Below are 285,388 nucleotides of genomic sequence, written 5' to 3'. Positions count from 1 at the left end.
CCTGCTCTGGGCTCAGGCTGAAAAAAACTTTAACTTGTTTAACAGGAAGTTTTCTGCAGCATTTCAATTTATTTTAACCCAAAGGGTACGAAGATAGTTTAGTTTCAAAATTCACGAATAAATATCACACCGTTCACAAATATATTTCTCGATTAAGAAACAAATGTGGCAAGATTCACAAATATAATTTATGACTTACAAATTAATGGAACACCATTCACTAATGTATTTCTCGACTAAAATAAATATGTAAATGATGCACAAATGTCAGTGCAGTTACATTTGCACTTATTCACAAACTGATAAACCTGCATTTAAAAATCCCTGTGTATATATTTGTGAATACCCTTACACTTATTTGTGTATTTCTGAAACTTTCTTGATGGTGCTCAATGCACAAATGTGTTTTTTTGAAATGCCTTTAAAGATTACAGACAACCACATCAACTGTTGTTCGAGAGTTTGATTTAATGTTGACAACATTGCACTACTTTAGTGCATTGTCGTGGTCTCTTGGAAGGAATTGCGTTTAATAAGATGAATTGGGGGAAAAGAATCATAAAATCCTGCAGTGTTTTGTTGTGGTAGTAACGGTGTTTCTGCTGAATTGAAATGAACATTTTCTCTTTGCAGACTGGACATGTTGTCTGGACATACCCTGGTTACACTGGTTGTGAATTTTGAAACTAAACTAAATCTCCATAAAAAGGGTCACGTGCATTTTAGTCAGTCACCAAAAAATCCCATTCCAACTTCATCTCAGGACTTGCTAATACTACTGCTATCCTTTAATTGTTAAAAGTTAAAAATGCAACAACTTCAATATCAACAATATCTTTTCATTTATGACATAATTTTGTTTAAAATTCAGCTGAATTGCTAATGTATTCAAAACAGACAAGCCTAAATACATACACTTCAATGCGTAAATGAATGAGATGCCTGCCTTAAGACACACATGAACTTTAATGACATGTCATTCTTAATACATAAGCTTTAGTGTATAGTTGGCCCACCCTTTGTAGCTATGACAGTTTCAGCTCTTCTGAGAAGAGTGTTTATGGGAATTTTTGACCACTCATCCAGACGAGCATTTGTTATCTCAGGCACTGATAATAGACAAGAAGACCTGGCTCTCATCCTAATCATCCCAAAGGTTCCCAACCAGATTCTTCCAAATCAAACCATCCATCTCTTTATGGACCTTGCTTTCTGCTCTGTTATTTCAACTGCTTCTACTTTGTTATAATAGCATCAACAGTCGGTCATGGGATATTTAGCAGCGAGGAAATTCCACGAATGGACTTACTGCACAGGTGGCAGTGGTACCCATCTGGAATTCACTGCGCTCATGAGAGTGAAGTATTCTTTCACGAATGCTTGTAGAAGCAGTCTGATTTTATACACTTGAGGCCATGGAAAGCACTTGAAGACAAGAGTTCAAAGATTTGGACGGGTGTCCCAATACTTCATATAAATAATAGATGCAGTAAAGTATATTATTCATATGAATGATTCGGAATGCATTCAGCCTTAGTATAGGATTATAACATCTTGCTGCACAAATCTCATGCTACAGTGATTCAGTGTACTGTTGTTCACCTGAGAAATGTTACTATGGGAAAGATTTTGAACAGGTCACAATTTGTCACAGTACACCTCCACCAGCATCAGCATTTATCCCAGTGTCACCAACAATGGCAGACATTCATGAATCTCCCACCGTGCAACTCTGAAGCTCACTGGTAAAAATATTTCAGTTCAGCCACAGCCATGCTTCCAATCGTAGTGAGGGAAAAATAGCTCCGTGGTCTGCGGCAAAGTGAAATGAGGAGGCACTGGAAATGGCTTTAGGACCCTTTCCTGGCTGATGGGCATCATTCATTTTTGAAAATCAGAGATTTTAAAAAATGCAGAATAGTGTCCCCCCTGAAGCAGTGCGCTGTCGAGTGGGCATGAGGGTAAGAGACTTGGGTCTTTCATTGCTTATATTTAATGAAAAATTAAACATCTTTCTCTGTCTTCTGGTCTTCTTCTAAACACACAAAACTGCACATCACAGCTCTTGCCAAGCCAGAAAAAGTACACTACAAATGCATTAAACAATGTGCACACTCTTGAGAGGCAACCAGTCCCATTTTCAGTAAAAAAAATTAAACTTGCCTAATTCTTCATAATCCCTGAACGACTGATCTCTGCAGTTAATGAACACAGAAGAGAGAATCCCCCGTGACTCCGCAATATGGTCCTGCGTGCTTAGGAAGCATGTGCACTTACTCTCTTGTGGATGTTGGACAGAACAGGAACGAGCAAAATGTGCCTAAAAAATGTCTTACATAAATGGATTAAAAATGTATTCACAAAATCTTCTGGCCAGCAAGACAGCCCCCACAATACAAAAAAAGCTATAGCTATAGCTGGTACAATCCAGCGTCTTGTGAGACATTTTACTCTTTAATGGGCAAAAAGACTGTTCTTTATAGAAGCATGACATAAATACACAGAAAAGAAAGGTGTTCCATTACATTTAAACAGGGTCCTTGAGCAACACGAAAACTGGATGATTTGAACGACAGTAAGACTGTAGCCTCAGCACTTTTATTATTGCTGCATCTGTCATGTGCATTTGCATTCCCTTTTATTACAAGCACATTTGCACACTTACATGCGCAGAGATTATAAATTAATTCCTTGTCATGTATTTCTATGCACATTAAATAAAGACGGTTGCAGCAATTTTGTATTGGTGTAGCATATTTGGATTTATTGGAGAAACACATAGCCATGCCTTCACCTTAATGCATTCGGTGCAAATTAATTTTTATTATTTTTGATTGTCATTATTTTTGATGAATGGAAGAAGAAACATGAATCTGTGACCTAAGCAGAATCCTCCTATGCACGCATATTTTATTTAACCCGTTGTCTAAATCAGTACTCTCATTTCCAGTGCTATGGATTCGCCGGACAATAACATTGGGTCTCTTTGGATACCATGACAACAGCACGAATCTTCACCAAAAAACAACCTACAAAATATTGACAAGTGCATGATAAAAAATCTAGCTATTGAATGCAGCATACAGTACGCTCAGAGTAACGTAAGCACAGAGGTGCCGGAGAACAGACTTCATTTTCTTCCTGATACACCCCTCTTGAAACACCATATCCTTCTCCTGCAGTGAAATATTTCACAACATACCTGCTGCCGTAATTCATCTAAATGTCATGCATCTCGTTTTAAGACTGAGCTTACCACGACTTCCTGCAAAATCCTGGTTGGGACACAAATTGATGAATCTCTTATTCTTCTCAGATGAAGTTTTTTTTTCACATTGTCTCAAGAGCATTTGTTTTTTTTTTTCTTCTTCAGAGTCATGGTTGGGAATTTTGAGCTAAGAAACAGGAGCCTCGGGATTTTTTTTCAAAGTAAACCAAGCGACATTTTTTTTTTCTCCCAGCATTTACATAATTCAAATTCATACAATAAATAAAGTTTTTTCCTGCTTTTTGTTATTCAAGGGCACTCAGGTTTTGGCCTTTGTCCTTGACAACAATGTGCATCATGAATGGGAATGTCTGTGTGAGAATACTTTAATACAGTACGTGTACTGTGGCACTGTGTGACGAGCTGTTGAAAAGGGTCATGAAATGTGAGAGAACGACTGTATGGCCTCTCCCGGTGAAATGGTGAAAATGTGTAGTTTATAGGTGGCTTTTTAATTTACCCACACATTTGCTGCAAGACAGTTTGAATTGCAGTGGTGAGTGTAAAAGCCTTTAGACACGTCAGATATCACTGAACAGAGAATGTCCCCAAAGGAATATCTCAATAAAAGGGTCAGCGAGCCCTGATTGGATTGTACACTTGATTTAACAATTATATTTTGGCAGTTGTCCCTCATGCACTCATCCAGAGATAAGATGGCACTTGCCAGCCTCGCTGGGCTTTGGACACCATGATCCATTCGGTAGGTGCTTAAGTGGACGCTTCATTTAATTTATAAAAGCAGAAGTGGCAGTTGACGCTCGCGGGGGTGACCTTTCTTTTTTTGCCTTGTCTGGCCCAGCAATGAACCTGATGGCTGGTGCTGATGCTGACTTGGACTTGGGGGAGCGGCTCTACTCGCCATCGCAGAACACTCCGGAGCTTGAGTTACAGTGGTTGTGTTGTGGTCGTGTGATCAGACCCAAGCACTTTTCACAGCGCCCATCAACACCATTCATTGGCCCTCTTCAAGAATCTGCATGCATTTTCTAAGCCACTTGAGCCCTTGATGTTCAAGGTGAAGTTCACATATTCACTTATACTTCTCAGGAACATGGGCTTATTAAAAAGCCTTCAAGATCTGGTACCGCCATGCTTTTCAAGCCGAGAACTCACCCAGTGTGTCTGCAGTGTGAGTGTTCCCGTTTATTTTATCTACTCTGGTTTTCATGCTTGCAAAGCGTCCTACCTTCAGATCGCGCTCCTGTGACTATGTATAGACGGAAATTTAGCCTCACGTGAGCCTTCTGCTCGCCCACACTCCACCCGAGTACTGCCTTGAGGCTGCCTCCTTCCCCGGGACGTCAACTGGGGGGGAAGATCTGAGAACAGCTTGCAGGGCCGCACTGCTCCACCAAAGCCACTGGAGATAACTAAGCCCGCTTTGGCTCGGCATCTGAACACGACGAATTGCCGCGCCGAGGCGGAAGATCATAATACCGGCTACAGCTGCCAACTATTGACTCCTACAGTTGCTGCTCCTGATGAGAGACAAGGAAGAGAGATTCTGACCAGAGAAGAAATAAAGAAGACGGCCCGATTCATCTCTTGCACTTCGATCCATAGAACATCCCTACCTGGATTTTTACCACTACCTCGGTTGTGCCCAGAAACCCCCTTCAGATGTGAATAAATCAACGCTGTGACGTTTCCTTCTGAATCCAAGCCTCCAGCTCACATTTGATCCGTCTGTCATAAATTCTCTCTGCAGAAGGCCGGTGAAAATTTAAGTGGAACATCTGCTTTATAAACATGGCTGCAGAACAAGCTTGCGTTGTGTGATCACTGTTTTTCAGATGTGATGAACATGCAGAAGGTTGACAATTTTAATGGAAAATGAAGAGAGTAAATGGAGGCAGGATAACTGAATGACAGATTAGCATCTAAACACCTTGACATCTATACAAATGTGAAAAAAGAGGGCTTTGAAGAAAGCATGGTTATAAATGGCTCAACAGGTATAAAGGAGACAGCAACATTCTTTATCATCCATGAGAAAGAACGGAACAGAATCAGGCATTATGTGACAAACTAGCAACTGTTAAAAGTTACACCTTTCATCCCTTTATTTGCCATCTGAATTCTATTCATCAATGAAATACTCATCTAATCTAATTTGCTTATTTAAATACAGTTTTCTTTTTTTCTTTTACAAATAAACGTGTATATAATAGCATTACAGTGAACCATTAGACATCATTCAAAGCTATGAAGGATATTAATGCGGTTACACCTGGCAGGCGTGCTGAAATAAAACATCAATGGCGACCTTGAGCACAGCCCACTCAGTGGTTTTTCTTTTCATTACCGCATCCTTGCACTCGCACTTTTCGTTGTCGTAAAAAGTTTTTGTTTATCAGAGGACGCTGATACGGAGGCGCGGAGGCAATGGCACAGGTTTGCGCTGTACGTCTTGTCCTCTTTGAGACAGATTGTCAGTAATTCCCCTTTCTGGCTTTCTCTTTGAAGTGCATAAATGCATATCTTTCCTGAATGCCAAAACATGTTTTTGACAGAAGTTTTAACTGAATTGAAAAGAATACAGAAATGAAAAGCAAATAGTAAAACTTCTGTGGTTGCAATCTCTGCTGTTCTCTGCCACCTCGGAAGAATCACAACCACCATGGAAACTCACTCACTCCCCATAATCACTTATTCTTCCTCAGGCAGATCCCATCGCAAGACATTACGCTGGGCAGGGACTTGCCCGGGACGGGGCGCCACCCCACTGCAGGCAATATTCCTACCTCCAAAAAGAAATCTGGGTTTGTCCATCTATGCAAATCTCTATAAGTTATCTTACGTTACCTTCCTGTGGGCAGTGGTGGCCTAGCGGTTAAGGAAGCGGCCCCGTAATCAGAAGGTTCGAATCCCGATCCGTCAAGGTGCCACTGAGGTGCCACTGAGCAAAGCACCGTCCCCACACACTGCTCCCCGGGCGCCTGTCATGGCTGCCCACTGCTCACCAAGGGTGATGGGTTAAATACAGAGGACAAATTTCACTCCTGTTCCTGTTCTAAAAATGAACAATGGTTGAGTTGGCTATAAAGCATGTGACCTGGAGCACCTGGAGCACCTGGAGCGGACAGAGCCCCCTGGTTCCTGGTACGTAATCCTCACCATCGGCATAAATAACCAGATTTCAGAGACATTTTTGTTCACCTCCGAACATCTACGTGAAGAATAATAATGAAAGAAGCGCAGCCAAGGATGAATGAACAGGGAGAGGGATTACGTTTCATTTGATCAGGAATAGAAGGAAATATTAATGGGGCAGATGCTGAAGAGATGGCTGTGAGCGCAGCTGTAAAACGGAGAGGCGGGAAGCTTTAAAATGAGTCCTCCCCCCCTCCGCTTAACTCCAATCAGGAGTGGTCCATCAAAAAGTTTACGACCATTGTGCTGCGGCTGACGCGAGTGAGGGTGCGCGGAGAGAAGTTAAAATACTCCCTATTATACGAAAATAATTGTTTGACTTTTCAAGAGTTCTGCTGTTCTCGTTATTTGCTGTTCCTTTTCGGGTCTCCTGCATGGAACCGATCGGTATGTGGCACGTCTATAAACGTCCAAAGCAGGTGATTAAAGTTGTGACCCGCAGTATGCCAGCCAGTTCCCCCCTCAGGCCAGAGGGGCAATGTTGTGTGCGCTACGTCGCCCCGACACCGCAACCGACGGCCCAGCAGCAGGGAAAATGCGGCTCGGCGAAGTTTGCAGCGCTAATGACAGGAACAGGCCTCTCCCTCTACGCAGGAGAGGTCAGCCAAACGTACATCGACACATTCTGCCCGCGGCTTGATGTGATAAGTACACGGAAAAACACTGACCTTATTGGCGCGCATTAAAAAGATAATAGCCCATAAGCAATCGGCCTCGCCCTTTCCTCCATCACCACCCAACGCTTCCTCTGTCAGCTCACAACATGCAATTAGCAGTACACAACATGCACTTTACATGTAAGTGCTTCAAATAAGACTTTGTAGCCTAATTTAAATAATCCGCATATTATAGGGGGGGCTAAGCATGACTTAATACATTAATTGGCACCTTTTTCCCTTAAAAAAAGTAACCGAAGAGCCGTAAAAGCACCCTGAGGCTCAGTGTGCTTCAAATATACGTCATGCTCCTATAGGACACAGGAGAGTAGAGGAGTCCTTCCTAATCCTTTATTAATTCAAATTCAATTACAGGCTCATCCAACCAGAATGATGGATTTTTTTTTTTACTTTTTCCTGCGTTCTTCAATGAGATTAAAAAATGTAGGATAATCTGAAAAAAGCCATTTCTGGCATGAGAGTGTCAAATGACACCACTATACCTGTACTGTAAAGCAGGCAGTATGGAAATGGAGGTTAACCTGACAATGTCTCGTTTGGTGTTTTGGGGGATGTTGACTAGATTCAGAATGAGATCTTAACCTTGCTAAATTTGTGAAGATAATGTCGGCACGCCACTGGCAGCATTGAGAGATCTCCCCCCCCCCTGCAATCATTTAGCATTTTCTGAATGTGCTGCTCAAGCTCATCTGAGGCCATAACCTGCCAATTAAATTCATACTTTTTATCTGCTGCTCTGCGCCGATTGCACATTTATAAATAAACACTCTGGGATGAGGGACAACAAAATGAGAAACAACAAAAATATGCTAATAATTGTAATAATAATAATAATTATTGAGAGGAGCTCTGAATTTTCATCTCGGGACAGCTTTTTCCTGCTCCCAGAATTCGATGAAATTAAAGTCCACACCATTATAATAACACAGAATGACATATGACGTTAAAAGATAAACTATATATAGTCCTGTTAAGTCATGAAAAGTAGAATGGCCTGTCTGATTCCTGAAGAACCCATCTATACTCATTTCCAAGATGAAATTAACTTCAGAAGTAAAAATAGATCAGGGAGCTTGACTTCCTACTTTCTCTTGGTGAAACAAATCCACAAAAAAAGAAAATAATTATCCAGAGCCTGGACAAAAGTAAATGGCTATATAATTTCATCAGTTATTATCTCTATGGTCTTTATTTGTATGAAAAGAACCTTGTTAGCATGTGTTTCAATATGTTCCTAGACAGGGTTTGACATTTAAAAAAATGTCTGGCATCTAAACATCCAACACAGTGCAAATCCAATTAAATGTTCTTTCTCAGTCTCAGTGCAATTATTACATCCAAAGATGCTTTGCAGAGTTGCTTTGCAGTTGACTGCATAGACTGTTATTTGTCAAATAATTTCTTCAAATATTGTTCTTGTACAATACACTGAACTACTGCTGTACTGATACTCCTAGACAGGTGTGATGTTCTGAGAACCCCTAGAGAAAAGCCTGAGCTGGGTGCATTATTGCTGGGTCTCCTCTAACAACAGGCCGAGAGAACACCAGCACCAAGTAAAGAAAAAAAAGATGGTATTACAGACTGTTGTATTGTTCTGAATCCGCTTCAGCGTGTTTCATCATCTGCCTGAGGTAGACAGTGCTGATGGAAAATTGAGATTTCTCCTTTACAACATGAACAGTACTTGTCAATTACGTTATTAATCATTATCATATTAATAACATTTACATTTACATTTACAGCATTTATCAGACGCCCTTATCCAGAGCGACTTACAATCAGTAGTTACAGGGACAGTCCCCCTGGAGCAACTTAGGGTTAAGTGTCTTGCTCAGGGACACAATGGCAGTAAGTGGGATTCGAACCCGGGTCTTCTGGTTCATAGGCGAGTGTGTTACCCACTAGGCTACTCCACCCTAATAACAATGTCAGCTCTTGTTGACGCAACACGTACTAGACACAATTAGGCTGCATTTACACACATAACGTCAGGTCTACACAATAAGGAAATCAGGACGACTACATTGACAGCAGGAAACTCTGGACCGGAAACACTCCCCAGAGTCAGGACTGTGTCATTACTCCCCCTCTAAAGTCGCCTCTCCTGGCACACCTCGAGCCCACTCCTGGGGGAGCCTGAACCCCCCAGTGGGCCATCTGCCAGTCTCCTTGCCTCGGGTACTGCCTGGAGCACCAGGACCACGCGACAAGTGTCCTCGACCCCACGGAAAACCTTCGTAGGCCATCGAATCCGCTGGCCCTCCTCGCTGCAGGCATCGGCAGAGACACGTGGGTAGTGTGACAGGTCTCCTAGACCCTGCAGTGGACATTTGTGGGCCGTCAAGGTCCTGTCACATGAGGAGAAAAACTGAAAGCAGGGCTTGGTCTGGAACAGGGAGCTGACTATCATCAAACGTAGTCCGAGCAAGAAGGCGGCGTCAAGGGGTGATTGTAAATTTTTGTTCTTACATGTCCAATGCCCAGTTTCATAGGTACATTTTCTCATCCAATCACTGGAAGACTCAGGGCAATCTGTCTATTGAAGGCCAAGAAGAGTCAATGTAAGAGTCTAAACAGAGTCTAACATTTTAACGTGCTCCAGTCCCGTGTTCCGGGCCGTTTAGTGTTGTCAACGTGTGTGCACCTCATGTAGGTGTTTAAATGAAGTCCTACTGTATCTAGTCTTTGTCGGGTCATGCAAATAACCATTCCTGCCACTATGACAATTATGCAGAGCGGCAAATAAGCATTCCACATTCGCATTACAACTTCCTCCTGTCTGATGCACATTCAGGGGTTAAAATATTGCCATGCCGCCATACGCCACACTGTGCATTCATTTAGAACTTTTGGACTTTACATTCATTTGGAACATGCTTTTTATTCAAAGTAACTTGTAAGTGAGGAATAACACTCAAATGCTACTCACTTCAATAGGTCACGTAATTGGAAGTGCAAGTACAGTAAGTGCAAATTATGGTGGAGTTTTTCGGAGAGACGGTGTTTTTCCTTTCATGATTTGCCACACAATCACAGTGAAACAGGCTGTATATAAAGTGGACGAAGGCACAAGCTTTTCAGCATGGAGATGTTGTTGACCTGTGACCTGTTACTCAGGACGTTCCCTCCAAATAAAAACAAATGTTCCAGTAGATTATCCTGGGTGACCACATTACACTTGTTAGATTTTATTCTTGTAATTGGCTCAAATTGCTGGTTCAGAAATGTGATGGTTCAGGAGAGAAAAACAGTGGGACTCCATAGGCGAGACCAGTAAAGCACATTTTTATATGATGCCCATTCAAGCCGTGCTGACCTGGAGGAGGTGCACCTCCCACAGTTCCTCCCAAGAGGAGGTGTGCAAGCAATTACTCTCGCTTTCAGTCAGTGGCCACCACAAGGCCCTCTGTCTATTTCAACCCATCATTCCCTAAAATGAAGAGTCTTAACTCTTAATCTCCACCATAAACCCCCTTTGTAAACCCTCCTTGTCCCAATGGCGGTCGTGACATTTATTTAACCCAAATGTTAATCCTAACCACACATCTCAACGTTCAATGAATAGATATGTTAATATGGGAGAAATGCCATTCTAAACTACGTGTCAAGAAAAGCTTCAAGCCTTGCTTCCAATTCTTATGCTTAAGCCAAAAACATTCTTGCTGGTAGATTGAATTTTATGCATCATATTGTTATGTTTTTTTTTTTAACCTCAAATAAGTTGAGTTTTAAAAAATTGTGGAACCCTACCAGCAGTCTTCACCCTACGGACAGAAATGCACACATCCCAATATTGCATTTTGGTAACCAAACAAGCCCCTCAGACCTGGGGTTAATGTAAATTAAATTTGCTAATGATGTGTGCTGAGGACAAAGTGCTTTTGACTCCTTGTGCGTCTTAATCCCGAGCTGTAATTAGCCCTGCTAAGTGAGAATGAGAGGATGAGACAGCACAAGACACTCCACTCCCCACGGTAGTGAATGTGTCACAAACATTTCCAGCATACGCATCACAGGGCCGTTTGAAAAGGCGCTTGCGACTCTTTTCTTGTGCAGTATCGGCTCCTCAATTAGCAGTTTAAGCAATTTACGAATGCAAATTAATTCATGTATTTTTTTTAAATCATTATCACACGTGTGAACATGGAGGTAAATAAATACACATGTGCATTGATAATTGTTTTATTTGGTGTCCAGCATGTGTTCCGGTGATTTGAAAATGTATTACTAAATCCGCTCATCCTGTCAATTATACATGAAGGAGCTCTGAGCAGCCTGTCTCAAGGCAATACCGGGGGAGTTTCGGCACATTCTGTCCTCATCTCCTCTTCGTCTTTTCCCCATCTCTTTATTTCCACAAGCAAGCAGCGCAAATGAAGCCTTCCTTTGAGAACCTTAATTCAATTAGCTTAAAAAAGTAAAGTATTCATTTTAGTTGCTTCAGCCCGTAGCTATTTGCTTGTCTCAGTTTAAACTTTTGCCTTCCATTAATTGGCTCTTATTAATTCCGTGGAGATGAGTACGCCGAGCCCTACATTCAGTGCCTGGAATTAAAAGCGAAGGCGCCTTTGAGATGATCAAACAGTTGGGGCCTTTCTCTGGTGAAAACAAACAGGAGTATTCATAAGAAGCGCAGCCCTCTCTGCTGGGAACTCAGAGCAATATCCCACAAGCCTTGAGCATTGATTCCGTTTCAGCGAAATCTTCGTTCACACACACAAACACACTCTGTGCAGTGTACGTATCTGGTGGATGCAGTAGCATTGTTTTTATGACTATTTGTTTCAGCCATCTTAAAGCATTATAGAAATTATGATTTAGAGAACATCATTCTTTATTCTATAACCTATTCAACCTCTATTACGTGTTTCTAACCGGTTCTGCTGTTTTATATGTGATTCTTTTTAACAATTCAGGACAATACAGGTTTAGATGTGCAGTTGTCTGATTTATATCATATTATATGGTGTGCAGCCCAGTGTGTATGGTGGTTAATGCTGTGGCCCCCAGAAACTGTTACTTTATAATTATAATGACTCAAGCGGAAGTAAAAGTACAATTAAAATAAGTACCTCAAATATCCAATACATGATAACCCAAGTAAACCCAAGCGTATTTTGCAATATATTAAATTGTAGTGATTTTAAATACACTAACCGTTATCAAAGTGGGTATCGTTTTACATTAGTGTGCCCATAATATAATATAATATAATATAATATAATATATAGACTCCTCCCCCTATTTCACAAGTCCCCTCCCACATGGCTGATGTCCCTGTTTAGGCTCTGAGTGTGGTTACAGTGTGGACAGTTTTAGTGAGTGAGTGTTTTTTATTGTGGTTCTCTGTGCAAGTTTTATATCAAATTTCTGTTTACTTCAAACTGGCTTAAACATGAATATTAAACTGCTGTGACCGAATATTGTACTATAATTGATCAATTCATTTTAAAGTTGTCATGCGTAAATATCCCCTATGTGAAAAACACCAGAAAATAACGATGCTACATAAAGGCAATATTTTATATTACATTTAAGCAGCAGCCACCTTCACATTCATGCTCATTATATGTTTGCAGAGCGGCGGAAGACAAGGCTGTGTGGGAAAAGGGTAAAAAAGAGCAGCCATGCTCACCGCCATGCGGTTTATAAGTGCAGCGTAGCAGCTCTTGATCAGTGAGTAAAGCTCCTGCGCCCAGATCATCAGATGCCAGGTTCCTGTTCTGAGGTTCTGTCTGATGATCTCTGGAGCGACAGCTGCTGCCCATTCCTCAGAAACAAGGCTGAATCTGCAATCAAAGGTGGTTCAAAGGGGAGCGGCCCTCAGCCCCCCCTTACATCCATTTTGGAGTGTCTCGAGAACCCTTTCATTTGTCTCCTTCTGTTCACATGTCCCAACAGACATCAGGCCAATCTATTAGAGACACTCACCTATACTCTTTGGCCTTTTTATTAAGTATAAGCATTTATTAAGTTATTAAGCACCATACATAATGTCATAGTTGTCAGATGTGACACCACAGCACAGCACCCAGTGCACACAGAAAAAATGTGTCCTCTGCATTTAACCCATCCCCTGAGGGAGCAGTGGGCAGCCATGAAAGGGCGCCCGGGGAGCAGTGTGTGGGGACGGTACTTTGCCAGTGGCACCTTGGCGGTCTAGGATTCAATCCGGCAACCTTCAATTTACAGGTCGGTTTCCTAGATATGGTTTTATCTGAGGCAGCGACAGTGACTCTAGTCTTGGTAGAAATACAGTTTGCAGTGGTGGCCTAGCGGGTAACACACTCGCCTATGAACCAGAAGACCCAGGTTCAAACCCCACTTACTACCATTGTGTCCCTGAGCAAGACACTTAACCCTAAGTTGCTCCAGGGGGACTGTCCCTGTAACTACTGATTGTAAGTCGCTCTGGATAAGGGCGTCTGATAAATGCTGTAAATGTAAATGTAAATGTAAGCAGACTCATAACAGAAGGGTTGCGGGTTCTGCTTCCGAGCAAGGTCCTGTCCCCACACACTGCTGCTCCCTGAGCCCACTGCCCACAAATGATGCAAATATGTGCTGTGCTGGCCGTGTATCACAATGATCACAAAGAGTCACTTTCACTTTTTGCCTTCAGCAGGGTGGATGAGGTGGCACACCACCCAAAGATACCAAAGCTCTGATGGGCCAGAGCATACAGTTTACCACAACAGCTGGCACCTCCACGCATGCAAGGTGTAGTCACTGGGTAGGTGTTCCTAATCGGGCCTAATTGTTTCTTAATTGGCCGTCAAGAGTGGATTTTAATAGGGAGAATCAATTAGAGGCTGGAGCACTGAGGGACCCCCCGATTAATCATGCACATTAAGTGAAATGGCGACACCCCTAATGGTTTGGAGTCTGAGCGTGTCTGGAGTGGGCGGAGGTGTTTGGATCTTTGTCGGCTTATGGAATCACCGCTCCTCCATACTAAACGCCGTGTTCGTTTATCTTGCCAGCTGCAGGAAACATGGCCGTCGACATCCTTGGTGGAGCCCAGCCCTAAATATAAACACCCTGCTTTGTCTGCTGGCAGGTGTCAGTATAAATTATGTATGCGGTCCTGGGCCGGGCCCGGGCCTGGGCCGCTGTGGCGTTATATAAATTCCATTTCATGAAAGCATAACTCTCCTTGATATATGAAAATGTCAAATTTTATTGGATTCTATTTAAAAACACTGGGGCCTCCACAAAACAAGCAGGGCTGCGATATTAGCTGCGCCATCGCCTCTTTCACTGTGGCTCAATACGCAGAATCTTTTTTTGGTGTTTCTTGTATGCACTGAAAGAGAAGCTAATTAGCCGTCCCGCCAAACCCCACCTTTGACTGGGGTGTATGTATTATTTATATATGGTGACTGAACGGTGTGCTGTCTGAAGAAAACAACTCATTTCGCACCAGAAAGCCCAAAAAAGGGAATACACCAGAGGATATGCATCATTATCCCCAAAAATAGTTATTTGCTCTCACCCACATGTTCTCTGTATTACAGCGTAGCACCTCATGGCGCTCGCCCCCACGATGACACCATTTACGCTTAATTAACGTCTCCAAATGAGGTCACTTCAGCAAACCGCACCTCTGTGGTGGGACTGCTGCGTTCTCGAGTGAACCCAAGAGGGGTCGTCCATGTCCCCGGTGCTGAAAAATATAAACACACCGTTTTAGCGCAGTTCTGATCATTACTTTCACATTTGAATGCGCACACAGGGGCTTATGAGCGCACCCGTGACGGCTGTAAGCGAGCTGGATTAACTAGCGGGGTGAGGCTGACGTGGGGATCTGCATGAAGGTGATAATAGGATGGAGGAAGCGGACTCTGGTAGGCCGTCCTGCAGGATTATGGGCCTGCTTTGTACCATAAGATCATCTAATGAGGCAGTGTTTCCTGAATTTACATCGTTTCGACAGTCACCTCATCCCAGAAAGACCTTCAGAACATCTTTTATCAGATTAAAAAAAAAAAGAAAAAAAAATTATGCTGGTCAGGGACATTATACATAAAAAAATGTATATTAGGCATATTTACCATTTAAATTTTTTCATATTTAAATGCACACAGTACCATGTGACACTGGTTTTGGGGTCTGGCTTTATGGTTAAATGTGATTAAATCATTTCAAAATGAATAACTAGTATTTTTTAAAATCAATTGATAGTATATATACATACACACACAAAATGCAGTAGGCTATCCATTATTGTTTAATCAACACCTTGAATTAATGTGCTCGCCCCAGGGTGGCAAAATGATCGATGTAACCATAGTAACCTGCTGAAAGTGTAGGAACCCTCGAATTGGAGTTTTATTTCAAAAACCTTCAGCAAACAAATCATGCGAGGCAACACAAGTGAATGCCATTTTTATTACCTCTGGCAAGTGACCAATGCATAAGTGGGTGAATTCACTCTGGGCTCATTTCAGGTGATTATTTATATCATATCCCACCCCTGACAGCGACCTCTGACAGAATGGATTTAACATGCACTGGCCCTCTTCTTTTGTGTCTAGATATATTTATTAGATTCTTCTGTGTTTATATATTATTCTTGCTCATCGACCCCCAGTTTGCTGGTGTGGCTGCTCTCTCATTTTATGTGCATTCCTGTTCTCTGTTCTCTTTCTTGCTTTACTTTGTCCCTGCATACTTTGTATGACCTTCCACTGTCTATTCACCTACTGCCTGCCATCCAGCCTGCCATCCGAACAGTTGTGGGGTCTCCTACTCATAAAAACATCCCTTAAATATATAAACTATATACTTAACTGTAACTGTGCCTAAATTCTAGTATAATTTTAAATGTATATGAATGCAGTTGGTAGCCAACATTTATATTTCAGCTACAATAAGTAGTGAACCAGTATGCACTCTCCTGGTTGTTCACATTTGTCAGATGTGAATAATTTTCTTAGATTTGCACAATAGCCAATGAATGAACATCAAACCAGGCCAATTTTGGACAATGTCATGGTACAGTAACCCTCCTGTGCAGCCTTGTCTTCTTCTGTAGCCCCTATTCATCATTTTAAACAATGAGGCCTGACTGGGAAGCTGAGAAGTCCCCTGGATCTCTGGCTGAGGCACAACAGCCAAAAATAAAAGTGAAAGGAGGCAGCTACAGTCCAGCATTCCCCACCTGACAGATTATTTGGCTCCAAAAGAGCTGTATAGGTGAAACAGAGTGGAAAACACCCATGCTGTGTCTCCAGTCTGAACACACACACATTTAGGTCCATGCATGCAGGCACACTTGGTGGCACCCATGCACATTGGCAGTGACACAAATCCCAGACTGGTTCAACGTTCAGATCTTGGGATGAATAAAAGGTCAATTAGAATTTTATTGGAATTGGAATTTGTCCATGAATAGCAATTTAAATCATGCATAAGAACATACTGAATTAGGGTAAGGTGCATCTGGGTGGAATCAGCACATTGTAATCCTGTCTTCTAATGCATGTTCTTCCCATGGGGCTCATATAAGGAGATGCAAAATATGTAAACTTTCATACGTCATACATACAATTCTTAAAAAATCCAAGTATTAAAATTTCAATATTTACCTGTTATACCAAGCTTACATTTACATTTACATTCACATCATTTATCAGACACCCTTATACAGAGCGACGTTTAGGGACAGTCCTTAGGGTTAAGTGTCTCAGAGACACAATGCTCAGAGACACAATGGTAGTAAGTGGGATTTGAACCTGGGTCTTCTGGTTCACAGGCGAGTGTGTTACTCACTAGGCTACTACCTCCCAAGCTGCATCTACCCATACATTATCATATACATATCCAACACATTTGCAGGAAAAAAATACACTTAGGTTGCTGCAAGAACCTATGTACGTAACAAACTATTTTAGTTGCATGTGCACATGTGAAGAAACACAGAAGTCCAAGTCTTCACGTCTTCCCCCTACTACAAACAGAGTGTGTGGTGAGACACTCCTGGTGAGAGAGCAGGAGAGAGAGTTTGGGGGAAAAACAATAACCTCCTTTTCAGAACACCTCCACAGACGTTGGAGCCTCAAAAATGGAGAGGAGGAAGAGTTGATGCTCAGACTGAAAGAGCCACCAGGTCGCCAGGTGAACCTGCACGATTCAATCAGAACTGCAGACTAAATATTCAAATTTTCTTGAACAAGATACTCCCCCCCCCCCCCCCCCCCCCACACACACACACACATACACACACAACCTCATTTGATCTCATCTGTTCATGATTTTCAGGACTAAAAATTGGGTGAAGATGGGAAAAAAATGCAGATTAGGCATGTGCTGCATAAATCTGTCATAAGAGTAAAAAAGGTCTTCCTTGCAACAGGGAGAAACGTTCCCCCGCATTATAAGTGCAAAAGCACTGTACAAAATCAACTCAGGGACCGTATCATATTCACCACAATGCCCAATTAGCACCATGTACAGCCACAATCAGAAACCTGAAGCCCCCTCTTTGTGTTGGAGGGAGACTCCAACAGGCATTAACTCATGTGGGCGGGGAGCGTGGAGTTCCTGCAGAAGAACGAACAGCTGCCGTGCAGAATTCCCATGCACGCACGAGCACGCGCGCACACACTCCCACACATGAAACTCTGGGTGCCACGCACAGCTTTCAAGTCCGCCACCACGTTAAGAGTCGTCTCACCCTGACCTGCGCACCAGGACGCCGCTTTTACTTTCAACTTTTAAATTGCCTTTTAGGGGGGTTTGCACAGTAGCGCAGAGGCAGATCCGGCTCGAGAAACATAATTGGCTTGTTTCTTGGGTTGATGGAAATGGCTCGGCTAAACCCCCGTTAGTGCAACACCGATCCCTCCGAGGGATGCCTGCAGGGTCTCGGGTAAATCACTTCCTCCAGCGTGCTAGTTGCCTTTGGTGAGACTCTGGATTTGTGCTCAGAAAAAACACGCATTTGCCAGTTTTCTTCCTCACAGATTTAGAAAACTTGCAATGGCAAGAGTTGCAATTAAGAGAAGAAGCAGACGGGTTTGGGGGCCATGGGTTTGGATTTTTGCACCTAAAGTGATGTCTTATGAGCATGTGTTGTAAATAACCGAGCAGGGGTGGCAGACATTATTTTTTCATCACTATAATCAGCTCTTCTCCACCCACAGGTAACATTTGGCCAGTGACTGTACTGCAGCGCTGGCTGCAACATTAGATACATCAAAGAGGAATCCGCTCGGTTTTTCAAGTGCATTTGGTCTGATTTTTGTGGTCCTTCGCTCGGCTCCGACTCCCCGCCTCTAACCACGGTAAGGATCTAGGCCGACTGGCAACAACGGCTCCTTTTGAAAGTAGAGCCTGTGGACCGAAGTTATCTTATTTACATTTCCATGTTTTCAATTAGCAGATTTGTCAAGATCAAAGCAAGTTACAAATGAGGCTGCGAACCTTGTGGGTATGGATAATGGTGAAACAGCAGCACTCGGCACGTCCCAGAAACACTGCCGTTAATGTGTGGGACGTGATACAAGTGCTAATCTAAATATCCACTACAAAAAAAAATGGCTGGTGATGCTCATTCTTTTGCAGGTTGGGAATGTATCCAAATATATGATATATGCAACGCTGAATTGCATTCAGAAGTGTTTGCACCTTGGCAACCTTCTGAAAACGGGTCTGTCTCCTTTCCCGCTAGGTCAAACATAATTGCAAATGTCTATATAAATATTTTTCTCATTGTAGTTTATTCAGTATCTGATAACCATCCCCGGGAAACTAGACAACTAGATGACTGACATTTGACCCACTATAATCAAATCAGTTCATCCATAAATGTAGTGTGCCCAGAAGAAATGTCCTCAAAGAGTCTGAGGTCGCAGTGTCGATGACCTTCCTGTTTCAGTCCTTGGGAATATTGGTGAAAGATTGAAGAGATTCCCGCAAGGCCCTTCTCTGTCCATGGCTTGTGCCTGAGGTCACTGTCACCGCGCCCTTTGACTCTTGATCACCACAATCTTATCGGTTCATCTTTATGATTTCCATCCAGGCATCCTCGAAATGTTGCTCTCACAAGACCGTGAGGCCTGACTACAAAGGCAGGAGACAAGTAACGTCTTACGCTGTTGCTGGCAGCAGTCATTAATTACCATGACTTATGTGTGACCTTAGGACACTCTTATTTTTTGCTTTTTAAAACAGAAATGAGCGAAGATATTTTCCCAAGTTTGTCACTTTGTTTATCCCTATGGATAGAGAGGCGATGCAACGTACTAACAAACAAGATCACCGTTTGCCATGCAAACAAATAAGCATTTGAAAGAGGACAACACATTAATATTTTACAGCTCTTTTGCTATGCATGGCAGAAAAAAAAAAACAGCTTAAAAATGACAACAACATTTCTCACATGATAATGACCCTGAGATCTTCTGGAAGCAAATCAGAGAAGAAGAAAATGAACTCTTTAAGCCCTGGAAGATAATGGAAAACCATGTCACACATCCACATTTAACCTATAATGTTTCTATCATCTCAGGCACAATTGGCCCTTGGGTTTTGCATTTGGCTAAACTACGTTTTCCTCTTGTTTTCCGAGATCTCATCCGATATTCCTTAAATGGTCCATTTCATCCATTTATAGTCTGGCAGTTCAATTAAACTACTATCTGGAGGATATTGCACCAGCACACATACACAATTTTACATGTTTAATCACTGAGCATCGCTGCCGTGTCACCAGTCATCAGTCAAGTTATGATGCATATATAATCTCCAGGTCCGTGCTTGGGAATTACAATTCTACAGCCATCAGCATTTCGTCACCTAAGCAGCCCTGGCCTGTCAAGACACGTATCTGGCACCAACATTGTGAGTTAGTGCATCCGTAAATCGGACATCCCAAAATATGCCCTGGATGAGGATCAGCACCTCAAACTCACTGTTTCTCAAACCTTTTTTGCACTTCTGTCAGGGAATAGCTAACATTTATCTAGGTGTAAACTGTGACACATTCCCATCCAAACCAGTACCAACATCTTCATCAATTTAAGCCTCATTAGCTGTGAACGAATGAGAATTGTCTACCAGGTTTCCTTCCTTGCACAGCTACAGTTTTTTCATTACCATGACTTGATAATGATTTCATGAGGTGGAACAAGTGTGTTGGGGCAGTAAAAAAACTGGGCTAGAGACTAAAAATTCCCTCTTCATGGGGTCTCTGACTCTGTTCTACTTTGTTGTCCCTGGCTGGTGGAACAACTTGTCCTGCTCCAATCGACTAGTCGAGACTACTACCACCTTTAAGAAGCAGTTTTAAAAGTATTTCAAACACTAACACACGCACAGGCACACACACTCACACTCACAAAATAAAAAAAATAAAAATTCGTCACTTAACAATTCCCTGCATGTTATATTCTTGACAAGTTCGGCCTTATCAGGGCTCTTAGTTTTGTAACTCAAAATCTATGGAAACTGAAAGAGAATTGCTGGTATCTTCCTCTTGTAAGTCGCTTTGGATAAAAGCATCTGCCAAGTAAAGTATAAATTACTTAAATCTGTTATCAATCACTTAAATCTGACTGTTTTTGCCACTTTGGTGATGCACGCATTACTGTATCACTTCAAGTATGTCTGCAGATTTACACGCGTACAAAAAGAAGGTGCTTTTTGTGATTAATATGAAGACTGACATTTTATTTGCTATTTGCTGCAAAATGGAACATTTCTGTCTGCACTACAGGAGCATGTTTAGTGTGTCTAATTCATTCGAAGAGTCTGTGCACGAATGACACAAACGAACTAGACTAGACTAGAAGTAAATCCTTTGTTCTAGCGCGTGACACCTGATCCGTTCTTGCTCTCAATTGCACCAGTCCAAACTTCCCACAGACCTCAGGGCTGCGTTGGCTGTGAGGGCTTCAGCATATTCCCGTTGGCAGGGGATATGCTGGGAATAATTGGAGGCGGTGGGTTAGTCTGCTGGCTGCTGTACGCCGTCACACACCGCTTCCAGCGGCACAATGCACAGGTGACATTATGGCAGAGCAAGCTGCGGTGGTGGGCGGTGGAGGGGACGGTGTGTCTGAGTCACGACTCGACAGCTTATATATAAATACCGGTCACCAAAAAAAAAAAAAAAAAAAAAATCAGGAGACTTGCTACAATTGGCTCTTTTACTTCTGATGTTAACATGTCAACGAATCAGGTTGCTATTGACTTTTCTTTTTTCTTCTTCTTTGCTCTATTTTCTTGGTAGCGTTGTAATAGATCTCTGTGTTGGGCTCTTAGAGCAGTTTAAAGCCATGGATTCCCTATTGATTCAAAACATTTTCTGCTTCTTAGCAGCTTAGCCCCTGGATGAACCCCAAGAAGTCTTGGTCACATAGCAGTTCTAGTCAAAAAAAATTATATTTCTGTCTGTGAGAACAAGCTCTCACATCACAAACAGTCAATAAAGGCACGGACACATAACAACGCCAGTTCTGTCTTGCGCACAGCAGAGGGAAAGGGCTAAAGGCGGATGATGGGGTGATTCACGATGAAGTGGCATCGGTAGCCGAACCAATGACATACGATGATCAGATTCTGCATCTATGAATAAATCGTCCACCCCCCTCAAATGAATTGTTTTCTCCAATTTAGTGCAAAATCATGTACAATCACAAGGTAACATACTACACTGGTTTTTTTTTTAATAAATACTGTAAATGCTAAGTAAAAGATCTTTTTAGGTCAAATGAAAATGGTACGTCTCCAGTCATTCAAATGTTTGAATCCCGAATGTCACTGCAAGATTCCCAAGACAAATAATGCCACAATCACGCTGGTATTAACAATGTCTGGATGCTCCCCAAAGCAAATAAGTAATAAAACATGGTGAGTTCCGCAGCCCAAAAGCCAGGCTGTCAACTGGCACAGTGACGGGCGCAGTGAGCCTGGTCGGCTGATTCAGAATACAATTAATGTTTTCCTCATATATAATGAATCATTTCCACTCAACCAAAGCCCATCGGCTATTAATCAGAGTGTTAATTTTTGTGACTCAGCCTGCTGATTTAGTGCAGTGCCATGTGTAACTGAGGTCCCCGCATCAGCACCGGACCAGTGAGGATGACGATTATTGTCCCTCCAGTGGGACAGCCGCTCAAGTGAGAAATACCGTTCCTCCTCAAACTCGACTCGATAGGGCAGCTTAAAATGAAACTTTACACTAAATTATCTTGTTAAAGTGATAATCTGACTTAAAATTGAAATATCATACAAGGTCTTGTATGAGTTTATTAGATATTATTCGTTTTTTAGAAACCATCTCATTATTGCCCCAATTTCCTTATATTAATTCTGTATTGAATTACCCTTTGAAAGACATTTACAGCATTTACCAGACGCCCTTATCCAGAGCGACTTACAATCAGTAGTAACGGGGACAATCCCCCCCTGGAGACACTCAGGGTTAAGTGTCCTGCTCAGGGACATGATGGTAGTAAGTGGGATTTGAACCTGGGTCTCCTGGTTCACAGGCGAGTGTGTTACCCCGCTAGGCTACTACCACCCTTATATGAGGTTGTGTTATAGCCTGCATCTCATTATTGCTCAGGAGAGCCTGGAAGAACATGCTGAAGACACATTTTGTATTTCAAGAAGAAATTTTCTGAAATGAAGCGACGCACATATATAGTCCATGTCTGCCGAAGCTGTGGGAGCTGAACGCCTGTGGAGTCGGTGGGCGGCACACGTCCTACATGCTGGTGACAGGCATCGCACCTGCCGAGCCGAGTCTCCATCCCCGTGTCAAACAGCGAGTCGCCACGGCTTCAAACACACAGCAAACGTGGAGTGGAGAGGGTCTCTCCCGCCTTCACTGGCGTTCAAGACTGTTCGCCCACGCCTGAGCCAGACTGGGTAACCTCCCATAATCGGTCCCACGTCACCTCCACTCGCGCCACCAAAACAGCCGACCCCAGCCGCAGCCATTCCATACCGAGATCAAAGGTTCCAGCGTCTTCCCGGATCAAAGATGTTTCACATTAAAGAAAACTGCCACTTAGTCATGTAACCCTATAAATATGGTGCGTGAGAAATGGTTGGTGTGGGTGTGGAGAGAGGAGGATGTTTTTCGTGTTTTTATTTGATTATTTGCTTTCTTTTTTTTTACATCAGCAATGACTGCGCTCAGATTGTGTGGATATTTAGACCAGGCTGTGGCTGCATTTCGATGGATGAGATGTGAGGAGCGAGGGAAGTGGAGTTACGCATGTTGAGAGATTAATCAAACATGCTTCAGCCTTGTTAGCGCTCGGCGCGGGCCACACCAGGTGGCCTCGGCACATGGGGACACTTGTTCTGTCCCTTTTCATCCCACACTCAATATAAGCTGTAGCACCCAAGACATGTTTCCTATTAGTCCTGGTGACCTCCAGTCCAAATTCATACTGGATACTGGACACTTGCACAATTGAACAACAGACCGATCACCTCTGGGCCCTCTTCCCATCTGCACAGAAGTAGGCCAAGTGGTCCAAAGAACTTTCAGAACTTTCTGGGTCCAATCACTTCACACTGACCTAAAAACATCAATGACAGAATATTAGTTCTTACAGTTTATGGACAGGAAAGGACTGGCAAAGCTGAATCGCCCAATCAAATGATTTTAACATCACCTGCAGCCAATTCCTCTCTCTCTCTTGTCTAAAATGACAACTGAAGGAACATTTTTCAACTCAGATCTGTTCATGGGACACAGAGCTATTGTTTATTCAAATTGGAAGTGCAAAACTATTAAAGTTAGGAGAAATTACAGAATGTACCCATACATGTTACAGTGGTTGGTTTTCTGCGTTCGGTAATCAACATTCAACCAAGCACATTAATTGCAACAAAGACACGGCAGTGGGGCATTGTAACTGGAACAATTCTGTATTTCTCTGTAAGATTTGGATGAAGAACAAACCAATAACACACAAAACAAACAATTGCATCAAAATATATATATATATCAGTATTTTTATTGAAGTGTGCAAACCAGTTAGAGATTTGTGAGTCATAACAAGTGCACAATATAATTTTAAGAATTCACTAAAAACAAACCTGTTTGGAACATTTCATTGGCTGTATTCATTTTTAACATCACCGATGGACATTGAATGGTAGAGACTGAATTTTATTGGAAGCGCAAAGAATCGACATTAAATAAACAAATAAAAATGTTGCTAGAGCCTGAATGCATGCTGCACTGGTGTGAACAATGCAGATGCAATTAAACATTTACTCACTCACGCGTTCATTATTCTTAACTGTTTTGTCCATCCCGGGGACATCTGGGGATGGAAATATTGGTATATCCTAGCACTATTATAGAAAGGAAATTTGTTCATTTTCTCCATATTGTTATTTCATTGTTAATGTTTGAACTGAAAATGTTACTTTGGCAAATGAAGATAATCAATAGTATTTTCTGTATTTATTAAGTAGTTAACATTTGATTGTTGAAGCTTTTCACCTATAATGAATAGTGAACTGGATGCTTGTTTGAATAAATTTTATGTTTCATCTGCAGAAAAAAAACTACATTAGTAGAGTGAATATAAATGTAATGTACTGGAACTGGGGAACACCACCTCAATTGTTCAAGAAATAATTATAGCTCCTTTTTAAAATGCTGACAGGTTATCTCTGGGTTTGTTCTCTACTAGTGTTCTACAGAAGGAAGGAGGTCATTATTTCGCTGCAAGTTCTCTGCACCTCTCCAAACCTCCCATTAAATGTGTTACATCCAGGGGATCTGCGGCCAAAGGTTCCAAACAAGTGCATGCTGCAAAGTGTGAAAAATCTGGGCTGTTGCCATAGAACATATTTTGCTTTGGTTCAGTGTCTGGCTGTAATAAAAACAAATGTCAGATGCAAGTCATGAAAACACATCTCAACAAGGTTCCAATTTAGAATGCTGAGTCTAATGTAGTCCAATAGATTACATAGCCTTAGTAAGGTTGGTAGGGATGTAGGGGTGGTAGTAGCCTAGTGGGGTAACACACTCGCCTATGAACTGGAAGACCCAGGTTCAAATCCCACTTACTACCATTGTGTCCCTGAGCAAGACGCTTAACCCTACGTTGCTCCAGGGGGGGACTGTCCCTGTCACTACTGATTGTAAGTCGCTCTGGATAAGAGGCTCTGATAAATGCTGTAAATGTAAATGCATGACGGAAATGTAACCCACTAGATTTGAATAATACGTTCAGTACCATTCAAATTATGTGTTATTTAAGGTGCAAGGTTTAAAATATATCTTCATCTAATTACATGCACTGCACCAATTGTCCTGGGTTGGGGTAGGGTTAACAGTTGAGTAACAGTTAAGTGAATATGATGATGAATCTTTATGGTTTATTTGGAATTTGAGAATGTTAACACTGGTGTAAGGGGACACCAATGCATATCTTATTTAGCAGATGGCAATTTTGTCGCTTCACAGTGTTTCACACTGAAAGAAATTCCTGCTATGATGCAACGTAAAACACAAATACAGGCAACTGGACAAGACCCTGCAATGCTACTAAGCTTAAACTTAAAAACTCCCGCTTGGACTAAAAAGAACATAAAGAAGTGAGAAATGTTTTATATCAAGTCAATGCACGTCCTCCTGCACAAACAAGGACTGATGCAAACACAGTGCAAACACTTAAGGTGACTTTAATGAGAACAAACATAGAGAAGTTCAAAGACAACTGAGTGAACTGACTCTAAAATAGAATCTGCTGGAAAATGAGAGATTATTCAGAATAACTTTGATCTTCCAGGTATTGACAAGAAAATGGGAAGCGCTGATTCTGGTGAAACTATGAATCAAAGTCTGATCATTTAGAAAATTAGAAAGAGACTAGAAACATCTGTATATCCAGATGTAAATGGGAAATATGAATGACGACTATGAGGTACCACTTTGTGTTCTTTGTTTTTAATGTTGTGTGGGAATATGGGCAGCAACAGTGGACACATTATCCCTCAATATGGACTTTCCAAAAATTGGCCTTTTCACAAACTTTTTCTTTAAAAAGTCTTGCAAGGAGCCTCAATGAACATGATAAATCAACAGTTAACATTCAAAGCCATGATGAAAAGGATATTTTAAAAATGGAAACGTCTATTGCGAGTTCTGAGGATTCAAACTGAATAAAGAATTGTTTTACTGAAACAGCTGTTGTTGTAATGAGAAATTATTTCAAATTTTACATGAATCTAGCCTCATTTGTTCAAGCTAAAGCAGATGAGACAATGTAAAATTGCAAACAAGCACTAGAATAAATGAACGTGATGACAACTTAGTTGAGTTGTGAGGTGAGGGAGGTGTTGTTGGGATGAGAAGTGAGATCAGATGGGATGATATAAAAAATTTAAATTACATTCTCATTACATTCTGGGAGTCTTAGGGAGTAAGTTGAAAAGCTGGCAGAGCTCAGACAGCAGTGGCCTAGCGGGTATGGAAGTGGGTTCAAATCCTGACCACGATGGTGCCACTGAGGTTCCCCTTGAGCAAGGTATGGGTTGAATACAGAGGACACATTTAATTGTATGCATCATGTACAGTGCTTGCTGTGTATCACAATAACAAAAAAAAAACCTTCACTCACTTAGTTAGAAAATTTAGATTCAGTGAATATTTTGGGAGCGGTGAGTGTCTAACAATCACAACTGGATGTTGGAGAGCTTATTCATAGTGGCATTTCTCAATAAAGTTAATGCCTGCCCAGCTTAAACAGTTGAATTATTATTTTCTGCATTTAACTAAAGCAAATGGCTGAACTGACCAAGGATGAATTTTATTCCTTGCAGTCATCTCTATTCAAAATAGAAAAAAATTGTCCAGAAAGCTGCTTGAATGGACTAATTTACCAGTAAATGGAAAAAAAGGAAAAAAACGACGCTGTATGCACAAGTTGTAAAGTTTTCTTATATGAAATATAAGCTGAACCATAATGTCAGTAGTGGTCAGTCAACTTTGGGGCAGTGGTTGTGTGGCGGCACCGTAATGAGAAGGTTGCTGGTTCGAATTCTGATCCGCCAAGGTGCCACTGACGTGCCACTGAGCAAAGCACCGTCCCCACACACTGCTCCCCGTTCGCCTGTCATGGCTGCCCACTGCTCACTCAGGGTGATGGTTAAATGCAGAGGACACATTTCACTGAGCACACCGTGTGCTGTGCTGCTGTGACAATGACCTTGTGCAAACTGCCAACAAAGGCCACTTTTTCATTTGTCTGATAGTATCTGTGTGGGTGAGGAGGAAGGAGGGCCTGGACGGTTTTAAGGAACAATCGTATAGCGATTTATTTGACAGATATCGCGATTACGATTTAATTTGTGATTTTCAGCATTCACTATACTAGGTGTATTGAAACATTGAAATATCAAGTGCACTATTCTGTATACCATAAGTAGCATACCACAATTTAAGAGCTGTTTAAGTGGACGTGGCTTAAACCTAGACAGTCATGCTCGCCAATCAGTGGCTGAAGCCAGACGCTCTTGCCACGCCCGCAGGGGGTCGCATGTGCTCTTGTGCCTGGCAGGCTGCCGCGTAGACCCGCTAAGAGGACAGAACTTTGTTTTACTGCCTGAACCTTGTGTCCTCTGCCGCATGCCCCCATTTGCCCCATGTACACTGGAGTGCAGTTGTCCGCCCATGCTCTGCACATTCGGCGAGCCACAGCCCCACGTTGGCGTCACTGCTACATTTACACTTACATTTACGGCATTTACCAGACGCCCTTATCCAGAGCAACTTACAATCAGTAGTTACAGGGACAGTCCCCCCCTGGAGACACTCAGGGTTATGTGTCTTGCTCAGGGACACAATGGTGTTTGAGTGGGGTTTGAACCTGGGTCTTCTGGTTCACAGGCGAATGTGTTACCCACTAGGCTACCACCACCCTACTACTGGCTCTCCAGTGTGTGACCAACGCTCCAGTCTCCCGCTCACCGACTGTCTGCACACGCGGCTTCCCACAGCAACCCTGGCGTTAACCTACGGAGCAGAGGCTGAGGTTTGCAAAAATAATTGCAGCTGTTGCAATTTATACAATAGTGTTTTTAAATATGTTCTAGTTCGCTAGTTCGATTGAAATTCAATAAATTGTTTATTTACCCAAGTGGTAGGACTAGATTTCTCAGCAACCCTGAGAGATTTCAGCTGCCCCATCTTCCAGGAGCTCCTTTTCTGCAGTTCCATGGGCAGTCGGAAATGATCCTCTCACACATCTCAGCTTGCATCTCAGCCTCCTTTGTAGCCTGTTCTCTGAACCACTTCAGGTACAAAAACCGTGAGCCGAGCAAGATACTCAGGGAAACAAGAACATGTGACGAACAACCACAGCCACTCGTTCTGTGCCGTACAAGCACCAAGCATTGAATACAAACATCCGGTTTAGCAATTGTCATTATTAAAACCCTGCAAACTTTGACCTGATGCAGCAGAGGAATGTGACAATCTCAATACTGTATAATGCCATTTCAAAGCAGCCTGTCATGCTGAAATAAATTGTTTAAAAAAATATTCAAATTAAGCACACAATTTTTTTTTTGTTCATCATCTGGTTGTTCGCTTATCTTCTGATTGTTGCGTTTGTGCTGAGCAGATGCAGCGTCACGCTGTATGAAGTCCTGGGTTCTGCCCACAGGACGATACAACATGTTTCTTCCATGCTCGACACATGTGACTAATCTCCTATTTTCACAAAGAAATATGTCACAAACGACATTCTTCCAAATGCCTAATTTGCATATGTTTCTATGTTTACTAAATACCGACCAGATGCATATTTTATTTAGCCACAGTTTGCCTCTCGAGTCGACAGCTGCAGTTCCTCTTGTTCTCACCCAAAAGGCAAGATGTTGGTGAGTCACCGGCAGCCTGATGCGCTGGAGACCGTCGCTTTTATAAATCAGATCCAAAAGCCACGCCCAGGGGGCCGGCAGGTTAGAGATTCATTCCATGTGAAAGGTGCGATGTTTGGGTCTTCGTGGCAGGCCAAGGGCCTGGGCCTGTGCCAGCGTTCCGAAAAGCCGTCTGCAATGTCTGAAAGAGTTACGGAATAAAAACCATTTCGAAGAGAAGACATCTCAGACCGAGCAGCAAACCAAGTCAGTAAGAATGGCCGAATTAGATTTCTTACATGATTAAAGAGGTGTTTCTTGGCTTTGTGGGAGAAATGGCATGTCCCCGAAGGGAAATATGACTAGCAGAGTGTGTGGCAGACTGTCACACAAGAGTCACGAGAACAATGCTGCTGTCAAAACACTGACGGAACAATGACACGAGAATGTCTCTCCAGGAGTTCTGGTAAAACACATCAAATGGCAGGAATCCTGAATGAAACACCCATCGCAGCCTCATACAAAAAAAAAAAAAAAAAAGTAAAGACGACATACAGTAACTGTAGGAGCTATTTCAGCTGCTCTGCAATAAACTGTTGCCATGGGTACAATCTGCCCACTGCTGGGATTCCAAAGGAAAAGGAAAAAGAAAGAAAGAAAGAAATGTGCATCTTAATTATAACCACTGCTCAAATTAGTCATGAGGAAAAAGGTTGTTATCACCATGAGACAATGGGAGTGTCACTCTATTTACGGCTCTCTGCGGGACAGTAGGACATGCTGTCTGTAACTGACATGTGCCCTGAATACAGATCCGCGAATGTTCCCATCCACGGTCGACTCAATTTACAGAACATCAAAACACGTTTGAAATGAAAGGCGTGGCCATTAATTATGCAAAAACGAGGGTTGAACATTCCTCGCCAAAACTTACCATGTTGCACAAAAAAACTATATTTAACGTATTTGTTGGGTTAACTTAATTCAATTATGACGCCTATTTCCACACATTTGAATTATGCTGTTTGAAACTAAGGCAGGCAAATAGGACCCTTGTAATTGGTCTATTTCGTTTCAAACAGCATAATTCAAATGAGTGGAATACATTTACATTTACAGCATTTATCAGACGCCCTTGTCCAGAGTGACTTACAATCAGTAGTTACAGGGGAGAGTCCCCCCCTGGAGACACTCAGGGTTAAGTGTGGTAGGGTGGTAGTAGCCTAGTGGGTAACACACTCGCCTATGAACCAAAAAAGACCCGGGTTCAAATCCCACTTACTACCACTGTGTCCCTGAGCAAGACACTTAACCCTAAGTTGCTCCAGGGGGACTGTCCCTGTAAATACTGATTGTAAGTCGCTCTGGATAAGGGCGTCTGATAAATGCCATAAATGTAAATGTAAATGTAAGTGTCCTGCTCAGGGACACAATGGTAGTAAGTGGGATTTGAACCTGGGCGAGTGTGTTACCCACTAGGCTACTACCACCCTGGTAGTAGTTTGAGGTGTCATAATTGGTGTCATAATTGAATTAAGTTAACCCAACAAATCATTTTTTGAGTGTATGTTCACTACTTACAGGGTCACCACAGGGTCAACTACGTTTTTTTTTTTTGAGGCATAATGATTGTAGCATGACTTGTAATAATGGGTCCAGTCAAATAAAATCTGTTTTTCTGCAACTTCCCCCATTTTTTATTTTATTTTTTTAACCCATTTTTAACACTCTCCAGGCTTGTGTATCAGTTTTGACAGGAGGTGAAAGCCACAAGTTTAAACTGCTGTGTGAAACGACCACTGAGCGTCACATCCATCAGCGTCAAACATCATTAACACCATCTGCTCCCTTCGCTGGACCTGCGCCCACAGAGGGCACCCAGCAGACCCATAAATAGACGCCCTACAGATGGAGCCGCGCATCCGTGAACCAACCGACGTGGCCAGCTTGTCAAAGCGAATGCGCTGGTCATGCCAGCACAGGTGAGGTGGCGCTCGCACAGTCTGACGGGACGTTTTGTGACGGCGTGGACTGCTGGCCATGCGTGCAGGACATTTGTGCTGGTGTCGGCGGCGCTGTGCGGCTAAAGATACTCGCTTCCAGTTCCTGTGTTCCGTGCCACTTTGACAAATGAGGAATAAAACGGCGCCACTGCTGTTTATGTTACTTTATATAATGCAGCTAAAACGCGCCACTGTCGAACGCCATTTCATTAACTGTAAGCTGTATTATAACGGCCCTGTTTTGCTCGTTTCGAGAAGGAACGTGCGTAAAGAGACAATTTGGCCTCCAGAACTGTGCGGTGAAGATTACTGTGAGAATCAATTAAGAAGTCCCTACTGCAATAACATCATTAACTGGAGGTTTTGCGTTCTGGAAGGTTCTGTTTGTGATACTGTTTACTTTCTTTTTGCTCTCTAAGAATGCCTCCTGCCTGCTGCATGAATTTTGGAATGGCATTTTTATTATTATACAGTCTGGTTCATACTTGGATGCGCCATAACATTATGAACATTTTGACGTTACAGTGGCACCTGGCAATGGGTGTGAAATTTAGCTCAACATACTATGAAATGATTAAGTAACTTTCAGTTTTTCGGTCTAAACGAAAAATGTTTTGCCTCTGTGTGTGTGTGTGTGTGTGTGTGTGTGTGTGTGTGTGTGTGGAGTTTCCTGCCCAGTCTGTGCCCGCAGAAGACGTCAGGCACCTCCCAGACGGCGCGTCTTGATTGAGCACCGGGGCAAGTCTGGCGGCCTGCCTAGAAACACGCCCTCCTGTGAGAAAGCCCTGTGCTGGCACGAGATGATCTTTACGGGGAGACGACGAACGGGATCGTGGCCCCGCATTTTGAGGACGCGGGCTGGAGCGCATGGAGCCCTGGAGGGTTTCTGGCCTTCTGCATGCACAGTGTCTCGCATACACTGTCCACTGTCATCACAATCACATAAGCACTCACCATAGTCCCTTCACACACACACACACACACACACACACACACCGATATAGGACTGTGCTGTTATATACAGCATTGCGAGGACCATTGTACACTTAACTCCCAGTGGGGCAACTGCAATCACAGAAAGTGGTCTTTCTGAATACCAATAAAAAGCACCTGGGAAATGAAGAAAACGAAAGGCGCTTCCCTCGCTCTTTTCTTCCCCTTCCCCTGTGTGCCCCCCCCCATCGGTACGTGTGTAGAGAACGCGGGATAATGGTTTTGAGTGTGTCTCATAGCTCCGTGATTAAGCCAGTGCTGTAGCTAAAGTGGGGTCTCCGTTGCGGCAGAACTCATTTAGTCTTAATTTATTCATGTTTTCCAATACGGTCGGCCGTCAGGACGAGAGGCGCTTCATGTTTACAAGGCTGCGGTGTGGTAGCAAGCGGCTGCTTGATAGCCTTGGTATGAAAAAAACATCCTGAAACTTGATAATGTCGTGTGACGAAGACAAAAACAGCACAAAAAGGAGAAAAAAAAGTCTTTATAACATTTTGATTTTTTTTTTTTGGAGAATTTTAATAGCGCTTTAAACCTAATTAGCCCATGCGAAAGGACTGCTGGCCTGTGCCAGAATATAACCGTACGATAGAAATGTGTGCAGCTACGAGATAAAAACTTTTCATAACCTTCACTCGTCTTTTGAACTGAATACCTTCGGGCTCTGTTTCAAACACTGGACTGTGCGAAGATCAAAATCTGTGCCAACTCAGGAAGGATGGGATGTTTCAGCAGAGACTGGACAGGGCCAGGTCTCGCCACCTTGCAAATCCAGGGTTTCCTTTTTGGATTTTTTTGAACGCCATTGGTTGCGTTTAGTTTTCTGTTCAGACCAGATCTCTTGTCTTGGATGATTTTAGTAATAATTGTTGCATTTCATTTTAAACAGAGAGGGTTTATAGTTGCCTTCACATGGCCACCAAAAGGCAAAACCCTTGCTCCAGGCTTGCAGTTTGAGGGAAAGTCATTTTGGTTGGACAGACACCACCTGCTCACGTACTTGAGGAGATTAAAGGACTTATCTGACTTCTTTGGCAGTAGAAAAATGTGCATAAAATAAATAGAATCAATATTTCTATATACCATTCTTGTGTTATGTGAGAAGTATTAAAAGGGGCATATGAGACTTGGTTTGACAACGCCATGTGTCATGGTTGAAGCAGTTTAATAGACTTGTTTGAAATTTTTTGGCAGTCAAATTTTGGCAGCAAATAAACACTGATATCAACATTTCACGATATCAGTGTTTATTTCTGTCCTATTTTCTTGTCCGCCTCAAGAAGATAACTGGATGAGTTTCTTTCCCTGTAAAAGTTTTGCACAGCATGCTGCTTGGTGGGTGCGCTATGCCCTAGTCTTTTTCGGAATAAAATATACACATATACACCGCACAATTTATAATGATAGATTCATGTAAGTTTAAAGAATGTAGTGTCCTGCATTAAGGTTGGGCTTAACAACATTATAGCTCTTGTTCTGTGTGTTTAGTGATTGCGGTGCATGCAGGTCACATCATATACAAATATCATAACTCAAAATATGATTTGTCAGCAAATATAAATCCCCCAAAACCATAATCTGCACTGCTTTTCTTTATACTTGCATTACTGACTGGATCTCTACCAACTTCACTTTTAGGATATATATTAAAGCTTTTGGGTTATCTGTAAGTGAAAATGTGAAGCACAGCACGCAGTGACGCAACAAAGTGTGTCCTCTGCTTTTAACCATCACCCTTGGTGAGCAGTGAACAGCCATGACAGGCGCCCGGGGAGAAGTGTGTGGGGACGGTGCTTTGCTCAGTGGCACCTCAGTGGCACCTCACCACTGACCCTCTATTGATATTGTCCAGACTGAACAGGTAAGAATGCAGATTCCGGGAAAACCTTTGCTTCAGCTGCTCAAGCCCAGTTTTTGTATCCTCAGATCAGACACAGGAATCTACCTTATTTAAAATGATTTTACAAGAAGCCATACTTCTTGTTGCAAAACCAAGTATTGTATACTTTACTTTAGTTTACTTTACTTTATTTAGAAGACGCTTTTATCCAAAGCGACTTACACCAGCAATTCTTGTTCGATTTCTATAGAATATTGAGTTTACAAACTAAGAGCCCTGATAAGGCTCAGACTTGTCAGTGAAGAGCATGCTCAGAGATTGTTAGGTGCTGGACGAAGAAAAATTATAATGTATTTATACATTTTTGTATTGTTTGTGCAGTGTGTACGCATGTGCGTGTGTAAGTGTTAGTGTGGAGGAGGGCAGGTTGTTCCACCAGCCAGGGACAACAACGGAGAACAGAGATGATTGGAATTGGAGACCCCGTGAAGAAGGAATTTTTAGTCTCCTTTCGTTTGCAGATCTGAGCGTGCAGGAGTGTAGCTAGTATTGTATTTATGTAGGAGGGCGCAGTTCCATTTACAGCCCTGTAGGCAGCATCAAGGATTTGAACTCAATGCGAGCAGCTACCGGGAGCCAGTGGAGGGAGGTAAGAAGAGGTGTAACATGGGTGTATTTTGGCTGATTGAAAATGAGACGGGCTGCCATATTTTGGATCATCTGGAGTGGTTTTATGGTGACTGCAGAGGCTCCAGCCAGGAGAGAAATACAATGGTCGAGTTTGGAGATGACCATTGCCTGGACGAGGAGCTGCGTAGCCTGTTGCGAGAGAAAAGGCCGAATTGTATACAGCTGCTCTTTCATTAATTGAATGGAATGCTGTGCCATTCGTTTAGTGCTTTCAGGTAAGCATCAGCAGGATCCCAGTAGCTGTTGAGAAATAAAGTAGTTTGCCAGATTTAAAGTGCCAAGTTTCCTCACTAATCATGACTAATCTGTATTCTCTCTGGTTCCCGCCAAGCTTTGATCCTCAGCTATTCAGGTCCTGCTGTATCTACAATGGCCCTCGATATACATCTACAGAGTTCCACTGATTTTCTTGAGCATCACGCACCGACTGCAAATAATGTATGGGGTGGCTTCATATCGAATGGATTTGTTTGATATCTTTTTGGTTCTCCTCTCATTCTGATGCTCCCCAAAGGCTTATGCAAGTTTCCTGTAGCCTCCCTGGAGGAATTAGTGGATAGAACCTTTTATCCAGCATATACAGTGGAAAATAAATCTAATCATCGTGTCATAGTAAATCACTGACCCATACATTTTATTTATTTTTGAGGACTAAGTACCATGTGTATTTTCAGACTCTTCAGGCTGTTTGAATGGGAGATAGGTGTAAATACGGCTGAATTAATTCATGGAAAAATGCTTCCTTTAAAGAAACAATGTTGAACAGGTAATGTTAAAAAAAAAAGCCTTATTACACTGAGAGTCACTTTGAAACGTTCTTTTGTGGCACAGAGGCTTGCTGGCTTGCATATGCTTAGTGCCATATCTGCCTTGGTTCTTTTTAAATATCTGCTGTGACAATAAACTTATTGAGAAACTTTAGATTTAGCATGTGTCCAAGCAATGTTGCCAAGCAACATCCTTCTCCCAGCAGTCTGGTAGGTAACCGAGTATTGTTATACAAGGTAGGAATGACACTGACAAACAGATGCAATCAAAGTGCTTCTGTTGTTGGGGATTTTTCTCAGCCAATCACCATGCATGGTTAAGGGGAGCTGTCTGTGGTAATGATCCCGGGGGTCTACAGGGATTCAGTGTCAGTTTGGTTGTTATGATGGGGCTGTAAAATGAAAATATTCTGCTTCATAAATGTGTAATGTACCCAGATTTGTGATAACATTGGGAAAAAATTCATAAACGCATGCTTAATACAGCACAACCCAAAAATACAAAGAAAAGCAAGATTCTTTTTTAATTATTCATGCTTTTTTAAAAATTATTTTTGAATAGTTCACTTGACAAGTTAAAACTTTTTTTTAGTAAGAACTCTGCTGTAAGCTATTATTCTGTTGGAATCTACATAAACAATGTTGCGAAGCCTATTAGTTAACCCCATAAAAAAACCCCATGGACATTTTCTCATCATTATTCAAGACCTACATGTTAAAAAGTCTGTAATGCATGCATTACAAGCAATGAAGGTTTTACATAAGCAGCTATTACATAAATTAAACAATATAAAGATGTTCTTCCAACACTACAGCTCACTCTACGCTTTCTGTCGCTCAAACCCAATAAACAGGACCGTGTAGGAACATCCGAAATTGTGCTACCCCTTTGTGCTATAGTGGCTTTCCGTGTTTTTGTCAGCCCAGTTTGCTGTAAAACATTTTTGGGGAGACCCCACGGCTCTAACTTGGAGAGTGCTTTGAACTCTTTTGTGTTGCTTTGTCATATTTACTGCAGTAATGGAACTGAGATTAGCTTTAATGATGCAGCACGCTCACCCCAAGGCTCTCTAGCAGCCACTGTGAAGCGTGATTAGCATGGTGGCGCCTGACAGGTTACAGCTCTGTGTTCCCAGTCTGGGGGCTCTGAGGATGACTCCCCCCCTGCTGCATCTTAACGCAACCCTATCACACACACACACATGCAGGCTCATATATCATGCAGAGTTGACAAACCACGTGTGCGTGACCAATCAATAAATACAAGACAGGAACAGGGAAATGCAATTAACAGTGCATCCAGAATCCGGGTGTCCCTGGTGACTGTGCTGTGACTGCGCACTTCTACACAGCCACGTTGGCGTGCACTTCGCAAGTAGGCGCGGCCCTCGGAGGTGCACACTTTGGCCCTATCTGCGCGTGACAGCGCTCTCTCCTCCGCCACACATCACAGCTTTCAGTTGTGTGACTGATGAGCCACGCCGGCACGCCCCCACTGCGGGAGGAGCGGGGGAAAAAAATCCCCGGAGCCGGGATTAACACGTCCAGGTCCATCGGAATAGCTCTTTCGCTCCTTGTGATCTCTGCTTCCGCTCTTTAGTGGAATGCGAGCACCTGCCGTTTCCATAATTCTTTCGGCGCGGCGCAGCGCTCCGCTCCTTGCTCGTACGAATGGTTCACATAACACAGGAGACAAACCAGGTAGCATTCCTGTTCTGGAATAACGAGCAGATTTTTTTGATGACTAAGGCATAAATATGTTATGCAGTCACTGGATGAATGAACAAATTAATACTTTTATATAGTGGTGCAATACACTGCACTGTGCCTTGCTCAGAATGTATCTACGGCAGGCCCCCGAATCCATTTCAGTTTCAAATTGCGACAAACTTCAGAATAACATCCCCGCTATTTCTTTAATGAAAGTGTGTACTTGAGCCGCGTGAACTCCATGTTATCCCAGCACAATGTGGGAATGTGTTCCAGTGATCAGGAATCAGCTCCTCCATGTCTATCTCGCGTTTGTTCGTGTCGAAAGACAAGCGGGTCGTGTGCGGTTGAAAAGGTCTTACACGTGATTAGTGTACGTTTTTAATCTAAAAAATGCTAATTTCCAAGATTAGATTCAAGTGAATTGTCAGTGTGTAGAGAACAAGCACCAACACAGGCGGATTATAAGACAATGGGCCGCTGGGCAGGGAGTCGTTATGCCCCCACCCACCTTCCCTCAGCAGCATTTCAAGGGCACATACTTAAAAGTAAATTAAAAGTCAATGTTTACTTTCCAATAGGACTTTTGGGGACTCAGGTATTTGTTTAACGACTGAGCCGTTTCAATATGCAACAAGGAACACGGTTATAACCGGTTCTTCTAGTGAAGGACCCTCAACAGTTTCTACTTGAGAAGGTCAACCCCTCGTTAGTATAGGGGTGAGCATCCCTGCCTGTCAGGCGGGAGACCCGGGTTCGATTCCCTGACGGGGAGGTGTTTTGGGGCAGCGCTTTCATTGAAGAAATAGCAGGGATGTTATTCTGAAGTTTGCGGCAATTTGAAACTGAAATGGATTCGGAGGCCTAGAGGTTAGGGAAGCGGCCCTGTAATCAGAAGGTTGTCGGTTCGATTGCCGATCCGCCAAGGTGCCACTGAGGTGCCACTGAGCAAAGCACCGTCCCCACACACTGCTCCCCGGGCGCCGGTCATGGCTGCCCACCGCTCAGTAAGGATGATGGGTTAAATTTTGTTGTGTCACCATGTGCCATGCTGTGTATCACAATGACAATCGCTTCACTTTGTAAAAAAAATTGGTCAAACTAGTAGGTCAAAGCTGGTCTTAGCTGGTATGACCAGTGAGGGTGGTAGTAGTCTAGTGGGTAACACACTCGCCTATGAACCAGAAGACCCAGGTTCAAATGCGTTGCTCCAGGGGGACTGTCCTTGTAACTACTGTTTGTAAGTCGCTCTGGATCAGGGCGTCTGATAAATGCTGTAAATGTAAATGAAAACATATCCAAAACTGATAGCTGGTTAACCTGCAAAATCTGTTTATTTATTTTTGGCAGGACAATTGCTTTGACTGAAGTGCTTACACATTTTCTTTAATAGCAAAATAGCATCAGATACAAACAGTGTATGTGACGTTCAGAGACCACAGAGACCACCCTGCAGCGGGGGCTCATGCGTCTGGTTAAAGGGTCCTGATCACTCCCAGCTGATGCTGGCTGAGCGGGGGCAATCAGAACCTGTCAAATGCAGTAGGCAGCCGCAGGATGTGGCAGTAGCATTAAAGTGGACTTGACTTACCTTGCGTTTGTTTCTGTTCCTGTCTCTATGACACATGGCTTTGGGTCAGTTGAAAGTGGAAAAAAAGTGAAAGTAAAGTGATTATCATTGTGAAGCACAGCACACGGTGACACAACAAAATGTGTCCTCTGCATTTAACCATCACCCTTGATGAGCAGTGAGTGGGATTCGAACTGGCAACCTTTTGATTACGGGTGCGCTTCCTTACCCACTAGGCCACCTAAAATCCCGTTCAAGTATGTCCCGCTTCTGCACCTCCATCCCCATCCGACCCCTCAGGAAGGATCCTGCAGGAAATTCTAACAGCAGTACACTGACATAAACTACAAGAATGTATATAAAGCAATAAAAGAAATGTGTTAAATAAAAATTATTTAAAAAATATTACAAGTATAAAAATGACAGCAATCACACAGTAGTAAAAAGATCAAATAATTAAATAATTGCTCTTTATTATATTAATAAAATAATCATTACACTAATAAATATGTTAATAAAAATAAATTATAATACTAATAATAATACTTATTTAATTGCACAGATTTGTATCCTATTGCACAGTCAGTAATATTTGATTGTCCAGTTTATTGTTCCCGCTCCTATTGTTCCCCCTTCCTCCTCTGTCCTTCTCTTCTCATCTGTCTTGTACATAATTCATAACGCAATTCATTTTTGGTGGCCTAAATATTGCAGAAATTTAATTTGACCTACCCACTGTCCATAGTAATATTGACGTATTCAAGGTAATTAATTAAGGAGTACTGGTTGCTGATAGAGGGCACCAATCTATCGCAACATCCCTTACCAAGAACCTCAGAAAGGACGGACTATATCAGCAACAACATCTATTTCTTATATAGCCCAAATTCACACACAGCGTGTCTCAATGGGCTTTGACAGGCCGTACAGTTGACACCCCCCACACTTGACCCTTCTGCTCACAGGGAAAAACGTTGGGAAGGAGTGATACGGTGAGCCTGCAGGTGGTGTCGGTGCAGGGGTTGGTGATGGTTTGTCCAATATAGCTTTTCAAAAATGCTTCATTAAAACCAAAGTGTTATAACCTGAGGCTATTAGGTTTCCAGCTCTCTGGGCGCCCCACACACAGCCCATCCGGACAGCCCAGCACCCGCTTTGATGAGCTAAGTCAGTCGGATCACAGGAGCGGCATGAATACCAAGCGTCCTTTCCGACCAGAAGATGAATGCGAATAATTGGCTCTTCATGTTGGACAGACAGCATCCGTCTTTTTGAGTTAAGCCGAGCTTCGACCGTACATGTCCCGTTTCATCCAGCGCCCCTGTCCAGCCACGACGGTCAGAATCCCAGAACTAGTCACGCGTCGGCCAGCAGCGCACCACTGTCACCCGCATCGCTCTGATGATCGTCACATCTGTGATGGCAGCTCTGCTCGTCCCCCCCCCCCACGATTTGCATACCAATGGGTACTTTTTATAGACCAGGCAACACCTCAGTCACGCTGCACAACTCCCCCAATCCCCATTATTCCCATCTCTGAGTCAGGTGTGCTTCCTGCTGCAGCGAATGCAAGGGATGGTGAGGACTGGGTGACAGCTGATCTATTAATGTATTTTAAAACCTATGTATTTCATAAAAAAAGTACCCAGAAATTAGTCTATTTTGGCATTTGGCACTATGTACCATAGTCATCTGTACCATTTAAGGCACAATCGTGTACCTGTCATGACTGGAATTTATAAATGTATTCACATATAAGTATGATGTAGAGGTCAAAGGTCAGCACACTGGTTGTGTTGCCCAGGGAGCTGTGGGGGTTAAAGGCCTTGCATAAGGAGCCACAGATGTGGGGAGGCTGGGCTCGAACCGGCAACCTTCAGGCTTAGTCCACTGAGCTACACGCTGCTACGCTTCTATCTTTTTGTTGCTACGTTGGGGACCATTTCCATGTGGTGCAATGGGTACAAATATGTACTTTTCCAAATCATGTTCCTTTTAAGGTACAACGTGCAGGTACAATCAACTGAAAGGAACCGTTTTGTACCTGGAGGTTTAATACTGTACCCCGTGTGCACCTTTATTTCTCCGAGTGTAGAACAGGCCTGTCATAAATGCGTCAACCTTGATCTGATCACTTTTCCACTTTAACTGCGGAAGGCACGTGCAACACCAGCAGTGCTGACTGAGCAGCAGAAAAGGAGGAGGAGTACAGACGCAGACGAATTACAAGGCAACGGGACACACACACCGACACACAAGTGCAGACACATGTGGCCTAGCGGTTAAGGAAGCGGCCCCGTAATCAGAAGGTTGCCGGTTCGAATCCCGATCCGCCAAGGTGCCACTGAGGTGCCACTGAGCAAAGCACCGTCCCCACACACTGCTCCCCGGGCGCCTGTCATGGCTGCCCACTGCTCACTCAGGGTGATGGTTAAATGCAGAGGACAAATTTCACCGTGTGCTGTGCTGCTGTGCGGCCAGTGTTTCATTTATTTTTTGTGCGTTATGTGTAGGTTTAGCTTTTTGGGGCTGTGTTACCTCAGGAGATGCAATGCACGACCAACGCAAACTGGCCAAACCTGTAGGTCAAAGCTGCTATGACCAGTGTGAAAACGTACCTCATAGCACAACGTAAAACCAATTCAGCCGTCAGTTTTTTTTAGTCTATGATTAGTCATGAAACAGCGTGATGGCGTACAGCTAATGTAAGACGTACAAACTGGTCCAAGAATGTATGGGTAGGGTACAATACAGAAAAATGTATTTATAATCCCCTGGGCTCCATAAATGGCGTAAATGCGGACTGTTTTCAGCCTCGTACCGGTAGTCCCACCGTGTGCATGCACAAGGAGAGAGAGAGAGAGAGAGAGAGGGAGAGGGGAGAGAGGGAGAGAGACAGAGGGAGAGAGAGAGAGGGAGAGATATAGTGAGAGGGAGAGAGAGATATAGTGAGAGAGGGAGAAAGAGGGAGAGAGATATAGTGAGAGAGGGGGGGGTATGGTGAGAGAGGGAGAGAGAGGGGGGGTATAGTGAGAGAAGGAGAGAGAGAGGGGGGAGAGAGAGATATATAGTGAGAGAGGGAGAGATAGAGATAGATAGAGAGAGAGACAGGTAGAGAGACATATAGTGAGAGAGAGAGGGAGAGATAGTGAGAGAGGCAGAGAGAGAGAGAGGGATAGAGAGAGAGAGAGAGAGCTATAGTGAGAGAGGGAGAGAGATATAGTGAGAGAGGGAGAGAGAGAGGGAGGGAGAGGGAGAGAGAGAATGACAGACACGCGTGGGCTGCCAGCTTCATCGCCGCATTTCAGTTCGCGCTTCTGTCTGTGACTGACCTCAAACTGATATTTCACTGTTATACCATCTCGTCCATCGTCGTCTCTTTTTTTTATTCTTACTCTTTTTTTCATTTAAATTTTGGGGTTTTTTTGCATGTTCCAGCGTGCTCGGAAAGTGTTGTTTTTTTCCGTCTCCATCTTCGCCGGTTTCACCGTCGCGCCTGCAGGACCGTCCGCAGCCCACGATCGCCGCGGCGGCGGCGGCGGCACCACGGGGGCGACCATGAAGTTCCCGTTCCAGCAGCGCGGATAAAGCCGGAGTCCGGTGGGTGGAGAGCAGAGAGAGGATCTGGACACGCGGGACCGCGGGCGCTCTGATATGGGTGAGTTTCATCCATTCCAGCATCACCAGAACCTGGATTCGTGGTGGGGCTTTTCCCAACATCTTCACACATAATCTAAACAGAGATCATCAGTCAAAGTATATATAACACAAGACATGGCGTTTCCTGGGAGAATTTGGCTGCACCCCTGTACCCCCCCCCCCTCTAACACGTCCCATCCACCCCTGTACCCCCCATCTGACATGTCCCATCCACCCCTGTACCCCCCATCTGACACGTCCCATCCACCCCTGTACCCCCCCCCTCTGACACGTCCCATCCACCCCTGTACCCCCCCATCTGACATGTCCCATCCACCCCTGTACCCCCCCCCTCTGACATGTCCCATCCACCCCTGTACCCCCCATCTGACATGTCCCATCCACCCCTGTACCCCCCATCTGACATGTCCCATCCACCCCTGTACCCCCCCCTCTGACACGTCCCATCCACCCCTGTACCCTGCCCCCCGACACGTCCTATCCACCCCTGTACCCCCCCTCTGACATGTCCCATCCACCCCTGTACCCCCCAACACGTCCCATCCACCCCTGTAACCCCCCTCTCGACACGTCCCATCCACCCCTGTACCCCCCCAATACGTCCCATCCACCCCTGTACCCCCCCTCTCGACGTCCCATCCACCCCTGTACCCCCCCCTCTCGACACGTCCCATCCACCCCTGTACCCCCCATCTGACACGTCCCATACACCCCTGTACCCCCACTCTGACACGTCCCATCCACCCCTGTACCCCCCATCTGACACGTCCCATCCACCCCTGTACCCCCCCTCTCGACACGTCCCATCCACCCCTGTACCCCCCATCTGACACGTCCCATACACCCCTGTACCCCCACTCTGACACGTCCCATACACCTCTGTACCCCCCATCTGACATGTCCCATCAACTCCTGTACCCCTCCTCTGACACGTCCCATCCACCCCTGTAGCTGCCCCGTTTCGCTGCTAGCCTCCCCAGAAAGCCACGTGAACTGTGATGGGCGGGGGGGGACCCATGGCGACGTGACCGTGACACTCGGCAGGGGCGGTGTGAAATGGCCAAATGGTTTCCTGTCCAAGGTTAAATGGAGCTGTCAAGGCCCGCGGCGAGGCTCACTTCAGGCGACCCCGCCCGGTCGCCGGCAGCAGACCAGGTGGGCGGTCACAGGTCACAAGTTTGGTGGGACCGTGGGGCCACGCGGCGCATCTGGCGAGCGCGCCACAAGCCCCGCCGCTTTCGCCCGCGCTGCAAATCGAATTCCTCGCTGTCCTGTAGAGTACAATCACTTCAGACAACGGGACTCCTTCCAGGGACCTGGTACAACTGGACACTCCCAATAACCCGCTTCGATCGCAAACGAGCCATCGGCACCGTCCCAGATGTCCCCCGTGACGATTTCCACGCTTCTCACTGTCTCACTGCCAGCCGCTCAAACAGATTATCTGGTCGGTGCCACACCAGTTGTCTTCTGCACACCTGCCGATCGGTGGCGGCGTTGGTGTTTTGTTGGCTCGTGGCGAAAAGGTGTGTGATTTTACGCAGCCAGTCCCCCCCCCCCCCCCCACCCCCCTCTCCACTCCATATCAGAGACCAGTGGTCTGTAATAACTGCTGCTTACGTTTGAGGTCGCTGCTTGTGGGGGTCAGGACCGGCCCCCTGTTCTTTTTATTGGTGACATTTTCGATGGTTGGTGATGTGGCACCAATTAGGGAGGCCTTTGGTTAGTAGCCTAATTTCTAGTTTCTAATTTTTTTTGTGTGTTGTATTTTGTCTAAAGGAGCTCTCCGCTGTGCTCTGTAGCGCCCTGTAGCTGCCAAATCAATGCTGATGAATATGTCAAATGGGGCTTTTAAAAGCTATTCTGCAGATGCATCTACAAATAGTGCTCTCTGGCACCACTAAAATGAACTTAGTCCAGTTCTCGTTAATTGCATTGAGTCACGTGCCAGAGGGACGCATGGATGCAGGGCTGAGGTCACGTGATATCATGTGGTCCACTCGTGTGGAACCTAGAGTCCCCAGACGCTGCAGACGTACAGTACAGTAGGTCCATGGTCCTGGAGCACCATAACAGTTTAGACTTGACTTCATCCCAGGTTCAAATCCCACTTACTACCATCGTGTCCCCGAGCAAGACACTTAACCCTGAGTGTCTCCAGGGGGGGACTGTCCCTGTCACTACTGATTGTAAGTCGCTCTGGATAAGGGCGTCTGGTAAATGCCGTAAATGTAAATGTAAATGTAAATGTAAATGTAATCCCCGCGATTATCAATTCAGCCAAGCTTATCAAACTAATTTATTAAAAAAAAAAAGTAATTCTAATTTATTTTTTAAAAAATGTCATCATCACCGATCCGCCATTCACGGCACATCATTATCACTGCGCCCGTTACAGCAGCACTCCGGAGCGCACTTATCTCCGCACGGTCCACGTCAGCCCCGCCCTTTATATTTTGTAATTAAGTTTTTTTTTCTCCCCCCCCCCTCTTAATTTAATATTCCGTTACAATCCCGCTCCCCAGCCGCCCCTTCTCCCGGCGGGGACTGTGTGGGCAGCCCACTCTGCCCACGTCCCTTGAAGAAGGAGCACGGTGGCCGTACAGTAACATATCCAACAAGACCCCCCCCCCACCGTCCGTTTCCTCCCGGGTCCGTCCGTAGGGTCCTGTCATCCCCAGTCAGTCCCCGTCACGAGTTGGTGCCACCGCGCTGTTCATTTTTTGAAAAAAATTAATTAATGGGTGTAAAATAATGGGTTTCAAGGGTGCGCGTAGTGCATTTCAGCGCGGCCAATTAATCCGTAGACGGCGACGGAGGTTCTGCCGCACTGGTAATATCCTCACGCGGCCCGGCTTTTAATTTATCTCCTTTTTTTTTTTAATACGCGCTCTTTACCTCCTGAGTAAACCCGCTAAATGTCCATCTCCTTTTTTACGGCCGCGCCGATGGCCTGCACGTCACACGTGTCGTAAAAGAGGAGACATGAAATGCTTCACTCCCCCCACCCTCACCGCCCCACAAAGCGGTGGTGACCCACCCCCCAATCAGAAGGTCGCCGGTTCCAATCCAGATCCTCCCCGGGCCTTAAACGGCATCACCGTCAATCAGAAGTCCCATCGCTTGGGACCGGGACGGGACGCTTCCACTCGACTGGACACAGAGACGCGCTTCGTTTTGTAGGGCCGCGTTTGTGCCAAACTTCTCTTTTTTGTCCTTGTCGCGTTCGGAGTTGTTTGTTTTGGTTTTTTTTTTCAAACCGAGCGGCTTAATGACTGAAAATGATTTCCATCGCGCTCATTAACGAAACTTGCGTTGCTTGATGGATTATTAATGTCTTCATTTGCATCAGGTTTGCGGCGCGTGGCTGCAACAGGCCGTGCGGTTTTTAACCCCTACTTCACTTCTTCCATCCCTTCTTAGAGAAATAAAGGCACTTTGGCTATTGACACGGAACGGTGTGAGAAAGATTAATGGAAAACATTTGAGAGAGTCTGGCCTGGAAGAAGCATGACCATTACCATGAGTCAGGGTGAGAGTGTTTTCCACCATCACTCTTAAAGACAGAATTTCGAATGGAAGAAGCGAATCTCTCCACTGGAGTGGGTTCAGAGCCCATGTGCGCTTGACAGGTTGGCCATGCAGGCAAAAAGTTTGGAAGCACCTTCTCATTCAATGTGTTTTCTTTATTTTCATGACCATTTACGTTGGTAGATTCTCACTGAAGGCATCAAAACTATGAATGAACACATGTGGAGTTATGTACTTAACAAAAAAAGGTGAAATAAGTGAAAACATGTTTTATATTCTAGTTTCTTTGCTCTGATTACTGCTTTGCACACTCTTGGCATTCTCTCGATGAGCTTCAAGAGGTCGTCACCTGAAATGCTTTTCCAACAGTCTTGAAGGAGTTCACCCCAAACCATCTGGATTGGGTTCAGGTCCGGTGACTGTGGAGGTCAGGTCTCCACTTTTTGTTAAGTACATAACTCCACATGTGTTCATTCATAGTTCTGATGCCTTCGGTGAGAATCTACCAACGTAAACTGTTCTGTATATGAACGTTGTGCAGTCATCATTTTGCAACTTTTCAATAACAGATACTGAAAAAGATAACGCTGCTTCTGTAGTTTCCTTTCTTTTTTACGCTGGACGGGTTGCTGACCTGTCCGCTTCGATCCATTTAGAAGGTCAGGATCGAACTGAAGCTTCTCGGTAGCATCCAGCCTGGATGCTGCCACAGCCTCCATTGTCGCAAGCGCTCACCAGGCACTCTGGGTAACGGCCTCCAGAGCATTCAGATGCGACTGTGCCGGGGCCGCCAGAATCGTCCGCGGCTTCCGAAGGCGGCCCGCTCTTCAGGGGGGTTTTAAAATGATCGGCTTTTAGACGTAGGAAAAGCGAAGCCCAGTCGATAACTCTCCGCCGAGCTGCCGTCGGGTGGTGACGATCTGTTGTGCCACAGAACGCCGGCGTGGTTTTACTGCTTCTCTCTCTCTCGTCCTCGTGCGAATGGCGCGGTGACGCGACCGGATCGGCGCTGTTCCTGCGGCCAGAGGCGGAGCGTTATTCTCCGGTGACGTTTTGACTCGGTGGAAGCGGTCCGGATCTCTGCTGGCGCCACATGCAGATGGCTCGGCATCGATCACCGGTTCTGAAGCAACCGTTGAACTTTTTCTGGTTACGAAACGCGCGTGCAGGGGGGCGCGGGGGCCGCGTGTTTAGGCCGCGAAGAGGCTGCAACGTGGAGGCTCGCGCGTCGTAACGTGGAGACAGGCGAGGGGACTTCATTTAAATTCTACCTTCACTCTCCGGATCCATCCGCATTCCCCCGCCACGCCACCCGGTCCGATGGGGCAACGTGACACTGCAGTCACCCCAGTGCGGTGACAGCTGAAAATGGCGGAGGACGGAGATAATGATTGGACGATCAATCCGCGGCACGGGGACACATTTTCCTGCCTTGTGCTTTTGTAGAGCCCCAGGAGAGCGCCGCAAACGAGCCTTTTAATGGCCTTTAAGGCCACGCGTTCACACAGAGATCTAGACGGGAGCCGACGTGCTCTCATTAGGCTCTGAGCTCCGCGGCTGCGGCACTGAGAACGGAGACTCTGCAGCTCCCACAGCTTCACGGGGACGGACGGACGGACGGACGGATGGACGGACGGACTCCAATCCGTAAATGGGTGCAAGCGCGCCGACTTCACAGAGAGACACTCATTACAGTTTAGACAAAGCTGATGACTCTGTGAATTGTAAAGGCACACTCGATTCCCCCCTTGATTTCGAAATCATTTGGAGGCCGCTGGAGAGTCGGACCTGGGAGCAGGTCTCGGTCCAGAGGTCCCCATGTTATTTACCCAAAACGATGGAACTACCTTCATCTCTGTGGGCTGTAGAGTTTGCTCTAGAACAGATCAGAAATAGATAGATAGACGAGTGGTTGATGAGAAATTGAACATCATGTCAGGAAAGTACGGCCCTCATACCAGAAAATTATGCATGTTGCGGAAAATTAAGGTCACAAATGTAGTTGTTTTTGGCGTCATAATTTTAGTTTTTGTCTAGTCAAAAACATTTTCTTTTAGTCAAACCCATTTCATAATTAAAACAAGGTTATCTTGTTATTATATTACTATTACTTTTGACTCAAGAATGCTCTAGAGCCACTCCAGACACAAAAGACCCCTTTTTATTCCATGTTTTTTGCGACCACACATTCTGATTTCTTTTCCACTGTGTTTTCAGATCCAAAGATCGCTTTGTCATTTTCTCCCAACCATCTGCTAAACAAGTATCTTGAACTCTACTTAATGCCGCGATTGCATACTGAAAAAGTGACGGAATCTGTGCGACCGGATGGGAGCTACAGGAAACAGAAACATGGTAGTAGCCCAGTAGGTAACACACTCGCCTATGAACCAGAAGACGCAGGTTCAAATCCCACTTACTACCATTGTGTCCCTGAGCAAGACACTTAAACCTGAGTTGCTCCGGGGGGGACTGTCCCTGTAACTACTGACTGTAAGTCGCTCTGGATAAGGGCGTCTGGTAAATGCTGTAAATGTAAATGTAAGTGATATAATAATGTGTTTAAACCAGAGGAGATAAAATTTCATTGACAAAAAACATCACTAGACATAACATGGTAGAAGCCTAGTGGGGAAGACATGAGCATGAAGACCACGCATTCACAAACCCCACTTACTACCATTGAGCAAGACGCTTAACCCTGAGTGTCTCCAGGGGGGACTGTCCCTGTAACTACTGATTGTAAGTCGCTCTGGATAAGGGCGTCTGGTAAATGCCGTAAAATGTAAATATGAATGTTCAATTGCTAAATGCATCAGAATGTGGTGGACTGATTCAAACCATTGATTTGTTCAACCCAATGGACTGAATATTTCAGTTGAAGATGTGGTGCTGGCACAATTCATTGATTTTGAAGGCACCGCATATAAATAATATCCATGTTAAATAATAACCGTGTTTTGTTGGAACAGGAAATTGATATTGTGAAGGCACTGCTTGCACCGTAACAGGGAATTAAATCACTAATATAATGAAAAAAAAAAAAAAAGTCCATAAGAAATGTAATTAGGATAGATACATGCATTCATCGTGAAATAGCGAGTTGTTGCCTAGGCAGCGACGAGGAGTTTGCATGAGACTCAACAGACTTATGTTTGTTCGGTGACATTTTGCACGGTGACTCTGACAGCATGGGCTCAGACTTGACAGCTGCTGCGACTGTCTTTTTGACTAACACCTTCGTCTTGGAGGGAACAGGTTCTTCAGCTAAGAGACTGGGTCGCCGCACCCGAGGGGGTACCAGGGGTCTGCAGGAATCATTCGTCATAAACAGCCTGCATGCCGCTGAAAGCCCCATTCCTATACGTTCCCCTCTAATTGGAGGTGGCATCCTGCCGGCGGCAGGGACAGAGGCCGGATGGCAATCCATCCGCCTGGAAGGGAATCTCCTGGACGGAGCTGAGGAGGAGGTCATCTTGTCATGTTGATTTGATTACAATCGGGGACAGCTTATGGAAAGGCTTTATTAATAAGCCGTGGTGGGAGGCTGGCCGGCTGGGGGTAATTTGAAGGAAATGCAATGGTGCACTTCCTCTGAACTAGTCTGCTGGTGCCGTCTGCCAGGCCTGTGCACTGTCTACACCTTGAAAGTAGCTTTTTATCGAATCTTCCTCCATCACTTTCTTCCAGGCTGCAGAAGAGAAAGTCAAGTCGCTATCATTACTCAGGCATTAAAGCAAAGGCTGCCTCTTTGTTACTTACAGTCGTGTAACAAGGACATTTATGTAATTGTTTTCAGTGTTTTTATAGTACACACTTGCAGAGTTGCAGGTTTTGGCCACAGATTAAACTAAATAACTTGCTTTAAGGGATAATTAAGTTCCTAGATCATATTTCTATGGCCATTAGCCATAGCCAAACTCCAAAAGGCACAATAAAAGCTGCATTAGCCATGGCACATGCATTGGGTGATCAATGACATGTAAATATTTCAGTTTTTGCCTGGTCATCCAATTAAGAGGGTCATTTAGTTCAAACTATGTTTGCAATAATGGCTCATAATATAGTATAGTATAGTATAGTATAGTAAAGGTGCGTCAAAGAAACTGAAAGCATATTTAGTTTGAAGAAGGGTTATGTAGCATGCTAAATATTGCATCACTAACAGGCTACAGCCAATGAGAGCACATCCCACTTCTGACAGATAATCCTGTTAGGGGCAGTGGTGGCCTAGCGGTTAAGGAAGCGGCCCCGTAATCAGAAGGTTGCCGGATCGAATCCCGAACCGCCAAGGTGGCACTGAGCAGAGCACTGACTCCACACTGCTCCCCGGGCGCCCACTGTCATGGCCGCCCACTGCTCACCAAGGTTGAATGGGTTGATGGGTTGAATGCAGAGGACAAATTTCACTGTGTGCACCATGCTGCTGTGTATCACAAGTGACAATCACTTCACTTTCAGAACCTGGTATGACAGGGAGTGAGGACAAACCGTGTTCCAATGCATGCTTTGACTGATAGTAATTTGTTATTTATTTTTGCACATTTAGTTGGAACTGATCATTGTGCAAATAACTGCAGTTGTGCAGTATGAAGTGTTTTGGTCGCGATTTCGCGTCGTCTGAACTAAGATGCAATTTACAAGCGTAAATAATGGCTGTTCACTCACTGACACAGTTCTCTTTACTCTGCTCCTTTGTAGGTTCCATTCTCTGGAAGAGTCAGCTACTGTGCCTCTTCCTCCAGGCCTGCACTCTCCTCCACCCCTGCTTGGGGGAGAGGACCTGCCCTTTCAGCTGCCGCTGCGAGGGTAAGATAGTCCACTGTGAGTCTGCTGCCTTCCAGGAGGTACCAGAGAACATCTCGGTGGGCTGCCAGGGCCTCTCGCTGCGCTACAACAGCCTGCACACACTGCTCCCCTACCAGTTTGCCCACCTGAACCAGCTCCTCTGGCTCTACCTGGACCACAATCAGGTCGCATTTGTGGACAGCCGTGCCTTTCAGGGGGTCCGCAGGCTCAAGGAACTCATCCTCAGCTCCAATCAAATCTCACAGCTCCACAACGCGACATTCCACGGCGTGCCCAACCTCCGCAGCCTTGACCTGTCCTTCAACAAGCTGCAAGCCCTGCAGTCGGGACAGTTCCATGGCCTACGCAAGCTCCAGAACCTGCACCTGCGCTCCAATGGGCTCACGGGCATCCCACTACGTGCCTTTCTGGAATGCAGGAGCTTGGAGTTTCTAGACCTGGGCTACAACCGGCTGCGTGTCCTCACGCGCACCATGTTCCTCGGCCTGTCCCGACTAATGGAGCTACACCTGGAACATAACCAGTTTTCTCGGATCAACTTTTTTCTCTTCCCGCGCCTCACCAACCTCCGCTCGCTCTACCTGCAGTGGAACCGCATCCGTGCCGTCAACCAGGGCCTTCCCTGGACCTGGCACACTTTGCAGAAACTGGACCTCTCTGGGAATGAGATTCAGGCCCTGGATCCGGTCATTTTCCAATGCCTACCTAATCTGCAGGTGCTCAACCTGGAGTCCAACAAACTGACCAACGTGTCCCAGGAGGCCGTGTCTTCGTGGATCTCTTTGACTGCCATTAGTTTGGCTGGGAATACGTGGGACTGCGGGCCTGGGATTTGTCCCCTGGTGGCTTGGCTGAGAAACTTTAGGGGTAATAAAGACACCAGCATAATCTGCAGCACCCCCAAGCATCTTCAGGGAGAGAAGGTTCTGGATGCCACAAGGAACTATGTAGACTGTGAGGATTTTGAAGAGTATGAGAGCACCACGTATCCTGAAACTCCAGAGCCGACTCTTGAACCCACCCCTGAACCAACCACAATTTACACCAGGCCGCCCTCGCCTCTCCCTCCACCCGCTCCACAGACGCCAATCCCGCCACCTAGGCCACGGCCGCTACCTCGACCAAGTCCCCCAAGTCTCTCTGAGACTGACCGCAGAGGCTCCCCACCTAGGACAACTCCTTCCTCCCCCAGGCTCACAGTGACCCCTGCCCCAGAGCCTGAGCACATCTCTTTCCACAAAGTGGTGGTGGGGAGCGTTGCTCTCTTCTTCTCCATGTCACTGATCTTAACCCTGTTGTACGTCTCCTGGAAGCGTTACCCGGGGGCAGCCAGGCTGCTTCAGCAGCGGTCGTCTGTGGGTCGCAAGCGGCGAAAAAAGAGCCCGGAGCCGGAGCAGAACCTCAGCTCCCAGTTGCAGGAGTATTACATGAGCTACAACCCTGCCGCGGCTCCGGAGGCTATGGACGTGCTGGCCAATGGGACGGGTGCCTGCACCTGCACCATATCTGGCTCCAGGGAATGTGAGGTATGACACCCCTCGAAAAGCCGCCTAAAAAACTAAACAAATCAAATGAGACCGCTCAGGAGACAGAGGTAAATCTTCCATCGGGCATGTCTTTCACAGCTCTAGAACTGGGCTAAGAACCCTTGACGTTATTAATCGACGTAAATTATACACTCATTACATACACACTTTCAATTGACGTTTATTTCAAACCAAACTGAGAATCAGGAGTCAATGGTTCCTATCCCTGGTTCAAGAGCCTGATTTAAAATGTACCTGAACCTTGTTTTATGGCTTGACTGCACATCTCTGCATGAAACCTGCACCGCCATGTTAAAGCGGCAAGTGACTTGCAATCTTCTGAGAAGTCCTTGGTTTTAAATTGTGGTTTAATTTGGTTTTGTGCCTTATCAGTCGACTCTTAGTCTGCGCCAAAGTAGAAGAAGACAAAAAATGGAAATGATCCATAATTACAATCACAGTGCAGTCTAATGGGATATTGATCTGTGACACCTTAAACCATTAAACAGCACCGCTCCTGTATAATATGCAACGTTAAAAAGACTTATGCGCTCTCTCTTTTGTGTGACATGCCATTACTGGTTCATTTAGCTCGTTCAGCGTTCTTCACATTGTAGTTGTCCTGTTTCTCTTTATCTGGGTTTGTGTCTTTTTTAATTGGCAGACAATTAAGCGCCAATGCAACAAAATTACAGAACACTCATCTTTTTTGCCAGGAAAAGTGAAAGTGAAGTGATTGTCATTGTGATACACTGCAGCACAGCACACCAATTTTTAACCAATCGCCCTTAGTGAGCAGTGGGCAGCCATGACAGGCGCCCGGGGAGCAGTGTGTGAGGACGGTGCTTTGCTCAATGCCACCTTGGCGGCTCGGGATTCGAACCGGCAACCTTCTGATTAGTGGTCTAAAGTAAAGTCTAAAGTGAAGTGATTGTCACATGTGCTACACAGCAGCACAGCACTTGGTGCACACAGTGAAATTTGTCCTCTGCATTTAACCCATCACCCTGAGTGAACAGTGGGCAGCCATGACAGGCGCCCGGGGAGCAGAGTGGGGGGACGGTGCTTTTGCTCAGTGGCACCTCAGTGGCACCTTGGCGGAACGGGATTTGAACCGGCAACCTTCTGATTACGGGGCCGCTTCCTTAACCGCTAGGCCACCACTTCCCCAACTGCCAGGCCACCACTGACCCTCAAGATTCTGACTGAAAATCACAGTAATTTCGAAGCCTGTTGCTTTTGATGTCTTAAAGCACATTCTCTACCTCTACAGTCCTTATCAATGTATATACATCTGGTCCCGTTCCATTCATTGATTCGCTGTGGTGTATCACCAGACCTTTAACCTGACCAGCAGCACAGGGCTGGCAGGTGGAAACAAATCCAGTCTAGTGTAGATGGAAAAAGTCATGACCAGTAGCTCAACAAGGATACCCTTGTTCTGGAAGGACCAGACGTTAAGGAACAATAGTAAACTGGCTTATGCAAGCCAACCTAGCTAGTTGGTCAACAACCGTCCATGTCTCCTAGCCTGGCGAGTAACTGAGGAACAGAAGGACATAGTTCAAATTCCATCGCTCCCATGATGGCTGTGTCCCCGCCAGCTCAAGTTAATCAAGTTAAATAAAGTAATATCAGCCTGTCTCACCAGCATTTCCTCATCCAGAATCGTTCTTAAGGGCTTATTTGTGCGCGGCCAGTTACCGAAATAATGCAACATGTCTATCAGGAATATATCAGCTATAAACTTGTATAAAGAAGACTGGTATTTTGGTGTTGTTCTGCCTACTGACGTTACCTGAGCAAAAAATCAGCATGGTGTTCCATTGTGCTGGACTGCTGGAAAATGCAGGAGTCAAGGGCGGAAATGACAACTGCAGTCTAAATTGTATTTACTTCAGAGACACCCACATTTTCATGCAAGGACAAATCTACCATCAAGAATCACAAACCACACGCTTATGCCAAGGGCAGAACCCACGTAAGCTACGCGCATGGGAGAATCGGGCCCCTGGTGCACACAGCCGAAAGGGATTATTTTTGCTATAAGGGAATATGTATTTTAAGAGTGGAAGAAGGAAGAAAGAAGAAAGGTAATCTGTTCATTTAAGTCAGTCCTTAGAGAGAGGTAAAGATCACAGGAAGTGAAAGTCCACCGGAAAATTACAATTGTCTGATTCAATCTAATACTCACGCAGAATGAGATCATTCATTGCTTACTGAAAGCATTCAACTGCCAAGGGGAAGATTCAAAGTTGGAAACGCATCAGGTTTTATATTTTTAGTGGTGTTGCTAACAGCTCGACCAAAAACATTAACCCAACATGGAGCTGTGAAGTTCACAGTTCACTGGAATGTCATTAAAATAACTAAAAGAATAATCACGAGGCGCCTATTGGCTTCAGGCTAAATTGCTCAGAGTTCCTGAACTCCTCCTGATGGCAGGGAACGTGCCCCTAATCCCGGGAGATTCTCAAATGCAATCCTCAAATGGATTATATTACCTGAAATGTAATGAAGCAATCCTGATGGTCTAGAATACGATGTTTTTTTCTCTCGTTCATTGAAGGAAGCCTTGACATGGCATATGAGACGTCTTCAAGTTTCTCACAGCTCAAGCGGCGTTTAGAGATGGAGCAGCCAGTGCTGGTTCTGTTTAAGGTGATGAAAGTTGTTGGGTTTCTGTGGCTTTCATTGTCGTGGGACGTTGTGGGACATATCGCTACTCTATTTTGAGCCATAATTAAGCACTGTAGGAATTGAAGGCTCTTTAGGGTCTCAACAGAGATATTTCCCCCTTATTAGCAGTCCTTATCCAGATACAATAACTTTCATTCCAAAACAGGGTTCATATATTATTTCATAATTAAACTTTTATGGAGGACAACTTGTGTGTGATTTATAGGGATATATATTTCGTAACGTTTTTATAAGGACTTACCATGACAGTCTATTTGCAGTATACCTTTTAATCACAGCCTGTTACACCCCTCATTTATCTGCTATAAAGCTGCATCAGTGGAGCTTGTCCGGCTGCACTCCGACATAAAATGGCTGCAATATCACCGCTTTAGACCGAGCAGAAGAACATTCATTTCAGCCCAATTTATCCCATCCCTTGTGTAATAAACCTGCGCTTTCCCAGATCGGCACTCAGAGAGTTTATTTTTTCGTTTGACTAGCATCTGGTCAGCTTTTGTCAAATCCGTTCAGGGGACACTTTGCAAAATCAAAAAGCTACGCGTGAGAGACATTTCATTTTCAGCCTGACAGTCTAGAGGGTGACAATTAAAAAAGCCACTTAATTCCTGGACCGCCACCTCTATCTGAGCAGGATCTCAGGGATGATCTAAAGGGATGTTCACAGCCACTTTTCAATGAAGAATTATATCTGTGGAGTTGCATGGAGGAGAGGAACAGTCACGTCAACATAGTTGGTGAGGAGACTAATTCTGGATGTAAAACAGCACATATCGAGGGATCATGTCAAAAGTCAAAAGATATCACTGATGAGGATGACATTTGCCTCCCTTTCCTACTGAGAAATTGGAATTGGCTTTTGCTGCATCTGGGTATGTATCTGGCTCTCAAAGCTGCACTCGAACAACTGTGAAGGTGTGGACACAAACGACACAAATACAGTCTCATTAAACTGTTTTTTTGGACAAACAATCAGATAATAGAGAAGAAAATCACGACAGGGACAGATTCTTTGTCTCCATGCGCCGCAGCACGTCTCGAGCATGCATCAACTTCATGTACGTGCCTCTCCATCAGCTCAAAGGATGCATTAAATCATTAATGTCTCAAATGTAGCCATGCCACAGTGAGCCCTTAATGAATATCCAATGGCTTTAGTTTAGTATGTCTCTCTTTTTCTTCTACTTAAATCTCTACTTTTGCAAGGCCTGCTCTTCGGAGCGATTTTTTTAATGTGAACATCATCAGATTTTCCGCAGATAAATTCCTTAATTACCCCTTCCGCGATAAGTCAGGTGTAGCACGTTGAAGCGCGGCCCCGGCGAAAGCAGAAAAGTCTCCTGGGGGTCCGTGTTGGGAGGGATGAGGCGCGGGGGCTCGCCGGTCTGCTGGAGCTGATGATTAACGGCCGTCTCCACCCCCCGAACCCCCCCGCCCAACACCACAGGCCAAGTAAGCATGAGGAATGCCTGATGTGAAGTTAGATTTGAGGATGGTGTGAGGTGGTATATTTAGCTTCTGAACTGCAGCAGTGTGCCAGAAAACGCGCGGCATCACAAACGTGTCTTCGTGGGTCGAGGCACTTCCCTTATTTGATCAGATCTCTTGTGCTCTTTTCCATAAATCTCTACCCTGTACTTGTTCATTCACAAGGTCGCTCGATCAAATGGCCTGACAGGTGAAAATGCCGGAATGGGACGGGCAGGAGCGCTCAAATTAATGTTTAATGTCCCACCATTAAAAATAAATAAATACTGGAATTATGCTGATTTTTATTTCTAGCTTTCCAGCCACAATCCCAAACGAGCACATTTTCAGCAGGCACGTCTCTGCCGAGACGTTTCATGGCGCCAGATTTAATCTGCACCCACGCGATATATTTGTACGTTATTTTTTATTTGCTCGGTTATGTAATCAACTGTAAAACGCACCGTATCCCCGCCCTGCATTCGTTACCGCAGTAATTGCCACCCCTCATCGCTGATTTCGTGCGTTGTGTGTCTTTGAAGACAGCCTAATACCGGGCTTCTCAGCCTGCCACCTGAGGTGCCGCCGGCACCCACAGAAACTTCTTTTCCTGCGTCCTCTCAGCCGCCCACATCTCCAAGCTTTGTCCGCGTGGGAGAACTTGGACACACGGGCGCTCGAGCGACACTTAGAATTTTGACATTTCCTTTCAGTGCAGAGGACCAAGGTTTGTAATGCCCTGATCAAGAGTGACATTAGCCGGCAAATAAAATTAGTAGGAAAAGAGTCTGGTTTGAGATATTTAGATAGACCACAGACCTGCATTAAACATCTCGACAGCAACAGTTGCTGAACTGAAGATTCTCACCAATGTTGTCCAAGTCGTGATTGTTCCAACAGCCATAAAATATCACCTAACCTGTACACTATGGTACAAGTGTACGACTAATATAGGCTTTACTATATCGGGCACTATTCTCAGCACAGTGCTTTACGCTGAACTGTGCTCGCTGGTTTAAGGATGCATACATAAATAAATCAAGAAATAAACATAAATTAAAAAAAATTATTTTATGTCTGTGACCTGCGCGGGTTAGAATCATCCAGAACGAGGAAGTAGCATGTACAACAATCATCAGGCTAATGACATTTCATACCCTGCTTAGAAAAGGTTTCGTGTTCTGGGTGTCATTAACGTAAAGAGTAGCTACACAGATGCTACTACCAAGGATTTTGTTATTTGCTTCATCTATTTATTACACTACAGCGTCCTCTCTGTTGCATATTACTGCTTAATTACCCTCGTAACCGCAACACTTCAATAATGATATAATTAATAGATGGGTGAGACCTTTATTCAGCAGAAACTTTCTCCTTTCTGCAGCACCGCCTTGGTTGATCTTTATTATTACCTTGTGTTTCACAGAAATATGCAGGACGCCCGAGGAAGCCACCCACATAGCCCTCTTTTTATTTTGCCGCAGCGACCGTATAATAATTTCCCAATTTTGCACCATTTCTTTTCACTTTAGCTCTCAGAGGCTTCAGCTGCGATTGTTTGAATTATTAAAGTGTGGTTTTCATAAGGGAGTAGAAATAACTGTCGTGATTGGCGTAGTTTTTAATCCTGGCCTCTGGGCACACGGCTGCAAATTGCCCGTACGGAGGATGCATTCTCAAGCGGTACACAAGCTGGCTCTGTTCTGCAGTTGGCCGGCCTCTTCTACCAGCTTCAGCATGCATTTTTCTGCTTATAGTATTACAAAGGAATAAGTAGGGACTGCTTTTAAGTCTCCACCCCTAATGACACAGGCTGGCTCACCAAGGGTGATGGGTTAGAAGCAGAGGACACATTTTGTTGTGTAAAGTGAAGTGATTGTCACATGTGATACACAGGAGCACAGCACATGGTGGACACAGTGAAATGTGTCCTCTGTATTTAACCCTCACCCTTGGTGAGCAGTGGGCAGCCATGACGGGCGCCCGGGAAGCAGTGTGTGGGGACAGTGCTTTGCTCAGTGGCACCTCTGTGGCACCTTGGCGGATCGGCAACCTTCTGATTACGGGGCCGCTACCTTAACCGCTAGGCCGTGACTGCCCTTGATGCAGGAATGCCGAATTAGCCAGACTCCTTTTACCTGAGTAAGTGATTCAATAAATACACAAATAGTAGTAGTTTAGTTTAAACCTCCAATGGTAGACCCAAAGGTACACGCTGATCTGCATGGATGGCAGTATATGTTGCAAGTACCTTTCAGTATTAATGGTGCCTTCATAGATGCCACGGGCACTTTTCCTCAAATGTCCCTTTTCCTCTTTGGTCCGGAGGACACAACATCCATGATTTCCAAAGACAATTCGAAATGTGGACTCGTCAGACCACGGCACACTTCATCTCAGATGAGCTTGGGCCGAGAGAAGCCGGCGGCGTTTCTGGGTGCTGTTGATAAATGGCTTTCGCTCTGCATGGTAGATTTTTAACTTGCACTTGTAGATGTAGCGATGAACTGTGTTATCTGACAATGGTCTTCTGAAGTATTCCTGTGCCCACGTGGTAATTTCCTTCATGGAATGATGTCGGTTTTTAATGCACTGCCGCTTGAGGGAACGAAGGTCACGGGCATCCAATATTGGTTTTCCCTTCAATTGTACATTGAGAAACTTTGTTCTTAAACTGCTGGACTATTTGTCACTCAGTTGTCGCGGTCCGTCCTTGCTTGTGAACAACTGAGCCATTTGAGGATGCTCCTTTTATACCGATCCTGACAGGCTCATATTTCCAATGAACCGGTTCACCAGTGGAATGTTCTTGTCAGGTGTCTTTTTTAGCATTCCTCAACTTTCCCAGCTTTTTTGGAATGTGTTGCAGGCATCAAAATTTGCAAAAAACAATAAAGTTAACATTAGATCTTGTCTTTGTAAAGTATTCAGTTGAATAAAGGATTTGCAGATTATTGTTATTATTTATGCTTTACACAATGTCCCAACAAAATTTGAATTGGGGTTGAAAAACATACAAACATGTGTTTTATTAAATTGGACTGGCAATGTTGAGAAAAGGTGATATAGTGATAGATTGTACAGGGTGGGCCATTTATATGGATACACCTTAATAAAATGGGAATATTTGGTGACATTAACGTCCTGTTTGTGGCACATTAGTATATGTGAGGGGGCAAACTTTTCAAGATGGGTGGTGACCATAGTGGCCATTTTGAAGTCGGTCAGCTTGGATCCATCTTGTGTTTTTTCAATAGGAAGAGGGTCATGTGACACATCAAATTTATTGGTAATTTCACAAGAAAAACAAGGGTGTGCTTGGTTTTAACATAACTTTATTCTTTTATGAGTTATTTACAAGTTTCTGACCACTTATAAAATGTGCTCAATGTCACCAACCATTCCCATTTTATTAAGGTGTATCCATATAAATGGCCCAACCTGTAGTATGTAGTATGCGTATGTAGCATGTCACAGGTAGAAAGTCCTGCATCTAGGCAACGACTTGCATGGGCCGGGAGGGGCTGCCTATGATGTGGAGGTGTCTCCTCAGCATCCTCCCCTCTGACATCCACCAGGCTCTCAAGTCCGGCACCCAGAATAGGACCAGCTTTTAACAGTGTGTGTGAAATCCTTGGTTCTTGTAAATCAACATCAATCCCACTGATGGTACCAGGGGTGGGTGGAGGAGGCTGCTTCCTAAAATCCACCATCAGCTCCTTTGTTTTTGTGATGTTAAGCTGTAGGTGGTAGAAGCAGAAGCAAAATAGCAATTTTGAAGTGTTTTATTTAGACAACGCTTTGGAAGGCATCACTGAAAAGGCAGGAGGGCTCTGCAGGAAATAGTGATATGCTTTTCTCGTAACAGCAAAAAAAAACAGAGTGGCCTTGAACGATGTCCAAACAGAACCCAATCCAGCAGAACACAGGCTCATAACACAGTCAGAGGATGGATCGCACAATCTCTGTGTCAACAGAAGGCCTTCTCTCCACAGATCTCTCTAGTGCCATCACGTGCCATTGAAGATGTCCAGGAGTTCCCTGATACCCTACCTGCCGCCAGTTCTGCATTTTTTACCAAAAATTACCAAATTACCAGAGCAAAAAAAAAATCCTTCATTCCAATATATGTGTTCAACTGTGTGTGATGTTATTACAGTAGTCTGGTATGTATTCATTTATTAGGAAACATCACTATAGGAATCAGCTGTATGAACTCCAAACCACAGGAGTGCAAAACACCTGAGCCAGAAAATCCAACCCATGTGAAGCCCAGGACAAAGACGCTAACAACTTTTCTGCAGGCCTGCACTTACACAGCTCCAGCAGGCATCAACAAGCGTCTGATCCTCTTTCACAGCTCAGAAAAGCAGTGGGAGCCGAGGTCAATTCTTACATACTCATGCCCCCTGTAGAGAGCGGAGAGGACCCCCCAGAAACGGTGGCTGCATTACAGAATGCATTTCCCCCGGCTAAGCAAGGTGCTACTTTTCAGTAAGAAAAATATATGAAAAGAATGTCTTAAGATGTATGCTGCTGCTTGTGAAATTGCACGATTGAGTTGAGTTGAGAGATAGAAACTAAAATGTTTAATACAGTATTTACTTCTAAATATAGTCTATGTGGCATTTAGAACCTATTAAAACATTTGCATTCAGTTATTTGTTCTAGAAAATAAATCCTATAAGCAAGACCATTTTTCTGGACTGATAAATAAATTATTGGTAATATTTTTCTTCTGATAATGTCTCCCAATATTTGCTTTCAGACTGAATAGATGAGTTAAATGATGCATTTGTTTGTTAAAAATCATGGTTTAAACACTTCTTGGCAAAATTGTGTTTCACATTGTGTAGCTCTGTGGTCAGCATGGAAGTACACAAATGAACAATTTTCAGTGCACATTTTGCAGGCAAATGTAAGGGAGTTTATTTATTTATTCATTTGTATATTCGCCTGCGTTTCGCCTACATAATGACAATGTGAAAAGATTTTGGTAAATTTATTAAAAAAAAAAAAAACTGAGAAAGCACATGTACATAAGTTAAGGTCAGGGGCATCGTGTTTCCCCTGATCATCCTTGAGATCTTTCTGCAGTCTTATTAGAGTTCACCTGTGGATTATACAGTTGATTGGACATGATTTGGAAAGACACACACCGATCTATATAAGGTCCCACAGCTGACAGTTCATGTCAGAGCACAAACCAAGCATGAAGTCAAAGAAATTGTCTGTAGACCTCAGAGACAGGATTGTCTCGAGGCACAAAGGAAGGATACAGAAAAAATTCTGCTGCTTTGAAGGTCCCAATGAGCACAGTGGCCTCCATCATCCGAGTGATCGGGAAGAAGGGCCTTAGTCAGGGAGGTGACCAAGAAACCAGTGATCACTCTGTCAGAGCTTCAGAGAAGAAACTCCTATAAGAACAACTATCTCTGCAGCAATCCAATCAGGACTGCTTGGTAGAGCGGCCAGACAGAAGACGCTCTAGTAAAGGGCACGTGGCAGCCCATAAGGCACCTGAAGGACTCTCAGACCATGAGAAGAAAAATTCTCCGGTCTGATGAGATAAAAGATTGCACTATTTGGTGTGAAAGCCAGGAGTCATGTTTGGAGGAAACCAGGCACTGCTCATCACCAGGCCAATACCATTCCTACAGTGAAACATGCTCTTAAACTGGGGTGAGTGTTCATCTTTCAGCAGGACAATGACCCTAAGCACACAGATATCAAAGGAGAGGCTTCAGGACAACTCTGCGATTGTCCTCGAATGGCCCCACCAGAGCCGATTGAACGTCTCTGAGGAGATCTTAAAATGGTTGTGCCCTGATGCTTCCCATCCAACCTGACAGAGCTTCAGAGGGGCAAAACTGGACAAGGATAGGTTTGGCAAGCTTGTGGCATCATAATCAAAAGGACCTGCGGCTGTAATTGCATCAACAAAGTAGAAAAGCAAAAGCTGTGAATACTTATGTTTATGTGATTTCTTTTTTTTTCATTTTTATATAAATTTGTGAAAACCTAAAGAAAATATTTTTCACATTGTCAAAAACGTGAAAAAAAGTGATGCGCTGTGAATACTTTCCGGGTGCACTGTATAATGTTACTCTTTTTAATTAAACCGAACAGCACTGCATTTTCCATAGCAACAAGTGTGAATTCTACGTTGCCACAGTACGTGGATCCCATCATATAACCTACAGAAGAAGGGCAGATTCAAACAGGGTCACGCCCCGTTTTCAACCTACATTTACATTTACAGCATTTATCAGACGCCCTTATCCAGAGAGACTTACAATCAGTAGTTACAGGGACAGTCCCCCCCTGGAGACACTCAGCAACGTTAATTGTGTCCCTTGCTCAGGGACACGATGGTAGTAGGTGGGACTTGAACCCGGGTCTTCTGGTTCATAGGCGAGTGTGTTACACCACTAGGCTACTACCACCCAACCTCCACTTGTTCTTTTTCTCTTTGAGCTTTCATGTTCTTGGCACTACTGTTAAATGTTTTTTCTTCAGAAATACGTCCTCTTAAAGAATAATCACATTAGTATTCAATAAAGATGAATTTAAAGTACATTCTAGAGCTCCTGCACTGAAACAGACCTTTATTGCTTTTCAATTAGATGAAAGCAGCCGGCTTGACCCATTATTAAATTTCTAAAGATGTCTGTTTTTTCCCTGCAGCTGTTTAGCTGATGAGCTCTGAGGGATCTCATATTAATATTCTCTCCATTCACTATTTATTTGGGCATAAAAAAATAAAATACTGTATTACCAAAACACACTTCATGTCGTTAGGTTGATCCGGAGGCCGGCTCTGTTCTAGGAGGCCCTCTGGCCCCAGTGGAGGTGGTGAATGACAGTAGAATGGTGGCTAAGCTGTCATCCCTGTTGGACATATCCCAGGCTGCGACTTACTTATAGCCTATGTGTACAGATACTCATTTGCTCTTATTTGTACTGTCCACTTTCTCTCTTGAAAATGTAAAATTCCCACTTGTGGGAAACATAAGATATACCATCATTTTAAGCATTCATTTGTGTTTTGTCCTTTTGCAGTTTTAGGTTATTTTTGTAATCGGTTGGGAATACATTGCACAAAACAGCATTTTGTGCAATGTATTTGTTGTATTGTCCATTAAATCTGCGAATTAAACAGCCAATCACGGTTTAGCAGCATGGATTAGCTGTGCCTCATCATTATGGCCGTGTGTCCATAACAGTTTCTGTTGTGTTGTAAGAGGTAAACCATTCACCAATGTAGAGAAGCTGATTAAACCCAGGAAAATCTTTATATCTTGCTTAATGTTCACTTACACATACGTGGACTGCATAAACATGACCATGCACACAAAGAGCACCATGGCCTTGACATAATATCTTGTCTAACCTGTACGTTGGAGGTCAGGGTATGCAGCATGAAATTGATTGCCAGACTGAAATAGATCATTATCAGTAGAATAACTGATAACTGTTGAGGTACTTCCAGGTCATTAGGAATCGTTAGGAATGTCAGTTCCAGACCTGAACTTTAATCAGGAACGGACTAGCACAAAATCTTCATAGACATCTTTCATAAAAAACAACTTGTGGTCCAAAATGATCAGTTATATTTATATAAGCCATCATTTAATTTAATAAAGGCCAAATTAATAAGTTCAATTTTTCCATTACCAATTGCATCTTATTAAAATATATACTGTATGATCCGCACAAGACATCTTAGCAGCTACTTACTGTCATAACATGAGGCACATAAGCAGCTACTTACAGCTAAACATGAGGCACTAATTGGCAACAGCCAACATATCAATAAAAATCTAATTAGATCCAATCAATATATTCAGTCACTTCAAAGATGTGGCTAATTCAAAAATGTACAATTAATTTCATCATGCTTTCATGTGAGCCAGTGTTGCCAGAATAACAAAGCTACTGATCAGTGCTGAATACAGTGACGTGTTAAAAGCAGAGTTTGTAAAAATCAGCTTACTCAAGCTTCACACACACACACACACACACACACACACACACACAAACACACACACACATACACTTTACACTGAATCCATGTGCATGGGACAAGGCTCCTGCAGAGCTTGCAGAGCAATTACTGGTTGACTCATGATGTAAAAAGCACACACACACACACACACACACACTAATATCCAAACTTCATCAGACACCTTGCAAGTTATTTCACAAGGCCTCCTCACAGACAGTCTGAGATCTCACACTCTGCTGGCGACTGTTACATTACGGAAGTATTAATACCACATTCAGCAATTTTTATCACCATCATGTCCTGTGGAAGAGGAGCCGGGGAGAGGTGGCTCGCTGTTTTATTTCTTTCTTTCTTTCTTTCTTCCAGGGACACAATGGGATAATTGGAGCCCAGGGCAGGGGAATGTGTCAAGGCCCACAGAGAGGGCTGGCATATGCCTGATGAGCGCTAGTGCTCCTGACACAGTGTGAACTAATTACCTCATGTTTATCTCGTCCTAATGAGAATCTACAGTTATGATTTAATTACAGACACACTATACTGGAATGGATCTCATTAGTTACAGAGTGAAATTTAGGACTTTTCTTGTAACATCTTGGGAACAAATGTGTGACATCCATGTTCCCGTGCAAATAGCTGTGCTGATAGTGAAAGCAACTGACATTTCCAGCTCCTGCAGCTTAACATGTGTTTTTCCCACAAGAATGAGTAAACTGTTTACATAAAAGATAATACCAAATTAAAAGCCAAAAAAAGATTAATAATAGTCATGAAATAATTTAACACACACAATAAATAGTAAAAGCAATAAAAAGTAAAGTAAAATAAATAGAAAAAGCAATAAAAAGTAAAGTAAAATAAATAGCAAAAGTTATAGTACATTTTTATTGTCTATTTCTAGAGTTTAAAAAAAAAAAACTAGTATTGGTAAAAATGGTTGAAAGCTTCCCTGATTGTCTTACAATGTAAGGCAAATTGTGAAACCAATAATGGTTTGTTAACTGTGTGTGTACATTTGGTGTTACTCCTGAGAATTGGTTAAGGACTGAGTTTCATTGTTGTAATTTATTGTATGTGTTGAATACCTCCAAATTGGCCTCTATGAAAACTGAAATATCTGTTTAAGATATTCAGAAGGTTGCCAGTTCGAATCCCGATCCGCCACTGAGGTGCCACTGAGCAATACTCCCTGGGCGCCTGTCATGGCTGCCCACTGCTCACTCAGGGTGATGGGTTAAATGCAGAGGACAATAATTTCACTGTGTGCACCGTGTGCTGTGCTGCTGTGTATCACAAGTGACAATCACTTCACTTCTTTATCTTGATCATCTGATCTTTGTGAAATTGCATTCCAATGTCTTAACAAATATCATCAAGATCATGCCAAAGAAGGCTGTTTAGCTAAAGTAAACCGTGCTAGAACTTACTAGGTAGCCATTTTTAGTCATTAGTCAGGGCGAAATTAATCGTGTTGCACTCTTGAGCAATTAGCTACAGTATACGCTGCGGGTTGAGAGGGAGGACTGTGACAGCTGTGTTTGTTTTAATGAGCGCCAAAACCACATGCCCTCCTGGCGGGCAGCCGTACGTTGACCCAGCACCCTTTCCAAGAGCGCCGTGTCACAACTCATCATCCTCGTGCTTAGTGTGCTGCTCACAGTCAATATGCTTAACTATCAAAGCCGAACTGTCTGATTGTGCCACTAAGGGTCCCATGTACACGGGTGGTAGTGTCCTAGTAGGACACTACCACAAAGTTACAGGTTCAAACCCCACTTAGTAATACTACAGATTTTTAAAGCGCCCTGTATACGGGCGTCTGATGAAAGTGAAAGTGAAGTGATTGTTTTGATGACATAAGCAAGCACAGCACACAGTGCACACAATTTCAAACCAGCAACCTTACAATTACTGGCCCGTTTCCTTACCCGCTAAGCCACCACTGCCCCCATGTACATAGGACCATTAATGGCGCCATCAGGAACATACAGACCAGACAAGCAATGGCTTCATCAGCACAACATAATTTTTTTTTTTTTTTTTGCGGAACAGCCTTTTGATTGATATGCATGATGTAAATGGGTCTGCATGCATGTTTGATGGGTCTGCCCAGCCGAAGCAGTGTGTGAACCACTGTGGGATGTTTGATTATGACCCAGTTGCAAGGCCGAGTTCAGATGAAGTTCATGTCATCACGCTGCAGTGGTGTCCATCACTCCCTGAATACGTGGCCTTATAATTCCACATCCAGGTCGGCAGAGCAAAGTTAAACTGCTGAGGCTGGCAAGTTCAATAGTTTGTTCATTATTGCTATTAGGACGAGGATTTACCTGAAGTCACGACCTAGATAGATTTTTCCATATATTAGCAGTTTAAATTGGAATGACAGAGCATCAGGCAATCAAAGAATGAAAAAAAGACAGATACAACCCTGCAATTCGAAGTCCTTTTTTCTGCTACTTGACTGGGTGTAAGATTCATTCACAGCTAGTGGCATAGTGAGTGAGAGGGATGATGACACTTTCACAAGTTTGCTGCTGCACTGTCGAGTGAGTCACACAGCAGCACGCTGCTATGTCTGAACTCCCATCCTGCTTATGCATGGGTCCCTATAGGGCACTCACACAAACAAGGCTTTTTGACCTGTGGGATTTGCAAAGGAACATTTCCAGCTGGGAGAAGCATCGGGAGTCAATGCATTAACATTCATAAATGAGCAAAAAAAATATTGCTTTCAAAGGATTTCTCATGTAATTGTGCCTTTTTGCCACTTTAAAATAGTGGATATTACAGAAGGAAAAACTATTAATATCTTAACTACCTTTTTTGTTGATCTGAAGGACCATAAACCAGTCTATTAAAGCCCAGGCTTTGTGTGTATGGCTGCACATCACGGCCAGTTTGAAAATAGTGCCCTAAACCAGCACTTCTTAGTAGGCAGCCTTAGTGCAAGAGGACACACTCATCCCAAGTCTACTATGGAGGAATGAATAGATACATACATGCATATTTTCTGAACGAGGGCCGATGGCTCTAGTCACAGAATTCGATGCCACTACTGTCAGGCACAATGTATCGTGATTATGAATCTCTTTTTTCATACTGTTTTGCTGATCCGACCCGTATCTTAAATTAATTTTTCCGTCAGTGCACGATTTATCTGCTGCTGTTTCCCAATGGTGGGTTGTAAACTTTTTATACATCCGTGCATGTGCTCGTCACTTGAATTCCTTAAAACTCCACCATTCAGTGCTTACATTGTTATGGCTCCATTGTGTCCTTATCAGATTAGCCTGCACTCTAATTAACTCTGCCTTCTAATCATCTCCAGTGCGGTGAATTACCTGCGGTTATGTGCCTTGTTAATCTGCTCATCTCTGTTTGTTCCCCCAGAATGAATACACGTGTCCCAGACCGCTGCCGGGAGCCTGGCTCGGGGACATACCCACGATGCACTAGAGGAACTGTTTTATCAGCCGTTAAACTATCAGCAGACTGAGAAGCCACGCCGGCACCGCTTCTGTCCCATTAGCCACCGCATCGGCCCGTGCTGGCAATCCTCTCTTCCACGAGAAAACAGACATGGCGCACATGAATAGCCATGAATAACACATTTGTACATTATTCTTTTTACTCTCTCTGTCTCACGCGCTGTCCGTCATGCTCAATTCTTTTGGTTTTGCTCGATCGCTGGGAACACCTTCCCCACCGCACTTTAAAGCCATCTTCTTAACGAAGCCCTGACGGGTTTCCACTACATCGGCCTGCTATTGACCGATCAAACGGTGGTCCGATTACTGGCTGCAACACTCACCAGACATCAGTGGACAGCCCCTAATTAAGGCCGAGGCTAAAACCGAGCCCCGGCAGCGGCATGTGGAAATTACGGCCTCTGCCGCAGTCAGAGGCTCCGGCAAGGTTGGAAGGCAATGGACGTCACCAAAGGACACGCAGCTCCGATCATTTCTGCTGGTTTCCTTTTGCTGAGGACCATTTGAAAAAGAAGGAAAACATACGCTGTTCCATCATCAAAAAGAAAGGAACAGGACTTTTTTTCAACGGCTCCTTTGCTCATTACCAAGATGGTATTGTATCCCAGTTATCTTTGCTGCCCAACACCTGACTTAAAAGTAAAGAGCCCCCTTTGATTCTCGGCATCACAGAGGAAAACAAAAGCCAGTTTTTATCAAGGAAAATGCCATCAGCGTCTACTTCTGCTTTCTAATTCAACTTTGTGCCAAAATCAGCTTTTGTGTGTATATAAGCTTGAGCAGTTTGTATGTGTGTTTGTGTGTGCGAATCTGGAAACTTGGGTTTGTTTAATTTCAGTCACTGCAAATGTCTTGGTGCAGTGATGCAATCTCTGCACACCAGGGTTCTTACGTTCATCTCTCCCAGACTCATACATCAGCAGCGATTGGCCAAAGGGCGTTCCCACCTGACTCCCAGGTCAAGGGGCGATGGGTGAGTGGAAGTACTCTGAGATGCAAGGCTCTCACTACAAGAACCCTGAAGTGCACGTTGAATAAGATTATCTATTAATACTTGGGTAATGGTACTCCATAAAGTGCTCTTGAAGATAACCATAAATAGGCGTGGAGCTCCTGAGATCCTTGTGACACGGCTACTTCAAGGAGTACTCCTATGTTTGTTTGTGTGCGTGTGGGTGTGTGCGTATGTGTGTGTAAAAGAGAGGTTCTCCTGTGTTTGCATCACCAACCAGAAAAATGATTATCTTATAAAGTGAATATCAGCCTAAACTCCCTGAATGAAATTTCACATTGTGTTAATGTAAAGCCCAGAAATAAAATCATGTTAGGCCTTTTTCACCTAAATATATATCTTCTTTTTTCAAGAGCATATTAAGGATGGAAAATGTCCAGCATGAACATAAAAAAGATATCAGTTTGGGCACTTATGTGTTTGATATTCCCTGTACCTCTGAATAGAATTGTTTTATACTGTTACATTTTTTTTCCTGCCTTTTTCCTCAAGAGTTAATGAAATTTTGTAATGGACTGTATCACTTCAACACTATGAAACATTGTTTTATAATGCGAATATTGTAAGAATCAATGGTGAAAAATATACATTTGTCAGACGGAAATGGCTATTGACTAGCTTATTTACTCTGTAATGGACCCTATGAATGAACAGAGCAGCTTTCAAGCGTATGGATTTCCCATTACATCAGGAATACCTCTCTGTAGTCTGTCCTTTGTGGGAGAAAAAAAAGGCTTATAGCTGTAGGTGCTTGAAAGAGTCATCAAATTTATCAGAATAAAGTACAAAATAAGGGCGTATGTGCAAATGCCAATTAATATGCCAGTGCATAATGGGTGTGACCTGCACCACTCTGTTTCTGATTGGCTTCTACTCAATGCTATATGGATCAATTTAGGAAAGTATTTTGGGGAAATGTGTGTATTTTATCATCAACAGGGAACAAAATGATAATGTAGTAATCACCAGAAGAATTTAAATAGATGTTTTAAACACATATGATTGAAATATCACTTGTCTCTGTATTACATAACAATAATATTGTTCCCATGTCCACATGACGCTTTTCGAGTAATACACATCACACACCGCGAACATATTCGCATTGTCAGATCCTGATTAGCCCAGCGGAGAGAGGACCCTTGATCTTCACTCAGCCATACTGGGACCAATGTAAGACTGACAGTGAGCAGCACTCTGGTACCCACCGTGCCCGAGCGGGGTAATTGCATCTCTGTGAGGATGGAACATTAGGGAGCTGTCAGTTCGCGGGCCCGGACAGATCTGCCGTTTGCCCTCAGTGGATCAGGCTTTGCGCTGTGTTCAACATAGTGCTTTGCATTAATTATTCATTGGCTGGAATATGACTCCTTCTGACAGTGGCCTCCAGATCATTAGCGTCCGTGAGACTGAAGCTTGGCCAGGGCCTTTTCTTACTTCCACAATCGGCCACAGCAGCACAACTGCAAAATGTTTGGAGGAAAGCAAGCTCACCCACAGGTTGCCAACAAAGCCGTCACTTCGTCAAAGCATTCCTAGTGACAGCTTTGCTGTTTAATAGCAGCAGAGAACAAACTACGGGTGTCCTCTGACAGCGTTTGTTCATTTCACTAGACTTTCTTCCATGTTTGACATCCGTGATAAATCTGCCACGTTTGAATTTCTTCCTGAGCTGGATGCTGCATGAGAAAGTGAAGAAAGGCACCGGAATTGTTCTTTTTGTGTTCATTTGAAGACAAACGGTACATGAATGTGAATCGCTGTATTCTGTCCTCCACCAGGTGGCCCACACAGCTGCTGCCGCTGGAATTAGCTGGAAAGGAAGTCAATCCTGGGCCATGGCCATCGCAGGTTATCACTGACTCAGGGGAAAGGGCAGCTCACTACTAAAGGCCATTCAATTACGCACAATGATTTAGCGTACTTCCATGGTTACGGTAGAGTCTGGCACAGTGGCAAACGGAACAAATCTTACTTACTAAGATTAATAGCAAAGAGCAACATGAAATGACCAAACATGGAGCATTGCAAATGCGACAGAATAAAACACAATATAATAGAATCATTTAAGCTAGTGATGCCACATACTGTATTGCCTTTTTTGGAGAAGAAGCTGGCGGATGTCAACGTTGTTGTAGATCAGCCACACTTGTACTATTTAGGACCGGTTAGAGGTTCCAAATCTCCAAAGCTCTCTGCCCAATCAAACAATTTCATTCCATGGATTCCCCACCTCTTACTGGACATAAAGTTTGAGCTTCAAATGTAATGTCTTGCCAACTGGTGGCAAGTGCCACTGAATTTTCAATGTCTTTAATGTACTTTCACAATTTATACACAAAGGAGAGATGGGTAGAAGCAAATATGACCATTCTGCCCCAACGTTAATGTGTACTGAGCATGCCAGATGTTCCTGAAACATGAATAATACGGCTTATGAAATCATTGCTCTCATCACATTGCACAGTTAATTGATTATAAGCATAAACACACTGAGAGGAAATACAACCCTGGCAAGGTTGTGGAGATCCGGGCTACTGATTCCTGCAGATATACGGCGTAACTTTGCATTGACTGGTCTGTGAACAGTTAAAGTGGACAAAGTCCAGACAGATACATGACCTGGCTGGACTTGCCTTAGGAATCCATTATGGCTGAAAAGAGGGTTCATACCACGAACAGTAGACACCATGGCAACCGTACAAATATTAGTTTTTGCTGAAACTCAACATGATGACCCTTGCCAGGGAATAAACCATCGAAAGAAATGGCCCTTTATGAGCGAGAGTTTAGAATAGGCCAGAATGCACTGGATTAGATCCCCCACATCTGAAGCGGCTGCACTGAAAATGCTTAAATGAATTGTGGGTCACAGAGCCATTACTTTGGCACATTCATAGTTCACACAGAATTCAGGGGCAGAAAGTTTTCCCAAGAACAAAACAACATACTTTCTAGTGAAAACAAGTGGAATAAAGAGGCCAGAAAGCATATCCTTCCAATTAAATTTTATTTAGATGATTAATTAAAATAGACTAAACATGCTGATAATAGTTGGCTAGTATTTACTAGAAGTGTGGTGTGTGTAAGTGAAATTTAACCTGTGCACTTCCATAGATTTTATCCAATTTCTGTTTTAATGATTATTTGTGTTAGATTGCAGTTTATGTATTTTTATGTATTTATTATTTCTTTATAAGTCTGGAAGGCACACTGTATGTTTATAACATTTTGAGCATGATGAGTATAATGACATAGCCTTAATGCCACTTTTGGTGCTTAATGTCACAATTATTTGCAATATTTAACATTCTGTTATATTTAGTAAATACCTTTATCTAAATCTACTTGTATTCCTAGCACTCATATTCAGGTCAATGGCAGATGAAGAAGCCTTCAGGAGATTCTTGAAGATTGATGGAGCAAGAACATCCTAGACTGGGATTGCTTTGTGTGCGATTCAGGTGTCATTCAGGTAGGTCGATGCGTAGGTAGATCACTCTGAATGCCAACGTCAGCCAGTTGAATTTGACCCAGGCCGCAGTGGGTAGCCAGTGGAGGTCTATGAACGATGGGAGGATGTGCCCTCTTTGGGTGACTAGACCCACCGCCACATTCTGCTCTCTTTGTCAAGTGAATGATTCTTTTTTTATTTTTTTCTCTATATTTTCAGAAATGAAACAGCATGATACTCACTCTAGGTGATGTCTGGAGCTGGGCATTGTCTGCTTTGCAGTGCTATAGCCTGACCGAAGGCAGTGGAGCATGGCAGGAAACAGGGTCCTAGTACTGAGCCTTGCACTACCCCAGTGCAAATTTATCCCTGCCAAGTGACACTGGAGCACCCAGTGAGGTCAGATTTGACCCGTGGACCATTTACATGACATCAGTCATGCATTGGTACATTTTCTTTTATTAAACTTTAAAAACAATTTTTTGATCATTTCTTTTTGCTACACAGTGTGAATCATGGTAACTTGACCTTATAGTCTCCTTCAATTAATCTCGTAATGTTTTGCCCCCAAGGGACTTCTGGGCGATGATACACTGATACACTGGGGCTGAAGCTGGTGCATGACCATGCATCAAGCGTTCATAAAGCCGAATCAGACACAGGCAAGCTGCCAGCACCCAAATCACATAACCACATGTACTCTTTAAGCTGAGAAGCAAATGCATAGTCAGAGACTGAATATCAAAGGTGTTCACAAAATGATGTGATCTGAGGCACTAAATGAAGATGTGTGGGCGTACGACGGGATGGGATGTGAGTTAATCTAGCAAATGGAATGGAAAATCTGATTCACAGTCACTAGAGACTCGTGGGTCCCGTGGCCCCTATCCAAAGTGACCGAAATAAGTGCTGCTTCCGTCTTCCTACCACCAGCAGCAGGACCTATAAATTGAAAGCACACGCGAAGACACTGGACAGGCCCCTTTTTTAATCTTGAAGGCGTCGAGCGAAAGCAGGGAAAATGAACAGTTGATCCCCTGCAGGGGCGCTGATAACGAAGACAAATAACGCGACTGCAGGGCCGTTCAAGCCCCCCCGCCCCGCCTGCTGAGGAACAGCAGATGAGTTAGATGGCCATGAGAGAGAGCGCAAGCCAGACAAAAACCACGTATCATAGTGCGACTCCCTCATCTTTCTCTTCCATTCTTGAATGCCTGAGTGTGAATGCTTGAGTGTCTAGAGACACTGTGTGAGTTAGAGAGCAAAAAATTGTGTGTGTGTGTGGGCACAACCATGTGGGCGTGTTTGTGAGCTCCATGTGGCAGGGCTCCAGTGTCATTCTGCCAGGTTCCGCTCAAAGCTTCTGGTGGAAAAACAACATCTCAAATTTTGTCTTGTGAAAGCCGTGAGAGCGCCTCTGTTCTTTGTGAAGGCACACAGTAAGAGCTGTTCAGTGAATTAGCATTCTATTCTGAGAAAAGCTTGGAAACCAGAGACAATTCATGAGCCCTGAGTCAATATTCAACTGATATATATATATAGAAATATGTGTTTGTATTATCTCCTTTTGAATGGAAGCATTTTGAACAGTAAGTACATATTTGGAATCAACCATCTTTTAAAAAAAATGCTCAGAAAACCACATAAAATGAAACAGGGATTTATTGATGGAAAGACAAAAGGGTGAGGGGAGGATTTCCGGTTTTGCTTTGGTATTTTGAGGTGGGAGAAGCTGTGGGAATGTGGGAGTATCTACAACACAGAAATAAAAAGGAAGGAGAAACACTATTTTGAAATGCATACAGTATATCCATCCACTGCACATGCTCAGAATATTATCAAAATAAAATACAAATCACTCCATTTAATTTAATTTTGATTCAATTACAATAAAAAAAATACCCACAATTGTTTACTAAGAGTACAGTTGCATATTGTTGTATATTTGAAAATATATGTATTGATCATTGTAAAATGTAATATACATGTTGATCACTGTTGTCAAACAGTGTTTCATATCTTAACTGTTTAATAGTAATGAGAATTTAGATGATGTTCAAAATTCCCTCACAATACCCTCAATAATATAAAAAAGATAACTATCACACCATAAGATTTGGATCTGCTGAGTGGCTTGAGTGTGCGTGTGCTAATCTTGCTCTGTTACTGTAACCACAATCAGGATGATCACCCATTTGTGACTGGATTTGCTCTTGTCCTATTTTAAAATTAAAAACCATACAGTATTTAGGACAGGATTATACTTTCATCTGCACTCCCCATGTAAGCCTTTCTGTAGCCATCTGCACAGTGAAATTACACTTGCGCGGTTGCTACGTGTAGCCCCTGTAACTACAGCTAAAAGAACCGAAAAAAATCTCTGCCCTTGCCGATGCGGCACCTGGACAATGCAAGAGCTGCGCCCACTGCCAGCACCATCAGCGCCAGGCCAGCGCGGAAGCAGCAGGATCCAGTTGAGGAAGCTGGTTTCTTATGCCGATTCTCCAAAGCCTGAGCCGCATCTCGGTCCTCTTGAGAAAGACAGTCAGGGGACAGGCGAGCCAGGACCTGTAGCGCTGCCCGCTGGCCCGACTGGATGGCGCCGCTCATGTACCCACACCACTGGGTGGCAGTTTCTGTGCCAGCCCAATAAACCCTGTCATGGGAATGGGAGGGCAATCAATGGCATCAACAGACAAGCTACATGCCTTTAGATATGGGTACGAACCTGGAAGAACTGAAAACAGGGCCTGGATGTGACTTTAAAGTTCAGAGTCAAATTATCCTGCTTCTCGTTGAAGTATGATTATGACTTTTTTTTTTTTTTTTTTTTTTAGTACCGGACCATTTAAAGTCTCTATCATACAGTGTGTATGGAAAGTAATCAGACCCCCTTAAATGTTTCACTCTTTGTTATATTGCAGCTATTTGCTATTTTCTTTCCTCATTAAATGTACACACAACATGCATAATGACAGAATTGTTGACATTTTTGCAGATTTATTTAGCGAAAATTCTTTTAAGAAAACCTGAAATATCACATCCTTAAGTATTCAGACCCTTTGCTGTAACACTCATATATTTAATTCAGGTGCTGTTCATTTCTTCTGGTAGTCCTTGAGATGGTTCTACACCTTCCTTTGAGTCCAGTTGTGTTTGATTATACTGACTGGACTTGGTTAGGAAAGCCACACCCCTGTCTATATAAGACCTTTCAGCTCACAATGCAGGTCAGAGCAAATGAGATTCATGAGGAACTGCCTGAAGAGCTCAGGGACAGAATTGTGGCAAGGTTACAAAAAGGTTCACTTTGTGGGAGGTGCACTTAAGGTTCCTAAGAGAACTGTGGCCTCCATAATCCTTAAATAGAAGGCATTTTGGATGACCAGAACCCTTCCTAGAGCTGGCCGTCTGGCCAAACCGAGCAATTGGGGGAAAAGAGCATTTGGTGAGAGAGGTAAAGAAGAACCCAAAGATCACTGTGGCTGAGCTCCAGAGATGCAGTCGGGAGAGGGGAGAAAGTTGTAGAAAGTCAACCATCACTGCAGCCCTCACCCAGTCAGGGTTTTATGGTAGAGTGGCCTGTCAGAAACCTCTCTTCAGTGCAAGACACATGAAAGCCTGCATGGAGTTTGCTAAAAAAAAAACAAAAAAAAAAACACCCGAAGGACTCAAAGATGTTGAGAAATAAGATTATCTGGTACCAAGATGAAACTTTTTGGCCTTATTTCTAAGCGGTATGTGTGGAGAAAGGCAGGAAAACCACTGCTTATCACCTGTCCAATACAGTCCAACAGTGAAGCATGGCAGTGAAGCATCATGCTGTGGGGTGTTTTGCAGCTGCAGGGACAGGACGACTGGTTTCAATCGAGGGGATAGATGAAGAGCCCTGACTTAAACCCGATCGGGCATCTCTAGAGCGACCTAAAAATGGTTGTCCACCAGTGTTTACCATCCAACCTGCCAGAACTGGAAAGGATCTGCAAGGAGGAATGGCAGAGGTTCCGCAAATCCAGGTCTGAAAAACCTGGAAAAGTCCCACCCTTCCCAAAAAGGGGAAATTCTGAGCAAAGGGTCTGAATACTTAGGACCATATGATATTTCAGATTTTTGTCTTAATAAATCTGCAAAAATGTCAACAATTATGTGTTTTTCTGCCAATATGGGGTGCTGTGTGTACATTAATGAACTTAAATTATTTTTGCAAATGGCTGCAACGTAACAACAAGAGCAACAAATTTAAGGGGGTCTGAATACTTTCCGTACCCACTGTATAAAAATGTTCAAAGCCTTGAGCCATATGTGGCACGTGGCTGTTCTGGCTTGAGTTCACATAGTTCACCCATGTCAAAAACGGCCACGGTGGACGACTAAATTATACTACATCCATTAAATTTAAATGAAAAGACTTCCTGTTTTTCAGCTAAAAGTTTGAAAATTATTTATTTTTAACAAAGAGCACAGTTTAAATATCTCTTCTGATTAGGGTTGTGTTGTTTTCCAGCATTTAACAAATGTTGCAGGCAAAAAATAACAAAGATTTTGCAGCAATTTTAATTTCTGCTGGGAACTGTAGCTGCTGTGTTTTGTAAGAAGAGTAGTGGATCAACGAACACACCAACTAACAATCCAGGCGTCGCTGTTTCTGTTGAGTAAATTATTGATGTGCTGACTTTCACCTCCACTCTAACACTGACGCAGATGTGAAAACATTCTGTAAGCAGAAGTAATGTTCTCCACTTAAAGTAAGATTTCCACTTAACATGCAGGTGAAAATGCACAACAACAAAAATCAAGGTTATTACCGTGTAATCAGGCACTGTGGTGGCTGTTTTTATAAATGACTGCACGTCTCAATAGAATAAAACATCTTGAAGTACATCTTCACAACTGAACACACATTTTATGCTTAGCATCAAGAGAGTCAACTACGTTAAAGCAGAAATAATACATGTTTCTTTCTGCTCTAATTGATCTTAATCCAAAGACCTGCCCTTATGCTGTTTTTCTGCTCTTCCAGGCATTCGCTCATACTGAAGGCTGGAAAAATCAGCAGTACCTGGACCTTGAGGTCCTTGAGTTGAAGAACCCTGCTGTAGATAATAGCATCCTGTCATTATATCTGTGTATCAGTAGGTGGTACACCTTCCTGAGAGGACCACATTATCAGTTACAGATCATTTTCCTGCCAAAACGGTGATGTCCCCCAGGGGTCTATCATTGGTCCCATTATACTTCCCTTATATAGGCACAGTATGTCCATTGTCTTGCATATGACTCCCATACTGACTGACTGTCCAAATTTAGCTGTATAAAGGACACAAAGAGTCGAACATCTGTAAATTTCATTAAATAACTGCAAAACCCAGCTGGTAAAGTTTAGTCTATGATTGTGCCTCACTTGCTTTTCCAGTTTAAAAGCAAACCAAGATGCTCAAATCTGTGTTTTGTGAAGAGATTGTATTCCATGCTCATATATCTCAGCTACATTTCTCACTTGTAGATGAAAGCATGCCAACATTACACCTGTACATGTGTGCCTACATTAAAAATCCTTAAATCCTTGTCTCATTCATTTAGAATTTTAAATGCTTTAACTGTCACTTGCTAGTTTTCATTTTCATCACCTCCCGCCCTTTTCTCTGTATGTGTTCAGTCTTTGCACAAGCTAATTGGGTAACATGGTCCTGCCTGCTGAGTCCAATATGGCACCAAAGTTTCAAACAGAATCCCTGTTTGTCAGTGGAAATGGTTACTGGAACGGATATAGTAGCCATCTCATTTTTAGTTTGGAGCTTTATGCACATGGTCATTTTGGCAGATACCCCCTTTTTCTTTAATGAATGGTTGTTGAGGTCATTCTATCATTCCATTTATGTTGCATTCTATGGCCTTAGACACCGTATGCATACAAATGTAGATATATTGCAAATGCATGTTTGCGTATTCCTCAAGCATGCTTTTCAAAACGTCTCATACAGCACTTTTCTTACTGCCCATACACAATTCGCCTCCTGGTGACCTTAATTCTATTATAGAAATGCATTACCTGGGTTCTTCTCCTGCTGTCTTTCTACCTCACTCCTTCCTCCTCTGATTCTCTCTCCATCTCCCTTGAGTCTGTCCATCTCCAAATAGGCCATTACAAATGGATTTAGCCCTGAGTATGGTGTCCCTCTGACCTAGCACACATCCAGTGAGTGGTACTTCATGGGCAGGAATATCTTTTCTCTCTATTCGGCTATCTACTCAACCAGGGAGTAACAATGTTCTGTCTGCCGCAACAGAGAGTGAATGTGTCCACCTGGGACACTGGGTATTCTGCACCGAGATTGAATAAAGACTACACTTCACCTGCTGCCACACACTGTCAGACTTAACATCTTCTAGTCCTTCACCAGTGGTCAGACTCAAACACATCCTTTCAATAACTGGACTCTTAATGATACCAAACTGACAATTACCTTTTTAGTAAGATGAAAGTGAAGTGATGGTCATTGTGAAACACGAAATGTGTCCTTTTTAACCATTACCCTTGGTGAGCAGTGGGCAGCCATGACAGGCACCCGGGGAGCAGTGTGTGGGGACGGTGCTTTTGCTCAGTGGCACCTTGTACTTTAATTGTACTTTCAATATAGGGCCGGTAAGTTAATAGATGTGTAAAGCTTACCTGCCACAGGGACTACGAAGACTTGGGTGATAAAATGTGAGCATTCCAGGGACCATGACGTTCACAGGGCACCCTCCATTATATTCTTCCTCAGACCAGTCCTGAAGTCAGGAACACACTAGGTCACACTGAGTCTTGATTAAACCATCATACATTTACATACTTTTAGTTTTTCATGTGTTCTCTGCTCTGGTTTCTGCTGTTACTTGAATTTCTTTGCTGATGACCTATTGACCTATCAGTGAGACCTTGCCACTGAGGATAACATATGCAGAGAAAATACAAATTAGGTGGATTAAAATGCAATTACATCTCACATCCTGTTTGTAGTATACCAGAATATTGCAATGTAAATGAGAAACTGCTTTCTTTTTCCCCCCTTAAAAATGCTTGTCTCACTATGTGGAGTCACTGTATCTCTTTTGAGACATATACCCCCATGATTCCCCAAGTTAGCATCTGCAAATTTATAGCAGTGAGTAACATGATGTTTTCAGCAGGGACCATCAAGAAAGCGTTGCCTCCTCTGAGTAGAAAGTCTAGTTCCTGTCATTGAGATATATGTAAAACTGATGGCACACAACCTCAAGAAAAAAAAACAAAAAAAAAACATAAAGCTTCAAGGAAATCTGGAGACTCAGCAGACTACCAGCCCTTTCCTCTCTGGCAGTGTGTGAGGTGGGTGATTACGGCAGAACAGCTGTTAAGTGCTAATTCTATGCATTATTCTGAACAACAGCTTGTTTTATAGAAATTCTCTCTAACCAATCTCGGATCATTTAAACAAGGAGCAATCAGCTTGTATAAATGTTTGTAATCATTTCTCGTCCCGCTGAGGACTGTGCTGGAATCACTGCAATTCTTATAGCTCCAATGAGTCTGCATGGCATCTGTCACAATGTTATGGTGGAGAAGCAGTAAAATGTCACTGTGACTAAAGTTCCAGAATGTTGTTGCATTATTTCTTTCAAAACCAGTGAACACCAATCATGAGAAGTCTATGATCATCATCTCTATCCTCATCAGTGTCTCTATTAAGGACTCCTTCTCATCTTCGAGGGCGCTTCCGTGGAGGGTACCACAGAGCTCCATTCTGAGTCCTCTTTTATTCTCATTGTACTTACTTCTTCTTGGAGCTAGTTTTCAAAAACACAATGTTTCTTTTAAGAGGTGGATGGCCTTCGTTTAAAAACTCACTTTTACACCCTGGCTTTTAACCCAGTGTGATGTGGTTTTTATAAGGTGGTTTCTTAGGCAGTCCTTTTTCTTAAATATTCTATTTATACTTATATTTATTCAACCCCTTGTTTAATTGAAATTGCAGCATGTTTCTCTTATTTTATTCTGTTTATTCTATTTTATTCTTTTATTCTACATTATTAATTAACCTTTTGTCCATATCTGTCCTGTTCCTGGTAATTTAGCTTTATTTATTTTATTTTAATGTACAGCACTTTGGCCAGCTCCTTTGTTGTGTTAAAGTGCTTTATAAATAAATATGGTATGGTATGGTTTCTTTATAGTCATCTTCTGTCTCCAGCAATATGTGCGCTGCAGTGAATCCAAAGATTTTCTGTCGTTCCGTTGTCAGAATCTATTATGGTAGATTACAGCAGTTATGAGGAACCTGTCTCCTGCTTCCACCGGTCCTCCCTTGGGCCACTGAAACGGAGAGCATTGCCACCAGCCAGGTCCCTTATCCCAAAACACCTCCAGGCAATCCTGCATCTTCAGCGAGAGCCAAAGCACACTGATCCCTATTACGGACTGGGAGAAAAATGCTAACATGCTGCCAGAACTGAGGACTGTCAGGCCAATGTGCTCCTTTGTCGATCTTGATTATGTCTGGTGTTCTGGCACCAGAGTGCACTGGGTGTTTTATTGCCTTTCGTCTGCAAATAAAATGGAATGCGGCTTATTGAAAGGCCCTTACTGGGTCCCGATTTGGGTGTTAAATACTGAGCATCACTGCTGCCTCACAACAAAAAGATGGGTGTTTGCATGGATTTTCTCTGGATGCTCCAGATTCCTCCTGCAGCCCAAAAACATGATGAGCTTGTGCTTTGGGGTGGGTTTTTTGGCCGAACCCACCAGACCCCCTGGCTATACCTGAACTGGACAAGCAGGTATATCCATAAAAGAGCAACATGGCAGTCACATGAGGAGAACTGTACAGAATATTCTGTATCTCTACTACATGCATCTGTAACCATATAATCCAATATTTCCAGTCTGTACATGCTGCCTTGTCAGCAACTTGTTTTTCATGTATATTTCATGTTAATATAGCCTTTAAAGCACATTTACACTTTACACACATCTGGTTAGATGCATTTTGTTGTACTTGTGCTGAGAATGTGCAATAAGAATAAAGCTGAATCTAATCTTTCCAGCTCAAGAGACATTGGAGAAACGTAGCAGGTTTAAATGTTAAGAGGCACTAGTTCATAGCCATCATGACGCTGGATCCTCTTCTCGAAAATTGAGAGCAGTACAGATCAGAGGACCATAAAAGAATAGTCTATCCCTAGGGCACTCACTTTCTCAACATACTGTATGTAGGCAGATGCCTCAGGGCCGAGATATTTCACCAGGCTGGAAACAACAGCATCTCTGCGCTCTTCCTTCTGCGAAAAGAATTAAAAGTCTTTATTGTATTTCATATCACACACTCGCAGCAGCCTCGGGAACAAAAAAGAAGTGGTGGACGTTTAAAATAAGGATGCGTTTCAGAGGAATGGGGCAAAGCAGGGGTGCAGCAGCTGATCTGAATAACTCACGTCACTCCTCTGAATTATGAGATGAGAGCTATAGACGGGAGAAAGGCCATAAACCTCGGTTGCCGTGGTGTCAGGTGACAGATGTTGCCAGGTTACGAGAAAATTGCACACCTGCATGTCCTGCACAGCGTGGTTCTTCATGAGCGTGCGCAACAATAACTCAGGGGCAATGGTCACCTGGCATTTAGCGCCCAATTAAATCATCAGATTCAATAGGGAGATGTGCTTTGTTCGTGGTCCAGGAGAAGATATCCAACAAAAGGCTATGGAAGAGCTCAAGGGCGAATTCAGAATGCCTGCCCATAAAACTCACATGAAATCAACGCCAAGTCAGAGATGTCAAGGAGGGCGCATACAAAGCAGCTCTCAGCCCTTGAAGGTATGCAAAACACATCTCATCGGAGGATTCTGCACCACCCGGCCCGATTCCACTGGTTGTCCCTGTTTTACTCACCGTAATACTGACTGTGTCATCTAAAAGAATTAGTGCATCAATGGCACTTGCTTCAGGTAGTTGTAGGTTCTTTTTATACCACCAGTTCTCTCTCATAGACAAGGCAAGAACTCCACGAAAACTCTGAAGTGAGAAACAGCATGAAGGATTTAACAAGGAACTCCATGGATCAGACTCACCAATGGTCCTCAAACCAACCCAGAACAATTCCTGCAGGGTGGAAAGGCTTATTATCCTGGTGATACTGTTGCCATGAGGCAATATCATTGTCACGAAGGGGTGTCGAGTCAAAGAGGATCACACTGCTGTCACTGACTTGTCTTCTCCACTGGTGTAAATGACCCACACTCACCCTCCCATCCACATTATCTAAAAGAAAATGTTTAGCAGCATGGTCACTCTGACCTGTCTGCAGCTACACAGCCCCAAGCATAACTGTGTGTGTTCTGACGTCTTTCCGTTATGACCAGCATGATTGCGGTCCCCCTGTAGGACTGGAAGAGATGTTTGAGTCCCACGTGTAACAAATTTGGGTGCCCATGACCCTGTTGCTGCTTTTCATTCCTTGGAACACCTTGTCCTGAACACTTGTCCTGTAAAGAGCTTACTGTTCACTTGCTGCCTAATAGTTATCAGCCCTTGACAGCTGGCGCTGTAACAGGATGAATACTGTTAATTTAACCAGCTGTTGGTTTTAATGTTCTGGCTGATGAATAAATGCCGGTTGGAGTAGGAGTTCTGTAGAGGTAGTAGTGTTAGTTATGCAGTAGGGTTCTGGTAATTGTTATATTTCTCTTCAATTTAACACAAGCTCGCGTGTCACAGGCAGCATGCTTTTCAGATCCTTGTCTATTATTCCTACTAATCAAAGGTTTTATGCTTCAGATGTACAAAATACAAAGTAGGTCAAGCACATGGTGCAAGATGATAGCAGGGAAATGTGGGTGTCATTTGAAGATAAGCATCTAGTTACGGTGAGTGTGTGAACAATATAAAAAAACATATATATTACCTAAACGTATTATTTATCATATAAACTTATATATTATATACTGTATGTTTTTAATATATGAGCATTGGTGTAGAAATTTCAAATGTTGCCAGCCTGTAGACATTTTTGAGAAGAAATTTGAAAATATTTCCTGCAAATGCTGTTTAGATTTTATTGGTTCCAATTCAAGCCTGGTAATAAAAGGCATCTGGAAACTGAAGCAAGTACACACATACTGTGCCAAGAGAAGACACAAAAGAAAAAACTGCAGACAGTAAGCAGCATTACGTGCAATGAGGCACACTTGCACTTTTCTCTCTTCCTCTGGCTCAGTCTCCTGCTTTTTGGTGCCACCGGGACAGCCGAGCCCCCGTCTCACTTTCACAGCGCGTCTATCGTGATGTAAGCAAAGAATTCTATCTGTCTCACACAGACACACAAACACACCTTCTTGACGCTCCAGTCACATGCCTGGACTCCTGCGATGAATCCCACCAGTGCAGCATTACCCTTGGGAGTGGTGGCATCAAACGTGGCACTCAAGGGGCAGTCCTTGGAGGGCCGGGCGACAATCTCCCCAGAGAAGCCCTTCTCCCTCCAGAATGCCTAGGAAACAGAAATTGACACATACTCGAGAGAGATGATAAAACCTGTAGCCATGTTGCTGTAGTATTACCCAAAAAAACACTATGAAGGTGTTAATATTAATACTTTGTAAGCCTTTCTGGATGTTTGAGAAGCCCCTGTACATGTGCTATTTGGGACACTGCTGAAGAGTCTCTCATCCCAGTCACATGTAGCCACTTACGAAATGGCTTCCCCGGGAAATAAAATCAACTCACCGTTTTCATTTTTAAAAAAGGATGAGGACACTGACGTTTAGTGTTTTTTTTTTTTTTTTCTTTTTCCCCCCACTTTACATTTGGCACACTTTCCATTGCTCAATGAAAGACACAAGTCCTACCACACCAGAAATGAAAAAAAGATCCAGTTATGATTCACTCTCTTAATGTAGGAGTTGGATGGGGCTCGTGTTATTTGTGAATGAAGATCTATTTATGTTTATGCTATCCGCCACATTGTGATTATTCCAACATATGAAAAACACAATAACTGTAATTTAAGAAAGTGGCAGAATTCCACAGGATGACTAGATCCGGCAGGATGGGAAGGAGTTTGGTTTTAATCCACCGGTAGGGGAGGCAGAGAGAACAAGAGGCACTTTTACATTTACATTTATGGTACTTAGCAGTTGCCCTTACCCAGAGAGACTTACAATCAGTAGTTACAGGGACAGTCCCCCCCTGGAGACACTCAGGGTTAAGTGTCACAATGGTAGTAAGCGGGGTTTGAACCTGGTTCTTCTAGTTCATAGGCGAGTGTGTTACCCACTAGGCTACTACCACCCTGTAACCCTGCTTTTGTAACCATAAAAGCTCCATTTCCTGTACAGTATGTTTCATATTAAACCCTTAAGTAACCTTGAAATTGGGATAATATTAGTTTACATTCTGCTAAGCATGTAAGCTAATTGGTCATAGGAGGTTATGCAGATGGGTGACTTATTAAAGAAAAACAAAGAGCATAGAGCATGTCGGTGCTGGAGGCCACGTGTCGCCAGAACAGCTTCAATAATGACTGGGCCGGCGGTAATGGAAGTGGCCCCGTAATCAGAAGGTTGCCGGTCCCAATCCCGATCTGCCAAGGTGCCACTGAGCAAAAACACACTGCTCCCTGGGCGCCTGTCATGGCTGCTCACCAAGGGTGATGGGTTAAATGCAGAGGACACGTTCCGTTGTGGCACAGTGTGCTGTGCTGCTGTGTATCACAAGTGACAATCACTTCACTTTATTTATATTTATAATCAAGATTAATTCTGAAGACTAAAAGACAAAGACAAGTGGGGAAAGAAGGAGAGGATTTAAAATAGAACACCCTGCTGGCTGACAATTAAATGGAATACATTCTAGAGCAAATAACAGAATCGGGCAACATTTTATTTTTTTTAATTTCCACCACAGTGCTGATCCAAAGGATCCACCCACAAAATGCTATGTATTGCACATGTAACATGGTACTGTGTGCATGTCAATATTTTCATCTGGTCGTGACATCTAAACCACCTACATTGTCCATCGGCATCTTTATGTAAGCGTTATCTCATCCGTGACATAGGTGAGACTCAAGAAGTAAAACCACAGCTGTGTTAACAATTACATTCATTTTAATGCATTAAATATTTATAAATTATAGTTACACAACTGTTCAACTGTGCCCTGCAACACAGCCACTATTTAATGATACTGGAAGTTCTGGAATAATGCCCCACTAGGACAGAAATGTTCCATCATTGCATCCACCATCATTTCAGATTGATCGTTCCCTCAAAGGAGGAAACTTTTCATTTCTTTTGGCAGTATCAGTAGATGGAGACTTACACATCAGGGGACACAAACCCACAGGCAAGAAAAATACTCTGCTCTACTACCTCTCCTCTTCATTCTATATGTGGCAAATCAGTGTGTGCCATGGCCATGAGGCAGGATTATAACTACATGCTGATAAAGCTGATAAAAGTATGATTCACGAAACTCAGCCTCTCCATAACCCCTCATAACAAAAATGGAAAAAAAAGCATGGAATTCGTCTTCCTGTAAGCTGTATAAAGGCTAAAAAGTAGGCGTGCAACACATATCACAGGCAGGCCAGACGTTCAGGCTTTTCACCAACACTGATGTCCAGAGAGCAGAGATTTAGAGACACAACACTCACGGTAGGGTAGGTGATGATGAACTTGAGCATGTGGCCCACGGGCATGCACTGCATAAGCCTCTGTCTGCCCGCGGGAAGGGCAGGCTGGTAGTGGAGCTTTGCTGCAGAGGAGAGGGAGACAGTGTGGATTTGGGGAGGTGAAATTGGGGCGAGCAGAAGCCAGGACACATTTGGCAACAAAGCTTCTCGCCTGAGACCAAAATACGAAGAACAGGTGAACCCGGTAGATGCAGCTAGTTCAGAATGTCTGAACAAGATGAACAGTAGAGGAAAAAAAAAAAAAAAAAAGTTAAAAAAACTTAAATAAAAACAATAAAGAGGAGAAACAGGCAGACAGATAACTGATACCACTTTGGTGAACCCATCTATTGATTATCTTTGCTTTTTAATCAACCAGCACTCTGGCAAATTGGATCGCACGCCCCTTGTGGCTACCTCTCCATGAAATTGCCAGTCAGGGGGGGGGGATGGAAAAAAAAAATAAAAAATCCCAGCTATTTAACACTGGCATCCTGTCGGTTCTCTTAAAAGCCCAGCCGAGGCATAGCCATTCTGGAGACGTAACTCACGGACACACCAATAATGGTAGTGGTGTTCCTGGGGCCGGCTAGAGGGGGCAGGAGACTGACAGATGTGACACAGAGCTCCTTTTGACACCACGGACCTCGGCGCTGGGGACAGAATTTCCCATCAGTCATCCTGCTTAAAGCCCGGCACGTCCCTGGAGTCTCCCAGGGGCTCCCGGTTTTTGTCTCTTTTGCGGCCCGTTATCACGCAACAATAATATTAAATGCGGCATCCCGCGCAGCTCGAGGTGCATTACAACATTTTCCCCTGGGGGACTCAAATTATGCTATAGGTGACTGCCACTATTGCAATCAACACAGATTCTGGTTATATTTGTTCAGTCAGAGCGAAAGAGGGAATTACGTGTTTGTGGAGTCAGTGTTTCCAAATGAGGCAAACACCATGATTGCTATTCCGCCTCAGGACAAAGGATCTGAATTACTCATTGCGAGTTGCTATTGTGTCACCGGCACCAGAAACAAAATTACAGCACCCACATCGCACCATTTACATTTACAGCATTTATCAGACCCCCTTATCACGAGCGACTTACAATCAGTAGTTACAGGGACAGTTCCCCCCTGGAGACACTCAGGGTTAAGTGTCTTGCTCAGGTACACAATGGTAGTAAGTGAACCTGGGTCTTCTGGTTCACAGGCGAGTGTGTTACACCACTAGGTTACTACCACCCCACCATGTGCATGCCGGTGCAGTCCCCAGGCTCCCCAGGCAGTGGTGGCCTAGCGGTTAAGGAAGCGGCCCCGTAATCAGAAGGTTGCCGGTTCGAATCCCGATCCGCCAAGGTGCCACTGAGCAAAGCACCGTCCCCACACACTGCTCCCCGGGCGCCTGTCATGGTGCCCACTGCTCACTCAGGGTGATGGGATAAATGCAGAGGACAAATTTCACTGTGTGCACTGTGTGCTGTGCTGCTGTGCATCATATTATTAAAAAAAAAAAATCAATCGGCCTCGCGGGAAAGTTGCATGGAGTCAACGGAGCACCGGGTCCCCTCGAGGCGAGCTAAGCAGTCCAGAGTCCACCGTTCTCCTGACTTGGCAGGCTATCATCATCCCTGCTGTCAAGCGCCGCCAGGGGAAACACACTGACCATTCACCCGCACCCCCTGCCAAGTGCACTTTGTGCACCGCCTCCTTTGTCCATCGGCCCCGCTCACCCAGTCACAACTTCTCCGGCCCCATCTCCTATTTGTGGAAATATATATATTTTGCCCAAGCTCTGCACTTTCTCTGGCAACAGTCTCTCTGCGGCCAGGGTTACCAAGGCAACAGTGACCTGAAAAGCAGATCGTTTTCACACACAGCCTGGGGCAAATATGCCGCAAGGGGACCAGTTTGCAGCGTTAAATACTTTAAATATGCACAGCGCATCTGTGGGTATCCAATAAGAGATAAATATACAATAAACGCACAGCAGCACCAGCAACTCATCATTGCATCAGCTCCACGTTCTCCGAAAGCCTGCTGCAAGATCGCTTTGGGTTTAAATCACAGCTGATTCATCTCTGTGTGGACATGGATTAGAAACAGGTCACACTCACAGCCGGATAAATCATATGGGCAATTGAGCATGTGGCCAGGGACCCCCGTGTTATCTAGGGAGGGGCAGAGAGCGAACGCAAACCCCACCCCCAAATCATAAGGATAAAAATAAGTAGAATAGTGTGAAAAAACCCTGAATCAAGTTCATTATCTGGGTTCTTCTGGGTGTGCTGAAAGATTCTGACTAAGGAATGACTGTATTTTTACTGTCTGGATAAACAAGAGGTTTGTTATACTGTACTTGTAGCTGTATAATAAAAATGATTAGCATATATATTGTGCACAGCATTTGTGAAAAACCTTTACTTGAGGTTATTTTTTCAAAATTAAACTGAGAAAGCACAGGAGCATAAGTATCCACAGCTTTTGCTCAATACTTTGTTGACGCACTTTTGTCAGCAATTACACCCTCAAGTCTTTTTGAATATGATGCCATGGTATGAACATGATACTGGTTAGAAATCGTACTGCAACAACTCACTGGAGGGCCTTACCAAGACAAACTCAAGACAAAAATGCCTAGATTCCAAGAACCTTGTTTTTCAAGCACACTTTGTGGTGGCATGTTGCTCATTTCGGTACCATGGTCCTGCATCCTCAAAATAATTTATGCATGTTCTCAAAGCAGTGTTTTGTATGGCCGTTCATACCGCCAGCATAGCCAACTGGACATTTTCATAAAAGATTGTGCGTTATATCACCAAAATAGGACCCTATCACTACAAGTGAACGGGAAGTTGCTTTCTTCCTATATAAAAGGGTCTGGCTCTGGATCAATACAGGCTCTACAGTTGGGTGTCACTACAGCAATACACCCTTCATTTTACATTTATCAGACGCTCTTATCCACAGCGACTTACAATCAGTAGTTACAGGGACAGTCCCCCCTGGAGACACTCAGGGTTAAGTGTCTTGCTCAGTAATGGTAGTAGGTGGTATTTGAACCTGGGACTTCTGGTTCATAGGCGAGTGTTTTACCCACTAGGCTACTACCAGCCTTTTTGCCTCTCTTCAGCATCATTGTCTCATAATGTGGCTTCTGTGAACAATGTGATGTGGTGCCACTCCAAGGACACTGCTTAGCCAATCAAATTGCTCCACTACATACACCCCAACATACACATGCACTAATGCTCTTTCCTGAGCAGATGTGTCCAGCGTGAGTGAGTATTTTACAGGCAACTCACAGACCTGCTAGAAAACAGACAGCGCAGATGCTTCGCTGACTCTTGACTGCAGACATCTGCAGCGAGGCAGGGCATTGGAGTAAACGTTCTGGGGATGAGAACTGTGTGAAACCCGGGCCAGGGCTGGGCAAGGCCCTTTGGAACATTTGAAACGGTTAAGAGTATGAAAAATGAAAACAGGGCTGCTGTTCTCAGGGAGTGCAAAGGCTCAGCCAGAGCTTTCATAGCCTGGCACCAAGTCTACTCATACCAGCTGGAGAAAAGGGTTCATAAATCATTGAGCGGCTCAGGAGAGCGGCACAAGAGTGACTCCCGTCATTATGAAAGATAGATGGGAGTGACGCATGTGATAACTAAACACGGGCACTAGAGGAAGCCAGTGCGTACATTATTTCTGGTTTGGCGCATGTGGGGATCGTTGTTTGTGTTCGACCCCATGCTCAGATGGACCGGAAAAGTCTAAGAAGTTCCATGGGCATTGGGGTTTCGGAGCAGACGTGTCACAGTAATGGCTTGCAGCGCAGCACGCTCCATTATCTATCCCCGGCTGCGTTTGGACGGGCGCCTACATCACAGTGCTGCCTGCGCTTTCTTTTTCTTTTTTATAATCCCCGTCACCTGCCAAGCTGCCTCACTCCCCCCTGAACTGATTTAAAGCCAGCAGGGTGATGGCGACAGATCGCCGTTGAGGCCCGCTGCATAATTCAGCACTGTCCCCAGACCTGTCTCATTAAATGTGTCCTGGCTGGAGTCCATGGGTTTGACTGCATGACTCCATGCCGCCTTTGTAATGAAATGGAGCATAGAGGAGCGCGGCCTAACCTCCCGCCAGAGGGGAGAAGGGGGCGGGATGCGGCGCTCGGTGGGAGCGTGTCCTGACAGCAGGCAACGTGCATCGCCAGCACCTTCAGTTCGCCGCTGCAATGAGACTTTCGTTCAATTGACGGCAGGCCGGGGCGCGTGGCACACTAACCTGCCATGTGAGGAGGGCAAGTGATAATCACAGCCCTGCCGGTGAAGCATTCACTCTCCGTCCGTACTTCTACGCTGTCAGCATCCTGAGGAGAAAGACAGGCAGGCAGAGCGAGAGGAGAAAAATCATGTATGAAAAGAGAAAAAAAAACATAAATAACAAGAAACAGACAAAAAAATGGATTTTCCACACAATGGAAATATAAAAAATAAATTAATTAATTAACGAAAGACCTGAGGGTTTCATAAAATAAAAAGCACACAGACTTTTTAAATTGAACTGCACTGCCGTAGGCCTACATTCAGAATCAAAATATGCAATATACAATTAGAATCTTAGACTGGGCATTCTGAAAATTGGGAATAGCTGAAATCCAGTATATAGTACAGAATTTTCCACAAATCGTCATGGCATCAATTCCAGACGTGAAACAGGTCAAGTGTTCTGTAATGTAATCTTGGATGGGAGATACAGTACAGGCCAAAAGTTTGGACACACCTTCTCATTCAGTGTGTTTTCTTTATTTTCATGACCATTTACGTTGGTAGATTCTCACTGAGAATCAAAACTATGAATGTGGAGTTATGAACTTAACAAAAAAATGTGAAATAACTGAAAACATGTTTTATATTCTAGTTTCTTTGCTCTGATTTCTGCTTTGCACACTCTGGGCATTCTCTCGATGAGCTTCAAGAGGTCGTCATCTGAAATGCTTCTCCAACCGTCTTGAAGGAGTTCCCAGAGGTGTTTAGCACTTGTTGGTCCAGCTCACCCCAAACCATTGGGTTCAGGTCCGGTGACTGTGGAGGCCAGGTCTCCACTTTTTGTTAAGTACATAACTCCACATGTGTTCATTCATAGTTTTGATGCCTTCATTGAGAATCTACCAACGTAAATGTTCATGAAAATAAAGAAAACACATTGAATGAGAAGGTGTGTCCAAACTTTTCGCCTGTACTCTATGCCAACCAGAAGACAAACTTTATTAAACTGTATTAATGAGGGGCTCATAGGGATGACTGACAGCTCTCATGGACCCTACTTCCCCCTTCTGGATGATTTAAACCCCACCCTTTCAACACATCACACAACAGGGCTCCGTTTGGCATCAGCAATAAATGAAATCAATATTTACATTTGCTACTGATTCGAATCTACATTTCTATGCCAAATAGAAAAGGTGATATGGGATTTGTTTTTCATTTTTGGTATCAAACTAAATTGTTGATTTTTCTGTTGATGCGGTCATTTCAGCCCTAAGCACCAACAATCATATTCTGCTCCTGGCCACAGGCTCCTGGGGGAGGGGGACATTTGTAAAGCACAGACTCTGTGTGTCCCACAGCGAGAACAGGAAGCGAGATATAAATGAGAAGTGGTAATTATGGATATGACCTCGGAGGCCTGAGAGAGCCGCTGTGTTTAATGGATGCAGTGGAAAGTCCAGGCAGAAATTAGGCTGGGCTTATCACATAAATTTTGTATGGCTTCCGTGTACGGCTCATATCTAGCTCAGACTCAGAGGTGCAGTGCTCTATACAGTTTGATAGTTAATAAAAGCAAGGCTCATGTCTCCTTGCAACAGTAACATTACTGTTACTGTTCATGGAATTTTTTCCTGGAATGTGCGTTGGCCACCCACACTGAAATGTCTCTTTCATTTGAAATTACCAGTGGACATTTAACAAAAGGTCTGCAGAGGCGACATCGCTGACTGCTAATGCTCATTGGTTAAGTGTGATGTTGTTATCCTATCAAATTGTAAATGGAGGACTGAAGAACCACTAGCAGCAACATCTCAACTTAAGTCTTTGGAGAGAGCATGGATCACAAACCTGTGCAGTTTATGCGACTCGAACACACATTGTGATGCAATGCTTTTACTGAGTTGTTTATGGTGAGTTTTAATTTTTCTTAAATATATCTGTTACATCTCTGTTAGTCTGTCTGGGGTGGGGTACTGGAGTTTTGTGTTTGTCAAGTGTTGCCCTGACTCCCTTTACATATGCATCTGTGTTCACCGGTATAAACGTGTCCTGATGTGTCATGTCATTAATGTTTTAGCACTGCCCCGCCCAGTAAATCCCTTGTTCGTAAGTCATGCGTCTGAGTCCTTTTCTTCCTGCCCTGCACTGATCCTTGACAATCTCAATTATTATTTGATCATACTAAATAGAAAAATGCATGGGTTTAGGACAGATGTAAATATTACCATTTACTGTATTGTGTCTGTATAAACAGGGTTGGAGATGTGATTTATATGTCTATTACATATACAGTGATATGAGGTGCTGTTAGTTCTCCAAAAGACAAATATCACAGCAAGACCGCTCTCACTAATGACAGAACCGGAGTGGCCTTGGTGATGGTGAATCGCAAAACACCAGCGCTTAACAAGGCCGGACTGTTCCTGGAAAACGTGCAAAGTGCCTGTTATCGCTCCGTCACACCTCCTCTCTCTCCAGATTGAACCGTTACCTGCCATATGGCCGTCACGGGCGAGCCCAGCCTCACGCACTCCCTGCCCACTCGCTCCGCCAGCCGCTCGGACAGGTGCTGGGCGCCCCCCTGTGGGGAGAGAGGAGAACAAGTCACTCCGTACCCGTCTGCTGCAGCGTGTCAGACGCTCTCGTTTTGGTCCCGCTGTTTAAAGAGCTCTGAAGCGCCCCTGAAAGCCAGGCCAAGGTTAGAGTGATTTCTGTTGCTGGGCTCCATAACTTCAGCCTGACACGCCTCGTTCTCTCTGAAGGGTAAAGGCTCTCGATCCCGGGCAGCGGCATTGTGCAGGAGACGAACGCCTCTCTCCATCACTCTTTCTCTCCGTCCCTCTCCTGCGCTGCTCATCGCAGAGCGCTCGGCATTAATCAGACTACTAACTGCTCAACCTGGCATGATCCCAGTCTTGCTCTGCCCTCCCGCGCACCCCCTTTCATCTCTGTCTCCCTCTCTCCACTTACGACAAGAAATAAAAAGATTTATTTTTTTAAAAAAAATCAATAAGCGCCTCCCCTTTTTCACCCCCATCATTGCTGCTCCTGGGGGCTCCTCGCCTGGAGAAAGCCAGAATCTCCCTGCACCTTAATCTTGAACTCCTGGGCCGATCCGGAGGAGGTCTCCAGAAGCCGCATGACGCCCCCGGCCGCGGCGGAGTACATCAGGAAGTAGAGAAAGGACATCTGGGAGGGCTCCATCCCAAACACAGCCCGGGTGCACAGCCCCAGCTCTTCCTTCAGCTCTAGGGCCACAGCGAGATAGGCAAGGTGACGGCGAGGTTAATAAAAAGCGAAAGCCCTGCTGTCAGATATCGAGTTCCACTGTAAACTGACTTTCATCCGACAGGACAGGAAGAACAGGCCCAGAAGGGAAGAGTGGACGTGATCAAAACTCCCAAAAGGTAAATGCAATTATGCAATTATAAGAAAATTAGCGAGGCCAGCCCGCTCGTTCATTTAATTTTAATGTATTTTTGCATTCGCTAATCAAACATAATCTGCGCTGCTTCAAGCTAAAATGGGGGAAATCGTTGCCGTGTGTGCGACGGGAAAAGGGTGAGTGCCCTCACGTTACTGCCTTAGCACTAAAATGTTGATTGTTAATAGCGTGCAAAGGAAAAAAACCCACATTACAGCAACCCAGTAATAACTGTGATTTTCATGCTGCACCCATTTAACATAAAATAAGCAATTCTGCATTTTATGTTCTTAAAAGTAATTACTGTTCTTGCTGTGAGAGGTGGTTTCGATTGCCTGAACATCTGATTCACAAGTCTGCCTCACCTCTGGTCCAAATGTTCTTCTCCACAAAGGAGGCAAGCGTCATGCTGTCGTAGAGCAGGGCATTTGGGCTGCTGAGCGGGTCTTCCACTGACACAGACTTGGACAATCTGTTTATCTGAAATCCCAAACGATAGGCATGTATTGTGCGATTACTTTGCGGCGCGCTTCAAGGCAGTAAAACGTGTGCCTTTCAGATGTCAAACCTAGACAACCGTGCCGATGAAGAGGGGTCATGACTTCACCTACCTTCCACAAGAAGAGGCTGAAGTCCAGCAGGACCAGAGGGGAAAAGGAGGGGATGGAGCCAGTGTAGGTGCGAACCTTGGCAGCAGGGCCACCCATATGGTGAACCTTCTTGCCCTCGGTGTATTGCGGATAGACCTCAATACCGAGCTCTTCTATGAGATTCATGACATGGGTCTGTGAGCTGAAAATCGCAGCAAACCATTCAACGAGGGCATTTTAGGACTGAAAACTGATGAAAAAATTAAGCAATTACTTAAAACATTCAGTACGGTGTTTTAATGATGCTGTATTTCACTAATAATGCATAAGAACTCAATGCAAAATCTCTTATAGATGATGAGTGGGGTTGAGAGTCGGGGACTGAACGGTTTACGTAATAACAAAGGGGTGGTAGTAGCCTAGTGGGTAACACACTCGCCCTTGAACCAGAAGACCCAGGTTCAACCCCACTTACTACCATCGTGTCCCTGAGCAAGACGCTTAACACCGATTGTCTCCAGGGGGGGACTGTCCCTGTAACTACTGGTTGTAAGTCGCTCTGGATAAGGGCGCCTGATAAATGCTGTAAGTGTAAATGTAACAATCACACATCACCCATCTATATGTACATTCAAACATGCGCTAATTTGATGCTTCACCCCTATATAAAGCGCGTCCGGACGAAACATCCCGAGCTGTAAACTGCGTTGTATAAAAGGTCAGATTTCCGAGAATTCGATTCAGCACATGAGCCACTGGAACTGGCGTCCTGCTGGGATGATCATCTGGTTTTGCGCAGACTTGTGGAGTTTGTGCAGCCTGAGTGCGTATTAAGAGGAAAAGCGGGCCAAAGAATTTCAGAATGATAATTTCTCGCTTCGCCCTTTTGCAGCATGTTCTCCTGACGACGTCCACTTTACAGTCGTGTGGCGTCACCTTCATGCTAGTCAGCAGTAATTTATCTATTTATGCGTTGCCTTAGTAACGGTTAATTTACCTGCCAACCCACTGACCCCCAAGATCCCAAAGGTCAGGGCCATTAGCGGCTGGCAGCTCCTGGGTCAGAGTTCGTCCACCAACTCGACCTATCGGCACATTTGAGCAGCGGCGTCAAGTTCAAGTTCATGCAAAAAAAAAGAATTTCGTCAGAACTCTCGCTTCTGCGTGTGACTCTAATTATGTAAATATGTCCGAGCCTAATATTCACTGCAAGGCTTATATTAAATCACCGCAGTGACAGACATATATAAATACGCATAGCGGTAACACTCTCCGACCTTTCCCCTCCAGCACCAGCACCCTGAGCCGCGCGTCTCTCCTCAGCAGCAGCTCGGCGGCGCTCAGGCCGGAGAGACCCGCACCCACCACGACCACGTCGAACATGGCGCCGTCTGGCCCGCGAGCCGCGCGGCGCCCGCTTTTATCCGCGGTCGAGGGTCGCGCGCCGGCGAGTTGACTCTGCAACCCGGAAGCGGATTGGGCGGGCTGGGTTTCGGCGGACGAGCGCAGTACACGGACGCTCCATGTCAGCGCGGACGCCTGGGGCCGGGCCGAGTTTTGGGGATCGCCGATTCAATCGGGGGGCGTCGCTTACGTGGCTCCCGTGTATTAATGTGCGCGAAGCCCGAGTCCCAGTTAGAGTTTAGAAGAACTCTTCTAGAAGAATTTTGTTTCTCGGTTGAGCTGAGTTGAGAGAGGGACCGAATCTTGAATCATTTTGATCTGAGGGCGTTTCCAAATAAACCAACCTAAAATGTTAGACTGGCAGCAGCGACCGAGGCAGAGATGGGTTCAAGATTCAAGATTAATATTTGTCACTTGCATAGATATAGCAGTACAGCATGCCATGGGGCAGTGGTGGCCTAGCGGTTCGAATCCCGATCTGCCAAGGTGCCACTGAGCAAAGCACCGTCCCCACACACTGCTCCCTGGGCGCCTGTCATAGCTGCCCACTGCTCACTGAGGATGATGGTGATTCAGTGAATCTTTTAGTGAACTGATTTTAAAGATTCAGTACATCTAAGAGAACTGCCGTGACCATCGCTAATCCCAGTAACGGAGTCCAACTCAGAGGTGAAGGGCATCAAAGATCACACTGACCATGTTATGATCAGTGTGATCATATGATTTGAAGCCTCTCCTGAGTCTACCTAGTCATGCAGAAGCATGGCACCAGGTACAGAAATGAGTGGATTCTAATTTATTGACACACATACATTACTATTGCAGAACCCAGGAGAAAGCTCCAGAGAGAGAGCAAGCACACATTGAAAAAAGAGAACACTGGGTAGATTGAAGTAAGCTGTCGCACCTACATTTTTTTCATTTACACTATGAAAAGAAACTAATCAAACCTGCTATAACCTGGTTTATTTAGGTTACATCAATTCTAAAATATAGGGGTTACAGAGGTAGCAAGAGCCAGAGTGGTTACTCGCATGGAAAGGGGGACCCTTCAATGCACACTGTTCAGCCAAAGCCAGTTTTTTTGGGTTTGTAATACCAAGAGTAGGTCAGGAGTCCCTCCTCCCCCCATTGGATGAACAAGGCCTATTGGGGTTGGGGCTGGCTGGTGTGCCCTAAAAATCATGTTTTTATCTTTAATATTCTTTCACTAACCAAAATCACTTACTCCATCACAGGGTCGAATCTGATGGATTATTTTGTGGACCATAAAAAATTGAAGATAGTTAAATCAGTGAATTATGCAAGGAAAAAACCTCATGATTAGGGCTGCAACTAACAATTATTTTAATAATTGATTAATCTGCCGATTATTTGTTTGTTTGTTTATTTATTTTTTTAAACGTAGTTTAAAAAAAATATTCAAGAATGTCACATCTTTAACTGTACCATAAACATACAAATTAATAGTGCCGAAATCCACTTTCCAAAAGGCACACGGTTCATTATGCGCAGCCAAATAATTTGGGGACAGCTGTGAAAGGCGAACTACAGGCACCTCGCCTCACCTGTCCTCTCCAGCACGCCGTACTGTTGTCACGTGGGCGGACGAGCACGGCGTTTCATCGTGGGAGGTCGGACCAGGCCTCTGATCAGGCGTCACGTGTGACCTGAAAAAATACCACGTAACACGTGGTTGTGTGGAGCAGGTTGCACAGACCAGGCCTTTCCTTAACGTCTGGCCACGTCAGGGAACAGGCGTTAGAAACGCAGTTCAAAGCGTAAAACGCAGGTGAATTATGACCCATGTGGTCTTGTGTCTTTCCTCTACCTCCGCTCGTTTTTTTGTTTGGTCCACCCTGTCTATGAGGCGTCGGCATCACTTGCTCTGCACTCAACTAAAGTCTTTTTACATTTACATTTAAATTTAAGGCATCTGGCAGACGTCCTTATCCAGAGCGACTTACAACGTGCTTCCATGTTACCATCAATGAAGTGATCAGTTCTAGTTCACCAGGACCCCCAACTATGAATACAATCTTTTTATTCACTCTGTTGTAGTTTCTATACAGAAGTCAGACAAGAAGAAGGTTACAAGTTAATCTAAATATCCTCTAAAGAGGAAGGTCTTGAGCTGCCATGTGAAAGTGCTCAGTGACTGAGCTGTTCTGACCTCGAGGGGAAGTTCATTCCACCACCAAGGGGCCAAGACGGAGAAGAGTCTAGATGAACGTCTTCCTTTTACCTTCAGAGATGGAGGGACCAGGCGAGCAGTACTGGAGGCTCGGAGTATACGAGGTGCAGTGCGAGGTGTAATAAGGGCTGTGAGGTAGGATGGTGCTACTCCATGTTTGGCTTTGTAGGCCAGCATCAGTATTTTGAACCTGATGCGTGCAGCTACTGGGAGCCGGTGGAGGGAACGTAGCAGAGGGGTGGTGTGGGAAAATCTGGGAAGATTGAAGATCAGTCGTGCTGCTGCATTTTGTATGAGTTGTGTATGAGTTGTGTAGAGGTGTATGAGTTGTAGAGGCTAGAAGGGAGTTGCAGTAATCCAGTCGTGAGATTACTAAGGACTGAACCAGTATCTGGGTGGCCTGTGTTGATAAGGGCGGATTCGTCTGATATTGTAGAGAAGGAATCTACATGAGCGGGAAAGATTGCTGATGTGAGTCGAGGAGGAGAGTTGGTTGTCTATTGTTACTCCAAGGTTGCGGGCTGTTGTAGAAGGTTATCCAGGTAAATAGCAAGATCCTGATGTGGTGAAGAATCTGCTGGAATGAATATTGGTTCAGTTTTGGTGGGATTGAGTTTGAGGTGATGGGCTGTCATCCAAGATGTCTGTTAGACATGCAGATATTTTGGAAGCAGCATGTAGATCAGAGGGAGGAAAAGAGAAGATGAGTTGTGTGTCGTCGGCATAGCAGTGGTAGGATAATCCATGTGAGGAAATGACCTCATCTCGTGTAGAGGGAGAAAAGGAGAGGACCTAGCACCGAGCCTTGAGGGACACCAGTGGAGAGTCTATGTGAGGCAGAGGTGGATCCTCTCCAAGTCACTTGGTAAGATCGTTCATCAAGGTAGGAAGCAAACCACTGCCATGCTGAGCCCTGAATTCCAAGCCTTTTCAGGATTGACAAAGAGAGTCTTGTGGTTGACTGTGTCAAATACTGCAGAAAGGTCGAGGAGAATAAGAACTGATGACAGTTTTGCGGCTCGGTAACAGCCAGAAGGGCCGTCTCAGTAGAATGAGCTGTTATGAAGCCAGACTTCTGAAGCGACACAATGAATCGATTCTGAATCAATTTTGAATCGATTCTGAAGTTCGTTGCCAACTCTTTTAGTAATCGATTTGTTGTTACAGCCCTAGTCATGGTGAAAATGAAGTAACTGTCATTGTGATACACTGCAGCACAGCACATGGTGACACAACGAAATGTGTCCTCTGCCTTTAACCATCACCCTTGGTGAGCAGTGAGCAGAATCGTAGGGTGGTAGTAGCCTAGTGGGTAACACACTCGCCTATGAACCAGAAGACCCGGGTTCGAATCCCACTTACTGCCATTGTGTCCCTGAGCAAGACACTTAACCCTAAGTTGCTCCAGGGAGACTGTCCCTGTAACTACTGATTGTAAGTCGCTCTGGATAAGGGCGTCTGATAAATGCTGTAAATGTAAATGTAAATGTAGCAGTGTGCAGCCGTGACTAGTTTTGTATTAACTATGGCTGAGACATCATATAACATCACATTAATGATAACACACTGATAAAGGAGGGTGTTCATGGTTTCTATGTGTAGAGGTAACAGAGAGCAAAAGTGCATTATGGATTCTGGAATAGGGAGAAACTGAATAATGGCTCCCAACAATGCAGAACAATGCTGTTCTGCATTTCTGTGTTTCAGAACAGCTAAAGAACAAACACATTTTTTAAACCTATTTATGATTAACTGAACTGAGGGTGGTAGCCTAGTGGGTAACACACTCGCCTATGAACCAGAAGACCCAGGTTCAAATCCCACTTACTACCATTGTGTCCCTGAGCAAGACCATAAGTGTCTCCAGGGGGGACTGTCCCTGTAACTACTGATTGTAAGTGGCTCTGGATAAGGGCGTCTGGTAAATGACGTAAATGTAAATGATCAATTGCTCATCAGCAGGTGCAGAGCACACATGATTTAGGAGAAGATGCAGGCAACTTCTCATGTGGGTTGATATCGTTATATGAACATGAAGTTATACATGACATTTTAACACCTTACAAATAACACTAAGACATGTGTATGGCATTTTCCATAGAATCTTGTCTGTGCATGAGTACATCCTCACTAGAAGGGGCAGCTTCTGGATGTGTAGAAACTGGTAATTGTCTTTGCTCTATGGCTCAGTGCTACATCAGCGTGCATAATGAAAGATGAGACATACCGCATGTTCTCATCTGGGCATGTGACACTCCCTGCTGCGTAGTTCTGCTTGGTCCTGCTGCTTTATTTGGCTATGTTTCTGTAAGACAACCCGCTGCCAGCTCTCTGGCAAACAAAGACAAATGCTCTGTGTCTGTCTGTGATGTCGAATCTGACAGGATGAGAAGTCATTCATCGCAAATAACACCCAACAATTGTATTACCATTATGTTGAGCTTCAGCGAAAAACTGTTTATGCCAATTAAATGATCATTACATGAAAGGGTGCAATATGATAATGTTCACTATGTGATCTAGTTACTAGATAAATTGCAAAAAAGAAATCACTATTTCCTAAAACTTGACTTTTGAACATTCACAAAGTGTAGTTTATAGCAGTTGTTGGGTTTTTTTTTTTTGTCTCTCAGCTCACTAAAATAGTTTTTTTACATTCAGATAAATACATTCAGCACAATCTTTGTGATGTGTGCTACATGTTAACTGCTTTGTATAAAAGGTCAGATTTAACACATCAGTCACTGGAACTTACGCCCCGCAGGGATAATCATCTGGTTTGGCGCAGACTCGTGTAGTTCATGCAGGCTGAGTGCATTTCAGGGAAAATTGGACCAGAAATGTATTTGCAAATGCATCAAAGATTCACGTTTGAAGGGCTTCCTCTAGTGAGCTGTCATATGTGGCTCTTTAACTACACAAAACACTACTATTGTACTAAATATTGCATTGTTTTTTCTATTTGTAGTCAGTGACAGCCAGGGTAATAGAAATGTCAGATCTGTCAGATGTGAGGGATGTTGGAATGTATGATGCCAGCAGGGTGTAGAGTATGAAGATGTTAGAATGATTATAGGCAATTACTTTGGACAGCCTGTCGATGCCGAGCTACACTTCTTTCTAAAGATGAATGATACTGAGCGTCCAGAATTGTCAGGTAATGACACTTTGATTTTTCTAGTTGAAAGAGACGATTTTTGAATGTTCATTCTTGAATGTTCTGCATGTGACTGAGCTAAAGTATGACGAGAGGATCTGTTGCTTTGTTACAGCCATGCCCGTCAGATGCCACATCACATTCGACAGATGGCAGTATTGCAGTAACGTTAATGAATAAAATCCAATTTTAGAGAAAATAATGAAGCCAAGTGTTAGATTCTCAAGACAAAATTGAGGACGTCATCATTGCAGGGTGTTTTTTTTTTCGACCACTATAAATAATAGATTAAACGAATTCCGAGTTTCGTTTTGCAAATTCGAAAAATATCTGGCAACCCATCCGGCGTCTTACGTACATCGGACGTCATCGGGCCCGGATGTGACGCAGTGTTGCGTAAACAGTAGGCGCTGGACATCGAGCGTGTGCTGTGGCTCGTGTTTACGGACATTCGTCTTTATCTTATATACGTTTCCAAGCCACATACGGTTATAAGAGCAGGCGGATTGAACGCAAGACAAACAAAGCCGTTTTAATGCGGTAGGAACCGCGATCGGCGCCGGAATAGTGTCGTGCATCCCGTTAGTTAGCCATGGAGCTATCCGCAATGGAAGGCGTTGTTGCGAAGAGCGCTGTGTCGGACTCTCTGGCTCTGGTCGTAAAGAAGCCCGCCGAAGAACCGCTTAAAAGCAACAGGAAGGTTCTCGACGAGGAGGACTACATAGAGGTAACGTCGTCGGTCCGACAGTCTGCCCGCGGGCACTCGAACGTCGTGTCGACGACGCCTTGTTTGTTGCCAGTGCGCGTACCACGTTTTTATTTATTATTAATACTACACTCACAGTGTTTCTATATATTTCACATTAAACGTGAGCATCTGTGGTTTGGGTTGCGTTTGGCCTGTTTGATGTACAGCATGTGCAGAGCGCTGCGTTCGTTTTTTTTTTTTTTTTTTTTTTAATATGCATGTTCCCTTTACATGTGTGTGTTTCCAGAGTTTAGAGAAGATCATTCAGAGGGACTTCTTCCCTGATGTCACCAAGCTACAAGCCCAGAAGGACTACCTGAATGCCGAAGAAAATGGTGACCTTGAGAAAATGAGGGAAATAGCCATTAAATATGGATCGACTCCGAACAGATTCACCCCACGTTCCTCTGTGCCATGTGAGCAAATGTTGTGGATGTGAATGCAAGTCATTTGTGTTCATGTAGTGTTCCAAAGTAAGAACGTTTTTTTTAATTGCCCCTTTTTAAAAACATTTTAATTCCTCTTTAAGACGTGACACCAGCTTCTTTTGAGACACCGGAGGGCCGTCCATCATCTCCTTCATCTAAGCACAGGGCTGGAATGAGAGGGTCAGAAGATGGTAAGAGTGTAATTCTTTGTAGCAGGATTTATTTTATTTAGTTTGCGCATATTAACATCTGAAAAACATTTCTTTAAGATTTGTAAATCACACGTCTACCATTGTCGTAATCGCTGGCCTGTATTCTTCTCTCTCAGTCACAGAAAAGGATGAGGAGAAGGAGCTTCCCTGTCTGGATCGTTTCCTTTCTAAAAACACAAGTGAGGATAATGCGTCCTTTGAGCAAATCATGGAGCTTGCGAAGGACAAGGAGAAATTGAGGCATGCATGGCTTTATGAGGCTGAAGAGGAGTTCAGACAGGTACACAAATCTACCTAGAACGGGGTACTTGCATGATACTTAGTCAGAAAGAAGTTTAAAAGTAGGATTTCGTTTACTGAATATGTTCACCTACCACTTTTTGGAGAGCCTTAATTTAGTGGTGGACAATTGAATGGCACATAATTACATAATTTACATGATTAATATGCAGAATTTATTAAGGTCTCATTTTCTCATTGAAGTGTGCCAAAATGCATTATAATAGTAATTGTGTGTTTAAATGCTTTTAAAGCGCCATGAAGAAAACCTTGCATTGCCATCTTCTGAGAAGCAAGCCCTTGAGTGTGTGAAGGCAGGTCTGGAGACCTGGGAATACAAAGCCAAAAATGCTTTAATGTACTACCCTGAAGGTAGACTGCTTAAAATATCGTAATTAAAAAAAAAACAACTTAAAATTGGCATTTGGCAATTAACAGAATTTGTTATTTATTTATTTTAGGCGTGAAAGATGATGACAGCGTTTTTAAGAAACCGAGGGAAGTGATTCACAAGAACACGAGGTTTTCTGGGGACCCTTTCAGTAAAGCCTTGAACAAAAGCCAGATACAGCAGGCGGCTGCCCTTAATGCACAGGTAAGCATTTCTTGTGTCTAGAAGTTACTTCCTTCCAATTGTCATACTTGGGCACATTATTCATGATGCTCCAATTTTTTTTTTTTTAGTACAAACTAGGGAAGGTTGGACCAGATGGAAAAGAGCTCCTTCCGCATGAGTCTCCCAAAGTCAATGGTTATGGATTTGAGGGAACACCTTCACCTGCACCTGGTATGTGTTCCAGTTTATGTATTGTTGTGTATATAAGGGAATAGCTGTTCTGCATGTTTGCCATCTACTTATAAACATGCCTTATTTGCACCCTTTGCACGTTTATCTTGTTGGACTTGTTTATTGTGTATAACTGATGTCCTCTCTGCTCAGGAGTGGCTGAATCTCCCTTGATGACCTGGGGAGAGATTGAAAGCACCCCTTTTCGCTTAGAAGGCTCAGACACCCCTTACATTGAGAGAACCCATGGTCCATCTTTCAAGGTACAAGCACATTCATTTTGAGTGAGTTTATACTTCTCTGCTTGTCTGTTGTCCATTAACCAATCGTTGTTCATTGTAAAGATTCCAGAGCCGGGTCGAAGAGAGCGTTTAGGTCTGAAAATGGCAAATGAGGCTGCAGCCAAAAACAGAGCAAAAAAACAGGAGGCATTGCGCAAGGTCACCGAAAACCTTGCAAGGTGAGGGTGGTATGAGTGGAAGTGCTGTGTGGCTAAGATCTTCACTACTTTCCAATGTCTTTGTGAATTAGAGCTAATTTAATTGTCCTTTAGACTGAATTAGTTTTCTTTTTACAGTCTCACGCCAAAGGGACTAAGCCCAGCGCTGTCCCCTGCCCTTCAGAGGCTCGTCAACAGGGCATCCAGCAAGTACACAGATAAAGCCTTAAGGGCCAGCTACACCCCATCACCTTCACACAGGAGCACTGGCTGTAAGACGCCCCTTGGAGGACTGGCCACACCTCACGGGACTCCAACGCCAGGCAAATCCAGGACCCCGGCATCTCAGGACCCAGCCTCCATCACTGATGATCTTCTCCAGCTACCAAAGCGAAGAAAAGCCTCTGACTTCTTCTGACTGATAACTGAGACAATAAGACAATGGTCTGGGCAAAAGCTGGAGCTAAACCTTTGATTTAGACTTGTGGAGTGTTTGCTGATCTATTATGCAGCAACAGCACATGTATGCATGTATATAGAGCGATAGATTTGCCTCACCAGACAGTGAAATTTTTGTACAGTTATACTAATTTATTTTGTTTTTTTGTCGCCTGTCAACAATTTCAGAGACTGTAAGAACTCTTTTACCATTCATAATCAGTGCTTATAAAACCAATGGGGTTTACGTTATGTAAACCCCATTTGAATTCAATATTTGAATTCAATTTGCTTCTTTCTGTGGTTCAACAGGTTCACATCGCACTAAGTGAGCATTGGCCTTGGTTGATACAGTGGCTTTGCTCCTAAAATGTGAAACATGACAACCTGTCATATTTCAGTAAATTCAACATTAATATTGTGTTCAAGCTCTCAAAATAGACTGATTCACCCATGCTAAAGCTCACTTTCTGGCAGCCAGGGCAATGGGTTTAGCTGGCATGACTTAGGCATGCTGTTGTGTTAATACCCCAGAGTGAAAACAACTCTGTCACCTTGTCGTAGAATAATATAAAACTGTGATTAAGAACCTGTTACACAAGTTGTAACTTGAAGTAACAAACAAAAGGGGTATTCAGTTTGAAACTCTGCAGAGAATATACACATATACATATGTCCATAATGACCCAATGGCAGGGTTTGCTATTTGTAGCTGTTAGTTTGATGCAAGTACCACTACCCCAGCATACCTTAAATAGCTCTTTAAGGAGTTCTTTATACTGTGGTTGGCCTGGCGGATAAGGAGTCAGACCCATAATCGGAAGGTTGTTGGTTGGAACTACCCACCTGAGCAAAGCACCGTCCCCACACACTGCTCCAAGGGAGATGGTTAAAAGCAGAGGACACGTTTCGTTGTGTCACCGTGTGCTGGGCTGTTTTACAATGACAATAACCTCACTTTCACATTATGCTGCAGCTGTTCGGGTCAAAGATGTTAACTTTGTTCCAAAGTAATTTTATTATGTACTATACACATTTTAAATTGCTGCCAAATGAGAATGAAATAGAAACGGATAACATGTGCATCGTTCTTAATTATATTCTTTATCAGGAGTTGTAAGATCGTTGTTTTAGTATTGTATTTAGCAGTATTAGCAATATTTAATGTTTCCTTTGTACTCATTACAAGCTGAGGCGTGAGTACGTAAAGCGTTACGTTCGGAGGTGCAGATATGGCCCCGCCCACATGCTGCGCGCTGATTGGCCAGGCTGCATGTTTGGGATTGTTGTGACGGGAGGACGGCGCCATCTTGTTTTATTTCCGTTCTGGAACACGGCGGTCAGGTTGACAGGACGAGAAAAGGAGCTGCTCGACTCGGGCGTCGAATAATGTAGCGCAGGGAGCGCCAGTGCCGCATCTTATAGCGCGTTGCAACCCGCCCCGGCCTCGACAAGAAAAGAATGGGCGGCTAGGATCTCGCTGTCGGGCGTTTCAGGGTTAAAGGCACTCGCGTTCTCGGTTCTTTTCTGCGTGGGGTAGCTGCTATGAATGGAGGATAAATGTTGCCGAAGGCTGACCGCGGCAGTTTCGTCCTCCTCCTGTCTCTCCTCTTCGTCCTGACCCTGACGGATCCCCCGCGGACAGGTACGGGCTTCCACCCCCTCGGCGGGACGCGACGCGCGTCAACCGACGCGTGCTAAGCTAACGCTAGCCGAGCCGCGAGCAGGGCTTTTAAAAAAGCAGAAGGCGGGGGGGTCCGGGAAAACCGAGGAAAACCGGGAGCGTCCGGCGCGTTTAGAGCTGCTCTCCGCGTCCTGCTCGGCGTGTGGCGGAGGTTTAAAAGGCGGCCTGGCCTGCTAGCACACGGCCGAGCTGTCTGCGGACAAAATCGCACGTTTAGGCACATTGATGACAAAAGATTACTTCGCTGCACTGGACGTAATTTGTCTAAAAAAAACAAAACACCTCGTCCCTTATGTTGCGTGACTTGCTTGCACGAATAATTGAAAATTTTAACTGTAGATTTTATTATTGCTATGCTCCAGGTATTCCCGTAGAATAATCAAAAGATAATTTTCATAGTCATATGTCATACGCAGATCCAATTTTTTTTGTATATTTTTTTAATGAGTTTATATGTGTAATAATATATGCATGTGATTATTACCGTTCCTCACGAACCTTTTTGTACTGATAAATGCAGATGAAGGCTTTGTAATTCTTTTGCCGTATCGTTTAGCCCAGGGTTCTTTAGAACACTGAAACCGTATCTGTGCTCTTGCAAAGGATGGTACGAAAGGTATGAAATCCAATTATTGCCATTAAGGGTCTTAACTTGTGAAAACTGCTCTCAAAAATTGAAGAAGCTAATGCACACAAAAAAAAAACCCTGATTACACATTATTGCTGGTTGCTTGCTTCTTGTTAGTCTGTTTCAGATCGTGTTACAGCCAGAGCCAGTTGCGTCCTAATGAAAACCCCCTGATTTGTAGTGGAGCGCCGATTTAGTCCGCTGCTTCTGAACAGAGGTCTTTTATTGCCCCGAAGCACGTTTGATGGTCTGCCGCTCGCTCCCTGCTGTGATTCCTAATAATCTTTCCTGCCTGCCTTTTCACTTCCACGGTGAACCTGTATTATTCCCCCTTTAAGCGTTATTCTTAGTACCCAGGTAAAACGGGGAGTTGTTCTCTTTATCTGTTTGCTCAGTTGTACCCGCTGCCGTCACCGGCTCAGTTTAGGCCGGTTGTTGTACGGCGACAGGTGCTGGCACGTCAGGAGCTTTCGGCTCTGTGGGTTTAACGTCTGTATCGGTTAGTGGAGCGGCGACGCTCCCCTCCTGCACTTTTATATTTAGAGCTGTTAACAGGTGACCCATCTGCACGTCCAAACCGCCCGTATATCTGCCCATTTATATAATGAAGGCTGTGGGGGGTCTCTGTCGTCTTCCCCTTTAGAGGCCGGTTGGTCGGACTGGAATGCCCAGAATTTATAGGAAATGCCTCAAATGTATAGGAAATGCAGATATATCCACACTGCTCGGCAATGTGATGCAGAGAGATTAATTTATATAATTGATGTGATTGACTTAAAGAAACAAGAAAGCAGTGAAAAATAAAAAGGGGTGTGGTCTGACCCATGATGAAAATAATGTCGCTAATAGTGCCACAGTATCCATAAAAAGCCTCATGAAATTTACACTTATATGAAGTATCCTGTTTTTCGCACTGGAATTGTGGGGTTACCTGACAAGTTTAACCAGGATGGTAGGAGCCTAGTAGGTAACACACTTGCCTATGAACCCAGGTTCAAATCTCACTTACTTACCATCGTGTCCCTGAGCAAGAAATTTAACCCTGAGTGTCTCCAGGGGGGGACTGTCCCTGTAACTACTGATTGTAAGTCGCTCTGGATAAGGGCGTCTGGTAAATGCTGTAAAGGTAAATGTACAAGTAATGAAGTGTGTCTCGTGTCCTGCGAATCAGGTTAATTGCTTTCCTCATGGAGGATTTGAACCCCTGTTCTTGTTTGCAGGCCCCCAGCTCGCTCTGGCAAGACTGCTGTCAGGTAAGCAGCATAATGCCTTCTCGCCTGCACTAATCCCCTTGTTTTTACCCACCCCCCCTAATCACTTCCTTCATTTACATAAGACTACGGTTCTACTTCGTTTTAATTTAACACTCAGGTCACATGTGGCTTATCTGCCATGCGCTTGCAATCCGTCCAACAAATACTTCAAGAATTTTTTTATTTTTTTTTGGTGACCCAGACTCGTAACAAATCAGCACAGCAAGGTCAGCTCTCAGCAGCCATCCTAATTTCCCTCATTTCTCAAGTCTGTAATTCTTAGAGAGCTAATTCCCCCCCTCAGAAGGGATTGGCCTTAACAGAGATGCTTAGGCTCCTATATAAATCAGAGCTGACACTGGGATGCTGACCCAGTTTAACCAGTCTGTTGTTTCCCCCCCCCAATGGATGGAGACACCCGTGCGTAGGGCCTTTTCCCTCTTTCCCCCTTTTTTTCCCCTTAGATGTAATTCCTGAGGAGTTTAAATGCTGATTCATTTCATTTACTGACCAAAGACTGCATGATTAGTACGTTTATTTTATATATTTTAACCAACTACCAATTGGCACTGTAAGAAGATCTTTTTGGAAGGCCCCACGGTGGTATTTTGCTTTTTGTTGCGACCATCCTACCTCCAAGGCCACGTGTTTGAATCCCTCGCGGCTCCGGCTTTGTGTTCGCATGCGTTCCTCGTCTTGCCGCCGGTTTTCACCCAGGCTCTGTGCATTCCTCCTGCTTTCCCGGGGCATGCATGCTAGGTGAACTGGCCGTGGATGTGAGCGCATGGCATGCGGCCTGACCTCTCGCCCGGTGCCCGGGTAGTGACGGGTGTGCGAGTGAAGCTATCGCTTTGGAAATGTGATGTGTGTGTGTGTGTGAGTTTGAGGTGCTGATGAGCCGCTGCGTGAATTACAGAGTTGCGCTGCAGCGCTGGGCAGTTTGCCTGTCGCAGTGGAAAGATGCAGTGCATCCCCCTGTCCTGGCAGTGCGATGGCTGGACCGCATGTGAGGACAAGAGCGATGAGCTGGACTGCCCCCGTGAGTATCGCCGTCCTCGAGTGCCACATGTATCATATGCTGTTTTACTTTCTTTCTTTCTTTATGTTGGGGTACCCTCCAGCTTTTCTGCATGGAGGTCAAAGGTCACACCCTTATCGTTTTGTGTCCGTATCTGCAGCTGTCTGAATTGCACCGAGACTCCTACCTGGTGGTAATGTTCTACAGCTGGTCCCTGTCGCGTTTGCTCGGACCCGGAACAGCGGGTGTGTGGGCTGGTAAACAGCTCCTCGCCGGTCGGCGCTGCCTCGTCAGCGGCCCGCGTAATATCCGCGCCGCGCCGCGCACAGTTGGAGGGTCAGAGAAAGAATTGGCACGTCGGAGAGGAGATGAGGAAAATGAACGCTCGCACAACGAAACACGCACTCGTCAGAATCGCCGCTTAGCCTCTCGCGGTGCTGGAATTCCGTAGTTTTCCCTTTCAGACGATTATCCTCACGTGCAGCTTGGAATTCTTTCTTTTTTTTATGCTTTATTTGTGGTTTTCAATTTTTCAACAACAAACAAATAACAGCTGTTGACCAATATCCACCCCCCACCCTCAGATCCACCCATCAAACAGCAAGAAGAGAAATAAATAAATAAATAAAATAATAATAAATTCATAAGAGAAAAGGGGAAGGGAAGCTGTCTCCTCTCAGTGTTGTAGTATTTTGCAGCTTGGAATTCTAAGATAATCGAGAGGCACAAATCTGGTTGTTGCAACAATAGGAATACACCGAAAATGTAACCTTGGCCTTGACCATGAGATAAGTCCAACGTTCGATCCAGCTGGTGCTGCTGCTTTGGTTATTCACGCTTCCAGACCGACAGTGAAGTGTGTAGTTTAAAAGAATTAATCTTATTGAAATTGTGTTAATCACATTTGATTAAAATTGGCTGCGGTTTTCTTGTTTTTGTGTCCACCGTCTTTCTTGCGTTCGCTGTGTAAATGAGGTTCTTCCTGAGAACTTCTGACCAAGTTCCCCTCCCCTACACACACACACACACACACACACACACACACACACACACCCCTACCTCCATGATTCCGGTCTGACCCCTGGCTGCATAACAGCCATGATTAATGGGGATTTGCTCAGCATGTGACGTCCTCCGCTGGGCTTGGCTTGTTAGGCAGTTGTGACTGGCCTTTCACACGCGGCCTGGATGAGAGTCATCAGGTGAAGCTCTTCCTAACAAGCACGGGATGTGTGCGTTCAGATTTCTGCCAAAACAGCTTAATTTTCAAGCACAACTCCTCACATACTCAGTTTAGCAACGTACGTGTCTTTGGTCAGGCGGCTTTTAGCTTTTTGGTTGAAACTAGATCACAACAGATGCCCGGCTGGTGTTAACCTTGGTTTACTTTCTCTCTCTCTCTCTCTCTCTCTCTCTCTCTCACACGTTTCCTTTACAGCCATGAAGGAGGAGCGTTATCGCTATAGCAACGGTTTTGACCAGGTGGAAGATGTCATGGGCGTCGCCCAGCCCGTGCGGTTCAACAGTAAGCCGAATCCCCGTTTTGCGCGTTTCGTCTTCGGCATTTCTTTTTCTGCCGCTGAACGGTTGTCGCTTGCCTCCGCCCAAACAGAGAAGTGTCCCAGCGGGTGGCACCATTACGAGAAGACGGCCAGCTGCTACAAGGTCTACCTGAGAAACGAGAATTACTGGCAGGCGGTGGACACCTGCCAGAAAGTCAATGGGTCGCTTGCAACCTTTGTCACCAACGAGGAGCTACAGTTCATCCTGAAGATCGAGGTGGACTTTGACGAGAAGGTGTGCGAGAGGAAGGACCAGTGCAAGTGAGTCAACTCTGTCGCCTTTTTCACATCATTTGGTGGGAGTATCACCGAGCATAAAAAGCACACTTAAATAAGCAGCTCTGATGATTTTAACCAATAAAAGTGACGAGTCCAAACATCAGCACAAGTGTCTTCTGTGAGAACTTGTAATGCTTTAAGACTCAGGGGCCACGTTGACTTTAAAAACTTATCTGTCAACCCAGGCCACCCAACTACTGGTTCAGTCCTTAGTAATCTCACGACTGGACTACTGTAACTCCCTTCTAGCTGGTCTACCACTACGTACCATCCAACCTCTACAACTCATACAAAATGCAGCAGCACGACTGATCTTCAACCTTCCCAAGTTCTCCCACACCGCCCCTCTGCTACGCTCCCTCCACCGGCTCCCAGTAGCTGCACGCATCAGGTTCAAAATACTGATGCTGGCCTACAAAGCCAGACATGGAGTTGCACCATCCTACCTCACAGCCCTTATTACACCTCACACTGCACCTCGTATACTCCGAGCCTCCAGTACTGCTCGCCTGGTCCCTCCATCTCTGAAGGTAAAAGGAAGACGCTCATCTAGACTCTTCTCCGTCTTGGCCCCTCGGTGGTGGAATGAACTTCCCCTCGAGGTCAGAACAGCTCAGTCACTGAGCACCTTCACACGGCAGCTCAAGACCTTCCTCTTTAAAGAATATTTAGATTAAATTGTCATTTTCTTGTTGTCAAACTTTGTGTACAGAATCTACAACAGAGTGAATAAAAAGATTGTTTCATAGTTGGGGGTCCTAGTGAACCGGAATTGATCTCTTCATCGATGGTAACTTGAAAGCACGTTGTAAGTCGCTCTGGATAAGGGCGTCTGCCAAATGCCCTAAATGTAAATGTGACAGAGGGGCCGGGCCAGCACCAGATGACTATAGGAACAGTGCTGCTGATCACCCCGCTCTTTGGAGAAAAGCTTGCTATTGTGCTGTTGACTGCGCTCACCAGTTTGTACAAATAAAAAGCTCTTATTCCAGCCAGAATGAGGGCCAAGCGAGTTCTTCCTCCCGCGTGGGCGAAAAACTCGCTACGGTATTCAAGCGCCGTCCCTTTATGTGGAGTGTAACACCCTCGTGTCTAGCGGTCAGAGGGACATGCTGGTGTTGGACTGCAGCGTAACGAACCAAACGAACACCGACAAACGCCACAAAGGGACATAATATTTATTTCGTGAATTATTATTTAAAGCGCACAACGGTAAAGAGACTACAAGACGGCGATGAAACATGAGAGCAGGGTGGTCGTGACAGTGACTGGAGCAATTGAACGTTCCTGCTTATCATGCAGTGAACCATATGGAATCAGATTTGTGTCAGATTTTGTGAATGAGTAGTGTGTGATTTTGAAACAAAACTTTCTTAATATCAAATGAAAATACGACGTTGAAATGTAAAATAAGAGGCTGGAATTTTGTCCTTCTCCATTCCCTGGAACTCAATCACTGCGAGAACATGCAGAGCAGCATCAGCTATTAGCCATCACATATCAGTGTATTTAATCATATCATCATAATCAGTGTATTTAATCAATACTTATTGTGCGGTTGATTGTGTGCACAAATCCCATATTGCATATATGATCGCAAATGGCTGTCACTGCTGTGTGTGCACATCTCGCAGTGATAGTGTTCAGAGTTGTTATTTGGTTCAGAAGGGTGATTGTAGCCTAGTGGGTAACACACTTGCCTATGAACCAGAAGACCCAGGTTCAAACCCCACTTATTAAGTTGTGTCCCTGAGCAAGACACTTAACCCCGAGTGTCTCCAGGGGGGGACTGTCCCTGTAACTACTGGTTGTAAGTCGCTCTGGATAAGGGCGTCTGGTAAATGCCGTAAATGTAAATGATTGGAAGTACAGCTCTTTTCAGGGAGCCTCACGATTTATCAACACACAAAGCATTCATATTTGACTAGTAAGGCTAAAATATGATGCTATGGATACCATGAGTGCGAAAAGAGTGGAACTTCCCATGACTAGTTAGCCCCACCCACACGAGACAACGTGTTGGTCAAGTTCGGTCAATGATCTGAGGCTCTATCTGCACCTAATGCGCCACCTGATGGGATGCCGGGCATTACAGGAGAAGGTCAGATTAATTCACTCAAAATTAATCTGGGCAATTTGGCACCAATCTTCGGCAAGCCGGGTTTAAAAAGTCCCATTGGACCAGAAGTCCAATGTGTTTTTATTCTGGTCTCTGAAACTGAATGAAATTATGTTTGGTGCTAATCTCCCATCAGGCAGGTGGGTTGATTAATGTCTGTGTGCTTTCGACAGGTTCTGGGTGGGCTACCAGTACGTCATCTCCAACCAGAACCATTCTCTGGAGGGACGATGGGAAGTGGCATATAAAGGTTAGCCTCCTCTGCTAGACTCTTGGTTCAGTATTTGCTCCGTTAAACCTCAGTGGTTTAGCACGTCTCTGTCTGGCGCCATGGAAACCAGCCTGCTTTCTGTACACAGGGTCCATGCAGGTCTTCCTGCCACCTGAGGGCCTCACCAGCATCGCCAGCACTGCCCCGACCCATGACAATGTCTTCTGCGCCCAGCTGCAGCGCTTCCAGATAAAGAGCATGAACGAGAGGGGGCTGCACAGCTGGCATGCTGAGAACTGCTACAAGAAGTTCCCCTTTCTCTGCAAGAGGAGTATGTTCTCTCGCCTTGACTGCCTACTGGTCTTAGAACAGTCTGGGCACCCACCCAGACATACAGCACAGGCCAAACGTTTGGACACACCTTCTCATTCAATGCGTTTTCTTTATTTTCAATAATAATAATAATAATAAAGTGAAGTGATTGTCACATGTGATACACAGCAGCACAGCACACGGTGCACACAGTGAAATTTGTCCTCTGCATTTAACCCATCACCCTGAGTGAGCAGTGGGCAGCCATGACAGGCGCCCGGGGAGCAGTGAGTGGGGACGGTGCTTTGCTCAGTGGCACCTCAGTGGTACCTTGGCGGATCGGGATTCGAACCGGCAACCTTCTGATTACGGGGCCACTTCCTTAACCGCTAGGCCACCACTGCCCCATGACCATTTATGTTGGTAGATTCTCACTGAGAATCAAAACTATGAATGTGGAGTTATGAACTTAACAAAAAAAGGTGAAATAAGTGAAAACATGTTTTATATTCTAGTTTCTTTGCTCTGATTACTGCTTTGAACACTCTTGGCATTCTCTCCATGAGCTTCAAGAGGTCGTCACCTGAAATGCTTCTCCAACAGTCTTGAAGGAGTTCCCAGAGGTGTTTAGCACTTGTTGGTCCAGCTCACCCCAAACCATCTGGATTGGGTTCAGGTCCGGTGACTGTGGAGGCCAGGTCTCCACTTTTTGTTAAGTACATAACTCCACATGTGTTCATTCATAGTTCTGATGCCTTCAGTGAGAATCTTCCAACGTAAATGGTCATGAAAATAAAGAAAACACATTGAATGAGAAGGTGTGTCCAAATGTTTGGCCTGTGCTGTAGATGACTATATACTACATTGTTTATTTTTTTGGTATGGAAAAGTCTGACTTAGAGTGGGAATCCTGATTATGATATTTTACTCTGCTGCTGCAGAATCTGGCTACTTGTTAAGCACAGTTTGAGGACTCTCCACTGACTCCTGCCTGGAGAGGCATCTTCCTCTGAATTACACCACCTGTTTTTGCTTCCTGTGAGGGATTTTCCCCTCGTCGTCAGAAAGACAGAGTAGGGGTTCTGTCCAAACTAATTGTGATTTTGGGATGCACATGAAATAAGCACTGGTTTTGATTGCTTCAATTCTCAGCCCTCAAGGTCCAACCTTCCTTTACCTGTGAGTCAGGTGTGAGCCTCCTGGCCAACCAGAATCAACCCAAACTGACAATGAGGCATGGTTATGGATGTTATGTTGGTGTAAAAACCAACATTAATAAGTTGTGAATACTTTTATTGTTTTGGTAAAGCATGATTTACGGCAATAAGGTAACTTTTGTTTTTTTTTTTTTCCCTCCTCTCTCCACATCTTATTTGCTGTTTTAGGACAGACGTGTGTGGACATCAAAGACAACGTGGTGAATGAGGGCTACTACTTCACTCCCAAAGGGGACGACCCATGCCTGAGTTGCACGTGTCATGACGGCGAGCCAGAGATGTGTGTGGCCGCCCTATGTGAGCGGCCGCAGGGCTGTCAACACTTCCGCAAAGACCCTAAGGAGTGCTGCAAGTTCACCTGTCTGGACCTTGGTACACCCCTTCACTTTAAAACACATCCACATATAAGTAAACATAGGTACAAGCTCAACATTTGCACCCTGTTGTAATGCACCAGTTTGCCACCAGATGGAGCCTGTTTCCATCTGTTAAACAGTGCAGCGGTGCCAAAATCATTTACATTATATTACATCATCAGCATTTATCACACGCTCTTATCCAGAGTGCCTTACATTCAGTAGTTACAGGGACCGTCCCCATTGAGACACTTAAGGTTAAGTGACTTATTCAGGGACACAGTGGGAGTAAGTGGGGTTTGAACCTTCTACTTTGTCTTATCCACTAGGCCCATACCACCCATTTAATCACCCCAGCTCTGTTTTTTTTGCCTTCAAATATGCAAAGTAGTGACTGATACTTCTCTCACCTTACACACCACCATTCTTTCTCTCAGATGGGAGCAGTCTGTTTGACTCCATGGCCAGTGGGATGCGTCTCATTGTCAGCTGCATCTCCTCCTTCCTCATCCTCTCCCTGCTGCTCTTCATGGTGCACCGTCTGAGGCAGCGCCGGAGGGAGCGCATCGAAACACTCATTGGCGGCAATTGTAAGCGCTTCATTTTTTTTTTCTGCCATGGTGCAAGTACCTTGGTGTATAATAGTGAATAAATTGTCCTGTTGCTATGAATGAGTAGTGTGTGATAGTGTTTTTTTGTTTGTTTTTTGTTTGTTTTTTTTTTTTATTCCCCAAGTGCACCATTTCAACCTGGGTCGGAGAGTTCCGGTCTTTGACTATGGTCCGGATGCATTTGGGACAGGCCTGACCCCACTGCATCTGTCTGATGATGGCGAGGGTGGAGCTTTCCACTTCCAGGAGCCTCCACCCCCCTACGCCGCTTACAAATATCCCGACATCCAGCACCCCGATGACCCCCCACCCCCTTACGAGGCCTCCATCAACCCTGACAGCATCCTCTATGTGGACCTAGGTACATTTACACAATTCCAAACGCGAAGAGTTCAGATGAATGGTGTTTTGTCCATGGGTCTAAGTTAAATCAAGCCTCCAAATTAATACGATTGGGATTCCAGGTAATACGATTTGGATATTAGTTAAAGGTCCCCTGACATGAAAATTTCACTTTGTGAGATTATCTAACATTAATACGAGTGTCCCTAGGCTGTCTTTTAGAGGTGTGAACCTTCCTTGGTCACACGATTTTATTTGATTATGATTATCAGTGCCTCGATGCATCACAATGCATCCCGTAACATTGTCACCTGATGTTTTCATATAGAAAAGTTAAGGTCTCGTACACCTGTGTGGAAGCTTTGATTTGCTACAATGAGCAGAAAAGCAGTCGGCGTTCAGTCCACGCTCATCTTTAACGCTGCACTATGCAGTAAATACAGACATCACCATACTGTGGGCGGTTAGCCATCTACCCGGTCCTGATGCAGATCGACTGTACACAAACCAGAGGAACCGAGCAGACTGGTCCAAGCTCCTGTGGTCCCTTTATTATTTCATTTTGTATTACATAAAAAAAATAAAATAAAAATACAAAATTTGGCACACGCCGCTCATTGTTTATTTGTTAGTTTGTTTTATGTAAAAAACGCAGACACTTCCTGTCTGCGCCAAACATTGTGGTTGGGGAATGGTGTTGATGACGTAATTTCTGTGAATGCCCATGCACTACTACTCCCCTCCCGCCTCTCTCCTCCTTTTTAGCATACACAAACTGAAACGGCACGTCCTGGGGAAATCTCGTTGTGGGATTGTGGCTAATATTCTGCACCACGGCTGAATTTCAGATAGAGACTTCAGAGACAGTATTAAGGAACCACTAAGGCCGATATAAAAGCATGTCAGGGGGCCTTTTTAAAAGCAAACACTCTCTTAAATATGCATGTAGCAGTGATCTAAAACCTGTGATCTTGGTAAATCTTTGGAGTGGAAAATCTGCTTGTTTTCATTCAGATGAAGTTTTGATGGTCAGCATTGTGTTGCGACAAACTGTTTAAAAGTCACAGCTTGCAAAGATAAGGCAATTTCACACTTCCTTCACTGGCTTCCAGCAAATGCCACTGACCACCAGTTGGCCACCATTTCCTCACATTTTTTGTGTGTGTGTGTGTGTGTGTGTGTGTGTGTGTGTGACTTGGCAGGAAGGAATGGCGTCCCTCTAACTGCCAGCCATATGTGCACAGAAATGGAAGCGTTCCACCGGGGCGGACCCGGGGAGGCGTCCATACGCGAGCCCCTCCGCCCGCCCTCCCAGGAGCGCGAGGACTCCATTGACAGCAGCACTTTCCTGGTGGCCCCGGACTCCCCCACCGAGAGCAGCGTGCCGGGGGGCCCGACGTCAGCCACTGATTCCTGCAGCAGCGCCCCCTCTCTCAGCACTGTGGTGTAGACCCACAGCGTGAGAGAGCCACGTGAAGGCAGGTGATTGGGCGCTCTCTAAGCGGCCAAACCCGGGGGGAGATGAACGGAGGACTCGCACTTGGGTCTTTTAATTCGAACAATTGGTGGGAGGGCAGGCGGGCAGAGAGAGACACTCCACACTTACTGCCAACTGAGACTGGCTGAGGAACTTCGCAACAGAGCCACGGACACGAGACACTACAGCTGGGACAGGGCGGAGACGGTTTGGCCTGGCCAGTCGGTGGTGGTGTTGCTTCGTCTTTTATTGATCAAGCAGAGCTTGTAAATGATTTCTGTCAGCTTGAACTTTATTTCATGTTTTAAAAAAAGAACCTCACCCCTGTTCTGCCTGATCTGCTTTGTTTAAATTTGTATTAACTCTTACTGGCACGTACGGCAGGTAAGCGGTGAAAAAAGATGGGGAGATCGTGGCCCCTCAGTGGCCTTTTGGCACATACACTGTCTCTGTGTGGGCATACTGTACACTACGATTTTTTTTTTTTTTGTATTTCTGCATTTTTGGATGTGCATCCAATGTCTAAAAAGTGTGGCAGCCTGTGTTTTCTTGTTCTTCAGATCAGCAGCACAAACAAGAGGTACGACGCGTCGACTCGTCTTGGATCCGATGCAGAATGGGGATTTCTTGTGCACTGTAGAGAGGATGCAGTGCAGTGTTTTTGAATTTCTTTTTTTTTTTTTAATAGACTGAGCTCATGGAAAATGTCTCATTGCTTGAAATAATTGTTAGTGCTTTCTCCATGCAGAGGTTTACTGCAGCGTTTTTTGTAGCGGTCATTGTCCTGGGAAAACGTTTTTGGGCCTGTAATTTACATTTTATTACATCTAAATATTTAATTGGGTGACAAAAGACTGTTTTCTCAGTCTTAAACATTTTAATGCCCTTTTATTTTTCAGTTATAGCTCTATTTGTTCAAATAATGCGATTAAAGCAATGCTGTTCCCAATCAATTGCCCAAATGCTTCAATAACTGTTCAGCTCTGTGTAAGTAGCTCGACTACTGAACTGGGATCAGTTTGGACTTGCCGCATAATGAATAATGCTGAAATGTGGACACTGGTGATCTGACTTCAGATCAGTTCTTTTGTACGGTTCTCTTTATATGTGGCGGTCTGTTCAGGTGCAAACAAGATCTAATAATGTGAGTAATTTGCCATCATGTATAGTTTAGTTTTGATTCTATCCCCCCCATTGACTGTATGCATATGTGAGGTGTATGTAAGGGCACATAACAAGATACATTAGAAGTGTTTTTTGTTTTTTCCCCTCTTCTCTGTTCCCATTACGTTTTGCACATAATGTTATTTTGCCATGCGGGTTCTGTGAAGTTGATGCTTGATTATGTACAGAAGACTGTTCTACAATCACTACTGTTTAGAATGGTTTCATGCATTATTTTTAAGGTTCGTGTTTTCCTTGAAGTGCTCTAACTGCATAGCTTTTTTTTTTTTTTTTCTTTTTTGAAAATTCAGCTTCCCTGAGATTCACTACTAGACATGACAATCATTTTTCAGCAGGCTGCAGATCTGCATGACTCCTGAGAAGCCCTCACTCCCCCCCATTAAAGTAGCTTGCAGAACAGATTATTTATTAAATGCCAGCCAGTGGAGGAGGGTCCTTTTATTAAGTAAATTCAGCATCTGCAATAAAAAATAAAAATCTATATTCTGTGTAGTCCTTCCATTTTATATAGTGTTTTCCATGTTTTCTTTTTACTTTTACTTGTCTCTGCCAAAACGTGAAATCTTCTAGAATTTTAAGAACAAAAACCTTCCCATGTGTGTGTTTGGATTAGGGATGAAATCTGGTTTAAAGTGTTTACAGAGGTTTTTTTTTTTTTTAGTAATGCATGTTTGACCAGTTTCAGGCATGCAGACAGGATGTATTTCCAAATTGATTTTTTGCAACAAAGCAAATTATTATTATTATTTTTATGTTTTGCTCCCACAGATGCTTGCCTATGAATTTGTGTAAGGACACATGTCCTCGTCCCACTCCTACAAGCTGGCAACTGCAAACCCCTCAAGTAGTTTTTTTCTTGTGGTGGTGCAAAAAGAAATCTAATAATAAAAAAAATTCAACCATGTTTTATGTAGAGTGCATTTTAATATCAGTTTTGTTTTAGACATTTTAATAGTAGTGATTTTCTGCTTCTTTTCCAGGGGGCTTTTTAACTAGTAGATGTACATCTAATCAAATGCCAAATAAATTGTTGTCATGAAGGACGAGCTGATCTTTGAATTTTTGAGTGTCTGTTGTGTTCAAATTACTTTTAAAATACATTAGGACTCATAAGAAAATTTTTGGTTTTATTACATGTTTTGAGGTCTTACTCATATTTATGGAGATTTAAAGAGCTCCAAACAGATCCAAATATTGGAATTAAATATTGTCTATTAACCTCCACATTATTTACGCCCCTCTTTTATTTATCGTTTGATCATTCACTCATTATGTTTCTATTTAAATGATGGTGAGGGCCTGTTCGCTCACAGTATTTCATGTAGGGGTGGGCAATATATTGAATGTAATCAATGTATTGTGGTTTGTTCCATGTGTGATGCTCACAGTGTAAAAATTTACGAAGAGTATGATCTTAGTTTGAGAACGCATTTCGATGCCTTGTTGCTACAGGCCGTGTGTCAACGTGTCAATCCACAGAGGTCTGGAATTGGCTTAACAGCAGAGAGAAATGTTTAAATTCGTTATATTGGTGTCGCTTTACGAAATAAAGGGCCAAATTTGGCATTTATACAGTGATTTAGAGGTAATTGAGTTATATTTTGTGTAATTTCATTTACAGCATTTGGCAGATGCTCTTATCCAGAGCAACTTGCATAAGGGCTTTAAATATCCATTGATGAAATCCCTCGTTTGGTTTACTAGGACCCCATCAGTAGATATTGTTCGCATAACAACTCAGAACCCAACCAATACTGAGCTGTATTGAAATGTAGCTTAAAAATGTCAATGTTATTTTAGGCCATATTGCCCAGCCCTAATTTCATGTCAGATGTACATTATGTGTTCCTGACGTACAGTTTATTGTCATGTGAATACAGAAATAATCAAATATAGGTAATAACTGATGGAACAAGTACATAAATTTACAAATCATAAACAGGTCAACGTGTCTGCAGTCCTTGACCAGTGAGTGAGCCCAGTGAGATCCCATGTCCTTGCTGCTGGTTTACTGTGTGCACAGCTCATGTAGTGAAGGGAGAGAGCAGTCGCCCCACCTGGCCTCAAAGCTGGGCCAAAGATCCAGGATCCTTCACCCCATCACACCCCACATCGTGACCCCTGTCATAGTTCCCAATACGTTCATCAACGGCGCATCACTTTGTTATAGCCATATTCCAAAAATGGATTGAATTTGTTTTTCCTTCGGAATTCTGCCCCATAATGACGTGAAAAAAGTTTACTTGAGGTTTTGGCAAATGCATTAAAAATAAGTATTTACATAAGTGCATGTAAGTATTTGCAGCCTTTGCCAAGAAGCTCAGATTCTGCATCTTTATGCATTTGACTGGACCTGATTTGGAAAGTCACACACCCGTCTGTATAAGTTTCCACAGTTGACTGTTCACGTCAGAGCACAAAACCAGGCATGATGTCAAACGAATTATCTGTAGACCTCAGAGACAGGATTGTCAGGATCCAGACACAAATCTGGAGATGGTTACAGAAAAAATGTCTGCTGCTTTGAAGGTCCCAATGAGCACAGTGTCCTCCATCATCCGTAAGAGGAAGAAGTAAAAAAAAAACAGACGTTCAAAAACTCTTTCTGGAGCTGTCTGGCAATTTAAACTGAGTTATCGGGGGAGAAGGGCCTTAGGAGCTCCAGAGGTCCTCTGTGGAAAGAGGAGAACCTTCTAGAAGAACAGCCATCTTCACCAGACAGAAGCCACTCTAGTAAAAGCCACATGGTGGCCAACCTGGAGTTTGCCAAAAGGCACCTGAAGGACTCTCGGACCATGAGACATTCTTTGGTCTGATGAAACAAGTGTTGAAATCTTAGGTGTGAATGCCAGGCGTCACGTGACAGTGGAGCAGGGTGGTGGCAGCATGATGCTGTGGGGAGGGTTTTCAGCTGCAGGGACTGGGAGACTAGTCAGGATAGAGGGAAAGATCACAGAGACATCCTGGACGAAAACCTGCTCCACAGTGCTCTCGAAGTCAGACTGGGGTGACTGTCCATCTTTCAGCAGGACAACGACCCTGAGCACACAGCCAAGACATCAAAGGACTGGCTTCAGCAACTCAGAATGTCCTCGAGCAACCCAGCCAGAGTCCAGATTCGAATACTTGATTAAAAATGTCTGAGGTGATCTTAAAATGACTGGTCCATCAACGCTTTCCATCCAACCTGATGAAGCTTAAGAGGTTCTACAATGAGGAATGGGTGAAACTGGCCAACAATAGGCGTGCCGAGCTTGTGGCATCATATTCAAAAAGACTTGAGGATGTAATCGCTGCCAAAGGTGCACCAACAAGGTGTGAAAGTGAAAGCGATTGTCATTGTGAAACACTGCAGCACAGCACACGGTGCACTCAACTAAATGTGTCCCCTGCATTTAACCATCACCCTTGGTGAGCAGTGGGCAGCCGTGACAGTGTGTGGGGACGGTGCTCTGCCCAGTTTTCTCAGTTTGAATACATTTCCCAGAACTTCAAGTGAACTTGTTCACGGAGTCATTATGGAACTCCTTCAAGACTGTTGGAAAACCATTTCAGGTGACGACCTCTTGAGGTTGACGTTGAGGTTGAAGTTTATTGTCATTTTGTCAAACCATTTTATCTAATTTAATCCATCTTGGAATGAGGATGTAATGAGGATGCTGTCCTTCAGCATCTCACGTCCAAATGTTTCCTCTGACATAGAGGTCTGCTTTTCCAGATACGTTCTCTCAGGTCTGTAACAGAAACAGAGCGTGCTTAGTAAGATTGGTAACTTTCTTTTTTTTTATACAGAAAAAAGGTGGACAGATGGTCATCAGAGTGTCATAAATGTGTCTGTTGCTTGGCACAGCGTGAATTCCTGCTGGAAAGGGCCCGGGTGATCGTTTCCCCTCAACCCTTCTCACACCACTGAACTTCTAGGCCATAAAGGCTGTAATGTGATATGTGATGTTAGCTTTCGGAATTCACCTTGCTTGGAGACATCCATGGTCCTCCTCTGACTCCCTCTTCCAAGTGTCCCAGATAGTGTCCCATTTTGGAAAATCCTACAGATCAGGGCAGATGTGGAAGCGGGTCGTCGCTTTAACCGTGTTGCGATAACCATTCTCTGGGGCACTCTGAACATAAAGAGAGCAGCCACCCAGGAAAAGGCTTTTGTTAAAAAACAAACCCCGGTGACTTGTCCACACTTCCTTAACGCATGGGTGCTAACAGTTTAGCCGACGCCATCTCTTGGTTGGCTAAATCTCGTTTGTTTTTTTGTTATCTCTGAGCAACATTAGGAATCTACAGGGTGGACCATTTAAATGGATCCACCTTAATAAAATCTGTCTCTCCATCTCTCCACCTCTCTGTCTCTCCATCTCTCCACCTCTCCATCTCTTCACCTCTCCGTCTCTCCACCTCTCTGTCTCTCCGTCTCTCCATCTCTCTGTCTCTCCATCTCTCCACCTCTCAGTCTCTCCATCTCTCAGTCTCTCCGTCTCTCCATCTCTCCATCTCTCCACCTCTCAGTCTCTCCATCTCTCCGTCTCTCCATCTCTCAGTCTCTCCACCACTCCGTCTCTCCATCTCTCCGTCTCTCCACCTCTCCATCTCTCCACCTCTCCGTCTTTGTATCTCTGCCTCTCCATCTCTCCGCCTCTCCATCTCTCCATCTATCTGTCTCTCCATCTCTCAGTCTCTCCACCTCTCCGTCTCTCCATCTCTCCGTCTCTCCATCTCTCCATCTATCTGTCTCTCCACCTCTCCGTCTCTCCATCTCTCCACCTCTCCATCTCTCAGTCTCTCCATCTCTCCACCTCTCCGTCTTTGTATCTCCGCCTCTCCATCTCTCCATCTCTCCTCCTCAACGCCGAGCTGCCCGTCTGCTCTGCGCGACTCGTCGCCATTTATACCATGTTTTTTACCGCCACGGTTTTATCGGCGATTTACGTGACCGCTTACGCCGCAGGTGAGTGACGTTTTCCGTTTGTACCGAATAAAACGACGCAAATATTCCCAAATATAAAGCGGAATAAAAAGCGCTACTGTGCCGACGAGACCCGACTTTTGGAATAAGACTCTGTTTCTGCTCCCAGACTTTTGCTACGATGAGGGCCACTGTGGTGAGTATCGGCTTTCCGACACGGTACCGTTACTGTAGTAAAATACACTTTAGTTTAGTTAACCTTCCTCCGTGACTGCTTTATCCCACGCAGATCCGTACGCGTGGGGCGACACGTACCCCACCTGCCACCCCCTGCTGGAGGGTCACCACTCCCCGATCAACCTGGACCGTCACGTGACCAAGGACGTCGCGCTGGACGCGCTGCGTCTCCACGGGTTCGACTCGGTGCACAAAGGGCAGTGGACCTTGAGTAATGACGGACACTCCAGTAAGCCTGTCTCTCTGTCTCTGTCTCTCACACTCACACACACACACACACACACACACACACACACTTAAAAAAGTACCAAGAGTACCAGGGACAGTCCACGATGGTAGTAAGAGGGGTTTGAACCTGGGTCTTCTGGTTCGTAGACGAGTGTGTTACCCGCTAGGCTACTACCACATGAACCTGCATATTTCTATATGTAATATAAGGTGTGTGTGTGTGTGTGTGTGTGTGTGTGTGTGTAGTTGTACTAGACATCGGCAGTGGAATGGCGGTGAGTGGCGGCGGCCTCCCTGGCTCCTACCAGACCGTCCAGCTGCACTTCCACTGGGGCAGCCCGTCCACCAACGGCTCCGAGCACACCATGGACACGCAGAGGTTCCCCATGGAGGTGGGGACGCGTCCACGCGCCACGTTCCGCCCGTGGCGAACTCGCGCTGGGACGTGAACGCGTGCTTGTCTTCACAGATGCACGTGGTGAACGTGAAGTCGGTGCATCCCAACCTGTCGGCCGCCATGGAGGACCCGACCGGCCTGGCGGTCCTCGGCGTCTTCATCGACGTGAGAGCCGGCGACGCGCGCATTTGAGAGCATTTATACGAGTGGCGAGGCGTTGACATGCCAAGTGTGCCTTTAAACATTTCCAGGTTGTTTATGGTGACAATGTCCACTTCAGCCCAATCTCAAAAGCGCTTCCATCTATTGCCTATAAAGGTTTGGCTTGTGTGAATAACTACTTCCTGTTTAAGTGGCGTTGTCACTTTTATCAGTCTGGACTCTCTTTAGTATTACAGAGTAAAAATGGACGCCGGCGATGGCGTGATCTATTGTTGTCTCCCGCAGGACAGACGACTGCGGTCAGACCTTTTCCACTGATCGGCCTTTTGCCGCAGGCCAATCTGACGCAGTATTACCGTTACCATGGCAGCCTCACCACTCCTCCCTGCTCTCAAGTAGTTGTGTGGACCGTGTACGAAGTCCCCGTCCATATTTCCTGGGGGCAGGTGAGCGCTGCTGTTTATTCGCTGTGTGTGTGTGTGTTCTAAGCGGTTCTAGCACATCTCTAAATCTCATCTAGACTCTTCTCCGTCTTGGCCCCTCGGTGGTGGAATGAACTTCCCCTCGAGGTCAGAACAGCTCAGTCACTGAGTACCTTCACACGGCAGCTCAAGACCTTCCTCTTTAGATAATATTTAGATTCACTTGTAACGTTCTTGTTGTCGAACTTGTGTACAGAATCTACAACAGAGTGAATAAAAAGATTGTATTCATAGTTGGGGGTCCTAGTGAACTTGAACTGACCTCTTCATCGATGGTAACTTAAAAACACGTTGTAAGTCGCTCTTGATATGGGCGTCTGCCAAATGCCGTAAATGTAAATGTAAATGGTGCAGTGTTGGCCTAGTGGTTAAGGAAGCGGCCCCGTAATCAGAAGGTTGCCGGTTCGAATCCCGATCCGTCAAGGTGCCACTGAGGGGCCACTGAGCAAAGCACCGTCCCCACACACTGCTCCCCGGGCGCCTGTCATGGCTGCCCACTGCTCACTCAGGGTGATGGGTTAAATGCAGAGGACAAATTTCACTGTGTGCACTGTGTGCTGTGCTGCTGTGTATCACAAGTGACAATCAATTCACTTTAAAAATGTGGAGCTGGAACCGCAGAAAATGGCTGAGAACATTTGCGCTGTTGCGAAGCGCCTCGATCCTGACAGGTGTGTGTGTGTGTGTGTGTGTGTGTGTGTGTGCGTTCCTGCCGGCAGCTGGAGCAGTTTACGGGCGGGGTTTACGTGACGGAGGAGGGCGCGGAGCACGGGACACAGCTCAGGGACAACTTCAGGCACATCCACCCCGTCTTCAGCCGCGTGGTGCACGCGTCCCGGGACGCCCGGCTGCTGGCGGGCGTGGCCGCCGCCCGCCACGCCTCCGGCCTGCTCCTCCTCCTCCTGCCTGCTGGCCTCTGCTGCCTGACCCCCGGGCTCGTCCGGGCCTGACGGAGGACCGTTTTTTTCTGTCCTCGAAAAGGATTCTGTTAAAGCACTAATTTATTGTAATTCTTTTTATATTAATTGTTACTTTTGTTACAATGCGTCTGTGGTGAAAACAATGAAGGGAAAACGTCAATGTCCCCTATATGTGTTAGGTGGAGTTAGTGTGGTAGTAGCCTAGTGGGTAACACACTCGCCTATGAACCAGAAGACCCAGGTTCAAATCCCACTTACTACCATTGTGTCCCTGAGCAAGACACTTAACCCTAAGTTGTTCCAGGGGGACGACTGTCCCTGTAACTACTGATTGTAAGTCGCTCTGGATAAGGATGTCTGATAAATGCTGTAAAATGTAAATGTAAATGTGTCCGAAGCACCCGACGCATGAGCCGTGTCCCGTCGTGGACACCCGGGCCGCAGCTCAGAAACACACAGAGAGACACTCTGTCCTCGTCTCCCGCACGCAGCCTGAGCACGAACAGCCCGGGCTTCACTCTGGGTGAGCTCACCGCCTGGTGCTGAAGCGTCTGTGCGTCCTCTCTGTCCCCGTCCTGCGTGGGCCATGTCCCTGTCATTCTCTGGCAGGTTCTGCGAGGTCATGTGACACGACGCAGTTGCCCCTTTTGTCTCGGCTCTGTGCAGCAGGCTGTGTGGACGCTGCCACAGTGGGGTATTGTGTTACAGACAGACGGCACGCACACAAGTGCTGGTCATTCTCAAAACAAGCGTAACCGTAACATGTACAGTACAGGCCAAACAAATGGACACCTTCTCATCCGACGTGTTTTCTTTATTTTCATGACCATTTACGTTGGTAGATTCTCACTGAAGGCATCAGAACTATGAATGAACACATGTGGAGTTCTGTACTTAACAAAAAGTGGAGACCTGACCTCCACAGTCACCGGACCTGAACCCAATCCAGATGGTTTGGGGTGAGCTGGACCAACAAGTGCTAAACACCTCTGGGAACTCCTTCAAGACTGTTGGAGAAGCATTTCAGGTGACAACCTCTTGAAGCTCATCGAGAGAATGCCAAGAGTGTGTAAAGCAGTAACCAGAGCAAAGAAACTAGAATATAAAACATGTTTTCACTTATTTCACCTTTTTTTGTTAAGTACAGAACTCCACATGTGTTCATTCATAGTTTTGATGCCTTCAGTGAGAATCTACCAACGTAAATGGTCATGAAAATAAAGAAAACACATTGAATGAGAAGGTGTGTCCTGTACTGTACTGTACTGTACATTGTGTCCAAACCCTCCCAGCATGTTCATACACCTACCTGATATGCCTTTGAATTCAGGTTCTAACCAATCAAAAAAAGGACCGGTAGGTGGCGACAAACACGATAATTTTGAAACATTAGTTAACAGGGTCTTATAACAAAATCAATGTAAATGTTTCTAACGTTTCTTGTAATGCATTTTTTTTTTTTCAAGTTTGGTTTATATGAGATCTAGGTCTGTAGCTGCATAACTTTTTCAGGTTTTGCTGTTTTTATTTTTCCTTCATCTGGTGATTTTCATCAGAAAGAAGACCTGTTGCTCACCAGGACGGCGATAACATTTATAAAATATCATTTGGAGATGGTTAATTAGCCATTTGTATTAATTGAAACCTGTGGTAAAAATCCAAATCCCGCAGCTTTCTGGAGGTGGGGGACAAATCTGAGAAACGTGTGTTGCGACACCCCCAAGTGGTAAAGTAGGCAGTTCCTGGGAAAAGCAGCAGCAGCGTTTTCTCGGCCCATGATGACGACTGGCTTCTGAACACTGGGGATCACATATGTCTCTTTTGGAGAATTAAAATCTGCATGCAACAAAACCCCGGTGAAAAAAAAAAAAACAACACCAAAAATAATCAATAAAAACATTTGATTTATTTGGAAAAAATGCCTTTATTTTTCTCTCTCTCTCTTTTTTTTTTTTTTTATACATTTGTGTCGTAATAAATAGACTTGGGCGAATGGGTTGATGCCACCCAACGCCCTTGCCAATTTTGCATCATAATGCTTCCCCGCCCACCCCACACTGCAAACAAGTTTTCATAGAATTTACAACCGAAAATAAAAAATAAAGCTTGACACAAGCTGAAAATACTGCCACCAGCTCTGTGTACACTCTACGTCACATAGACCTCTCTGAGCTGTATCTCTGTAGCAAATTCTCCAGAACAAAAATATATATATATATATATATTTATATATATATTCACAGTCAAAGTATTTACACAATTAAGATTACAAAGAACAGAAAATGGGCAGAAAAAAGAAGACGTTTCTACAAGAAACAATCTTTCAAAGGGAAGGTTCAATATCTGATTTTATGTACAAGATGCACCTTTTCGATCTGATCACCCTTCTTTTTGCGTCTTCCTTTTAATGATCCCTGAAAAATATTCTTTATATTAAATACATTTTTTTTTCTTTCTTTATGCTTTCTTTTTTTTATTAAAAAAAACCAAGGCGGCGGCATTGTTTTCAGTATTTTCCCCATTTGGATTAAAAAAAAAATCCTCACATCTTTTGTACAAACGGTCCTTTCCTGTACAATATGAACATTTGTTGTCCTTGTAGCAGAATTTTAAAAACCCTACGCTGTGAGGAAGCTACTCTGTGAGAACCCTTGATTCATGAGGAGTTCTGATTGGCTTGGAGGGCTTAAATAAAATGAGCAGGAGCGAATGGCAAGAGCCAAAACGAGGTGTTGCAGGGGTGAAAAGTGAAGGAAAGCAAAGTGCAGAAGGAGGCCTGAGAAGAGGCCTCGAGAAACACTTCTGTAGTATAACACTGAGCTACATGCGTGACGAAGCACCGACCGGACGTGAATACAAGAGCTTCTCTCGGCTGCGTTTTGGCACTTCAGTTCAATTCATTCCCTGGATGCCACGATCCGACCCTCCACCGCAGGGCTGACGCCTTGGGTCAGCCTTACAACACTGAAAAGTTGATGGTGGCACGAACTACCTAACTGCCAATTCATTTCCATGTCTAAAATCAGTACGCTTCGACGAGCACGCAAGCGAACGCATGATCGGCAACGCCGCGAGTTGCAGCGGTCAGCCTCCGGAAGCACGAGGTCAAAAGCAGGGGGCCGCGAGGACGGCAGCAGTCCTGGTCACCGAGGAGCAGTGTCTGGAGTCGCTTCGAAAAGGACATCCGTGTTAGGACCATAATTAGGACCATGAGCTACAGGCGGCGTGTAATGGGGCAACTCGATCGTTTGACCTGATTGGTCGAGTCCCAACCCAAAAGCAGGAGAAGCTTGTACTGCTTCCATGGTCGTTCACCAGGGGGCAGCACATGCCCGTTTTTAATGCGGACCGTAGTAACAATGACCGCTGAAATAAATACTAGCCAGGTAAGCGTAGAACGTGCGTGTGTAGTGTAGTGAGTTGTAATTACGTCCCGTAAAGACGCGAGGCCGGATTCGTACGAGGGCCGTAAAGCTGCTTTGTGTAAATTTGCCTGAGGGGCGGCTAGCGCGGAGAATTTGGTTGGTGGCGCGGACAGGTCAGCTTCATTTGCATGAAATGACACATGCGCCACTCGCGGCTCCCCAAAAACAGCTTCGTGCTGGAATGTTACTATGGAGCACGACTGCTTTAAAACACCGTGAATAAATTAACGTTTCAATTAAAGTAACTTTTACTTTAATTCACTATATACTTTTTTTTTTGTGAGTGTGTTAAAAAGAAAAGCCCCATGGTCTCCCCATGGTCTGTAAGGAGGACGAGGACGAGGACGGGCGCTGGAAGGAAGCGAGAGGGAATATAGAGCTAGTACAGGAAGGTAAAGATGAGGGACCCAGACCTGGGGAGCTACATCTTACGGTTCATTTAACGTATGAAAGTCAATGGAAGAGTGGGCAGAAAGCGTCTCTCAAAGCACCTGAAATCGTAAACAACTTCCTTCTCGTAAGTTAAACCCTGGACGCCTAGCTGCACTATGTTTGTTAGCATGCTACATCTGTCCCCCCTCCCTCGTCTTTTTTTTTTTTTGGCATGTCGTCTCCACTTACGAGCTGCCCCCTACGGCGCACGCGAGGCCAGAGGGGGGCGACTGGGCGCGCGGGGACGCTAGTTGAGCGTCCCCCGGCAGTTCTCCGCCCCACACAGGCACGGGATCTTCTCGTCTTCGATGGGGAACTTGTAGTCGTACGTGATCTCCTCGTTCACATTGATGTGCTGTCGGGAGTAGATGACGATCTTCTTCTGCGACTCCACTGTGATGACCTTGGCATAACAGTTGGGCTGCAGGAGACAATAAAAAAAAAAACAAAAACGCATCATCGCATGTCAACGCTTACGTCGGAGCGGAAAAAGACGAGGTCTCTGGGCGCCAACCCACATTGCAGCTGTGATTGATGAAGCGGGCGAAGTTCCCACACTTCGTGGCATCGATGATGGTGTCGTGGTCCACGCGGAACATGTAGCTGCTGCCGATGCCCTCCTCCTCGTAGCGCTTCTCCCTCATGTCGGCGATCACCTGCGACGCGGAAGCGCGTTACACTCGTGCGGCCGCCCCGTCGCACAGACACCGCTGGCCAGTCGCACAGCACCGCGCGAGCGACCCACCTGTCTGATGTTCTGACCCACATACTCGATCACCATCTCATCGGCAGCAATGGGCTCCATGGCGAACAGGCCCCAGTCGTGGATGGAACTCTTGCAGAAGCGAATCTTCTTCTTCCGGAACTGGAGGTGGGACGAGTTTAGAGTTAGAAAACGTGGGCGGAGCTGCATGTGTAGGGTGACTGCACGGGTTACGCAGATGAAGCAGACAAAAAGTCCACTTTTTGAGATAATTCAAGTGGAACAATCGTGGAGGAACCAGCATATGAATGTGGGAGGACGAATGCAGCAAAGAGAGAGAAATTCAGCACAGTAACAGTAACCGCTACAGAGCTTTTGATATTTGCAAGGTGACAGTGTTTAGCCTTTAAAGTCCAATTCTCTAATAACCCTTTTGAATCCAAATGGGATTGGAGCCTTTATTTTAGGAGAAAGCTGCAGATTCTTGACCATAACATCTGCACTTTTGGTACCATATACATTTACGGCATTTATCCAGAGCGACTTACAATTAGTAGTTACAGGGACAGTCCCCCCTTTAGCAACTTAGGGTTAAGTGTCTTGCTCAGAGACACAATGGACGTAAGTGAGATTTGAACCTGGGTCATAGGCGAGTGTGTTACGCACTAGGCTACTACCACCCTATACATTTACTTACAACGACTTACTATCAGTAGTTACAGGGGACAGTCCCCCCCCCCGGAGCAACTTAGGGTTAAGTGTCTTGCTCGGGGACACGGTGGTAGTAAGCGGGATTTGAACCTGGATCTTCTGGTTCACAGTCACCCACTAGCTACAATCACACTACAATGAGAATGCATAGATCGAACAACTCTTATCGGTTTAATAATAAAAAAAAAAGAAATAAGACAATGAGAACTAATGAAAGCCAATACTGACTTACTTTATGCACGTATAAAGTGAAAGTGTGTATTTTTATTACATTTTTAAACAGCACAGGGTGACACACAGCAAAACGTGTCCTCTGCATTTGACCCCATAGCATTTAGCGAGCAGCCATGAAGGGTGCCTGGGGAGCAGCTTGTGGGGACCATATCTTACTCAAGGGGACCTCAGTGGTGATTAGGGGGTTATACCCGCCGCAACCATTCGATTACGAGTCTGCTTTGCTAACCATCCATTCTGCCCACGATCTGGTAATCTGGCGCTACTGAATATTTATTATCAGCCCTATTTAGGCTAGAAGGGTTAAACTAGTTCTTTACCTTCAGCTGGTTGAACTTGAGCAGGTCGCTGTCACAGCTGAAGGAGGACAGCAGGCGGCGCTGTTCCAAGCGCCGGTCAGAGCCTGCTCGCCCGGACTGATGAGGCTGCGCTGGTATGCTGGTGCCCTGCAGATCACACATTCAAACACACACCGGATTAGTGAAAAAAAGTGAAGTGATTGTCATTGTGAAGCACAGCACACGGTGAGACGACGAAATGGGTCTTTTGCATTTAACCCATCACCCTTGGTGAGCGGTGGGCAGCCATGACAGGCGCCCGGGATTCAAACCGGCAACCTTCCGATTACGGGTCCGCTTCCTTCGCGCGCTGGGCCACCCCAAGGATGGTGACCCAGACGGGACAGAGTCTTCAAATGTTCAGGGGCCTTACCTGCGTGTCCCCTAGAGGCTCCTCAGCTAGATGCCTCGTGCTGTTCAGGTACTTGATCTTGTCCTTCTTGTCAATCTTGTAGTAGCCCTCACTGCGAGCGCAGCCCGTGATGTGGTCCCGCATGCCATCGTCACGCCGCTTGCGCTTCACGCCGGGCACGCTGACGTTGGTCGGTTCGGGGGAGTCAAGGTGGTAAACAAATTCACATTTCTGCCCAGTAGACCATGCAATGCACGATTTAACCTTTTTAGAATGTTTGGACTCAACACTGGTACTGTAACAGACTGTAAAACCTGAACTGATGTTAAATGAGATGCGCAACACCAGGACACCGTGCAGAACTTCGCTGAAATTCAGCAGTTCACAGTTTTACTTAAAACGGTATATTGGAGCCGCCAGATCCCGGCAACAAACGAGCCACTTAAAAAGCGCGACGAAGGATATGAGGATGGTAGACCCAGAGCGTGTCGTTTAGCCAGTCGTTTCCGCTGTTGTCCTGCTGCAGCATCTTGTCGTAGGTGACCTGCAGGTGCCGGATGTCCTCCTCGTCGATGCCGTCGTTCCAGATGTCATAGAGGATGGTCATCTCCTCGAACTCGGAGCGCGGCTGGAAGCAGGGCTTGGACGGCGAGGACCCCGGCGAGTGCATGGACCGCAGCAGCTCCTCCCACCCCCTGCGCGCTCGGCGCGTCTTCTGCACCGGCTCGTCCAGGTAAAACCTCTGCTTCTCCGTCAGAACGGTCACGGCCTCCGGCTCCGATTGGGGCTCCTCTTCTCGGAAGTCCAGATCCACGGCACCCTTTACGGTTGGATCTGCGAAGCCATCCTTGACCGGAACGTCCGGGGGCAAGGAGGCCACCATTTCCTGCAGGTGGAGTTCGTGGGGAAGGACGGCTAAAGAGGACTTTTTGGACTTCGGCCGGCCCGGCTTTCTCTTGAGAGGCGTGGCGTCCGGGGGCGTGGCTATTTCCCGCGGCATGCTGGCGAGCGCTGTTTTGGTGGGAGCTGACGGCGGCGGCCCTGGGAACGGAGAACTGGCCGCCTGGCTGGGCAGGGCCACGCTGGGCTCCTTGAAGAACCGCTTCTCGTCCCGGCCCTCGGACGAGGGCTTTCTGTGGACGGGGAGACCGGCTGCAAGCGCTGCCGGGTCCGAGAAGACGGGACCGAAGGTGAGGTCCCTTCCTGGAGTCCTTGGGATCCCAGCGCTCAGAACGGGGGACTGGGCCGGGTAAGAGAAGGGGCTGCCAGGGACGTGCGGAGAGGTGAGAGCCAGACTGCCGGCGAGGGGGTTCTCGCTGCCTGGTGTGACCGGCACCGTCTCGGTGCTCTGGGACTTCCCCAGGCCCCTGGGACGGTCGAGCATGTCCCTGCCTGGCGTCCGTGGAACGTCCTCATCTGTAGGGAGCCGGGTCCTGGCGAGGACCTCGGCCATCTGGCGTGGGGGTGGCAAGAGAGTGTGCGGCTCCGCCGTGCGGCCAGGGGGAAGAGGGAGGTGCATGGAGGGCACCGGTAAAGTTCTCGAACCCTCAGATTCCATGGCGGCCGTGGCCTCCCGGCCCGGGGTACGGGGTACCTCCGCCTGCTCCTCGGCCTGGACCTTGGGCCGCGCCTCTTGGTCGCTGTCGGCGAGCGAGCCCGTCGGCGTAGGCGGCCGGAGGCTGACCGCATCCTCCATGGACTCCCCTTTAGCTACCGGGACGCTGACGTCCAGGTCAATGTCCGGCTCGTCCTCTGCAACACAAAGAGCAATTCCATCCCCGTTCTAGAACATCCGCGGCAAAACTCCCAATGGTTATTAAACATATATTTCATACCTGGCAAACCTTTGGGCGAAGGCGGGCGGAGCTCGTCGATGCCGGAGCGGATGGAGCCGACTGCCTGCTCAGCCTCCAGCGCGGCCCTGCGTTGAGCTTCGGGGTCCATCTGGGGTCTCTCCTCCTCCAACCCGGTCCGTTCTAAAGGCTCGTCCGCGGGTTCCGGCCCACTAGGTGTGCAAGGGGCCTTCACTCCTGACGCCTCGTCCTCCTCTTCGTCCTCGTCGGAGGACGAGGACGAGGAGGAGGAGGAGGAGGAAGAGGATGAGGACTGAGCCACCGCGTCCTTCTCCTCGTCTTCAAACTCCACTACTGGCTCTTCCTCCTCTTCTTCCTCAGCCTCCTCCTCTGATGAGCTGGAGTCATAGTCAGAGGAATCATCACTTTCGGAGGAGGAATCTGACGCTGCTTTGGATGAAGAGGAACTGCTGACTTCTAAGAGAAGGACAGAAAAAAAACTGTTCGGAACGTCGGGAACGTTTTACGCGCATCTACACCTCAAACGTTTACCATCATTAGACGAATCTGAAGAGTCACTGTCACTGGAAGCAGAAACGCGCTCGTCCTCCTCCTCTTCCTCTCCCTCCTCCTCCTGAAATACACCATCGGCAGCGCGTGTTTTGAAGGTGGCATGGCGGTGATGATGATGATGATGATGACAACTTCGATGGCTGGCGGCCTACCTTGCCTGATGAAGCGACGCCGTCTGCTTCCTCCTCTTTGTCGGACAACTCTTCCTCCTTCCCAGAGGTCTCTTCGTCTTCCTCCTCTTGCTCCTCCCCCTCGCTGTCGAGCTCGGGGGGCCTGGAATGCCGCCTGCGGCCCGCAGAGCCGTCCCCATCCAGTCCGTCCAGTCGAGAGCCATCCGAAGGGAGGTCAGCTGCGTCCCTATCCCTCTCTGATGATGAAGGTAGACGACAAGTCCACGTTCGTGAAAAGGAACATAACCAACCAGACGTTACAGTACTTAAAAATCATCGCAATTTAGTCGACATTCAAAAACAGACGCAGTTAAGACACCTTCGTCTTCCAGCTCATCATCAACAGGCATGGACGGCCGCACCCGCTTGGTGTCTCCAGTTGAAGCCGGGTCAGGAGGCTGTTTCCTTTTCACCTGAACGTCACAAGGGCAACATTAATCACGAGGTGGCAATACTTCCATTTGGGAATCCCTGAAGTGGGTGGCTGGGAGAAAAAGACGACGCGACCTTCGGACGCTCTTTCCTTACAATGAAGTAAGGAAGTAGTGGCCAGTGGTGGGGCAGTGGTGGCCTAGCGGTTAAAGAAGTGGCCCTGTAATCAGAAGGTTGCCGGTTCGATTCCCGATCCGCCAAGGTGCCACTGAGGTGCCACTGAGCAAAGCACCGTCCCCGCGCGCCTGTCATGGCCGCCCACTGCTCACCAAGGGTGATGGGTTAAATGCAGAGGACAAATTTCACTGTGTGCATCTTGTGCTGTGCTGCTGTGTATCACATGTGACAATCACTTCACTTTTTTTTTTTTTTTTAAGTGGAGAAGAATGTGTGGTAATAAAATTATAATAATTATGAAATGGGTTTGACTAGAATAAGAATAAAACTGAAACTTGACTAGCCTAAAATGAGCACGGACGTGACGAAGACCAAAACAAACTAAGATGACAGCTGGACGCAGAGACAAGACTTACACTAAAACGTGAGGACAGGACAGCAAAAACAACTCCAGCTGGCACCCTACCTTAAAGGAAGGCAGTCGGATGGCCCCACGAAGACTGATGCCCAGCCCCATGCCCTCGTAGCCCAGTCCCTCGCCCTTATTCCAATTCTCCAGCAAATTGGAAGTCTCTTTGGGCTTGGGCCTCTCCTTGTCCTTGTCATCTTCCTTGCTTTCTCCTGCCTTTATTGGTGTAAGCGATGCCTATGGATGTAGAAAAAAAACATTTTTGTACTTCCCCTGGTACAACATTTTTCAGAATTTGATGCACAGTTTCATTGTCCAAATGATCAGAGGCTCTAAAACATTTACTGTCGCTGCTCTTTCGAAAAGCTGCACACACCTTGGCAGAGCGTTCCTTTCGGTCCCACCATTCGTCAAACGCTCTGAACGCCACCACCTCCACCATCTTGCGATTAAGGTCCCTCTTCATGATGGCCTTGAGCTCTTTGACAATAACCTTGAGCACACCTTCCACAGTGGCCTGGTGCGGATCCTCCTTCCTGGGCTCATATCCTGGTGGAGGCACTGTGGGGTTGAACTTGGGTATGCTGGGAATGGGCCAGGGTTGCCCGTGTGCAACTGCCCCAGAGGGAGTGTTACCCATGGAGATGTGTTGGTAGGGAACCCCATATGGCATGGCTGCAGCACCGGCACCTCCACCCGCAATGAAGTGAGAGTAGGGGTACGGGCGCTGGCTCTGGGCCATGCGGCTCAGCATCTGCGTCTGCATCTGGAAGGACATGGGCACCGTGCCCCACTGTGGCAAGCAGCTCATCAGATCAACCGGCATCATCGCCACCATGCCAGGCGGGTAATGGTGCAGCTGGGCCATCATGGGGTGCAGCCCCGGGGGACCTGCTAAGTGATGCGGGGGCCCAGGGACGGCGGAGTGGGGTGGCAGGTGTTGAGGGTGCAGGGCAAATCCAGGCTGGTGAGGCGGGAGTGGGGGAAACCCCGGGGGTGGCATGGGGATGGCCTGGGGATGCATGGGCGACATAGCGGAGTTGACCAAGATGCCTTTGGAATTGGGTGACCCGGGCATCTCATCTTCAGATATGTCCATGTCCTCGCCAGACGACTGGTGGCTCTGTGGGGGGGGACAGCAAATAGGTTACAGTTCTCCTCCCCTCCTCTACAGCCGTACAGGATGGAGTTCTCCACCCTACAACAGAATTGCCCACACGAAAGGAAGCATGATTGAGGCATCATTGTTCCGTTATTCACACGCCAAATGCCGATTGCTCCAGCAGACAAAGAGCTCACAGTTGACCACACACAAACACACACACTTCAAATACATCACGGTAATTACCAACTGTACAGGTGTACCCATTTTACCCATTACTTTCCCCATTGCACATGTGTAGATCTCAATTGTACAATTTGTTTTTTTGCTGCTTTTACTTCTGTTTCTATCCACTTTCTGCCGTAACAAATGCAATTTCCCACTTGTGGGACTAATAAAGGTCGATCTTATCTTATCTTAGACTGATTCTTTATGCCACACTGAGAGACGAGGAGAAAAAAAAAAATTTAAAAAGCAATGGAAAAGAATTAAACAGGTGGTCCCAGCCTCTGAAATGAAACGTCTGAAACACATTAAATTGCTAAAGGAACGCAAAGTTTGAAACTCTTTTTTTTTTTTCTCCACGATTCACACAATTAGCGTTCATTCTTCTTGTTTTTTTTTTTTTTCCTCTGCAGTTCTTTGACTGTTAATCCTGTAACAATTCCGGGTGAGAGAAAGCACTAAAAAACTAGGCCAGACTCTTTCTGGCTGCGCTTTGTTCTCTCCCCTAACGCAATGTGGCACGAGGTACATAAAGAGGAAGTGAAAGTGCAGAATCCTCCAACAACAGATAACACAGTTCAGATTTCATTTCGTCTGAAGACACGAGGAAAACTACGTGAACAATTACCTTAATGCAGACCAACTTGCGATGAAAAAAAAAAAAAAAAAAAAAAAAGCCATCTAAATAACTGACAAACGCATTTATTTTATTGACCAGATGTAAAAATACATGCTTAAACCATTTGGCCGTTCATCTGAATGATGGGACGCAATCAGACCAAAGCTGCAGATTTCGGCGAGAACTACCATGGGTGGTAGTAGCCTAGCGGGTAACACACTCACCTATGAACCAGAAGACCCAGGTTCAAACCCCACTTACTACCATCGTGTCCCTGAGCAAGACACTTAAACCCTGAGTTGCTCCAGGGGGGGACTGTCCCTGTAACTACTGATTGTAAGTCGCTCTGGATAAGGGCGTCTGGTAAATGCTCTTAAAAAAAAAAAAAAAAAAAAAAAGTTACCAGCATCGGTAATACGTTCCGTTTCTAGAACCTGTGCCAGAGATCCGGCAAGCAAGGCACCGAAACCCCTAGCTAAAAACGTAACTTTTTTTGTGTTGTGAAACCGGAACGCACAATTTCCTTTTCTATTAGATTAGTTAGAGAGAGGGCACGAAAGTAAAGGGAAAGCAGAGGCCCACTTTCACCGCTGCCAAACGCGCGGCTTCCTGTGCTGCCGGTGTCCCCTGGGTCCCCAAATACGGCGACAACGCCGCAACAATCTCAGAGTTGCGTCAGTGACGCGTCCCAGACGGACTCGGGTTCGTTACTTTCCGTTTCAACCACAGCTTTACTGTACCTGTGGCAAATTATAGTATTTGGAAAATGCTTTTTGTTAATAACATTCATTCCAGTGCCTCTTTTTTTATTCTACATGATAATAAAAAAAAATTTTAAATGACATTTTGCCAAATTTGTGTTCTTGGGGTGCTTGTACGTTATAAAAACCAATCAAACGACATGTACTACAGTTAACCAGATGTAATCACGATACACCATGGACTTACCATGTCCATTTTGTCCGTAGGGGTGTGGGCTCCATCTTTCTGGCTGGTTGCGTTGGCCTTGCTTTGGGAGTTGTCGGGCGAGCTCGCCCGGTTGTTCTGCAGCGGGGCAGCCGCGCCCGCGACGGGCTCCTCGTCGTCCGAGTCGGGCAGCGGCGTGGGGCTGATGTCCTCCAGGCCGGTGCTGGGCGGCCGGGAGGGGCGCTGGGGGGCGTTGCACGGAGGGACGGGCGAGAGCTGCGAGGACGAGGAGGATATGGGGCTGCCCTCCATTTGCAGCTCCGTGTCCGAGTCGCCCCGCTCGGCGAGGAAGGGCAGGTTGGTCCGCTTCTCCTTCAGCAGCATCTCGATGCGCGAGTCCAGGCTGTTGTGCTTGGACTCCAGGGTGGGGGTGCCGGGGGAGGGACAGGTCTCGGGCGTGCGCCTGGGCGGGGTGCTGGGGCCACCTTCCGGAACGGGGGGAGGTTCCGGGATGGGCGGGGTCTCGGGCTTCTCCCGGATGGGCACGAACTCTGGCGTGGAGGGCAGCGGCGGCCTCCTGTACTCGGGCTCCCGCGGCACCGGCTGGTGGAAGGGCGGCTCTGCCGGAGGGTAGGCGGGGGGCAAGGGAGCCTGGTAGGCGGAGAAGGCGGACGCGAAGACGGGGGGTGGCGGGGTGTGGGCGAACGGAGGTGATGGCGGTTTGGGAGGGGGGGGCTGGTGCTGCTTGAACGGCGGCTGTTCGGCGGTGCCGCGGTACCCGCCGCCCTGGCCGTGCACGTAACGTCTCTCGGGACGCCGGTTGTACGCGTCCTGGAATTTGGTCTCGTGCCTGCGAGGCTTGTAGCCCCCCGCGCCGTCGGAGCGGCCGGACTGGTAGGCCGGGGTGGTCTGTCTGCTGGAGTAACTGGAGTCCTGAGAGAACGGGGTGCCCGCCTGGCGGGGCGTGTGGGGCGTGCCCTGCGACTGGGGCGTGTCCTGCCTTAAGCTGGAGTACGCCGTGTCCAGGGAGAGGGGTGTGCTGGTGCTGCCTGGCGTGGAGGTGCCACCCAGCGCGGTGGAACCGCCTTCGGTCAGTCTCCGGATGGGTTCGCAGGCCTGGAGAAGGAGGGGCACACGCAGGGCTCGTCAAAACCCCCTAATGACAAAGTCACAAACACACCGGTGGCCAGTGGGGGGCAGTGGTGGCCTAGCGGTTCAGAAGGTTGCCGGTTCGAATCCCGAGCCGCCATGGTGCCACTGAGCAAAGCACCGTCCCCACACACTGCTCCCCGGGCGCCTGTCATGGTGCCCACTGCTCACTCAGGGTGATGGGATAAATGCAGAGGACAAATTTCACTGAGTGCACCCTGTGCTGCGCTGCTGTGTATCACATGTGACAATCACTTCACTTTCATCAGCAGCTCAGGCAGCCATTAGTACGCCGCCTTCCTGACCCGGTCACAGGCTGCAGCCGTCCACCGGGGCGCACCGCGGCACATTCCACCCCGGGGCCCCCATCTTACCACCTGCTGCACCCATAAACCGGATTAGCGATAAGGGCGTCAGCCTCTGTTGGCAAGGGGTTCGTTTAAACCCCGGAATTACGAGCTGCAGCGCCCACTTCGCGACACATTTATTCAATTTCACACCGAATGCAAACCGAACAAAATGAAGCTTGTGGACCAAATATGCACATATATATACATATACATATACATATGCACATATATATATATACATACATATGCACATATATATATACATATGCATATATACACATGCATATTTAAATATGGGTGGTAGTAGCCTAGTGGGTAACACACTCGCCTGTGAACCAGAAGACCAGGGTTCAAATCCCACTTACGACCATTGTGTCCCTGAGCAAGACACTTAACCTTAAGTTGCTCCAGGGGGGGACTGTCCCTGTAAATACTGATTGTAAGTCGCTCTGGATAAGGGCGTCTCATAAATGCTGTAAATGTAAATGTAAATAGCCAATCAAAGGCATTGATCTGAGACTTAATCTATACAATATATAATAAAAGACGTTAGAAATATATGTATACAACATTTAAAAGTTATCTAAATGCATGAGCAGTACCAAAAAAAAAAAAAAAAAAAAAAAAAAAAAAAAAACTTACTAAAAGAGCTTCTGCCAGGCTACGGGGCGAGACCTCGCGAGGCGCCTCCTCGCTTCCCACAGGCAGCGTCCGCGGGGTGTAGCTCCCGTTGATCAGAAGCTCAAAGTACCGAAGGCGATTTTCACCTGAATCCACATGGGCAGAGAGGGAGGGAGAGACAACAAAACGTACACAGTTGTTAAATTGCCTGTTGAGGTCTTGCACGGTGTCTCACCGACCTGACAAACCTCGATGGAACAAGCCTCCTGACGCACGTTCGCAAACTTGGTTTTATTTATTATGATGATGATTTTGAAACCGCATGGGTGGCTCCCGCGGCGCCCGCCTGCCTCTCGGCCCGCGGCGCTGTCCGTCTCTGTCTCTTTAAGAGCGGCTGGAGCACGTTGGGGTTGTAAATACTGCACGGCCCCATTCAAGTAGGTCACTTTCCGCCCTCCTCCCGAACTTGGAAGCAATCGACCCGCTCCCAAATAACCGATCCGGAGTCCATCGACGGCAGTCGTTCAATCCGTGGCGGAATTATTTTTTACAAATCAATCAATCAATCAATCAATAAATAAAGACCACTTTCAAAAATAATTCTATACATTATTTTTTTCAGAATTAAATTAAGTCGGACGAGGTTTTACGTTTAAAAAGCTCGTGCCGGGACAGCAACAGCCCGTCGAGACGATGCGCCCTGACGCCAAGATGCAATTACTACGGTTACTAGGCAACCATGTCAATGTCCCCACGTGTCCCCCCCCTTGTTAAATAATCCCAAACCTATTCAGGATCACAGCCTCCCCTTTACGTGGGAGGCCGGTTTTTACGGCCATTACGAGGGGAACGTTCACCTTTAGGGTCGAGCTCCACGTGGATCTTGTTGCCCATGACGGACGTGTGGTGCAGATTCTGCACCGCGTCCTTCGCCGCCCGCACGGTGCCGAACACGACCTTGGCGATCCCCAGGTGCTTCTTGTTCTTGGGGTTGTACAGGATCTCCACCTCCTCGATCTCGCCGAACTTCTTGCACATGTCCGTGAGGAAGCCCTCCCGTATGTTGTCGTTGAGCCTGGCGAACGTCACCTCCTTCGGGGGCACGCGGCCGATGTAGCAGTCATCAATCTTCAGGGGGGGGGGGACAACAGCAGTCAGTGGCAGGAAAAAGCCGCTCCGGTTAACATTAATTGGCAACGTAAAAAAAAAAAAAATTAAAAAAAAAAATGCAAACCCAGGTTGATGGGTTGTTGTTGTTTTATTTATTTTATTTATGACTCGTCCGTCGAAAAATTGCTTATGAAAATGCGTTCGGCGCGATGCCAGATGGAATCGGACCTGCCATAAACAAACCAACACATGGCGCGTCCGTCGGAGGGGGGTGTGACTACCTTAAATTTCGGGACCGGGAGATCGGTCTCCTTGTACTTGGTCCAGAGGCGACCGATCCTCGGATCCCGGACCATGTCCACCGGCGGCATTCCCGGATTCTGTAGAGGGAGGAAAAAGAAAGAGGAAAGTACACGTTATAAAATAAAATAAAATAAATAAAAAAACCACACAAAGGGGGAAGCATAAATGACACGCGGCCGCGGCAGAAGCGTCAAAGTTCGCGGGGCAAATACATAACGCGGGCGGCACTTTTCTGCACAGCCTGTCGACGGTGACACGGCGACGTCCCGTGTCAGGTGCCGCGACGGGCCATTTTACCATCGATTTTACCTGCACAGTGATTTTTAAAAAAAAAAAATTTAAATTATAATAATTTTTTAGTAAAAACTTTTACTCACGGGCGTGCTGAAATGCAGTCCGTCGTAGCGGTACAATTTGTGCGATCCCTTCTTTAACGCCGGGTCAATGATCAACTTGTAACTTCTCCAGTGGCTGCTCCGCTTCTCCGCCGAACTGCAAACAGGATGACTGTTTTCCATGCCGTTCGCCAAACCTGGAACGGAGCGTTAACGCGAATGGCAGCGTTACACACACAAGGCACACAAACACACACACACACACACACGACAAGCGGGGCTCCCCTGACTAAAACAAACTGCCGTTCCTGTTTGCACGGCGCAATCGGGAAAATGGGGGTTAGAAGCGGATCCCGGTTAACGAAACAGACATTACGGAGGAAGGCGAGGGGGGAGAGAAAAAAAAAACCCCGAACAAGCTTACTTGAACTCTGTCTTCTGCCGTGATCTTCATTTAGCCTGTTTCTGTCCCCTGGCCTGGACATGGCGTGTCCGATCGAGTATTTCCGAACCAAACGGCGAAATATCGAGCCTCCCGCTGACTACATTACATGATTTAAAGGATACTGCCTCCTTTTTGCGAGCCAACACATATTGTGTGCCTCTAGTCTGGGGTTTCTGGCTCTCCCACAATACACCACTATAGCGCCTCACTAGCGCCGCGTTCCTCTCGCACTTTCGACACCAACTTCGCGTCTCCCGCACCTTATTGCGATCGGTCCGCGGCCGCGGTCGGACACGGCGCCAGATTAAAAAAATCGCCGGCCGCGTCCTGACCCTCGCTGGCCGTTTTAAAAAAACGCCACGCGTCGCGGAGCTCGTCGACACGCACGGCGCCGTCAGCGCGGCGTTGAATCTGCCGACCACATTTACATGGGCGGCAGAAGCGCTACAAGATGGACATTGGAAACCAGCGACAGCGGAGCGTACGCGGACTGGCTTGACATGGACCGTGTCGTGACTTTTTTTAAACCGCCATTTCGGATAATTATCTACGATGTTTTGTTTTTTTTTGTTGGGAAAAAATCTATATATATTTCGCATACGCGATACAGTTGTGACGAATGTTTTTGGCGGACGTAACAAAATGTCTGCAGCCCCGCCCCCCCTTTCCTCAGGAGCCTGGCCCGACACGAAATTGGTGGAGGGATATTTTTTAATTCATTTTTGCTCATTTGTTTTGCCTTGCGTTTTTTTTTTTTTTTTTTTTTTTAATTCGGCAGACTCTGCGCTTCCTCTCCCCGACCGGCCGCGCTCGGCCTCCATTTCCAGCCGCGCCGCCCTGCGACGCCGCGGCCGATTGGCCGGTCCGCGGCGGCTCAGCCCTCCCCGGCCAATCGGATCGCGGCGCCAGTTCGGCCGGCGCTATTAGAAGGCGCGCCGAGGAGGAGCTCCGCTGACGGAGGGAGAGAAATAGAGAGCGAGGGGAACAGGGAGAGAAAGAGGGGGTCGGGCGGCCATCTTTCCTGCAGTGGAACGCTCTGGCCAAAATGGCTTTCCTTTGTTCCTAAAGGGATCTTCAGCCTGGTTTCATCTGCCCTGTCTGGACTACTTAAAGTGTGACAGTGTTTCTGTGTCTTGCAGGATGCCAGAAGAAGGAAGATGGTGTTTTTGGATGTTATCCATTTGACCTTTTTAACTTTTAGAAAAAGCTTCTTTTTTTTTCTTTCCTTTTTTGGTTTTTCCTGTCTCTCTTTCTGGAATCCTTTTTTTTGCCCTCACTAACTAGGTCATGGCACACCCATTCAACATTTGTTTCTTAATTAAATATTATAGTAAATAAACAGTGGGAACTTTTTTAAATGTAGTTAGTATTAGAACAAAAATATCACAGTAAAAAAGAATATATGGCAGTTGTTGGTGTTGCACAGTAAATGGCCAAGTATTTTTTTGATCTAAAATGCTACATGAACATGTGTACTTATTATTCTATGAAAGATTAAGCTTCTTTTTTTTTTTTGTGACGTGACTGAATTCCATTATGTGGTTAATTGACCTTTCAGGATTAATGACAAGAGGTTCCAACTGCATGCATTTAAAAAAAAAAAAAAGTCTATATATATGTATGTATGTATATGGACATTGAGAAGGTTCTGCTTATTGCTTCTCAAGTTACAGCAGATGAAGCAGGCCAGAGAAGGAAAGCAACTGGCCTTTTTGCTAAAATGCTGAATCACAGGCTCGACTGGTTTATGTAGCTGTAGAGTCTAACCCCTTTTTTTTTTTTTTTTTTTTTTTTGAACAGCTGCATGTTGGTAGACCGTCTTTCTGATTGCGTAACAAGGACCATACATCATGAAATTCAGCCGAAAAGCTTATTCTGAAGTATGCTAAGGAGAAGGTAAATAACTTTGCAATAAATCGTGATTTAAATGTAAATGTTTTTCATGAAGCATTTGCTGTAACCAAATGTAAGTAAATCGGTTTGACCTTGATCCAAGGGCACATTTTCTTTCCGAAACAATTCCAGTCTCCTTAACAAACACATTTCTTGACCCCCCCACCTCAATCGTTTCTATTTTCTGCACACCAGACTCAAGACACACAAAACGGCTGTCAAATTCCCCAATTAGGATATTTACCTTCACATTTTGTCGAGGTCTATTTATCAGGCCTACACGCAGAAGAAAAAGGAACGTTTTCATTACCATCTTCGGATCCTGTAATACTGGCTTTTATGAAGGGGTGGGGGGGATGCAACGCCTATAACAAGGAAAAGAAGAAAGCAAATACTTTTTTTAAAAAAAAGAAAGAAAACTAAAACATTTGCCTCGTTTTCTTTTTGAAGAGCATAGCTGCTCACTGGCCAGCGAGGTTTTTCAAAAAAAAAAGGGGGCTGAATGTCTTCAAGCAGCGGCGGCAGCGAGCTTTATGCAAAACCCATCTTCTCTCCCCTCTCTGCTTGAAGACGACACCACGTCTATCCTCACCAGGAACCTTTACACTTTTTTTTAAGGTAACGCTTTGTGGGTTCGTCCACGGTTGCCTTTATTTTTATGAATAATAATAATAATAAAAAAAACTAGACATACGAATTTAGTTTTAATAATCCAACAGTTTTATAACGTTTCTGCATGTTATATATGAAGGGAAAAAAACAAAGGACCGTTTGGAAACTTACAGTTGATTAAAATACATGTATCCTTTTGGGGGGGCCGAGTATATAAATAATGTGTGTAGTCTTTTTTTTTTTTTTAAATAATTGAAGGGGTGAGTTCATCGTGTTTCCTGTCGCCCCCAAGTCCAAAAAAAAGGAAAAAAGGCAGCAAGCAAGCAAGCAAGAAAGAAGCGAACACGACCTCTGCTCCGAGCCGCCGTTTAATGGCTTCTCGCTCGTTCTGGCTTTCAAAATGGCTCCTCCGCAGCACAAAGGAGGCGATTGTGCTGGAAAATTCCGCTGCGCCATCGCCGGGCGAGGTTTTTTTTTTTTTTTTTTTTCCAGCCGCACACACGCACACGGAGAGAGAGATAACAGCCCACCCCTAAAAAAAAAAAAAAAAAAAAAAAAAAGAAGCTCACGTCTCTCTTCTTTCCACGTTCGGAGGGGAAGGACGCCCGCCGAGCGACAGGGCCGGGGTGGGGGAAGCGGGAAGCGCGCCGAGCCGAGCCGCCGGAGCGGGAGCCATTTTGTCCGCCGGCAAGAATATATATATATATATTAAAAAAAAGAAAAAACAGGTGACAGGCGAGGAGAAATAAAGGAGAAATGGTGCAATAAGAGAAAGAAAAAGAAAAGTGGGGGGTGTACGGAGGTTTCTGCACGTCGGGGAGGGGGTTCCTAGACGTTGTTGTGTTTGTTGGAAGGCCATTGATGGAATCGGCATCTTGTAATTCTTTTCTTTTTTTTTTCTGGGGGCGTCTATTCCGTTTCTTCTCTCATTTCTGTTGTTTTTTTTTTCCCCTTCTCTCCGAGGCCAGGGCGATTGCGCAATGGCCGCCCGTAACTCTTCTCTGGCGCGGGGGGTCACGTCCCTCCACAGTCCCGCCAGAAGCCATTTTATTGATGGCGGTCTGCGGCGTGTTGTGTTTTTTTTTTTTTTTTACCGGGAAAGCGTCGTCGTTTGTTCATGTTAAACTACAGACGCCATTTCGTCGTCGTTCCACCCAACACACGTCCAGAGGCTTCACTGGGGGCTGAGGGCGCGTCGCCAGCGGGTCGGAAGGCCGTCCGTCCGTCCGCTCGACAGAATTCCCCGCGACGCTAATAACTATTATTCCACACGGGGTCGGGAGAGGAGTGCGGCGGGCTTCCGTGAGTATCCGAAAACGCAATAAAACACACTTCCCATCGTATTTTATGCATTTTATTATTTTCGCAGGTCGAGGGCGTCGAAACGCGCTTCCATCTTCGCCGGAAAACACGCACACGCCACGGCTACGCGCTCCCATCTTCCCACTCGGACGCGAACACAACCTGCGTCGCTTCGTGGACAAGAACTCCCATCTATAATCCACGAACAGAACCCGATAACCGTGTGCGTCCTGTGGGGTTTTTCCACCCGTAATGTTGTCCGGATAGGGCCGCGCACGGTCCATTTATATACATATATATATATATATATATATAGAGTCATGAACTAAATTATATATATATATACACACATATAAAATGAACTAAATTATATACACGTACACATATAAAATCAAGTAAAAAAAAAAAGTAAAGAAGGCTTCGCTCGACCTGAAAAGCGCTTTTTTTTATCCCGAGCCTCGGCTTAACGAGGGATCTGAATTCTTTATGCCCCCACCCCGCCGGGGGAAACGGGGCTCAGGGCGGCCGCGCCCCGCCACGTTCCGGTAAAAGCTCCGCCCGCTGTAATCCTCGCCTCGCCGCGGCGGGGCTCCTCTGGACGGCGTCGGGAGGTCGAGAGGACTCGGGCGGTTGACGAGAGACTGCGGAGGATTAACATGAAAAAGAAATAAATACGTATTTTTAGATGAAAAAAAAGTGTGTTTTTTTTTTCATGCGTCTCACATTTCTCAGCTCTGTGCAATTCAGTTTAGTGGATTAATTATTCAGTTCGTTAGACTTTATTGATTCATAGCAACTGACTTGGTTGCAATCACACCGCACCAGACCTGATACGAAATATGCATCCCACAGAATGGAAATAAAATGAAAAGGTGCAATGAGCGCGTTGTGGTATAATCTATTTTTCCCGCCACCGTGGCGCGTATCGGGCCTGGTGACGGGGAGCCGGGTGGAGGCTGGGCCCTCTCCTGTCTCCCCGCCCAGTGGTGATGAGACAGGCCAGATGACAGCAGGGCGGGGAGGAGGAGAGAAGACGTCAGACGGAGTTAAAGTGTGATGGAGGGAAGTGAGCGGAGGAGGAGGGAGCGTGCTCACCTGGGCCGGTGCTGCTCGCGCTGAACAGCTCGGCCTCACGTCTTGGTGGGGCTCCGGCGAGAGGCCATGACACAGAGTGGCTCCGTGTCCGGCCACGGCAGCACGGTTGACAGGGACTCTCTGAAAATTGTGATAGTGGGGGACGGGGGCTGTGGAAAGACCTCCTTGCTAATGGTCTACGCCAAAGGAGATTTCCCAGAGGTGAGTTGCTTTGTGACCAGGAACTACTTTAACCTGAAAATGGTGGTTCCTCGCACATTCTGTGGTTAAGTTAACGGAACCTGGGGAAGGAAATGCTAATGCAATGGGCAGTAGACCTAAATGTGACCTTGTGACACACCCACAAAGTTTCTGTTTTAGTCACGTAAAGAATTCGTTTCTGCATGTGTTGGTTCTAGATGTTATCACCGTTTCTGGTGCTGTTCGGGCTGAAATGAAGAAGAACAATTTTATCTGTGGTTGACAGTACTGTTTCACTAGAAGGGTCAACGATGTGGTCTCTTCTCAGAAATACGCTCCCTCAGTCTTTGACAAATATGCCTCCACGGTGACGCATGGAGGCAAAGAATTTCAGCTCAGCCTGTACGACACAGCAGGTAGGTTTCCCGGGACACGCCTCACACGCACCGCAAGGCTCCCTGATGAAACACCGACCAGGCATTCACATCCTGGGTGTGTGTGTGTGTGGTCGGGGGTGGTCTAAGAATGGTCATTAAGACGTTAATCAGCAAATGGTAGACGTGGCCGGTCAGGTAACGCGTAGCTGTAATGATCAAGGTCGTCTGCGCAACACTGATAATCAATAGGTTATTGTATGCAAATGATGATAAGCCTGTCAAAATCAGTCTGGCACGTTTTTCAAGAAAACGACAATTTCTAATGTCTGTCGACAACATAATGCGATCTGACTGTAGTTGCATTCCACTGCACCCGCAGCAGCAGGATGTGGTTAAATGTTTGTGCAAAATCGCAGAGACCAAGTTATTAACTGTTTAAACCTCCAATACGTGGAGGTCTGATCAAATAGACATGTTTAAAACCATAATTCTCATTATATATATATATATGTGTTATATATATATAGTGTGTGTGTGTGTCTCTCTCTCTCTCTCTCTCTCTCTCTCTCTATATATATATATATATATATATATTAAGCCTTTATAAGTGGGACTCGTGTGTGAGTATCTTTTCAGCTGCATCAATCATTTTGTGAACACATGTCAGCAGAAACGTACGGGCTTATAGATGGTTCCCATTTCTGTGTGGAACACACACTGCCAAAACCGACTGGGTGAAATATGACATGCAATTTATGTCATAGGTAGGTGTGCACATAAGCAGCGTAACATGATTTAATGCAAGGGTACAAGGGTTAGGGTAAGTCACCTTCCTCTTGCAGTTTTCCTATTGTTACGCCTAGCTGCAGCCTTTTCTCGTAAATACATCCATTTTTATCGCAAGTTTGCTTATCACGGAGTAACTTCTTCACGAGGCCTCCCATGCAGCACGGGAAGAGGAAGCCATTGCCAGGATGTGGTTTTAATATCGTCCCTCTTGCACGTCTATGGTTTTGTATTGCTGTGTTACACTCAAATCTAACATGGCGGCGATAAACAGTTCACTCTAAAACCCAAATGCTTTAAAGTGTCAATACGTATAAGCACTTTAAACGGTGCTTAAAAGTGCATTTCTTTGCGTACCATTACACGATATTACAGATAAGACTATTTTTGCAAACGCTCCTACAGGGTTAAGTGTCTTGCTCAGCGAGGACCGAACCTGTGACGAGCACCCCATGACGCCCTCCGTAACTATTGGCACCCCTGGTTAAGATGTGGCAAAAGCCTTAAAAATAAATTAACTTGTTCTTGCAGAAGCTCTTACTCTCACACTGAAAATTGAGGCAAAATGCAACCTTCAACCCAACTGAATTTTAATCGCTGACCAAGAAATGATTACTTTTCATGAAATCACCCATTTCACGATTATTGACACCCCTAACAATTCCTAGGAAATAAATGTAAAATCAACATAAATGCCATTCACAAGTCAATGGCTACAAGAAAATATCCGTCCGAGGAAACATTAAGGAGTTTAGAACAAGCCTGGACGAGGATGCAATTTTATTTATCCATGCACAGGGATTTAATGCAATTATCTTTAAAATTCAACATTTTGGGGCATTGGTGGCCTAGTGGGTAAGGAAGCGGCCCCGTAATCAGAAGGTTGCCACTGAGCAAAGCGGCGTCCCCACACACTGCTCCCCGGGCGCCTGTCATGGCCGCCCACTGCTCACTAAGGGAGATGGGTTTAAAGCAGAGGACACATTTCGTTGTGTCACCGTGTGCTGTGCTGCTGTCTTCAACTGGGACTGTGTGCTTTGGTTAGACGAGACCACGATAGACCTTTTTGGCAATAAAAACTCTTAAGTGGGTCTGGTGGATGAGTATTCAGAAAAGCTCCACGTGCCCACTGTGAAGTATGGGGGTGATGCTGTGGGCCTGTTTCTCTTCCAGAGGCCTTGGTAGGGTGCCGGGCATTATTAATGCTTTGAAATACCAGGAAACCTCAAAGCAAAATCTGGTGGCCTCTGCCCAAAAGCTGAAGATCGTCATTGGGTTTTCAGGAAGATAATCACCCTAACCATGTGGCTAAATCAACACAGAAATGGTTCTGAGATGGCCATCTCAGTCCCCAGACCTCAACCCCACTGAAAACCTGTGGAGTGAGCTGCAGAGGAGAGGACCCCAGTCGATTTAGAGAGATTGTGCAAAAGGGAATGGTGGTCGATCCCTCTTTCAGTATTCTCCCATCTTGTGATCCCTTATAGGAGAAGATCAGGGGCCACTTTGTTGGCAAAAGGGGTTTGTAGATCAGGGGTGCTAATAATTGTGGCTGAGTTTTCATCCTATGAAAAACTCTATTTAGAACAAAACGGAATTTATTAGAAGCTAAAGAACATGTATTAACCAGGGGTGCCAATAATTAAGGAGCAAAATGAAACATTTATTGATTTTGGCCTGAGTTTAGATGAATATTGATTGTGATTGTGATCGTCTGTCGTGGAACCCATGTTCCCAGAGAGAACACAAGAAACCCTCACATAATGGTTTTATATGGGTGGGACCTTACATTTGACTACATTTGAATAAAACACACACATTTAGCTTAGACTGTGATTGCTTTTTCTGCCTCACACTCATTTGTCCGTCCTCAGGCCAAGACGACTACGACCGCTTGAGGCCGATCTCTTACCAGGACGCAGATGTGGTGCTTGTGTGTTACGATGTGACAAACCCCACCAGTTTTGAGAACGTGTTAATCAAGGTAGGCGGCCACCGATATCTACAGAAAATCTGTAAACACTCGAAGCATTTCAAACTTCAAGGTTATTGATTCATTTTTGTGGCAACCACTGCCTGTTTGATAGTAATGATTAATAGACGAGGCCCTTTGAAGCTCTACATATTGCCGGCCTCCTTTTCTCTGGTGACCTTTGACCTCCGGTGAATAGTACGCCGAAAGGCCAGCGAGAATCCTCTCTCTGACCCTATTCATTGGTTGGCTGGCTGGAATGTACACACGATGACTAAGCGAGTAGGCACGTTCATTGCAAACACGCCGATTACAGGCAGGCACAGGGTCAGTAAGCACACACCCGCTGTCCAAGGTCCAGGAGTCTTTCATCTGCAGTGAAAAGTGAGTGATGCTCTTCAATACACCTGAACGATAAAACCTGAATGTGTCTCTTTTATCTGTGTTTCTAGTGGTACCCAGAGGTCAACCATTTCTGCAGAGATGTTCCGGTCATCCTCATCGGCTGCAAAACAGACCTGAGGAAGGACAAAGAACGTACCAGAAAGCTTAAAGCTTCTGGCCTGGCACCCATTACATACTGTGAGGTGAGAACCGAGAGAACTATGCACAGATTTATTAGGTTATACAACATGCCCCCGTTGTGTAGAAATGTGTTGAAACCCACTATGTCCCATGCAGCGTTTCGAAATGCACAGTGTCAATAAATACACTTTATGCTAATGAACAACAACTCTCATTCAGACACCAGTTCACCAATCCTGCTGTGGATGCCACAGCAGGATTAATGGCAATTGCTTTAATTATCGGTGAATGCAATGTCATAGTTGAGGTCCGTTGTAGAGGTTTTCAAGGTAGAGAGCTGGGTTCCCCTCGTCTGGCCCGTAAATAGAACCATATGCGAAATACATGAAAGTCCACCTGGCCTACTTCCCCCCTCCTTACCACATTAAGGTGGCCTGGATGCCACCAAGAACACTCGCAATATCATTAATCACTGCAGAGATGTTCCGGTCATCCTCATCGGCTGCAAAACAGACCTGAGGAAGGACAAAGAAACGGTAAACACTGCCACGGGGGACGCGTGTGGCCGCACGTTTCTTGGTGCCGGTCCCAAGCCCGGGTAAATTGGGAGGCTTTTGCATCAGGCAGGTGGAGCATCTGGCATAAAACTTTGCACGGACAGCCAGACCAGTTCACCTGCTGTGGTTTATTGGTCATGAATATCACCAGTTTATTGCGTTTAATTTGTAAATTGGAATTTTCTTTGCCCAGGGTGAAGAGGTGAGGCAGCAGATGAAGGCCAACCTCTATTTGGAGTGTTCGGCCAAATACAGGGAGAACGTGGAAGACATATTCAGAGAGGCCACCAAGCGAGCGCTGGCAGCCCGCCGAAAGGCCAGGAACGCCCGCAAGAAGAAGCCTGGCTGCTCCATTCTGTGACGACAGAGAAACCATATTTTTCTAATCATATTTTTATAGCCTTTTGAACATATTTATTGTATTTTGGCCAAAGAATGTTTTTTATGTTTAAATGTAAGTGTATGAACCTGGGGAGTGAAAATGCCAGCGCCTTCCCGCTATCAGAACTGCCACCTCGGGGAAATCTGAAATTCTCCTGGCTCAGAGGTTTTCATGCTGCTAGTCCCACAGGGGAGACAACTGTACTGTAAAACAAAAACGGTACTGCAGTCAAACCCGTGTCCCTGTTCACAGAAAAATGACATCTTTCGAACTATTGTGCGCAACACAGGTTCATAGGCTGGCGTTAGTATTTTTCTATTCGGTTTTTCTCGAAACCTATCGGCAGCTAAAGCACTGATCTTTTCTTCTTCGAATCACGTGGGTTCGTTTTTTTCCTCTCAGAAGATGTAGTGGCCCAGATGCACCCTTAGAAGCGAGCCTGTCCATCTCAGGGCTACGCTGTGCCAACAGCGCCCACTAGTGGCGGACATTATTAGTTTATATAGCGCCAGAACAACAAAAGAACAAAACGCCTTAAGTAGTAATGTTCATGGGGAAAAAAAGAGACGAAGGATCATAGTTTTTAATTTTGATGACCAGTGAATGTGCAAAAGCAGAAATATGATTTCTCCCTGCTTTGTTCCAGTTTTCACACAGCTTAGATTTAGGCACAGACTGCAGTCTTCTGTTGGGGCAGCTGAAAGCGTGAACATGATACTGCTTGCACATACACACAAAAGCAAAAGAATCAAACAAAAAACGTGTCATAAAAATGCTTCCTAACTTCATGCTTAAGCATACGTCTATTAAACTGGTCCCATTCTACTGTTGTTCTATTTTCCTCTGAATAAAAAAAATAAAAGATGGGAAATAGTTGGCTACACTGGGGCAGAGAACTAAGGCATTAGGCAAGCATGCCATGACATGCTGAAAGCACTTGGAGCAACCAGCCACTTTTGACCTAACGACACTCATTAAAACCTTTTTTTTTTTTTTTTTTTTAATAATGGTAAACTGTGGGTTCACTTGTCGAAGCATGGTGCAGTCAGTGTGCATTCTTTAAGAATGACTTCCTTGATCAGAGCCGCATTTAAATTGTGCCTAGTGGCAGTGTAACACCATTAGCTGGATACTGTCAGTAGCACAACCGCTCAGGCATTTTTCCAGGGGTTTTACATAAGAATACAAATCTGAGATACAATATAAAACAATATCATTTATCAGCAAAAAAAAATTAAAAAATGTTGGGACTATAATAAAATAATACATAGAATGGCAATGACAACAGAAATGACGTCGGAGTGAGGAGGACCATGGACGTGTGTGTACTCGGTTTTAGACTCAATGCATAGTTAAACAACAGCTGTACATAGACAACCAGTGCAAGTGAAGTCTTTTCTATACCATCAGAAGCGAAGCCTATTTGTAGAGCTTTGCTTGGCAAGGAAATCGCGGCTGTAACGAACATTAAAACGCCTTTGACAGCGGACCAAACACAACAAAAGAAACATCTGTGCCTTCGACTACATGTGTTTTCTTAGACAGCTAGCGGCAGAGCACCTTGGCTGAACCACAATTTAGCAGCTTTGTTGGTAAAGAGCCTAAGCATATTTATCCCTTTAAAAACCATACGTTTCTTCTGATTCTTTCACATCCCTTATATGACAGTAAGTAGAAACTCTCCCAAGAAACGCTCATGTAAAACCCGCCCCAAAAAAAAAAAGTCCCAACTGTAACCTCTGCTGTGGTCTAGATTCCTACAGATCGGTACCTTGAAAAAAAAAAAAAAAACCCTCAGTGTTTCCTAACCACAGCCATAGAACCCCACTGCATTGTTGCGACTGCATGTGGATGTGCAAAGACAACAATTTAAGAGAACAAGCACATTGACCCAAAGAACCTTGGCTGGCCTAATCGCAAGACCGAGGGACGAGAGAAGCTGCGGCTCGCCGTCAACATCCAGCTCCACGCCCCCCACGTCTCCAGCTCTTCTAAGGATTGTGCGATTTCCGCGGCTCTGCCGTTTGCAATTAGCTCCGTACTGGCCACTCCAGGGCCCACATGCTCACTCGCTCTTCTGAACTTTCCCTCTGTTCTTCTGGAACTTCTGGTGCACAACTTTCAGAGTTGTGAGGAAATTTCCCAGAAAAAGGACCAGAAACGTCAGGGCCAGCATGAAAACCTGATACAGAAAAAAAACAACAACAACCTTATAAGCATAAAGACATGTTGCATATTATTTAGAAGTGACCTGTTTAAAATGCTGTGACGTGTAATACCTGCCACTCCTTGCAGTCGTCATGATGAGCCAGCCTAAACAGAGTTACAGCATTGTACAACTGCCAGAACTAAAGAGGGGGACAGACAGATTGAGAGAGAAAGAGAGCTTCATCGCATTCATATTTCTGCATTAAAAGATGTAATTCCAGACTAACTGTTTTAATAAATACAGGATCCTTAATGAGAACGTCCTCTGGATTTACATAAACAGTCTCTCTTCATTCCGCCTTTACTCTCTTAAATGAAATCTGGCAACTATCCACTCATTCCTCTGTTGTCAGATCAAGGAAGCTCACTGATCCACTGCTTCTGTAACAGGTACTGCTGTCGCAGAAATATGCCGAACGCTGAACTCACTTTTACTGTAAAGGCAGAAATATACTTGCTGTGATAAATGGTATTCGTACGCAGTTGCATTGTTAACGTTTGTGCTGATACACTTGCATTGTAACCTGTAGTGTGTACTCCTTACCACCAGGAGTCAGTGTCGAGGCCACAAAAATGAATGACTGAATACCTGTATCTTAAAATAGCCATCTGTTGAGTGCAGATCTCGCAAAGCCGACCCTATAAAATCTGTTCTGTGCATTTTTGAGCATGTGTACAAAAAGAACAGAGGATACGGACCTCGGCTGTACATTCGTACGTCGTTAACAGCAAATATATTTCTCCCTTAAGCCCCACTTTTCGTTCAGAACCCAAATAAAGGGGGGAGGAAAAATAAATAAAAATCACTCACATGGCCAAAGAACAGGCAAGGTAGAAGAAATGTCAGTCCTCTCCACATCCAGGACTGAAAACCCTCTAGGATGCAAGAAAAAAAAATCCATATATTTAAAATAAACATGAACATACCCAAATGCTCTTTAGAATGGGTTAAGAATGGGCATTCAACAAGGTTATCCACATCCCCAACCCTTTCACCCAGTTGTAGCCATGAAGAGAGAGCTTACCAACAGTCAGATCCAGCTGATTCCTTTCCCCCAAAGCCCGCAACCTGTACAGGCACCCGCTCTGATAGTAATATTGAAGAAACTGTACAAAGCCTGATGTCCAAATAACAGAGTATTAGAATAATTTGCGTCCTTGGCACACTGATGATCAATAAAAAGCAACGTTCCTGCACTCACTCTGATAAATGGAGAAGGCCAGGAACTGATTCCTAAACATCTGGTACATTGTGCCCTCCGGCCTTGAAAATGAAACAGTCTTTAATGCTCCTGAAATTACACTTAAAGAACATGTACATGGTCTTGATTTGTAGCGTGATTACTCACCAGGTCAGCATTACACCAGAGAGGAACGTGGAAACATAATGATGAGACACCCACCAACCTTTAATTCTTCAAAAGAAAAAAAATTTTTTTCATTAAACCACATCTACACATATCAGAGCAAATGACATAATTAAAACTACACCTCTGACATGCATCATAAGCAAAAGAAATGACACTTTCTTACCTAGATCCATTACTAATTAGGATGCTTTCCCGTATCGTCAAGGTGCAATAATACCACACAAGTAAAAAATTGAAGATTTCATCTGTGACACTAAGGACGACAAACGCGTAACATGTACATTTTGTGTACTTCAATCATTTTTGTTCATAACATGGCTGCTGTTGAGCTGAGATCAATAGCAAACAGTAAAACTAAAAAAAAAAATCCTTCTCACCGGTAGTTGAGTAAAAAGAGACAGGTAATGGCACCAAACATCAGAATTATGGTCATATAAAGCTTGAACTTCTCGTATTCGTCCTTATAGGCAAACCTGTGGAATGAAGGCAATTAGGTGAGACCACGCCCGAAATCGTGAAGACACAGGAACACCCTCACACCTCTATTTAAGATATTAATTACACCCTTACTTTGCCTGGTTGCTCAGAAGGGTCACATTCACATTTCCCAGGACCAAATTCAGGTACAATCTGAAATGCATCAAAGCAGCGATTTTAATGAAGTAGATTAAAAGACGCCCCCGCAACCAAACAAGAACACACACTGGCAACTTACCCATTCTTCTTTGGCAAGTAGGCTTCCATATCGAAGAAGACATTCTGTTTCTCTTTCATTTGTATTTTCAAGTCCTTTATCAACTCGGATTCCTTTTCATTGGTTGTTGCTGCACACCTGTTGAGAAGAAAAGCGTCTTGCTCAGGGACATAATGGTAGTAAGTGGGATTTGAACCTGGGTCTTCTGGTTCATAGACAAGTGTGTTATCCACTAGGCTACTACCACCCCTTACTTGTTCAGACTCTGCTTGAGGTCCTTAAGGCCTTTCTTCTGTTTGCCGATGGCACTGCTGCATATCGCCTGGAGACTGGTAAGCTCCTCGAGCTTCTGTCGGTAGACTTTGTGAGTTTCCTGGGAAGACAGCATGTGAAGAACACCGCTTTGACCCAGCAGCACGAACTGTTTGCCCTTCGAGGCGGATATTGTGACAGCGCTTGGCACAAACCCCACCGGCTACACAGCTAATGCTAACGAGCTACAGGGAGTTTACAAGTTGGCACTGGCAACCACGCCTTAGTATTTAAGTAGGTTCTTGATGGTACCCTTAAAAAAAAAAAAAAAAACTCAGGTTGAAGGACCTAGCAGTTTAGACGTTAATAAAAATTCGGAGAGGGGTGAAAAAAAGAGTCAATGATAAGTTACTAATTAACGAAAAGTCTACTTTGTGGACAGAAATTATACGAACTAACTATAGGTAAGTAAAGTTAAAACAGGACATGAATTGGGACGCAACAACAGCCGTACGTGTGTATTATGCAAAAGCTTCGGCAGTATGTTGGTTTCCACAACGACCTACCAGGCAGGTTTGCAACAGACGTGGCACAATCGAGCTGTAATAACCTCTGGCTAGCAAGTAGCAACGCTCGTTTAGCTTAGCCGGGCACGTTAGCAGCACGTTATTGTAAAACTGTGGCCAAGCGGGCAACCGAGAGACTCCAGTTTGCTCACCTGCAGCTGCTGGAATTCTTTTTCAATTTCTTCCCATTCACCCTGACACCTCTCTAGTGACATTGTCCCCCGTTTCCCCTTGCCCTGCCCGCCTCACATCACACGACCACAGCTGTTCATGGCTTTCCTAACGGTACCCTACGGCGCATGCGCGACATCACACCACAGTGTCGTGCGCCACTAGGATACTTTCAAGCGTTGCCAGTTACGACTGATATACGTAATTGTTTTCTTACGAAACAACGCAAGACATATATACACACACACACACACACACACACACACACACACACACACTGATTTCCGATTCTTGTCTGCCGACATGAGATTGTGGTGTGGTTGACAGCATACTGCATGAACGTTTCTAAAATGTAAAAAGCATTAGTCAAACTAAGTAAAAACCCAATCGACCCAATCGAAACTCTCACTTTCAGAGTTTTCACTTGGTTCTTGAGGACCTTTGGCAATTTATATATCTCATTTATCGTGCCCTTTATCACTCTACATATCTGGCAACACAGCTGCAAGACCCCGGCTGAACGGCAGATGCCAGAATCCCCAGTCCAACTGTATTTTTGGTTTTCTGTTCAACCAATCGGGCCTTAGATTAAGCAAAAGTACCAAAACGTACCAAAAAAGTAAACAGCATTCTATTTGTTCCAGGCCTGTTTTGTATGTGTGTGTGTATACACACATACACACGCACAGTACAGGCCATAAGTTTGGACACACCTTAAGTGTAGTGATTGTCACATGTGATGCACAGCACACGGTGCACACAGTGAAATTTGTTCTCTGCATTTAACCCATCACCCTGAATGAGCAGTGGGCAGCCATGACAGGCGCCCGGGGAGCAGTGTGTGGGGACGGTGCTTTGCTCAGTGGCGCCTCGGCGGACCGGGATTTGAACTGGCAACCTTCTGCTTCCTTAACCGCTAGGCCACCACTGCCCCACCTTCTCATTAAATGTGTTTTCTTTAATTTCATGACCATTTACATCGGTAGATTCTTACTGAAGGCATTAAAACTACGAATGAACACATTTGGACTCATGGACCATGACTTAGGTGAAATAAGTGAAAACATGTTTTATATTCTAGTTTCTTTGCTCTGGTTACTGCTTTGCACACTCTTGGCATTCTCTCGATGAGCTTCAAGAGATCGTCACCTGAAATGGTTCTCCAACAGTCTTGAAGGAGTTCCCAGAGGTTTTTAGCACTTGTTGGTGCAGCTCACCTCAAACCATCTGGATTGGGTTCAGGTCCGGTGACTGTGGAGGTCTCCAGGTCTCCACTTTTTGTTAAGTACATAACCTCACATGTGTTCATTCATAGTTCTGATGCCTTCAGTGAGACTCTACCGACGTAACCGGTCATGAGAATAAATAAAGTCCAGACTTTTGGCCTGTACTGTATATGTTTGTGTGTATTTGTCTGTAATACAGCCGGTATTACGCAGTAGCCGCTGAGTGAGGAGACGCGTGCGTCTTATGTTGCCAGGATACGGGACGCACTTTTCAGGCGTTAGATGAGCGCAGCTTTAGATTTCTGCTCATTTGAGGCTTTTTTAAAAAAAAAAAAAATACTTCTAAGCAATGCCGTTCCTGAAGACGCCAAAAAGGACCGAGCCCCTTGCAAAGATTTGGAACGAAAAGGCTCAGAAGTGCGGGCTGCGGCACACCGTGTATTCTGTAAACGGAGACCAGTACACCGGAGTCTGGCTCGACAACAAGAAACACGGTGACGCGTGATCGCAACGCGGCCACGACCGGGTCGTTCGTTCGCTCGCTAACGGATGTTTTATCCTCTCAGGAACGGGCACGCAGGTCTGGAAAAGGGCCGGGCTCCTGTACGACGGAGACTGGAGACGCGGCGAACGCGACGGACGCGGAACACTAAGCAGGTGGCACACGGACGAGAAAGAGTACAAAAAAGTTTACCACGGCGGATGGAAAAACAACAAGATGGACGTGAGTCGTTGTATTGCGTGCAATAGTAGCCCGGTGGGGCACCGTCATGGCCGCCCACTGCTCACTAAAGGGGATCTAAAGCGAAGTGACTGTCATTGTGATGCACTGCAGCACAGCACGCCACGAAATGTGTCCTCTGCTTTGAACCGTCACCCTTGGTGACAGGGCAACCTTCTGATTACGGGGCCCGCTTCCTTACCCTCGAGGCCGCCCCTGCCCTGTCAACTTTTATGGTTAAAAGCAGAGGACACACTTCGCTGCGTGCACCGTGTGCTGCGCTGCACACGCCTTAACTTTTGGCGTGTGCGCCTCTGCCGCCGCAGGGCTTCGGGACGTATTTCTACACCCGGTCCTCCTACTACGAGGGGGGGTGGAAAGAGGGCCGGAGAAGCGGCTGGGGCAGAATGCAGTACGAGAGCGGCGATGTTTACCAAGGACAATGGCTCCAGGACCAAGAGAATGGACAGGGGATGCTGTGCCTCGGTAAAGCACCGCGCAATTTCTCTTCTTAATAAAAGGAACTCTGCGCATGCACGCGTAATGTCTACATTTACGCCCTTATCCAGAGCGGCTTACAAGCAGTAGTTACAGGGACAGTCCCCCCTGGAGACACTCGGGGTTAAGCGTCAGTCGCTCTGGATAAGGGCGTCTGGTAAATGCCGTAAATGTAAAATGTTGGTGTCAACTCGTGTCTGTCACAAGCCAACAAAAACAGGTATGAAGGCGGCTGGAAGGACGGGAAGAGGGACGGGCACGGGAAATTCTTCTTCCTTGACAGAGGACAGTTGTACGAAGGCTTTTGGGTGGACGGCGTCGCCAAATGTGGAACGGTTTCTGACTTCGGCAGAGACGAAGCACCACAGCCGGGAACGTATCCGATTCCAGAGGTTTGTCTTGTGCGTCCTGATTGAAATATCCAACATGAAAGTGAAGTGATGGTCATTGTGAGATATTGCAGCACAGCACACGGTGACACAACAACATGTGTCCTCTGCTTTTAACCGTCACCCTTGGTGAGCAGTGGGCGGCCGTGACAGGCGCCCGGGGAGCAGTGTGTGGGGACGGTGCTTTGCACCTCAGTGGCAACCTTCTGATTACGGAGCCACTTCCTTAACTGCTAGGCCACCACTGTCCCATGGCCACTTACCAGCATCTTACATGATGTTGTCCTGGTCATTGTACAGATTTTATTTTAAATAAGATCTGTACAATATTTAAGTTTTAGTCAGTACTGTTTACTTTAGTGTCTTTCTCCTATGATTGCACATTGGGGTGGGGGGTCTGTGTGAAACAGCATTTCAATACATGGAATACTCTTGAAATCAGTAATACTGAACTTGAACATTCCTCTCCTGAAGATTTGTCTCTCGGATGTGAAGTCTGTTCTGACGGAGGCGCGATCAAGTTGCGTCAGAAGCGTCAACGCAGGCGGTCAATCCTCTTCAAGAGTCTCTACCCTCACGCCTACATAGAACAGGCAACAGTCATTTGCTCACAGTACAGGGTGGGCCATTTATATGGGTACACCTTAATAAAATGGGAATGGTTGGTGACATTGAACACATTTTATAAGTGGTCAGAAACTTGTAAATAACCCATGAAAGAATAAAGTTACGTTAAAACCAAGCACACCATTGTATTTCTTGTGAAATTACCAATACATTTGATGTGTCACATGACCCTCTTCCTATTGAAAAAACAAAAGTTGGATCCAATGGCCGACTTCAAAATGGCCAATATGGTCAGCACCCATCTTGAAAAGTTTGCCCCCTCACATATACTAATGTGCCACAAACAGGACGTTAATATCACCAACCATTCCCATTTTATTAAGGTGTATCCATATAAATGGCCCACCCTGTATAATGTCTGGCCTTTTCTTGTGGACTGAAAAGAATTAACCAGACGAGTTAATGGGCAACTTTAGAAGAGCAAAGTTTCTTCCATCCTTGGACCTTGAGGTTGTCCGGCCGTCCTCTTCCTGTGAGCCTAGTGTAAATGGCAGCTATCAGTTTTGTGTCTTTATGTGTGAATAGTAAAAGGCGTGGGTTGAGCAAAATGTCCCATGCAGCTCCAGACCCCATGCTCCTCTAAGCAAATAGGAAAATGAACAATTATTTTGATAAAATACTCGATTTAGCTTTAAATTGCAGTTTATCAAAATGATTTCAAAGCACACAACCGATTGGAAACAAATGCAGAAATGTACAAATGTTAATTTCCATAAATCATCTGCATTTACAGCAACTGGATTGTAATTTTTACACATTTAAAAGGGTGAGACACCAGTGATTCGGTCTTTCTGCATCCTTAGCTACTAAAGTGCGTACCGTGTCGAACCAGTATGAAGAGTCTCACCACAGTGGTCCCTACAGCAGGGACATCTCAGATCTCGGTGGACACAGCATCAACGTAGGAAACATGTTGAAACATGCAGTATAACTTTGGGACGAATGTCCAAACGTGGGCGTTTTTTGGACAAGCTATATACAAAAACATATTAAAAAATGTGCACAACCGCCTTGTATACAGCACATGTGATGAATCAGAGAAATTACGAAATAAATGGCTTCAAATATTACATTCTTTTTGTTGTTTGTTCCTAACACACGTTGGCCTGTGCAACACACATTGATGCACAAAGTAATTTAGTAAATGCATGCAATGCAATGCATGCCAACATTACTGACTTTGTAAAAGTAATGTTACCTTTTATTATAAAATAAAAAAACAGATCCATGTCCATGCAAAAAAATTTTTTTTTGGGGGTTTTCGGACTGCACCTCAGGGGAAGTGGGAGGCGGGAGACTGCAGAGCAGACGCTTCACCTCTGTGGTCGAGCTCGTTCTGCAGCCTAGTCAGACCCTCCAGCTCTTCCAGCTCCTGGAACTGCCGGTCCGTCTTGTGGCTCACCAGCGACCGGTAGAAGTGCACGGCGAACACGATGAAGACCAGGCCAAACGGCACCATGATGGAGGTGGAGGTGATGGCCGCTGCCACGCCCGCGCTGATGGTGCCGTTCTTCTGCCCCTGCGAGTCGTCCTTGTTGGGCTTGATGGGCAGAAACTTGACCCAGCAGAGCAAGACGACCTCGGCCAGGAAGAGCAGCGTGCCGATGACCGTGGAGAAAGCCCAGGCCAGCTCGATGTGGCGGTGCATTCGCTCGTGGGGCGACTCCTTCACCGAGTTGAGATTGTGCACGTTGCTCACGGCCTCGATGTTGGGGAGGATGCAGGTGCTGACCATCAGCGCGAAGAGGTGCACCGCCACGAGAACCGTGGTGCAAGCACTGAAGGCGATGAGCAGTCCCGGGTGGTAGTTGTACGACGTGTCCAGCTGCACCTCCACCATCGCCACCTGCGGAAAATGGGCAGCTGCCTCAACCACGGTCAAAACCACGACTGAAAACGTCACGGATCGCTGTTCCTCTGTCCCAACAGCCATGGCCATCTTCACCACTCGTTACATACACTTACCGTCAAAGGTCTAACGTCATTTATTTCCTTGTTTCTAGGGCTGCACGGTTTGGGGAAAAAGACATATTGCGATTATTGAGATCAATATTGCGATATGCGATTGCGATATGATAAAGGGCACTTCTTGTATATCAATGAAAAGTCGCATACAAATTACTAATAGTGAAATGTTTAATTTCTAAGTGAAACATACAAACTACTTATAACTTGAAATGCCCAGTGCTTTCAGAATACAATATTCTACAAAATTAAATAATCACAAAAAACTCTTTACATTACTGTCGAACGACAAACCCTGGTAAGGCTAAACAACTGTTTTGATTATATTTGGCCATTATAATATCCCGTATTATAGTTCTGACGTTTAACCAAAACGTTGTTTGGAGGCTGACTTGAACACATGGATGCATAGCTTTGCTAGCTTAGCTAAGGTTAAGATTTGTAAACTGAGGTGAATTTCTTTAGGAAACCTTCAAAGTTTGAGAAAAGTTAACTAAACAGCTAAGAACAGTCTAAATAGTTAATGCCTACGTTTAGCCAAAACGTTTTTTGGAGGCTGACTTGAACACAGGAATGCATAGCTTCGCTAGCTTAGCCTAGCTTAGCTTAGCTAAGGTTAAGACTTATAAAACGGGATTTTCTAATGGCCAAATATATTTAAAACATCTGTCCAGCCTTACCTATGAAATGTAATCCCCCGGGATCTGGTTTGGAGCGTACAGCGGTTTGTACAGCCCCAAGCAGCACAAGAGTGAGGCATTTTTATGCACTTCTCTCCATAGACATGTATATGCTTCACGCCACAGCACAGCCTATCGCAATATGGCGGCGACGTTGGCGTACGATGCAGCTCGTCATGCGACGTCTACCCATATGTCTCCTAATCGAAAGTCATGTGACCAAACACGTCACATCCGACTGAAGTGAGACTTCAGTCAGCTCGCAAACTTTGAGAGAATGAGAATGTTGCCGATCCAATCCATGTACTAATCATTTAAATCTCAGCTTTTTGCGCTCATGTAATCGCACAGACTGACATCACGATTACGATTAGATTAATCGTGCAGCACTACTTGTTTCCTTCTATTCTAAGTGGACTAATAATCAAACCCACTGACAGAATGTGTTTCTTAACAACCGGCGAAGCTTGTAAAGCGACAGACTTCGGTTAACGAACGCGGTGCTAATTTTGGCTCATGGTGATCCTCTCTACATGCATGGAGATTTTGTGTCTTTTTAAAATCGACCAATCATCAAAAAGGTCATTAATAAGCGACCCCGGCCTTTTGAACAGTGGCGTAGGGTCAAAGCGCTGCGTGTTGTAGAACTTTTCTCTGCACCTTTGCGTCGGTGTCAAATTGGTCCGCGAAAGTCGATCTTTTTTGAAGGTCACAGGACCATGGAAAGATCTTTGGCTTCTAACGTGAAAAAAATCTGTTGACATTCCCTGCTATAAAACATAGGGAACATGTTCAGATAGAATTTTTTCTCATTTGAAAGTGAAGCGGTTGTCATTGTGAAACACTGCAGCACAGCACACGGTGACACAACATTTACATTTACAGCATTTATCAGACGCCCTTATCCAGAGCGACTTACAATCAGTAGTTACAGGGACAGTCTCCCTGGAGCAACTTAGGGTTAAGTGTCTTGCTCAGGGACACGATGGTAGTAAGCGGGATTTGAACCCTGGTCTTCTGGTTCATAGGCGAGTGTGTTACCCACTAGGCTACTACCACCCACAACGAAATGTGTCCTCTGCTTTTGAGCAGTGGGAGGCCGTGACGGGCGCCCAGGGAGCAGTGTGTGGGGACGGCACTTTGCTCAGTGGCATCTCAGTGGTACTGGGATTCGAACCGGCAACCTTCTGACTACGGGGCCGCTTTGTTACTCCCTAGGCCACCACTGCCACAGGCGCAGAACAGCCAGGTTAACGAATCTCTTACTCCCTGAGGAAATTTTGATTTTTTTTTTTCTTTTTTACACAATAATGACCGATTTGTGGCACAGTCAGTGACTCGACCTGCAATTCTCCTTCAAAAAGACAAATGACGGGTGCGGAACAGTGCTGGGCAGATTACACCGAGGCCTCCATTTGCCGCAGGGTCACGGGTTGCGTGTGTAAAATGTCATGAGGCTAAATGTTCTGAGGTAAGTTAAGTGATTGTCACTTGTGATACACAGCCGCACAGCACACGGTGCACACAGTGAAATTTGTCCTCTGCATTTAACCCACCACCCTTGGTGAGCAGTGGGCAGCCATGACGGGCGCCCCGGGGAGCAGTGTGTGGGGACGGTGCTTCCTTAACCGCTAGACCACCACTGCCCCTTACTACCATCGTGTCCCTGAGCAAGACACTTAACCCTGAATGTCTCCAGGGAGGGACTGTCCCTGTAACTACTGATTTTAAGTCGCTCTGGATAAATGTCATCATTTACATTTGAGGAACATCTCGAGTGCAATGATACAATGCAAAAAAAAACAAAAAAAAACCCAAAAAAACAAAAACATATATACACAATTCCCATGAAAAGACCGAGGAAGCGTTTTACCCGGGTCGCTTACCATGGCGAAGCCAGAGAGCAGCGCCGAGGTCCGGCTCGACGCCTTCAGCTTCGCCCGGCTGAGGTACAGCTTCCTCCACGACAGCGCCTGCAGCGAGTGCTCGTTGCGGCTCATTTCGCGGCGGGGGCCCGGACGTCGGCTCAGCGGCCGAGGGGGTTCCGGGGAGCGCGGAGCACGTCGCCCGACAGTCGGAGCAGCAGCTGCCGCCACCGCCGCCGCAGCTTACCCGGCGAGCACCGCGGCGGCGGCGGCCTGGGCCGACAGCGCCACCCGGTGGCCCCTGCGTGCGAAAACCGAACAAAAGCGTTAAACGTGCATTAAAGCCGACGCAACGACGACATGTAAAAAAAAAAAAAATGATAATAATAATAATAATTTTTACGGATCTGTGCGGTTTTTTTTTTCTGCACGTTGAAATGCTGGCGCGTTGTTGTGTGCTCACAACAACATGTCTTAACGCATTTGGCGCAATTATGGTTATTACGTCGAGTCGAAACAGGACGTCAGTGCTAAAAAAAACAAAACAAAAAAAAACAAACACACGCACACACGGGTAGATAAATGGCGTTGCACGTTTGTCACTTTAAGAGCGGTGGCCGCATCGCATCGCGGGCAGGGGGACACGCCGCCGCCCGGGCCGCCTCGGCACCCCGACTTTCGCCCTCGCACAACAACAACAACATGACGCACGACGCGCTGCCAGCGGCGCCGTGACGTCACCCGCCACAACGCGAAAAAATGGTTCCCCACTTAGTTTTGATCCGCGGCGCGAAGTGTCCCCAACTTTGATCGCCCCATCTTGCGTGCGAATGACGGGCCGAGCGGGCGAACATGGAGGCGGGCGCTGACGACGGACGCAGGCTGGTGTGTAGCGGGGGTTTTTTTTTTGTTGTTTTTGTTGCTTTTTTGCGAACAAATTTCCAGCGGAACTTCAGCGATAAATCCGCATTGTTGCTGCCGAGCAGAACTGTTCACCCAGCGGCGTGCGCTGCAGCGTCTTTAGCTTCAGTTCCCGTGCATCGTGAACAGGCTACGTAATATCATCATGATCATCATCATCATGCCACCGAGAGAAGCCAGGGTCGCCTTGCAAGCGTCCTGTAGCGGCGGGAGCAAGCCGAGCAAACGCGATTAAGAATGAAACTGCAAGGGGCTAATACAGAAATGCCAGGGCTGTTGACTGCGACTATGTGGGCCATTAATAACAATAATTAATGATAATAAATGAGAAAGAGATGTGTTTTGATTGATTAAAAAAAATCATTGCCGGCAGCGCTCCGTCTGCCGGAGGATGTACGACGAAGAGGAGGACCTCTCGGACGTGGAGGAGATCGCCAACATCCGCGGGTTCGACCTGGAGGAGAAACTTGGCAGCGACTCGTACCGCGGCAGCTACGTGGAGCAGGTGGACGGCGCAGGTAACGTGACGTCACGGCGTCGCGCCACGCCCCCGGTACCGTTCACATTTCAGAGCGACTTGCGGTCAGTAGTTACAGGGACAGTCCCCCAACCCCTGGAGACACTCGGGGTTAAGTGTCTCGCTCAGGGACACGATGGTAGTAAGCGGGGTTCGAACCTGGGTCTTCTGTCACCCCACTAGGCTACTACCAACACCCCAAGTGCGAAACACATGTTGTCGTTGTGTTGCAGAGTTCACGTACGAGCGAGTCCAGGCGGAGGCGCTTCGGACCCCCCTGGTGTTCAGGTCCAAGGACGGGCTGGGGATCAGGTGAGACCCGGCACCACGACGCAGCCGGACCCCAGTTACCGCGCTAATTGGCCCTCTGTTTTGAATGCAGAATGCCCGATCCGGAGTTCACAGTCAGTGAAATTAAAGGGTTGGTGGGTAAGTGCAAAAAAAACACTTTCATTTTTTGCCCTGCACATAATTCCATTGTATAGCGCTTGCATTGTGTGGGTTGACCCGGGGTGGAACGTTCCGAGTGGAATCACCACCTCTCGCTGTTAGATATGGGGAATATGGAAGAAGAAGTGACTCAGTTGTTGTTCGGAGGTTTTACTCACAACTTTCAGTCTATATATAAATATACACACTTCTACTTGAGTGACTGTATTCACCTTTGATGCCTCCCGCACGTAGAAAACAGGAAATCCATTCATTGCAGGAAGAGAAACCCAGATTTTTGAAGACCACAGGACCATGGAAAGATCTTTGGCACCTAATGTGGAAAAAAATCCGTTGACATTCACTGCTATAAAACAGATTTTCATTTGAAAGTGAAGTGATTGTCATTGCGAAACACTGCAGCACAGCACACGGTGACACACCGAAATGTGTCCTCTGCTTTTCACCATCACCCCTGGTGAGCAGTGGGGAGCCGTAACAGGCGCCCGGGAAGCAGTATGTGGGGACGGCGTGATGGCCAGTGGCACCTCGGTGGCACCTTGGCGGTTCTGGGGTTCGAACCGGCAACCTTCTGATTACGGGGCCGCTTCGTTACTCCCTAGGCCACCACTGCCACAGCAGCATAAAATCTAGGGTGACGTTGGGGTCCATTTGCAGACTTCTTTTTGCCTCTGGAAGGAGGTCAATCTTCTATTTTATTAAATAATATTGTCTGTGTTTATAAAATTATACTAATTGGTCTCTTTCAAGCATAATCGGTACTACATACAGATTATGAATGTTTAAATTTACAATCACAAGAAATATACAAGTTAAAAGGTCCCCTATCATGAAATTTTGACTTAATGAGATTATGTAATATTATTACGAGTTCTCCTGGCCTGTCGATGGTCCTGCGGTGGTTAGAAATGGTGATGGGTGTAAAGCGTGCTTTGGTCATTCTGCTTCGCAGTTTAGAGAGCGGCAGCTCATACGGTCGGATCTGGAACGCGACCCCCTTATGTCGTCATAAAGGGAAAGGTTACCTCCCCTTTCTCATGCTTTGTCCGTCCGGCGAATTTCCCACCCCTCCCCACCGACCATCATGGCTTCCAAACATGTGAAGCATTGCAGTTGCTCGGTGATTGGATGTAAAATGAGCACAAATGTTTTTTTTTTTTTTTTTTTTAAGTTTTGTTATGCGAGACTGAAGAACCTGTGGGTTAATTCAATCTTTTCTGGAAAAATACAGACACGACTTCCTGCATGCGCCAAACATTGTGGTTGGTGAATGGTGTTCATTACGTCATTTCGGCAAATATAAGCCGCTCCTATAAGCCGCTCTTGTCTTTGTCCTGCCTCTCTTCTCATCATTTGCATTTAAAGCCACACAAACCGAAACGATGCATCCTGGGGAAATCTCATTGTGGGACTGGCTAAAAGTGGCTGAAATTATGCACCATACAGTATTAGGGGACCACCAAGACCGATATGAAAGTCAAGGGACCTTTAAAACAAACGATACTGACTGTTTTGCAGTATTTTATAGTAACATATTAGCACAGCTACATAAACTACAACATCTACATAAACTCTTTGTTTTTTTTTTCTTTTTTTTCTAATAATTTCAATTGAAATTGTGTAAAATTTTCCCCCCAAACATCTGGCCTGTGGTGTATGTGGTAGTGCAGACAATTAAATTGTGCTTGGGACATAAATAAATTGCCATTTGTCGTTTGTCCAGATAATGCTTTAGCTGCGACAGATGCTTTGGCGTGAGCTGCGACTCGGCGCCTGCGGCCTACTCCGCCGCTGTCGCCCCCTACCGGCGTGACGGTGACACGCATGGCGACTCCGACTAAGAATCAGAATCAGAATGGCGTTTATTGAACACGTACTTGGAATTCGAATCTGCTCGATGGTGTCTCTCAAGGTTTAAAACAACGAGCATACACATAAAATTACAAAGAATTCAGAATTACTGAGATGATACAGGGTTACAAAAAGTGCAATTGTGATATGAATACAGTTTTAAAATGAAATTACGGTTATAATAAAAAAGTAACAGGTTTATTAACATTAGATGTATTTTATTTATTTACCTTTTTGCATGGTCTGTCAGCATTCTTCTTGAAAAGCCGAGATGAATTAGTCTCTGTAGGACAGGGAATATACCTGAACCCATGTTCCCATGTCGTGCTGTGCATAGTTGAACTATAGATGACGTAAACTGACTGTGTGTGTGTGTGCAGGCAGCCGACGGGCAGTAGATGTAATGGACGTCAGCACGCAGAAGGGCTCGGAGATGAGCATGGCTCAGTTTGTGCGCTACTATGAGACTCCCGAGGAGGAACGGGACAAGCTCTTCAATGTCATCAGCCTGGAGTTTAGCCACACCAAGCTGGAGAACCTCATTAAACGGCCCACGGTGGTGAGACAATGTTCAGTGGCAAATATTCTAAAGCAGGGGTCACCAACCCTGGCCCTGGAGGCCACTTCTCACGGTCATTGTAGTGTTCACTTTTATTTACCACATCTGATTCCACTTCTGCTCTCATTATCACCCAGTTCTTGAGGTCAGTGAGGTGTGGTTTTGGAGGAATTTCAGAAATTGGGTTCAGAAATCTGTCTGGTAGTTAATTTTAACCCTGAATGTTTTTTTTTTTTTTGTGTTAGATTCCGGGGGCTGAAAAGGGCTCTAGAACACTGTACTTTTTATTGTAGTATTCACAGTGTGAGGTGCAAAATTATTGTTTTTTTTTTTTAAACAATTGAAAACACGGAATACACAAATACAGAAGCTGGAAGATAGAATTTCCATACAGAAAGAACACGGAAACTTCACCCACCCCCAGATCTCTCTCACTCAAAGAACATAAAATACAAATGATATACATGTAAGATTACCTAAGAAACCAAAAAGTAATAAGACTAAAACCACACATTTTCTTGAACTAAAAGCATAATTATATCTAAGAAGGAGTTGGCCCACTGCTGCCAAGTGTGAGGTGTTTGGCATCTCAGGGCATTTCCATTGCTGCGGTAAAACCAGGCTCCTCTGCGGTCGGGAAAATTCTATAGCGGAGTCATCGTTAAGCAAACGTAAAGTTGGTGACTGCGGGTCATTGACTTTAAGGATGTCGCTCGAAATGTGAGGGAACATTGAGTGAACACAAGTCAATTTGGGGATGACCAGGTCACTTTTCATGGCCGCAACATGCTGGTTTTGTGTCAGAGTTTAGGTGAATAGGAAGACTGATACGATCACACACAGCCAAAACAGTTCTTCACTTTAGCTGCCTTTATGGACGTTCAATTTTAATAAGCAATTTAAAAATCTTTTATTGGCCAGTTTTAATCCCTGACTCACGTATAAGTTTTGGGACAATGTTGATGATCAAATCGCTTTTATTGCCACATCATAGGACACCAATACACAGGGACAGTGCAGTGACAAAGCAATAAACAGATATGTATATAAATAAATAAATTGTATGTGCATTGTAGAAACAATTCACAATAAACCTACATACAGAATTATAAATACTATTGGTTAAAATCAAACCGCATTTTGTGGTAATTGAGGTTTTGAGTTATGCGTTCAGTATATTTCAGTAGGTGAAATGCTGAACAGTCTGAAAATAAGTCATTTATTACACAACAATACATTAGTTACAAAGAGCATTCGATACTTCAACACACACACACACACACACACACACACACACACACAGTCATCCAGTTTAATTTCTCTCATAGGTGGATCTCCTCGATTGGGTTGACAATGTCTGGCCGCCTCACCTGAAGAAGCAACAGACTGAGTCAACGAACGTCATCTCTGACATGAAGTACCCCAAAGTCCAGAAGTAAGAGCCTGTCACAGATTTTTTTTTACTACTTTATTTAATGGTTCATTTGAATGATTTGAATCGACCAGTTTTGGGAATGAAACGTGTGCAGGCATTTAGACTTCCAAGATGTGGACGTGTGATTGTATTACATAGTGATTTGAAAAACTAATACTCCAGTATAACGTACTTTAGAATCTTGGATTAGTCAAATCTGAGCATTCGGAGCAATTTTGTCTGAATAGCAACTTCCAGCCTACAGTTACCTTTACAGTGTTAAGATTTACTTTTGACCTTGCTTGCCACTGGAACCCAGATAATCCATCTGTCCTGTGAGATGGATGAGGAACCTGCAGTCTCATCCTTCATCCGGAGACCCTCGGTCCCCCTCTGCTGCACATTTCTGTCCCCTGCACCGGCGCCCGGCTCCGGCAGGTTGCTAGGCAGCGGGGCTCTGTCTGTGACGGAGGGCGGCTCTCCACAGGCTGCAGCAGTAGCCTCACGCATCCCTCTCAGCCAATCACTGGCCAGCATAAGAAACAAGTGTGCACAGTCTCTCCCTTCCTCGTTCTCTCTTTCTCTCCCTTTGGTCTATCCATCCTTCTCTCTCTCTCTCGCTCTTGCTCTCTCTCTCTGATTTCTCCCTCCCTCCTTCCCTGACCGTCCCTCTCCGCTCTCACTGGTCCTCCCCATTAAGACAGCGGAGAGGGAGGCGAGGCAGAGCTTCAGCGGGGCGGCCGCCGAGGGGGACGAGTGGCTGCAGGGTATGTTTCCTTCGTCCCTGTCATAAAGTGATGCAGGGACGTTCAGTCTTTCAGTCTTTTTTTTTTTTCTCTCTCCTTTTTGAGTTCTGGTTCTGCTGGTTGCAGTTGTTGTTAATTTTCAAAAATGCGTTTATTGTCATTGGTTCATTTTTAAAAATTGTCTCCGGGTTCTGTCTTCCGCTTGCATGACTTTTGTGCCATGAAAAAGTCCGAGCAGGCGTGCGCGTTGTGTGCGCGGTGGCGGGCCATCGCAGCCGAGTCACCGCGCGCTACGCGGGCCACCCGGCCACCCTCTCTGGCAGCGCCGCTCCCATCGCCATCGCACTCAAGGTCACGGTTCGGCTGTGACGCTTGTCGAAAGCCAACTTTTACCGCGCAGAAGCAAGGATGCTTATTTTATTTCCCAGAGTTCAGAGTGGTCCAGCTGTCCTGGAGGATGGAAAGGTCGGCCTCCATTGTTGGTGGCGTCCTCCATTCTGAGTGCCAAGGTGATGTGGGGGCCGTTACTTATTTATCTTGCTCGATTTAACATTTGCTTGTCGGTCCTGCTATCGAACCGCCTTCGGCTTTGGGGTCTCAGGTTGCTCTGGAGGCCCCCTGTTCTGATGGGATGAATTAAACAAAATAAAAGCCCTGAATTACTCAGTTTTTACAGTTTGCAGATTGAAAGAACAGCTCGTGTGCTGTCGGTACCACTTCTCCCACAAAACTCCTGGAATTTGCGGCTCGCTCCGGCTCTATTAACAGACCTGCAGTTTTCCTCCGTCCCTCGTCCGGCGGGACCGCAGGGTGATTGATGTCTCTGCAGGGTGCTCGGGAGTCCCACCGCGATCAGGACCTGTACAGTGTGAACAGGCCCTTTTGTCCTCCTCTCCCCGCTGTTGCATTTCTGTCTGAAAGGAGGAGAATTTCACTTTGAGCTGCTGCTGATGTTTGCAAATGTCTTACTTGGCTCTTGTGGAAAGGACTTTTAATCGTTTGAATGGGTTGGTAAGAAAGCATTTCAGTGAACTCATTTAAATGGTTTGATCATTTTTTTGGAGTAAGTACTCTATTCTTAGTAGGCTTTGGGTCTCAGGTCGGTCTGAGTACACAGACATTAGAACAACTTTTGTTTAGTGCACTTTGTCCGTATCACATTTGCCCTTGTGTCGTAAAAGAGCTTGTTTTAGGGGATGAATGGAGATGCACGCTGGGGTTCGAGGCTCACATTTAAACCTGCGCAAGACGCTCTAACCCCAAACCAGGAAATCAAAGGGTGGAAGAGCAGATGTCAAAACCATGTGTACAGTCTTCTCTAAAACTTTTTTTGTGGGTCCATTGGGGTTGTACAGTGCAAAGTCCTTGAAAATGAATTATTTTGTGTTCTTCTCTTAAAATTTACATTTACAGCATTTACCAGACGCCCTCATCCAGAGCGATTTACAGTCAGTAGTTACAGGGACAGTCCCCCCTGGAGACACTCAGGGTTAAGTGTCTTTCTCAGGGACATGATGGTAGTAAGTGGGGTTTGAACCTGGGTCTTCTGGTTCGTAGGCGAGTGTGTTAACCACTAGGCTACCACCACTTAAAGTGTGTCAGACTCGAGGAACACCAGGTTTAAAATATAATTTGCGTCATTTTTCTCCAGTGGGACTGTCCCCGTAACCACGGATTGGAAGTGGCTCTGTTAAATGTTTTTTTGCTGTTAAACTGTTTTAGGACTTGTGCGGATCATCTTCTAGTTAGCGTTGGCCGTGAGAGGACCTCTCTTTTTGCACTTGGTATTTGTTGACCTTAACACTCCTGCCTCATACGTTGTTATTGGTGCTGATTTTAGTGCCGTCAGAAACACATTATTGATTTATTATTGGTAATATTTTGGGGGGTAAATTACAATTAGTAGCCATTAATAGGCATTTTTCCCACACGGGAACGATCCGCTGGTGAACCAGCCACTCGGCTGCTTTTAGCTTAGTCGTGCAGTGTGTAGGACGTCGCTCGTCTCTTCCACCGGAACAGCTGATTTGAAGTGACCCCGCTCGATCGTGACGCTCCGATGGTCTCCTCCGTTGCAGGTACTGTCTAATGAGTGTGAAGGGCTGCTACACCGACTTCCACATCGATTTCGGCGGCACGTCTGTGTGGTACCACGTCTTCAAAGGAGAGAAGGTGAGGGGCTTGAAAAGGGCAACCCGTCACGGATTTAACGTCAGCGTAAAAATAGATATTCCATCACAGACCATTTTTCAGCCTGGATGAGGAGAGACTGCAGTTTGAGGAAAAGTAAAACTTTTTCAAATTCCAATTTCTGCAAATGTTTTTTTTTTGCAATAAGGAATAAGCCGGTGTCTGCAGGCCCCAGGAGTGAATCTGTGAAATGAACTCTCGGAGCATCGCAGATGGGGCTGCGGTGTCAGCTAGAAGAGCAGCGACACTGCTGTGTGTGTGTGTGTGTGTGTGTGTGTGTGTTTATCAGTGCCTGTAGAGGGGGGTATCAAATAATGCTCACTTGCAAAGGTCAAGTGGGGGATGGTTGCAAAGACAAGTGGGTAAACCGTAGGAAACCAAGATGATTTGGACAGTGCTGAACAGTGAGGTTTTACTTTTATCCTTTTTTAATACATCAGTCACCCTCATTAATTCCTCCGTAGCGGCTGTCTGTGTAGCCTGGCTGTAACGTAGCCAGACGGCGAGGGCTCCATCGCAGCACCGGCCTGTAATTGGATTCCTTTAGCCACGTCCTCAGTGCTTTCTGAGCGTAACTAATCGCTCAAAGCACAGAGAACGTGACAGGGTTTCCACGGAGAGAGGGAAATGTTGCTAGATTGATCGAGTGGAGTGAAGGAGATCCGGATATTGTCCCAGGAGCCTTGACATGCTTCTCCTTTAAAAGGAAGAAGGCCAGAATAATCTCAACAGAACGGGTCTCGTGGGAAGGATGTTCAGATGGATGCTCATCATCAAGACGTTGCTTTTCGCCTCCTCAGGTGTTCTGGCTGGTCCCCCCCACCCCCCACAACCTTGCTGTGTATGAGGACTGGGTGCTGTCCGGGAAGCAGGGCGACGTCTTCCTGGGCGACCGCGCTGATGGCTGCCAAAGGCTGGCGCTGAAGCAGGGCTACACCTTCTTCATCCCCTCCGGTGAGCCTACAGGGGGGTTTTAATTCACATAATTCAATTTGTAACGATTAAAACAATTAAACAGACAAATAACTGATACTAGGGCTGTTCATCACTGTGCTTGCTGCACATTTACTCACATGCATCATGTCAACACTTGAAGGTGGGGGTTCTCACGCATTTCTCAGTAATAGGTTTAGTAGGTAACATTTAGTCTTAAGAATTAATTTTATAAATCAAAGAATTGCACATTTGGCATATAGTTATTTAGTTAATACTAACTAACTAACGCTTACACACGCACATGCGTACACACTGCACAAAAAAATAAAAATAAATAAATATATATATATATATATACACACACACACACACACACACACACACACACACATACACACACACACACACACATTGACAGCCGTAATTGATACATGCTCACTTGTTATTAAGGTATAAATTTGTTATGACATAATAACAAGACATAACAGACAGGTGCCTGGTGAAGTTAAAGATAGTGCCTGCTGTCAATGCTGACTGCTGTACCACTTTAAAAAATCTGATTTTATCTTAGTTGCGCTTTGTTTTCATGTGGTATAAACTTGTGGTATAAAAGTTAAAGTGAACTCTGCTTTGAACTCGGCCACATACAGGTATAAAGAAAGTGGAAAAGGTCAGGCTCAAATTATGCAGAGTGCACATAGTGCAAATATCACAAGAGCATATACTGTAGATCAGCTCAAACCTATACAGTGGACAAACACAATTATACAACAGTGCAATAAAGTGTGAGAAAGAGGCTCAGGCAGGGAGTGACAGGGAGATGATCTGGTCATTTATTTATTTTTAAATAAAACACCCTGCAGAAAAACTAATTTGTCAATAGGTCAGTGAGGCAACTTTAGATTTTTTTTTTTACATTTCCGTGTATGGGCTGAATCAGATGGCGCACCCCAAAACACTGAACGTGTCTACTGTGGGTATTTTAAATATTTAATCTGGGCATGCCTGGTGCATCGTGGACACACATTGCTACTGTATTTGAGCACCTCTGCAGACACTTGTCTCCTTATATTTCTATATTCATAAATGTATCTAGGCGATATGCACATCTTGATGATGCATGCAGTTTGTAGTATACTAATGGCTTATGTCTGTTTCACTGTACAACAACAGCATGGGAGCCTCCAAAAAATGTCAGCGCTAAATCAGGGCAGTGTGTGTGTTTGTTGTGCATGTTTTCAGGCTGGATCCACGCAGTGTACACCCCTCAGGACACCCTGGTTTTTGGGGGCAACTTTCTCCACAGCTTCAACATTCCCATGCAGCTCACCATCCATGAAATTGAGAACAGAACAAAGGTAGGAGGCTGGAACGCAGTCAACCCTTCGGTCTGTTCCCTCAGCTTGAGTGTGCTGCGCTGGACAGGTCAACCTGCGCTGGACATGTTAATCCTGGAGCCGGGGCAGTTTGACTTGCTCAATGTGACGCCGCCGATTCCTCTGCCGCAACGGTCCGAATTCATTAGGATTCTTCCTCTGAGCCTAGACAGAATTGGCAGGGATCTGTTTGGCATTAGCACAAGTTTGTTTCGCAAATGAAATGCACATAGTAGCTGAGATCATATTACTTATGTGTGGACTTGTTAAGGTCTTGTTATGTCTGTTCATAACTGGTTCGTAATTGCGAACGATGTCGTGTGTCTGGCTGACCCAAATATATCGCTGTTGTGAGCATATGTTGAAGGGATTATGCTTTTAATTAACAGCGAAATGCCTCCTTGAAGGCCTCATTGTATACGTTTCAATGAGGAAAGTGGGTCAGCTCCATAACAGCAGCATCAGTGTCTTGCCTCCAGTGGGATTCCGAAAAAGAAAACCGGCCCCCTTCGACATGTTCGCATTTATTTCACTCTGTTCACAGATTCATGCGGTGGCTTTTTCTGCCACCAATGAACACTGCGCTTATTTTAGCTCGGGGAACGGCTGGGTGCCCCGTTTGCACGTTTCACGCTTTGACAAGGTCAGGGTGGTGGTGCACTGACCTGCGTGCAGGTGCTTTAGCCACCGCAAACCTGGAAGACGCCTCGTCTCTCAGCTTCTTTCTCAAGTTGGCATCAGCCGGAGTTGAGGAGGATCCAAGGTGGTTTTTTTTTATTCTATTTTGGCGTCTCGACACAGAATTAGGAGGCATGGGCATGAAAACAAGGTGCTTTAATAGCTGAAAGTTCACAGGCCACCATTCCTGGGGAACGGACAGGCAGGGGAAACGGATTCATCTTCACCACAATGCCACGGCTTATTTAAAAGGGTGGGATTTTTTGAGTCGCACAGCCTCCCTGATCCACGAACGGAGAAGATAAACGAGCTAGTTTCTCATGGCCGAAGAGGAAAACCGTTGTGAAAGAGGGTGTATACCCCAGAGTGTTGAGTTCCCCCCCCCCCATTCACCTGGTAATTCAACCCTTCCACGAATCAATGATCCCATTTTGTCAAAGCGCTATAATACACATTGCGCACCTGTGTAAGGTCAAAGGCGTCCTCGGGATATAAATAAATACGTACTGGAAAGAACCAATTGTTAGTTGTCTGTGTCCTGAAGAAGAGAATCAACCCTTCTTGTTGGCAATGAAATTATTTCTGTCAACAAGAACTTGATCTTTGATGTTTTTTTTCATAAACAGAGATTAAAATCTGAGGCGACCACGGAGACGGTCAACATTTTTATTCATGCTTCTTCCCCTTTCTGGACTTCATTACTTGATGTATTTACATTAGATTCCGCAATATGTGTTCCTCAGTATGTTTGACGTTCTTCAACTATGTACTTTTGACTAGCAATTTTCCCCCAAATATCAAAACCTAAGCATCTAATATGGCAACGCTAAATGCACGAATTCACAGTTTTTGTAATAAAACTTGTTTATGGTGCCATCATGGTGACATCGCAAATTCTAAGCTTTTTTTAGAACTTAATTGAATTCAGAATTCTTATAATCGCATACCAACAAACAGAATTTTCTGGCTGATATTTGCATGTAAAATGTGTGTACAGTGTTGACTGAAATATTGAAAACGTCCGTGCTTCAGGTTCACTCCAAGTTCCGCTACCCGTTCTTCTTTGAGATGTGCTGGTATGTGCTGGAGAGATACATCACCTGCTTGACCAAACGCTCCCACCTCAGCTCGGAGTTCCGACGAGGATCTCAACTCGCAGGTATGTGAAGGAGCGAAATTTTTTTTTTTTAGAAAACGTAACCTCTCCCCTGTGTCATTTTGGTTGTCCAGACGCAGAAAGAGTGCAGTTCCTTGTATAGGGTGGTAGTAGCCTAGTGGGTAACACACTTGCCTATGAACCAGAAGACCCAGGTTCAAATCCCACTTACTACCATTGTGTCCCTGAGCAAGACACTTAACCCTAAATTGCTCCTGGGGGACTGTCCCCTGTAACTACTGATTGTAAGGCGCTCTGGATAAGGGCGTCTGGTAAATGCTGTAAATGTATAACTGATGAGAGGAAGGCAGTGTGGTAATTTGCAGCATGTAGCCCATACTAGTGAGTTAACGGTGACAAATTCAAGTTCGTTTTGCACACCAGTGTTCGTTTGGCTGCTGGCTTTTTCTTCCCTGAAGAGAGTGCACTTGGCTCTTCTCTTACTCAGAGTTGGAGACCAAGTCGGCCATGGAGAGCCCGACCTCTGACTGCAGGCAGGACGCGGTGGATGAGGTGCCGGAGCGCACCAAACAACTGGAGAAAACGGACACGTCCAGCTCTCCTCCGGATGACAAGGAGTCCAAACCCAACTGTGCTACTAGCAGCTCCCGTACCTTCAATGCTCCTCAGGCCGGTGACCCTGATGCGAGCTGCAAGACTGCGCGCCCGCCCACTCGGCCTCCAGAGTTCACCAAGACGCCGCCTGGTTCCCCGGTGTCTGAGCCCACGTCGGCCTGGACCCACCTGACTGAGTTTGAGCTGAAGGGACTGAAAGCTCTGGTGGAGAAGCTGGAGTCGCTTCCCGAGAACAAGAGGTGTGTGCCGGAGGGCATAGAGGACTCCCAGGCTCTGCTGGATGACATGAAGGTGAAATGGTGTTTCGTTCATTCGGTTCACTACAATGTTCAAAAGAGGACCGGTAATTTTAACCCTAGATGTTTTTATGAAAAGTGCATGCTCAAAATGACTCTATTAACTCCATTGCAGTAGTGTCTGCTCCTGGAGGAACCTGTTTGTTTTTTACCACACTAGGTATGCTGGTTCTCCAGAAATATGATCCATGGCATCCTATTTTGTGTTAATTTTACAACAAACCATCACTGAATGTTAGGATTTAAGAGATTCTAACAACATTTTTTCTAATCTACAAGAATTTTTTGGTGTGTTTCATGAATATGGGTTCAATTTGCCAGATTATTTTTTTTAAACTGGTGTGTTTCTTAAAACATTATGTGTTCCTAATGTGACTTATGTGTTCCTAATGACAGAAATGTCCTATAAAAAACCCTTATGAATGTGATTTTTGATCTCCAATGTATCTTAACATCAATGAATATTCCTTTATTTAAATTTCATTATATTATTATTATATAATGCTTTTACAGACGTTTTTTGGAAAGTGAAAGTTTTTGCCTTGGAACCCTTGTGATTGAATTTGATGAGGCTGCACATATGTCGCACACATTTTTACTGTACTGTGCATTGGGACTGTTCGCAAATGGGAGTGATTTCCAGTGCATTACATCTAGATTTGTGATTGGTGGTGGAACTCTTGTAAAATTAGTGATCACTTCCCACACACTGCATTGTAGATAGTCTCTCAAAAGTGTCCCAGACAGTCTGTAACTTGTTGCCTGGGTTCTGATTATAGGCATATGCATCATTATTTCAGTCTTATTATACACCCTTTGCAGTTCAAACCACAATGAGCAGGTGACTTCCCTTTCTTATACTGCCAGTTTTAATGATTTATTTTTTATTTTTTGCATTTTCATATTAAAGGCGGTTCTGAAGGAACATTCAGATGATGATCCCAAGATGGCCATGACCGGGGTGCCTGTTGTACGCTGGCCGAAAATATCAGTCAAAGTAAGAGCAGTTTGACTGACCTGTTATGTGTCATTAGTGCTGTCATTATGATTATTTTTAACGATTAAATCTCATCTACAGACGTAACCAAGCCGGCGTATTATTCTGTCCTGTTCTGAAGTTCAGTTCATCTGAGAATCCAGATCAGAGGATGAACACTTTGTAGCTGTGGCTGATTGAGAGCTTGTTCATTTTAATCATTTCTGCCCTCCAGAAGGGTTTTGGAAGTAATGTGATGTGGGTGTCAGCAGTCGTGATTTCTGATTATGGCTGCCTCACTTGCCAGTCTGGAACAATCTTTTAGTTTCTTACTTTTGTCATTTGTTCTCTTTTCCCTCTGCCTCATTCCCTCCATACCTCTGGAGCTTATGATGTTCCTGTCATTGGCAGGTTGAGTGAGATTGAGGGCTGAAATGAGGGATATCACACTGATTTTTTTTTTTTTGGAACGTTCTACACCATTGTGCTTCATTTGCCAGCATGAGTTCTTCACATTCTCCAACTTACTGATGTTTTCAGTATTGTTGCACTGAATGGATTTGAGTTTTCTTTTTGATGGTGATGCCTCTGTGGAGGGAGAGGCACGTGTGCCGTCATGTTTCTTTAAATTCCCAGTGTTCCTGGGAACACAACTGCTGCTTCAGTGGAACTGCAAGGCAGCTGGTGCTAAGCAGCTGGTGCTGGCAGGGCAGTCAAAGTCTGATCTGCTGCAGAGGCTTTTCATTGTGACCAGGGGAAAAAAAACAACCAGCACAACAAACTGAGGCGATTGGTCTAATAATAATGTCACCATGTTTCATCAGCATTATTTTAAAGCTAATCAGTTAATGCAATTAATAGATACTCAACAGCTGTCATGCAGTAACAGTCATACGTAGGCAGAACAAAGGATCTAAAGATAACTTAGATGACACAAAACCAATGGATTCAATATAAAATTAGGCCATGTCTCTTACCCATGGAAATGAGTGGTGTTGCAAACGGATGAAACTTTTTGCTGTTGTGGTTGTTATTAATGGCATAGTTAGACAAGGTTGCATGCTGTCTGCACACCCCTTCGTTTCTTCTGAGAGTGTCTGTGCCTTTTAAAGGCCAGCTGCTCTATTGTGTGCATCTTTTGTAATCAAATACCATCTGTCCTTCCATTGGCCGTTTTGACCACTCTTAACACCCCACTGTGACCTTGCTTATGAATATTCCCGAGATCCTCGGCATTCTTGGCAACCACTCGAGTCGAGCACAGAGCCAGAGCGCATATTTAAAACAGCCTCATTTGCATCCCGCGTCGCAATTGGCTGACCGTTCTTTCGGCCACGCCCCCCCGGGGGCGGGGTTCCCTCTCCGGCTGAGCCGCAGCGGCCGCCATACGCGGGAGGGGAGGGCCGCGGCCGGGCCAGCGGCGGCCTCGGGCTTCAGCCGCGTCAGTTCGCCGCACGCCGCCCGGGCGCTGACGCGGAGGCAGGTCCGGCGATGGCCATGTCGCTGAGCGCCGACGACGAGGAGTACGAGTCCGACGCGGAGCAGGTAGGCGCGGCGAAGCGAGGAAGGCTGCTGAGGCGATTTTTTTATTAAATTCGTGTTTTCTGCTTATTCTCTTTCAAAACTTACTTGGCGGTGAAGAAAGACAGTTGTCTTTTGTCGCTTCGTTTGTTTCCTGTGACGGGACTGACCCACCAACACACACACATACACATGTTGGGGACGTTAAGCGGCTTTTCTGCACATGGTCCTTCCGCAACAGCGAAAGTGAGACTGACGGACCGACGGGGACTTTTTCCACTTTCACATTCCACTGCACGCAGCGTGGGGTCGTGAGATTATTACACGTCTCCAGTCTGTAATCCTCGGACTAACGCACATTCAAAAAAAAAAAAAAAAAATACTGTGTCTTGCTTTTGGCTTCTAGTTCCAGAGCTGGTACAGCAGGCCAGGTTCCTCCTTACTTTGCATGTTTGTTGCTTGTCAGAGTGAGTGTGTGTGTGTGTGTGTGTGTGTGTGTGTGTGTGTGTGGCACGGCCATCCACGTGAGCCGGGCAGTATGTCACTCACAATGACGTTGCAATGTTCAGATGTGACCCGTGGTTTTTGCAACGCGTGACGTTGTTGCACCCTGAATAAGTGCAGAACGTAACTCCTCTTCCACGTCCGGAAATGTTCTCTGTGTCCTTCAGCAACGCCGCTGATACCTTTTCAGTTGCCGTCTTAACCGGCTGGAATTAGTGCGCGGACGGAGAGGTTTATTGCCACGTTAAAAACCTGTAATAACAGCACGTCGTAACTTAAACCCTTCCTTGTTCGGTGGGATTTTGTGGTTCTGATCAGCGGCTCATCGTGTTGGAAAAGAATAATAATGGACGTGGAATGGCTCCCATAATGCCAGAGAGACAGAAAAATCTGTCTTTTTATAGTCGTTTTCCGGAGCTGTAGACCTCATTTCTAGTTTTTTTCATAATTTCGTTTGCTGCGGCCTTAATTGTTATGCAACAGCGTCCATGAACGCTTAATTCGATTTTTATGGTTTCTTTTTGTCATGATACTTTGAACAAGATAATGGACATGTTTAACAAGACGCAATGCGTTCCAGATGTTGCTTTTAGGCTTTAGCTGGAGTTGCCCGTGGATGTTTTTAACCCTCCTCGCCTCGTCTTGGCTCTGGCCCCCTTCTCCTCGCGCAGCGCATCGGAGAAACGCGTTGACCTCTTGACCCTGACCCTGTCGGGGAAGAACTTGGACCAGGACCGCGGTGGGGAAACGGTCCAACCGTCGGTGATGAATGCGGCCTGGATCCGTGCACCGAAGCTGTAACTGACCCCCGCTGAAAAAGGCCTGATGTTGTTGTTTTTTTTTTTTTTTTTTTTACAAAACCACAAAAGCGAAGCAAAAAAAATTAAATTAAATAAAAAATCCGATTGTGAGCGCCACACACCGAGCCTTGTGCTGCCTTTACGCATCCAGCCCTGCTAACCGGCGGTACGTAAACATGCCTGGAGTTTACAAAACTAAGAGCCCTGATAGGGCCGAACTTGTCAGGAATAGAACATGCTCGGAAATTGTTAAGTGCTAGACCCATTTTTTATTATTTTTTTTAGTTTTGTGGAGTGTGTGTGCACGTGTGTGTGTGTGTGTTAGATTCGTCTGAAATACTTTTTGAACAAGTGGGTTTTCAACTGCTTCTTAAAAGGTGGTGGTCGTCTCGGCTGGTCGAGTGGAGCCGGGCAAGGTGGAGAACAGAGTCGACTGGGATCGGAGACCTCGTGAAGAGGGAATTTTCAGTCTGGTTTCCTTCGCAGATCTGAGAGGGCGTGCAGGAGTGTAGCTGGCTACTAGTGTGTTGGTGTAAGGGGGTGCACTCTTATTGATATAAGAGTGTCGCTGTGTCGCTGACCAGATGCGAGTTTTACCCATAATCTCACACCCCAGGCCCGAAACATCGTAATTGTAAATGCTCCGAAAATCCACAGTAATCTGCAGCCAGAAGAAGCTCTCGACAGAACAGCACAGAGCACAAAACGAATGCTTCAAGGGCTGAGTTTGCAAAAAAATTCAAAGAAAAAGGTTTTAAATGTTGCACACATGTTCCTACCCCAAAACAAACTGAAACCATAAAAGCTACGGGGGAGGAAGAAAAAAAATGGAACATGTGTTCTTGGTCAAAACGCCTCGATTTGATCTTTCTAACAAAGAGTTGCTTTGGTTACATTCATGTCTTCATAAGTGCTGGAATGCAACGGCCCTCTGTGCAACCAATCTTTATGAAAGGAGCAGCATGTCTTCCAGGCCACATCGCTCCAGGACGGGGGCATCTGCTCCTCATCTTCTCAAAACATCTGCTGAGCTGCAGCGTTCCTGTGTGTAAATGTATTTAAAAAAAAAAAAAAACACAGAGAGGTGTGTGTTGTTTTTCTTCTTCTTCTTCTTCTTCTGTCCACTCTCCTCTGCTCCTGCCATGCCCAGTAGCTTCTGGGAGGCTGTTGATCTCTCCCATGATGCTCTGTACATCCCTGTGGAGGTCTTCGGAGGGTCAGGCTGGGAGTCTTTGGTTTAGATTTTAGTTCAGGGCAGCAGCACCATTTCAAAGTTTCAAAGTGAAGTGATTTGTCACATGTGATACACAGCAGCACAGCACACGGTGCGGTGCACACAGTGGAATGTGTCCTCTGCTTTTAACCATCACCCTTGGTGAACAGTGGGCGGCCATGACAGGCGCCCGGGGAGCAGTGTGTGGGGACGGTGCTTTGCTCAGCGGCACCTCAGTGGCACCTTGGCAGATCGGGATTCGAACCGGCAACCTTCTGATTACGGGGCCACTTCCTGAACTGCTAGGCCACCACCACCCATTTCATTCAAATAGAGCCGTGACTGAGTGAGGAACTCGGGGGATGACATCCATTGTGACACCAGCACAGTGCATGGATAACTGGGGTACTATCAGCTCGGGAACTAAATCAAATAAAGTGGCTGTTTGTGGGGACAAATGCATCCACACATAATGAGATAACTGCTGTAACACACACACACACACACACACACTCAGTTCTGATGTCCACTGATGCTCTGATGCTCATTGGACCTGCTTTTGGCGCAGGACGTGGGCGAGCATGGGCGCCCTGACTGGTCCGCAGAATCAGAATGATCCCTTTCTCATTTCGAGCTGCAGTGGCACAGGACACCAGTTTCTTACTACAACGTTTTTGATGTTTCGAAGTTGTTTCGTCCTTCCTGACTTGCACGGTACGTGGTGCTGAACCCCACCCCTCTCTCGTCAGCGGGCCAGCAGCAGCCGAGAGCCGCCTCGCCGTCAGGAATCTCCTTTCAGCAGGAGCAACAAGTGTGTGTGTGTGTGTGTGTGTGTGTGTGTGTGTTATGTTCCACTGATTTATGAGGCCTCTCGCGGTTTCTGTTTTGACCCGGAGCCAACAGCAACACCGGGGAAAATAAGCTCCCTGTCAGAGGGAAACAGACCCGATAATGGCCAGTTCGCCGAGCCTCGGCCTTACACAACCCCTGCGGAAATGCTCAGCATTAGGCGCGCTTGTTGCCGGGGGAACGCTGACACCGGCGCTCGGGAGAGGGGGCGCGTGTCACGGCGCGTCACAGCGGCTCTGCTCCTCGGACCGGTCGCACTTTTGACGTACCGGCCTGTGTTTTACAGCAGAAGCCCCCCAACCGGCCGAAGCAGAAGAGCGGCCCGTTGCCGGTGGGCGGGTCAAAGCAGTCGTCGGCGCGGCGACGCAGGACTCGCTGCCGGAAGTGTGAGGCCTGCCTGCGGACCGAGTGCGGAGAATGCCACTTCTGCAAGGACATGAAGAAGTTTGGCGGGCCGGGCCGCATGAAGCAGTCATGCATCATGCGGCAGTGCATCGCGGTACGTCTGACACACTCACTCACTCACTCACACACACACACACTCACACACACACACATTTGCTTGCCACTTGTTGGGTAAGCGTAATTTACATTTACAGCATTTACCAGACGCCCTTATCCAGAGCGACTTACAATCAGTAGTTACAGGGACAGTCCCCCCTGGAGACACTCAAGGTTAAGTGTCCTGCTCAGGAACACAATGGTAGAAAGTGGGGTTTGAACTGGGCCCGGTTTTTCAAAAGGTTTAACCCGGATAAAATTGATCCGGATTTAGTAAAATTACTTTTTTTTTTTTTCGCGATCTGCGATCACGTAATCACGTAATCCATCTTACTTTTGAGCCAGTTTTTCAAAGCAACATCGGATTGGATCAATCTGATCCGGAGAGGAACTTTTCAGGAGCACCAAATCTGGATAACAGAATAAAATTGATTGTTTTTGGTCAATTTTGACAGCTGTTTGGGGGATTATTTTATGAGGCCAAACTCTTTCTACTTCGCAAATAAAATTAAAAACCTTATGAATAAATAGGATATCTTGTAAGATACCGCATGATCCAAATATAGTATTGTTTGATACATGTTTAAAGTTTTCGTTACATTTTGGCCACGAAATCCACGCTGAATCCACCCTTCTGATGGGATCAGTTTAATCCAGATTTTTTGGATCAAAGTGATCCAAATCCTACCAAAATGTTCTGAAAAACCCAAACTAAAGGTTTGATCTGGATCAAAACCAAGACCGGATTACGTGATCTAATCCGATTATTTTTTGGGAAAAACCCGTTTTCAAGATTTGATCCAATCCGCTACCCAAAAATCCTAGTGGATTCCTTTTGGAAACCCGGCCCCTGGTTCATAGGTGACTGTGTTACCCGCTAGGCTAGTAGCACCCCGCTCCCAGCAGTTTGGCATTTCCAGAATTTTCTCGCCTGTCCTGTGTAAAATGCACGCTTTTGACCCAGAGGGGCGTTGTGTCTGTACAGCCCGTCCTGCCCCACACTGCTGTGTGTTCGGTGTGCGGCGAGGCTGGGAAGGAGGACACGGTGGAGGAGGAGGTGGAGAAGTTCAAGATCATGCTCATGGAGTGTTCCATCTGCAACGAGATCGTCCACCCACTCTGCCTGAAGGTGACTTGCGCGTCCCGTGGGAGCGCGGCCCGTTCAGAATGGACCGCGGCGTTTTTGCAGCAGGGGTTGGGGTGTCTGTGGAATTTTTGTCCGGTTCCAGGTCACAAATGTGGCTCGAGTTTTTGTTGGTGTCTGAATGTGCTTCATCTTGTGTGGATTCAGGTGACGGACGTGGGAGGTGTTGTGAACGACGAGCTGCCGAACTGCTGGGAGTGTCCCAAATGCAACCACGCAGGGAAGACTGGGAAAGTAAGCATCGGCCTTCACAGAGGATGGGCTCGGGCCACGACCGTGAAGAGCTGACCCGAGATCATGATGTTGTGTTCAGTGAAATCGGTTTTTAAACTACAGGGTGGGCCATTTATATGGATTACACCTTAATAAAATGGGAATGTTTGGTGATATTAACGTCCTGTTTGTGGCACATTAGTATATGTGAGGGGGCAAACTTTTCAAGAAAAACAATGGTGTGCGTAACAATTGGTTTTAACGTAACTTTATTCTTTCATGGGTTATTTACAAGTTTCTGATCACTTATAAAATGTGTTCAATGTCACCAACCATTCCCATTTTATGAAGGTGTATCCATATAAATGTCCCACTCTGTACAGCATTGACCCAAAAAGAAGATGACCACAATTGACAAAACTATTTAAAATTTCTAGCATTTAAATAGCTTTTTTCTCTTGTGTTAAAAACACATAATATTGGTTATCATAAAACATAAGGTATAAAGTTATCTTCCCCTTTTTCAAACCTTTTGGCCAACAAGCAAAAAAGGGGACCAGGGTTCAAGTACGCGTCCAACCTGCCGGGCTCTCTGCTGAAAGAACCTCGCCTTGGCCGTGACATTAAAGAAGAACCCTCTCCTGACGTCATCACGCCGCCCATGGCCGTCACGGCCATCGCACCTCTCATCAAGCGAAAGCTGGAGAAGGACGAGGTCCCCAAACAGAGGCCAGAGGAGCCCCTGAAGAAGAGACCCTGTGCTCTCGCCTCAGAGCTGCAGCCCCGCCCGAAACTGGAGGAAAACCCGCTGAGGAAGAAGAGGAAGCTGTTTGAGGCAGATGCCGACTCGGCTATTAGAAAAAAGGTGTGAACGGGTGCTTCCGGGGTTTCTGTCTGCCTCCGTATCTCAGACCTCAAGGTGACGATGTTGCTATTATTTGTGACACAACTGTGAGCTTAACTTTTTTTTTTTTTTTTCTTCTCTTTGCAATTCTGTAGAAAAAAGCGGTAAAACTCGATGACCCTCTGACCCAAAAGTCATCTCATCTGATCACGACAGAAAGGGGCACAGAACAGGAATCCGACGACCAGGAAGTAGTGGAAGAAAGAATGAGGGATCAGGAAGGTGGCAAAATGGAGGAGTTTGAAGATGAAGAGGAGCGAATGGACTCTGAACAGACAGTAGGGCAGGTGGTTGCCCCCAGCCCTTTGGCCAGAAGGATTCATCAGGAGACCAGCCAGTCCCATAATGTCTGTCCGCAGGCTGGCCCGAGCAACAGCGAATCGGGCGAAAAGAGCCAAGCGAGAGTCCCGTACAAGCTGCAGCGGCCACGCCAGCGAATATCCAATAAGGAGCTGAGCAGGGATACCAGGGAGGAGCCACAGGTCCAGCCAAACATCAGTCAGATGCTAAAGACAGAGTCGCCGGAGAACGAGGAGGACGGCGAGGAGAGTAAACCCCTCAGCAACGGGCAGGGCAGCCGATGCAACGGCGGAAACGGCAGCGACCTGGCGGACTGGCTGCGGCCCAGGCGCGAGGTGAACGGCGGCAGCCCGCGGCCGCCCCTCTCCCCGTTGGGCTGGAGGCGCAGCCCCCCTCCCTCCAGCCAATCACGGCCCCAGCTGTCCTGCTCGCCACCCAAAAATGTGCAGATGGAACGCCACGTCATCCGGCCGCCCCCCATCAGCCCGCCTCCAGACGGCCTGCCGCTGGAGGACGGTCGGAACCACGTGATGCGCCGGGAGGTGTGGATGGCCGTCTTCACCCACCTCGCTCACAAAGACCTGTGCATCTGCATGCGGGTCTGCAAGACCTGGAACAGATGGTGAGTATTCTATAATATCTACAGCAACAGTACATTTAATATGCTAATATATAATAATGTATACAGTTCGAAAATCATTGATTATATGGATAATATTTATAAAAGACCCCCAGTCCAAAGACATGCATTCTAACTGAATTGGGACACCATACGGGAGTGTATGAGGGTTCCTACGGGCATTAAAATCCTGGAAAAGTCATGGAATTTGAAAAGGTAATTTTCCAGGCCTTGGAAAGTTTTGGATTATGAAATTGACATCATTGCCATTGAAATCTGGTGAATGTACAACAAAGTACATAGTTCTTTTAAGACTGCGTTTACAACCACGACGTTTAAAAACTAGCCCAGACCTATAGTTTCTTTGCTGGCTTTTACGTAGTGAAAATATATTCCGGCGCCTCCGCAACAACATCATGTAAATCACAGCTGATTATCTATGCCGGAACATAATCGAGGCTTCAGACTCAGGCTTGCACGGAATTGGAGGAAGAAACGCAATCTCTTTAGGGCCGTCATATACTTAGTTTAACAATATTTTGGGAAATTTTGCTTCTTGTGGGTTTTTTTTTTTTTTTTTTTGGTCTTAGAGTAACAGAAAAGCCGTGGAAATTTCTTTTGGGAAAATGTGTAAGGACCCTGGTGAATGAATGTGTGGATGAGTCCCTGGGTGCACCAGGGTTGTCCCCGGCAGCCGTGACCCTGATAAAGACTAGCCGGTGGTGGAAAGTGAGTGAGTGTGTCTCATCACCTGGCAACTCAGTTGCACGTTCACAGTTTGTCAGCTCCAGCTGACTGTGTTTCGCTGCACGATGCTGAATATCTATGCAGTGTGGTAGTAGACTAGTGGGTAACACACTCGCCTATGGACCAGAAGACCCAGGTTCAAACCCCACTTACTACAATTGTGTCCCTGAGCAAGACGCTTAACCCTGAGTGTCTCCAGGGGGGGACTGTCCCTCTACCTACTGATTGTAAGTCACTCTGGATAAGGGCGTCTGGTAAATGCAAATGAAGTGTGTAGTACTGTTAAAGGCTCATGCTTTCATGCTTTCTTTCATGTACAATCAAAAGGATGGCAGTGTGAATTTTTTCCATATTCATTATAACATTTAATACTTTGAGTAAAGGGCATCTCAGAATCTGTTAACACTGACAAAAAAAAAAAGTTTCTTATTTACATTTCAGAATATCTTTATTGTCATTGTAATACGTACAACAAAATTAGGTGCTACTGATTTAGATTAATAAGGATCAATTAATATTTTCTGATTTATCAATGCATGAAAAATATTATTTGCCAGATGTTTAGCGGAACACAGAATGTTCCACTGAAATCAATCAAATCGGTGTCTTTGTCTGGAAGTATTAAGTAAAAATTGGAGCGGGGAATAGCATGTCCCTCCGGCCTGGCTGGCTTTTTTTTAGCTCCCCCGCTGTGTGGCAGGTGCTGTGATAAGAGGCTGTGGACCAGGATAGACCTGAACCGCTGCAAGTCCATCACTCCTCTGATGCTGAGTGGCATCATCCGCAGGCAGCCCGTCTCCCTGGATCTCAGCTGGACCAACATCTCTAAGAAGCAGCTGAGCTGGCTCATAAACAGACTGCCAGGTAGGTCCTCTAATGCGATGAAATGCAGAAAAGTTCCTTCTTTCAGGGTTTTTCTAGTATGAAATCTGAGGTCAGTCAGACCAGGCAAGGATATGGGGTGTAAATAGGGTGGTAGGTTTTATGCTGCAGATGCAATGGAAGGAAAAAAAAACCTGCACTCACTGACCTCGGATGTTCTTGGATCTGGTTGTGGATTGCTTGTTAATGTGAAAATTGAAAGCATCTGCATCTCTGAGGGGTGGGAAAGCATTGAAGTATTTGGTATTGTTTCTCTGCACATAACAATGTCAGCCTACCTTAATCAATTTGCACAATCTTTTCTTTAAACATTGTTCTTCACTCATTTGCACATCTTCACCATACCAGTTGCACATATTTTATGTTAAAGACGTAATAGTGTAATATTTGGTTATGTTTAGTATATTTGCATATTGGTTCATTGTACACTTGCATCATTTGCAATACTGTGGTCTGTAGCAGTCGCAAAAAGCATTTCACTGCATATCATACCGTGTATGACTATGTATGTGACAAATAAAATTTGAATTTGAATTACCTTAGGTGTTCCACAGAAAGTATGCATCCTGCTTTTTACATGCACATTTATCAGACGGCCTCATCCAGAGCGACTTGTAGATGGACAGTAGATACAACAACAACAACATCAACAACATTTATTTCTTATATAGCCCATATATACAGTATGTCTCAATGGGCTTTGACAGGCCCTACAGTTGACACCCCCCACACTTGACCCTTCTGCACACAAGGAAAAACTCCACACAAAAAAAACTCTAGGAGAGAGAAAAAAAAGAGAGGAAGAAACCTTGGGAAGAAGTGATACAGAGAGGGACCCCCTTCCAGGGTAGAGTGAGCCTGTAAATGGTGTCAGTGCAGGGTTGGGGATGATATAATAATAAGTCCTACAGTTGTAGGGTTGGAGGACAGTACCCCTGGAGAAAGTGTCTTGCTCAGGGACATAATGGTAGTAAGTGGGGATTGAACTTGTGACCTTTGTGGTCAGTACAGCTCATTAAACTGGAGTTGCTGTTAATGCTCTGCGACTTGAACCAAATTTATTGAGATGTGTAAGGACGTCAATCTATATATTCATACTGATTACGGATGTTTTTTTCCCAATATGTTTAGTCACACAAGTGTATTCAAATGAGTATATATGAAATATTGTGTAATAATATACTGGGGCTGCATGATTATGGCCAAAATGATAATCGCATTGTTTTTTTTGAACGATATTGTAATCATGATTATTACTCACGATTATTCACTATTTTAGGTAAAACACATTTTATTGTCCTTTCTATTTTAAACAACAGTAAGTGAACAAGGCTTCCAGGTTTTTTACAGGTATATACAGGCGTCAGAACAGATGTGCCTTTCCTATGGGGTGGGGGTGGGAATAGATGCTCTGGTCTGTAACATGAATAATGTTATTTGTAGAACACAACATTTCATAACATACCAAAATAAAATACAATCTTACTTATGCTCATATTATGAATTGATTCTGAAGTTATAGAAGTATGTTTGTCCACTGGCGGTTGGTTATTTAAATGTAAATATTGCCAGTGATCATCTTTATTTACTCGTGGCAGCCAAAATTGTGATTGTTATTAAATTTTGATTATTTATGCAGCCCTATATATATTTTTAGTGGTCCCCTAATACTATATCTGAAGTCTCTTTCCAAAATTCAGCCTAGGTGCAGAATTAAAGCCACTTTTAGCCACAGTCCCACAATGAGATTTCCCCAGGATGCGCCATTTCGGTGTCTGTAGCTTTAAACGCAAAGGAGCCGTGACAGTTGGCGGAGTTACGTTTTTAGGGGAGGGATGAACAAAGCATGAGAAAGGGGAGGTAACCTTTCCCCGTATGATGTCATAAGGTGACGAATTCCAGATCCGACTGTCTGAGCTGCCACTCTCTGAACGGTGAAGTAGAATGGCCAAAGCACTCTTTATACATATTGCCATTTCTAGCCTGTGCAGTTGTAGGGGAACTCGTGTTAATGTTAAATAATCTCACAAATGTTCATGTCATGGGACCTTTTAATTACAAAATAAATTAGTTAAAATGGGACACCTAAAAGACAGCGATCAGCGTTCTCCCCTCCTCATCCTACAGGTCTGCGGTTCCTGCTGCTCTCGGGCTGCTCCTGGGTGGCCGTGTCGGCTCTGTGCACGTCCAGCTGCCCGCTGCTCCGCACTCTGGACGTGCAGTGGGTGGAGGGGCTGAAGGATGCGCAGATGAAGGACCTACTTTCACCCCCGACTGATAACAGGCCAGGTCGGTATCGGTCAGAGGGACCTTTTGTTGTGGGGGCAGTTTCAAATAAAATAAATTGAATAAGTCAAACTCTCCATATACATTGTGAAGCTTTAGGGATTCACAGCATGCAAAAAGACATGCTAATGGAATAATATACAACACAAAACATGAAAAGGACATTGGGCACCGACCCATAATATAGTGCAGGTTGAGACAAACTAGACAAACCAGGTGGACAAGAAACAGCATTATGATCATATATCAGTGTATGGATATATAGTGTATATGATATACTATGATAATAATAATAATAGTAGTAGTAGTAATTTGACATGATATGATAGTATGTTGATGTAATAACAACAACACTGCAGCACAGTGTGAGGTAGTGAGAGATTGAGTGCTGGGTGCAATAATTAACTAAAAGTGCAGAGTGCAGGACCGTTGTGCAGTTTGAAATGTGCAGCTTGCAAAGGCTACAGGTGAGGTGATGATCCTGGGGGCAACATATTGAGGAGCCGGGGGGATATTGACAGCCTGGGGGATAAAAACTGTTCCTCAACCTGGCAGGAATTAATTAATTAAATAATTAATTAATTAAAAGAGGTGGGCGGAACTTTGTTTGTTTGTTTGTTTGTTTATTTAAGAAAATTGATTTGAGAATCTGCAAAAAAAAAAAGCGTTTTTTAGCGTCTACATTCCTTTCATTGCGTGATTTTGGTGGTGAGTTCATGCTGTTTCTACACTTGCCGGTGTTTGCATGGGTGTGGTTTCCACTCATTATATAAGTTGATGATCCAGTTTCATTCAGTTCCAACCTTCCCACCCCCACCCGAGTAGTGAGAAATCAGCTGAACATTATTGAAAATGTATGCAATTGTACATCTGTTCTTATCAACCTTATCTGTACGTTTGAACACTGAGGTCAGTGGGCCAGAGAGTAAAATAGAGAGCAAAAAAAAAAAGAAAACATATTATCTGTCTACATGAATTGAAACTGCAGGCTTAAATGTCCTGTAATTTCAGGACTTCACTTAATATAGACAGACACACACACACACACACCCACACACCCACATATATATATACACACTATACACACACATACAAAATATTTTATTTGCTTTTTTTTTTATCTCAGGGCAGACCGATAACCGGAGTAAGCTGCGGAACGTGGTGGACCTGCGTCTGGCCGGCCTGGACATCACAGACTCCTCCCTGCGGCTCCTCATCAGATATATGCCCCTGCTGTCCAGACTGGACCTGAGTTACTGCAACCATGTCACCGACCAGTCCGTCAATCTCCTGACAGCAGCGGGGACGACGACTCGAGACTCTCTCGCGGAGATTAACCTCTCGGGTACGACAGGCACCTTCATTAAAGGACATTTTAAATGATTGCGTACTAATATAATAATATAAATAATATTGTTCTATAATAAATCAAATCAAATTTACAGCATTTATCAGACGCCCTTATCCAGAGCGACTTACAATCAGTAGTTACAGGGACAGTCCCCCCTGTAGCAATTTAGGATTAAGTGTCTTGCTCAGGGACACAATGGTAGTAAGCGGGATTTGAACCTGGGTCTTCTGGTTCATAGATGAGTGTGTAACAGTGTACAATTACATTAAATGATCAATGATCAAAATAAATAGGATGCTGTTTTACTCAACTTTAAGCACATGGGTAACTAAATATACCTTCTGTTGGATTTATTGAGAGAGCGCGGGCAAGGGAAGACAGGAAGGGTGGTAGTAGCCAAGAGAACCAGAAGAGCACAAGGTCACAGGTTCAAACCCCACTTACTACCATTGTGTCCCTGAGCAAGACACTTAACCCTGAGTGTCTCCAGGGGGGGACTGTCCCTGTAACTACTGATTGTAGGTCGCTCTGAATAAGGGTGTCTGGTAAATGTAGAGGTAAGCCATGTACTCAGTTCAGTCCCCCTCTTAGGTCCTGAGAAGTACGGCGATGAATGTGGTGATGATATGGACCACAATGATGGTTTTTTTTATAAATTTAAGCAGCAACAGCGTACATTATACATATTTATGCTCAAAGCACTTTAATAACAATTTCAAAAGCTTGTGACTGCCCTGTATGTGATGCCGACTGACGGAGCTACTTTCTACAACAGTTATGAAGTAGACCAAACTGATGCAAGTTATGTGCCATTATGAAACAAACGAGAACAGGAGAAATTTGAACTCGCACACTCGCAATTGGTGGCAGTCTGAAGCCCTACAGTGTGTTGCAGGAATGTTGTCAGCATGCGTATTGTCGTTCTGGCCTTGAAGTTGTCATGTGTTTGTCACTTTGGAACAGTGACTATTGTTTATATTGTGAATCTGTTTGATTTTTCATAAGCCACCAGCCATAATGATAAACAAATTTTTATATATATATATATGTGTGTGTGTGTGTGTGTGTGTGTGTGTATATAGCATATGAGGGTTTCCTGGTGGATTTCTGTTCTGGAGGTTTTCTGGTGTTCATCAGGACTTTGTCCTTTTTATTATGAATATGTTCTTGATGCAAAATCAGGCTCTGAAATTTGCATATGCTTTACACACAATCATGTGTAACATTACATTACATCTGCCCTTCTGCAGTTTGCAACAGGGTCACCGACCAGTCGCTGACCTACTTCAAACGCTGCGGAAGCATCTGTCACATAGACTTACGCTACTGCAAGCAGGTGACCAAGGAGGGCTGCGAGCAGTTCATAGCGGAGATGTCCGTCAGCGTACAGTTTGGACTGATCGAGGAGAAGCTCCTGAGGAAACTCGGCTAGCGAACGCTGGCCCTCCGGAACGCAGGGAACATACGTTTATTTCATAAACTGTGCAACAAAGGACACAGTTAAACATGGGCGGAACGAGGCGGAGGAGGAGTGATGAAGGTCGAGGCTCCCACACATCAAGTTCTTATGTTATGCTGCTAAAGCCTTTTTTTTTGTTTTGTTTTTTGTTCTTTTTTTTTGTAATTTTTGTAAAAAAGCGTGATTTATGTTTGCTTTTTTCCTCCTCTCTCTTTTTCTCGCTCTCTCCGTGGGCCTTCAGAGAGCGCAGCAGAACAGGGACGTGCATTTTATGATTTAATATTGTTTAATCTTTTTTTTTTTTTTTAAAGAAAACAATGCAAACCTCATATTTGTGTATCAAAGTCGTTTTATGCACTTGTGTGCAGGATAGAAAGCACTCCTTCCTGGTTGGCTGGTGGGCCGATGCTCCGCCCTCCCACCCCACCGTTTCTTTGTCAGTGGAAGACTGATGCCAATACGTACAAGTTAGTGCCAGTGCAGGTGCTTTTTTTGTAATACTGTATTAATTTATGGCGTGACGTGAGTGTTCTGTTGGTCACCGTACAGGAACTTTAACGCTCTGTATTATTCTATCTAATGTGTTTATATATGCCGATGGGGGGGGGGGATAATTTGCACTGTTTCACATGAATAAATACAGTTATTTTTTCTTATTTCGGTCGAGTGGTTTTTTGATGTGACATAATTGCATTTTAAAGGGTTCAGAGATTATTACAGAGGGGTGGATTTTTAATAAATAATTTCTTTTCTATCCCTCATCTTTCCCTAATAAATGGAATTGCTATTCTTGGAATGAAACCGAACGTAAATTATTCTGACTTATAAATGATGGTCTCTTTCGTGGCCAATTTTCAATTACAATTTGTACTACTGACATCATTCTAAGACTATCTTGTATTTTTATAATGTGAAATTAATCATTTTTTCTTCTTACTCATGAGTTTGAGTACATTATTAGATTCTAATAAATGCTAGAGCTCCTCTGCATTAATCTGTTAGGAATTCACATGAATTAATGAATTAATCAGGTACTAAACATCTAAATGCTCCAGGGTTCTCTTTGCAAGAAGGCATGGAACATCGTGTATCCCCGTCATTTGGTGGCCGACACAGATTATGTCTCAGTGATGGCCACATGTGGAGTGCTCCCCTTAGTGGCAGTACAGAGAGAACGGTGCAGAATACCGCTCCTGTACTCATGGAGAACAGGGCATAGAACAACGAAGACTCTTCAACAGCATAGACGTTATATTAAGTGAATCACATGACTAGGTCTTCCATTTTAAAACTTGAGTGAACTGATTTGTTAAATATAATCATAATTACAACTAGTACAACTAATAATAACAATGGTGGCGCTATTCATCTTGCCCGTCCTTAACAGAAAGTATTTTGCATGCGAGGTGATAATCGGTTGGATAAAGTAAGAAAATTAATAAATCATAAAATCTCCATTTAAATATGGCAGCACGATGATTGGATAACCTGAGAAGTCTCGGTCAGGTCAGACACTAATTTCCGGTGGTGGATTTCACAGCAGGAACATGCAAATGAACCATAAAATCACGATTTATGACTTAAATATCCATTCGGCTACGGTGGTAAGGATATGCTTACATAATCATAATATGGCAAACAGAAATAATCAGCTCCACTTCTTAGTTCAAGATACTATGTTTTATTAAATGTATTAAATCATCTCTTAATTACCAAAATAAAACGTTTGACATTCCAAAATACAAAGACAAAAGACTTTTCTTTATATTCTAATGATTTTTTTTTTTTTTTCAGCCATCGCCTGCTCTGCAACTCTAGTTGCCTACAAGTGACATCGTTTGGAAATAGCAGCATTAGAAACGCGCGTCAGCACAGTGTGAGCGTTCGCTACGGCGGACGGGACGTCGGTCCGAACTCCGGTGGTGACATGGCGAGCAGGAGGCTCTCTGCTGCGGTCTGGTGCCGAGACGGAGAGAAAGTGTTCTAAACAAACCGGCATGAGAAGTGTGTCGCACTTTATCTATAATACTGCATCTCCCTTCTGCTAAATTAAACATTCAACGGCATGAATGATGTGTTTCTTCTAAGCATTTTCACAGGCATCATAACATCTCTGATAAATATTTGACTAAATAAATAAATTATATATATATATATATATATATATACACACACACACACACACACACACACACACACACACACACACACACACACACACTACAGGATTTATGTAGGAATGTATTTCAAACAAACTCCCGCAGCGAAATAAAAGACTGAGGGCTGTATTTTAACGGTGCTGTGTCCGGTGTAGATGTCTGATGAGGAAGAAGAAGATGAAGAATGTTGCCTTGATTTATAGAGGAGGAGGAAAGCGCCACTTCCCTGATGACCTGTGTTCTTTTCCGATAATACAGCATTTCTCGTCACACGACTGTAAAACAGAACCACAGACGTAGCACCAGATATGTTGAGATCATCCTGTCGTTGTATGAAGAAGTCGGGAACATCGTGTTATTGCTCAGTGCAGCGGTTCTCAACACCCCCCCTCAGAGCTCCACCATCTGTTCTTCCAGCCTCCCGGCACCATTGGCTCCTACTAATTACCCGGTCCTAATGAAACGAGGGTTTCACGCAGGAGGAGGGTTGAGAAGCAGCTCGCCTCGATGAGAACGCAGGCAGAAGCTGTGTAAGCGGACAACTTCCTGGCCCACGAGCGTGAGAAGTGCGTTGGAGGTGAGGCAGCCGCTGCAGTGACTGTGGGAATGAAACCTTTTAACAGTCTCTGAACCGGTGGAGCTGGATTAGGAGGAACTCGACGGGCCGTCCGGAAGGGCGTTCATTCCGGGGTGACGGGTGGCAATGGTGGCACCAGTTTCAGAGGTGACAGAGGTGTGGTCCGTCTCGCCGTCAACCAGGTCTCCTCCTGGGACACGGTGACGCCTCGCAATTCCAGTATTGCACATAGTCGGCTCATAAGACACGTAAGTCCTGTCCTACCGCGGTGTGATATGACGTAAACCTGCCAAGGGCTTACAGAACACACACCGGGGGGGAGAAAAACGGCGTGGCAACCTAGTGCAACAAGTCTGTCCGAAACGGTGACCGCTTTGATCGCGTTTGGTACCTTCTCCTCGGAACGGTCGGTAGGGGAAAAGCGGGGAGCGTTAGGACTTGAAGACGTGCACGGCCCGCACCACGTACTGCCGGCAGATGGGGCACTCGTTCATCCTCTTGCCGCACTTGGTGCAGGTGACCATGTGGCCACATTCCAGCAGCACGCAGTCGATCGCGGCATCCATGCAGATCCGACACAGGTTCTCGTCCATGCTGCTCAGCTGAGCTTTCGCACTGTCTGTGGAGAGAGGAGGTGAACGTTCAGCAGCCTTCTTCTAATATATCCAAGATAAGATAAGGTAAAAAAAAATATTTTTGTCCCAAATGCATGCTCAGTGCAGTAAGAGGAAACAAGAACAGAACAATAGTAATAGTGCAAATTAAAATATCATTTCAAAAAGAAAAAAAAAATTAAACCTCGATCATGGAGAGGAAGAATCTATACTAGCATCTATCCTGCAAGGCATGAACAAGATTGAGATACTGACTGACCGTAGATATGGACAACCGTTAGTTATGTGCAAATGTACAGTACGGTGCAACTGTGTAACTATCAGAAAGTGCAAAAAAACAAACAAAAAAAAAAAAACAATTGTTATTAACAAGTGAAAGGGTTTATTTGATTTAAGGACAAACTTGATATCTAGAGATTTTCTACAAGAACTGTAGGTTAGTTTACAGAGTTGTGAGAGACCAACATACGATCACCTACAAGCAGAACAAATGAGAACAATGTAAAGTGAAGTGATACACAGCAGCATACGGTGCACACAGTGAAATTTGTCCTCTGCATTTAACCCATCACCCTGTTTGAGCAGCGAGCAGTTGCTCATTGGCACCTTGGCAGATCGGGATTTGAACCGGCAACCTTCTGATTATGGGGCCGCTTTCTTAAGCGCTGCGCCACCACTGCCCCATTTTGTATTGTTGTTCGAAGAACAATAAGATAACAGAGTCTCTTTTTCTGGAAACATTAGATCATCTTCTAATGAAAAAAAGAAATTTAGCAACGAATGGTTTAAGTTAATCAGTCCATGCTTGACATGTTTTTTTGGAACGTTAATAAAGTTTCTTGCAGCTTAGATAGATAGTGGTTTTGTTTTGACTGGTTTGAACCGGAGACAGTACTGCACAGTCCTGTAGTAAAGCATTTCACTGCATATCATACCACGTATGACTGTGTGTGTGACAAATAAAATTTGAATTTGTACATGTATGTGTTTCATGTCATATAAGGAAGCACCACGAGATGGCACTACCTGTCCGTGATCTAAACTGAGTATAAGGACTATAAATGTCACATTCACAAATGTCTTCAAAAGCTTTCCTTCCAAACTGCATTAAACGATTACATTTTAGGGGCCTTTTTTATGTATGATTGGCTACATCAATGACACCAAAACAAACTCATCAATAATCAATATTTTATGACATTCCTAGTGAATTTACATTTACTCTTACAGACTCCCTTATCCAGAGCGACTTACAGTCAGTAGTTACAGGGAGACACTCAGGGTTAAGGGTCTTGCTCAGGGACACAATGGTAGTAAGTGGGGTTTGAACCTGGATCTTCTGGTTCACAGGCGAGTGTGTTACCCACTAGGCTACTACCACCACCCAGTGATCACAACACACATGGGTGTAAAGAGGAGCACAACAAGGAGAACATGCTAGGCTGGGTAAAACCAAGGTAATGTAAATTAGTCTTTTATGGGTCTATTTTGAAATTTGCACACTACACTACTGTTTTATGAAAGCAGTGCATTTATCCTACACTGAGTTGATTAAGCGAATTTGTTCCCAAATGGACATGTACACGCTTCCATAGATCTGCTAACATTTGCCTTCAGTGCAGGACAAAGGCTTCTCCAAATGGATTAAATCATGATGTTGCGCTTAATAAAAGTCCTTCGGTTAAACGCTGTGGGTGTCCGAGTGCTGGGCTCCTTCCAGCGAGCCACTTAGTGTATCGGCCTTGGAAAAGAGCCCGCCGCAGCCTTCAGGCACTCGGATTTACGGGGCCATTGGAAAGAAAGTGTGGTGATAAAGGTACTTTAATCTGATGATGACACGCGGCAATTAAAAAGAAACGAGACAAGATGAAGAGATGAATGCAGGATCACGGCAGGGACAGAGGAGGGACGTTTGCGGTCAACTTAAACAAGATAGTGTCAAAGCCAGGAATTTTCTACAGACCCCAGGTAAAATCTGCAGCACGTGGAGCGACCGAGATGAGATCATTTAAACTTATTAATGAAAGTGATACGCCACAGCACACAAAAAATGTGTCCTCTGCATTTAATTTGTGACCCTTGCGAGCAGTGGGCAGCCATGAAAGGTGCCCGGGGAGCAGTGGCAGTGTGTGGGGACGGTACGTTGCTTAAGGGGACATCAGTGGCACCTTGGCAGCTCGGGATTTTAACCCATAACCTTTCGGTTATGGCCCGCTTCCTTTGCCGCTAGGCCTCCACTGCCCCATTAATGATCCCTTATTAAAACTAGAGGCTTACCTTCAGCATCTCCATTGCAGATGGGTGGTGGGTATGTCACAACTACAACACAAAAGGAGAAGTGAGACATTTGTAGGGCTTCTGGGGACTAGAGGCGAAGACAAGACGCTCTGGTCGGGAACATTAACACTTACAAAAGTCAAAAAGTCAAATCCCCTGCTGAAAGTGCAATGTTTGGATAGAATTAGGTTTTATAAGGTTCTTTGTAACTTGCAGAACACCATGCACAAATATTTATTTTTATACATGTGCTTTGTAAAAATTGGCTCAACAAATAATGAACAAAAATTAAACGTGTTTCTTCACATTCGTTAATCACTTCCTGTCTATACGTTACATTTATAACTTTGCTCGTTTGTCCACTTTGTACCACAGATGTTCTGTACAGGATGGGCCATTTATATGGATACACCTTAATAAAATGGGAATGGTTGGGGACATTGAACACATTTTTATAAGTGGTCAGAAACCAATAAATTTGATGTGTCACATGACCCTCTTCTTATTGAAAAAACAAAAGTTGGATCCACGATCCAAGACCGACTTCAAAATGGCCACTATGGTCACCACCCATCTTGAAAAGTTTGCCCCCTCACATATACTAATGTGCCACAAACAGGACGTTAATATCACCAACCATTCCCATTTTATTAAGGTGTATCCATATAAATGGCCCACCCTGTAGAATAAAATCCATAAAAGGTCCCAATTTGTCCAATGCTTTATCAGCAAGAAATGCCCCATCCTACTATGGACTGATCCTGGATTTTAAGAAACACCCACAGATATACATTCATATATACATTTTATATATTCATCACATTAACCTCATCCTTTTCTGTAAAGCCTGTTTTGGTACCATTACTCACCTGCAGTTATGCTGCTGCCGCTTTCCACTGCGAGAGGAAAAACACGGAAAGCAGGATGTCATTGTTTTTTTCTGCCTACGAGGATTAAAAGCCAAGGCGGCGATCGCTCGGCGATGTTCACTGGGGGGTCGGTCACCTGTAGGCCACATCAGGCCACTCACCGGACTTCCTGTTCTGCTCGCGCTCCCTGTAGAGGCGCCGCACGCGCTCCACCAGCTCCCACTTCTCGCAGCACCCGGAATAGTTCACAAAGTTGCGGGCCAGGATCTCCTTCAGCTGCCGCACCGTCAGGCTCTCGACGTCCCCCTCGGCGGAGAGGTCGGACAGGGACGCCCGCGCCCCCCTCTGGGTGACAGGGCTGGCCTGCTAACACATTACAAAAAAATGATTTCACGTCGGTGTCCCCCAAAAAAACACTACAACCCTGCATCAGTGTTCTATGGTCGAGGTTTAGGACAAACACAACCAACAAACCCCATCATTACCGCATACGTATTTTTTACTTTATTTTTATTTAATGCAGTTGTAGAGAAAGCTATTTCCTTTGGGATTGATAAAGTTTTCCGATTCTGAACAGGGAAAGTCGGTGATATATATATATATTTATATATACTCACTTCCAGCATTCTTTCACTGGGTTCCGTGTTCAAAAAGGAGAAAGGGAGCGCGTCTTCGTGATCCTAACGATACGAAGCGTTATACTTCAAAACACTAAACTCAGAACAAAAACCACAGAATATGATTACCGTAGACAATTCTCCACACAATTCTGTCAGGATGCAAACAGGATGAAAGACACCCTGCAGACTGACCCACTCTTCACGTCACAGTGGTACGGCGGGACCGTTTTACGCGTTCGGTAACCAACTGGAAGACCCAGGTTCGAATCCCACGTACTACCATTGTGCCTCCGAACAAGACATTTAACCCCGAGTTGGTCCGGGGGGGACTGTCCCTGTATATACGCCCCACAGCCCCAAGTTTCGGGAAATATTTCCCTGAAAACAGCTTTTTCAGGACAGCATATACATTATATATATACACACACACACACACACACACACACACACACTAGTAGTCCAGCTGGACATATTGTGTTTTGGGAAGCCACCCCTAATCTCCTGTAATGCCTTTTACGTTCTTTGTCTGACTGCATGTGCACTACAGTCCCATTAATCCCATTAAACAGCACTTCTGTCAAAAGGGCCGCTCCTCCACTTAATCTATTTATATCATGTCGTGAAAAATGGCGTGTCGTACGCCACTCTCCAATTACACCAACCATTTTACTTTACATTACGTCAGTTCTATTTTTAAAAACGGTTTGAAGGGACGCCTCATCCGAGCGCCGCGTGTGGTTCGGATAAAAGTGCTTTCTGCTGCTGGCAACTTGCCGTGTTTTTTTCCCCCTGAGCAATAACTTGCTCGCCGTGGAGAAGATATAAACGGGGGATGGTAATGAGAAGGTATCTGCATCCCCTCCATCCCCTCTTTCTCGCTCCCACTGGCCACGCAGAACATCATTAGCTAATGGCTCCACGCTCTTCCATTGCATGGCGAGGAGTCGAGTTCCAGGGACTCCCAGCATGCCATACACACTCCATGCACGAGGCACGGCCAGTGAGACTTTTTCATCCGATGACCCCATTCATCGAACTTTTTATGTCTTCGTCATCTCTGTTGGGAGTTACGCAACAGGCTCGGCGCAAGAGGTGCGAATAATAAATAAATTAGTCGGCGTAGGTCTGGCACGCGGCTGTTTGCAGCCTCACGCATCCAGTCGGCCCCGGCGCTCGAGGGGACTCTGACGGGGGCTAAACGCGGCCAGAACGGCCTGACCCCAGGGGACGCCATCGTGCCGATTCGGTAAAACGGCTCCATATAAAGCTCGGCTACTAACATCATACTTCCCTGTAAGGCTAAAACTATGGAGACCCCCTGGCCTCTGCTGCACTAGCAGCACCTTTCTGTCTCTCCGTCTCTAGATCTTGAATGTTGATTGAAGATTTTCCAGAACACGTTTTCCATTAAAAAAAAGCACCCTTTGCTTTTGGGCTCAGATTTCCGGCATTTACCAGATGCCCTTATCCGGAGCTACTTACAATCAGTAGTTACAGGGACAGTCCCCCCCTGGAGACACTCAGGGTTAAGTGAAGTGATTGTCACATGTGATACACAGCAGCACAGCACACGGTGCACACAGTGAAATTTGTCCGCTGCATTTAACCCATCACCCTTGGGGAGCAGTGTGTGGGGACGGTGCTTTGCTCAGTGGCACCTCAGTGTCACCTCGGCGGATCGGAATTCAAACCGGCAACCTTCTGATTACAGGGCCACTTCCTTAACCGCTAGGCCACCACTGCCTAGTTGTTAAGGATGCGGCCCTGTGATCAGAATGTTGCCGGTTCGAATCTTTTAGCTGCGTCTCAAGATGAAGTTCCGACTACTTCAGTAAAAAGTTGGTAAAGTTTCCGGGTTTTTTTTTAATGTTTGGATGGTTGTGCATGGCCGCAACTCTCCGCGAGTTGCTTTGCGGCCGAAAAACCTTTTCCGATTGACCATTTTCATGTGTGTTCCTCCACAACGTTGCACGCGGTACAGATTAGTGTAACTGGAGGTACAAGAGAGACGTTGCAGTCAGACAGCTGGTGCTCAGTGGACATCTAGTATAAATAGTTCCCAACAAGTGGATGTGAGTGTGTTTTTTTTTTTTTTTTTGTGACGAGTCGCCTGTCGCGACATCAAACTTGGGTTCAGATGTTGGAGGTAGACCGTCCGTGTCCTGCACCATGTGATTTGCCAGTAAAGGCCAAGTTGAACAACCTTTCCATGCCGATTCAGAACACCCTTACGACCGGCTGGTGAGAGGGTGAGAGAGACACTACCATCGTGTCCCTGAGCAAGACACCTGAGTGTCTCCAGGGGGGGACTGTCCCTGTCCCTGTAAGTCGCTCTGGATAAGGGCGTCTGCCAAATGCCGTAAATGTAAATGTAAGGATAATGAATTTTGGCCAGGCCACAGCAGCCATTATAATTTACACCCACTTTTGTGCAGAACACATGGAAACTGTGGTGCACGATTTTCCTCTTTTCTTTCCTCAGGTTGGCGTCGGAGATACTGAGGAGTCATTCAGAACTAAATGTGTCTGGAAAATGGAAATAAAATGGTTTGGGATTTCAGACGCTCTGCAAGTGCACCAGCATTTGCACGCACACTTGGGGTTTAGAAAGGAGACCCTACGTTTTGAGTGACGCAAAATGGGGGCAGTGGTGGCCTAGCGGTTAAGGAAGCGGCCCCGTAATCAGAAGGTTGCCGGTTCGAATCCCGATCTGCCAAGGTGCCACTGAAGTGCCACTGAGCAAAGCACCGTCCCCACACACTGCTCCCTGGGTGCCTGTCATGGTGCCCACTGCTCACTCAGGGTGATGGGTTAAATGCAGAGGACAAATTTCACTGTGTGCACCGTGTGCTGTGCTGCTGTGTATCACGTGTGACAATCACTTCACTTTAAAATGAAGGAAGTGCCGCGATAGGTCGAAATTGTTGCGGATGACACAATAAACTGGTCAAATTTGCATTGACTGTTGCAATCGCATCGTCGCAAATTCCTGGAGAGATTTGCTCAACAGTCTTTAACAGGCTGTGCTGTGTTTTGCAGTAAGGACATGATACCATTTCAAATAAAAGGACCTGGATTTGTGCTGTGTGCTGATTGGTCAGTTTCTTCAAGTCCTGCATGTGTCCCTAAAGTCAATATAAAACAGAGTCTTTCAACCAGTCAGAGCCCAATTTAACCAAGCAGAAGGGCCCTTCGGCTCTGAAGTAGCTTTAATGTGTCCTTCAGTACCTGGCTGCCGGTCCCTGAGCTGTCGGTGCGGCCGAGCGCATGTCCCTGAGAGGCCGTGACAGAAGTGGAGGGCGGGGCAGAGAAGAGGGACCTCGGCTGGGACTGCAGGCAGTCTGACTCCCCCTCCTCCGTCTGTCCCTCAATCTCCTCTTCATCATCATTGTCGTCGTCGTCGTCCTCCTCCTCCTCCTCCTCGTCTTCTTCTTCTTCCTCTTCGTCCTCCTCCTCCACAGCCAGCTGCTCTCGCGAGCCCAGCGTGCAGAGCACCAGCTCCACCAGGTCCTCCTTCTCGCGGCAGGTGTCGGTGGGGACGTTGCGCAGCGTCAGGTACTGCCGCAGGTCTTTGACGCGCAGCCGCATCAGCAGCGGCCGCTGGAAGGCGGTCCCCCACAGCAGGTGGCAGGTGGCGCAGCGGCGCAGGTCCTCCTGTAGCACCGAGCACAGCGAGCAGAAGCTCTTCTTACAGTCCGAGCAGACGTGCTGTAGGGGAGAGGGTCGGAGCTCAGCGGAATGAACAGAGGGGCGTGGTGGAAAATGAAATGACATTTGAGGCATTTTCTCATCAATGATTCATTGCATAACAGAATCAATCAATCTCCCCCACAAAGCTAATGGTTCGACGCCCTCTGGATGCAAAACCCTCGAAACTTTACTATTATGATCACTGTGCTGCTTTCATTTACGAAAGAGCACCGTGGCGGGTTGTTTAAGCGGGGTTACAAAACCGTAATCCATTCCTTCGCCCGTTCACCCTGAATAACCGCTTATCTGGGGCAGGGCCGAACTCGAGGAAGTCCATTTCCAATTATAATCCAGGACGTCCCGGGACAGTCACAGGTTTAATCCGTTTCAAAGCAAAAAAAAAAAAAAAAAATCCACGTAAAAACGCACGTAAAATCTTAATTGTAAATCACTCTTAATTGAAATTAATATCATGTTAAAAATCCTCCCGGCCCTGAAATGCTGGGGGCGTGTCCACGGCAGGCCGCAGAAACCGCACCCCCTTTCTTCTACAGTCGGGGTGCTGGTAGGGGATTCAGCATCCAGCATCATGTGATCCAGCATTTTCAGTAAACGTAAAGTGAAGTGATTGTCACACGTGATACACAGCAGCACAGCACAAGGTGCACACAGTGAAATTTGTCCTCTGCATTTAACCCATAACCCTGAGTGAGCAGTGGGCAGCCATGACAGGCACCCGGGGATCAGTGTGTGGGGACAGTGCTATGCTCAGTGGCACCTTCCTTAACTGCTAGGCCACCACAGCCACCACTACCACAGTGATATAGCGTCATGCTGTTTCGTGGCTCCAGTGTATATATGCAACGGCAAAAAAATCATACACAAAATCATAATGAAAATCTATTTCTGGATATTACTTGTACAAATGTGAAATATTTATGAGGTCTTTTGAAACGAGTCACCTTTTTATTTCGTTTCAAGATTTCCTGGTTCGTTAGCGGCGCACAGAACTGTGGAAGTCAGTGAGCGGGTACACGAACAAACAGCAGCAAATAAAAGACGTCTCCACGGAGACAGCAGCAGCCCTCGGTCGCCCCACCACCAGCTTACATTTACATCATTTACCAGACGCCCTTATCCACAGCGCCTTACAATCAGTAGTTACAGGGACAGTCCCCCCCTGGAGACACTCAGGGTTAAGTGTCTTTCTCAGGGACACAATGGTAGTAAGTGGGATTCGAACCCGGGTCTTCTGGTTCATAGACGAGTGTGTTACCCGCTAGGCTACTACTTCCTCTCGGTACGGTTGTGCGGGGCCGTGCGAGGCGGAGGGGACTGCGCCCCCCGTCTGCCAACAGGTGCGTGGGTCCTGATACGCCTCCCCGCCGGCCGCCCTTTCATCTTCCCTCTCTGAGCTGCCACACACACACACACACACACTCACACACACAGACACACACACTCACACTCAGACAAACACAGGGGAATCCACAAACTAGAGCATGCCGCCGCCCTCCTGCCAGACAGGCCCAGTCCAAGTTGCAGCGCTCTGGAAAAAAAAATAAAACATCTTGCCAACGCGCAGCTTCTGCTCGGCACGGGCATCTTGAATGCGTGGTTATTTACCACGTCATTACGGTGAATGAATCATGGAGCATTAAAGTGAGAACTCGTTCGGCTGGAGGCAGCGAGCGATCGTCCATCCTCCACAGGCCAGTTAAAGAGCGCTCGGAGTCTTTCGCAATATTTGCAATGTTGAGGTCTGTAGCGGTCGCAAAAAGCATTTCACTGCATTTCATTTACATTTACGGCATTTATCAGACGCCCTTATCCTGAGCGACTTCAGTGGTTACAGGGACAGTCCCCCCCTGGAGCAACTTAGGTTTAAGTGTCTTGCTCAGGGACACAATGGTAGTAAGCGGGATTCGAACCCGGGTGTTACCCGCTAGGCTACTACCACCCCATATCATACAGTGCATGACTGTGTACGTGACGAATAAAATTAGAATTTGAGTGGACCGAGGGGGCTGATCAGGCGCATGGGAGTCTCTAACGCCGACCTCTCCTTATGCTGGACCAGGGGTGGACTTCACCATTCAGCCTTGCTGACCCTTCCACCAGCCGTCCCCACCATCACGGCCATCGCCTTTCTCCTCCTCATCATCATCATCACCGCGTTAATTGCCACGTCAATCTTCTGACTCATGTTCCGTTCACAAGGGTCGCGGGTTCAAATCCACATTTGCCGAGGTGCCACTGAGGTCCCCTTGAAGAAGGTACCGTCCCCACACGCTGCTCCCTGGGCGACTTTCATGGCTGACCGCTGCTTCCACAGGTGACTGGTTAAAAGCAGTGGCCACATTTCACTGTGTGCACTGGGTGCTGTGCTGTGTCAGATGTGACAACTCATCACTTTCACTTTTTCGTAGTCACCGTATTCATAATCACGACTGTCCCAATCACATCACTGAAACATCACAGTCACCAACACCCTCATGTCACCGAGATCCCCCCCAACACTGTCATCATTTTCATTGTCACCACTGGCATAATCAATAAAACACAAACGTGACCCTCGTGCCACGCCCAACTTGCAGCGGCGCCCACCTTTCGTCTGAAGACGGAGAAGGCCAGTCCGCAGGCCTTGCAGGCCAGTCCTGTGCTCCCTGAGGTGGTGGTGGAGGTGGTGGTGGGTGGGTAGGTGGAGTAGCCGGCGCTGGGTGTGAAGCGGAAGGGCCCTGCGCCCGGCCCGAAGCCTGGCTGCTGGCTGCGTACCGCACCCGTCCCCATCACCTCGTTCAGCAGACCGCAGCATGAGGCCCACATGGAGGAGGCACCAGCCTGAACACACACACACACACACACACATACACACACACTTTACACATACAGTAACACAGCAGTGTCTCCGGAAATAACAGTGACAGAAATATATATATATATACAGTACAGGCCAAAGCTTTGGACACACCTTGTCATTCAATGTGGTTTCTTTATTTTCATGACCATTTACGTTGGTAGATTCTCACTGAAGGCATCAAAACTATGAATGAACACATGTGGAGTTCTGTACTTAACAAAAAGTGGAGACCTGGCCTCCACAGTCACCGGACCTGAACCCAATCCAGATGGTTTGGGGTGATCTGGACCAACAAGTGCTAAACACCTCTGGGAACTCCTTCAAGACTGTTGGAGAAGCATTTCAGGTGACGACCTCTTGAAGCTCATCGAGAGAATGCCAAGAGTGTGCAAAGCAGTAATCAGAGCAAAGAAACTAGAATATAAAACATGTTTTCACTTATTTCACCTAAGTCATGGTACATGGGTCCAAATGTGTTCATTCGTAGTTTTTTCTGCCTTCAAAAACTATATAACTTAATTCACCGTATGGGCCGTTCAGTGATGCAAGAGTTAGTGACGCGGCCCCACACCTCCAAGGTTGTGAGTTCGACTCCCGGCTCGGAGTTCGCATGTTCTCTCTGTGTTGGGCCCGGAGTAACAGGACTAAGCGGACAGGGAGAGTGAATGAGAGCGTATTCACTGTATAAAAAATCCTTTATCAGTATTCTATTAATAATTTGAATATTCGAACAATACCAGGTTTCCGTTTTTCATGACATTTACATTTACATTTACAGCATTTACCAGACGCCCTTATCCAGAGCGACTTACAATCAGTAGTTACAGGGACAGTCCCCCCCTGGAGACACTCAGGGTTAAGTGTCTTGCTCAGGGACACAATGGTAGTAAGTGGGATTCGAACCCGGGTCTTCTGGTTCATGAGCTATCAGAAATAATCATCAACATAAAATAATGAATATAGCAGATATGAAAGGTTCATAAACAGATTTAGAAGAACACTCCACACACATGCGTTTCTGTACGTTGTAATGAACGAAAGGCTGGTAGTAGCCTCGTGGGTAACATACTCACGTTCAACCAGAAGACCCAGGTTCAAATCCCACTTACTACCATCGTGTCCCTGAGCAAGACACTTAACCCTGAGTGTCTCCAGGGGGGGGGACACCGAGTTTACTTGTGTTCTCAAAAGGTCCTTTGCAACACTTAATGTCATCTTATCAGCCTCCTCCAGATTTTACCCACGCAAGTCAGCAGCAAACGCGCTTACGCAGCCGCCCCGGTCAGTGCCGACAGTGGGGGCGGCGGTGCAGGAGCCCCACTAACAGACGGCGGCGCTACGGGCTGCGGATCTGACCCTGAAGCCCAACCTACATCACGCTGGGTCCAGTAACAGCCGGTCGTGCCCGTCACACTCGGGCGGCTCGGCGAGAAACTTTCCCTACAGCTCACCTGTTGTACAGTACCCCGCAAAAAGTCTCCCCGTTTCTCCATCTTTAGTAAAATTACCCAGGTGGGAGAAGGAAAAAAAAAAAAAAAACAGCTACTTATTGTATAAAGTGAAAAAGTGAAGTGATTGTCACAGCAGCACAGCACACGGTGCACACAGTGAAATTTGTCCTCTGCATTTAACCCTTGTTGAGCAGTGGGCAGCCATGACAGGCGCCCGGGGAGCAGTGCATAGCGCGGTGTGGATGCCGGAGGCCTTTAGAAAAGGACGCCCTCGCCGGGAGAACAGGCGGCTGTCGGTGCGGCGCGATATACACCTTTAATAGGGCTAAACGCCGGATCTCGATGGGAGTCTCCCGGGTTTCGGCTGAGAGGATGTGGAAACGGCGTCCCCCTGGAGTCTCGCATGGACTAATTATGCCAGAGAGAGAGAGAGAGAGAGAGAGAGAGAGCGCGGTAAAGGCAGGAATAATGAGTTACGGTTTCTTAACAACGAGAGCAGACAGGGTTACGTAATGAACCCAACGTTGTCCTCAACTCAGGGCCCGTTCCCACATCCCCATCGAAACATGACAGCTGGCGCAGGAGCGGGACGTGGGACATCAAACGGAACACCAAACGCTTGGTCTGTGCCGGGCTAAGATGGCGCGGCGTCTCGGCGCTGTGTGCGGAGAGATGAGGAGGATGAAAGAGGAGGCAGGGAGGAAGAATACTTCCTCTGGGAACCGACGGCTGAGCCGAATGCGGAGGGGGGCGGGGCTGCGATGTCATCGCCGGCCCTCTTCAGCGGACCCCGCCTGTCAGAGGCCCACTCAGCCGGCGGCTCTCCGATGCCGGGGTCGCCGTAAACGCTGAGACACTTACGTAAGGATCACAGGAGCCCCCCCCCGTAACCAGAAGGTTGCCGGTTCGAATCCCGACCCGCCAAGGTGCCACTGAGCAAAGCACCGTCCCCACACACTGCTCCCCGGGCGCCTGTCATGGCCGCCCACTGATTACCAAGGGTGATGGGTTAAAAGCAGAGGACACATTTCACTGTGTGCACCGTGTGCTGTGGCGTGTCACAATGACACACTGCTAAATAGGGCCCGTGCGCTCTGCGCGTCTCCATGACGCCGGTCAGAAGCTCCACCGCCAAAGCCTCGCCAGCGGTTCGTCGCGAAAACGTTGATTAGCGGAGGCCGAGCGAGACAGAATCCCGGCGACCTTTCACCTCGGCGTAGGCCACCCGGCCGCGTCCAGAGCGTCCCCTCGCACTTCAACGCCTTGGAAGGGAGACGAGCCTTTTCTTTGGCTGTTAAATAAAAACGTCCTCATCCGGTAGGAACGGCGATTGGCATGACCCTCAATCCGCTGGCCGGCGGCGGGCTCAAGCGGCAGGGTGATAAAAAGGCAAAGCCCGGCGTTTCAAAGCCTGCTGTGGTTCCGGGGTTCCGCCGCATCTGCATACGGAGAGTGACAAGCGGATCCGGCACCGGGGACAATAACCGCTTGATCATTCGGGCCGGTGATTGACCGCCGGACGCGTTCTGCTCTCTCTCTCTCTCTCTCTGCCTCCATCGTGTCTCCGGCGGGTCGCTGCTGAGCCGGGATCAGAGGGGAGGCGTCACTCACGGACTGGAGGACAGAGGTGGCTGGAAGACTGTCTCCCGGAATGTTTAACGCCGAGCAGGGACTTGGACACACACACACACACACTCGCATACGAACCAGAAGACCCAGGTTCAAATCCCACTTACTACCACTGTGTCCCTGAGCAAGACACTTAACCCTGAGTGTCTCCAGGGGGGGACTGTCCCTGTAACTACTGGTTGTAAGTCTCTCTGGACAAGGCCGTCTGGTAAATGCTGTAAATGTTAAATGTAAACAAAAAAAAGGGGTAAAAACGAGAACTGTACTCTGACGGCGGAGTCGGTCGGTTCATTTTAATTACATACAAACATTATTAACTTTAATCTTTGGCGGCATAGCGAGGTGACTGGCTCTAATAAAAACCGATTTGTATCAGGCATTTTTTTTTTTTTTTAATGATTATGCCAAAAATGTTTTTTTTTTTTTTTAAATCTCTCCAGTCCTGGAGATAACGCTCTGATATTAAAATATGACTGGCACTTCTAATAACACTGCCCGGGGCCCATTAGAGCGGCGCGACCCTTCGATATGTGATGTGCAGCACATCCCTGGATAAATACGGAGTGAATAATTTTTTTTTTTGCCCCATATTACAGTCCTAATGACCACAGCACCGCAAATATGACGCATTTTGGAGCATCTTTCGCGTGGCTGGTGGCTGTGAGGTCACCGCCCCCAGATGTTCCTATAAGATCTGAGTCTGGAATGCAGATGTGTTCACGCTCGCGGCCCAAAAAGCGGCTTTTCCGAATTATAGAGCAGATTAATAAAGAGCGTTGTCATGGCAGCGTGTCCATGGGAGTGTTGTTGAGGGCAGAGCACCTTCATGCCTGTTAATGCAACTTTTATCAGGATTTTTGTGGTGGTGCTGGCTTACCACATCACCATCTCCACCACCACCATCATCATCATCATCTTCACCATAGTGCCCCCTCCCCCCAGCACCATCACCATTCACCCTCCTTCACTGTGCACTTATTTACATAGAAAAATCGTGCATTCATATCTCCATCTCCCCTCGATCTCGACCCCCCCACATCTCTCCGCTGGGGGGAGGGAACTCAATTCGCCGGCAGTCGTTTCTCTCGTTATAATGAATGAACAGATCGCGCATACCGGCGAAACACACACACACACACACACACACACACACACACACACACACACCGGCGGCGGCGTAACAGGCGAACGCAACATATATTTTACAAAAAGTGTCAAACCCGACGTTCGGATGCAAAAGCTACACGCTGCGATTTGCGCACTCGCACCTCGGCGCGCTTTTCAAGACGCAGAAAACTTGCGAAGAAACGCACAGCGCGTCCGACGGTGCGCGACAAAAAAAAAAAAAAAAAACCCAACAAAAATCCCAAATCCCACAAGCAAAGGAACGAAAAAAAAAAAAAGAAAAAAAGACGAAAACCGACGAATCTGTACCTTCATCGCTGGTCCGCCGTTAATAAAGCGCCGCGCGTCGCTCCCGGTGTATTTGTAGGAAGGAGCATAACGTCATGGCCCAGGACGCGTCAGCCAATCGCCGAGCGGCGCCGCCGGCCGAGGGGCGGGGAAGGGGGCGTGGCCCCGCGCCCTGCACAACAGTGATGACGACACCGCACCGGTCCCGCGCGCTGCACGTTACGCCGGCGGAATTGACGCAGCAGAAGCGGGAGCGTTTTCCCGGGAAGACGTGCAGTGTGCAACTGACTGTGTTAATAACGAGTTCCTGCATGCATCGTGCTGTGTAATAAACGAAATCACGTTTTGTATAGGTTTTGTGAAATTAAACGACCCCGTAAACATTTGAGCGCTTTACAGTTTGTTTTATTTCATTGGTGAGTGAAAAGCGAAAGGAAGGAATGTTTAATCGACATCACAGTGCTCTGCTTTGGTCGGTTGTCGGTCACTCAGGCCATCTGCAGGCGGGCTGAGGAACTGCAGCGTGGCGCTGCTTGAATAACGTCGTACTGCTTTTGTCCGCTAGGGGTCGCAGGTCTCACGTGGAGCGACAGTCGAAATGCACATTCAGACGGTTTGGAGTTGCTGACTGGTTGCTGTCATTATCTGTTTCCTTTTAATGTATGTCCCTAGATCTGGATGTTGTTGCTATTAGCAACGCGACTATAAATGACATTTGAACTTTGGTCTTGCACAAGGAAAATTCTAACCAATGCCATTTCACCAAAATTCTGAGCAGTTCAGTGTACAGTCCATTTAGCCTTGAATAATAAATGTACTAACATTTCACAATATCAGGTTAAAAACGTTCACACATTTCAAACGAAGACACTAATTATGGGGTATTGTTCATTTTTTCCCAGCTGGTGAACAGGAGCGCTGCTGTGCACGGTGTGTGCTCTGTTGTACTGGAGCGGGTTCCTGCAATGCTGCTGTGAGCAGCTGCACGGCGGCGCAGGAGGAGCCCAGCGCTTGGGTACAATAGTGACAACGTGACAGTGACGAGAGATGCAGATGTCCCCCGAGCTCTGCAGCTGCAGGACGAGATTTCTGCTGCTTACATCATTGCATGCGCCTCTGTGACAATTCACACACTCACCAATTCACGACCCTCCCTTAACACACACATGTTTACTTCAGAAACACAATTTGCTCAAAGACGCACACTGGAATGCACGCGTGGAGATACATCAGGACTACTCCCCACACACCTCCAGACACATACAGTCAGGTCCATAAATATTGGGACATCGACACAATGTTAACAGTTTTGGCTCTATACACCACCACAATGGATATCAAATGAAACGAGATGTGCTTCAACTGCAGACTGTCAGCTTTTATTTGAGGGTATTTACATCCAAATCAGGTGAATGTTGTAGGAATTACAACAGTTTGCATATGTGCCTCCCACTTGTTAAGGGACCAAAAGTAATGGGACAGAATAAGAACCATAAATCAAACTTATACATTTCAATATTTGAAATGATAAATCCTTTGCAGTCAATTACAGCCTGAAGTCTGGAACACATAGACATCACCAGACGTTGGGTTTCATCCCTGGTGATGCTCTGCCAGGCCTCTACTGCAACAGTCTTCAGTTCCTGCTTGTTCCTGGGCCTTTTCCCTTCAGTTTTGTCTTCAGCAAGTGAAATGCATGCTCAATCGGATTCAGGTCACGTATTTGTCTTGGCCATTGCAAAACAGTCCACTTCTTTCCCTTCAAAAACTCTTTGGTTGCTTTTGCAGTATGCTTTGGGTCATTGTCCATCTGCACTGTGAAGCGCCGTCCAATGAGTTCTGAGGCATTTGGCTGAATGTGAGCAGATAATATTGCCCGAAACACTTCAGAATTCCTCGTGCTGCTTTTGTCAGCAGTCACATCATCCATAAATACAAGAGAACCAGTTCCACTGGCAGCCATACATGCCCACGCCATGACATTTCCAGCACCGTGCTTCACTGATGAGGTGGTATGCTTAGGATCATGAACAGTTCCTTTCCGTCTGCATACTCTTCTCTTCCCATCACTCTGGTACAAGTCTCATCTGTCCATAGGATGTTGTTCCAGAACTGTGAAGGCTTTTTTAGATGTTTACCAATGGTTTACATCTTGTGGTGAACCCTCTGTATTCACACTGGTAGAGTCTTCTCTTGATTGTTGCCTTTGACACAGATGCACCTGCCTCTTGGAGAGTGTTCTTGATCTGGCCTACTGTTGTGAAGGGTGTTTTCTTCACCAGGGAAAGGATTCTTCGGTCATCCACCACAGTTGTTTTCCGTGGTCTTCCGGGTCTTTTAGTGTTGCTGAGCTCACCGGTGTGTTCCTTCTTTTTGAGAATGTTCCAAACTGTTGTTTTGGCCACGCCTTATGTTTTTGCTATCTCTCTGATATGTGTCTTTTGTTTTTTCAGACTAATGATGGCTTGCTTCACCGAAAGTGACAGCTCATTGGATCTCATCTTGACAGTTGACAGCAACCAATTCCAAATGCAAATAGCACACTTGAAATGAACTCTGGACCTTTTATCTGCTCATTGTAATTGGGATAATGAGGGAATAACACACACCTGGCTATGGAACAGCTGAGAAGCCAATTGTCCCATTACTTTTGGTCCCTTAACAAGTGGGAGGCACATATGCAAACTGTTGTAATTCCTACACCGTTCACCTGATTTATACATTTATACATTACATTTACATTTACAGCATTTATCAGACGCCCTTATCCAGAGCGACTTACAATCAGTAGTTACAGGGACAGTCTCCCTGGAGCAACTTAGGGTTAAGTGTCTTGCTCAGGGACACAATGGTAGTAAGTGGGATTTGAACCTGGGTCTCCTGGTTCACAGGCGAGTATCTTACCCACTAGGCTACTACCACCCTATTTGGATGTAGATACCCTCAAATAAAAGCTGACAGTCTGCAGTTAAATTTCATTTCATTTTGTTCATTTCATTTGATATCCATTGTGGTGGTGTATAGAGCCAAAAATGTTAACATTGAGTCGATGTCCCAATTTTTATGGACCTGACTGTATGTGCACAATCCAGAGCATGCACTATATACACTATAAATTCTGCTGCAGAGACAGTAGACTCCTGCAATTCTGCATGCATTCTTTTGCTTCTCTGAATGAATGTTCTTAAAATGTGAACATCAAACAAAACAGTTGTATTGCACGATAAAAGTCACTACGAGGAGGCAAAGTCATTTCCGATGATGTGTTTATTATGGTCTACACAAACTCAGGAATACCACTCATCCTCCATTCAATGAAGGATATATATAATGAAGGATTTTCCCATGTGTTTTTATTGTTTGTGCTTTATACATCGTGATGAAGGGGTGTACTGGGTTAGCAACAATATTTAGGCAGGGGGGGCCTGTCAAAGTAACTCCCTGACCATCGTGCCACCTCCTCCAGCTCACCCTTTTCCCATAGTGCATCCATGTCTTCCCAAGGTAAATCACACACACACACACACACATTACAAACTGTGATGCACTATATGTTCTGACACCTATCTATCAGAACTTTTTCAGCACTTGACCCACAGTTCATGTTTTTTTTTTTGCATTGGTCAATACTGGCCATCCTGTTATGTCTTATCCTTTTTTTCCCCCCACAGTGGTCATAATGTTATGGCTGATCAGTGTATATCTACAGGAGTGTTTACCGTCTATTGTTGCAATTCTTCTGTAATTCTTCTGCATGTTAGGGTGAATTAAACCTCTTCTGTTTTCAGGCAAACCCCTGTGCATGATGACCAATATTTAAAAAGCACAAAAAGTATTGTAATTTAAACATGAAAAAAATCAAAAGCTAAAAAAACCCACATTTTTAATGATTTCATACTGGACTCGCAAAAAACACATACAAAGGTTAAACACACGTTGGCAAGCTGGTCAGAAGAAGAAGAACATTGTACTTTAAGATACTTTAAGCTTTGTGGGGTGGAAGGCTCTACAAAAAGTGAATTGTTATGCCTTAAATAAGCAGATCAGGATGCAGTTTGTGTAAATAATGTCTTCATGAAGGCCTCGGATGTGCTTACATGCTCAGCCAAGTCATGTGACCCACATTGTGCAATCGCTGTGAACAATGGCCACGTTGAGGAGCTATTGTTCCAGGTCGGGGTGTGTGTGTGTGTGTGTGTGTGTGTGTGTGTGTGTAAGCATCCTGCTGGAAGATTGTGCACGCACTTTCGGCAGGAGCTAGGGTATGTCTCTGTGTTTTAACCTCTGCGTTGCCGGGTGATGTTCCCTTGTATCTGATACCTGGTGCTATGCTTGAGAAGGCATGGTTTTATGGCACCCTGTCTGTATAAAAAACCATAAGGGAAATGCCAGGATGATGATATTCCAGAACTTGCCACGGAATTCTACACAGGGTTTTCATGTCTGCCTTGCAATGTGAAACTGCTGCGTTCCCAAGAACCTCAATAAAATGAAACACACAATCTGCCGGTTCATCTAATCTTGGTTTAGTGCTGTTCAATTTGACCAAAGGGTGGCGCTGTACACCCAAATCTGAGGAAGCCAGAAGGCGGCGAGGAACAGGAGTCCAAACTCCAGTAAAGAATTCCAGCTTTTTCTGGTTTTATTTATGACTGAATTCAGCTGCCCGGCTTGTAAGCAAGCTTGGTCGTATTTCATCCCAGTTCAGCTCCAGTTGATTTAACTTGACAAGGCCAAAAAAAAAAAAAAAGCTTTCCAAGCCGGAGTCAGGTTCAAAGCTGCCATCTCTGCTCGTAGCTGATGAATTATCCGGACTTTGTCCCGCCAGTCAGACACATGAAGGGCAAAAACAAAATCGCTTCACTTTGGCCCGCAGTGGATGGTCAGTAACCATGGCGATCGCGGTCAGTGAGTGTGAACTTTCTCTCAAGTGCATTGACTGCATTCACCGGGCCTGGAAGGGAAAGTAAAAGTGCTCGACCGGCTGCTGGTTTCTCAGCATTGGTTCGCAGTAAAATGCCGACTTGCTTCCAACAGGCTTTGTGCCTCACAGCTCTGCAGAGTGGAGCCAAAGGGAAAAATTCACAGCCGTCCCCGTGTGTCAGGATTGAGAAACCAAGGTCATGGGAAACAAGTCAGGGAACTAAATCACACACACACACACACACACACACACACACACACACAGACTAAACCAATCAGATTTTTGGGGAATTGCGCCACACAGAGCTAGCAGGAGGTCCAAACAAAATATTGTTCCTCTGAGACTACTGAAACAATCGTAGAACTATGAGTTTGAAAGGATCAACGTTGAAGGTCAAACAAAGTGCTGCGCGCCTGGTTTACATCTAAGTTTGGGGGGGGGGGGGGGGTCATTATTCTCGTAATGTTGGAGAGGACGGGCGAGCACGCTCCTGCTTTAGAACCAGCAGATGGCATGCATGGTCAGTCAGAGGCATCGATGTTGTAAGGGCCACTTTGTAGAGCAAAAAATATCAATTATAACAACAACAACATTTATTTCTTTTATAGCCCAAATGGTGTCTGCAAATGGTGTCAGTGCAGGGCTGGTGATGGTTTGTACAATTTAATAATAAGTCCTACAGTTGTAGGGTTGGAGAAGTCCAGGATGTAGTCCAGTGTCGTGGTCTAGATTACGTGTCCATAATGATGCTACTGGTCCACTTGAAGATCCCTGAAGCTGTAGTTGTAACGGTGGTGGTGGCTGTGGTGACCCTCTGGTCCGTTTCATGGTATGTCCTTGTTTAGCAGTTGTCAGGAACCAGGATTTATTTGCTGGTCTCTTCACTGGAGTCTGCCGGTAGTCTGGGCACCTGATTCCGTGTCTCGGAGAAAACATACAGAAGCAGCGGCAGACGATAGCATCGTACAACCAAAATATGTGGTGATAGTGGTATATTGGTGCCAATATACCACAAACCACTTTTCACCTAAGCTGCTAGTCACCGTGTAACAAAAAGCAACGGGGCACGGTGCACACAGCCTCCACATTTCACCCAACGCCATTTTGTGAGCAGTGGGAGGCCATGAAAGGCGCTCGGGGAGCAGTCTGTGGGGACCTCAGTGGCACCTTGTCGGTTTGGGGTCTGAACAGCTATGTGTCCGCTTCCTTACCCGCTAGGCCACCGTTATGGTCACGTAATCACTATTGTCATATTTAATTAACAATCTATTTCAAGGGTCCTATTTTACCATGGCAAAGCCGTGATGTAGGGCCATGGACACCCTACGGTGTTCAAAGGTCCCTCTGGCCTTTCAACAACCCAACAACCCTTCACCCTACTATTCTACTGTAACTGGGCTCCTGCCTGGTGCCGTGTGCAACCTTCTTGCCAGAAATGTTCTTTCTACGCTTCTGTTCATGATGTTTGTGACACCCCCTGCTATGACACCCCCTTCAGGTCATGAAGATGCTGTACATGTGTGTGTGGAAGGTGTTCATCGCCATTTGTCCATACCCGTGACCCATGGACAAACAAAAGATTGGGAGTTTAACCGTAAAAATTACTCGCAGGTTTTATTTTCTGATAAATAGTCTGACGATCTGTCCTGATCAGTAAGATGTGTGTGAACCCATGTCCTGCTGGTATTCAACTCTTCAACTATACTGTACAATTACAACAGTGATGTTGTCTTACATTCAGGGTCTAGACAATGAACGCAATACCAGTAGATGGCGACACACACAATGTTTTGTAACAGGTCTTCCAACGTCATCATCATCTCCCGTTAATGGCTTCCACGTCTCATGACAAATATTGCAAAAGGTGGGGATTGTGTTACAATCGAGGGCATATTATTTATGGATCAATACAGTAATGTCCTAAACAGCTGTGACCCAAATCAGCCAATCACACAAATATCAATATGGTAAATATCAATATTTTTTAATAAATTTTATTATTTTGTATTACATTTGTTTACTAAGTGACATTGTCCTGAAATAGGTTTACAGAAAAATGATCAGAATCCATTAAGTGACATCAAAATGTGAACTAAAGGAAGACGGTTCACATTATCTGCTGTGGAGAAATGCCCTCATCCGCTGTCACCAAGATGATTCAGCCTCCTGGTGGTCATTTCTCAGCAAAACCCCAGTACATCTGTTGGGAATGTGGAAGGGGGGTTCCCAAATGTGCATGCTGGGATTCGGGGTATTTGTGATGTCACCGACCCTGCCAGCTCACAGTGGTGCAGCAACATCACGTGTCGAGGTTCACAGATGAGTGGTTTACTGAAACCGAAGGCATTTGCCGTAACTGCCGCCATCACCCAGCACATTTTGCTCACTCTTTCGGAGGAAAAAAAAACGTATGCAGGCTGAAATACACCGATCAGTAAATCACTGTTAGTGCAGACTCCATATCTGGTGTGTTTGGCCCGCAGCCCTCAGAGCTCTTTGCGTAACACTGCACTCATCAGTCATGCTCACAACCTCCAGCGTGCATGTTCAGTGCATGAAAGCGTGCATGTTCAGTGAAAGTAAGATGACCCTTCTCAGAACGCTTCGATCTGAATCTGGGTATCAGAATGACTGGAGAGAGTAGGGAGGGCTGGACAGAAATCGTCCAGAGAACCTGATGGGGATTTTGATAGAAATCTAGAGAAGAGCATTGGAGCAGACGACACAATATCTCACCTATTTTCCTCTCTTAGATTCGATGCAGACCCCATCAAGACAGGGAAAGGATGTGTGCACGCTACATGGTATATTCCCCACATATAATAAAAACCAAATCCAGGGTCTACAAAAAATGCAATAACAGGACACATTTCCTTGTGTTATCCAGAGCAAGTTACAATAAGCGTCTTGCTAAGGGACACAATGGTACTATTGAACCTGTGACTTTGTGGTGTTCTGGTTAATACATGAATGTGTTACTTAAATCAGCCAGACGTTAATAAACAAAAGTTAATACGGCTTTATTATTTTCTAACTAGCACAGCATCACTGTGGGCTAGGGCTCCACTGTCTGCGGATGAATGAATTATGTTCTGAAGAATAATGACACTGCCAACTATGCTGCAGTTCACTGAACTAAGAAATGCACACCACCTTAAAAAAATGTGATATTTTTTAGATTATAGGCAAAATGAATCTAAATGTATTTGTTTTCTGAAAATCCATTTAAAGAATTTGTAATGCACTTAACCGTCATTCTTGGATGGTGGATCATGATTATTAGAAGTGTTGTGGGGGATTAGGGGTGGGTGATAGTCTGTTTCCTTCTTTGTTGTAATATGTCTAGCAGAAGAAAGCTTTAAAAATGACACTTGACCAAAAAAACAAGATTAACCAGAGGAGCAGATGTGGCTTTAATAAGATTTTTTGGCCTCTTACTAGAACTTGTCGGATTGGCCAACGTCTGATCCCACTGGGTGGGTTCTAAAGTTCAGCATCATATATGACTGATTGCTCTGGATCAGGATCCACTACACAAGTATGCTGTGTCCTTGTCCACATTTGGGGCATGCATGTTTTTTTCCCTCCACCTTAATCCAAATCCAGCATCAATTTTTACATGCAGCCTGTGCTTTTGATGCTCCATGTCTTCGGGGGAGAAAATAGACGTCCACACCCCCGGTGCCAGTCTGTAACTGGCACAACCGCAGTCCTTTAACTCGAAGCGAGGGAGAGCAGCTCCTCCAGTGGGTGTAATAAAGGCTGAAGATGAATTGCGCTGCACGCCTCCCCCGATCGCCGTGGAAAATGCGCGCTCTGCAGAGCTGTCAGAAGTCAGCAGCCTGACGCTCGGCAGTTTTCCCCCTTTTCTGTCTTCCTGTTCGCAGAAAATAGTGGAATGCAATATATGTGCAACATAACGTCTTTTTAATTGTTGGCTTTTTCTCATAGACCTTTGTAATTTGCACAGCCTTGTGGGGGCGATTGGGGTGCATTTCACTGCCTTTTGTACTTGTGTAACTGTGAATTTGACAAATAAAGAATCTTCAATGACTGACTGTATTTCCACCCTTGACCAATTAATAAATAATGAATAAACTAATTATTATTTCATTGTTAAAAAAAACCCTTGGCCCATTGCAATTGTTGTTTGTTCCCTTTCCCTCATTGCACTACCCGGCCCTGAATTGCACATAAGGACAATCTTATGGGGGCAGTGGTGGCCTAGCGGTTAAGTAAGCAGCCCCGTAATCAGAAGGTTGCCGGTTCGAATCCCGATCTGCCAAGGTGCCACTGAGGTGCCACTGAGCAAAGCACCGTCCCCACACACTGCTCCCCGGGGGCCTGTCATGGCAACCCACTGCTCACTCAGGGTGATGGGTTAAATGCAGAGGACAAATTTCACTGTGTGCACCGTGTACTGTGCTGCTGTGTATCACATGTGACAATCACTTGACTTTGTTTTGTTTTAATCTTTTTCAACCAGGGATGTAACAAATCCCGGACCAGACAGAATCTACCCTACAAACTCACCAACTCAGTAAGCTCATGTTTGTTTTTCCAGCAGCCTTATTATCTCACATTGTAAAAGTGTACAGTCGTGGCCAAACATTTTGAGGATGACACAAATAATGGTTGTTCCACAAAGTCTGTTGCTTACAGTGTTTTTAGACCTTTTTGTCAGTTGTTCCTGTAATGTATTATAATTACAAGTATTTTATACGTTTCAAACCCTTTAATTGACAATTACGTCAAGTTTATGCAAAGAGTCAATATTTGCAGTGTTGACCTCTGCAATTCGCCCTGACATGCTGTCAATCAACGTCTGGGTCAAATTCTGACTGATGCCGACCCATTCCTTCATAATCAGTGCTTGGATTTTGTTCGAATTTGTGGGTTTTGTTTGTCCACCCGCCTCTTGAGGAATGACCACAAGTTCTTAATTGGATTTTTCCTGGCCATGGACCCAACATTTCAATGTTTTGTTGTCAGAGCCACTTCTTAATCACTTTGGCCCAATAGCACCGCATCCCATCATGCTGGAATAGGCATTGTTCTTCACCAAACTCTTCGAGGATGATTGGTCAGTTGCTGTCAGAGGAGGTTTTGGTACCATTCTTTATTCATGGCTGTGTTCTTATTCAAAGTTTTGAGTAAGCCCACTCCCTTGGATGAGAAGCGGCCCTCACACCTGCCTCCTACCATTCCTGAGCAATCTCTGCACCGGTGGCACCCGATCCCGCAGCTGAATCATCTTTAGGAGACGGTCTTGGCTCTTGACTGCACGTGTTTCCTTGCAGGTAACCATGGTCAACACTCTTACTTGTGTTAACGAGAGGATCACTGAAATGATCTCAGCAGGTCCTTTTTTGGCAGGTCTAAAATGCAGTGGAATTGTTTTTTTGGTTATTTAGTTAGCAGCTGGTCATATGCATGAGGTGGAAAGAAAAAATCTCTTTTTTTTTTAACTCTTGGGTGAACAGATGAGGAATTCTACTTTCTGAAGCTCTGCTATCTTTATATTACTGTTATTCATTTGCTGGACTCCAAACCTAATTAAAAAAAACACACACAGAGCAAGGATTTTTAACTCAGCCTCAGCACATTAGATGGAAACAGCATACACAAGGCACAGAAGAAGGATGAAAAACGTCCTGTGTTTTTGACACAGTTTCTATTTAGAGTACCCATAATGCCACTGTGGAGGAGGGAGGCGTCATTGATGTCCAGTGCCAACGGTCCAAACGCTCCACGGCACAATGACTCCTGTCCGTTCATTAGAGGTGTGCGTTACAGAAAATCGATAATTTCATATGTGATTACTCACTGCCGGGACGGGCAATATTGCCCAGCCCCTGCCTCCGGGGCGTCTGAAAATCTGCGCATCGGCAGTCGTCAATTATCCGGTGTGTTTCTAAATGCTTAAGTGCTTGTTCTCTCCATGCGAAACTGCTGAGTCACGTCGCCACCCCTTCACTGCTGTAGCTATATTTTCTCGGCCTTCCACCCGCCTGCTGCGCACGAAATCACGCTGCAGATTCCTTACCACCTGCTTTGTGCTCAAACGCCCATCGAGTTCCATGTTAACGCATTCTTATAAACATAAGATGCATTTACCAGTTTTTTTTAAACAAATTGCATTTATTTCGTTTGAGAAGAACAGTCAATGGTTAATACAGCATGTAGCATGACACACACATACACTTGTTCAGGTGCTGACGCCATATCTGATTTCAGTGCACATACTGTATATACACTCTACCCAAACCCACCGCAGCCACGTTACGACAGTTGGAGGCTTGAGGCGTCGCCAGGCCTTCTACAAACATGGAAAGTGCTGTGCAGACATATGTCTGTTTACCCCCAAATATACACCAAAATGGCCAGGGCACCAAAGATACAAAGAAATTACACTTACATTTAAATGCACACATGCAGGTACACACATACACACCTTTATTTATTTTATTTTTTACCTTTGTGAGGACCATCATAGTAAATATGTGTATGATAAATGTTCCTATAATAATCCTGGTAATAAGACATATATATATATATATGTGTGTGTGTGTGTGTGTGTGTGTGTGTGTGTCACGGCCGTTTGGCATGGCGAGGCAGGTGAACTGAGATTGTGACAAGACTTGACAACGAAGAAGGACGTATTTGCACGACGTCACGAGACAGGGGTTTTATATGTGATGAACAGGACAGGGGAGACATCCGGTAACAGGTGGACAGGTAACATGTAACAATGACAGGAACAGGGCAGCTTCATACAATCAGACGCAGGTGAACACGATTGGGAAACAATACAGGACCAACGTGACCAGATCATGACAATATATTTTATTGCCTGGGTTATTATATAAACATTAAATGTATCAAATAAGAATTCAATTTTGATATTTAATACATTCATACTACTCATACATTGACAAAAAATAAAAGTTTGGCTTTTGATTGGACGTGATTTGAAAAGAACCAAACCTAACAAGAACTTGTGCATTATTTGCACATTTTTGTCTGATCTCGTCCCAACACGATGAGCCCCCTCAGGCTCGGATCAGGTCTCCACTCTCTAATGGAAGGTGAGAAAAGTTGTCCTGTTTATTTGGGGATCTTTGCGCTCACAAAGTCAGAAATCACACACATTCTTTCACAATGTGAGAAAATAAATCAAAACCATTATAATCTCTTTTTATGTCATCTGTCAAAAGACATCGTATTAAATGTACAAAATAAACAATGTTCACACATAATACAATATTGATATAACATGAATCTTAATAAAACTGTTTAGTTCTTCCTTCATAAGCTCTGTTGGCTACTCTTCCTGCATCTCCTCACTGGTCCTCTAACGATCTCCGGCAGAACATAGCAATCGTTTCACCGCATCAGAATAAAAGCCTCGGCCCGCCGCCGCTGCTGTACTCGAAAGGCAGTTTTACAGCTGGCCTTCTGCACAAATTGGAACAGCGTTTGTTCTCCTTGCGAGGGGAGGGAGGGAGGGAGGGAAAAGAAACACGGCATGAACTACTGCCGTTGCCTCGCGCTCCGCGGCAGGGAGAGAGAGAGAGAGAGAGAGAGAGAGGGACACCTTTGATTAAGCCTGTCCATCACGAGACATGAAACGTAAACGATGCAAGTGTCAGCGCAGGGCCGCAGTCTCGCTAAGACCACGCTGGGGGGATGGGGGGCACACAGGAGTTCGCCGCTGGAGGGTGGGGGGCGTCTGGGCAGCGGCTTTCACCTCGAGGAGGCCGGCGACCACGGTTCTCACCGCAAACTCGGTCCGCTCTCACCCTGAACCCGTCGGGCGTCGCCGCTGATGAATGCCGCTGTAGCTGCTCTGGCGTGGGACCCAGCTGTTGGGGTGCTGGGATTCGCTTCTTGGGTGCTGAGGCTCATTTGCTGGATGGAAAGGGCTGAGGGATACGTCTTTAGATGAAGAAGTAGGAAGTCACCTCTCGCACAGGTGCAGGCTGATGTTTCTGGCCACCTTCTCTTCCATGCCCCATGGTTCAAGCTCGAGATGATCCTCATCTTCAGGTTCCACCTCCAATTCCTCCTCCTCCTCCTCCAGGATGCTGGCTTCTTCAGTGGAGCTCTCCATGTGGTAGTGGAAGGCTTGACCTTCGCTGTACTCGTAGATGGTGGGTAGGCTGCTCCTCAGGCCGAAGCGCCTCCTCAGGGCCACCAGCAGTGGCTGGGGAAGGGTGAAGATGTCCACATTATTACCCAGGTCCACCCAGGACAGACTGGGGAACATCTTAGCGTCCTTCAGAACCTCCGTCAAGTCCTTCAGAACTGCCATGGTCAATCGATTACCATTGACTGCCAGCGTGGTCAGTTTGGGGAGGGAGCCCAGACTGGGCAGCAGGACACGCAGTCTCTCATCCTGAAGATCGGTGAAGCTCAGGTCCACAGCTGTCACCGTGGCACCAGCGCTCTGGAAGTAATAGGCCACGCGGTGGATGTCACGACTGGACAGTGGAATGCCAGACAAGTCCACAGTGTCGCTGGCGAGTTTCTTCTTCAAAGTGTTCTTAAGGCTGTGGAAAAGGAGAATAAATGGAACAAATGAGCATGTATGGTAAACAACATGTCAAGACCTATGCACAATATCTGAACAATGTTCATGGAATAAACATCTCTGCAAAAAAAAAAAAACAGACCACTTAACAAAAAATGCATTTCTACTTCAATGGCAGCCATTAAATTTGCATTATTTGATGAGTTTCAACACCAATGCACATTCTTCACCATGAAGAGCAGCTGATCAGATCAGCCAAAGCCAATCAAACAAGGAGAACTACTGCGGTGAAATTGATGCTCCTATTTCATACTGTTTTGGCTGTTGATACCTTCCTAAGTCATGATACTATTTAATAGTGAGCAGTTTACTGCAGAATATAAAGAACATGTAACATTTGACATATATTTTAGTTAACGCTTAACCAGGACTCAATATATTGTTAATATGAGGCAGTGGTTCGAATCCACTGAGGTGCCACTGAGCAAAGCTCCGTCCCCACACGCTGATCCCCCGGCGCCTGTCATGGCTGCCCACTGCTCACCAAGGGTGATGTGTTAAAAGCAGAGGACACATTTCGTTGTGTCACCATGTGCTGTGCTGCAGTGTTTCACAATGACAATCGCGTCACTTTCACATAATGATTCCTTTATTCTATTATTTGGCACTTCAGTCATTACACGTGGTCTATTATTCTATTAATTAATTCTTTTTTCCGTTTGTTGTGTTGTTTGTCTTTGTGTTTCGCCTATTTGAATTCAATAAAATGTATTTTTTATTACTGTGTTATTTAATCACTGGCACCAATCAGAACAAATCAGTAATGCTCAGTAATCTACAGAAGTACAGAACTGAGATCACGATTCTCTCTTATGAATCTACACAGGAGTAATGTATGTATGAAGTACACATTTCTAGTTCGGAGAGAATAAAACACCCTTAAAATGGTTTCCAGTTCATTTGAAATGTTTTACTTCCAGGGGACGGTGTGTTTTAAGTTACAAAAGTGGTCTTAAATCAATCATGGACACCATTACTAATGATTAGGATCAGGCTTATGCATGGGGGATATCATTTCCACTGTCTCACATTGCAGTGCCTCTGGGGTCACATAACCCCACTGTCTTCATGAAACCCAAGCTGGAATAACAATAACCCCAAACCCGACCTCTAACACTGCTATGTACAGAGACGAAGTTCACGGCTCACAGAGAATAAGGGATAACAGTATCTCTCGCCGTATGACATCCGTACGCCATTAAATGTGCTTCTTCTGCAATAACATGCGCTAACAACCAGCTAAAAATAAACGTATTCGGACATTTCCGTCTGTGTGAGAACAGCGTGTGCCAGTCGAGCTAATGAGGCGGCAACTATTGATCCAACACGGTTCCCCTCATCCAGCTGCATGGACTCTGCAGTCCCGAGAGTGGGCTGGAGGACGGGCATCAATGTAAAGTCAGACAAGGCGGCGGGAGAACACAGATTTTGTTTGTTTGACAGATGCCACCAATAATCGCAGTAAGCGGCGCGGTGAACCAACGTGTGTCGGCGTGCATTATCTCGCTTCACACCCATTCGCCGATATGCAATTGGGGCTAAAAAAAAACAAAACAAAAAAAAAAGACTCAACAAACACATCCGTCTGACTGGCAGAGCTGCGTTGAAATTTCATTTCGCCAGCCGAGGGGCGGACGGGGGCCCCGCGGTTCCGGATCAGAAAATCGGATTCTGCGAGGGAGGCTTGATGGATTGGATCCTGAGGTGGAGCGCCGCTGCTGTTCCCAGGAGGGGCTCCGTAGCACAACAAACGAAGCCCGTCAGGTCGGACGACTGCGGGGATATCAACATGCAGCACTGCGAACTGCTTAAAGGCCCCGTTAGTTTTTGGGCGGGGTGGGAAATGGAACCTGCCTCGGGGTATGGCTTGTGCTTTCCTCGGCGTACGAGAAATATTACCCACCCCCACCGGTTCAGTTTATTACATCAGTCAGTCTCCGCGCCGGCAAATGGCGGACAAGCGCTTTCCCTTCCGCGGCCGCCTTCCTCCTCCAGCCTGGCGTCTCATTTCCGAGGCTGAATCCGAATGACATTATTATGGTAATAATAATGGTAATAATACGAGCGGACAGACCCGCCGAGACCCTGCCCGTCTCCTCGCAGAGGTGGGAACCTCCATCTGCTCCGCCGCCTCCACACTTGGCACGATGGAGGCGTGCTCGGGCGTTGCTCTGGTTTATTTATTTATTTACTGCGGGATTCGTTCACCGCGACACGGTGTCTCTTTTCTGGTTCGTGGACCGGGGGGGGGGGCTTTCAGCGTGGGCCGGGCTCCAAGCACAGGAGGAAGCTTTTTTCCTCCTCTCGTCCATTGTGAGGGTCTGCGTGGGATGATGGGGGAGGAGAAGGAGGAAGATGGAGATGGGGGTTCCATATCAGGCGCTCAGGAAGTTCAGGAGCGACGTCGTGACCGCCGACAGATTCGCCATTAATGCTGCACGGCATGGAGAAAGGTGCCAGGATGGCAGGACAAAAAGAAAAAATGTCCTATTTCCGAGTTGACAGCTCGGATTTTCAGACATCACGCCTGCCAATGTATGGGATAGTTTAATAGTTTACAGGTCACTTGCAGTGATGATTTTTTTAGTTCAACATGATAGCGGGGATAATAACATGTATTTACAGTTATATATATATAATACTACAGAGGAGCTGTCTGTGGTGCTGATTCCAGCAGGTGGGGTTCAATAAACTGAAATCAGAAAGAGGAAGAAGAAGAAATGCCCTCAAAAGGAACTTGAATCCTGGCTGTCACTGTAACCATCTGGTGTTCCGCATCTTCAAGGCTCCGTCTCACCGAGGAGGAAGGAGGAAGATGCCCACAGACAGCAGAGCGCAGCTGGAAGCAACACAGCGGTCCATCTCCATCCCCATCCTCATCCTCCACAACTACATCAGTTGGAATCAGGACCATAATGTGTGTGTGTGTGTGTGTGTGTGTGTGTGTGTGTGTCTGTCTCTCTAAATGTATACTTGTCTGTGTGTACATTGTGAAATTGAGGGTGCTGGCTGCCATTTCGGAATGAGATGTAACCTGATCTGCCCCAGTTCAAATTTACGGCCCCGTCAGAGCAGCGGACCTCTGCCCGCGGCTGACCTCTCTCCTGATAAACAATCACACTGACGCGTCCCGGACAAGGGCGAAAGGAACAAAAAAAAACACAAGACCGGCTGCATGGGAAATCCCACCGAAACCTCGTCTCGTTGCTAAAGGAAGAGGGGATCCATGTATTGATCCTGTTGCGTGAGAATGGAATCACCAGGGTAATTGGGAGCGGGCCGGTTAGGATATTGACATCCTTTAACAAGGCCACATGTGACCTTTAACCCACAATGAAAACACGCCTCCTTCGGGGTAAAACATCCCATAAGAACGGAGCAGGGCATGTAACAGCCGGCTTTAAGGCTTCACTTCTCATAAAAAAAGGACTCTTTTTATCTGGCGCATCTACGTTGCATGCGGGATTGGAATGGATCTTAGTGGCGGGCTGTGATTTATGGAAGGCATAAAACCGCATTCCGCCACCCGCCTTTCACAAGACCACCGAGTGACGGCGATATCCGCGCACAGAACTGCAGCTGCAAGTCCACCCGCTGCCCTGCCCAGCCCGACCCTCCTGCGAGCAAGACGGCGCATGCAACACCATGTCTGCAACCGAGCCGTCACAGCGTATCGGGGCAAGCCCGGGTGTCTGGCCAGGCACGGCGAGGTGCCAAGATCAGGGCGGAATCTGAGAGCTCCATTACAGGTCTGGGCTGAAAGGCTGCACTCTGCCTCGCACTGATCCGGTTTCCATCCTTTTTTTTTTTTTAAACCCCTTGCCAGCCTCCTTCCAAATAAGAAGCCTGACAGACTCAGTTCTGAAAATCACTGGCTGTTACACAGCATCCTTAGATGAAAAAAAACAACGAATTTTGAGAATTTATTCCATGTACATTTTGCATTAGTAGCATGTAGTAGGCCATTAATGGCGCTGAAACCGGGAGTGCTAATGTGGTGAGAAATGTAATCATTTTACATACTGCACCTATCGTCACTTCAAAGCTCAGAGCTAGACCAAGAAGAGAAGAGAAATATCAGATCTCCTAAATAAAATATATTAAGATTCCTCACAAGTTAGGCCATTTCCCATGACCAATGCATGACTTAATTATCTTAATCTTGCTCCCAGTAATGCACAGTACTTATCACCTCCAGGTTTGACCGAATTTTGCCTCTTTTATTTCAATCGATCTTAAGAGGCTCTCGGGCAATATAAATGGTTCTAAAATTAACTCTAAAATCCCCATTACATAAGATCCTACAAATGCAAACCTGTTGCCTAAGACCCAAATCCATACAGATTAAATGTTTTTGAAATTCAGATTTCACTGTCTGATCTCAAGAGCTGCTTTTGTAGCCTGTTAATTTTGTGTCCAAAGCAAGAAAGCAGGCACAATAAAAAAATGTCAATACAGATTAATATAAGAAAATCATAAAAAGCTAAATAAATACAGAGCAATAAACACCGCTGCAATAGACAATTGTTATCTTACTGCTAAGACCATCCATCTGACGGATCAAAAAAATAATAATTCTAATAATAAAAACGGATTCCAGTATAAAGTGAAATTTCCCCATTGTCCTGGACACAAAACAGAAAACAAAACAAAGTGAACGAGCTAACTGCAGCCATCCTGGGCTTTTAAGTCCAGGCCTTTTGAGGACAGTAGCTCTGGCCCCAGTCCACTTATCCAGAGCCCATGCCACCTGACCCACGCTCACGATCCAGGGGGTCCAGCTCTTTAGCCAGTACATCCTGCTGAGAACCACCCCTGCCAGTAACAGTTAGCCTCCTGATCCATGCAAGAGGAGGGGTGATGGAACAAAAACGCTGCTGGCCACATTCTGAACTTCTGCCACTGATCCTATCTTGTTCTGTATAAATACCAAATAAGAACACTGTAAAAACTCAACTTCTGCTGAACAAAAAAAACTGGATAAACTGGAGAGGGCAGGTAGAGCGGATCAGTGAGGGTCCATTCAATGAGTCATGGCACCACGGTCTCTCTCTCTCTCTCTCTCTCTCTCTCTCTCTCTCTCCCTCTCTTTCTCTTTCGCACAAACACACACACTGTGGGAGTGAAATAAAGTGGCTGCATACTGAGCTCCGTTGCAAATGATGACTATGCAGGGCACACTATTCATTACTGCAAATAGCCGAGCCTGATAAATAACATGTCCCCATGATGCCTGGTAATTTATAGTGATGCTGGTGAACTTTGGTGTGAAAAGTTGTAAACGAGCATAAAACACGAGGGCGGAGTTTTTGGAATTTAGAACGCAAAGTGTTGGGATGAGATCGATTACACTGAATTACCAGTGTCCCTCCACCCTGACCCAACCCCCTGCTTAATGCCATATAGTACTGTATATGCTGTACGTGCCACGCGTCACTTCCAGCACATCCATATATCACATCCTGGCGGCGGGAGTGATTAGATGCAGGCACTGCTGCGAAGTGCCAGTTTTCCTCGTTACGCAACATCGGCCCGGAAGGCGGCTTCTGTGAGGTGATGTCAAGGCTCGGGGATCAAAGTGGCATTAAAAGATTCTGGAGAAAGATCCCCCAACCAGCACTGCCTACAGTAAGCGTCTGTGCTGCATATGTGTGGGTGGCTCGTGACAGAAAGACGGGAAAATATACCTTGTCATGGGCTATTCAGAAATAAATGTCTTTAAGGTCAAATTGTTTATTAAAAAAAAAAAGTATAATAATAATGAATATAAAAACAAAAAAATATATTAAAGAAATTCATAGTCAACTACATTTACATTTACAGCATTTTCCAGATGACTTATCCAGAGCGACATACAATCAGTAGTTACAGGGACAGTCCCCCCCTGGAGACACTCAGGGTTAAGTGTCTTGTTCAGTGACACAATGGTAGTTAGTGGGATTTGAACCTGGGTCTTCTGGTTCATAGGCGAGTGTGTTAACCACTAGGCTACTACCACCCAACTATCATTGTTATTATTACTGTTACTACTACCAATCCTATTACTGCTAGTACTACAACAGTTATTAATAGTAACAAAATAAATAAATAATTTAACATTACAGAACTTGAACAAACAGTACCATACACTGCTCCTCTTTATTATCCAATATTCAAGATTCATGATTGGTTTATTGTCAGTACAACAGTATACACAGTATACCGTGTATTGAAATAATGTTTCACATAGTGCAATCATAAAAAAAAAATGTATATGTATATACACACTAAACTAAACTATACTAACTTAAACTAAAACTTAAATACTGTACAGTATCTCTATGAGAGAAACGAATTTAATAATTCTGTAACTACACACAAAAGTGAATGTTTGGCTGTATCCAAAAGATAATAAAACAGTAAAAGACCAAGAGCTGTGTAATAAGTGAAATCGTTTTTGTCAGTGTGAAATACTGCAGCACAGCACACAACCAAAAGTGTCCTTTGCATTTAACCCATCACCCTTAGTGAGCAGCGGGCAGAGATGAAAAGCACCCATCGAGCAGTGTGAGGGGATACTACCTTGCTCAAGGGCATCTCAGTGGCACCTTGGTGGTTCGGGACTGAAGCTCCACTGCTAAGGCCCATAGTATCAGTAGAGTCTAAAACTAAGCATTCACCAAACCTCCTGTCCAAAATGTCTAATGCCAATCCACTGATTTGCTGATTAGCTGCTTACCAATGAGGAACAACAACAAGGTCTTTAAGCCGAGTGTGACACCATTCGGCTTACGTTGTGACATTGTTTGTGACACCAAATAGAGGTTCCAGTTTGAGGCTCACCATGGCGTGACACTCAGCCATTAATCGGGGATAATGACCACTGACGTGACGCTCGGTGCTGTTGTCGAGGAGGGGTTCGGAGAATCCCACGCTGATTGGATTAACTGCGGGAGAGGTGAATGATGGCTTACTCTGTCAACGTATCTCGAATGGCACTCCGTAAGGGCCTTAGGGAGGGCATGGATGAAGATTTAAGGTCCCTTCGCTCAATTTCAGGGGGCTTGTTGTTCTTGCTACCCCCCCCCCCCCTTCACCTCCGGCACACTCATGCTGTTCAGAGGCACCAGCAAATGAGTCGGAGCTGTTGACGACCTTTGGAGAATCCGGCCTCTGGGAATGGCACGGCGCACAGTGCATGTAGGTCGGAGGGATGTAATCACACGAAGACAGCGTCAGTGGGCAGATGCGACAATAGAATCAAATAAACACACCGGGTTTATTTTGCAACATATGGAATTGATTATCAGTGACTTATTACATTTACATTTACGGCATTTATCAGACGTCCTTATCCAGAGCGACTTACAATCAGTAGTGACAGGGACAGTCCCCCCCTGGAGACACTCGGGGTTAAGTGTCTTGCTCAGGGACACGATGGTAGTAAGTGGGGTTTGAACCTGGGTCTTCTGGTTCATAGGCGAGTCTATGAACCAGTGCTTCCAATTGCAGTAATGTATTCAGTCATTTTTTTTGTAAGACACTTTATGTGAAAAGTATGCAAATCTATCAAAACATTCTCCTTGTGTTTCACGGTGTGATGCACTGCATTCGTGGAATTTGAGATTTCTTCATGCAAAATCTGTGAAGTCGCATATTCACAACTCTGGTTCCTACGTGCGGATTGTCACAGGTGAACGCCGCCTGCCAAGCTGACAGCTTCTTGTCCATTTAGGGAGGACAACAGAGCACGCCCCGAAGCCACCGCAACTCGAGCTGCTCCACCTGCGCCCCGACCAGACTGTCAGTCACCAGCCGGCAAAGGCAAATATAGGTCATCCGCGCATGAGCGGCATCACCCCGCCCACATGCGACCGGATCATGCAGCCCCGCCCCCTCCCTTCGCCGCTGATCCGGGCTGCCGGAATCGGTCACAAGCCTGCGGCCTGGAGCGGACTAATGGCTGCCAACCCCAGCGTGGCTGCAACAGCTCTTGGGGGGTAGATGAAGGGACGGGGCGGTCACAAATGCTGTTGCGGGGGAAGCAGCGTTCCATATAAACACTGAAATAATGGCACGTTGTTTTTTACCGTGAAATTGTTAATACCGGCGGAAATGTAAGTGTCTGAGACACATCGGCTGAGACTCCGGTCCCTCCTCATTATAACTTCATAAAGCTGTCACCAGGGCCGACGTCCCGACATGACCGTGAAGAGCCCACCGCCACAGCTCATGCCCCCCCCAGCCGGAAAGACTAGTTTATTAAGCAGATTCATCACCCGATTTGGCTACTGAAGCCAGCGAGCGCCGCAGGTTATAAAAGCGGGGGTCTGCAGAGGGGCCGGTTAATGAAAGAACATCTGCCGGTCGGCGCGACTGCTTCTCAATGTGCCGGAGGAGCAATTCCGGGGCAATAAAAGCATGTGGGTGATGCATTAAAATTGCAACAGAGAGTTTGGGGGGGCATCACGTTTCCCTCTGGAGGAAGGATTCAACATCTTGTTTACACGACTTCTGGTACTTAAAGAACACCGGGCTATGAAGCCCTTTAACTAATGTTCTTACAGTTAGGTAGCCTGTCCCTGGCAATGGAGACCCTATTTACGTAGATTTATGGATGAATGAATGGATGACTAGTTGGATGGAAGGACATATAGATTTGAATATGCCGGTATAATCTGAGAATCCACATTAAAAACCGGCACTCGGCCTGTTTTATCATATGGCATTTAGGGTGATGCTTTCATCCGCAGCCCCTTGCCGGGAGGCGAGCCCTGCCAGAGACGGGGGCCGTAATGAGCAGTCATGCTGGGGCCGTGTGCTTCTTATGCTGCCCGGGTTTCCTTCTCAGATGACAGCTACAGTACAGCAGCTCAGCAGCCGAGCAAAACAAAATGGACTCTAGAAGGGGCAAAAAAAAAAAAGAATCCTAAACTGCCGGGAGTGGCAAGAGCGAAAAAAATCTATGTGATTTTGGAAAAGGGCTTCTGAAGCTCAACTGGAGAAAATGAAACTGAGAAAAGGGAAAGTAAGAGGGGGCTGTAGATGTCGTGGCAGATATTGCAGGGAGCTTCAGAGCAGAATTGCATTAAGGGTCGTGGGGGTGTATTGTTCTTGGTTTGCTGTTTCGGTCATTTTTTGTCTCTGATAACACTTCATCAATGGCCAAATGTGTTAGGTGGCTTGCAAAATAAATAAATAACTCAATAAATTAACATCTTAAAAACTAGGTTAATTGCACTGGGAATGAGACAAAAAAAAACACACACACAATACATTTATTTCCCCTAATTTATTCCCATTAATTTACCCCCCTACTAAGATCAAACTTTTTTGCATTGTAGTGTACCTAGAACAGCATCTACTTGCTGTTCTGATGGTGGTGAAAGAGACCTTAAGAGGGTTCATCTGCTAATTCGTCATCCCTAACAACACAACTCCTGACAGGTGGAAGATTTTAACATGTTTGCTGAATATTTTTAAAATGTTTATTATTATATTAAATTTGATTGTTTTAATGATTATATCATTGTTCGAGAAGCAGAGGTGCATGAATTTCAGAATACAATTCTGAATTGATTAATAATGTATGTTTCCTTTGACAGGTTCTTACCCCTTCATCAACATTAATTCACCAGCTGTACTGATATATATGTACTGTGTGTGTGTGTGTGTGTGTGTATATATATATATGTATGTATCACGTATATGTATGTATCACATGGCTGTTTAAAACTTTGGAGAAATTGCGAAGGAGAAAAACAATAATCATGATAAAAATGTGCCAATTTAATTGCATTAGCAAAAGGGAGTACCACACTGAATGCTGCAACATGATTAATGCTGCTTGTCTGTCTTATTATAGTCAGGATCCGAAGGGCTGTTTGGACCCAGAAATGACATCACACATATTAGGTGCCAAGAAAGGTGACCCTTGCAGTGGACTCAGAGCAGGCAAACCGAATACCCCTTCATTTGTCAAGGTCTCGATCAAGAGTGATTTTGGTAACATTGGTAAAAATGGACCAGAGTTTCGGCTTCTCTGTGGTAGCTGAAGCCCGAAAGGCCTTCATCAGAGTAATGCAATAATACAGGGGTCTTTGTGTCTGCCGTGTAATTAGCCAGACCCACAAATCCTCACATGTATAATTAAGCGCCTTACGTGCATGTCAGAGAAGCCTAATCCCACCGGCCACTGCCACCGGCAGCCTATCAGACAGACTCAGACTCCTTGTTTGGCCAGCGTGGTTTTAAATGGCTTTTCGGGAGAGGTTGAGAGACGCTGCTCGGTAGATGTTTATTGGTGGCCCCGTTGTTTGTTGTTGTTCTGGTCATGGGTGTTCTGGCCGCTCTCGCCGGGCGGGTGGCGGTGCCAGCGACAGATGGGCAGACGGGGGAACTCACCAGGCCTGTGACTTCCTTCTGGGCACGCTCTGTCGCATCCACTTGGAGTGCGGGGTTAGGTGGTAGATCAGCTGTCTGCAGATCTTGTCGGAGGACTTGAGGGCGTCAACCTCCTGCAACAGACACGGAGACGCGTTCCAGTGAAAGGCGTCCGCCAAAGACGCTGGCCGTGCAGTCTGCTGGTCTCAGAACAGCGATGGCACTTCATTTCTCCCCAGCGTTCTATCACGAATGCACCCATGGGTGAAGATAGTAGTCAGTTTATTTTTCTAACAACCTCTCCTTTTTCTGCCACTCACATCATTTGAAACGTTCATAGAAAAAGAATGTTCACAATGGCTTAACATCCCAGAGGTTTCAGCAGACGTGCTCGCCTGCAGCCATTTCTGCATAGATCCAAGCTTCAGCCCCATTCAGTGTCCTTAAACGGATTGAGATGAGCAGAGCAGAGCAGAGCAAATCTAATTAATGGTGCAACACAACAACACAACCAAGTCCTCGCACAGGAGGAGGAGGCAATTCGCCTCCGAAAGCTGAGTGCTTCTAACACTGCATCCGGACTACTTCGTTATTAACAGCAGGAACCAAGAAGAATCAATTTTACAACAGACACGTCTATTATAATATAAGTATCTTAAAATAATGTACTACTAAACACTGAAATTTTATTTAAAACTGTAAACAATCATTACACATAGATCAGAATATTTCCCTTTTAAACCAGTGATATTTCTGACAGCTCATTTAAAACCAGTTGTCCCCATCACTTGAACTAAAACAAAAGCATTAACCCACAAATGTCCAACTCTGGTCATTTAAACAGTGAACGCAAGATTGGGATTTTACCTTTGAAACCATAAGAACACCTTTTTAATGAAGTTATTTAAAAAAAATAATGCATTCATATAATAAAGTGCAGCATTTCTCTATTCTGTTCCTGAAAAATCTCCGCAATAATGGAGGATATTTCTCCGCTACTAGTTAGAGTCTCCGCACTCTGCTGTCAGTGTTTTCTGGAACAGAGCACAGCTTGAGATGAATTCTGACAGACAGAGTGCTAAAGCCAAGTAAAGTATTAATTATGTAACATTTGCAAATGCTAAAAAAAGACCAGGAGTTTGGAGCGGCAGCTTGCCGTGAAAATCCATTTTTCGGGGTTAATTCTGGTAAAACCCCTTAACCAGCCGTAATCTGTCTGTAAAGGTCAAGTCAACATCCTGTTCCCCGTTTTGATTGTGTTGGGTCTGTTCGATGTTGCTCTTCATTAGTCTCACATGTCTCTACTGTTAAAATAGTCCATTCATTAGTAGACCTGATTTTACAATAGTTTTTAGTTTGTGTTTTCATTATTTCTTTACTATGAGTTTATATTAATCGTATATTATAAGCCATTACTTGACATGTTGGTTTATTACAAATTGGCGTGTTCAAAAGAAACAGGGATGAAAGACTAGCATGTGAAAAATTATATTTATTTTTTTTTATCATTGCATTGACCTTGCAAGAGCATCGAGTCTGGCACCAGCATCTCAGCATCTACTGGGTGTCTTGACACCTTACACTCTGATTACTTTTGCACACCATGGGCCAGTTCACATTCATGGATTAAGCCTAGTCCTGCACTAAAAGCCCTTTTTGAACGGAGAACTTCACTGAAGTTCTCTTTTATTCTAGGACTAGGCCTTACTCCTGAATGGGAATAGTATTCATTGTGTACATTGCAGCAGTATTCTATGGGTAGAAAAAAATGACAGATAATTTGCTGGGCACATATTCTCTTCTCCTCTGCTATCACAAACACACACCGTCACACCTTACAGCTCAGCGCATAATGATTTACTACTGGCCCATGATTTACTTCATCCTACATCTTCCTACTCCATCTCCAATAATGCACGCAGCAATTCTGTACATGAAACCTTGGCATGGCCGTTTGCTGGAGATTGATATTGGTCATCTGAGAGAAAACCTCAGGTAGCAAGTGACTGGTGAACATTTATTGAGTCTCTTGGGTTTTACAGATCTCCCTCCCAATCCATGTCCTGTCCCGTTCTGGGAACTGCCTAGAGCTTCCCCAAAGGAGCGCTCCTTTCACCCTCTAGGCTGTCCTCCTGCTGGAGTGTCTTGCGACCTTAGAGTCATCTGTGTGACTGCAGAAGGACTTCCAGCAGGCCGAAACATAAACTCTCTAGGCACTACTTTCGAACTGGCGCTAAGTGCAGTGTCATGTAAGGTCAAACAAGTGTCCTCTGGATTTATACACATAAGTGCATGTAATATATTGATGGACACGGGAATAAACACTCTACAATGAGGTAGTAGGGTACGTGAGTGCTGCCAATCATTTGTCTGCTCCCATCTTTGTTACACTTCCAAGTGGTTCTTTCTTGTTTTACCAACTTATGTGCGTCCCGCGAACCTGTATGACCTCAGGGTTAGTGTGCTAATATGAAGATTGTGACCGAGGTTGTACCATGCCACGATATCATGACGAAATAAGATTTGTGTTGGCTAATATGATAATTTAAAAGAATAAAAAAATTAGACTATAAGGCCACCCCCTCTAATTAACATACTACTCACAAAATATAATACCTGCCAAATACCATCTATGGATTGCTGTTATTAAGCTGTCCACAAATTACTGCCCCAAAATGTGTTTTTTGTAATCAACGATAAGTGTGATTGTAATTAACGATAAGTTCACATTTCCTCCAGGAAAAAAAGCTTATTATCTTTATATTTAAAAATATATATCTTTTAATTAATATCATTTTAGGTCATATCACTCATCTGAAACTATCTCAAATTTCCAGCATATTTACTGCTGAACTTGGTATATGTATACCCACATATTGTTTGGTACGTGTATATCATGTTTCTACACTTCGGGAATAGTTCAGTGCATTATAACAGAAAAAACGCACACTGGTAAACAATATTGCTTTTCAGTCTTTTGTGGATGGATGCCCCCCCCCAATTCTATTTAAAGATAAGGCACTACAAGCTGCAACATCCTGATGGATTTACCCTAAACTGACAATGGTTCCTATTTCCATTTCCTAAAGACCAGCTCAGTTATTTAGCTCCTATGTCACCTGTTTAACTCTTTATAACCTAAAAAAGTACATATCCCATCTCATGGCTGAGAGAATCACAAAAGCTTCATTTATTGAATGCCTGTTTTATAAAAGTCCACGAGAAGAATTTTTTGATCAGCAAAATATGACAAAATATGAGTGTTAACTCTACAATCCCATCACATGATCTGTCGCGTTCACAGTGGTGTGTTGCTGAAGCAAATGCCTCAAACGGAGGCAGAACCAGCAGCACCCGCGCTAACCGGGGGCCGTCTAATGTCATGAAATGGAGGGAACGTAGTGCTGTCTTTATTAAAGCCCAACTGACCCCGTCTACACAACGCACGAACAGTTATCCCTCCGTTAACACGAGTCTACCGTGACAAGGCAGCGTGTGAATGTTCTGTTTCCAGGCTCATCCGTGCACCGTGTGCTTTTATCTGTATTTCTGCAAACTCCAACACAGACAGAAGAGCCCGGTTAGAGACGGATCACGATTCGTGGGCACGGCGGTTTCTGTCATTTCCCAAAATTGCTCTTCTTACATGCAGTTAGTCAGGACGGATGCTGACAGTGGCGCTTAGTCCAGCTGATGAGACAACACCCTGCGTCCCACATTTCCTGTGGCTCCTCGGTGTGTGCTGCCCTTGGCCAAACAGGACCTAAAGACCAAAATGACTGAAATGACCAGGAAGGGGGAGGGGGGACTCACCCGTTTTGGACACTGCATGTCACGTGCCAAGCTGATCAGCAGCTCGTGAGAGATGGGATCGACCAGGTTCAGGAAGGCAGCGTTCTTGTACAGGATGTCGTTCAGAGACGTTCCCTCCAGGCCCATATCCTACATGAATAAGAGAGATAAGAATACGTGTTTATGTGCATGATAATCACATATTCAAGAACCCTAATGCTTTCCGAACCCAGACAGTCTAATTTTTTTTTATCTTTATCCCCAGCTCTCTTCCCACAGCGCACGATGCCGCGTATTCGGGAGAACTCGCTCAAACCATCAGCATTAATGAAGAAAATGACGGAGAAAAAAAAACGGAGAAGGATCAGCAGGATCGGATGCCCCGAGGCCCCGAGGTTCTTAACACTTCCCACTGAGAGCTCAGATTCAGGCGGCCTTATTATCCGGCCTTATGTAAAGAACCCCCATGTGTCAACCTCCAGATATCAGAGGCCAAGGCCGGCGAGTAAAATACACCGAGCACTTAAAATGAATCCCCGAAGGACACTGCTGCCACTGTGATGCGATTGTCATTGTGAAACACTGCAGCACAGCACACGGTGACACAACGAAACGTGTCCTCTGCTTTTAACCATCAGTGGGCAGCCATGACAGGGACTCGAACCAGCAACCTTCTGATTACGGGTTTCTTTCCTCACCCGCTAGGCTGCCAGCTACCATGAACTATCTGCCATTACCTCGGGTAACGGGAGGGGTATTTCTTTAGGGGGGCTTTAAAACGTAGCTTCCCACCACCACAAGGATGTCAGCAGCCAAACGAACGCAATGGCATTCGGCAGGCAAAAAAACGCAGCACCCCCCTTCCCTGAAGAAGGGCGGCTATTTACATGACGCGGCCCACTCACCGCGGATGAAGCCGGCCTCATCTGCTGGACAGACAGGGCCTATCAGGCCAAAGGAGCGCAGGAACCTCCGCCAAGCTTCCCAGCGTGATTTATTCCCGCTGGCAGCCTCGGGGATTCCCCGACAGCGGGCATTTTCACTCTTTTTTCTGCCCGCGCCAAGAAACGGACCGTCAAGCTGCCGTCAGTGAGCAGAGTTCTTCGGGAAAATCCTCGCACGATGGAGCACTTTGCCGCGGCCGCACCCAAACGCCTGCTCCAGCGGTCGCTGCTTCGCCTCGCATCCGAGGGAGCTCGTGCGAAGGAGACGCCATGATGCAGACGCTGCCATGGACACGGAGCAAGGGCTTTTCCCAAAGAGGGACCAGTTAAAGGGCAACAGCCGAACGCACGGAGGCCTGGCAAGGCACAAGAAATTGTCCACGATGCAGCACGCTGCCGTCCTGGAGACCATGCGCAGACAGAGGATTGACTGGGAAGACCTGAACCTGGTTGAAGAAGGGGGAAGTCTTTCCAACCGGTGAGTAGCTAGTTAGCATTACACAGCATTAGCAAACACCTGATAGGGCTAAGTCAAGGAAGGGGAAGGGGCTTAAGGTTAAATTGGTGTACATTTTTATTTGGTGCGGGCTGTAAGGTCTTTTTTTTTAACATTCGATCGATTAGACACGGATCCCATAAATCGCAGCTCGTTTTTTCTTATTTGTCTAATTGGCTAATTAGTCAAAACCAGGAGTGTTGCGGCAGGTGGGAAACCGGCGCTTGAGACGCCTGGAGTAACAATTGACATTATCACCAGCCACTTAAAAGAGGCGTTTAACGGCTCTTAAAAATAATCCAGTCAACTGGCTGTGAGGACGCATTAGCGCCACACATCATAAATATCTGAAAATGACACGATTTGAGATGCCACACTACCTACTGCTTACATTTCAGCACACCTCTGTGTTCATTCTTTGCACCTTCATCGAAATCCCCTGGCCTCTGTTTTGCTGGTTTTTAAGCTTGCCAGTGTTCGCCTGGGGACATCCAATCAGACGGTATGTTGTACATCATGGATGAAACAAGAGCTTCTACCACAGACAGTCTGGAGAAACTTGGCCCACTAACCCTACAAAGTCCACAAAGGTGAATGGAAGTGACCTGGTGGGTAAGACACTCGGCCACAAAGTCACAGGTTCAAACCTTACTTACTACCAAGACACTTAACCCTGAGTGTTTACTCCAGGGGACTGTCCCTGTAACTACTGATTGTAAAGTTGCTTTGGATAGAGTCTGATAAATGCCGTAAAATGTAAACATCAAGTTCTTCATATGAAACATCAGAAAAATTCCACCAGAAGCTCATATTCCTTAATAGTATTGTCACGATGGCTGGACATGGCAAGGAAGAAGGATGCATACGCACAACGTCACAAAACAGGGGTTTAATACATGATGAATAGGACAGGGGAAACCTCACCAAACAATAACCCGAGAATGAACAGACACAAACAGGGCAGCTTTATACACTCATACACTGGTGAAAACAATCAGGAAACACAAGACCAACATGAAACTCCTTAATTCTAAAAGGAAAGAAAGGCCTTGAATACTTTACAGAAATCCCGCTGCTTCTCTGCTGCTTTATTTTCCTGTTTGTTTATGTACTCATCGTTTGATAGTTGGGGGGGGGGGGACCTCATTAAAATGGGTCTGTGCCATGGGGACATGCACAAAGCGAGAGAAACAGACGAATTACAGTGGGAAGCAGCAAACAAGAGAATTCCGTGTTCGCTCTCTCGGCTTTATTCTCAGACGCCTTTTGACTGACGCTGGGACACCCTTGGCAGGCTCCTCTGCCTTTTGCTCCTTAGAATCATCCTTAAAAGCCAAGACATCTTCTGTAATAGCCTGACAGCATCCTCTGCATCGCAGACGACTGTAGATTCTGTGACGTGCTCTTATCTGACCATCACTTGTAAAAAAAAAGGTTCTTCTTCGCTGCTCCTTTGTCTGCTGTGGATGGCAGCCTCGTGAATAACGAACTTCATTAAGCGGCGAACACCGATAAGCATCCGGGGTTAGTTCCTCCCTGCTGTGGGTGAGGGAGCCATCTTGCTCCACCTTCACGAACTCAAGATGATTAACATCAAAACCCAGACCTGCCCGAGAGGGAACAGCTCTCAAGATCAAAAGTATAAAAATGGAACCCCCCCTCCCTCCCCGACCTTATTTTCCATGCCAACAAAGTGCGAGCTACCTAAACGGCAGCGTGTGAGAGCATAAGACGCCTGCGTTCGGGGAGTCTTTCCGACTGGCTGGACTTGCCTGCAACGCGATGTCAGCTCGAGTGAAAGCCCTGCGCGCTGACATCCTCCTCCATCTCACCCAGCCGTTTCCCACGCACTCATCCGTGGGGCTGCAGCAGCTCGCGGCGGGCTCCCAGAGCGAGGTGCAAGGCACGCCGCTTCAGCACTAGAGCCGGAATGTTCTAATGCAGCATCGCACGGAACCACACGAAGCCACGCGAAGGCCATGCAGTCGCTGGAATCAGTCAACACACATGAGGCCAGGACAGGGGAAACATCTCCAAACAATGACCCGGGAACGAACAGACACAAACAGGGCAGCTTTATACAATCATACACAGGTGAAAACAATCAGGAAACACAGGACCAACATGGCAGTACAGCAGAAGAAGGGGTCACCTGGATGGCCATGGACCCTAAAAGAGAAAATATATGGGGCAGTGGCGGCCTAGCGGTTAAGGAAGCGGCCCCCGTAATCAGAAGGTTGCCGGTTCGAATCCCGATCCGCCAAGGTGCCACTGAGCAAAGCACCGTCCCCACACACTGCTCCCCGGGCGCCTGTCATGGCTGCCCACTGCTCACTCAGGGTGATGGGATAAATGCAGAGGACAAATTTCACTGTGTGCACCGTGTGCTGTGTATCACAAGTGACTTTCACTTTCACAAAGTGGCGGCATCTGTTACAGCTGACTTACAACTCAACTTCTGTCTCTTGTGTCCTTCTAGATCATTATTTCGCTTCGCGCAGCAGACCGGGCTTCATTAATTTACGAAACAGCTGCTGTGATTAATGGAGGCGTCGTCTTCAGGTATTAACTTCTTAGCAGGTGCACGCGTGAGAACCGTCTTTCTTTCTTTGTGGCTGCCTCAGACTCCTCACGCTAGGGGGTCCAACTCGAGAACTCCCTGACCTCTTTTTCCCCCTCACAGCTACAGGAGGACCTTTCGAAAACACAAAACTCCCATAAAAGGCAGCAGCCCAGCGGGATCCCAGAGAGATCCCCTCGGCGAGGCTGGATTCTTCCTTTCCCACCCCCATCTGGGAATCTGGGCGCCACAGTTGGGGCGCAGAAATGCCTTTTACCCTCCTCGCGTCCCGGGGGGAGCACAGTGCCCGTCGGGCTGCGTTATTGGCGAAGCAGGCAGTACAGCAGAAGAAGGGGCTCACCTGGAGGGCCATGGACCCTAAAAAAAAAAGTCCACAAAGAAGAACCAGCGGAATCTCCTCCTATTCCTTAATTGTATATAGAAACAGTCCCAGCACACGGCATGATGGGAGCCTGGTGCTGGTCTGCCCGCTGCTGAGTGTCTGGCCTACTGTGCGCTGGCAGAAAATAGACAGGTGACGCCTAAACTCGGGAAGACATTAGAAAGAAGACAAACCGGCCTTGCCGGCGCATTGACAACGGCAACAACAATTACAGCTTCAAAGTATGGTAACGCATCCTATGAGGTCCGCGTGAATAATGCATTACGCACAATTTGAAGGCATTACTAATTCATGGCACGCAACGAAAACACTGGCGCGGCGAGAAAACAGCCCGCAATAAGTCCAACGCCGTCGCAACAGATCCTGTCCTCTCACGGCGCACTGCATGCGTGGCCTTCTAATAAAAGGTTACCAGGACATCCCTGTCGGCGTCCCCGGGCCCGACCTGTCTTCGCACGGGATGCTTTAGGGCTAATTGATTTAGTGGCTTTAAGCTGCCAGGCTGTCTTATGTCCACATGCTCTCCCTTGCTTTCTTTATAAGGTGCGGGTTAAGTTGAGGTTACACAGCAGCAGGGTACACAGTTGGACGCAGTCAATAAACAGTAATAAACAGTACAGTACGGTAGGTGCGGTAAACAGGGTGCATAAGTAACATTTAAATGTACAGCATTTACCAGGCGCCCTTATCCAGAGGGACTTACAGTCAGTAGTTACAGGGACAGTCCCCCCCTGGAGACACTCAGGGTTAATGGTAGTAAGTGGGGTTCATAGGCGAGTGTGTTACCCCACTAGGCTACTACCACCCTAATTCATCATTATAACAATCTGCGCGGCGGCAATGAACTACTTTTTTTGTATTATTATTATTTACACCGCATGACCGAGGCGATCATTGAAAAAATAAAAACGCGACGGCGGCTACCTTGCGCAGCAGCTTCAGCACGTCGGCCGCCCGCTCCGCCCGGCGCTGCCGCAGCAGCTGCTGGATGTCCCGGACCCACGCCACGCGTCGCACGTACGGGCTGCGCTGTCCCCTGCGCAGCATCCCCGGCAGCCGGTCCGACTTCAGCACCAGGGACGCGAGCAGGAAGTCGCCGCCGTCCGCCTGGCTGTCCCGGCTGCTCTGTCTGCTCAACTTGGAGCCCATTTTTATTATTTTTTTTTTTAAACGATTTCGGACAGAAAACTACTCCGGATGCTGAGCATCGGCGAAGTTGCACGTCGCGCTTGCGCGTCAAAAACAAAACGAAAGAGTAAAAAAAAAAAAAAAAAAAAAAAGGAAGCGGCTCCGTCCGTCCGTCCGTCCGTCCGGTCCCCGCCGCGTCCGTCTGCTCGGCTCCGCCGCGCGTCCCCCGTCCAATCAGAGCTCCACGGCGGCCCCGCCCACGCCAATTATAAACAAAGCCGGTGGGCGTGGCACCCACGCCAGATGCCTACAAGTGAAGGTGAGCTGGTCAGCAACAGGCGTTAGTTAAAGGTATTCGTTGTTTTTTTTTTTTTCAACATTACGGGGTACCCACCCCGCCTTCGCAAACAAAACTCCCATAAAAAGGCAGCAGCCCAGTGGAATCAGGGGGTTTATTCTTCCTTTCCCACCGCCCATGTGGGAGTCTGGCCACCACGGAGTGCAGAAATGCTGAGAGGGGACATCCACCCCTTCCCCCAGCCTGCATTTCACCCACATGGCATCCCGGGGAGGGAGCGGGATTCCGGCACAGAGGCCCGGTGCTCGTCAGATTCACAGCAGCAGGAGAAGAAGGGGTCACCTGGAGGTGTTGGAAATTAAAGGGACACAAATGGAGAATTTATCAAGGCCCCGAACCTTCACTTGCTCATTGATTGACGGCTTGAGCACCCTCAGGCCTTTCTCGGGCTGGCTGGAGTGGCGTCTAATAACCAAGATAGAAACAGACGAACACAAAACGAACCAGACATTATAACATAGACTTACAATTTGCACTCATGTGTTTTCTAAATTCTATCACACCCACATATGCGGGAAGTGAGCGTTAGGGCCCTCGGTGCGCCCGCTTGCTGCTGCTGCTGGGCTGACCTGTTGTAATGGGGAGGGGGGCGGGGTGCTCCCAAATAAATCCCATTTCAATTCATAATATTCTCTATCCGAGCCCATTAGGGTGTTGTCACTGGGGTGCAAAATTAACACCGACGGAAGATTGACAAAAAAAAAGGTCAAAGCCCCATATGTGTTTACCTGGTTAAATTCATTGTGGCTCCGACAACAGGTTATACAATTAAAATATGTTAATGTACACCAGGCCTGGAACGCCCCTGCCAACACACCATCTGTATAAAACAGGACATTTAGGACAACATAAACAAATATATGAACCAATAAGCATAGCTGGAACATGACATAATTTAAACATAATAATACATTGAGCCCTGATGATGGCCGGATAATGAGGTTTCTGTGTTAGCATGACATTGCGTTGATTCTAACAAACTGAGTTAAAATGTTGTAAAGTGTCTCTCCACCCCAAAGCGTGACACCTGATGTGCTCTTTTCTGGGGGTTGTTCAGTAGTAAATAAGGTTAAAGATTAATAGTGATCGAGTAGTTGCACAATGGTTCACGTCCTGTGAAGACTGACAGCGCTGAAGTGGAGTCGCACGTCAAGGTCGGAATTTATTTGCCTGCTTATTTTGTATTCGTGGGGGAGAAAACTGTACTCGCTCTGTAAATTCGTACAAAATGTATTCTATAGTGCTGTAAAGAAACCACTTCTGTCTCAGTTGGACAAAGTTTATCTGTAGCTACTCATTTTATATTTTATGGCATTTATCAGATGCCATTATCCAGAGGGACTACAATCAGTAGTAACAGGGACAGTCCCACTGGAGACACTCAGGGTTACGGTGGTGTTAAGCAAGGTTTTTTTTAACCTGTGACTTTGTGGTCTTCTAGTTCATAGGTTAGCGTCTTATGCCCTAGTTTACTACCTACTCTGTACGATTCGGTGGAAGTCTTTAGTTCAGGTCTCGCCAGGATAAATTAGAAAGGGAAACATGGAATTCCAGCAATGAAGGGAGGGGACATCAGAAAGGCAATGACCGTGTTATCTGAATCTGTTAATTTATTGCAATGTATTTTGACTCATCTGGTGTTATCTGGACAAACAGAGGCGTGGCACAATAAAAGTTATAGGAATTAACAGCTTCTAGTTCATTAACGCAGTACTATTGCAGTTTCTGTTGCAGTCTATGCTGGGGCAAGAGGGGGCAACCACCGAAAACCGCACAGTGTATGCTTAAAAATACTTTATCAGTATTATTCTTATCCAAAATAGAATAGGATTAGAACCTCAATAGGTTACCGCATAGCAACCGGATCAGAACAGCACTCCTTTCTCTCCGCTCCTGGAGGACCTTCTTCCTCCTGGCAGCTTTAATTTTGTCCACTGCCAGCACAGCAGGCTCCTCAGAGGGATGTGCAGAAGTGGATTCCCACTCATGGAGTTTAGCAGCAGCTTCCTCCAGGAAGCAGTGAGGCACTTTGCCTGTCGTTCGGCATCTCCGTTTCACTTTTTCACAGTCAGGGGTTTAGGTTCCTTCTAGTCTGTTTCGTAGCTCTCACTTTTACGTGTAGCGGTATGGAGCGTAGTGGTGCTGCATCACACATCCCATAGACAAATAACACACACATACATTCGGCTCTGGGTTTGTATGGCTTAATCTCACACTGCACTAAAGAAGGCTGGTAGTAGCCTAGTGGGTAACACACTCGCCTGTGAACCAGAAGACCCGGGTTCGAATCCCACTTACTACCATTGTGTCCCTGAGCAAGACACTTAACCTTAAGTTTTACATTTCATTTACATTTACGGCATTTATCAGACGCCCTTATCCAGAGCGACTTACAATCAGAAGTTACAGGGACAGTCCCCCTGGAGCAACTTAGGGTTAAGTTACAGGGAGACTGTCCCTGTAACTACTGATTGTAAGTCGCTCTGGATAAGGGCGTCTGATAAATGCTGTAAATGTAAATGTAAGGCTGATGGCATGAGGACCTAGAAATAATCAAAAAAAGATTTTTTTTTTCCCAATTAGAGGTTTCCAGTGAGACTGAACACGACTGAGTGCAATTATAACACAGGCTTTATTTTCCTGGTTTTGTGATTCTATAACATTAGATGAATTGTCACCTCTAGCAATGTCACATCACAGCTATCAGCATTTTGTATCTCTGTCAGGACGTGGGGGTGTGATTTCTGCTGTCACTCATTTACTTCATGCATCCCACAGTGTTTCTAATCATTGTGCAAATGGGTCAGCAAAGAGATACACACACACACACACACACATAGTTGTGTGTGCAATTTGGGGACTACAGGCTTAATGCCACAATGTGGGGACATGTATTTCTGAAGGTTTGTTTCACTTGAAGCAGTAAAAATGACCGTTTTTTTAAATATAGAAAATACATTAACAAAGCAATGTGACACGACATTTTGTGTCAATTTGACATTATGTGAACAATGACATTATGTAGTATTCTGCACAGAATTCTGTAAACTTTTAACTTTTACATTCTATTCAGAGGCACTTTACTCAATCCCACCCTCTTTCAAAAGAAAATGTTTTCTCAGCAGCTCTTTCTGCCCTGGACTGAACGGTTTGAACATGGGTGTAAAACCGATGATTTCTGTGACAGCAGACTAAAACAAACGGGGTGGAGAGGAGGCGAGGACACTTTATTTCAGTCATTTCTCTGAAACATTCTAATTCCCCTTTAAAGCAAAAGTAATAATAGCAGAAAATGTGTGCAAAAACGTATCAACAATGTAAAAAAAAAATAATTCTGGCAGAAATGAGTTAAAATACCAGAAATTAAAATAGCAACAAATGAAATGACTGACTTTACAGTTTTCTTTTAAGGGCAGTAATTCTGTTCTTCACAAAGAGCTTTACAGACAACCAACCCCTGTCTATCAAGGCAGCTGGTTCAGCTTTTACACAGGTCTCCCAATGCTGTTTTCCTGGTACCGTGCAAGTTTTGATGAACCTGTTTAGATGCTTTTCAACTGCTGTCACTTCACTGCTGTCCCATTCTTTTTCTTGTGCACCTTACGACCTGAATGAACACAGCATATTATTCAAGTTCATAAGGGCTTTCTATCAAGTTTAACCAACAGTGCATTGGTGGTAGCTGAGGTGCTTGTGGTACTTGTTATTTCTGTTGCTTGTTCAATCAACGGTTTCTGGTCTTCCTTTGCAGAACATTCATCCACTTTAATACAAAAGAAATATATTCTAAATAGTTAAAAATGTTATTCTTTCTTGGAGAATTTATATATTCATATTCTGTTTCTGACTGATTGTTTGACAAATCCTCATTTTGAACATGCAGAGCATCTATAAAGTAACAATAATATAAAGACGTTAACAATTTGCATTTTCAATTGCCTGCAATTAAGTATTAATAAATGTCTCGATGTCTATTTCAACTAGTTTTTTCCCTCTGAGCTCTCTCAAGTGTTCCGCCTCCAGTGGCATCAAAATCTTATTTACTTTGGCGGGCTGGAGAGTACTTTCAGGAACTCTGTAATAAACTCTGTGAACTATCACATTATGTCGCAGAAAGTCATCCAGCTGACTCAATTCTGTATTATTGAGGTTCAGAACGTTTGACAGTGTTGCAATGTGTTTGGAGAGTCCAAAGTGCCCTCGGATTCTTTACTACACATTCAGAGGCAAACTGTCAAAGGCAATCAGATCCTCTTAGGTGTGACAGTGAAGCAGGACGAGCAAATATATGTTTTCAGCTGGAATTGCACACTCCTCTCTCTTTTTGTTAAGCATATCTTCTGCATTGTAGGGGTTAAAAGCACTGGAACCTTTCGTCCTCGCTTAACACGTATTTCAATGCCGGTATGATGAGTTTTTTTCGAGCTCTGAAGCATGCAAGTCATCTGTGTTTTTTCTAGCAAAAGAAGCTAGAGTGTCGCGGCCATGACATAGAGGCATTTTTGACACCTCACCCTCCGTTCTGCGATTGAAGAGGATAGTCTGAGCCAGAGTAACTTTTGCAAGAAGGGTCCTGTTCCTGGAAGGACCATCTGACGATAGCTGCTTAAAGTAGTTTTCCTGCTTATGATCAAGGTACAAATGGAGCATTTTCACTTCCTCAGTGAAAGGAAGAGTAAATGGAGCATTCCACTTAATTTCTCTTTGTGTCTGAAGTGCATGTGATGATATCAGTTCATCAGTTCATCTTGCTGCATGCATGCATGAAGAGTTGCATGCTTTCTGCACATTCACGGTCACCATTAATCATTGTCTAAAATGCAGAGGTGGAAAATGTACTGAAAAAATGTGTATCTTTACTTTGCTTAAATTCTACTCAAGTAAAATTGCCCATCTACTTTTACTTGAGTAAAAGTAAAAAATTACTTAATTAGAAATCTACTTTGAGTAAAAGTTACTTAGTTACTTTCAATTACTTGATGTAAAAAGGACTAGTCATAAATCCAATAAAGAACTAGTCATTTTTATTCAACATTTAGGCACTATAATGCACAAACTATGCTCAGACCTGCCCATAAAACATTTTAAGCACAGTTGGCCACAAAAATACCAAAAATACAATTTAATTATGTGGTCCGATTCAAACATTAAAAAAAGAGGAAATATAGCCAAAGTCAAACTGTAAAAATGAGAACAACTCCTTCTTTCTATGGCAAACAGTTGTATATCAGTTGTCTTTACTGACCAATAAGCACACTGACTGCAGATATAAGAAATGAATTAAAGCTTCCTGCCCCACAGAATACTACAGCATTAGACTGTAAAGTTCTTGATCAGTTTGAGCAATGTAATGTATGGAATATACAAGCAAAAAGCATATACAGTGCATTTAGAAAGTATTTCCTCATTTGTTTCTACACACAACACCCCATAAAGACAAAGTGAAAAAGTTTAATTGAGGTTTTGGCAATATTATTAAAAATAAAAAACTGAGCAATGAAACTCAAGATTGAGCTCAGTTGCCTATTTTTTTTCCTGATCATCTTAAGATGTTTCTGAAGCTTAGCTGGAGTCCAACTGAGGAGAAAACGCTTGATTCTACGTGATTTGGAAAGACACACACTCGTCTGTATAAGGTCCCACAGTTGACAGTTCACGTCAGAACACAGACCAAGCATGAAGTCAGAGGAATTGTCTGTAGACCTCAGAGACAGGACTGTCTTGAAGCACAAATCTGGGGAAGGTTACAGAAAAATGTCTGCTGCTTTGAAGGTCCCAATCACCAGAGTGGCTTCCATAAGTGGAAGAAGTTCAAAACCACCAGGACTCTTCCTAGAGCTGGCCGGCAACGTAAACTGGAGAAGAAGGGCCTTAGTCAGGGAGGTGACTAATAACCCAACGGTCACTCTGTCATAGCTCCAGAGTAAAAGCCACATGGCACATGGAGTTTGCCAAAAGCCACCTGAAGGACTCTCAGACCATGAGAAACACATTTGGAGGAAACCAGACACCACTCATCACCAGGCCAATACCACACCTACAGTGAAGCATGGTGGTGGCAAGATCCCGCTGTGTGGATATTTTTCAGCTGCAAGAACAGGGAGACTACGCAGGATAGAGGGAACAACTGCAGCGATGTACAGAGACACCCTGGATGAAAACCTGCTCCAGCGGTGCAGGTGACTGGGGTGACGGTTCAACTGTCAGCAGGACAACGACCCTAAGCACACAGCCAAGATATCAAAGGAGGTGCTTTTCATCCAACCTGAGGGAGCTTGAGAGGTGCTCCAAAAGGGGCCAAACTGGACAAGGATAGGTGTGCCAAGGTTGTGGTATCATATATATAAAAAAGGACTTGAGGCTGTAATTGCTGCCAAAGGTGCATCGACAAAGTACTGAGCAAAGGCTGTCAATACTCTTTGATTATTTTAATACATTTTCCAAAACATTTTAAAAATCTTTTTTCATGTTGTCATTATGGGGTAGAATACAGAGGGAAAAATGCATTTAATTCATTTTGGAATAAGGCTGAACCATAACAATATGTGGAAAAACAAATGCTAATAATCTGGACAACATTCTCTAACAGCATTTTGCCCAGATACAATACTGCTCTTTTCTGATTGGCTGTTGTGTAGGCCTTTTCATTTTTTTGATTGGCTGGTAATTGACCAGCTCCAGAACCCTAGAACTCTAGAATTGCTCACAACAAACTACTCAATTACAGTAACGTGAGTAAATGCAATTCGTTACTTTCCACCTCTGCTAAAATTATACCAAAAAAAATCTTCATGTTTGCCAGTATCTAAGCCTACTCTGTTATAGAACATACAGTTCACGTTTTATTGCAAGTACCACCTTTTTTTTTATTACCTTTTTAAAGTGAAGTGATTGTCACATGTGATGCACAGCACACAGTGCACACAGTGAAATTTGTCCCATCACCCTGAGTGAACAGTGGGCAGCCGTGACGGGCGCCCGGGGTGGCACCTTGGCGGATCGGGATTTGAACCGGCAACCTTCTTGGTTACGGGGCCGCTTCCTTAACCGCTAGGCCACCACTGCCTCATCATGACTGCAGGTCCCATATGAACACTTTGTGTTTCGTGTTGGGAATAAACATTTTATCTGATGCTGACAGTGTTTCATTTGATGCCAGATGAATTTCCTTGCAAAGAGTCCTTGACAGTTGCAACAATGTAAGAAGGTGTGGGAAACACAATCTTTCTGTGGCTTCCCCATTTCCACGCTGTAAAACACCAGCATTGTATGCAAATTTCCCTCTATTCCCCAGATGGCCATGTATGTTCCTCCTTTCTTTTGATCCTTTCGGAAAACTCAAGGCTTTTGGAATTTCAGATTCTTTGTTATAAACCTGCTCCGCATGTCTGGCCATTTTTGATAGTGGTTTGCTGCTCTGGCTTTAGTATATAAGTTTGAAAATCCGTTCACCAAAACAAAAAGCCTGACTGGTCAGGTAGAACTTGGCATCCGACCGACCACCAGTAAGTGCCGTGTCCTTGGCTTTTCTTTTACAAACTGAAATTAAACGACTGCAGGAGCTTTCATCTGGGTCACTATCTGTAGACTCTGGTACATATTGTTCTTAGCTGCTTTCCACACTGCTGATGGAGCAGGCATCATCAAGCTGTAAAAAAAAACAGACTAGCATCAATCTTAGTATTGCAATATCCAATTTTAATTCTAATAAAATTGGCATGATATGAAAATGTGTAAAAAAAATTTTAAAAAGTTCTTCAGTGTGTGTAAAGTTTCTGACGGTCCCTCAGATCCCAGATATTGAGGGTACATCCCAGTGTGTGTACATGAAACATGTTGGTGCATTGTCAACATGACCTACATTGTCAGAATTTGATATTGTGTCTGAATACAATATGGGTATTTGAGATTTGAAAATCATCGTGTTCTGTTTTTGAAATTAGGGTTGTGTTATTTCTCTAAAGCCTAAATTTTAGAAGACAGTGTGGGGGCTTGCTGGGGTGGGTACACCACAAAACTTGAGTCTTATTAATCTTTCAACAACACTGGTGAAGCACATTATACTTTGTAGGGATGTTACATATATTGTACATCGTTCAGACCTAATGTATATGACAATAAAAGTACATGGAAAAGAACAGTTTGATTATCAAAAGCCTGATTATCAAAAGTGCTTTCATACTGTTGTGGAAGGAAAATTTAGTAGGCCCAGACACTCCACGAAATTTAGTAGGCCAGACTCTCCACGTGTTTCACCTTTGGTCATGGAACAGTCAGAAGACAACTGTGTATCTTAGGTCTGACCTTGTTGATGCAAAAGTTTGACGCAAAAACTAGACATAAACTGATAAAAGAAAGGTTCTGTGACGTTGATGGGCGCCACTGTCCAAAGCTTGCTTTTCGACCTTGTACAGCCCAGATGTATAAATGCTTGTGAACTGTAATCAAGCGGGGGGGATGTTCTCTTGTGGGTCCCCCCGTGCGCGGTAAAATAAACTTGGATAATCAATTCAGTTGACTTCCTTTATTGCAGCTCCCCAGACGGCAGAATTTCCACCACACTGTGAACTTTTTGTGCAATGCTGAATGTCTTCAGGGGCACCATCTGAAATGTGGCAACAAAACCCTAATATTTTATGATATATAATATAATATACTTATAAGCAACAAGTTTTCATGCTGATAATGTTTTGGAGAAATATTTATTACAGTATTAATACAGTACAGGCCAAAAGTTTGGACACACCTTCTCATTCAAAGTACATAACTCCACATGTGTTCATTCATAGTTTTGATGTCGAATGATGTTCGGTGAGAATGTAAATGGTCACATTGAAAACACATTGAATGAGAAGGCGTGTCCAAACGTTTGGCCTGTACTGTATATTAATCCATTTGAACAGAATTTTCGTGCCAAATAAATCATAAATCCTTTTAGCGGTAAACTACCCATCTTTGTTTGCTTTCTTCTGGATTGATCAGGTCTCCTCTGTACTAAAATACAATTTCTCCTTTAAAAATGTGTGACTCCGCAAACACTCCCCTACTGATTTGGCAAATCACAAACCCCATTGATACCCACTTCCCCTTGTAGTGTTCGGTTTAAGATAGATTAATATATCTGCTTTGCTAAGCTTTAAAGGAATTGATCTATTTAACCTCAAGCCCTGCTTTATCACGAGAGGTAGGTGTTAATGTGAAAAATGGCCTCCTTTGTTGGGCTTAGTCTACTCTGACTCATTAGAGAAAATGTCTCTATGGAAGACAATAATAATTGTAACTGAAATATCCATAGATAACAGGAACTAGCACATGGTATCCAAACCAGCACATGTTAACTTAGCTAGCACCAGACAACTAGCTAGCATTGTCATAACCTACTGAGAACACTGTACTAACTAAATTTTATTTACCCTTAACACAATTTATATCATAAAAGTATGAGCTTCTATATAACTTTATCTTTTATTCTTGATGACGTCTTGATGTCAGCATTGCTTGACGAAATATATGTGCTGGAGGGGTTAACTTTGTGGGGACTTGGGTTTAGGTCCCCACGGTGATACACTTTATTGGTGTGCAGTCAGGTCAAAGTCCCCATATTGGCAGTTTTACAAACATGCACACATAACAGGATAGCCTAGCGGTCTAAGGTCGCAGTCTTCCCTGGAGGCGTGGGTTTGAATCCCACTACTGACAATGGAGCTTTTGGTGCAGTGGTGGCCTAGCGGTTAAGGAAGCGGCCCCGTAATCAGATGGTTGCCGGTTCGAATCGACCAAGGTGCAACTGAGCAAAGCATCGTCCCCACACACTGCTCCCCGGGCGCCTGTCATGGCTGCCCACTGCTCACTCAGGGTGATGGCAGAGGAGACATTTCATTGTGTGCTGTGCTGCTGTGTATCACAATGACAATCACTTCACTTTCACACGCACACTGTGGCTCATTTTCAGTCTCTCTTCCCAGAGGTGAAATGGTGCAGAAGTCTATTGTGGTTGGTCTGCTGGTGCTGCTGGTGACCTCCATCGGCACCTTTGTAGGGGTGTTCTTCAGCGTGAGTAGGAAACCCTTGTTGGACCACTCCTTCTACAAGGCTGCCGTGGCAGCGGATGCTGGAACATGTTCGGTGATTGGCAGGTTAGAGCCACAAGTAACATGTTCACAAATGATGAGGCATGCAAATATGAGCGGACAGTGAACTGATCACAAAAAAGGACATGTTTCTTTTTATTATGTAGAATTTTGTGGCTGTGCTCACTCTCACAGAAAGGTAGTATTTGTTAATCTGACTATTTACAGTAGAAAACAAGCAGTTTTAAAAAGTTCATTTGGTCTTACAGACATCAGCTTCTTCCTCCATCGTTCCTGCAGATCATTTCTACTTACTGAGCATCATTAATAGCATCTTTAAAATACCTACGTAATGGACTAGAGGAGCCTGTCCAATTAAACAATTTTGACTGTTGCTGTTCAGGTCATCTGCTCATAACAGACAATGGTGCTCAAATCTTTGCATGGACCTTAAAATATTATATATATACAGTACAGGCCAAAAGTTTGGACACACCTTGTGTTTTCTTTATTTTCATGACCATTTACGTTGGTAGATTCTCACTGAAGGCATCAAAACTATGAATGAACACGTGGAGTTATGAACTTAACAAAACTTAGCTCTGATTACTGCTTTTCACACTCTTGGCATTCTCTCGATTAGCTACAAGAGGTCGGCACCTGAAATGCTTTTCCAACAGTCTTGAAGGAGTTCCCAGAGGTGTTTAGCACTTGTTGGCCCCTTTGCCTTCACTCTGCAGCCCAGCTCACCCCAAACCATCTCGATTGGGTTCAGGTCCGGTGACTGTGGAGGCCAGGTCATCTGCCGCAGCACTGTATCACTCTTCATAGTTTTGATGCCTTCAGTGAGAATCTACCAACGTAAATGTTCATGAAAATAAAGAAAGCACATTGAATGAGAAGGTGTGTCCAAACTTTTGGCCTGTACTATATGTGTGTGTGTGTGTGTGTGTGTGTGCGCATGTGTGTGTTTGTATGTGTGTGTGATTGTGTGCGTGCTTGACTATTGCAAATATTAGGATAGTCACAGCTTCTATCCAAAGACAAAGAATATGGCTTGACAATTGGCCAAATATTCTTGTGATTTTATTCTATGTTTAAAAGACTCCCTTCTATTTGCCAGGGATATTTTAAAGAAAGGTGGGTCTGCTGCAGATTCTGCCATCGCCGCTATGCTGTGTGTCAGCCTAATGAATGTCCACAGCATGGGCATCGGCGGAGGATGCATCTTCAACATTTATGATGCAAATACAGGTACAATATCCGCTCTTTGGCTCCCATTGTGGTCCATCACCGTAAAACCTCACGTGCATGTGCCTTCACAGGACGCGTGGAGACCATCAACGCACGCGAGAAGGCACCTGCTAATTCATCCCGCGACATGTTCGGGAACAACACCGAGCTTTCCCGGCGAGGTATTTATTAACCAGTCACACATGCAGAAGAGATGGCTGGTACAACCTGTCGCTGGAACACTCCGGTGAGACAGAGGTGGCAGCGAGGCCCTGGCCGAATTACAATACGTTCTGTAATTCATCAGTCAAATAAACCTGTTCTGGGCTAGCTGCAGTGAGATAAGAGATGTTTTCAATCATTGAGCGATTTGTTTTAGCTGACCAGCTGTCGCCCATGTGCATGGAATAAGTGTTATCTCATACTCATTTACAAGAATGAGAAACGCTGCGAGAAAATGATTTTCTTACTGGATTCGTTTAACCCCTGAGCATCTCCCAGAAATGTCAGAGCACACCCATATATTTCTGTATTATTATTCTGAATAATAAATGTTTAAAGAGAGATGGTGCTTAATCCTGAGGTTTTAAGGGGTTGACAGACAGCAGCTACCATGATTATTTGCATACTTTCTGGAAAGCCATAAAATTGGAATGCATATTTTGAAACTTTGTCAGCGTTTGAAGTTGGACATTGAGGCACTGCTTAGGACACACCAACATTCTGGGATAAACCACATGTCTGCATCTATATGACAGGTGGGCTCTCCATAGCGGTGCCGGGAATGATCCATGGCTTGGAAATGGCATACAGTCGCCATGGCAAGCTTCCATGGAAGGAGTTGTTCCTGCCCACTGTACAGTTGGCACGAAATGGCTTTCCTGTGGGCAACGCTCTGGCCTTAGCGATCGAGACGAACAAGGACATTATAGTCAACGACGAAGCTTTATGGTATGACAGTAGAGATGTTATTATAAAGTTAATATTTATGCAACAGCAGCAGCAGTTTTCAGAAATGGAGACAGATACAAATGACTGCAGAATGTAGAAACCATACTGATAATAAACATAAAACTACAATTACTGAATCATTTCCAGGAGTTTGTCCAGTACACAGTTGCTGCAAAAAGTTACTACTATGGAAACCTTCGTGCATCATCTAATTAGGCTTCAACGGCAATAATCATTCATGAGAAATGTCAATATTTCTCTGGTTTCATGAGCTGTGTGAAAGTCACCACTCTCTTTTCATCTCAGTGCAGTGTTCTGTGACTCCAAAGGTTCCACACTGAAAGAGAACGATACCATCACCTTTCCCAAACTGGCTAATACATATGAAGAAATTGCAAACCGTGGTCCACATGCTTTCTATACAGGAAAAATTGCAGAGGACCTTGTGGATGACATTCAGGCTGCAGGTTTTTATTGTCAAATTATATTATTATTTTGTGGATATATACAGAACAGGCAAAAGCTTTGGACACACCTTGTCATTCAATGTGTTTTCTTTATTTTCATGACCATTTACGTTGGTAGATTCTCACTGAAGGCATTAAAACTATGAATGAACACATGTGGAGTTATGTACTTAACAAAAAGTGGAGACCTGACCTCCACAGTCACCGGACCTGAACCCAATCCAGATGGTTTGGGGTGAGCTGGACCAACAAGTGCTAAACACCTCTGGGAACTCCTTCAAGACTGTTGGAGACAACCTTTTCAGGTGACGACCTCTTGAAGCTCATCGAGAGAATGCCAAGAGTGTGCAAAGCAGTAATCAGAGCAAAGAAACTAGAATATAAAACATGTTTTCACTTATTCAGTACATAACTCCACATGTGTTCATTCATAGTTTTGATGCCTTCAGTGAGAATCTACCAATGTAAATGGTCATGAAAATAAAGAAAACACGATGAATGAGAAGGTGTGTCCAAACGTTTGTCCTGCACTGTATATATGTGTGTTGTTTATTTACTTATTTTATCTTAATTGCAGGAGGTATTATAACTTTGCAAGACCTTCAGAATTATAGGCCCGTTCTGGATCTGAACCCGTTGAATGCAACTGTGGGTCAGTACACCATGTACGTCCCCAATGCTCCAGCTAGTGGTCCAGTTCTCACCCTCATCCTCAACATCCTGCATGGTAAACAATGTAAACTTACCCTGTCTAGGCATGTTCCACCAGAACTCTTGAAAAAAAGAGAATGGCTGCTGTTTGGGGTTTAAAATGGTACTTTTACCTTTTTTTTACTTTTACTTCCACTTATCTGGCATGCAGGGGTCATTGGTGAGACCACAGTTCCTCTGAAGAATCTCAATATGAATTTGAATTCCTTCATAGCTCAGTGCTGGCGGTGTTAGTTAGAAATAAAAAAGAAATAAATCGCTTTATACCAAAGTAATTAAAGCCACTCCACCCTCCACCCCATCACCTCTCCACCCACCCAGGGTGCCATTCTGTCTCCAACCCTGGCAGTAATGTGGCTAATTTGGCTCTAATTAGACACAGAGGTGTCTCTGACAAACCCTCACACTGGCACGGAATAGCCTGAGCTCATTCACTTCATATTCACACACACACACACACACACACACACACAGTCCCATTCTTCCAGATTTCCCCTCACCCACTCAGCCTGCATTTACATGGCTGCTTTATCCACTTGGAGAAAACTTGAGGACAATAGAGTCCAGTGGCATTTCACAGGAGGAGACCCTTAACAACACTCTCTCACCTCCACTTTAATTGTCCACTCAGTGCATGTGGTTTTTAATTTGTCAAGTGAAACATTTCAGACGAAGATTAGGAAGATCGCACAACGATCCATGTAGTCTGGGGGTCGTGAATTGGTTCTTTGTGATCTGGCGCTGTGTTCAGGCAACGAAGAACACATCAGTGCTGTAGGAGTCGTTTCAGTCCTATTAGAGTGATGACAGTGTAATTAGAAGGTATCAGTGATTGAGCGGCAGTGGGAGAAGTGTAAAATGATCGCTCATTATTTTTTCTCCAGGATATAATTTCACCTCTGATAGCGTCTCCACCATGGAAAAGAGGATCCTAACATACCACCGCATTGTGGAGGCCTTCCGATTCGCATATGCCAAGAGGACAGTCCTGGGAGACCCTCTTCACCTGAGCATCGACTCAGTACGTTTGTATTGCTTCATGGTGGGAACCCTGAATTTTGAACCCTGAAAAAAATCTAATCGTACATCCGTGAGTGTTGTGAACCGAACCCAGGCACATACAAACACCCACTAGCACGACAATGTGGACAACAGAATTCCGTTTAAAACTGGTCCATTTTATATCCATCCCCATATTTTTTGGCCCTTTTTTCCTGAGGTGCGTGGCAAGTTACTTCATTTGAACCCATAAATTCACAACAGGCTAAAGTCAGTGTGGGATGCAGACACAAGTTAATGGGAATGAGATGCAGGCGTTCTTAGTTCTTAGAGTACAGGGTCATGAGGAGGTTTTGGGGTCTTACTTAATGATGAATTAAGTTTGAGGTCTGATATTTTCAAATTGAACCACTGGTGATGGTTTTTTGTCTGTGTAAATGTACATTGCTGTGTCCCCTTTATTGGTCATGTTTGGCATCTGCAAGGTCTGTTCATTTAAACCTGATGTTTAAAGGTTTGACAAGGTTTACCGGAGTGTCTTTTCATCACCTTCTCTTCCCTTTGCAGTTCATCCAGAACATCACGTCACCTGAACTTGCTGAAAGTTTCCGACAAATGATCACGGATGACACAACCCAGCCAGACAGCTACTATGGTCCCGAATTCTTCACCCCTGACGACCACGGCACATCCCACCTGTCGGTGTTAGCGGAGGACGGCAGTGCGGTGAGCAGCACCTGCACCATTAACCATTTGTAAGTGACCGAGGAAGGTCTGTGGTGTCACATTAATATGCGTGTGTGTCAATATCCCTTTTTGCAAGCAAAAAGTTTGTCTGAGGAAATATGCTTGTCTTATGGAGGAAAAAAACATTTGGAAATGTGTGATATTTTCAAGTTTCAAATTTACACTCAGGAAATAAACTCTACCGAAATTTGGAAACACCTACTCATTTATGGGTCTTGCATTTTTTGCATTATAGAACAAAACTGAAGACACAGGACTACAAAATAATCACGTGACATGATATAATAAATAAAACCAAAAGGCTCCACAGCAGGGAGCTTTCACTGCGATGGCGGCATTTCACTCGCTCTTTCTCTCTCAACCCCATTAAACAATGGGGATCGTTTTACAACAATCCTGAGGGTTTATGCGGAACAATTTCTTATCATTGACTGATGTTAATATTAATCTTGTGAAGGTTAAAAGAGGTGACTGAAAAAATTGATTCATCAAACATACTTTGCTTTCTCTTGCTATAAAATATTATACGTGTTTCTCGCATTGGATTCTTCAAAATGCCTAGTAGGTGCATCCAAAAGTTTTGAGTAGGTGCATCCAAAGTTTTGACTGGTAGTGTATCTGCAGGAAATAGGCCATTATTGTGATGCCATAGAAGTCATTGAAGACCCACTGTAGCTACGTATAAGTAACAAACATGGTGACTAAAGCAGCATCCGTTCAGAGATGTATTTTTCTTCCACAGTTTTGGATCAAAGGTTTTGTCGCCTAAGACAGGCATCATTTTAAACAACGAAATGGATGACTTTAGTTCCCCCTACATCACAAATGGGTATGGTGTACCCCCATCCCCAAACAACTTCATTAAGCCAGGCAAGTTAAAAAGAGAAAGTATACGTATAGAATTATTAGCATCAGTTGGGTTTGTTTGAGATTTATAGTATTTTTTGCCTTAGGTAAAAGGCCAATGTCCTCCATGGTTCCAACTCTTCTTTTTGACCACAACAAGAAAGTTAAAATGGTTGTCGGAGCATCAGGGGGCACCAAGATCACCACAGCGACTGCCCAGGTGACGTCAGCTTTATCTGTTTATCTGCTCCGCTTCAGATTGCCTCTGTGATATTGTAGATAATTTGTGGGCACCGTGTTCCAGGTAATTCTAAACACACTGTTCTTTGAGTATGACCTGAAGAGAGCTGTGGCTGAACCCAGACTTCACAATCAGCTGAGGCCCAACATCACAGTGTATGAAGAGGAGTTTGATAAGGTGTGTGTGAAATGCATTCTTACAGCTACACATTTCTATATATCAGGTGTTGGGGTCAAAATTAAAGTTGTGTCATTTTAATTTTAATTGCAAACCAGGATGGTTTGGACGGCCTGATCATGAAGAACCATACTGTTGAACTTCTGACAAAGACTGGAGCCGTTGTCCAGGCGGTAGTGTGCCACAAAGAAGGACTCAGTGCCGAATCGGACCCCCGAAAAGGAGGCTATGCAGCGGGATACTGATGTGTCTCCCTGTCACCCACTTGAACGAATGCTTAGGGCCTCACTGCCCTAAGCATTGACATTCAAAGGGACCTCTTCAGGACAAGTCTGGTAGAAATGTCAGTGTCTCAGTGGACATACTGATGAAAGTTTTTTTTAGTTAAGAATAAATATTTGACCTGGCATGTTCATTGGCTGAGCTGAATCCCGAGAGTGACAGTTTTTCTCATGATAACAACACTCCTATCACTATTGCAAATCTCTTTAAATGTCTGGTGACCAAACTGCTTAGGATCAGAGGGAGAAACAATGGAAATGTTTTGCCTTGGAACACAAAAGGGGTGCTGGTTCGATATTGAGATGAGATCTCAGCTGGTCTATTGCTGAGGATTTTGCATGCAATGCACCTGTGTATTACTGTCATTATTTACTAGACGGTGGCCTGAAAGGGATCCTTTTCATTAATAGTAGCTTTCAAAATTAATCTGTATTCAAATTGCACTTGTGTAAATACATTTGTGTATTTATGCCCAAATCAGCATTGTTAGACTCAAATGATATCAGTATAATGGTATAATAATCAATTTCAAATACACTGTAAAATTCACAGACGTTTGGCTTTCCTGCATGTTATTACTTTTTAGATTTCTTCAATGGCACAATGCAGCTGTCCAGCTTTTTATCTTGAAACAACTCAGGCACACAATGTGAGTCCTATCTACTTTATCGATGGTGGGATTTTAGCCAAACCACCTTTAACCACAGCTGGGATTCAGGCTGTCATTATTATGCAGGGTTACAGTCCTGTGATAGGCCATTATCTATTTTATTATTTTTCTCCTGAGTGATACGGCAATGTACTCTAATGAGACACGACAGTGTAACAATGTTGCACAGCACTGAAACGTGACCTTTGACATTTTTTATGATGATAGGCAATTCTAGAGCATCCACAGGGCTATTTTTACAACATTGAGCATTATCCTATTGCCAGAAGAACCTGTTGATAGTATATGTTACTTGTACTAAAGACAATATATATGCTATATATTTTATTCCACTTTATCATCCTCAAAATAATCTGTCAATAGAGGTCAATTGAATTTTTCAACGGTCATCTTCTAACAGTGTGTAGAAAATACTTCAGAACAATGTACACATGTCTTGCTTCATCTAATGTACTGTGTATGTGTTTTTTTGTTTCTGGGTCAATATCTTAGTATAAATGATAATAGGACTGCACTGCACTATGAAGGTAAAGGAGATGTTCTAACATGAGTAAATGATGGCTGATCGTGCAAACATCATTAAAGTGGAACAGGAACACACTGTTCGTCAACTGAAGGATTGCATAACTTTGTAGGAGCATCTGCTTTGGCGGCAGTTGAGATTCCGCCTCGCTCTTCTTCGTTCAGACTGACTGTTGCCTTTAGCCACGAAATCTGAATCATTCTGTCTGTTTCTCATCCAGCGGCTTCCAACAGAAACATTTCAGATTGATTGGTAGGATTAGCTGATGCGTTGAAAACATGAGGCCTGCAATTTCCAGGGGTTTTAATTCAGTTAGGAAGCTCCTTTCCCCAAATTATGCTGCATATCTTTAGGACTTTTGAAGAGCACCAGAGAGGGTTATAATTCAATCCCCAGGAGTGCACCATGACTTTGGGCAAATTGCTGCCTGGGGCATCATGCAATACATTTTATTCCCTAACTGGCTCCTTTTCTCCACTGTTCCAGCCTTTGCAGAACACTTCATTTGCACTTGAAACAGAATAAAAGATCCCGTTTACGTTAGACCGAGATTCACCCATACACTCGGTGGCAGAGCGCAGTGTGTGTTGCTCACTCCCCGGGGCCTTTCAATCAGCCAATATAAGATGGCTATGGCTCTAGATGACGTTGCGGCCTGTGACTATATCTTCTGCGTTAAGGCATAACAGCGAAATGTGTTCTACTTCCAGCGCTGACTGGTTTTAGTTGTCTGCACGGCTGTTTCTCTACAGTTCGTGAGGCACTGCTCCCCAGTGTGTGCTCTTTGAATTGGTAAAAGTCTCTTGCTGGCAGCAAAAGGTCACCACCTCTGGACACTCCAGAACGACCCTGACAATGGCTGTGGCACTTGCCTGAGGAGGTATACAGGACCGGAGTTGAACGCTGAATGTGTAAAGAGGGCAGGATAATGCACCAGGCTGCTGCTCCATGATCAGTGTAGCATCTCTGTTTTGCTTAATTTGCTAATATACCATATGTAGGAAAAAGGAAACATGGAAAAAAGGAGGCTTCTGAGGTTTTTCTTTGCCAAGAGACCCTTGAGGGCAGGTAGATTCATGAATACTTGATCTCTCCTGACTGCATGTGCCCTGTAGTGTTGAGCACCATGGTAGCATTATTATGTTGCCTTAAATCAGAGCTCATCAGTCTTCTTCACATTGCATAACGCTCTCTCACTAGAACCATCGCCGAAACAATCCCATTTCCCCGCAGTGATTTTCATCCACCAAAGCACTTTCTCTATGCTTTCAGGCACATAAGCCCTCATCATTAGTGAAATTAGTTCCTGTGAATAAAAAAGAACTAAACACAAGTAGACTGAGATTGAAGCTGCCATTGATCACTGTGATCTGTAAGGAATATGGATGAGTCTTGATTGAATGACAGTGAAACTAGTTTTCCACACATTGTTCGATGCATGCTGTTATGAGGAATTATTTCAATGGTGCTAATGCTGGCTCAGACAAAGACATTACTGTTCGCTTCACATCTGAACAGTTTCCACAACATGCTGGATTTCTTAAAAGGAAAGTTGTATTAAATCCCAAATACCACTTCAATGTTGTATGCAGAGGAGCATGTAAAATGTAATTCTTGTGCATGCAATAAAGGGAAAACAGAATCATGCCCAGTAGAACTTCAGGTCCTTCATATTATTATTATTTTTTTTACCCCAGTGAATATTGCTCGATGTCATTGAATATACCCCCAGAGATATGTCTGGCTAAGAAACTTCGTAAAGAGATCAATATATTGATATTTCAATAAATAAAAAGATGCATTTAATTGTTCATTCATTTGGCCCTGTTTATAAAATAATAATGGCAATTGAACACCACAAGGGAATCATTATTACATTAATAAAAAAACTAACATACCAATTACTTCTGATCACCTGATAAAATATAATTAGGCAGTTTTATCTAGTGGTGCTTCCTTTTGTGATCAGGCATCACAAATGAATGTTAAAGGTTATGAATGCATTATGACCAATGAAGACTATGATTGAAAATTGAGATATTTCTCAACATTCTTGAAAAAAATGCATGAAAAAAACAAACCAAAAAAACATCGGTCCAAATGTTCGGTCCAAACTTCATTAGATGTAGTACAACTTTTATTTACAAAAGTGAAAGAGCTTATTGAAAGTGTGATACGCATGTAAAGTACAAGACATTACTGGTCACAAAAAATTGAATAATACCATAAAAAGTACAAAAGAAGTACAAAAATTTTAAAAATTGCATAAAAGCCTCAATCATTGCTTTACATACACTATACGTACTTCCACGTTGTATGTTGTTTACAGAGTCTGTACAGCTATAAGTACTAAGAGTGAAGTACATGAGTACTGTTACATTCTCGGACGCACAGAGCTTGTGCTTCACAGTAAGTTTTCAATGTACAAAGCGATAAAGTTGTAAGTTCAGTCACAACAAAAACATGCATCTTCTGGCCCCACGGCCCATTACTCACAAGTACAAACATCTCAGTACTTCCAAGAAGCTCAGATGCTGATGGACTTTATTTCACCGCCGACCTCCTTGGGTCCCCTGCAGTGACACACGAGGGTTGAATGAGCGATCATCAGCAGAAGGAGGAAAAAAACAGCAGCTGCCAGTGATCTACGGTGATGCCGTCGGAGCTAAAGGGGACAGAGGCCCATCATGGGTCAGTAGCCAGCCGCTCGGCCCAACTTCCTGGAGTCCGACGTGGCTTGGATGCAGCTGTTTTTCTTTGACACGGCGTTGACCACGTTTAAAAAGTATGGCCAGTTGCCGGCTTCATGTCCGAAAGTCATTAATGTGTCTTTCACAGTCTGACAAGAAGAGAGAAGAGGGTTAGAGTGCAGTCGCACTGTGGTGTTACAATGAAAGGTCATCAGCATGACCTTTTCATTTTGTTTCTATTAAAGTAGTCACTCTACCTTGTTAAATTGTTTCTCAAAGTTGACCTTGTTGGTTCCATCAACAAACAACACAGGAGCTGAAATGGCTTCATCCAGATTCATCCCAAACCACACATGATTCATGATGGACTGAAACAGGGAGATGAGACAGATTGGCATCCTCAATGTTCAGTTTTATCTGGACGCCTCTCACTTTTTTAATAAGCTAGGTCGGCCCACGCTCACCATGGCCACGGCAGTGGTGATGAGGCTTCCCCCCGATCCCCCAATAATTATGGTCCTTCCCTTGGACTCGGAGCGCAGGATAGATGGAGTCATAGAGGAAGGCGGCTGCTCGCCTGAGGCCAGACAGGAGAAGAACATTTAGGAAATGAACACCGATCGGGGCATACCGATCGGGGTGGACTTCACCTGTTCTAATGCTTTCCGATGTCCCACAGAAGTCGGCCAGCTCATTGTTTAATATGATGCCAGTTCTGGGGGAGTACACCATAGATCCAAATCTGCAAAAAGTGACATTTTTTTAATATCATGAGTGCCTTGTAGAAGTTCCGATCCAAATAAAGACGAACCAGCTCCTTACAAAAGGCAGTGGTGAAAGGTAACCAGTGGATTGTGGGTTCGAATCCCGAACCCTCAATGAGCCACTGAGGTCCCCTTTGAGCAAGGTATCATACCCACACACTGCTGCCCGGGCACCTTTCATGGCTGCCCACTGAAAACAATCACTTTCACTTTCCCTATAACATAATAATGTTATTATTGCTGTAACCACATGGGATCAATACATGGACTGGGACTGTGCACCCACCAACAGGTCTGCTCCCCACTAACCTGCCCCATTACGGCTCTAATGATCCAAATGTCAACATTAACGATGAGTAAATTAGGCTGTCAAAATAAACGCTGTGAATCATATTTAAGGTGTTAAATTAAATTTTATGTGTTAAACTGCTTAACGCAGTTGACCGTGTGCTCGTACTCATCCATCCCTCATGCAGGGAGCACACGAGTGGCAACCAACTGTTCTTCGTATGTGTGCATTTTGCATAAATACATTTTGCGTTTTGCATAAACAAATTTAAATTGTGATTAAACACAATGAATTCTTTGCAAAAATGTGTGATTGATTTATAATTGATTAAAAGACATGGCAATAACACACTTCCTTGCATGTTTTTTTCTCTGAATGAGACCTGCACTCATTTCTCACATTTGGTTGATGGTGCTGGTAACAGAGACAGCACTTCCATCCTCTGCGAGGACAGAAACATGCGTGGTCCCGAAGCGGTCAAGCGATGGTGTGACGTTGTAGTAGCCGGCTTCATGGGTAGTGTCACTGGTAATCATGGCTCTGATGCGTTTGATGAAGCCCTCCTGCATCAGGTAGCTCACCTGTAGTTAAAGAGAAAGGATCCAACTGTTTTAATTGCACTCACTCGTTTTTCACCAGATCATGATCCACTATGTTTGTAGTGGAGGGAGCTAGGTGTGTTGCTCAGGGACAAAATGGCAGTGGCGGGATTTGTAGAGTGCAGTTAACATCTCACTGGAAGAGGAAGAGGCCGGAGTCAACCCCCTCTAAATAACCTCTGGCTCCATGGTTATGTTGCCAGCTCATTCTTTGGTTTTTCCACAGTGCTTCTTTTCCCATGTACCCTGCCCTTGCTTGTCCTTTTGACTCTTGGTGACACAAGATCAAGATTAACATCAGCTGGAAAACACAGATCCCTGGCCAGTACCAGAGAAGGGCTCTGGTGGATTACGGGGCAGCCATGAATCTGACTGACCTGGCCACGCACCTTTTACTGTGATCCACCCAGGTCTGTCATGGGATTGGACGGATGGCCCCTCAGGTTGGGACAGGTCCTCTTCCAATCCCAGGCACTCCAATTACTCATCGGCAACGACACTGAGGAGACTCACCATGACCCCAATTATTCCCTTGTCCTGGGGTACCCTTGGCTGACCTTTTACAAGCACCAGATCCAGTGGTCCACCAGCACCATCCTCCAATGGGGAAGGCAATGCACAACCCACCTGCCAGGGCCAGCCCCGCCCACCACAATGCACAGTGCCACCCATGAAATCGCATCTGTCAGACTGGAACAACCATCCACGCCCATAACCGGTTCCCAGCCGCGCCGAGTTACACTCCTTCAATGGCAACCAATGTCCTGCTAAGCCTCACAGGCCGAACGACCAAGCGATCGATCTCCTGCCTGCTCATTGCTCGGTTGTTCCACAGTGCTGCTAGCCTTCTTTTCCCATGCACCTTGTCCTTGTTTGTTCTTTTGACTGCCTGCCCCACGACTATTCTTACCAAATCAATTATTGTTCGGTATATTATCCATATACCAAATAACCTTCTTTGCCCTGAATGCTGCCAGTCCACCACACTGTCCTCGAGACCACGAGAACGTCTTGCCCTGCGACACGAGATCCTCCGAGGTGAATGACCCACACCGAACCCGACCAGCCAGATGTCTTCCAATAATGCCAACTCCACCGTGAGTCCCGGACCTTCTGCCTCCCCGCGCACATGGCTTCTTGCCACAGAGCCTGCTCCTCCCAAGCCCAGCATGGCCACGAACTCAGCCCCAGCGTAACTTCCTTACACTCCCAGCGACGCATTTCGTCCATTCCTGCCCCACCAGCTCCACAGCCACGTCCTGCACCGCCAGCAGGGGTGCCCTCCGTTCTGCGTTTTATGGCTATAATTATAAACATCGGAACTGATACTATATCAAACATGCTGATAAAACATTTGCTCACTTGTTCATGCTGACAAGGAAACACAAATATTATCTAGTAGCCATGTCAGAGTTTGCAGAATTCTGCGTTTCCCAGGGGACCAAGAGGAAACCGATAACTCTGACATGCTTATACAGCTCCAAGCTTTAGGCAAGAGCAGAACTCTTACTTCTCAGGGCTGTGAACTGCTTTTCCATCCATGTATTTTGCAAGACAGCACTGAGCACAATGCAATGCAAAACTGACACCAAGATTTTTGATGGGGTGCACAGGGGAATGCTAAATATACTTGTTAAATTTGTGTTTGCAAAAAAATCTCACGTCTCCAGAGTTGAACTGAGTGTCTTTGATCTTTTTCTTTTGACCATTGGCAAATTTGCAAGCTTCAATGTAGCGATGCATGGTTAGCACTTCCTGGTCACCCTGTATGGAAGCCGGTGTAAGGCTGAAACCTAGAAATTAAGATACAAATATGCATTTTGTTTAGCAGTTTTTAATCTCTAAACATATCAATAGAACGGCAAAGTAATACTGAGGCTTAGCGAACACCCACCCTTCATGATATTGAGGATAAAGCTGAGTATAACTCCCCCTGCTGGTGGTGGGGGGATGAACATGGTGTAGTCGCCCAGCGGAACTGTGAGAGCCTCAGCCTCCCGCACCTTGAACGATGCTAAATCTTCCAGTGTTATGCTCCCACCTACGACACAAAAATACGATTCAGAATGCTACCATATGTATTTCTTATTATTATACAAAATATAAAGCAGGTCATTATGTACTAAAAGTTGTACAGTTACAATTAAAGTCAACTTTATTGTCATCTCACCAAATACAAGTACACAGAGACGAGATTGTGAAGCTTTGGGGATGCAAAAAAGACAGTGCGCAAAAAAAGACAGTGCAAATGGAAGAACGCACAAGACAAAACATGACAAAGGACATTGTGCAACGACCCATAATATAGCGCAGGTTGAGACAAGTAACAGCAATATGATCATATATCAGTGTATGGATATATAGTGTATACAGTATGATAATAATAATAGTATGACATATTACAATATTATGACAATAATAATAGCACAGCAGCACAGTGTGAGGTGGTGTGAGATTAAGTGAAAGTGAAGTGATTGTCATGGTGACACAATGAAATGTGTCCTCTGCTTTTAACCATCACCCTTGGTGGGTAGCAGTGGGCAGCCATGACAGGTATCCGGGGAGCAGTGTGTGGGGATGGGTCGTTGCTCAGTGGCACCTCAGTGGCACCTTGGCGGCTTGGGATTCGAACCGGCAACCTTCTGATTACAGGGCTGTTTCCTTAACCGCTAGGCCACTGCTGCCATGTATTAAATGTGCAGGGTGCAATACTGTTGTTCAGTTTGTTATGTGGGGTTTGCAAAATAATTGGCTGTGTGTACATTCAGTAGACAATGTAAAGCATCAGATTAATATAATGTAACATTATATTAATGTTACATATATACACACACATAGAATGAAATATCAAGGTTAAGTCTTTAAATGATAATTCAATCAGCATCTCATCACATTTGCAAGACATGTTGAAATGAAAAGAAATAATGGATATGGAAAGATTGCCAAAATAATAAAAATATGTTTTTGCAGTGGTCTGTCTTTTGCACAGATTTTGACCATATCACATCATGTGATGCTGATGACAACTGTTACTTATGACCATGGAACACACCTGCAGCTTGAATGTCCTCGGTTAAATCCCTTGCAATAGTGCCGGTGTAGAAGGCTTCTGCCCCCTGCTGAGCAATAGTATCCAAGGTAGCTGCCAGTCTGGGATACTTCAGCGTGTTGTTGACTTTGCAGAACAGCTCGCTGGAGGAGACATTAGGTGGACAGACATTAATGGCACCATGATTCACAGGACATACAAAAAAATAATTACAGTTACACTGTAATTATGATTTATTTAAGGTTTCGTATTACAGTTTAAAGGGGTGCATGCTATCCATATTGGCCAGCCCATGATTGGCAACATATACAAGGCAAAGTTAATCGCTGGAGCTAAATTCCCAAAGCCTCATTCCAATTAGATGAATTTTCCAAACGGCCTTTAATAAATTCTGAAGATAGCTGATCTTGTGTGCGCTAGAGCTGTGTCACGATTATAAATGTGTGGACATAGGTGGCCAGGGTTGGTTAAATATTTGTTGCACAAGGTCATTTCCCAGCAGAGGGGAGTACCAGAGAGTTGACTTTTCCAGTTGCTCTTTCAAAATTGGCATCTGCAGGAATTTAGCCAGGTAGGGCGGGAGTGGGATTCCCTCTCGAGCGAGTCGGATGCTCGGCTCAAACAGCCTGGACCATGGCAGCTTGCCGTACAGGCGGTGGGCCTCCTGGTAGCCTCGTAGTTCACCTGGCACACCGATCCACTGGGTGCCTGCAACACCAAGTCAATACATTTATATTAAGCTTATGTTATATTACCAGACTACTTACAATCAGTAGTTACAGGGACAGTCCCCCCCCAGGAGACACTCAGGGTTAAGTGTCTTGCTCAGGGACACAATGGAAGTAAGTGGTATTTGAACCTGTGACTTTGCTGCAGAGGTGAGTGTCTCACCCACTAGGCTACTACCACCACACTGCAGAAATAGAAGGAACAACTAGAAATCATAAAACTAGAACTTTTGGGATTTTCCTAAATAATTTTAGCTCTTAATGAGACCTGCTTGATAAGAAGCAGGCCATTGGGGCAGTGGTGGCCTAGCGGTTAAGGAAGCGGCCCCGTAATCAGAAGGTTGCCGGTTCAAATCCCGATCCGCCAAGGTACCACTGAGGTGCCACTGAGCAAAGCACCGTCCCCACACACTGCTCCCCGGGCGCCGGTCATGGCTGCCCACTGCTCACTCAGGGTGATGGGTTAAATGCAGAGGACAAATTTCACTGTGTGCTGTGCTGCTGTGTATCACATGTGACAATCACTTCACTTTAACTTTAATTGACAGACTCCTGAAAATCAACATGATGTCATTTGTGACGGGTCCGCTTCCTGTGCCAACCCTAATGGCATAACTTTGAGCCAGTATACAGTACCGGTGGTGGCCGAGCGGGTACCGGCCGCTTTGCAATGACTTAACTTTAACCAGGGCTTAACCCCCCCTCCCCCCAAACATCATTCTAGCTGCTCCCACGCAACCTCACTCACTTGCCCTTTTCATTGGTGAAGAGGCTACGGAAAGAGAGGTGAGAATTTATCCGCACTCATAGAAGCTGGGTTATAATCATCAGCCAGGTATAACCGAGTGTTTATTAGACAGAAACAGACTAAACCCAATCATGCGTGCAGCAGGTATATGCCATTGCCTGAAGCGCAAACGTCCCAGCAAGAAACAAGAGGCGCCTTGAGAAAATAAAAATGGACCATTTACCTGTCATGAGCCGGGCACTGCACTCCTTGAGGAGATCTGCTTTGAAAGCCTTTGGCGCGGTCTCCCTCGAACTGATGATTTTTACTTTACCTTGTGAGGGATAAAGAACAGCATTTGAACACTTGAATGGAAACAGATGGTGAAGTTTGAGCCCCTAAGGGCATCGGTGGACTTGGGGGTGAATGTCAGGGGGCAAATGGAAGCTAATGACATTGTGAACACCGGAAGGTTGGGAGACTGGGGGTCTGTTTGTTGTTCTTGCCTCGATCAGTGTGTTTTTACTCAGTGTAAGGCGGTGCGGTTGCCAGAGCGACTGTGGAAAAGTGAAAGCGCCAGATTAATAAATGTTTATTTATCATTCCTTCCCTTACGGCCTCAGACAGAACATTGACTTATGAAAATAAAAAAATACATTATAGTAATAAAGTTGGATTCTGAGTTATTAAGTTTTAATGCATTGATTAAAGGGATTAGACCACTCTGGGTAAGAGCGTAAATTGTCCTACATTAAGCACAGTGGCTGGTTTAATGCCTCTGAGCAAGCTGTGGTAATTGTGCACGCTCACCATTCTTGTCCATGATGGTGAAGATTGACCCCCCACCGATTCCCATGCTCTGCGGGTTCACCAGCGAGGTGCAGAGCAGAGCAGCAATGGCCGCGTCCACCGCTGAGCCGCCCTCCTTGAGAACGTCTCTGAGGCAGACAGAGACGGAGGTGTCAGCACACTGAGCCCCAGCCGGTGATTCAGGCGTACGATTACGGTACAGCGGTGCAAGACTGTGACTAATGGAAGTGAGAGAAAGGCACGTTCCCAGACATTTCCCGGCACTCCGGCCCTCTGCAATCCGAGTCTTGTGTGTGCTTGTCTTGCCTGGATCGTTTGCATCTGTTGTAATTTATATAAACGCATCATCATTCTGTCATTCCTAACTTGCATGCATGTTTTTCTGTTTCAGTCTCTGTTTGGACCCCCGTGCCATTATATTTATAATGTAATGATAATTATTGTTGTTCTGAGTTGAGCATTTGCATCTGTTCGTGACAGTACCATTCTGCCGGTAAAAAAACTGATTAACAGGCCCTGACTGCTCCCAGCTGATGCCAATGGAGCAGGGGCCATTAAGACCAGTTAAATGCAGACATTAATGTGGACCGACAGTGTAAATAAAACCCCTGCCTTTGCCCCATTCCCCATTCATGTAATCCCCATTCTGACCAGAATCAAGCTTTTAATCTTGATGATTATCTACACTTCTCCGGTTTCATAGACTTCACAGATTTCTATGGAGGATGCAAAAACAAAATTCATAAGGTGATGATTTTCTGTCATTTTGCTGATTGCCAGTCCTGAAAAAGGAATCAAAAAAGCATAATGGCCAACAGGTTTATCCTTAGGACCCCAAGACATGACATGCATTACAAACATATTCCTTTTTACATTATATTACACTCACACACACTATTTTTATACGGTTTATATAAACTAAAATTTGTTGGTCATCTGTTAAACATCAAGTTAAAATAGTGAACCATATCGAATTGAAGGTTGAGTGCACCATTACAAATTCCATTTACTATCCTGCCATTAAACTCTTGTTGGGTAGCTAGTTTCCAGTTAACCGTGTTGGCCGTTATGCTGTTTTGATTCCTTATTCAGGACTGAATAATCAGCAAAATCTCCTTACGAAAAAAAACTTTTTATATCCTCCATTGAGGATGTATCCTCCATTGTCTGTGAATTTGGAGAAGCGTGGCTAGTCAGCGGTAGTAAAAGCTTGGTTCTGGTCAGAATGGGGATTACATGAGGCTCCAAGATGGTGTGACCCGAGTCCTTTATTGCTAAAAGGCGCCGTCAGAATTTTACCAAAAAAAGTCTTCAATTTAACATATCTGGAGCCATGTGACGAAACCTCTGCTGTCACAGGGTCAGCGCCACTTTAAGTGTGATTTGTGAGGTCTCTTTAGACAAACATTTAATATAAATATTTGACTATAAAGTATTCCTCTTCTACAGCAAGATGATGTCGACGTGGGAACCCAGAATTGGATATTAGCGCAACTCTATTCTCTCCGGTCTGGTACAACTAATGCTCTGTTTATTCACTTACAAAGGACTCAGAAAAAGGAAAAAAGTCATGTGCCCATAGAGGGAGGGAGGGTTTTACAGGAAACTGTTGTCTGAACAGTCTGAGTCTTTGTGAAGCCCGATTAAGGTGCAGGCCCTGGGTAATTCAGGTGTTTTTGACTGGCGTGCATGTATTGTGTGCCCTTGAAAGCCAATGATAAGCTCTTCATATGGAGGTGTACATTGAATTGTCAAAAATAATGGTCATATTGTTGTACAATATTGCTTCTCTAATGTTGTCAGATTAAAGGATTGCAGATGTCTTTTTTTTAGATAGTAATCCAATCTCTTCCAAAAACAAAAAGTGAAGAGACAAGATCCGAAAAGGACATGAAGAATGATCCCATTACAAATCTAATAACTTTAAAGGACACGTGATCTGACAGTAAAATCATCCGGAGAGGGACAGTCTGACGAAAAAAAGAAATATGAGTAATATGAGATTTATGGGTATCCAGTGTTCTGCAGGCACTAACACTATTGTTACACAGAACAGATAATACAAAACATAGATTATAATTAGATGTGCAGTGGTTTACCATTTATAAAACTCTTTTTTTATTATTAAGAAACAGAACGTTAACTTAAGAAAAAGAAATATTACGAAAACAAAATGTAAGGCGACTGGCAACGTTTTTTTTTTTAGAGCGTAATAACTTCATTTAAGCACACAGTATTCTCTGAGCCTCCCACCAGAGGGAGCTCAAGTACCACCAGTCTGTACCACAATTTGAGAACAAAGAACCAAGTTCATCCTGTAATAAACCAGTGTCGCATGAAAGTTCTGCGACACTGCGAAATTGCCCCGACCTGCAATGAACTAGTTGTGACCCAGTAATTACTGGTCAGTAATAGTAAAAGTAAAACTATAATTTCTTTCTCTACATTTAGGCAACCAGGATTCTGTCCAGCTCAGACTGGCTCTATGATCCCAAAGTTCTGAATTCCGTCTGAACTGCCTGAGGGAATGAAGCTTGTTACACTTGAATCGTGAAGGGCAGCAGGAAATCGGAGAGTGAAGAAAGCTGCTGTTCCCCTGAAAGCGAGGTCAGCTGCCTGACCTCTGACCTCTGAGAAACAAGACATTTTTAAAAAAAAAAGTTTTCCTTGGACAAAGGAGCTAAAGAGCTTTCACAATCAAAGTAACCAAGCAGGTTTAAGTCATTTTTCTATTATTAAGTTATTGGGGTTATTTAAGTTTTTATTTTTATTATTAGTTGCCCTTTTCATGAACAAAGCTGGCTGCTATGCTGCCATTTGGAACCGATCCCATTTCCTCATCACTGCTGGGAAAAACGTGGCGGTCGTGCTGAGTAAACAAAGTAAAATGAAAAATCCGTCTAAAACGGGCTGGACCACCACCACCACCACCATCATCATCATCATCATTAATTGCGGGTGACAACCTTCCCTACCTGCCGATCTCCGAACACGTGGGCGAGTCCGCGGCCACCGCCGCGGCGCCGAACCCCCCGTCCGCGCAGCGCGCTTCCCGCAGCGCCGCGACCGACAGCCAGGCGGCCACCGCGACGCCCAGCAGCAGCAGCAGCAGCGCCAGCGCCGCGCAGCAGCAGCAGCAGCAGCGCCGCGACCTGGACTTGGCCATCGGTGCCGTGTAGCGCGCCATGTGAGCGCCCCCGCGGCCCGCCGGCCAACAAGTGCGGCCCGGCGGCCAATCAGAGAGCAGGCCCCTCCCACCGACGAGCCTGGCCCCTCCCACCGACGAGCCCGGCCCCTCCCACGGTCTGCCCCTCCATTCCAGAGGGCTTTCTCAGGTCTGACTGGGATCCTGAAGGTGGAGGTTGGTGGTCACCTGTGGGTTGTCCTTCTCCCTGGCTTTTGAGCCCAGTTGCCAGTGAAATAACCTTTTTTTGAGATAACCATGAACTGGATGACTGAGAACCTCCACGCACCTTTTCACTGTGCTTGGTTGTGCCAGCTTGCCACAGACTGTCACGAAGAGGACAATGTGCCGGCTTGAGCGAGGTCGTGTAAGGAATTGTCTAGAACCTGTTGCTTTGCATCCTTCATAAGCCCTAGAAGGAGACGTGAATCACATCCTTGTTCACAGATGGTCACATAAAATTCACTCAAACTCCATTCAGTCAGTAAAAGCGTAATTGTTTTTTTGTTTTGTTTTTATGCCGATGACCTGTGCGTAATGAAGGAAAAAGAAAGTTCATTAGGCAGGGAGCTGGCACCCTTTCCCATGTTACTGGAATCCAGCACATGTTTAAAAATGAAACTCACCGTAACGGACGTGAATCAGAAACGCCGAGGCGGTGGTCATTCCGAGTCAACAGGCCGGGCCATGAAGGAACCAGAGCGACTGGTTCCTCTCACTGTTTGACAACTGATAGCGGTGCATGGGTCATGTCATGCCTCCCCCATGTTTTTTTATATATATATATATATATATATATATACACACACACACACACACATGGTTTATTTTACCAGCGTAGTTCCTGCAGATCGGGCTGTGGTGGCAAGTACAGCACGTGTGAGGTCCAGCACTATCGCCGACGAGAAGTACACAAGCTGTGCCGTTTAACGTTTACGCGGGATCGAGAAATATCTGAAGAATGAGGGCTGATGGATGCAAGGGCGCTCGGTTTATTAACAAGCACAGATTCACGGGCCCTCTCCCTCCTTCTCACACTCGCAAACACAGCACGGCGCAGAGCGGCGCAGCCAAAAACGCTTTCAAGAACCAACATGTTGCTTTTTGGGGAAAAGCACATTTCTGGCAGGCGGCGTCAGTCACCGGTTCACTTTTCCTTATCGGCCCCCGACGAACAGGCAAACAAGGAACGGTCACGTCCTGTCCAAAGAGCACTTTCCATCGATCCCCCAAGATCGTGTTTTCCTGACATCCCCTTCCAATGGTTTCACATTCCATTTACAGCATTTACCAGACGTCCTTATCCAGGGCGACTTACAGTCAGTAGTTACAGGGACAGTCCCCCCTGGAGACACTCAGGGTTAAGTGTCTTGCTCAGGGACACGATGGTAGTAAGCAGGGTTTGAACCTGGGTCTTCTGGTTCACAGGAGAGTGTGTTACCCGCTAGGCTACCACCACCCTTTACCACATTAAACCAGGAGTTCCGACGTCTCTCGACGTTCCGGGAAAGTCCCTAAAATAATATTTATGGGGGGACATTGCCTCAGCCAATAAGGACACAAACGGATCTGATTTGGAGCCGCTTATTGCTCAATTCCGTTTCTTCACTGAGCACATGAGAGATCACATGATCTCTAACTGGCATGATTAATGCCTTCTTTCAGAGGGCGGTGAAGGATGAAAGAAAACCTCTCTGTGGCATACGGGCATATTTCCACAATATTGTATACTTGCATTTTGAAGAAAGTTGTCATTGTCCATTGGTGGATCCAGCAGGGTGTGTGCACTTCCTAAACCATTCTCTGAAAATGAGCAGAAAAGTGAATTTCACCGCCGAAAGAGGATACAGCAGGGTGTAGGGTATAGTGTCCTAGCGGGTAACACACTCGTCTATGAACCAAAAGACCCAGGTTCAAATCCCACTTACTACCATCGTGTCCCTGAGCAAGACACTTAACCCTGAGTGTCTCCGGGGGGGACTGTCCCTGCAACTACTGATCGTAAGTCACTCTGGATAAGGTCACACGCTGCACAGAGCACCTCCAGATTTCGGACTTAGCCCCACTCCACAGCCACTCCCAACCCAACAAGACATAGGTCTTGTTACGCCAACTCCGCCGTTGAATAAAAAGCTTTTCAGTGCACTGTCTGTACTTCCTCCTGTGCGGACTTGTTCGGCCACACTCAAACAAATATCTGCTGGAAGGAGTGAAAATAATATCATCTCAACCAAACTGTGCTGTGATATTTTGCAGAGGAAAACTCACATTTTGACAACTTAAATGATTTTACCTACACTGTTCATTATTTAAGGCAATCAGTAAATACATATTGATAGTTTATTGTTATTCGTTTAAAAAAAGATCATATTTGTGGGCTCTAGAGGGCGACAGAGAGCTGGTTTATGGCCAGTCAAACAGGGCAAGAATTAGATCTGAAAAGTATTGACTGTTTAATATAAATAAAAGACAGAAATGTGTTATTCTTAAAGTTTTTTTTTAACAATGCTGACATATACAAAAGAATAAAAATGAAAATTCTTTGTTTAGTTGGAAAGGTGGGCTGAGGTGCATGCAAATTCCATGTAAAATGAATGTAAATTCATAAAGTCAAGAATATCCGCAGACCAAAATAACCCCCAAAGAGTGTCTATTAAGCCAAAACTGTCACAGGGAGGATGGGACATAAAGTTTTTTTTAAAACGTTTTTTAAAAAAGTAATACATTAACACACACTTCCAACTAAAGGTTTGAATGCATCTTCTCATTTATGGGTCTTGGGTTATAAAAAAAGACACCTGAGGTTATGTAAAAAGTGAAAACAAGGCAAAAAAAAGGGCAGCATTTTTATTCTCCTGGGTCACGTTTGCTTTTATGGTATTTGGCAGACGCCCTTTTCCAGAGCAACTTACAACATGCTTTCCTATTACCATCAATAAAGTAATCAGTTCTGGTTCACTAGGACTCAAGCCATGAACACAATCATTTTATTCACTCTGTTGTAGGTTTTCTTGCATAAGTCAGACTATAAGAAAGCTACAACATAGTCTAAGCATTCTCTAGTCTTAAGGGTGCCGTTTGAAAATACTGTGCTGTTCTGACCTCGAGGGGACGTTCCTTCTACCCCCTAGGGGCCACGACAGAGAAGAGTCTAGATGGGTGCCTCCTCGTACCTGCAGCGGTGGAGGAACCAGGTGGAGGGTGCGAGGTGCAGTGCGAGGTGTAATAAGGTAAGATGGTGCTGCCCCAACTTTGGTTGAGTCTGCTGGGAGCCAGCGGAGCCAGCGGGGTGGTGTGGGAGAGTTTGGGAAGGTTGAAGATCAGTCGTGCTGCCGCATTCTGTATTAGCTGTAGAGGCCGGATGGCATTCAGAGGTAGACCTGCAAGGACGGAGTTACAGCAATCCAGTCATGGCTTCTCTCCACCACCTTCAGTCTGACAACAGGGATGGTTTCCAACATTCCTACGGGTTTATATTGAACACTGTCTCATCATTCACTCAAGATAATGAGCATCTCATGAAGCAGCAGAAACTCAGGAAAAAACAGATTCATCAAACTTCACTTTCTCCTGCTGCAAAAACTGGTGACTGGTACTGCACCCGCCATACTTCACCCCAGCAGGAAAACAAACTTAAGATAAAATGTACTCCCTTCGTTCGTCCCATTAACCTCACAAGTGTCTTCTTTCTCTCATTACGTCACCCCGGTTCTTATGAAGTTCATCGAAATCGGTGTCTGGAGTTCATCGTCCTGCGTGGAACTGCTTTGCACCGAGTGTGTAGATCGTCTGCCAAGTGAAAATGTTTCTGGACAATTTTATCTCACAGTGCGAAGAAAAGTAAAGAGGGGAAAGGTGTAAAAAAAAAAAAAGAATAAAAAAGAGGAAGATTGAAGTGATTGTCACATGTGATACACAGCAGCACAGCACATGATGCACACAGTGAAATTTGTCCTCTGCATTTAACCCATCACCCTGAGTGACCAGTGGGCGGCCATGACAGGTGCCCGGGGAGCAGTGTGTGGGGACGGTGCTTTGCTCAGTGGCACCTCAGTGGCACCTTGGCGGATCGGGATTCGAACCTGCAACCTTCTGATTACGGGGCCGCTTCCTTAACCGCTAGGCCACCACTGCCCCAAGAACAAGGTCTGTTTCTGCTCGGAATAAAAAGGCCGGAATGTTTTCTCAGCACATGCGCAATCTGTGGAGATCTGGAGATGCTGTGAACATCAGAAAAGTGAAAGCGGGGATAAACCTGTCAGCTCCAGTGACAAAAGAAACTCCTTTTCCCGACCGACAAGTCAGCACTTGAGGTTTCAATCCCTGCCGCCAGTCCCGATAAGACGACGCTGCGGACAAAACGCTTGGGTGTCCACAAACGCTCCCGCCAAGTCAGGAAAATGCTGGAAGGTTCTGCCGCCGCTCAAGTTACAGCCTTTCAATGGCGTCTGCAGGCCGCAGATACGGCAAAAAAAGAAGAAAAAAAAAAGATCAAATGAAATAAGCAGAGCAGACCTGCGTCGGCTGGAGGTACGGCAGCTGTCCCCGGCGCGTAGGCCCGCCGGCTGATCGCCGGCTGCTTAATTATTAAAGTCGGCTCATGCATGTTTCATCGGTGGCAAACAGTGCCAGGGGACAGAGGTTAATGGGGGGGGGGGCTGAGATGTAGTCACAAATAGAACGTACGTACGGGGAGCAACAACACCGCATCTGAAGCGGGACCCCGGGGGGAGCTCCATTAGCATCGCAGCAAATTTGTGCTTTTGACACGAGGCCATGAAAAACACGTGAGGCCGTCCAAGTCCATTTTATAGAAAGTTATTTTTTTTCCATATCATGCTAAATCGACTATAATATATATATATTCGAAAATTGCACTATTCCACGACGCTTCCTTGTCTGACGGTGTTTGCATGTTCGCCCCGCGTTGGCACGAGTTTCCTCTGGTCTCTCCGGTTTTCTCCCACCGTCCAAAGGCCAGGACAGGTGAATTGGTGACTCTACATCGACCGGCGGTGCACGTGCGTGTGCGTGCGTGAACGGTGTGTGAATTTTGAGCTACGTACTCCAGTTCTGTGTGTGACAGGAGAAGCGAGACAACGCGGCGCAACAAAACTACAGCATTACAGGGCGGGACAGAACGAGGAGGACAAGAGAGTGAGAGTAAATACGGCATTGTGTCCGCAGTAGACATAGCTGTAACAACAGCAACATGACCAAATTAATAATTTAATAGTAATTTAATAATCTCCAGTAATTTGACTCCATTCCCCCAAAATTGAACCATTATATGGTTTATATGTGGGTGAATGTGATCAGGAACGTGACACGAACGTGACACGACTGTATGGCTGGGATCATTTTACATTTTCATTTACAGCGTTTACCAGACACCCTTATCCAGAGCAACTTACAATCAGTAGTTACGGGGACAGTCCCCCCCCTGGAGACACTTAGAGTTAAGTGTCTTGCTGAAGGACACGATGGTAGTAAGTGGGGTTTGAACCTGGGTCTCCTGGTTCATAGGCGAGTGTGTTAACCACTTGGCTACCACCACCCTATCATGGTCCGTGCAGAGACAAGCAGCGTGTAGTCGGCACTTTAGATCACACACTGACATTATACACTCGAGTCCAAGAAGATGCATAACACACAGATCTTCAGCCAGAAATGCGCTTTCAATTGTAATGTGGTGAAGCTCCACGTGGGTTTTTCCGGCCACGACCAGTAAACTGTAGGGCTGTGATGAGTGTTTCACACACGTGTCTGCTTGGCCATAGAAGGATTTAAATACACTGTGCATTAGTATGCGGCAACCGCACGACCCTCCCCGCAACACCACAGTGCACGTACTGGTGCAAAGTACGAATCCGAAAACGTTGTGGCTGAGCACTGACTCGAAAAGTGAACGCTTCTGGATGTTTGCTGGAGTGAGCATGGAAGATGTTTTATTTATCCAGTCATACTCAACGGGGCCAGATTTTACCCCGAGGCGGTGACGACCCCTGCTGGAACCCAGAGAGAGAGAGAGAGGGAGAGAGGGAGAGAGGGAGGGAGGGATGGTTTTGTGGAGACGTGCTCCTCTTGTTGGCTGGACCAATGTGAGGAGAGACGGGACGATGATGACACCGAGGACGATGGAGGCCGAGCGATGGAGCGAGACATTCTCTTTCTCCCTAAAGCAAGAGAGTCCGAGGCACAGATGCCACTGAACACAAACTCTCAAGAGAGAGAGAGAGAGAGAGAGAGAGAGGGGGGAAGCTACTCACTTCTTTGTGCCTCCATCCTTCTTTCATATAAATAAATGCCTCATGCACACAAATGCACACACACACACACATAACAGAAGTCACTAATTAGCCCTAAACAGCATCCGTACGGCCTTCTCCCCGACTCCCCGAACATCTGCTGTGAGGGTCGGGACCCTGGGCTCGCAGATGGGACTGCAGGACCGTCACGTTCGACAGCAGCCTCTTCCCCTCCGCGCCGGGGCCTGCTCCGTTACGTAACCGCCGCACCGCCACTCTCGCTCCGCGTTACCTGCACACGCGATACCGCCTCCGCCGCATCGCTGTACCGGGAATAAACGCCGACCACCCGGTAGTGGAAATACAGCTCCAGAAGCACTTCACTTTAAAAAGTGATGCACAGCAGCACAGCACACGGTGCACGCGGTGAAATTTGTCCTCTAACTCATCACCCTTGGTGAGGAGTGGGCGGCCATGACAGGCGCCCGGGGAGCAGTGTGTGTAAAGTGAAGTGATTGTCACATGTGATACACAGCAGCACAGCACACGGTGCACGCGGTGAAATTTGTCCTCTAACTCATCACCCTTGGTGAGGAGTGGGCGGCCATGACAGGCGCCCGGGGAGCCGTGTGTGTAAAGTGTAAAGTGTAGTGATTGTCACATGTGATACACAGCAGCACAGCACACGGTGCACTCAGTGAAATTTGTCCTCTGCATTTAACCCATCACCCTGAGTGAGCAGTGGGCTTGTCGGTGGAAACTAGTCCTGAGATCCTCGCCTTTACAATACCATCAGAAAATAATCCCCGGTTCTGCCTTCCCAGCAGCACTTGTTTGCCAAAATCCACGTCTTCGTTCGGTGCCAATAAGGCTGATAGTGTAGACAGTCCAGAACGTTCTGCCCTCCACAAACGCGGCATCCGCAAGGCTGGTTTATCTCGTCCTGCACTGTATTGTGGGTCGGTGCACAATGTCCTTTGTCGTGTTGTTCTGGTGTGTGTTAGCTTTGCAATTTCGGCTCTCTGTGTATATTTTAGACGTTTACAGCATTTACCCGGCGCCCCTATCCAGAGGGACTTACAGTCAGTAGTGACGGGGACAGTCCCCCCCGGAGACACTCAGGGTTAAGTGTCTTGCTCAGGG

At 45.3% G+C, this 285,388-nt stretch overlaps 15 protein-coding genes across 31 annotated transcripts; 8 read left to right on the top strand and 7 right to left on the bottom strand.

The window, feature by feature from the left end:
- The first annotated feature begins 41,828 nt into the window (after positions 1–41,828).
- On the top strand, positions 41,829–69,204 carry lrrtm4l1 (leucine rich repeat transmembrane neuronal 4 like 1). Of its 3 annotated transcripts, none has more exons than XM_028973062.1 (3): positions 41,829–42,184; positions 50,419–52,052; positions 67,621–69,204. In XM_028973062.1, exons 1-3 carry the CDS (start codon positions 42,181–42,183, stop codon positions 67,684–67,686), a joined length of 1,704 nt encoding a protein of 567 aa, XP_028828895.1. In that variant the 5' UTR covers positions 41,829–42,180; the 3' UTR covers positions 67,687–69,204. The 3 variants fall into 3 exon arrangements, 2 of the variants coding, with proteins under 2 accessions (XP_028828895.1, XP_028828894.1); XR_003749177.1 differs by lacking the exon at positions 41,829–42,184 and adding an exon at positions 47,989–48,072 and having other exon boundaries at positions 50,419–52,120; XM_028973061.1 differs by lacking the exon at positions 41,829–42,184 and adding an exon at positions 47,989–48,072.
- A 4,624-nt stretch (positions 69,205–73,828) lies between these two features.
- On the bottom strand, positions 73,829–95,593 carry LOC114786274 (probable flavin-containing monoamine oxidase A). Its single transcript, XM_028973258.1, has 12 exons — positions 95,419–95,593; positions 95,139–95,226; positions 94,163–94,343; positions 93,917–94,031; positions 93,218–93,375; positions 92,619–92,708; positions 90,141–90,225; positions 85,852–85,952; positions 83,527–83,685; positions 81,395–81,481; positions 78,855–78,955; positions 73,829–74,840 (listed from the first exon to the last, which is right to left on the bottom strand). The coding sequence occupies exons 1-12, from the start codon at positions 95,522–95,524 to the stop codon at positions 74,543–74,545; spliced, it is 1,569 nt and encodes a 522-aa protein (XP_028829091.1). The 5' UTR covers positions 95,525–95,593; the 3' UTR covers positions 73,829–74,542.
- Positions 95,594–101,288: 5,695 nt separating this feature from the next.
- On the top strand, positions 101,289–104,501 carry ess2 (ess-2 splicing factor homolog). The gene is made up of 10 exons (XM_028974018.1): positions 101,289–101,623; positions 101,892–102,060; positions 102,174–102,263; positions 102,401–102,564; positions 102,818–102,935; positions 103,025–103,158; positions 103,248–103,350; positions 103,504–103,613; positions 103,695–103,810; positions 103,928–104,501. Exons 1-10 carry the CDS (start codon positions 101,489–101,491, stop codon positions 104,205–104,207), a joined length of 1,419 nt encoding a protein of 472 aa, XP_028829851.1. The 5' UTR covers positions 101,289–101,488; the 3' UTR covers positions 104,208–104,501.
- A 1,019-nt stretch (positions 104,502–105,520) lies between these two features.
- dgcr2 (DiGeorge syndrome critical region gene 2) lies at positions 105,521–119,521 on the top strand. 3 transcript variants are annotated; one of them, XM_028973776.1, is made up of 11 exons: positions 105,521–105,872; positions 107,760–107,792; positions 108,709–108,831; positions 110,249–110,335; positions 110,423–110,633; positions 112,944–113,020; positions 113,130–113,312; positions 114,679–114,882; positions 115,304–115,456; positions 115,602–115,838; positions 117,022–119,521. In XM_028973776.1, exons 1-11 carry the CDS (start codon positions 105,788–105,790, stop codon positions 117,267–117,269), a joined length of 1,641 nt encoding a protein of 546 aa, XP_028829609.1. In that variant the 5' UTR covers positions 105,521–105,787; the 3' UTR covers positions 117,270–119,521. The 3 variants fall into 3 exon arrangements, with proteins under 3 accessions (XP_028829609.1, XP_028829611.1, XP_028829610.1); XM_028973778.1 differs by having other exon boundaries at positions 116,834–117,164; XM_028973777.1 differs by lacking the exon at positions 108,709–108,831.
- Positions 119,522–123,246: 3,725 nt separating this feature from the next.
- car15 (carbonic anhydrase 15) lies at positions 123,247–126,090 on the top strand. 3 transcript variants are annotated; one of them, XM_028973781.1, is made up of 8 exons: positions 123,247–123,435; positions 123,563–123,589; positions 123,683–123,859; positions 124,105–124,250; positions 124,328–124,420; positions 124,507–124,573; positions 124,703–124,863; positions 125,619–126,090. In XM_028973781.1, exons 1-8 carry the CDS (start codon positions 123,381–123,383, stop codon positions 125,847–125,849), a joined length of 957 nt encoding a protein of 318 aa, XP_028829614.1. In that variant the 5' UTR covers positions 123,247–123,380; the 3' UTR covers positions 125,850–126,090. The 3 variants fall into 3 exon arrangements, with proteins under 3 accessions (XP_028829614.1, XP_028829615.1, XP_028829613.1); XM_028973782.1 differs by lacking the exon at positions 124,507–124,573 and having other exon boundaries at positions 124,708–124,863; XM_028973780.1 differs by having other exon boundaries at positions 124,507–124,863.
- A 3,724-nt stretch (positions 126,091–129,814) lies between these two features.
- setd1ba (SET domain containing 1B, histone lysine methyltransferase a) lies at positions 129,815–145,603 on the bottom strand. Of its 3 annotated transcripts, XM_028974554.1 has the most exons (19): positions 145,350–145,603; positions 144,811–144,931; positions 142,271–142,425; positions 141,872–141,970; positions 141,338–141,608; positions 140,502–140,626; positions 138,403–139,476; positions 135,885–136,631; positions 135,566–135,745; positions 134,870–134,963; positions 134,533–134,747; positions 134,360–134,441; positions 133,850–134,284; positions 132,480–133,766; positions 132,036–132,208; positions 131,645–131,770; positions 130,422–130,541; positions 130,195–130,332; positions 129,815–130,097 (listed from the first exon to the last, which is right to left on the bottom strand). In XM_028974554.1, exons 3-19 carry the CDS (start codon positions 142,409–142,411, stop codon positions 129,924–129,926), a joined length of 5,481 nt encoding a protein of 1,826 aa, XP_028830387.1. In that variant the 5' UTR covers positions 142,412–142,425; positions 144,811–144,931; positions 145,350–145,603; the 3' UTR covers positions 129,815–129,923. The 3 variants fall into 3 exon arrangements, with proteins under 3 accessions (XP_028830387.1, XP_028830386.1, XP_028830385.1); XM_028974553.1 differs by lacking the exon at positions 145,350–145,603 and having other exon boundaries at positions 144,811–145,152; XM_028974552.1 differs by lacking the exons at positions 144,811–144,931; positions 145,350–145,603 and adding an exon at positions 142,653–143,138.
- rhof (ras homolog family member F) lies at positions 143,452–153,220 on the top strand. 3 transcript variants are annotated; one of them, XM_028974557.1, is made up of 7 exons: positions 143,452–144,569; positions 145,017–145,184; positions 146,548–147,776; positions 148,084–148,171; positions 150,793–150,902; positions 151,343–151,477; positions 152,166–153,220. In XM_028974557.1, exons 3-7 carry the CDS (start codon positions 147,642–147,644, stop codon positions 152,331–152,333), a joined length of 636 nt encoding a protein of 211 aa, XP_028830390.1. In that variant the 5' UTR covers positions 143,452–144,569; positions 145,017–145,184; positions 146,548–147,641; the 3' UTR covers positions 152,334–153,220. The 3 variants fall into 3 exon arrangements, with proteins under 3 accessions (XP_028830390.1, XP_028830391.1, XP_028830389.1); XM_028974558.1 differs by lacking the exon at positions 145,017–145,184; XM_028974556.1 differs by lacking the exons at positions 143,452–144,569; positions 145,017–145,184 and adding an exon at positions 145,731–146,480.
- tmem120b (transmembrane protein 120B) lies at positions 152,924–157,728 on the bottom strand. The gene is made up of 12 exons (XM_028974555.1): positions 157,597–157,728; positions 156,881–156,999; positions 156,648–156,764; positions 156,503–156,562; positions 156,310–156,405; positions 156,096–156,185; positions 155,912–155,977; positions 155,765–155,826; positions 155,588–155,680; positions 155,374–155,438; positions 154,634–154,702; positions 152,924–154,536 (listed from the first exon to the last, which is right to left on the bottom strand). The coding sequence occupies exons 1-12, from the start codon at positions 157,657–157,659 to the stop codon at positions 154,420–154,422; spliced, it is 1,017 nt and encodes a 338-aa protein (XP_028830388.1). The 5' UTR covers positions 157,660–157,728; the 3' UTR covers positions 152,924–154,419.
- A 1,207-nt stretch (positions 157,729–158,935) lies between these two features.
- morn3 (MORN repeat containing 3) lies at positions 158,936–161,187 on the top strand. Its single transcript, XM_028974083.1, has 5 exons — positions 158,936–159,335; positions 159,408–159,565; positions 159,889–160,048; positions 160,268–160,452; positions 160,924–161,187. Exons 1-5 carry the CDS (start codon positions 159,191–159,193, stop codon positions 161,035–161,037), a joined length of 762 nt encoding a protein of 253 aa, XP_028829916.1. The 5' UTR covers positions 158,936–159,190; the 3' UTR covers positions 161,038–161,187.
- Positions 161,188–161,696: 509 nt separating this feature from the next.
- Positions 161,697–166,446, bottom strand: orai1b (ORAI calcium release-activated calcium modulator 1b). The gene is made up of 3 exons (XM_028971663.1): positions 166,358–166,446; positions 165,608–165,887; positions 161,697–162,922 (listed from the first exon to the last, which is right to left on the bottom strand). Exons 2-3 carry the CDS (start codon positions 165,719–165,721, stop codon positions 162,350–162,352), a joined length of 687 nt encoding a protein of 228 aa, XP_028827496.1. The 5' UTR covers positions 165,722–165,887; positions 166,358–166,446; the 3' UTR covers positions 161,697–162,349.
- On the top strand, positions 166,235–196,177 carry kdm2bb (lysine (K)-specific demethylase 2Bb). Of its 4 annotated transcripts, none has more exons than XM_028971659.1 (21): positions 166,235–166,471; positions 166,881–167,025; positions 167,258–167,336; positions 167,407–167,453; positions 169,706–169,884; positions 171,213–171,319; positions 174,123–174,216; positions 175,035–175,188; positions 176,413–176,528; positions 178,257–178,383; positions 178,829–179,247; positions 180,163–180,249; positions 185,405–185,614; positions 186,602–186,745; positions 186,908–186,994; positions 187,509–187,838; positions 187,973–188,799; positions 190,244–190,407; positions 192,553–192,714; positions 193,838–194,056; positions 195,313–196,177. In XM_028971659.1, exons 1-21 carry the CDS (start codon positions 166,439–166,441, stop codon positions 195,492–195,494), a joined length of 3,912 nt encoding a protein of 1,303 aa, XP_028827492.1. In that variant the 5' UTR covers positions 166,235–166,438; the 3' UTR covers positions 195,495–196,177. The 4 variants fall into 4 exon arrangements, with proteins under 4 accessions (XP_028827492.1, XP_028827493.1, XP_028827491.1 ...); XM_028971660.1 differs by having other exon boundaries at positions 185,402–185,614; positions 187,518–187,838; XM_028971658.1 differs by having other exon boundaries at positions 185,402–185,614.
- Positions 196,178–197,182: 1,005 nt separating this feature from the next.
- rnf34b (ring finger protein 34b) lies at positions 197,183–213,748 on the bottom strand. Of its 4 annotated transcripts, none has more exons than XM_028974763.1 (8): positions 213,702–213,748; positions 208,935–209,168; positions 205,866–206,345; positions 202,635–202,697; positions 202,179–202,383; positions 202,018–202,044; positions 201,149–201,190; positions 197,183–198,876 (listed from the first exon to the last, which is right to left on the bottom strand). In XM_028974763.1, the coding sequence occupies exons 1-8, from the start codon at positions 213,705–213,707 to the stop codon at positions 198,689–198,691; spliced, it is 1,245 nt and encodes a 414-aa protein (XP_028830596.1). In that variant the 5' UTR covers positions 213,708–213,748; the 3' UTR covers positions 197,183–198,688. The 4 variants fall into 4 exon arrangements, with proteins under 4 accessions (XP_028830596.1, XP_028830597.1, XP_028830599.1 ...); XM_028974764.1 differs by having other exon boundaries at positions 202,179–202,380; XM_028974766.1 differs by lacking the exon at positions 202,635–202,697.
- An 11,682-nt stretch (positions 213,749–225,430) lies between these two features.
- Positions 225,431–247,011, bottom strand: lrrc75bb (leucine rich repeat containing 75Bb). The gene is made up of 4 exons (XM_028972741.1): positions 246,679–247,011; positions 241,373–241,501; positions 237,581–237,693; positions 225,431–227,156 (listed from the first exon to the last, which is right to left on the bottom strand). Exons 1-4 carry the CDS (start codon positions 246,901–246,903, stop codon positions 226,565–226,567), a joined length of 1,059 nt encoding a protein of 352 aa, XP_028828574.1. The 5' UTR covers positions 246,904–247,011; the 3' UTR covers positions 225,431–226,564.
- Positions 242,439–264,517, top strand: ggt1b (gamma-glutamyltransferase 1b). Its single transcript, XM_028972740.1, has 13 exons — positions 242,439–242,773; positions 257,206–257,376; positions 258,434–258,564; positions 258,636–258,725; positions 259,302–259,494; positions 259,801–259,961; positions 260,539–260,688; positions 261,557–261,693; positions 262,239–262,426; positions 263,161–263,288; positions 263,372–263,484; positions 263,569–263,682; positions 263,781–264,517. Exons 1-13 carry the CDS (start codon positions 242,583–242,585, stop codon positions 263,925–263,927), a joined length of 1,914 nt encoding a protein of 637 aa, XP_028828573.1. The 5' UTR covers positions 242,439–242,582; the 3' UTR covers positions 263,928–264,517.
- Positions 264,518–267,276: 2,759 nt separating this feature from the next.
- On the bottom strand, positions 267,277–278,012 carry ggt5b (gamma-glutamyltransferase 5b). Its single transcript, XM_028974596.1, has 12 exons — positions 277,789–278,012; positions 274,814–274,941; positions 274,248–274,337; positions 273,061–273,256; positions 272,552–272,691; positions 271,394–271,540; positions 271,162–271,292; positions 269,300–269,481; positions 268,498–268,589; positions 268,312–268,424; positions 268,105–268,215; positions 267,277–267,996 (listed from the first exon to the last, which is right to left on the bottom strand). The coding sequence occupies exons 1-12, from the start codon at positions 277,998–278,000 to the stop codon at positions 267,850–267,852; spliced, it is 1,689 nt and encodes a 562-aa protein (XP_028830429.1). The 5' UTR covers positions 278,001–278,012; the 3' UTR covers positions 267,277–267,849.
- Between the last annotated feature and the right edge of the window lie 7,376 nt (positions 278,013–285,388).

This window comes from Denticeps clupeoides, chromosome 3, assembly GCF_900700375.1.
Source record: "Denticeps clupeoides chromosome 3, fDenClu1.1, whole genome shotgun sequence".
Taxonomy (NCBI): Eukaryota; Metazoa; Chordata; class Actinopteri; order Clupeiformes; family Denticipitidae; genus Denticeps; species Denticeps clupeoides.
This window is presented reverse-complemented; position numbering and strand designations above follow the sequence as displayed.

Bases quoted from the DNA above. Each gene is read 5' to 3' on its own strand.
- morn3 (XM_028974083.1), top strand. From the start codon at position 159,191: ATGCCGTTCCTGAAGACGCCAAAAAGGACCGAGCCCCTTGCAAAGATT. The intron at 159,566-159,888 runs GTGAGTCGTTGT...CTGCCGCCGCAG, and splicing joins GGAAAAACAACAAGATGGAC to GGCTTCGGGACGTATTTCTA. The intron at 160,049-160,267 runs GTAAAGCACCGC...GTCTGTCACAAG, and splicing joins ACAGGGGATGCTGTGCCTCG to CCAACAAAAACAGGTATGAA.
- kdm2bb (XM_028971658.1), top strand. From the start codon at position 166,439: ATGGAGGCGGGCGCTGACGACGGACGCAGGCTG. The intron at 185,615-186,601 runs GTACGTCTGACA...GTGTCTGTACAG, and splicing joins TCATGCGGCAGTGCATCGCG to CCCGTCCTGCCCCACACTGC. The intron at 186,746-186,907 runs GTGACTTGCGCG...GTGTGGATTCAG, and splicing joins TCCACCCACTCTGCCTGAAG to GTGACGGACGTGGGAGGTGT.
- setd1ba (XM_028974552.1), bottom strand. From the start codon at position 142,713: ATGTCCAGGCCAGGGGACAGAAACAGGCTAAATGAAGATCACGGCAGA. The intron at 140,627-141,337 runs GTGAACGTTCCC...ATGTGGATTCAG, and splicing joins CGTGGAGCTCGACCCTAAAG to GTGAAAATCGCCTTCGGTAC. The intron at 130,542-131,644 runs GTAAAGAACTAG...TCCCACCTCCAG, and splicing joins TCAAGTTCAACCAGCTGAAG to TTCCGGAAGAAGAAGATTCG.
- lrrc75bb (XM_028972741.1), bottom strand. From the start codon at position 246,903: ATGGGCTCCAAGTTGAGCAGACAGAGCAGCCGGGACAGCCAGGCGGAC. The intron at 237,694-241,372 runs GTGAGTCCCCCC...TGTCTGTTGCAG, and splicing joins ACATGCAGTGTCCAAAACGG to GAGGTTGACGCCCTCAAGTC. The intron at 227,157-237,580 runs GTGAGTTCCCCC...CCTTTTCCACAG, and splicing joins AGAAGGAAGTCACAGGCCTG to CCTTAAGAACACTTTGAAGA.
- rhof (XM_028974558.1), top strand. From the start codon at position 147,642: ATGACACAGAGTGGCTCCGTGTCCGGCCACGGCAGCACGGTTGACAGG. The intron at 148,172-150,792 runs GTAGGTTTCCCG...GTCCGTCCTCAG, and splicing joins CAGCCTGTACGACACAGCAG to GCCAAGACGACTACGACCGC. The intron at 151,478-152,165 runs GTGAGAACCGAG...TTCTTTGCCCAG, and splicing joins CACCCATTACATACTGTGAG to GGTGAAGAGGTGAGGCAGCA.
- car15 (XM_028973780.1), top strand. From the start codon at position 123,381: ATGTTTTTTACCGCCACGGTTTTATCGGCGATTTACGTGACCGCTTAC. The intron at 124,251-124,327 runs GTGGGGACGCGT...TTGTCTTCACAG, and splicing joins CGCAGAGGTTCCCCATGGAG to ATGCACGTGGTGAACGTGAA. The intron at 124,421-124,506 runs GTGAGAGCCGGC...AAACATTTCCAG, and splicing joins TCCTCGGCGTCTTCATCGAC to GTTGTTTATGGTGACAATGT.
- ess2 (XM_028974018.1), top strand. From the start codon at position 101,489: ATGGAGCTATCCGCAATGGAAGGCGTTGTTGCGAAGAGCGCTGTGTCG. The intron at 101,624-101,891 runs GTAACGTCGTCG...GTGTGTTTCCAG, and splicing joins ACGAGGAGGACTACATAGAG to AGTTTAGAGAAGATCATTCA. The intron at 102,936-103,024 runs GTAGACTGCTTA...TATTTATTTTAG, and splicing joins TTTAATGTACTACCCTGAAG to GCGTGAAAGATGATGACAGC.
- rnf34b (XM_028974763.1), bottom strand. The intron at 202,384-202,634 runs GTGAGTATATAT...GTAATGTGTTAG, and splicing joins CCAGTGAAAGAATGCTGGAA to CAGGCCAGCCCTGTCACCCA. The intron at 202,045-202,178 runs GTGAGTGGCCTG...TTCCTCTCGCAG, and splicing joins CGAGCAGAACAGGAAGTCCG to TGGAAAGCGGCAGCAGCATA.
- tmem120b (XM_028974555.1), bottom strand. From the start codon at position 157,659: ATGTCACTAGAGAGGTGTCAGGGTGAATGGGAAGAAATTGAAAAAGAA. The intron at 156,765-156,880 runs GTAAGGGGTGGT...TCTTCTCAACAG, and splicing joins CTCAAGCAGAGTCTGAACAA to GTGTGCAGCAACAACCAATG. The intron at 156,563-156,647 runs GTAAGTTGCCAG...GATGCATTTCAG, and splicing joins TACTTGCCAAAGAAGAATGG to ATTGTACCTGAATTTGGTCC.
- dgcr2 (XM_028973776.1), top strand. From the start codon at position 105,788: ATGTTGCCGAAGGCTGACCGCGGCAGTTTCGTCCTCCTCCTGTCTCTC. The intron at 108,832-110,248 runs GTGAGTATCGCC...TTTCCTTTACAG, and splicing joins CGATGAGCTGGACTGCCCCC to CCATGAAGGAGGAGCGTTAT. The intron at 115,457-115,601 runs GTAAGCGCTTCA...TTATTCCCCAAG, and splicing joins AACACTCATTGGCGGCAATT to TGCACCATTTCAACCTGGGT.
- lrrtm4l1 (XM_028973061.1), top strand. From the start codon at position 48,000: ATGCCGCGATTGCATACTGAAAAAGTGACGGAATCTGTGCGACCGGAT. The intron at 48,073-50,418 runs GTAGTAGCCCAG...GCTCCTTTGTAG, and splicing joins CTACAGGAAACAGAAACATG to GTTCCATTCTCTGGAAGAGT. The intron at 52,053-67,620 runs GTATGACACCCC...TTGTTCCCCCAG, and splicing joins CTGGCTCCAGGGAATGTGAG to AATGAATACACGTGTCCCAG.
- orai1b (XM_028971663.1), bottom strand. From the start codon at position 165,721: ATGAGCCGCAACGAGCACTCGCTGCAGGCGCTGTCGTGGAGGAAGCTG. The intron at 162,923-165,607 runs GTAAGCGACCCG...CATTTTCCGCAG, and splicing joins TGCTCTCTGGCTTCGCCATG to GTGGCGATGGTGGAGGTGCA.
- ggt1b (XM_028972740.1), top strand. From the start codon at position 242,583: ATGGACACGGAGCAAGGGCTTTTCCCAAAGAGGGACCAGTTAAAGGGC. The intron at 258,565-258,635 runs GTACAATATCCG...GTGCCTTCACAG, and splicing joins CATTTATGATGCAAATACAG to GACGCGTGGAGACCATCAAC. The intron at 258,726-259,301 runs GTATTTATTAAC...TCTATATGACAG, and splicing joins CACCGAGCTTTCCCGGCGAG to GTGGGCTCTCCATAGCGGTG.
- ggt5b (XM_028974596.1), bottom strand. From the start codon at position 278,000: ATGGCGCGCTACACGGCACCGATGGCCAAGTCCAGGTCGCGGCGCTGC. The intron at 273,257-274,247 runs GTAAATGGTCCA...TTGGTGTTGCAG, and splicing joins CAGTGCCCGGCTCATGACAG to GCACCCAGTGGATCGGTGTG. The intron at 271,541-272,551 runs GTGTGTTCCATG...TTTGTGTCGTAG, and splicing joins CGAGGACATTCAAGCTGCAG to GTGGGAGCATAACACTGGAA.
- LOC114786274 (XM_028973258.1), bottom strand. From the start codon at position 95,524: ATGTTCGACGTGGTCGTGGTGGGTGCGGGTCTCTCCGGCCTGAGCGCC. The intron at 90,226-92,618 runs GTAACGGTTCAA...CTTTCTCCTCAG, and splicing joins CCGTGACGGCCATATGGCAG to GATGCTGACAGCGTAGAAGT. The intron at 81,482-83,526 runs GTGTGTTTGTGT...TTCTTTTCGCAG, and splicing joins GTGACTGGAGCGTCAAGAAG to AAGGAAGAGCGCAGAGATGC.